Here is a 288,358-nt window from a genome sequence, read left to right on the forward strand (position 1 = left end):
TTTCACACTCCACACATGAGGAAAAAAAGGAAGAAGAATTGGAGGATAAACTGAAACAACTTCACTTCCAGCATTCCCACTCTAACAATAAGCAAACTCGAAACTGAATTGATAAAAGGAAAAGATAACTGAAAAATACCATTCATCAAGAGACCCATTTTCTCATGCAACGGACAGGATTGAACTATTCCAAATACATGGAAAGCTCTGGAGAAGAAACAAAGAATATGAAATAAACTGTTGTTTGTGACTACTATCAAAGTATCTATAGCTCAGACAATATCACAAATATTCAAACATCCACTCTGTCCTTGATAACATTAAACTTCTCCAAAGAGCAAGACCTTATTGGATCCAAGCCACAACCTCAGTAGAAAAAGCCATTTTCACCATGCCCAACAATCAACCGGCTCTGACGGACACCCTGTAGAATTGTAAAATGCTCTAAATTTTGTATAGCACTATTATAGTCTTGATTCTAGTCTTTTTGCCATTTGTCCATTTTCAGCACTTTGGGGTTCAGTATCTTGAATGTGGAAAGTGGAAGACTGGGATCAAACCACCAACCTTATGGTTAGAGGATGACCTGCTCTAACCCCTGAGCCACAACCCCCCCGACTGTGTAATATGGTATCAAGAACCATGGCCATTCAAATGAATACTGCCCTTATCTCAGTTTTGCTTAAAACCAACCCTCACCTAAATAGGATTCATAAAGGGATTAACTCATCCACAACTGATGCACAACCTGTTCAACCTCATTGGTTCATCTCAGAGAAACCACCATAACACCATAACTTACTGGTCATCTTTTTGCTACCATCAAGACGTTTGGTTCTGGGCAGTTCACTTAAATCTTTCCACACTTCCCCATCCGCATCAGTTATCACCATCACCCGTTGTTCATATCAACACCCTGCTGAAGCAAGTTAATGGTCATTATTGAGTCCTGATGGGTTTACCATGTTGTAAGTCAACTTGAGTTCATAGCGAATAACTGTAGGTTTCAAAATTAGCAACATCATACAGGAGTTGAATAATTGTGTCATTGCAGTATAAGCAAAATATTGGTCTTCTTTGTTCATTTGCTCTATCGTTTATCTGAAAATGACATAACTTAAAATCTATAGCAATGCACAAAAGTACCAATGTGGATGAAAATAAATGGGGTCACAACTGTAGTCGGGTGAAGTTCTTTTCCAGAAGAGGTAAACAATTAAGTAGGGGAGGTGATGTCTTGAGAGCATGGAACACTTGTCACTATGGCACGTGCAGTGAATGCATTAAGATCCAATCCATCCGCTTATTCCTGAGGAATCAGAAACTGGTCCAGATTTCCTCTGTGTCAAAATGACATGAGACATGACATAATACCTGTGGGATTATGTGAGTGGTTGAGGTATTAAACATGAAGTCGACAAGTCAAGGAAGTCCAGATCCCTAGTGCTGAAGAAAGGAAAGACCACCAACAAGCTCCGCTTCGCACTTGGCAGCACCTTGATACCATCCATCACCGAGAAACCATTGAAGAGCTTGGGAAAGGTGTTTGACTGCAGCCTGAGAGACACAGCATTCATTCGACACATACAGCAGAGGTGGAAAACAGCAGAGACCGTGGATGTCACTGAGTCACGGTTAGGCACAGGGTGCTTGTGAACGCAGTGTCTTTCAGAAGGGCTGGACTGGGTAGTAGCACAACACCTCACTACGATAAGGCACAGGTGAAGGACAGGAGGTCGCTGGTCTAGGATGAGGTGAAAGTGTCAGGTAAGGAGGAGCGAGCCAGCAGGATGGTTGGGATGCGGCTGCAGGGAGCCTGGACAAGATGGGAGCAAGTGGTGGAGAGCAAAGTCTCATGTGCACGAGCTGTGGAAAGCCGAGCCCCATCGAATAAAATTCCTAATCCAGGTTGTCTATGACATTCTACCAAGCCCATCCAACTTGTTTTGCTGGGGGAAGGTGGAGTCACCAGCTTGCCTGAAGAGAGGGTCCCTGCAGCACATCCTCAGCTGCTGTTCAAAAGCCCTGGGTGAGGGGCACTACTGCTGGCACCATGACCAAGTCCTGAAGGCCATAGCGGACACCATCTGCAGTGGGATTAGCCACTGCAAGAGCATCTGCCCTGTGAAATAGACCATTGCTTTCGTCAGGGCTGGGGAGAAGCCAACATCAGCTGCCAGGACCACCTCCTCAGGCCTGCTAGCAACGGCACAAGACTGAAGGTTGACCTGGGGAAGCAACTGAAGTTCCCAGAAGCTGTTGCCACAACAGCGTAAAGGCCAGAAATGGTGCTGATCTCGGAAGCCTGCAAGCAGGTTATTCTCCTAGAACTCATCGTTCCCTGGGAGGACCGTTTCGAGGAGGCCAACAAGAGGAAGAGGGCAAAGTATGCTGAGCTAGTCGAAGAATGCCAAAGCAATGGGTGGCAAATGAGGTGCGAAATGACCCATTGAAGTGGGTTGCAGAGGGTTTGCAGGCCAATCTCTCTTCAGTGCCAACAGCATGCTGGGCATCACAGGAGCCAGTAGGCGAAGGGCCATCAAGGTGGCCACCGAGGCAGCAGAAGTTGCACCAAGGTGGCTGGGGATCAGGAGAGGAGAGCCGTGGGTGGGGTAGCGCTACCTGGACACAAGCCGGGGCTTGATCAACCCCAGTTGGGTCGCCTGGGTGAAGGTGTCTGATTGTTGAAAGACCCGAAACACCCAATGACCCCAGGTAACATCACTGACGATGTGTCCAGGTGCATCACAAGGTCACGTATTTCACATGTCTATATGTCCCAAACTAGCAAACCAGACATAATTCCTATAATCAAAACTGAATAATGATGATGACACATTCAGATAAATCATGACAGCAAATGTTTTATATATAATAAGTTTTACAATTCAGCCACTTTCAATCTATCTATCTAATGGCACCATAATATAATATGATACCATCTTGTTTATCCTTACATACAAATGACTAAGATCAACCATTTATATTTTCATACTAGATAAGCATCAGAATAGCATGGTCTATGCAACTGTGTTTTAGATAATTTGAAGAAAATAATGGTGGATGAAACCAAGTGAGTTGAGTATACAGTCAATGTCCAACTCCTGTAAATGATATTAGCAACTGAGGAATGCTGATAGCATAAGAGAAGAGCTCCTCATATGGAAATCTCTGGAGTGGGGTGGAGCAGTCTATGTGTGTGTGTGTGTGTGTGTGTGTGTGTGTGTGTGTGTGTGTGTGTGTGTGTGTGTGTGTGTGTGTGTGTGTGTGTGTGTGTGTGTATGTGTACAGTGGACCTCAGTCCCAGCCCATTAGAGCAGTTATCACCCTCAACAGTAACAGATGGTGCTGATAGGCCCGTTCAGCTCATTTGTAACTGAGAGAAAAAAGAGATAAATAAAAACATCACTACACTGATGCCTGTGAGACCCAAACAATGTTTAAAGGTGCTCCGAGGGTGCTTGGAGGTGTGTGTGATATTGTTTGAGTGACTGTGGGCAGCAAAATAATGGGTAGATGGAGCATCCAAAGCTCAGAGCAGAAATCCAAAGTGTAGCCTGGTGATGGTAGTTAACTGAGCAGCAGAGTGGCTATAATGGAGGCAGTCGTATATGAGATTTATCTCCTTCTGTTTAAAGTGATGGCATTTTTTACAACCCTTGAGCATGTGGGAAACATGGTAGATAACTGCTCTCTGTTGTGACCTCCTCAAAGCTTGTTGTTGTCAGAGTTTTCCTTTGTGCATATGGCTTGAGGTGTTGGATCAGAAGAAGCTAACACAGAATCATTACTGGATGCATTTTAGCAGTAGGCTACCATTTACACTTGTCCAGTATGTCACAGTCATATCAACGCTTACACATTCCCATGCTAACCTGCTGCTTGATTGAACATAGGGCTACTAGCCAGTGAGGAAAGAAAGAACCAGAGTCCTGAGCAGAACACAAACAAACCAATAAGCACTCTCCCATTCTCACTTTCTAGCACTGGTTGTTTGAGGACTGCATTAATAACACAAGGCAAACACTTTGCTTTTTTGTCTGAACACACCTTTACACATGGACATTAAACAGTAGGAGGAATGGGTCTTCTCTGCTATCAACCCAACCAGTTTGGTCCTGAATGAAATATCTCAACAATGATTGCAGGGATTGTTGAGAATTATTTTACTGTCGTTGTCACACAGGATGAATCTTACTGACTTTGGTCATCTCTTGGGTTTTCCTATAGTTTCTGTTCTTAAATTGTCATAATATTCAGGAAATGGCAATCAGTATAGATACTGACCCACAGAAGATGAATCCCTTTGACTTTAGTGTTGGTCTGACCTTGACTTCAATGCCACCAGCCGGTAAAAATATTTAGTTATCCTATAAATCACCTGAACAGATTTTCTTTTCTTAATTTTCTTAAACAACATTCTTGTTTTCAAAAGTTTAATATTGTCACTGTGGCAATGTCAGCATACTGGTGTTAGCATTTGCTTTAAAGCACTGAACCAAACTGTTTTTAGACTGTTTCAGTCTAAGGAATTGTGTATGTAGAAAAAATAAAATGGAAATCTTGAGCGACAAATGAATAAATGAACCATCACCTGCAGCATAGTTGATTATTTAAATATGAGAGGAAGAGATTGAGAGAAAGCTAAACAAGGTTAAACAAAGCTGTAGTGTTACAGAAAGTTGGGCTGTTTATTCTAGAGCAATGCTGACTCTGAAGGTTAATTACAACTCTAACCTTTCCACCATCCTCCTCCGCCTCTCCTTATTTCTCCCTCATCTTCCCTCTGCTCACTTCATTTAATTTTGCTGACTCAGAAGCCACGCAGGAACAGCAGGACTCCAGCTAAATAGGACAAACAACCCTCCTCTTCACATCCTCAATCAAATGACTCTCTTTGTCCCAACTTCCTCTGATTTTCAGTTTCTGTCCCCTCACGATCCCCAGCTCCACCTCCTGTTCTGCTTCCTCCAGCCCAGTTGTTTGCAATCCCTCCGTCTCGATTTGTTTACCTTCTCTCTTTTCTCTCCTTGCCAGACTGACTCATTCTCCAAGAGAGCAATATTCTGTGTGTACGTGTGCATGAATGTATTAGTCACAGTGCTCTTTATTACTCCATCTCAGTGCAGCTCTTAAGTGCCGCAATTACTGCACTCTCCAGTAAAAAATGTCACCCTCATCTACCTCCCTCCTATTGTTCTTTGTTACATAAAGTAGCCTATTGCCAATGTTGAAGAAAAAACACCTTTATTTATCTTTTGTTTTCTGGATGGCGACCAACAACAGGAAGATTGTATCCATTTAAAACAAACACCTTAAAGTCTGAGCCAAAGCTAATGTTGATTGAAACTGATTCATAGGTTCACAGGAATTGATAGAAAACTGTGTATGGCAAAACAGGCACTTTTAGTGGACACACCTTGAAGTAGAAAAATACCCCACTTTACATGACAGCAACAGATTGCATGTTTTTGCCATTCAAATGTTCAGAGTATTATTTTATAACACTGATAAAATTATGGACAAGATTCCTACAAAGCTGGGGTAAAGTGATAAAGTGGGGACATATTATTAATATATACAGTATGGCTCTTGATTTAACATGTCTGTGTGCCTGCTGTCCAGCCCAACCACCTCCTGGTCCTCTGCTCCTGTTACGAAATGAAGCACATCCATTGAAGATGTTGCCTCTGAACAAAATCCAGTAAATAAATACTTTGACAGCAACACCTTGTTTGTTGTTTTGGCCCTGTGCTCTCTTTACTTTTGATGGGAAAATTATGCGTCGCAGCATGTGGACAAGTGGCTTTATTTTTAGTCTTGCCAACTTTTTTGGCACCACAGAATTGTTTTTTGGAAATATTTAACAATTGTTTATTCATTGTTGAGCCAATATTGTTGAAAATTCCCCCAAATTTAAAATGAATGCACAAAGCTGTACTGTAAAGTGGAGCCATAACATCACACAGTAAATTGCAATGGACAAGTGTGATTGAAGTAATAGGAAAGTAAGAACATGTGAAATATTGCTATGATGAAGGTAGTTTACTGGAAGTCATGGATATGCAGCTGCATACTAATGCAGTCTGTGCTAACTGACAGAAAAATGATGGCCTCAAAACCAGAAAAGGATACATCTCACACGTCTTATGTAAACGTGTGTTTCAAGTGGTTTCATAATTTTCAGATAACATCAAACTTGTTTATCATTCTGTGTGGGTTGTCAACCATACTTTGGTGTGTACATTTGTGACCAACACATTCAGAACACATTTTCAATTATCCACTGATTCGCACAGATATCAATGAGATGTGATTCATGTGAAATGAGATTCATGCATATCACAGATTTCCCAGGAGGTGTTGCAGTAATAGATGACATGCACATATCACTGCCCTGAGCTCCAATGGTCATTTAGCTTTATCAAAAGCATAATCATGGCACTCGTGGTTATGGATGGGAACTACATGATCCTAATGTCCTGGATCCAGACATGACTCAAATCCTCAGTGAGAGGAGGCTCAAAGATGTATATGGACATCACATATCCTCTGTATGCCACCTGATTGGTGATACAGCAAACAGTTCAAATGTTGTTATTAAAGTGAATTTACTCATAGCAAGACTGTGGGTACACAATCATACTGTAATAGACGATGGTACATTTCTTCAGACTGACTCAAATCACAGAGGAAACAAATTTGAATCCCCCACATTTGCAAGACACTTAAGAGTAGTGACTGAAAGAAGATCTGCACCACACTTAAAAGATAATTGTAACATTATTGTTGCATGTGTCTCACTGCCAAAAGTGCTGCATTTATGTTTCCAAATTTCCTTTTAGGTATGAACACATTGAGTTCAATCAAGTGTGTGGATGACAACACATAAAATACAACAGGTCAAATTTCACCATCATCAGGCATTGTTTCTTTATCAGGTCTTCAGGTATATGTAGTATTCTCCACATATCTCACACTGGTTCATTGTTTATCTTTAGCATAGTTGTTTAGACACATCTGCTCATTTCCCATCTGCAGCAGTTGCCATAGCAACCATGGTTGTAATACAGCCGTAACTTGCAGCCAGTGTCTCCTAGTCCCAAAGTAAGCTACACTAAGACTAATGTATTTAGATAAACAAGGGATGTCAAACGTGAGTTAGGTAAGAACACAAGTTATATGTATTAAGTATCCAATGAGATCCTTCCACATGCATGTAGGCAATGCTGTTACTTATTTGGACATAAAGCAGTGAACCAGTGCAAGGGGAGGGACCCAACAGCAGATGTTGAGGTAGAGATGAACAGTTACATTGCATTACATGTCATTTGGCGGACACTTTTATCCAAAGTGACTTACAATTAGTGCATTCAACATCTATGTAGGGCCATTTTAAGGGTTCAGTATCTTGCCCAAGGAAACTTCGGCATGCAGACGGGGACCAATCTACCCCTCAGCCCAGTTCAGTGCTTTAATAACAACAAAAAGGACAAGACAGTCCAAACATTAAAACCACGGTGGGATCAGTGCAAACAGGTAAACACAGGGAAGAACAGAACAGAAGCACACCATGAAGAACTAGAAGGTGGAAACACAAGAGTAAAAATACAGTTAGGGAGAACTGACTTCTACAAGAACTGAAGATGAAATCTACAAAAACAGTAAGTAAAGCTCGCAATTAACAAATGTGGACCGACATAAAAAAATAAATAAATGAAGAAAACTCTCAATTGTGGTTCAACTACATGCTGCATGGGACAGCTGGCAGAATAGGGTGATATTAAACCGGTTCACTTGTTAACTGTTGTAATCGTCATCACTTTTTTTGTCGATGAATCAAGCCTTTAATAAATTACTGTAAATAAACAACAAACCAAACATTCCAGAGTGTAAACCCACCAGCAATATACTGAACTCCTACAAATGTGAATGGCCTGAATCTTCTGTAATGTCCCAAGAGATATCCAACAAACTGGGTGAAATCATAACCTCCTTGGTTTAGGTTATTACATAGGATCAATGAGAAACAAGTTCCACAGGCTGCCGCTGAGGTGTCAGTACCACAACACGGAACCTGGCTTCTCTCAACTTGAACTAATATGACAAATACGGTCAACATTACAAGTGTTTCATCATGTTAGTAGATTGATGTTAGCATTCAGCTTAGATGTATTCAGCTAAATTGTGCATTACAGTTTATGGGTTGTGTTCAAAAAGAGGGAGAAAGTTGCCTTTCTGAAAAGTTGACCATCTTTGCCGTGATGCCATGAGGATGGAAAGTGTTACCACCGCACACTGCTGCTGTCCCCTTCCCACTGAAATGCTTTATTTCCAGAGCCCAGTGGAAACGTCTCTGTTCTCCATGCAGCTTTGGCTCTGTCACTGAGAGTCTTCATTGGGTCTCTTTATGCTGTCTGCTTCCATGATTGCGTACTATTACTGTAAATAGCATGATGTATGTGGAATGTGTTGAAAGGTTGTTCTGTCTCAGGTCAGCTGATATACAATGGTTACATCAACCTGTGGTTATTTTTATCTTATATTTCTCTCACTTTTCAACTGAAAATATTGGAAACTGGTACTCGTGGTTATGGAGGTGGGGTTAGGGTGGGGAGTTAGTAGGCAGGGGTGGTGTAGCACCCAACCCGCACAGTGATCTATAATGTACAAACAGCAGAAGAACCTGAAGAGTGCATGGCACCTCTTTATTGATATCGAGTGACTCTGGGGGTTTCTCCTGTTTGGTTTTTAGATGTAACTCTCTGCGATAAACAATTAATAAAATTGACAATACATGTATGAGTTAATGCCATTTGTATTTTTCAGATGGATGTTTCTTTATCATTGCACAGCACTTGCTTGTGGTGAATCCTCAAAGGATCCTCTGCTTTTTTCTCAAATTGGCTTCAAGACCTTCTGAAGACTTTTTACAAGGGGACTGCCCAGAGAACTTTGTAGGCTCTCACTAGGACATTTGCGTTTACACATACTGCCCCTCTGGAGAATGTCAGGAGGATCTCTGGAGTTCAATGCATGTCTGAAAGCAGCTACAGAGAGAGAGAGAGAGAGAGAGAGAGAGAGAGAGAGAGAGAGAGAGAGCGAGAGAGAGAGAGACAAAAGTCAGTGACAGTAAGTGGATATTTCTCTCCACCCAAGAACCTCTTTAATACATAATGTGGCAGAAGTAGCTCTCCTCCTCTCTCATCATCCATCATCTGTACTCACACACTTAATTATACACCACTGACGCCGTTATGATCACAAAACACAACCCTTGTCACAGAGACTAAAATTACTGACATAGACACAGTGTGGAGAGAAAAGTGGAGTCTTGGGCCTGGGTAGCAGTGTAGACTTCCAGTTATATGGCTTATACTCTGTCAGTGCAGGAAGGAGGACAAGACTGAACATGAACATCTGCACTGTTGGTAGAAAAATACCAAAGAATAAATCTAAATAACTAATACTGACTCTACATTTTAGGGACAATGTTAACATCATCTGTATTTTTCAGATAGATGTTTCTTCAACATAAATGAAAAGAAATGGTTGATACAGGCCATTTGTATAAGTTTCTTCATAAAAACATTGGTGGTATACTTTGGTCTTTTGCCTGCTGAAGATGGTAAAACTTTATGGATGTGCTAACTGGCCACAAATGTGGGTGAGATTACTTCTGTTGCAGTCAGTGTGACTGCAACAGATGGTAAATATATGAGTATTTGAGTGTACAGTACTGTATAATAGAGCATGATGTGCGCTGGGAAGAGAAATAGAGAAGATTTGAGCAAGGGACTGCACCTATAGGGTGTGTGTATGAATAACTACAGTATTGAAAGGAGCAGCACATGAGCTTTAGCCGAGCATGGCATACTTGACCTCGTTTAGAGGAGAGTGGGTTCCACTTGCATGTCTGTTGGGGCTGCCAGTGGCCAAGATGGGTGGGTTTCGAGGGCCAGGTGAGGCACGTCTGATTGTGAAGTATCTTCTCCACGGTGTAAATCTGCCTGTTGACTTGACAGACATGAAGTGTATAATGACAGAAACTATTTGTATTTAATGCATTTGTTAGGATTGCAATCACAGTTGAACTTGAAGCAGTTAGCTCTCCAGTCACTGAGAATAATTAATCAAACTTTACATTAAATTCATGTCAGTGGAGGCTTTCAAATATAGGTGGTAGCCAACAGAATTACTTACAAGCAGGTAGCAGATCCCTAGGTGCCCCAGAAACCCTATACATCTATCTAAAATCATCACAGGGCATCTGCTTTTGATGATTTTATAATTTACAGAATTGTTCAAATGTATTAGTTAAGGTAGGTTAGACATTATTAGCTTATTACATTATCACTGTGACTTTGTGCCTCATGCTTGTCTCTAAATCTTTAAAATTACTCTTTTTTTCTATTAATGATTAGAAATTACATTTTTAAAACTGTGGAGCTGTGAATGTAGCTTGTAGTGTAAACTCACTTTTCAGCTTACAGATATACACTGAACTCAAGCGAACTCCCAGAGCTACTATGTGTGAACGCAAATGCCTCTGGAGTTTCTGCAGACTTTCTTCACCTGGTCCCCTAGTATAAGTCAACAGAAACTAACAAAGGCAGAAACAAAGGCTAACCAGTACAGACCAGCGCTCGCGTGTTTGTTCCTCAACAACTCTAGGTCTCCTACAAACAAGTTGGATACGATCAGAATGAGAATTACGCCTCATTGTGAGACTATCATCACAGAGAGCTGGCAAACAATAACATCAGGGACACGACGATCGAAGTATCGTCGGCTGCTCTGTTACAGAGTGGTCCGAATGAGGGACTCCAGGAAGAGCAGTGGAGGAGGTTTGTGTCTTTACATGAACGACAGATGGCCCACAGCAGCGGACATTGTTTCAAAACAGTGCTGCCCAGACCTAGAGCTTGTTCTTTCTTCCAGGGTAATTCACAATAATAACAATTATGGCAGTATACATTCCTCCACAAGCTAAGGTTCATGTAGCACTTGAAAAGCTGCATGTTATCAACAAACAGCTGATGGCTCACCCAGAGGGCATTATCATCTTAGCAGGGAACTTGAATCATGCAGATCTCAAACTGGTCATAAAAATGTGAGTTTCCCAACCAGAGAAAAACAAAAGATACATTACCTCATCGCTATGCATCATGCAAACAGATGAATCTTTTTTTCAATCCTTCCAAAACAAATGCACATGCTGGCTAGACCGACTTTTTTACAACAGGACATCACGTCCTGCCTCTGCCTGCTGAACCCCCCAACACCTGAATCCTGCAGAGGATTTGTTGCTGTTGTGAACAAGACTGAGTGGAGAATCTCCCGCTGCTTTGTGCATGTGTGAAAGGAAAACTCAGGACAAAGTCCTGACCCAATCTTGTAGCGTTCCTTCAGAGGTCATGCCTGAAAACAGTTTTTGAGCAGTCGTTAAGACTAGAAAAGCAGCTTTATAAATGTTTACCATTGTATTATACATTTTCTCAAAGATCATATAATGAATGTCTCTCGTGACACAAACATCACAATTTCATATACAACTAAAAGGTTTGCTCACTTTACATTTTCCTTCAGTCAGACATAAACGTTCAAATCTTTTTTTAATTAAAGAACTGGACATTTTCTGATACAGTTCTCAATTGTTTGTGGTTAAATGACAATCTGAGCCTCGGCAGTAGTCCAGTAGTGAATGCAGAAATAGGACTTTGTACTTCCTTTGGATGACCTCAATAATTTTTCCACAAGCCTATTATGTTGGGCCGAGTGTGGTTGAATGATGAGGAACAATTATTTATGAAGGTAATGCTTGAGCCTTTGCTTGCAACCCTGAACCTGCAGCATTTATTCAGGTCAACAGAGCACAAGCAGCACAACCAAAGATTTCCATCAACCGGACATTTAACCATAGTTGTTGGTGAGTGAATAGGTGGAGAGAAGAATTGACTGTACAAACAAATGGTGTGCAAGCAAATAGTTGGCATGGCTTCTGATATAAATTGGACCGACATCCAGCACTGCTTCTGGAATCTATATTTATCTCCTTTCCATTTGCAAAAGCCAAAGATACGCAATATTGCCCTAAATGAGGCAACATGTAGATAACAAATGAAAGTGATAGAATGTGTACAGTTTTTTTTTACTCTCTCTAGTCTAGCTGGCTTGTGAGTTGGTGTGTGCATGCTTTCCTGCATGTTAGTTAGCGATGGTCCTGTGGTGTTGTGCGTGGGACTCCCCAGTCTGCCAAAGTGAGGAGGAGTTTGATCGAGTGATGAAACTTCTTCAAGAATCAAACAGCAGATTAATGGGAGAAATGTCTGAATGTAAAAGCATCAGAAGAAATAGTAGAGTAGGTATCATAGGAGTTACAGCACAATCTTGCTGAGAACAAGCAAATTCCATTCTGAGAGGATGCAGAGCGTTACATTCAATACATGAAGCTAAAATAGTCCCATGGTGTTCAGTGCACAAATACAGTATATCCTGTTGTGAAGCTGAATTTCTACTATTACAGTATATCTGTATATAGATATTTCACTTATTCAATCATTAGTTTTCAGATAGGACTGACTAAGAGACAGCTGTTGTGTGTGTCAGTGAGTGAGTATTTGTGTGTGAGCGAGAGTTATGTTTTTATGTTATGTTTAAGTTCCTTCATGCTCTGCTGACCTCCTGCTCATCGCCCACTTCCTGTCACATTTTGCTGGTTCCACACCTCTACCTCTGGTTCCACCATACTGATTTAGCTGAGAGTGGCGAAACAACAGAAATAAATGCACATTCAGCTGTGCTCACAACTGTAGTATTGGTTGCAGGGACTGAAACAATAATTCAGGAGGGGAATTAACATCAGGCAACCCAAACCATCAGATCGCTTATTCTGTAAGATAACCCTATTTGTTGATGTAACAGGTACCAGGCTATTAGGTTATAATTTGGCCGTTATGTTCACCTTGACGGAAAATCATCCAGATTATAAAATATAATCTATATAAATATCTCATACACAGGTGAAGTATAAGTCGCACTTGATCACCCAACTCATTTGTTGTATCATCGCTGGTTGAGTTGACAGTTCAGACCAACATAACCCTGAGGCCTCCAGGAAAGGCCCTTGTGCTGCTGACAGGCTGTCTGTCTCTGATCAGCTGCTTTCTTCAGTTCTTCACGTTTTCCTCCAGTCCCCATGTCTGGATTTGGGTTAAGGTCCCTGGAGCCTTGTTTCACACTGGAGTAAATCATTTTGAAATGATCCATTTTTTTCAACCTACACAAAAGAGGTTAGGTTTTGGTCTGTGTAAGTTCAAGGATCCAGTATATTTTTTTCCCGATAGAATTAATTCAAACTATAGCAGTAGTGGGGGTTTAAAAGCAAGGGCATGAAGGTTTCTCGCATGCACAATAGATTCTGAGTGACAGGTACACAGACTAAAGAGTGTACGTGAAGTTCTGGCATGAGAAAGAGAACTGCAGTGCCACTTGCGTGTACGCGCACAATTGCATCTGAAACTATGTTCTATCTAATAGTGTGAGTGTGCAAGCACGTGATAGCATGAGCAAGCATGTGGCAAAATAGTGCTTTGAAGAAGTGAATTTTATGAAATTAACTAATTGATTGTGTGGAATTGTATAGTATTATCTTTTTCAAATATAGAGATCCTTTGTTTTGAGCAAATGTAAAAAAAAATTAGATTATTACACAGATAGATAGATAGATAGATAGATAGATAGATAGATAGATAGATAGATAGATAGATACGCACAATGAAACACTTACTTCTATAATGTATCTATGTTGTGAACCTGAAGCAGCTGATCAAACTAATGAGGAAATGTCTTCATATTCTACACTTGGCCGTGGGACTCAGCAAAGCTTGCTGCTCTCTCCTTTGTTATTTTGTTTAGCAATAGATAATCTTCAAAAGCAGTTCGTGAAGCTTTTCCTGGGGTCATGTGTTGGGGTTCCATTCTCAAATGTATGCGTTATGCTGATGGCATTTTGCTTTTTGTTACAGATCCAGGCAAATTACTACCCGTACCAGTGATTTAAAAATGAAGGTGTTTTCTCTCCCAGGCAATTACGGAACATAGTACAATACAAGTACGACGCAATCCTGGACAAAACCAATACAGAAATGCAAAGATGGTCTCCACTTTATCTTTCACTGTGGGGCAAAGTTGATAATTAAAGATGAAATGTCCTTCGAATATGAATTTTCTCCTTCAGTGTTTTCCACTGACTACTCCTATACTGCATCAAACTATCCGATATTGGCTACTCTCTTACATGTTTTTTTCTGGAATAGCAGAAAGCCAAGAAGACTTCTGGTTAAACTATTAAAGCCTTCACTAAAACATGGATGAACCTAAAAAATCTGCGATGTTCTTGTTATGCTTTTCCTCCTGGAAGTGCACCCTCATGGTATTCAATAGCACAGTGTGCCAGAATTTCACCTAGACCTAGCCCATCATTTCACATTGACAAGGGGTCGAAAGGCAGGTGACTTGTATTTTCCAAACCAACTCCACTTAAGCTCTGGTTTGAACAATAACTCAAAGCACTTTGCACTATACTTCGCACACATTCATACACTAATTAGGCTGCATCCTGACATGCATTGAACTCTGGAGATCCTCCGCAGTTTGTGGAGGTGGAGGTGTGTGAAGTGTCTGCAGAAAGTCCAAAGGAGCCCAAGTGAGAACTCAGGAGGTCACCACTGGATTCATCTCGAAAGAGTGAGGAGGTAGATCACGTTTCTAACACGCAACAGACACACAAAACAACAACACAGAGAAAAGAAATATCTCAGGATGAAAAAGCTGAGCCATACACAGAGGACACAGACAAAGATGTCTAGAGAGTTTGTGGTGATAAGGGCCAATGCCAGTGTCACTGTGCTGTAAACAAAATCATGTGATCTCCACAGTGGAAATAATACGTCACATCCTGTCTCTGTCTGCCGCACCACCTCTCACCTGAATCCTGCAGAGAATTTGTTGCTGTTGTGAACGAGTCTGAGCAGACGATCTCCTGCTGCGTCGTTCATGTGTAAAAGGCAAACTCCAGAACCGATTCTCCGGAGGTCCTCTCAGGGACATGTGTGAAAACACAGATGATCATCATTGGGGGTAATCTGGGGTTCAATATCCAGCAGGGGGATACATTCAGCAGTCTTGAAACAGTGGCAACAACAGACAATGCATCCAATTTCGTAGGAAAAAGGGAAGTTGACCTAATTACAAAATAAAAGGCTTATGGTTGGATTTATTCTAGGTGATGTATTCCTGTGATCAGTCCAAGAAACACACGGCTGCTTTAAGACACTTAAGCTGCATCCTGACATGCACGGAAATCTGGAGATCCTCCGCAGTTTGTGGAGGTGTGTGAAGTGTCTGCAGAACGTCCAGAGCAGCCTCATGGTTCAGGCTCATGGTTGGATGTATTGTAGGTGATGTATTCCTATGATCAGTCCAAGAAACAAATGGCTGCTCCACCCCCTCCAACCACCTCTCCAGGGCTAGCTATAGCTTCATGACTAACAGTATTTCATCTCTGCTGAGGCTGTGTAAGATGAATGTGCATGTCCCACAAGGACTGGGAGAGGCCCTGCCCTAATGTGACCTATAGTGTAAAGCACTTTTATTGGTCAATACAAGAAGAAAAGTGCTATATAAATGTAGTCCATTTACAGTGCATTATAAGTACTTTACCCCCCTTGCGTTGTTTCCTCATTCCAAGTTATAGTTGTGGGTTTCCTTCTAATAATTTCCATTTCACAACATACAACACTAACATGCGAATACCGTCTGTAGAAGCAGCATCTCCTTACAGCAAGTTGTGTGTTTGTGTTTGTGTGTATGTGAGTGTTAGCTCAGTGGTGTGTGAAAGGTGGAGACAGGGGCGATATTTCTCCCAGACACACTCTGCTCCAGCTCTCTGACTTTGCCATATGGAGCCCATTACATCCATTTATGAACATATTACTCTAGCCACACACACACACACACACACACACACACACACACACACACACACACACACACACACACACACACACACACACACACACACACACACACACACACACACACACACACACACACACACACACACACTTGTAGGACTGATACTCATAAACAAAAACAGAATCATGCGATGGCACCACAGCGGCGGCACAGAGGTAACATATGTAATGTAATAAATAAGAGTGTCCACATTAACCCCTGAGGGGCCTCTGTCCATATGTGCTTGAGTATGTGCTTGGGTCTATGTGCATGTGCATATGTTGTAGAGCCCAAGTGCAAGTCTTCCTATTTGTGTTTTGTCCCATGTACCTCAGTGTCAGTACTATCACATTAGTTCTCTGGCACAGAACCGCTCAGGGTGAGTGTGGGGGGTGGGTATTGGGTCCTAGTGGGTTTGTTTTGACTGTTTCCTCTGTGCACCTCCAAGACCAAGCTGCTCTGTTGCATTTCAATTCATACATATTTTGTGTCAAGCAGTCACATTGCTAAATGTGTGTGTACGTATGTGTGTGTGTGAGAGCAAGACAGAGCGAGAGAGAGAGAGAGAGAGAGAGAGAGAGAGAGAGAGAGAGAGAGAGAGAGACAGAGTAATGCTTCCGCTGTGTCATCACTATGCAGACACCTGGGGACACACAGAAATGCTTGCACTAGATTATGCCTGTATACACACAGAGGCAGTTGAACTGTTGAGATGAGGGTTTGTTGTTAACTCTACCGTAACCCCTATAACAGAGCACCCCTCAATTTTCAGCAGGACTTATTCAAAACCAGCACACACAGGCATCTATTGCACTCCTGTCTGTCCTGGGAGAGGGATCCCTCACATGTGGCTCTCTCTTTTAGGACAGCACCTTGTTGATTGGTAAAAACGGGCTGTAGACCATATGAAATGATTGGTCTGCGTACCTGTCTGTCACTAACTGACCTGCCTCTGGACACCCTGCCTGTGTTCTCATCGCGCATGACCGCAGTCTTCACAAGCTGGAGAGACATACACGACTGAAGCAGAAATAATAGTCTGAATTTAGCTTCTAGCAGTTGTCAGACAGTGAATGTTCCTGTGTTTTCGAGAGGGTCGATGGGAGGGGGTGGGATGTGTTGGTTGGGTTTTTGTTGTTGCCTGCTCTGGCAGCTTTGCAGGATTATAAACCAATTTAAAGTTCAGCTCAGGAATGTGATGGGACTAATTGTGTCCCAGTGATAGCACCCAATTCCGACACATCTGATACGTTTTAGAACTTTTAGATATTATAACTGATGTTGTATGGATGATCAATATTGTAATGGCTGATTTGGCAATACTAAACAAATATTTAAAAGCATGTTTTATTATCTTTTTAACACAGAAAGGAAAAAATACATTGTGAATATAGCTGCTGTTGCTCATCAAAACTTTCATATTGTCGGTTTAAACTTGGGTGAAGGGCATAATGACATTTTCAATGACAATGATTTTAGAATTTTTTTTAAATACTGTAATATAACTAGTTATATAACTGATGGAATATAATGCCAACACTTGACGAAGAGGAACTCTAAAATAACTTCACCTACAACGTGGTGTTTGGTCACGTACCAGTTGGCAGCATTTGTCAGCTACGAAGTGTCCTGTCTGGAACAGGAAGTTGATGTATGAGTTTTGAAAGAGACAACTAGCACAAATCCACAGAGTCCGAAGCGTCTGTGTCCATCAGTCAACAAAACTGCAAACCTGTCAAGGTGAGCAGTCTGAAAAATGAAGCCTATTCTCCAGGAACATTCCTGTTGTTTTGTCTCCCTGAAGTCGATCGACTCTCAGACCAACAAATCACTGAAAACCTTTCCTAATTGGACCGTAGTAAAGGATGAAACCTTGGTAGTGACAGACCTGGTGTTCAGTGCACAGCAGGTCGGTACTCTCTCAGCACCACCAGGTATCATGCCACTGACCCACATTTTTCACTGATACTCTCACCTGATTGGCTGGCTAATTGATTGGCTGTCAGGCTGACTGATGGAGGCTGCCCTGTTAGCCAGCATATCCAAGGTAATGCGCTGATGTAACACCCAAAAGCTCTCCAATCAGCATTTTTCAGTGAACCCAGTGAGCAGGAGAGCGCCGTGTTCATCTATCATTCTGATATTAACTGGTACAGCTCCCCAGGGTCTCACAGTTGACCCCGTTCAAACTGTCTTTAAGTGAAACTGTACTGTCCCCACACACGATAGATGTGTGAGCTTCTCTGACCTTCTCATGTAGGCTAATGGAACTATGTAATAACCTGACTGACTATTACATGGTTGATTCACTATGGTTGAACTGAATTAGATTTGATGTGCACCATCGTACAACACCTTATTTCCGCAGCCAGGCTTCATGCATGTATGACACTTCTTCCTCTAATGTCCACTTTTTTAATATTGCAGCTCAAACTTTAAAATTAAAGTGAACAAGGTAGATTTAGCCTGGTAGAGTACAATCATCACAGCTCCCAGTGTTTTTTTTTCATTTGTTGCAGGTATTTAAGTGTCCAGTTTACCTGTTAGCCATTGGGGCATGCTCAACTGTTAACCTTATTTTTAACCTTTGAATTTTTTTTACTCTGTGATAACCCCTCAAGGAGATACTGTATGTGAACATATTGTGTAGAGTAGAGAACAGAAATAAACACATTGAGTAACAACATCACTTTAGCAGACAGCTGTGGCTCAGGAGGCAGAGACGGTTGTCCACTATCGAGAGGGTCAGTGGTTTGATCTTCGACTCCTCCAATAAGCATTCAAGTGTCCTTGGGCCACATACTGAACCCCAAATTGCCCCTGACGGTTGTGCCGTTGGTGGATGAATAGTGAAAAAAATGTGTGATAGAAAAAAGTACTGCATATAGAAGTGCTGTATGAATGTGTGTATGAATTGGTGAATGCAATTTGTACTGTAAAGCACTTTGAGCAATCGATGAGACTCGAAAAACACAATATAAAAACAGTTAATTTAAATAATAATAAAGCCAGATTTTCAACTGCATTAGTTTGGTACTTCCACTTAAGGGAGAAGCCGCGCTGAAATCTATTTGGTGTTGGTGGTGTGATGATGCCATGAGGCTGCTAGCAGGTAACATGGTCACTATTGGCTGTAACTTGTTCCAAAATAGAAAAGAAGAAAACCTCTATTTGTGTTCCTTCTTAATTAGCAGAGCCAGGTTTTCTGGATGTTGCACTACAGCTAACATGATAGCTTCTTCATTTGGGACTCTCAGAGTCTCTGTTCTTTAGAGGTCAGCTCTCCCAAAATATTTAGCAAAATAAGCTTAGTGGATTCACAGTGAAGAGTCAGTCCAGGCAGCTCAAATGACCACACCATTGCCACTGAGATGTTCCAAGATTCAACTTAAGCTGCTTTCAGACAATGTCTGAGGGAGAGTTTCTCCGTCCAGCCCCCAAGTAAACACTCAGGAGGATGTATGAATGAGCCGATATGAGAAAACACCAAGAGATCGTCCACAGGATTCACCGCCAGCAAGTGGACATGTTGATAACGTTTCTAATACACAACTGATGTTAAAATGAAAAAAATAAAAGATTACAAATACAGTATCTCAGGATTGAAAAAGTCTGGAACCATTTCTGCAGATATTCTCCAGAGTTCATGTCTGAAAACGGCTTTACAGTCATTGGGCGATTTGCTGCTAACAAATAAAGTGAGGAGGACATTGATTCAGAAGTTAGTCACACAACTTGATCAGGGCCACATACATTTTTTTAGGAAAAAGTAAAAAATGAAATGGGGAAAAACTGTCAGAACACTCGTTTCTCTTTGATCTTTGTTTCTGTTGCATCAGCAGTGGACCACATCTTTGAAGTGACTGGCTCCTAGGAGTATTACGGTAGAAGGCGGGTCCTGTTGGCGCGTGGCTGGCTGGCTGGGCGTGTTCTGTGTGTGTGTGTGTGTGTGTGTGTGTGTGTGTGTGTGTGTGTGTGTGTGTGTGTGTGTGTGTGAGTGTGTGCGCGCGTGCGTGCGTGCGTGCGTGTGTGTGTGTGTTTGCGTGTGTTATCCATCCTGTAGGGCTCCTGACCACTCCTGCTGTGTTCAGGCACAGCGCCGGAGGGACGCAGACAAACAGGGAGGGACAGTGAACCGCACCGGAGCTGCCATTGCGCACAACACAAACCATCCGTGACTCCAGACGAGTGGCAGTGTTCCTCCTCCGGCTCGCTTGGATTTACTGTTCGGGGCGTCTGCTGCAGCTGCATGGAGGCAGAATAGAGACTCTGCAGCAGGAAGGTCAGCAGCGGAGGATTAAGTCTGCGGAGGCACAGGCGCCCTGTCCGAACACCGGGACCCCACCCGGCCGCAGGTCTCCCCCAGACGCTGACAGCTGTCAGACAGGTAACATCCATGCAGAGCCGGAGCGTGTCTGTGGTGGTTTATTGTGATCCTGTCAGTGTTTTCTACGTGAAGCTCCATTATACTGCTACTTTCCCACGTTCACCAGATCATCAATATGTCCTGCTGGGATAGTGATGAAGTCACAAAAGGAAGATTCATTTAGTTTAGCTGTGCTACCACCATTATTCCAAATATGTTGTTAGTCCAAATGTTTTCAAGAGTCAATATTGCCATATTCACTCAGTCAGTTAAACCGATTATTTGATTGATTGAGTCTGATTAGTAAATAAATTAAGAAACATTTTCATAATCAGTTGAGGAAACTGGTGCCATCTTTCTGACACATACACCGTTGCTGGTTTTTAGGAATTTCTGTGAATTCTAAATAGTTGAGAAGGGGAATATCTTTAGATTTTGGAAATTGTTAGAAATGGTTATAGATATTTTTAATTATAGTCTTTGTTAATTAAGCACTTAATCGATTAATGGTGGAAATGTGTCCACATAAATAAATCATGAAACAATATTAATGATGATTTGTATTAACAGTGGGCTCCAATATGAGGTAATGTTTTCTTTCCTGTACTTTTATTTTAGAGGTTGCAGTTCATTTCTCTCTGGTTACATTTTAGAGCTGCTAAAATGGAGAAGTTTCTAATTGCTGCTGGACCTGTTTTAGTTTGAAAGCAGCAGGGCAGATTTTTAGTCTAGACGGACAAAACGGAGACGTTTTGAAACAACGACGTAGACACTCACATTTTCTTATTTCAGTCACAACGTAACCTTCACTGATTCCAATCACATGACCCACTTCAGGAAGAACACAACTAGTATTAGCATCATTAACCAGTGTAGAATTCAACATGGATAATCAATTACACACATTGCTGACCCTGTTGTCTCTGCTAACAGCTGTTGAACTGTTCAATTCTGCATTTTACAGTGATACAACTGCTTACATTTATAGGAGACAAGCTATTATTCCAGTGATCTGCAACTATAAACCAAATGCTTCCTGTGTACACTGGCACACACATGCCCAGAGTGATATGCATTTTCAGATGTGTTAGTGTGAACTGAAAACTGATACGCAGCCAAAACAATTGTGTGGACGTGATAATTTTAGTTTAAAAATGAAAACATAGTAGTAATAATGTAGCCACAGCTCCAAAGTATGGTGTTCAACTAGTTTAAAGCATGTCCATGCACATGATAAAAATGTACAGAACATTATCAACAAGCACCCATCCTCATGATGGATGAAATTAAATGGGAATATTTCCTAGTTAATAATATGTTCATTTTAGAGTTTGTAAAGTGTGTTTGAGTACTGTGAAAAGCACTCTATAAATAAAATGTATTATTATTATTATTATTATTATTATTTTTGCAAAGCTTATAATTGAGGATATGTGAAATTGAAACGTAAAAGTAATTTGTTCTTGGGAGGATGAGGTTGTGGGTTAGGGTTCATGTGACATCACAGTAAATATGTGGATATCTGAAACCTTATTTTAGAACTAAATCAACAATATACTGTATATTTAGTCTGGTTATCTAGACTGTCACCCATACTTCTGTTTTGTTTTTTGGAAGTACGTTCAAAGTTTTAGATATATTGATATACAATTAATACCTGCAGGAAAGTTATTGGACAACTTAACTCACCATTATATCCAAAATATAATAACTATTGGAGTGTGGTCTTGCTATAACCAGTACCAGCTGGACCTGCTGTACTGGAGAGTCAACAAGCATTTATGCGCGTCATTGATCAAACCTAATAGCCAATCAAAGATCATGGTCAGTAATCAAAGTGACCAGAGCAGCCAAAGAAGCAGAGACTTTAGTCACTGTTCTCACCTTAAAAGTCTTAACAATCATCTTAATGAAATACTGTGGGCTGAGCACGAATGGAACAGTTGCCAGCACGTAGTTAGGGTGGGGCTTGTGCTCATCGCAGCTCTGTCCTCACGGGACTACATTTGTGAACAGGGACAGAAATGTTCCTTTGAGAGGTTTTCTGTTTGTGAATACTGTTCTGTGTGTTTGTGTCATGGTTTTGAGACTGACGGAGCAACAGAACACACATTCAGTCTTAAATAGTTTTCTGTCTCATTCAAACAATATGTCTGTTGGTGTTACACATTGACTATGGGTCAACTTCAGAGAGCAACCTCCCTTTGCCTTAATAGTCTTGGGGGAACAACAACAGCACAACATCATTGAAAGAGTCCATTTGTGTGGTTGAGACATGATGCTTGTCTGTAGTACAGAATTGGGAGTTTAATATGCAGTATTTAGGTTCCCTTCGTAGTCCCTTTGGCCCTGATAGTATAAATCCTTTGCCCCTGAAGAATATCACAGAGCAATGTTTTCTGAAGAGACTTCTCCGTGGCTGACGATGGAGCCCTCATTTTAGTGCGGTTAATGAACCGCTGGTCTCTGTTATCTCAGCAGCCATAAAGAGATCCTGGTAATAACTGAGTGTGACAATGCTGGGGAGGACAGGAGGGTCAGGGTGCGGTGTGAGGGTATTCAGGGTGAACAATAAGTCTTGCACGCTGTTACCATTGGGACATAGTAACTTATGGTATATGAGGACAGTGCACACTAGCCTGGTTATCTCTACAGTGAAGATATTATGAGAATAAAAAGCTGCATTGTTTATGTGTGTGTGTTTGTGTGTGCGTGTGTGTATTCTGCCTGGAGCACACATCATTTGCTGATTTGATCAGTTGTCACAGTTATCTTATGTGTAATCTATTGTGCTAATGATGCACACACCCAAAAACACTGAAGTAGTCTAGTGTTTATGACAGCTCTGCTTCACAAAGAAAATTCACCATTGTATCTTGAATAATGTACATTCGTGCTCTTATATTATATATATCTTCTTGTGTGTGTGTGTGTGTGTGTGTGTGTGTGTGTGTGTGTGTGTGTGTGTGTGTGTGTGTGTGTGTGTGTGTGTGTGTGTGTGTGTGTGTGTTTGTAGCTGCTTATTCTCTGGTTGAATGAGGAAAGAGGGAATTACCGTAGAACGGATGAAGGAGATGATGGAGTTGGAGGGTAAAGGAGGATCGGATAGTGAAGACGAGGAGAAGTATGCTGAGAGGAGAATGAGGAAAGGATGGGGTGGTGGTGGGGGCGAGGCAGAGGCAGAGGAGTAAGGGAGACTTCTTTCTAGCCTTTTTACTGCTCTAAATTGCTTTGACAGCAGCTCTATTGGCTTTATTCTGCTGTTTCTCTAACAAAGCTACCAAAAACTACGGTAACTATTGTATAGTTCAACTACACCTACTGTTGCAGTCTTTCCTCTTGGAGTTCATCAAATTATTAAATCGTTTTTATTGTAAAAACATTGGAGCATTACTCTGTTTGAAATTTGGCAAATCTTTAACAAATCTTTTAATACTGTCAGCAGATTCTTTTACATTTTCTTAATTGCATTTTGTATTGCTAGTGTGGGTGGCATGGTGGTGCAGTGGTTCTCATTGTTGCATCGCAGCAGGAGAGTTGTGTGTTCAATCTTGATGGCTCGCTGGGGCTTTGGATCTTTAAAAAGCGGCAAGCTTTGACGACAGGCTGAGCAGCTGTCCCACATTATCTGGAAAACAGTCCAATGGTTTCAGATGAAGGATGTCTCTGCCTGTGGATTCCAAATGAATAAACAGGTGGAGGTAACATAAGCTATTAATTGATCAGATGTTAAAATGATTCGTTCTCAAATACAATTTAAGACTAACCCTATTTGCAGATTAATCAATAAAGACAGAAATCGGTGGAACAAGAACTCACTCAGAAGGGCAGAACCAATGAGTGAAATATAGTTGTGGATGGGCATTGATCTAACTGGAATAAGTAACACAGAGTGTGTCATCAACCAACAATGCTATAGTCTTTCTGCCCTATAGAGTAACTACATTGTAAGTGATGTAGTTATTTTTAAAAGATGAAGTGGGAACACTGTTGGCCCAGTGGCTGTTGCCTATGCTATATGCGGATATGTTGTCTAACTGCCAGTACTTATCAGCTCATGCTTTGAATTGTACTTTAAAGGTCTTTTTTATTAAATTGAACTCTCAAGGAGACAGATCATTCAATTCTAAAACTTAAAAGACCAATATCACCAGTGATTGACTCATTGATTACATATATATGTGTCCAATCCTCTACCCCAAACAGGATACAAAACATTTTTAATACAGGAAAACAAAACTAGGGCAACAGCCGAGTCACAGTTTCATCATGTAGTGTCTTCATAAAGCACAAACGGACATGTTTAACTTCCTGTACAGAAAGAGTACAGATCAGACAAACACATGGTGTTGATGAATGTTTTTTCTGGCCTGTTTCCCTCTGCGTGCATAGCACAGAGGTGCAGTGGTTAGCACTGTCGTCCCACAGCAGGTTCATGGGCCTGGGTTAGGGTTATACATTTCGTTGTGGAGATTGCATGTTCTCCCTGTGTCTCTGTGGTTTTCTCAGGGTGCTCCGGCTTCCTCCCACAGTCCAAAGACATCTTAGGAATTGAATGGAAGTTGATTGGAGATTCTACATTGACTGTAGGTGTGATTAAATGGTTGTTTGTCTTTGCATATTGGCCTTGTGATACGCTGGTGACCTGACCAGGGTGTACCCTGCCTATTGCCCAATGTCAGCTGGGATGGATTCCAGCCCCCCGCAACCATTAATAAATGGATGGATGGTGAATTGTGATGGATAAAAAGACTCAAACAATGAATGTGTGAATGAAAGCCTGAAGCAGTATATCTTATTCTTCTGTACCATAGAGCTCTATCACTGAGCCGCACTGTTGCACTGGGTGACATGTCCCTTCATTACCATGAACACACACACTGTAGCTGCTCTCACTGAGAACCTGACGTCATGATGCATGGCTAGCTACACCTGTGACCCGACTGTACCAGGCACGTATCGTCCATGCTGACAAATTTAGCTTCTATATTTCAGGGTAAACTGTACAGCTAACGTTTAATGTTATTGGAGCTGAAGTCAACATGTGTAAGTCAACATTAAGCCAGATGAAACCACCTATTGTCAAACTGTTCTTTGTGTTCAAATTTGGTTCTGCAAATCTAAGGTTACATAACAAACTGTCAGGCACCTTCGGGCTCTAAATACAGTCTATCTCTGGAGGGGATAGAGTAAGTGTTCGACAATGACCTCTCTGACCAAAATCAAAGACTGTGAATGGCATGCTCAGTCACCTGTGTGTGATGATACGTTACCAGTGTGTGTTTGTCTCTGCTCCCATGCTATTATTTCACCTTATTACAACTCACAGCCTGTTTTTACAGGTAGACTAAGTGACAGTTAGACAGAGCTCTGGTGTGTGATGCTTGCCAGACTTGTGTTAACATGCACATAGGTTTGTGCACTTTGGTGTAGAGGTATGTTGGTGACAATTTGATTGTGCCAACGATGAGGAGAGGGACAAGGAGGGAGCGGTAGATGAGGGAATGGCTAGCTAGCTATGGCTATGGACCAGAAGATCATATGGCACCCTATATGGGCATCATGTGTCCGCTGTCAGAGCAGCAGTGTACACTGTCCCAGCTGCAATCCCAATTCACATAGCACCCTGGAGAGTCCATGGAAGTGGAACTGAATGCTGAAAATTGATTTATGTTCAGATTAGTGAAATTATTGTAATTTTCATTGAACATCAATTTTGGAAATATTCTTAACTTCAACTGAAATCTTGATGTCAGATAACCTGTATACGTTACCTCATACAGGTAATAATAAAGAAAAAAAGGACAGGATTTGACAATTAGTTTCACTAAGACAAATGTTGATATAGGTATTTTATTAATCACTTAGTCAATGATAATTTTAAATTAATGATAATTTCTGTTTTCTTTGTTCTGATATATGAGCACTTTCAGATTCAGAAAACTATGGTGTTTGAGTAGTGTGAGTGAACAAAATCTGCCAAAACCATGGCTGAGTGTTGGACTCAGAGAGCCAGGGTTTCATTTCAGACCTGAGGAATCAATCCTGTCACTGTTGACAACCGTGATTATAGCTCATTATCACAACGGCCGTAGTGATCGTTCTAAACCTGACTGTTCGACATGGGCTGTTTCCTTTTCCTTTGGTAATGCTCCTCCAGAGACTCCACAGACTGACCGTTAAGGCATGCTGCCCCCACCCCTCCTTTCACACACACACACACACACACACACACACACACACACACACACACACACACACACACACACACACACACACACACAAGCACACACTGACCGCAACAGGGAGCTGGTGGCTTGTTTATTGACACATTTTTTTTAATATTGAATGTATCGCAAATCCAAATCGCACCAAACTTGTCACTGCACTTCCAATAACCACTAAGAATACACGTGAAGTCAATTAGATGGATTGTTCACAAGATTTGTGTTCCACATACATTGGGGTGGCTGTGGCTGAGGGGTAGAGCGGTCGTCCTCTAATCTGAAGGTCGGCAGTTCGATCCCCAGTCTTCCCCATCTGCATGCCGAAGTGTCCTTGGGCAAGATGCTGAACCCCGAATTGCCCCTCATAGAACAACAAAGTGCTGCTAATAGATACACTGTATGAATGAATGTGTGTGTGAATGGTTGAATATGAAACTTTACTGAGTGGTCTTGAGTGGTCATCAAGACTAGAAAAGCGCTATATAAATACAAAACCATTTACCATAATGTACAACCAGAGAGACAGACAGACATTTGTGGAATTAGTAGGTAGATTTTCCAAGCTAAGTTTGCCAATATAGCTGAAGTCAGAGCTGGGGATCAGCAACACATTATTAGCCGTTTGATATTGTAGTTAGGGTGAAGGGTCATGTTATCCATTACTGTTTTGTTTCTAAAATTATAAAGAGCCTTTACCTTTCTAATATATCTTGTATGAACTTGTAGCAGTGCCTAAAATGCCCTCTTCTTCTCCTTCAGAGTTGAGTTCCAACTCAGTTCTTGGTTCATAATGTTGGTAAACTGATTAATTCACTTTATTTACAAGCTCTAAAATGTGATGCGTATTATTATACTGCATTTATCATGAAACACTTAAAGGCTGCAGTAAGAAATATTTTTTCGAAAGAATGGATCAAATGATTGTTTAATGTTGAAGGTGTTGTTTAATACGATAATCCAATCCTGAACTGCATGTAAGGAATTTTCACAGGTGATGAAAACTTATGTCTGACAAATATATCTCAAAGGTCCCTTGAGTACTTCTTTTCAAGCTTTCATCTGCATTTCATGAGCCGTTTTCAGACATGAACTCCGGTGTCTGGACTTGAATTGTGCCTGGACTTTCTCAGGAGTTTGCCTTTCACAAATGAAGAACGCAGTAGGAGATCTCCACTCAGATGCATAGAGAATTTAGAAATTTCTGGTGAGGTTTGGCACAGCATACATATGCAGGACATAACATATGAATTCCACTGCAGACGTCACTTGTTTTCGTTTGCAGTGCATCAACGCCGGCATCGTCCCTTATCGCCAAAACTCAACGTGTATGGCTCCTCGTCTTCATCCTGAGATATTTGTGTTCATTTAGTTTTTTTCATTTTTGCTTCTGTCGCATGCTAGAAACATGTAGCGCTCATTTGTGTGGAACTCCCCCTGACTACTTGTTTATGTTTTATTTCCTCCTGAAGTATATAAGCTCAGTGACTAAATAAATGAGAGAGTTTGTGGTTTTGTGTGAATGGATCATAATGTGTCCATGCAGGCAGCTGAGCACCAATGTGTGTGTGTGTGTGTTTGTGTCTATGTGTTTTACATCTTAAGGGGGACTTCACCCTGAATACACACAAACTCATGAGCAATTGTCCCCACAGGTATAGACAGCATTTTGCTGGTTAACACTTGGTTTCAGGATTAAGGGATTTGGCATTTCTTTGTGATGGGGTAAGGGATTAATAAATGCATTATGTCAGTGAGTGTCCCCCATATACTGAAACAAGTGTGTGTGTGTGTGTGTGTGTGTGTGTGTTTGTGTTTGTGTGTGTGTGTGTGTGTGTGTGTGTGTGTGTGTGTGTGTGTGTGTGTGTGTGTGTGTGTGTGTGTGTGTGTGTGTGTGTGTGTGTGTGCAAGAATCATGGGTACAGTCTATTTTCTGTGTCTAGGGACTGCAGCTTGGAGCAAAGGATTGTGGGTGAAGTCTCGTTCTGGTTGACTTGCCTTGACAGCAAGCAAGAGAGCAAAAAGCGAGCGGGGGAGGGAGAGAGAGAGAGAGAGAGAGAGATAGAGATAGAAAGAGAGAGATGGTCTGTAATTAGTGCTCAAGGCCAACCGACGGCCACATTCCACATCTGTAAATGACAGAGTGCAGGATGGACTCCTCTCTCTCTTTGTGCCTTTGCCTTTTTCTATAGAATCTCTTTCATTGTGCGCACATTGTTTTCCCTGAGCACAAGGCGTCAGGGGCAATTTGGGGATCTTTCCCAAGGACACTCCAGCATATGGAATGGGAGAGACGGAATGGGATCATACCTTTTAACCCCTGTTCAAACCTCTTTGTCTGCTCTCGGGTAAACTGATGCTGTACCAATGTCCTGAGCTCCAGTTTGGCTTCTCCTCTTCACACTCAGGCTGCTGTGCTGAGCGCTTGACGAATAAATGCTCTCAGATTTCTGCTCTTGTTCTTTAGATTTTTGTGAAATGACCCTGTCAAAATAACCCAACCAATAGAAAGCCACGTATGACATTGACCAATGAAATATCACTGCCTTACTGCGAGTCCATTCATTTTTTTCTTACAGTGTGTAGCTGCTTTCAGACATGCATTGAAATCTGGAGATCCTCATGGAATAGGTCCGAAAGTCTGAGCCATCCAAAACAGGCTTTTCACACTGCAAGTGAGCCGACACATGGTTCAGTTTGATCTGGACAGAGAACGGCTTTTTTGGTCAGACTAAATCTTGGTCCGGACCAAACAAGACAGTTGAAAGAGTGAGAGCAGAAAAGACTCAAACTGAAGCACTGAACATTTCAGCTCAACAGTATATCTGAGAATCTGGACATGAAATGACAATGTAATGCTCTCAAAATGAAAGACCATGCTCAATGACGTCAGTAAGGAAGTCAATTGTTTTATCCAGCTTAGTCAGTCTGTTTAGTCTCCATTTTTGTCCATTATAGTATCCAAACCTCCAGAGGATAAAGGAGATGAAGGCAGTCCTCCTCATTCTCCACCTCTTTTTTACCTTTATCACCACTTTCTCCTGTGACACACATTCTTTCATCATTAAAATTCAGTTGAGTTAAAATCGGGTTTCCTTAGCTTACAGATGGTTTGCCTCCCTTACATTCTAACACTTTCACAAGAACAATCATTTGATGCACTGTCCTTGTTCACATGACCTCAGGGACCCAGCAGTGCTGTGAAGAATATCTGAATCACTGAGCAGAAGAATTCTGATATGTAGCCTGTGCCTCACTGGAAGCCAGTGAAAAGAGGACACTTTTGAGGTGATGTTGGACTTACGGCTAAAGTTTGCCTGAGGTGTTCTGTACAATCAGCAGCCAGGTCATCAGGACAAGGATGTACAGTAGTACAGACAAGATGAAATAAAAACCTCATTACAAATATAATCGTTAGAGGAGGATCTAGTGTTGACAATGCTCTGGGACAATCTGAAACCTCAAAAGAAGATATATAAAATAAAACAGTTATTGAGCTGCTTGTTTCTGCCAAGTGATCACATGATTTTTCATATGCATGAATAGAGAGGAGCAGCATATAGAAAACACAGGGTTGTATCCCACATTTCTTACGTTGTTCTTTCTTCTAATTGAAATCATCATGTCTTTTTTTTCAAAAAGAAATGGTAACTTCAAATGCAGTACTGATTCGAACATCTATTTTGGTTTCTGATAAATCTATTACATAGGAAATTAATTTTTAAAGAAATGTCAGGTCACAGTTGTCATTTTTATTAGAGTGATATAAACATTGGAATTAAATGTAGTACGTAGCACAACAGTGGATGCTCAAAGGCAATGATTATTAAGCAAAATCCTAAAACTAACCCACCAAACCGACATAGTATCTCTCCTCATTAGCAGCTTCCTGTGTGTTTATTGGTGTAGGTGTGTTAAGGTGTGTGGGCACCAGTTCAGCTATAGATTTTTTCAGTTCTTCCAACCCTAAAACAATTGTGATGTGTGTCAGTGGTGTTGTGTCATGGTTTGTCACAGTGGGACATTTAGGATGAGTGGGAGGGAGGTGAGCTCTGCATTTGTCTGATCACTCACCTTTATCTTGGAATCCTTTCGCCTCCTGCACGTTTTTGTGTTGTAGGGCTGAAAAGCCAGGCTCTGAAATAATTATCCTGCTATACAATTTGCTTTTGTCATTATGTGTGGGTGTAAAGCAGTTTTTAATTGTTACATTGCCATGATAAGGAATCACATGCAGAGTATAATAGGCCTGTTATATTCCTACAGCCATGATATTGACGAGATGTCCTAGATGGATTTGTGATAAGGCAGCTGCTGCCTGTGTGTCTGAGTGTCTGTTGTAGCGTGACTGTAGATAAGGAGTGGAATTTAAAGGAATGTTCAAACATTTTAGGAAATATGCCTGTTTGCCTTTTTAGTCTTGAGTCTGATGAGAAGATAAGTACATGTTTTGTCTACACAACAGGACGTGTTTTTCATCACCTAAAAGTGAAAAAATACACTTTGGTAGCATGGATTGCTAATATGACAGTAAAGATTTGTACAGTGTCTGACATTCTGTCACAAATAGCAATCCCTTCAGTGTAGTAGTATGTATATTTCCTTATACTGACATTGCATCAATGTGATGGATAAGATGATTTTAATATATTCAATTCACTAGATTTGACAAAGACAGATTGTATCTGGGCAAACAAGAAGTTTTTCCTACTTCCTGTTTTACACCTTTTGGTGTCAGAGGCCTCTGTCATGATCTGACTTTTTATCCAGTTTTGATCCAGTTTTAGGCCACATCTTTACAAACCACTTTTAGATCCTGGTCTTTTTAACCATATATTTGAACTGGATGAAGGATTCTAGTCATCTGACGAGGATTTTAAAGTTATTTTAAGGACATGTCTTCTGCTGGTGCTCTCAAGGAAGAGCGAGAACTTACGTCTGAGAAAGCCATAAACCCCTTTTTTAAATTACTCTTTTACCCGTGGGATTACTTTTATCTTATCGTTTTAAGTTTCCCATTTTAAATATTGTGTTTTATGAGTTATGCCTGGACTAAATTCAACTATAATGGCTGTGTGTGTGGAATGTAAACACCAATACTCACAGTTAAGGGAAGACATCCACCTCTTAAAATCTGAGCTTCGGAAAAAGGATTATGTTGATTGAAGGCTTTGTCTCCATTGCTGCTGCCCAGTCAAAGCACATTGCCTCGATGCAATCCTTAAGTCTTGCTGTCTGGGCAAGACTTAGGGAGAAAGTCAGCTGAAAGGGAGATCTGTTTGGGGGGGAAGTTATCCACAACCTCCTTTAACCCTCTCTAACTGCTTCTCGCTCCTGGCGGACGAGCCTCCCGTCCATCCTGGGGATGCCTCCTCAGACACGGCCGCATCAACTCCACCTGTGGCCATACGGGTCAGGCAGCATGTCGCTCCACCGCGGGGAAGAACCGTCACCTGATGCTCAGGGGGTCTTCCTCGGGCTGAGCCTTCCCACTGCTGTCCGCCTGCGCAGACCCTCCAGCCTGAACCGTCCTCAGTGTCCGCTGCCCCGTCCAGGCAGCTCGCTCACATCACTTCGCTCACATCACCTCAATCAGCTTGCCCCTCTCAAAACCAGAACTGTCTCCTTCAACCACACTGCTCCCCGGTTCACCCCTCAACTCCGTCTAATGAAATCAAGAAAACACCAACTAGAGCGGCATTGCAATCAAACCGGCCTCACAGTACACACCCTGGCATACAAAGCATACATTCAGCAGTACACTGCACGCTCCACCTACTACTCTGGCCTCATCCACTCCGGTTCTGCTAACCCCAGCCCTCAAACTTGCCTCTGTCACACCCATCCTCAAAAGGCCTTGACCCTGACAGCCCCAACAACTACAGACACATCTCTAATCTTCCCTTTCTGTCAAAAATACTGGAACGTACTGTTGCCTCCCAACTCAAAACCCACCTGGACTCCAATCAACTATACGAACCAATTTCAGGATTACATTACAGCTCCCCTGGTAGCTAGCTGTAGTATCTACCTATGAATTCCACATACACTACCGTTCAAAAGTTTGGGGTCACCCAGACAATTTCATGTTTTCCATGAAAACTCACACTTTTATTTATAAAATGAGTTGCAAAATGAATAGAAAATATAGTCAAGACATTGACCAGGTTAGAAATAATGATTTTTATTTGAAATATTAATTTTGTTCTTCAAACTTTGCTTTCGTCACAGAATGCTCCATTTGCAGCAATTACAGCATTGCAGACCTTTGGCATTCTAGCTGTTAATTTGTTGAGGTAATCTGTAGAAATGTCACCCCACGCTTCCTGAAGCACCTCCCACAAGTTGGATTGGCTTGATGGGCACTTCTTGCGTACCATACGGTCAAGCTGCTCCCACAACAGCTCAATGGGGTTGAGATCTGGTGACTGCGCTGGCCACTCCATTACAGACAGCATACCAGCTGCCTGCTTCTTCCCTAAATAGTTCTTGCATAATTTGGAGGTGTGCTTTGGGTCATTGTCCTGTTGTAGGAGGAAATTGGCTCCAATCAAGCGCTGTCCACAGGGTATGGCATGGCGTTGCAAAATGGAGGGATAGCCTTCCTTATTTAAAATCCCTTTTACCTTGTACAAATCTCCCACTTTACCAGCACCAAAGCAGCCCCAGACCATCACATTACCTCCACCATGCTTGACAGATGGCATCAGGCACTCTTCCAGCATCTTTTCACCTGTTCTGCGTCTCACAAATGTTCTTCTGTGTGATCCAAACACCTCAAACTTTGATTCGTCTGTCCATAACACTTTTTTCCAATCTTCCTCTGTCCAATGTCTGTGTTCTTTTGCCCATATCAATCTTTTCTTTTTATTGGCCAGTCTCAGATATGGCTTTTTCTTTGCCACTCTGCCTAGAAGGCCAGCATCCCGGAGTCGCCTCTTCACTGTAGACGTTGACACTGGCGTTTTGCGGGTACCATTTAAAGAAGCTGCCAGTTGAGGACCTGTGAGGCGTCTATTTCTCAAACTAGAGACTCTAATATACTTGTCTTCTTGCTGAGTTGTGCACCGGGGCCTCCCACTTCTCTTTCTACTCTGGTTAGAGCCCGTTTGTGCTGTTCTCTGAAGGGAGTAGTACACACCATTGTAGGAAATTTTCAGTTTCTTCGCAATTTCTCACATGGAATAGCCTTCATTTCTAAGAACAAGAATAGACTGGCGAGTTTCACATGAAAGTTCTCTTTTTCTGGCCATTTTGAGAGTATAATCGAACCCACAAATGTGATGCTCCAGATACTCAACTAGCTCAAAGGAAGGCCAGTTTTATAGCTTCTCTCACCAGCAAAACAGTTTTCAGCTGTGCTAACATAATTGCACAAGGGTTTTCAAGGGTTTTCTAATCATCCATTAGTCTTCTAAGGCGATTAGCAAACACAATGTACCATTAGAACACTGGAGTGATAGTTGCTGGAAATGGGCCTCTATACACCTATGTAGATATTTCATTAAAAACCAGACGTTTCCACCTAGAATAGTCATTTACCACATTAACAATGTATAGAGTGTATTTCTGATTAATTTAATGTTATCTTCATTGAAAAAAAACAGTGCTTTTCTTTGAAAAATAAGGAAATTTCTAAGTGACCCCAAACTTTTGAACGGTAGTGTATGTCCTGTCTGTCTTTCTGTACGTGGAATATCTTGTGAACCTTTCAACTTATCAGCTTCACACTTGGCATGTGCATTCTTTATGGTACAGAGGAAAATTGGTGTGGTTTTTACATGCGATACATTCAATAATAGTAACAATTTAATACACAGACAAACAGCTTCTTGCAGTCAGCGGGGGAAGGGCAGCATGCCTTTATCATGTCGTCTGTGGACTGGAGCACAAACAAGAAAAAAATAAAGAAAGTAATAAGAAAAATAAGAAATGAAATAATATGCATGATAGACCAGTTAAACCACTCAGAGTTGTCCCCTGAACAAGAAGCATCATTCAATGGTAGAGGTTTTGGAAATTGCACCCTAAGCAAACCATAAGCATGAAATTTGTAATGATAAGCATGAAATTAATCACATTTCAAAACTCAGACACGGGCGCAGCTGAGTACGAGGGTGACCTGGATTTGGAGGAACGCAATCTTGTAATCTACCTTGATCCTGAGAAAGTTATTTCATTATCTTGCAGATCCACTTTTAGTTGAACTTCAAACCATAAATGGGAAACCATGACTTGGAAAGGGAAAATGCTTTTGAATTATTAAGTATATAGTTTTGAAAATGATTGAATGGTGTAGATGCCAAGGGGTAATTGGTAAATGAATGGCAATTTTTTTAGTATTAACAACCACTCATAAATTCTCACAATTGAATCTGTTATCTGGGGCATTTCGGGGTTCAGCGTATTGTCCTAGGACACTTTGACATGTGAACTGGAGGAGCCAGGCCTCGAACCAATCACCTTCGATTGGGGAAGGACAGGAAGTGAGCAATATCCTCTTCCTCCTACAGCTGCCCAGACCCCACCAGAACATTGTCTGTGTTTTAGCTCGTGTTCTTTATCCCCTATCACTCCTCAATTACAACTGCCAAGAACTCTAAATGTATGAATACTGACAGACTTAATGAACACCCATGGAAACTTAATCAACACTCAATCAGCATTAGGTGATCACTTCATCTATCATCACTGCAGGCTTACATTTTTGAAATTACATTTTTACTCGAATAATTGAATTAAGTGAAAACCAACATGAGATAGGAAGTGAAGTGAAGAACAAGGTTCACCATTCTACCTTATCAAAAGCTTTCTTCACATTAAGGGAGATAAAGTGTCTTTAGACTGGCTCACTCTCATTAAATATAGCAGCCTAACATTATTAGTTAAGGATCATTTTTTGGTTCTTCACTGCAGAAGCATGGCTAAGATTGGTCAGAATTTTGGATTAAGAGGATTTTGCTGAATCTCTACCTGTTTTAGGAATCAATCAATCAATCAATACACCTGCTAAAAGTATTTGATCAACTGTTCATACCAGATCTTTTAAAACCATCAAGTTCACTATGTCTGTGTGATTCAGCTCTGGAAGCATTCTTTGAATTTTAGTGACTTGTGTTAGTCCAAAGAACAGTAAGTTGTGGTTTTACTTTAGATATTTTAGATCTATTGCTACAGAGACCATTGGGTATGCAGCCATCCATAATACTTACCTCTGAGAACAAAACTGAATTTCTCTGAAAAGATCCTACACTGTAATGCTATGACGTTTTCCAGAGAACCCTTATTTACAGAAGCCTTTGAAATTAAGAGTGGAGACATATGATGCTCAACATGCTCTCCTTTGCTCTCTGGTCTGGAACTTTTTGTTTCACCTCATCTGAAGTTAAATTATTAGAATCCTAATTATTTTGCTTGGGAGGGTTGGGAACTACCTTACTGGTAAAACAATCCCATTCATTTAGCCTCTGGGCATCTGACTGAATCATTTGCTTTCATCTGTCACTGGAAAAAAACAACTAATTCAACTAAAGACTTGGATATGGCAGCTGAAATGTCATGTTTCACTGTTATGCTGACAGTGATTGCATTTTTAGAATATGTAGAATAATTAGAAAATATCATATAGGATTTCTTGAACATGTTTTTGGCCTTATCATCCCATAAGGCACAACAGATATTAGAAGTATTTTACGTGATCCCCAGGCTGTCCAATTCTTCAGATTTGGGGGTTAGCTCCTACATAAGCCCCCCTCATTATGTTGGTGATAAAACTCATTCACAGTACTTTGCACAGATATAATGTGTATTTATCATTGACTAAAATATTCACAAGTAAGGTATTAGTCTAATTCACATTACGTATGTGGGAGATGGTTGCTTAACATTTCCCCCATAATGCTGCCTGATGCCCTTGTTTTTGAGTGGTTTTTAAACGACTTTGGGCTGATATGAGCGACTTGTATATGCAGCCACAGCAGCAAAATAGGATTATTATTATTCTTTTCCTCATAATAGGCAAATGGGCTGTTTCTCTGGCAATTTAAATCCCTTGTGCACATACTTGCTCGTATAGTTCCCCTGTCCTCAGCAGTCAAGGCTCTTACCATGTTAAAACTGCTAAAGTACAAAGAGTTTTACTCCAGCACAATTGTACCTAGCCCATCTGTACAGTGAAAAACACAAAACATTAACTGACACAACAGACTTAAAAATACACTTTTTAATTTATAATGAAAATCAAATGATTCACACTACCTCTCTTAATTCTTTATTTATCGTGGACTCCACAAAGGCAAACAAAAATGCATTTTGACCTTAATATGTTATGATTTGGCACTTAAAATTTAATTTAATACCTTTTATTTTTAGTGATACATTTTTTTTTACATGTATTTTGTGAAGCACTTTGTAACCTTGTTTAGATAAGTGCCATAAAAATAAAGTTATTATCATTATTATTTGTATTAATTATTATTTATTCAGCCTCAGCTTCTCAGACAAACTAGCAACAAAAAACATTAGATTCATCCTCCAAAAAGAAATGTAACCATTGATCAACTTGCCTGGTGGCTTGTTCAGTTAAGATCGTTCACCTGGTACAACGTCGTCCATTGACTGCAGGGCTCAGATGACCACTGGTCTCATCCAGCATGTGAGTTCTCACAAATTAACAAACTCACCACATATTCAAAATCTTTTTGGTAACTATCTGTTTGAAAACATATAAACGTAATGATTTCAGCTTTAAGCTTTGAGCCTGGGTCAGAATCTCCACCAATGCCACTGGTGTGCACTCTGCAGACTGCAGCAGCTGCCCCAACTCCAGCTCCAAGTGGGCTCCAGATGCATTTTCAAAAAATTGGGTGGAGCGAGATCATTTCTAGATATTTGATCCGTACTCCTAAAAGTGGACTGTAGTTTGAAACAGTGAATTGTACTTGGGCTGTGATTGAAGTCTGAAAGCACACAAGTAAACAGAGGACTGTAGATTGAGTCAGGCCTACTGTCATCAGAATGTGGACTTTGTGAAAGCTTGTCAGGCAGTGACTCTGCTGTAGAAGTATGTTTGAGTATTTTCTGTATTTGTCCTCACAAACTAGACACACTGGATTAACTTTTACTTCAATAAAATTGCTGTCTTGATAATTTTTGGGGGATTTGTGAGTTTCCGTCATTGTAATTATAAATTATTTTGCAAGATAGATAAAACTGTCATATGGGCAATATATGGCTCAGAGCCGGAATGATTTACACGGACCTTACAGGCTAAAGTGTTACACAACTGTGTTCAAATGCACATTGTGGCTGGAGAGCTTGACTTTTGCTTACAAGAGAAGATTTTAAACAAAGTGGTGGTGGGCATCCACTCTTGGTGTTTCCATAGCATACAGCTCCACAAAACTGGCAGAGGGATGTGTGGAGCACACAAACACACCTTTGTGTGTGTGCGCATGTGCACAGAGAGATGAGCCAGTCAGCCAATTTACCCAGTCTGTGTCTAGGTCCAGCTTCACTGTTTAGAGACAACAGTATTTTGTGTTTGTGTATAAATATGTGTGCATGGGTGTTGGAATGTGTGCGTGTGTGAGCAAGACAAAATGTGGAAAACAATACAGAAGCGGGTTTGAATGAATACTTTGGCAGGTGTTTATATGCCACAAATGTTGTAGTAATGACAACTAAGTAGAACCAAATAGTGACCAAAATGATCACGGTTAACTGTATTATAATGGTATTGTTAAAATGTGCTGAAAATGTTCAACACAAAAGTTAATTAGTAATATTAATTATAAATACAAATAATATATCACCATATTACACAACATCAACTAACAATGAAGAAGGAAAACTTAAGCTTCCTAAAAAAGACATTAAAAATATCACTATTATATAGAAAACAGCTAAATAAATAGGCCTAGTGTTTTTTTCTCGAATGTTTAGTTCTTCCTGATGTCTAAGTACTGATTCAAGACTTGAGTTCAATGATTTACTTTATTTAACATTAGACAAATATAAATATGATGTAACATAATTACACTGAAAAATCAAACTAAAAGAAATTCTCCTAAAGAAGAAGGAAATAAACTTGTTGGAATAACAGCTCTACCATTGTCTGGAAAGAAACCAAAGAAAAAAAATGATATTTCTTTTTCACTCTTTTCATTTCAGTTCAGTGTGAAAGTCTCTGTTGTGTTTACATTCACAGTCGAGTTTACCTCTTTGTGTCTGTGTGTGTGTGTGTGTGTGTGTGTGTGTGTGTGTGTGTGTGTGTGTGTGTGTAGGGAGGGGTGAAGCACACACAGTATAGTGTGTAGAGAATAGAGAATATTCTCTAGTGTGTAGAGCATAGTAAAGAAATGACTGAGAGTCAGGGCAAAATATCAAACGCACACAATTTGGTCACAGTGGATGCTAATTGTTGCTAGTTGACTAGAGCAGTAGCAGCTCTCCTGCTGTTACTCCAGATGCCCCCATCCCCAGTCCACCCTCCCTGTCATGGCAAAACCTTGTGAGTTTGTCCTGTAACCCCTATTTCTCAATGTCTTATTGTTTCACCACAATGTGAAGTACGGGGCAGCCTGTTAGGTATCCAGAAAATAAATCCAAAAATGTTGTTAGGTTTGTATTTTAATCCAAATAAACATGATAAGTAAACAAAATGTAAAATTCCAAAGTCTGATATCGACATTAAGGATGATGAGAACGATTACGAATAATATGAATATAAATAATCTCAAATGCGGCTCCTACACTCCCCTGTTGAATGTTTTTAAGTATGTTGTTTTTATTTATTTGTTTCTGTGATGGGCTATATTAATCATTAAATTAGTTTAACAATAGCTGGTTCCAACTTCTCAAATTTGCTGATTTTCTTCATTTGATATATGGCATTTTTCTTCTATTCTTTGGTACAACTTAAAAATCCTTCAACATCTATTGTGTACATTTTTTATTGCAATTTTAACTTGGTTTATTTCCGCTTTGGTGCCGTGTATCACAATAGCAGCCGAAGGACAAGGTCAGAGAAAAGGATTTTTGTGGTTTAGGTCTATTTTGTTAATTTTTAAATTATTTTTCTCTTGGTATTCATTGTCTTATTCTTGGGCTTCTCTTACCCAGGATAACAGTATACACTAAAGTCGAAGGAGGGTGAGGTGAGCCAAGGTTTGGTTATTTTTGTCCAATAGAGTATCCACAAGAAAACGTCAGATTCTGGGGAAACTTCATTCTTAAACCTGTTGGATCTCTCTCACAAAGAGGGCTGATACTTTTTGATGTCTTTGTCCTTCACTCTTTCCAAACTTCACGTAGTGTTTTGATGTAATCATTTATTTGGCATTCACATTAAACAACCAGAATCAGTCGAGGCAGTGAGTGTCTGTCTGTCCGTGGAGAAGACAGTCCGACACTGATGTACATTACCGCTGCACCATCCATGTGATGTGACTGGCTGTAACGCAGCCCGGCGAACCCTAAGGGTCTCAAACACCTTTGACACAGCTCACCGATGTTCATGCGGGTCTCTGCCCTTGTAAACCATTGTAATCATATTTGAAAACATTTTCATATAGATTTTCACATCAAATGAATCTAAGATGTGAGACACAGTTTAATCAAAAATAAAAAAGGAGTGAAACCTGACTTCTCACTCAGCTTTATTGTATTTATTTTCAGCAGCAGAAGTTAAATATTAAATGTTGAAGAAGCAGTTATATTGTATGTTCACTATGACCGGTCTATGATACATCTCTCACAGCCTCACAGCTTCTGCAGAATACAGACACATAAACCTGTGTCAAACTATGAAATGGTAAATGCTCTGTATTTATACAGCGATCTTCTAGTCTTGATGAGCACTCAAAGTGCTGTACACTACAGGGTGTCATTCACCCATTCACACACACATTCATACAGGGCATCGATGGGGAACACTTTTTCTCTGAGAATGGCACAGCAGTCATGGCTAATTTAGGGTTCAGTATCTTGCCCAAGGACAGTCAAACTGCCGACCCTCTGGTTAGGGGACGACCCGCTCTCTCCCCTGAGACACAGTTAAGTCTGTGTCTGTTCTGTATCTGATGTTCACTTCTTCTTTAACACCGAATCTGTTCATCTCCTCTGCTCTCTCCTCCTGTCCTCTTCTTGTCTCTCTTGCCCTGCTCATAAGGGATGCAGTCAGCCAGCCCCGTGCAGTGTCCCTTATAGCACTTACTTTTGCTCCACTAACCATGTCCATTTTTATCTGAATTGTATTCTTGCAACTATGTTATGTATATAGAAACAGTTTATATATAATATATATTATATTAATATTTTAATACTCTTTCCCTTTATAAATAACCTTTTTTTTCACCAATTTCTGACTTCGAAAATAGCTGTGAGATGTGTAATAAGAGATGTATTGTGGCATTTAAAGATCTGTGTATGGATAAAACATTTGCCTTCCTCCCTCATTTGAACCCGAAACTCACATTAAAGAGCTTTCAGATATTTTGATTGAGCTGTAAAAATGTGCCTGCCTCTACAAGTTCTGCAAGAAAAACAGCTGCTGCTTTGGTTCGGATGAAGTCTTCTGTTGGTGAGAACTATTGCTCACTCTTCACACACTTCATTAATTAAAGTTAGAAAAAGAATAAGAGGACTTACAGAATATATACACAAGTAGCAAGTGAACATAATGAATAAACGAGTGGAAAAACAGCACACTCACTCACAATCATCTTTTACTTAGGGTGACAATAAGGTCAAACATATGATATGTCTTTGATAGTGCTCAAATCTCAATGCAACTCAACTCCTATGATAGATTACTGACGCCAGCAACGTGAGCAGCATACAATGAGGAAATATCTTCCAGAACAATGCTGTTCTTCCCTCCAGCACAATTCAGTTGCAGAGTTCAGTTGAGTTCAGTTGCATGGTCCTCTAGTCTGTCACTTTCTGCCAAACAATAATGCTCCTCAGACCCTTTCGCATTAGAACTGCTATAAAATGGAACTGTCCAGCCTCTGTCCTCATCACTGTGAATTATATTTCCCAAGCAGTGTCTGTTTTTTATTTGAATGTGTCTATTTGGTTTGTTCAGTCTGCTCCAATGCACAGCATCCATCACTTTGTGAACTTAGGACCAACATTGGCCTTTGTAACTGACTGATTGATTATGTAATATAAATTTAAAAATGCACTCAGTAACACCAGACTAATGCTGGGTTAAGTGTGTGTGTGTGTGTGTGTGTGTGTGTGTGTGTGTGTGTGTGTGTGTGTGTGTGTGTGTGTGTGTGTGTGTGTGTGTGTGTGTGTGTGTGTGTGTGTGTGTGTGTGTGTGTGTGTGTGTCAGGGGCCCAAGCAGAATGTTTTTACCTACATTACGCTGCAGCACCTAATTTGTATCGACACGTCTCTCTGGTCGGCTGCTCTGTCTGTCTCAGAGCAAGCAATGTCATGACATGCTGTGAAATGAACATAATTGGCACTTTGCTGTCATAGTCACTGTGCTGCATGAAAACAGGCCTCCATGTTGTCTCACTCAATGGTGCACATACACAGCCCCAATTTCTACAATTTTTGCAATTGCTAACATACTTGTTGTGCAATTTGGCCGATTGTATCAAAACTACACACAAACCAAATAAAACATGACACTTGCAGATACATGATGGCTGCATCACAGATCTGCTGAATCTCGCCCACGTCTGTTGTTCACACTTGGAGCATGTCTGGTATGACAACTGTATTTCCTTAAAATTAGTTATATGTACTCAACTAAACGCCAGAACTCTGTGGTAGAGTAGAAAGTTGAAGCCATAAGGTTCTTCATTTTAAACTTTATGGTTGCTTCTCAGGTTGGGCCCACCCTCTCTCAAGCCATGATTTATGGTAGTCCACCAAAGTGGCCCTTATGTCTTCTAATATGTGTTTCTGTGTATTGCCTGGTCCCCTTCTTTGTACTTATCCTCTCTCTCTCTCTCTCTCTCTCTCTCTCTCTCTCTTAATGTTCTCAGGGATCCACACTAACCTTTTACAATGATTGCACTGCTGCAAAAAAAATGTCACTGCGTATTTGCTCTTGAATAAATATTAAACATTGTTTAACAGAATACATGTTACGAGCTCAGTAAACAGGGTGGGGTGGTTATGATTTCGATAAGCTTTTAGGTTATTCCTTTCTTTTAGGTGCCTCAAGGATTTGATTGTTTGTCTGCTTGTCTCCGTCACGCTCACAGTTATTAATCGATGGGGTCGCATCCTAAATCCGGATCGTCACTTTAACACTGATGTCCTGGCTGTGCGCGTCTCATGTTGTGTGTAGCAGAGAGTGCACACAAAATGTTTTTCAATGTGTTTAAATAAGTGTGTCATAAACTCTGGAGCGAATCAAACAAACACAAAGTAATCTTCTGTTCAGGTTTAATAACCCGCGATCAGTGTTGGTGTTTATTGTTAAAGTGTAAAGAGAGCCAGGTCAGCAGGACTGTGGAGGGAGGACATTCAGACAGGAGGCTGACTCTCAGCTTCACAGTGTCAGTGTGTGAGCGGGGGAGGGGCCTGTGTGTGTGAGTGTAAACTCCACAGAGATGACACAGGTTGGTCTCACAGACAATCATGGAAACATTTTAGCCCTGGTTTTGATGCTTTTGTCATTGACTCTCAGTATCAACCTGCAAAAGCTGCAGGTGACTGACCTCACTCATGGTCATTTACTAAATCACACCTTGGTGTTATTGGTCAATGCTTCAGTTTTCTCCATGCTTATTTTCTCCATATTGCTTGCTATTCAAATGATAACCATGACGGCTGTGGGAAGTGTGTGTGTGTTCACGCATGTGTATGCATACAGTCACAATCATCTGATATGGGACTGGAGACGGACTGTCTATTCCGTCTATTGCCCAGCTGTCAACGGACACTTTTGTGTCTGTGGGAGTGTAACTTTGAGTGTGTGTGTGTGTGTGTCTTTGTATGTGTATCCCTATCGTTATCTGTGACAGATAGTTATGAGCAGACAGACTGACGCTTTCCCAAGTGTTAGCCTTGGGGCAGACTGGAAACAGACAAGAGTGTGTGTGTCTGTGTGTGTGGGTGTGGGTGTTGTCATACAGTCACATTATGACAACTTGTCTTCCTTATGGGGACAAAAAGCCAGTCCATATAATTTAAATCTGGATAAGGGTTAGATTTAAGTTTGAGGTTAGGCAAGTAGTCTATCCTTGCTTCTTACCTTTTCTCTCAGTTTCTCTCACTGCCTGTCTGTGCTGTTGTCACTGGAAAAAATGTCCATCTCACATATCTGCTTTACGTTTTCCTTTCCTTAACAGTACTAAGCCTATATGTTACAAAATGTGACTCCTTTCCAGGCCACCCTTTTCACGCAAAGCACTAGACCACTAATTGTTAATGTTAACGGTTACCAGACTAGTAAACAAGTAGGCGGCACATTAACTCACTCCCCTCTGCCATCTTTTCAATGATGTCATCTTTGTTAAGTGCCATAAGAATCTCCTTCTCTGTTGCCACGACCTAAACAGTGAAGATATGGGCTTTACTTTGAAATTGTACATCAGATTGTCCTGATATTGTCAGAGTGAGACTCTGAGGTGGTGAACTGTAAACAGGTACTTTCTCAATGACAGTCTGTTATTTAGTTTTTCTTCATTATAAAGGTAATTCACACAGCTGTAATGAGAAATCATTTAAGTCTCAATTTTCTATGACATAGTTTCGCATGCAGTTGTAATATTTTATCATGGATTTTATTTATTATTTATCATTACTTAATTCAGTTCAATTAATTTAGTGTATTTTAATTAATTTGTTACCTCATTAATTCATTCATGTATTCACAGACTGAACAAATGTGACGTCCTATTTACAGGAAGGTTGTTTTTTTAGCATGCTTGTAACTTAATGCTTAGAAACAATGCGCACCGTGAAATGAGTGGGAACTAGTTTGACTGGTGTTTCAGATAAGAGGCTGGTTTGAGTGCAGTCCTGTGCTGCTGCACAGTGCACTGTCACTTTACTGACCTGGGGCCTCCTTTATTTAACAGTGTGTAGGATTCATACTTAAAGTGTACATGCGCACAAAAGACAAAAATGGCTTATGCAAAAAAAGTCAGTGGGATGCTAATCCATAATCTGGGATATTATTTGGAAATGGAAGTTTGGAAGTGAATAGTTTTTCTTAATTTTTGTGTAAGTGGTCTCCAGTATGCTCTGTGCGCCTGCTGGCACAGTCACGTTAACTGCAGCGATTTTACACACACACACACACACACACACACACACACACACACACACACACACACACACACACACACACACACACACACACACACACACACACACACACACACACACACACACACACACACACACACACACACACACACACACACACACACACTCTCACACACACACACACACACACACACTGTATGAAAACTAAAGTCGTACTTGATAATACACGCACAGTGTTAGAAGATATTATCAAAAACTATAAATGACTCGGCTCTGTAACCCCGCTGTTTAATGGAATCTGAACTTAATTTGCTGTAAGTTGTTATATATTTTTTTCAATTGAAGGTTCTTATGGAACAGTTATGTCGCGCAAGCACAAATAATGGTTTTAATGTCAATGATGAAGTGGATCAATAATCTGCTTTAGTTCACCACCCCACGTCTGTGCACATTCTCCCGTCAAATCTGTTTTTATAAATCCAAATGTTCGCGTGAGAAGTGGCGTACGCACAAAGCGGTAATGTCCCATTGCTCTCGATGTGCAGTCCATCACTGCTATTGGGCAATCAGGCGAGCTGTTATATTCCTGTCAGTCATAATGCTATGGAAAATTTTCCTCGTGCAAATTTTCCTCGTGCACTTAAGTCTCAGAGAAAGCCCCACTGTTTCCACTGTTGTTCAACAAAGTCACTGACCGGCTGCTTCACGTGAACGAGCTCAGATCTCGCTATTAACAGATAATAAATAATCGGTTGCTAATGATCCTGATCACCAGCCCTGTCTGCCTTAACAAATGTATCATACAAAATACCAAATTATTTACTTTGCTATACCTGTCCTTCTGCTATGAAAGCCGAGCTGGAGAATCAAGGGACAAAAAAACAATAAAAACAATGAAGACCAGAGGTAAACAAACCACTCAGCATCTGGATAATATTTACCTCTATGCATGCCAGCATTTATCCAGGTTTTAGGCTGTTGGAATGACTAAAACATTTCTTTCCAAAATGGTTGAATGAGAAGGAAAAGAGTAAGGGATGGAAAAGGTGCTGTCATGGTTATCTGTCTTAGTTCGTTTTTTCCTGTTTTATTTTGTAGTTGTGATCTCCCTCATGTGTCTCTGTTCACTTTACTTCCTGCCTTTGTGTGTTTCCCTCCAGTTGTGATTGGTTGCCTTGATTAGTTTCACCTGCTTGTCGGTCCTGTGCCACGTGTCTCAGTTTGTCATCAGTTCAGTTTGTATTTAAGTCAACTCCTCAGTTCTCTTTGTTGAGTCGTTTGTTTGGTCTCTGTCTGCTTTGACTTCCTGTCACCTGTTTGTTTCCTACTGGGCCTGCCTCTTGTTTTTTTTTTCAATTAATTCAGTTTTTTGGCTTGGATCTGTTTTCTGATATCCGGGTGAACTTAACCTAAAAATCGCAATCCGGCTAAGCAGTAACACAAAGCTGGTTATCAACAAGTCTGTTTACTTCATATGACCAATCACACGCAGGGACAAGTGAACTTTTCACAACGAGGAGCAAACTGTTATGTTGTAAAAATATGAGGAGACGGACTCATTATCCAGACTAAAAGAAACACAGTTACAGCTGCTTAATGCAGGAAGGACAGCTGGTGAAACATCAGATTGTGTGAATGTGTAACTTACGGAGCCCCTCGACCATGACATGATAACACCTGGGAACAAGATAGATATAACAGAGATACGAATCTGTTCTTTAATAACAAGATCTGTGGAAGTGAAGTTAAGAAGCCTCTTGCATGAGAGATGAAGCGTTTCACTTAATCAGATGATGTAGCCTCTATAATGAGATTTAGTTTGACACCCACTGTCTGCACTCACTCTGAGGACACACTGTAGTGGAAACATTTACAATTACTAGTGAATAAAAACCTAGGGACTCATTAGGGAGTAATGTCATTAGCTGTGTCACCATGTGTGTCTAAGTATAAAGAGACTGTGACCAGATGTGATCTGTAAGGTCAAAACGTGCCAAGCTGAAGGATCGCTCAGGAAAGGATAAAGGTCACAGTGCTTGGAATGACTTAGTGCAGGGTTCATACAAACAGCAGACTCTTGCACACAGCCACAGCCATTGTCTTGTGTATTCATTGTTTTATTGTGGCGGATTTTGTGGAATATTTTTCACATGTTGTAACAATCTCATATTTTTGTAATCACACAGGAAGTGACGAAGTATTTGTACCTAAGCAGATTTTTCAGTAATCCATACTTTACTTGAGTATTTACTTTCCTGACGACTTTTTACTTTTATTTCCTACATTTGAACACAAATATCAGTACTTTCTCCCCCCTACATTCTCAAAACTGGCTCGTTACTTGTAACCTCCACCGATGACAACACAACGTAAAAGACGTAACAACACAGAGAGGATAAGTCAACCGTTGAGAGAAGGCGTCGAGTGAGTGTCCAGTTTGTGATACAGAGAAAAATACCAGCAGCGATATGGATGAAGAAAGTGAACCAGGAAACATTGCCGATGACGACGGAACAGATTCGAAGAAGCAAGACATTCCCCATCCATTGCATGAGCAGCGAGGGTTGCAGCACCGCGCGCTTTTACGCACACCTCACCTCTCGCTCGCTCACGAGCCGCCTGCCTCGGGAGACGCGCAAGCCCGGCGGCGTGTGTGCCGTCAGGGGGGGGGGGGCAAGACCCTGTGCGTTGTTTTCCCTGTAAAAAACGATCCAGGTGTTCATGCAGGACCTCGGGTTCAGTTCAGTCTTTATTATTCTGTCAGAAATTCGTCTTGCAGCAAAACTAGACTGACTCTGTACCAGCACTGTGCAGGTTGTTAACAAAAGAGGAAAATTTTATTTTGTGTGCCTAGAACTTTTTTCGTTTTGCAGAGTTATCAAAAGAGGCGTTGTGTATCATTGAAGTTAAAAAAATATTTTTACTTTTTACTTTTGTACTTAACCAAAAGTTACTTGAAAGGATACATTCTTATCAGTCCTGGACGTACATTCTGAAACTCAAGAGGTTAAAACTCAAAGACTTGCAGTTCACAAAACAACATTATTGTTAAACGGATGTGTGTGAGATTGTGCACATTACCAGGGTATTTATCATCAAACATACTAGAAAACCTGCCAACCAGCCAATGATTTTGGGCGGCTGTAGCTCATGCTGAAGTGTTCTTGGGGATGACACTGAAGCCCCAAAATGTCCCTTCTCATAGCGAAAGGGCTGCACATAGATCCACTGTATGAATGGGTTTGAATGGGTTAAAAAAAAAAAACTGTACTGTACAGCGCTTTAAGTGCTCATCAAGACTAGAAATAGCATTGATATGCATCCACATATCAGTCAATTGAGATTCTACAAAGATGGAGGATAGCATATGTTCAACGTGGCTCCAGGCAGGCAGGTTTAGAGGCAAAGTCCAGTAGAGGAGAGCAGTGAAACTATATTCAGTCCTGGAGAAGTGCAACTAAGTTCTGGTACTTAAGTTTGTGAAGAGTCCTTGCCTGAAAATGTGCCTATTTGATGTGGTATACATCTACTCTAAAACACATACATACAAAGAAACTTATACATTAATAGATACAACGTGAAAAGTACTTCATAAAATATTCAGCAATACATCAAAATATCTGCTCAACCACATAATTGAGATATTTGGTAAACAACTGTAAAAGTCATGCTGGGAATAGATAAGTATACTAAAAAGTCCAAAATGCTTTCCCCCCCCCTCTTATTCACCCTACATTTTTAACTGCCATAATCTCATTGTTATACTCTTCATAATCTCTCCAGAAATAACCAAATAGTACAGCTTCAGTTCTGTACTGTGGAAGAACAGAAACACCTCAGTGGATTATGTACCACGGCTTATCCACCACTGTATCCCACTAGGCAGTAGGATCTGAAAAGCCCGAAGAATTATTTATTTAATATCAAAATAAGTATTTTTAACAAAATAGTGTACAGAGAATTTACCAGACTTGAGCCATACAATTACCATCTGCATTTTTTTGGTTTGATTGTTTATCTGATTAACAGAAAACACCAGATAAAAAGTGTTTGTCGTTTTTAACTAGTCACCTTAGACAAATAGAAATTAATAACAAGTAGAACCTGCAGGATCCCGGGGTTTTAAGATCATCCATTCTATCGAATGTATTAAGGAAAACAAAAATCAGTGTCCATGTTGATTCCTCATTTGGGGCAGCACAACCAGCTGCAACCACAACACTGCATGGAATCATGTTTCTTGTCATCAGGTGAATCTAAGTTCATTATTCATTCTCCTTTTAACTTTGATTCAGTCTCTGTGAGCTCTCAAGAAGAATATCTGACTCTAAATGCTGCACTGTCCATCAACACCCTGCTGATTTACTGCTCTCTGATGCTGAGTGGGTAGTATGTGGTAGTATGCAGTGGGTTTATCACAGCTGCCTATGTTGCAGTATGACAGAACCAGAACAATTGTGTATAGCTGAAAGGAACTGCATAGCTGGTGATTGTGGTAATGACTTATTCATCATATAATTCATGAAAAGCACACATTAAGCAAAGAGCATCCTGATCACATTCGTTGTGTGATATTGTGTGTGTCTGTGTGTGTGCGTGTGTGTGCGTGTATTAATGATCCCCTTTTTAAAGTTTAATGTCTCTGTTCCACTGTTGTCAGGGAGATTTCCCATTGAGCCCTGTGGGACATGTCTGCCCTAGACGCTCCCACTCAGACACACACACACTGCGGGGTGCTTGATGTGAGTTTTTTTGGAATACATGTATGTGATTTATACAATTCTGTCCAAAATCGAAGCAATGATTTTATCTTTAGTTTCTTCCACCATGAGGTTTTTTTCAAAGGAAATACACATACGTGTACAAATATTCAGAGTTTAGTTTCACATGGGACTGTTTTTAAACAGAGAGTATAAGCGTTCTTCACCGTATGAAGGAAACAATCTTGCCATAGAATAACTTATCACAGCCTTTATGTGTATAGGGATGATTTGCATTGCCAACTGAGTATACCCCTCCCCTCAGCCCTCTCTTTCCACACATGTAGGTCAGGGGTGATGAACCTTATTCCTGTCATGCACCATTTAATTTTTTATTACATCCTTCACAGTCCATACTAAATTATTGAACACATGTTATATTTTGCGCTTGTGTCTCTGGCCTCATTTTTTTGTTTTTGTGATTTTTTGTTGTGATGTTGTTTTGTTTCCCTCCATGAACTTACACACTAATGCAGTAGAGTTAGGAGAACAAAGCTTAACAAAGTCAAATGAAATGATTTCCTCCATATGCTATTATGACTAATCAAATTAATGGACAGATATGGACGTAAACTGCAACTTGACTGGTTGGCTGAACGCACACAGTACAGAGGCATTGTAGTATTCATGTTACACAGAGGCTGCTGTATCTGTTGCTAGGTGTAGTTAAGTTAATTCTTTTCTCCAAACTGGCTGTGACTGTGGACTTACTTAATGTGTGTGAAAGGGCTCCCTCTTAGTGATGAAGGCATGAGCGGCAGCATGCCAAAATGTCCTAGGGCACTGGACCCTAAATTGATGTGCTGGCTGTGTATGTAGTGTCTGTTTGAATGGGTGGACATGACTTGCACTGTAAAGCGGTTTGAATTATCAATAAGACTAGAAAAAGGCAAAATAAATGCAGTCCATTTACCTTTTACAGAGGGTATTATCACTAACTCCATATTTTAAACCTATTTAGGGTTTTAGCATCTCTCAGCTTGTTCACCTCCTTTTCACTTCCCATCTGTGCGAGCGAGGAAGGGAATAAAACCTTTGCTTCCGCTGGCAAAGTAAATCTCCAGTGTGGCTTCAAGTGGAGTTTAACTTTGATGAACTTTGACCCACAATATTCACCTGCATTCGCTGACTGTGCCCTTTAACAGCTTATAATAACCTGTACTGTAAGTGACCTGTAATTCTGTCATTTTTCAAATTACAAACTACAAACTCCCCTTAGGGAATTAAAATCACAGCGGCATACAACACACTTTATCTTTAGTACTGTGATTTACGTTAGTAATATTACCTCCCCCCCCAAAAGCTTTGTATGAGATCCACATCTTGATTCTGTATGCGTAGATTTCCTCAAGCTAAAGATAATAACTTTCAGTCGACACAACAGTTGACCTTTTTTAAAAAACTTAATACATCAGCAATATGGACAGTAATTCAGACAGCCAAGCATGTCTATCTGAAAGGGATGAAAGGCTGCATCGGCTTCTGAGTGACATTTACATTAAACAGAGCTGTTTGAATGTTGGCATTATATAAATAGGACATGCATCTTTAGCAAATGACGACAAATGAGGATCACCAACACAACTGTCTGCAACCTTTTATCTCCAGCAGCACTGCAACATAGCATGTTAAAAGCAAAGGATGAAGAGATCAGTGGGTTTGAAATGGAAAATTAATTAGGAGAAATCTGGTAATAAACAGCATGATGGGTAATCAGAGTTAGAGAACAGGCTAAACCTCATACCTTTTTCCTGGATGCAGTACTTTCTAATAGATGGGCGGGCGGGCGGACACACACACACACACATATATATATATATATATATATATATATATATATATATATATATATATATATTTGTTCATAAGCAAATTGTATGCATTCACACAGACTCAAACAAAGAAAGACAAACAGTGCGACATGTCACAAGCAGCCATCCTGCATAATTGCCCTCAACAGTTTGTGGCACCAGCATGAATTATGGATGATAATGTTGTGCTTCTTGCTTCTCAATAACAGAAATATGTATATATCATTGTCCGTTTCTTAGAAATACCTACCAGGAAGATGAGGGAAGACCCGTCTGATGAAGAATATCTCAAAGGAGGATGCACTAAAGGATGAACACAAAAGGAGGGAGAAAGGAGGAGACTAAAAAGTTCAACCGAGGAGAACAAATGGAGACAGAACGATCAGTAAGAGGAGGGAGGGAAATGTGAGGAGCTTTATGAAAGAGGAGAGATAGAAACAGAAAAACTTCTAAGGAGGAAAACCACATCAAGTAGACAGATTGAAAGTGAGAGAAAGGAAGCCATAAAGGACAAAGGAGCTGGAAGCTTGGGAAGGGTAGAAAGGAAAAGCAAGAGTCTGGTTGAGGGAGGAAAGAAACATCTGGATGGTCTCCACAGCAACAGCCAGCTGGTTACCCACCCTCCGAAGATGGCTTCCAACTTCAACGACATTGTCAAGCAAGGCTACGTGCGCATGCGCAGCCGCAAATTGGGGGTGAGTGTGTGTTCATATAGTGAGTGTGTTTTCTCTCCATTGATGTTTTAACACTTACATCACAAAAAACAATCCTGACTTCACACTGTGAAACCTGATCAGGAAAACTCATAATGGAGCGACGCCTGCGAGCTAGTTCAGGCAGCCAACTCGAGCTGCGCTGCTCCAATCATGTGACATACATCATGTGACATACCTCACTCTCCACAACCTTCTATAATACACACCCACCTTATCGGGTGGTCTATTTAAGCAGAGAGAAATTCCCCATCATCCCCTTTGCTCGTACTGCTGCTGCAGTATTGCTACCAGTTGCTTCAGCCCCTCCACCACCCCAGCCTCCACCTGTAGGCTCCAACGGGGGTTATAAGTATTTGCTCATCACTCCCATCATATCTGTGTAATCATATGGGGGAGTGATGAAGTTGGAGCCTAGACGCCAAACACTAAACCTGTTCTACTGCTGCAATAAATGTTTGAACGTGAGTTGTCTGACTGAAATAGAGTTTTCTTAAATATACGCTTCCACAAGCTGGGGGAGATGACTGGTGCGATTGCTTCGCTTACATTGCAAATACATATGTGTATGTTTTCATGGCAACTAACATGTCTTATCGTGTTTAATTCTTATTATAAGGATGCTAGGCCCACTGTTACAGTGTATGATTTTTTGATCAAAATCTCTTACTGTACAGTACAAAACTTTCAAAATGTTTGATGTAAAGCAGATGCACAGTTTGAGTTTCTACGGGTTATATATTGCAATAAACTCTACGGAGGACCAATGTATGTAATGTAAATTCTATTCTTATGTCAACCTGCTCTATATTACACTGATCAACAGTACATAAGCTAATTATCAATCAATCAAATTTTATCAATCAAATGTTATTTGTATAGCCCATATTCACAAATCACAGTTTGTCTCATAGGGCTTTAACATGGTGTGACATCCTCTGCCCTTAACCCTCAACAAGAGTAAGGAAGAACTACTAAAAAACCCTTTTAACAGGGTAAAAAGAACGTAGAAACCTCAGAGAGCCACATGTGAGGGATCTCTCTCCCAGGACGGACAGAAGTGCAATAGATGTCAAGTGTAAAGGAGAACATCAGCAAGATAAGGGTATTTACAGCATTGATTAGAATAAACATTTTGTAGCATAATGGAAGGTAAATGAATTGATGGATTATTGTCAGTAATGGTAGAGTATGAGTATATGAGTTAGTCTGACTTATATGTTGTACATATCTCTAAATATTACAAACTTCAGCAAAATTTCAGTATGCTCAATATTGCAAAATTGATTTGGATCAGACTCCTGTTTATTTCTGTGATGTGCTAACTTCCTATGGCCCTAGTCACCTCCTCAGGCAGGACCCAACCAATGGTTCTGAAATGTTGAATCGTCAGTGGGGGCAGTAAAATTCACCAAAATAATTTGAAAAATGTTTTTAACCAAAGAGATGTGACTGCATTGACATGCAGACTCTTGGATCGATTTGAACCGCTCGCCAGCTGGTTTTTACAATTGGTCGACTGAAACCGCTTTGCCACTGCTTAACCAAATATCTACATGACTGGAAACCACTAGTAGGAAGTGTGAGTTGTAATATGTAATATATATATTTTCTACAAAATATTATAGTGTGAGTTGTAATATATATATATATATATATTTTCTACAATATATTATATGTATATCACATTTTGATATTGATAATAGGGCTGCACCTATCAATTTTTTTTTTATCGATTAATCTAACGATTTGATTTTTAAATGTAAATAAATAGATGTAGTTTGAGTTTCCCCTTTTTTTCTTAACTACATTTCACATTTAAACAATCTCAACAAATATTTCCAACTAAACAGCTTGACATTCCTTTTCTTTTTGTTCCCCACTTTCTCTTGTTCAGTGGAGAGAGGTAAACTCAACCTTTTCCTGCCAGGATTTACCACCGTAAAGACGAGAACGTTGTGCAGGTTAAAATAGAAAAGCTCCGTCAAAATCTCATAACAGGTCTGGGTCCGTATAGAACGGTGAATGTGAGTCACTTTCAGACTGTGTAGGCTGTGGCTGTCTTTGAACTTTGCATTAGCCTGCTTATATTATGGAAATGAAAGTAAATCAATTTGAGTCAGATTGTGTTCACCAGCTCTTCTCTGCTATCACTCACCCGCATAGTCATATGAATGACACTATGCTCTCTGAGGAGACTGATGAAATTCCTATTCCAGTGAGAACTCAGTGCTTAGGTCATTGCCAAAAAGAAGTTTCTTGTTGCTGTGTTTTAGATCAGGTAATGGCTTATACAACCAACATCACCAGTGGGAAAGGAGGTTCTTGATTTCCACTGCTTCACATACACAGAGACTTGAAACTACTGCAGGGCAAAGAAATACATTTTGAATGTAATGCTTCTACTACAACTGAATTTAACTGAAATGAATATATTTGTGTGAAAATGGGTATGATCGCTCTTACATCAATGAGATCATTTTTTTCTGCAATTGATATTAGGTATTAGTGTTTTGTAATATTTTGTGAACAATTAATATGCCAAAAATAGATAAAACACACAAACAATTGTTCAAACTTTCTATAGATAATCTCTAATAATTTCCTGTGATAATCTTGTTCTTGTGAATACTGGTAACTGATCTCTCGTCACACCATGTTGAGCTGACTGACATGTACCCCAGTTTATCCTAATGACTATGGTAATCCCTTGACTTTAACGTTTCTGTGCCTCCAGTAGTGCCATTATCAAGTCAGAATTTAGATTTTTCTGATACTTGTAGTGAGTTCAGAGATAATGAGAAAATTGTAGTAATTTCATTAATAATCTGGGTCATAACAGGTTACTTGTTTGTAAAATTGTAATTTTCTTGCCTTGGAGTCCCTGTCTAAATTTGAAAGAAAAAATGTGTCCGCCCAGCTCTGGTTTGAGGCACTGTGGTACAATAGCTGGATCCTTGTTCTCCAGCTGCTGACACAGGGCTGTGCTGGGTCCTTGTGCTTTGTATAAAAGAGGCAGGACTTTGATATAAAGATGGTTGGACAGCAGAGTCAATGCTGATTATTTCCCAGCTGAGGTCTTGTGAGGGCAGGGCTTCACTCTCTGAAGTTGAGGGATGGAGGATATGTCTGCTTTTGTTAATTTGTCCATTATTGTCTTGTTGTTCCTAAGTTAGCATTAGCTAAATATAGATACGTTTTTGGACCTGTGAAAAAGAATTGGAGGCATGCTACAAATATAGGGTTATACCAACATGAAGATGATATTGGCCATTATTCACACAAAATACAATGTCAGAGTCACTGGACAAAAGCACATATGCTCTTTACAGCTTTTCTCTGTCTGTCTGATTGTCTCCCCCTGTCTTTGAACACTAACTGCTCAACTTTTCGCCCCTGCTTTCCCCACTCTCACACACACTACCGCTGTCATTTAATTGCTTTGTGTCTTCTCTGTCTTCCTCTGTGTTTTTTTGCCCGGAGCACTGAGTCTTCACATCTCACCCTTCCTTTTCTGCCTCATTATCTGTGTCCTTCCTCTGCATTCTTTCTGTGTCATCTGTCTCGGACTCTTTGCCCTTTTTTATTTGCTCTGGTAACCCATATTCCTCCTGTGCCATATGTTGTGATATGTAGCGTGAAGCAGTAGTTTGGCTTCTTTCTAATGCAGCTGCCATGCTGATATGAAAAATCTTCTCACTGGCTTTACACTAGCAAAGTTAAGAAAGCCTACAAAAACTTTGTCCATTTTTTGGGGAGTAATGACAAACAACATAATTCTTTTTTGTTTTTTTTAATGATCAAAATTGAACTACATGAATCCATGTATTGTTCCAATTGTTTTGGTCTTGTCATTTCTTATCTAATGGGGTGCGGGAGTGGGGAAAATGGCAACTGCAATATCTCTCAATTACAAAACAATTGGAAGGCCAACGGGATAGCATCAGTACTTTTGTCCATTTCAGCCAATTTTCCACCTCCTGGTCACATTGAGAACAAGCTTCCCTAAGCAGCTAGATGTTCTTCGTTTTAGCTACATCCCCCAACTCCACCCGCAGCATGTCCTTGGCCTGCTTTGGTAACATTTGGACATTGCTTGAATTTAGAAGCCCTGGAGGGATCTTATTAACATTTCCAATACCTTGATTGCCTAGCTGCTTTACTCATTGAGTTAACAGTGTAGTTGAACCCAGGGGATGAACACATAGAGAAGTGAAAAGAGGGTTATCAAGGTTAGTCCTTCCATCCTTTTGGGTAGACTGGGTAGATAGTCGAACAAAGTCTTGATTAATTTATCACAACATGGTCAACACAGCCAAAGGAAAAGGGCTCAGGCATGTCCCATGCAGCACACACTGACCTTAAGATGTGTTTGCCCCATCTGTCCATATGCCTAAGTGTGTTATGTATGAGGAAACACATTCTGCAAGTGGCATTTTTCTCTCTGCATCCACTCAAAATATGCATTCCAAACTTTGAGATGAGTTCGGAAAGTCCTCCTTAGGCTAAGGACGTCAGTTTCTGTAATGGCACATTCTGGAGAGATTAGGGTACCCTGAATTATGCAGCCATTGCCCAACAGAGCAAAAATTGTCATCTATATTTGATATTACCAGCAGTTATCTCTGGTAACTTAAATCTTAGATGGTCCGTGTCCAATATGTTACATTAAAAACACAACTATTCACATCAATAATTGGGGAAATTACCTGTCTCTTCTGCTTTGGAGTCATAGTTTCATTTAAATGTGACGTTTTGTGAGGCCTGAGTAAAGACACAAGAGTCTAAGTGAGAACTGGTATGATGTCTGCTTATCCAGCCGGATATCTGTAGATAGGACTGTAGCCAGTTTTCACAATAATACTTTGTTCGACTATAGAAACTCTCTCCATGTCTCTTTGTAGCGAAGTCATAGAAGTGCAGGCAAAATATGGACTTGGTGACCTTAACTGTCTCATAAAGAATGCAAATGTTACATTTGTAAATGCAAACGTACCTTGTGTTAGTGAATTGAAAAAAAATCTTTATGAGTCTTAAAATAGAGAAATATGCTGTGTTACAACAGCAAAGGAGGAGGACAGATGTGTGCTGAATTTCTGACATTTTCCAAAAGTTGCCTGAAGGTACAAATGTTAATTTGATAGGTTGACTGGAACTCAAACATTTCCATGAAGCATCTGAGGGTAGAATGAACATCATGCTTTAATAATCTATAAATGAATTTAAAGAATGTCACAAATAGACATTTGTACACATAGGAAGCATTTTAAAGTGAACATTATTACATCCGTGAAGTTGAACTTAAAAATCTGTACGGACACTACTAATATCTACTGTTATATACAATATATGAAAAGTTAGTTTTAGGGAGTATTCTACACGCACACATGTTGACATGTTTAAAACAACACCATCAGTCTTTTCAGCAAGTGACTCAAAATAACACATGTTTTTTGAAGAAAACTGACTTTGTATCTTCTGATTTGTAAAATAATACTTTCAACATTTGAAAAACATAATACTCAAACAAGCGTATGGTCTTATTGTGGAAATTTGTATTTGATTGAACAATATGAAAAAAACGGTGTGTGTGTGACCACTTCACAAGAATACAAATTATACATCCATACAGTGAACATGCATCCAGCTCAGTTTTTCAGTGCATGTGCGATATGTGCATTTGTGAGAGCCCTGTCGACTTTGGTAGGTAATGGAATTACTACCATGAATTACTCTTCTCTTTTCTCTTCAGTGTGTACACATGTGCATACACGTATACACACACACTTTTCCATGACTTCAAAGGACATTACATTAACTCCCATTCACTTCCTCTAACCTAACCTTAACTTTAGCCTGAAACCAACCTCACTCTAACTTTAAAACATGTCTTCAGTGTAAAATTGTCTTCCTTCCAAAAAGGTCAAGTCCCCATAGTATGGCTGGGCAGTGATTACCAGCATAGCATCTCTCAGTGATCAGCACTTTCTTTATTGTCCTGTGCAGACTGATGATGCTTCTGTCAAGAAGGCATTGTTACACCCACACATGAAGGAAAATTATAGGACACATTGAAATGACTTTTGCTTGTGTTACACCTCTACTGTGATGAGAGAAAAGCCCAGATGATCACTTAAAAACGTTATCTTGGTAGCTGTTAGTGCTGACCTTGCCATAATGAGACAAGCAGACTAGCCAAAGTCATTGCCCAAAATAGCTGCTGGACTAATACAGAGCCACTGTTGCTGAAAGGAATCATACGCTGCCATTAGTGTGGAGGTGCTGGGACAGTGCAGCCGGCGTGACTGCCCATAGGTTAATGATGCCTGGGAAATTGGGAAACAAGGAACACAACACTCCCAGAGGCTCTTCAAAAGCACACCCATCGATCTGCCGTGCTCTAAGCTGATTGTCCTGCCGAGAAAAGATGTATCTAATCTGATAGGCCTCGGTCACATTTGTTTGTGCAGCTTGTGTCCTTGTCTGGGGATTCAACCCTGGTCTGTATGATTGGCAGGCACGGTGCTGATGAGGAGCAAGATTCTTTTGTCTGCTTCAAAAGCTACTGTGAAGAAGCACCAGATGATGGTGCGTTATCAGAAGTGAGTGACACTCTGCAGTTGTCAGTGGTCAGCAGTGAAGGCGCCCACTGATGAATGTAAAAGCAAGCAGTACAACAGTAGGGCAGACTGCAGTGCACATGCTCAGGAAACTGTCAGAATAAGATTGTGATTCAGAATGAGGCCACTAAATGGTCGTCTTTGAGTGCAAGATGGGAAATTTCATTGGTTCGCATTACATGCATATACATTTTCATATATGTTTTAAAGCCATTGCTTTTATTTTAGTTGTTCTCATAGCCTTAAAACAAAAGTACAATCCTATTTCTACTTTGCTTGTGCAGAGCAGACACACCTCCTGGCGACCTTTTGAAAATGCTCAGTCATTTTGTAGCTGTTCCAGCTTATTAATGATGACATATATAAAAATGTTTTTTGGGTCATTGTGTGTCATGTGACCTGCGACACATACTGCCTACACTGGGTAGTTTCAGCAGTGCTAATACTTGGCTAAAACAGTTGGCATCAATAAGAATACATAAAACTGTAGTTACACAATAACTCTTATTTTAGAGCAGAGGATCCAGCGGAAGAAAAGCTTGTGTTATATTTGTGTGACATAAAGCCTCATTTTAACTGGCAGACAGGGACAGTTTTATTCCAGTCTCAGTCACAGGAACATTTTCATCAACAAAGTTTCAGCTGACACAGGTGCTGTGGCTAACACAGGTCCCTCTGTCAGCATGTCACCAGGCAAGATACCAAGTAGTGTAAGATTATTTATTTATTTTATACTTTTTCATATTTGTTATATGCTTAATGCTTTAATCTCCTATTGATAAGCACCTTGTGTTATAAAGTGAAAATATGGGGCTGATTGATGTATGTTTATATACTACAGTACTGTATATCTCCTTGCCCCGCCCTCTCTCTCTCTTTGTGTTTGCAATTACAGGTTATAATCATAGACTGTAGATAAAACGGTTATAATAAATCCACAATTATGAAATTGCAGTTTTTTAAATTTTATTAAATCCAGCTCTCAATGCGGTAATGGCATCTCTGGATTTAAGATTGGTAGTCTAAATGCTAAAATCAATGTCAAACAACAACACAGTTATTGTTCAGTGTTGGTTGACCTGTTTAGAAAGTTTAAAAATTGGACTGAGAATTAAGCTGCCTTCAAATGGAACTTATGAACTCGTGGTTACGATGTTGAAGGTCACACACACGGTGTACTTGGCATTCCACTGGAGAACACCATCGCTGGGTAACAGCAACATGGACGCTGTATTTAGAGGCCACAGAGGCTAACAAATTAGCGATCTCATAATGCAGGAAATCCAAAGACATAATGACATCAATAAAAATTATTATCATGAGCAAACACAAACACCTGCTTATTAGTGCACTTATCCAATGATCCATCATGTGCCAGCTGCACATTGAATACAATTCTGCAAACACAGGTCAGGAGTTCCAGTAGAGTCACAATCTGGAGTCAACAGCATAGACTATAGCCTTGTGTCAACACCTGAGGCTGATGGTGCTGGTATGATGGTGTCACTTTGGACCATTATACCATTAAATCATGGTTTGACACAGCCTATTAGTGTTGTTAATTGTGTGCTTTCCAAAAGTCGTCTCAGACTAGAACCCTTGCGATATGGTAGAACAGGAGGTTGGCAGCATGAATCTGCAGTTGAAAAATCTGCAGCGATGATGTGATACAGTCATGTCAACATGGAGCAGATTCTCAGTGGAAAGTTTCCAACATCTTGTGTTATCAATGCCACAATGAAATGAGGCTTTTTCATTAAAGCCTCACCGCAAAGGGTGGAGCTAATGTATTGTCCAGACTTTCATGGAAGTCATGTCCCGAAAGTCCATGTGTCTCCTCAAGAAACTCTTGACTTTTAGAATTTTAATTCTTTTATCTCAATTATAACCCATTATTAATTATTAATAATAAACTCAAATGAAGTACTGGTGATCAATATTTCATACAAAATAAAACAACAGAAAAAAGACACAACATGCCTCCATATTGCTCGTGTGGTGTCATGCAAGTGTCCGGAAGCCCCGACATTCATATTTGATTCGAAATGGCGTCATTGACACTGTGTTTTCAGACTAAATGTCCCCAACCGGAAGTGGCGATGCTTGCGGGTGTAGTGATGCTAATGCTCACCCCGCACTTGCCCTTGTGCGAAAGCTTGTGTGCAGTGTGTGCGTAATTCCGGTGTGTGTGCGAAGGTGAACATAGCTCAGAGGACATTTAGGCTATAAACATGGTGTAAATGATGCCGTTTCGAGTCTAATATGATGTCGAGGCTTCCGTACACTTGGATGACACCACACGAGCAGTATGGAGGAATGTTGTGTTTTTTTCTGTTGTTTTATTACGTCTGAAGAATTGATCACTAGTTTCTTAAATAATATTGGATTTGGCTGCAACGCTGTTTACCCCTGAAACTCCAGAAGTGTTTTGTGGACTCAAACACTTCACACACCCCTCCATGGGCAAAGTGGTGAGTTGATAATGAGTGACTTTACATTTTTCGTTCAACTATCCCTTTAAGGTGACTGTGAAATATCCTTGTCAAGTTCACAATGACTTCAGACACATTTTGTTCATTTAGGATTTAATCAAAGCTAGAATCTTTAACATTGACCTAAATTCTTTTGTTACTTAAGCCAAACAGTAAACATGTTATGCCTGAATGTCAGTGACTCTGGCCCCTTGCTCAACTCCTTATTTTTTTCATAATTATTATATTAACTTGTGCAGTGCCTGCTCCAGAGCTACTTCAGAATTATCATGTCTTAGAGTGGTCCTTCTCTAACCAGAAGGTCGGCGGTTCAATCATGGTCTTCCGCATGCAAGTGTCCTTGGGCAAGAATCCCAAATTGCCCCTTCTCATCAAGAAAAGTTCTGCACATAGATGCACTGTATGAATGTGCTTGTGTGAATGGGTGAATAGGCGAATGTAAAAACTGTACTGTTAAGCATTTCGAATCATCAAGACTAGAAAAATACAGACCATCTACTTTGTACTATATTTCCAAAAGTGTGCAACATTAATTGATAAAGTTATAAATGTATGGTTAAATGTATCAATGTTCAAAGTATCAATAAAAAAGAAAATGTCTTACAGAGATGAGGGGAGCAGTAATGACAATTGTAATGATATTGCCAAAAATGGTATATGTGAGTCGGCATATTGTATATCGAAGCAATCTAGTTGTAATCATAATCCATGATCGGCTGCCACCTTGATCACGATCCACAATGCGGCCGCAGCCATGATCCTGAATCTGCATTGATAAAGCACAAGGACTAGGAAGAAGTCAAGTCAGTGACATGTATTTTAAAAAATACATGACTTGAGAGGCAGTGTCATTCATAATTTGTATTGGACTAGTGATATGTGCAGGAAACGGCCTGAATATTTGTCCAAAAAAAGAAAGCTGATTTCATGTACAGTGATCAGCTTATTGAAGGCTTAGTTAGAAGCAGGTCTTTGGCACAGTCATTCCCAAGTTGAAATGACGTGTAGGTGGAACCCAAACCACAAAACAAACAGACTTTCAAAAATGTTAAATAAGTGTATTCATACTCTAACAGTGTAAAAGAGTATTTTAAAATGCAAAGTTAAAATTCTACTTGCATATTAAGCAGTAGAATTATCGTCTGACATTCATAATTGAGACAATATTGATGTAGCAACTTGATCTCAACTGAACTTGTTCAGAATTCATTTGGTGAGGTCTAGGTTTAAATGTTGTTTCTATGATGGGGAGCCACCATCCTTTTCCCTCCTCCTCTTCATCTGTTCTTCCCCTATCTTTTCAACATTCTGTTTGAAGTAATATGCTCTAAGCAAACAAACTAGCTGAGGAGTGCTTAGTGAAGTTAAAGACAGGAGGCAGATGAGGGGGTGGGAGGGACGGGGAAGACAGAAAGTGCTAATTGCTCCCTTCTCACAGCTTCAAAGATGAAACTGATTCAGAGCTACTGTCATTCCAGTGGGGTTTGCTCACATAAAAGCACAGGAAATGATCTTATTAGGAAAGGCATAGTGTTAGTGTAACCTTAAAGTTCTGCTCTGCAGACAGAATGAATCCTCAGGCATTTTGAATAATGGCTGGTTACTTCACACATTTGTGTCTTAATTCAACTAAAATTGCTGAACAGTGTTTTACAATGGTCCATGAATTTCGAAATGTGCAGATTTCCAATGTAAAAAAACATGAACTTGAACTGTTGAAAATTTACTAAAAATAAGATAATTTCAGACAGCAGATCAAAGTTGTGAGTGTGTGTGTGTGTTATAGATCTATCGGCGTTGCTGGCTGGTGTTTAAGAAGTCATCCAGTAAAGGACCTCGTCGCCTGGAGAAATACCCTGATGAGAAGTCTGCCTACATCAGAGTCTGTCCCAAGGTGAGAGAGAGAGAGAGGCAACAAACAAACACACACACACACACACACACACACACACACACACACACACACACACACACACACACACACACACACACACACACACTACTCATTGTTCATCATTATCACCTCTTTTACCCAACCTTCTGTCTTTACTTTCACACTTTGTCATTTAGCACATTCAACACAGCAGTGGATTTGTGGACAGTGGTGTTGTAGAGTGACCTTGCTCTCTTTCTTCTTCTCTGTACTTTCACAGCACAAAGTGCAGTGACACAACCTGCTGTAAAATATTTCACAGAAGGTTTTGATTTCACAAAACTATTGTGTTCGTTGGTAAACCAGTTAACTCTTAGTAACTCAGATAAAGTCAGAGCAAATGTGATGAAAATCGTCTTACTCGAATCATTTCTTCTGTAAATTTGAGAGCTGGCCACTTGTTAGAGTCACAAGCGAGTCTATTGAAAGTTTATTGAAACCTTGAAAGTGCACGCTCTTAAGTCACCCAATATATATTATGGTTGGAAGCCTTCACAGTACCAACTTTAGTACCCAACCACACCCTCCACTTTAATAAAACTCTATGATTTACTGATGAGGATGTGATAATGTGTGTATTTTTAGTGTACAAAAGTGTCAAAGATACAAGTCAACACTTCAACACTCTAAACATCCTGTTGTGGCCAGAAAAGATGAACAGCACAACACATAAAAACAAAGATGACTTTAACTTTTGTGTTTCCTGAACCAGCTCTGACACATGAAGTCTGTGGAAACATTTCATTTTAACAACTAAACCTTATGTCATGTGACTGTGCGACCAGTGCAAGGATATAACACATACGACATCAAATGTATTTTGCTGAGATATCGATCACAATAAAACAAGTACGTTAATCGGCCCTGAACTCGGTCTCCTTAACGGTTTTATCCTCAATCTGTTGCCTAGGTGACAGAAATTAGTAATGTCAAGAATGTCACGCGGTTGCCTCGAGATACCAAGCGACAGGCCGTGGCTATTGTGTTTACAGACGACACCTCACGTACCTTCACTTGTGAATCAGGTAATGTCCACACACATTCAGTTTCCACAAACTGTCACAAAACTGTTAAACCTTAGTTTGACACGAATAAAGAACATAGGTGCTGCAAAAGTTGAATTGTGGATACTTTCTACTGGTGCAGAGGGAGAGTTGACTGTAAAGTAAGAGTTTTCTCTGACTGATGCAAGACTAGAGGCTAATACGATTTTGATATTTGAAAGTTGGAAAAAGATCCATGATGATTAATTGTCTAATAATTTTCTGAACACAACATAAAACATAATATGTTTTGATAAGGTCCCTTGTTAGATATAATGTACTGGCAGGGTATTTTAGCTACACCTGATAAATAAACTCTGGTGGACAAACTGTAAAAATACAACATTGTTGCAAGACATATCTTTGGCAGGATATATGGCCAATAGCAAAGAGACTGAAAGCCGGGGAAACAGCTAAGAGACCAAGTGAATTAGTCCACTTATCAACTCCTAAAGCTCACTGTAGTATCTTGGTTGTGTAATCTATCCATTAACAGACTCGTATACATTTTTAGGGTTGGTAATACATAATAATTTATTGGCACATTATTTCTGTAATGTATCTCCTGCTGTGTGTGTGTGTGTGTGTGTGTGTGTGTGTGTGTGTGTGTGTGTGTGTGTGTGTGTGTGTGTGTGTGTGTGTGTGTGTGTGTGTGTGTGTGTGTGTGTGTGTGTGTCTACAGAGCTGGAGGCAGAAGATTGGTTCAAGACGCTGTCAATTGAGTGTCTTGGCATGCGGCCCAGTGACATCAGTATGGGAGAGCCTGACCTGCTGGCGGCTGGCGTACAATGTGAACACACAGGTAATTCTCTCTCTCACTCACACACACACACACACACAACATATCCTATTAGCCCCCATGAGCCACATAAGTCTGGATGCTAAATTTGTTTAATTTTCATTGTTGTTTGCTTGGTGAATAATATGATTAGCACTTATACTTACCGTTACCTATTTACACATCCTTCCCCTTACAATTTGGACTTGTGTTTGTGTCCACCTATCAAATCCACGATAAATATCAATGACAAGTAGCAATAAAAGGTAGTGCAACAAAGGCTGGAGAGCTCTCTTAACATTTCAGTTATTTTAGATTTTTGAAGCAACTCAAGCATCAATGTTCTTTAAATTGTTCCTGTCATTCTGTGTCTCCTAAGAGCGTTTCAACGTGTTCCTTCTCCCCTGTCCCAACCTGGACATTTATGGCGAGTGCATGATGCAGATCACCCATGAGAACATTTACCTGTGGGACATTCACAACCCTCGCACAAAGCTAGTCACCTGGCCCCTCTGCTCCCTGCGGCGCTATGGACGTGACGCGACCCGCTTCACCTTCGAAGCCGGACGGTGAGACCTGGAATAGAGTGGAGATGTGTTGGAGAGATTGATTGAACAGATGAAATGATGAATAAATGCTGGGCCAGACCTTATCTCCTGTGTGTGTGTGTGTGTGTGTGTGTGTGTGGTGTGTGTGTGTGTGTGTGTGTGTGTGTGAGTGAGTGAGTGTGTGAGTGGGTGTGAGTGTGTGTGTGTGTGTGTGTGTGTGTGTGTGTGTGTGTGTGTGTGGTGTGTGTGTGTGTGTGTGTGTGTGTGTGTTTGTGTGTGTGTGTGTTTGTGTCAGAGGGAGAGAGGCAAGACAAAATAGCAAGAGAGCCCTCTGGCTGTGACTGTTTTGTACTGCATCAAGTCTAATTTCTAATAAATTTATTTACACCTAGTTTATAGCCAGTTTGCATTTCATTATGCAAACATTTGTGAAGAGGCCCACAGTATGAACAGAGTAATGTGCATGATCTAAAACCTAATAGAAACAGATATTTGTATTCATTCATGGTTGACAGGATGTGATGGACACAACATTGAATTATCAGATCAGTCACTCAGTCAGGGGCTCCACTTCTGTCCAGGTTCCCAAATACACCTGTATGTTGGTGTCTGCATGTTGTTGAACAAACAAGTGGCTAAATTATTGTTGACTTAATCCATTTTCAAACAAAAGTTCAAACTGAGCTCATTAAAAAGCATGACCACCAGGCCTTCATGTGGAAAAAAGATCCATTTGAAGATTAGATGGGAACCAAAGACAATCTGTGGCTGTAATTATTCATGGTGTAGACTAGAGGATGAAAATTGCCCAAATAGACGCTCTAGATTGGATTATATCTACTGACCAGCACATGCAGTGTTAAATCATCTCACATAAATCCAGTGAGGCTTCAGTTTCACGTTCATTTTTACATTGTTTTTGGACACTGGAATATTGACCATGATTCCGTGTTACCATCGAATGTGTGTACCTGTTACGATGAAACAGCTTTCAGATGAATTGATGAACCACTCCCTGAAGTCCCACACTCAGCAGATTCTATTAGTGCCAATTAGGTTAGGGGGAACCATGAAGGCAGTGAGGTACACGTTACTGCAGCTCTCCACACTGCAGTACAATCCTCCATAATACTTTGCTGGTCAATATGGCAGCTTGTGCTAGTTCTATGCACCAGCTTCACACGGACTTGTGTGCTGTGTTATGTGTAGGATGTGTGACAGTGGTGAAGGCCTTTACACCTTCCAGACCAGAGAGGGAGAGCAAATCTACCTAAGGGTTCACTCCTCAACACTGGCCATCGCTGAGCAGCACAAGAAGGTCCTGCTGGAGATGGAGAAGAACAGCAGGGTGAGAGCATGGCTAATTTCAGGTTTAAGATTCAAATTTATTCCCATTGTCCAGTGCAGAAACCATCATCATGTATCATGGAGAGGCAAAGTGTGTCCAATATAGACTTAAGTTTTAGGTTTAAGATGCACTTGTCAATAACTTTGTATTTAAAGATTTATAATATTAATAGATGTAATTAGAAAGTGGCTCTACAGAGTCAATGATGCTGTGGATATTATACACCTCTAAAAACGTTTGCAGTTGGCTGGGGAACATAAAACAGCTAAAACTATTTTCTCAGGAGACGACAAAGAACAAAACAGAGCTAAAAGTTAGTCCAGCAATGAGCTGAAGGATTACCTCCAAAGCAGACATAAGATAAATTAAAATGATCATACATAACTGTTCAGGAGCACCACAGTTCACAGTACACAGTTTAGTAACCAGTCTGACTGGGATGTAAAAAGAATCTGTAAATGAGGAAATGTTACTTTTAATACTGTCTTGATAATATTTGAAAGTACTTTTTTTAAATACCTAATGATGTATGTATATGACTCCCAGTTAATGTCCAAGAGTTCAGAGCCTGGCTCCTACCCCTCTACCCCCACTGCCATACTGCCCCGATCCGCCTACTGGCACCACATCACTGGGAATCAGACCAGCATGGATCCTGGTTTTGGTAGGCCACACATTAGCCTTAAGACAATTTCTGTTCATTTTCTTTCCATTTGTAGACATTTTATTGTTTCCCATAACTGTGGCACACAACCATGTCTCCATTTGTCCATCTTCAATTTAGGTGTACCTAAAGTTCTAGCTCAACACACCAACATGGTGTCACACTGTCCATATCACAATGATGTGTATGTAATTTATGTTATCTATGCTATTCTCTAATAAATACCCTATTTTCTCAAATTGCCTTTCTTTCTGAAAGTCAGATCAGAAGATTGACCATCAGTCTCATGTCTGCAATTGAGGAAAAGCTTGTTAGCATGGCTTAGCATGAAAACTGGAAGCAAGGGGAAAGTAGTTAGCCTGGCTTGGCCCAGCTACATAAATATACACATAAACATGAACATACATAAAAGTGGCTTTATGCTGTACTAACAGCTGTGTTTCTCCTCTGTCTGTAGGTGACTTATCAGAAGACCACCTTCTGTCTACCTGCTTGCCTTCTGACCACCATGCCACGCTGCCAATGGCAAATGCACATGAACAGTCCCAGCCACCTGTACACACACACTACCCCACCTACCCTGGACAGTGACACACACAACGTGGACGCTGAATTACATGCAAACACAAAGCCACATGCATGCAGGCACACACAATTCACACACTGAAGGAACAACACTGTCTGCTCTTGTATATGTTTGGCAGCCCAACGTCACACCTCACAGGACGTGTTGGTAGCAGGACTAACACTGGCCAACCGAGCGTCTTGAATGCAGGAGAAGTAAAGTTAATTCTGCTGAAGACTACAAGGAAGTGCAGCTCCCACAGTTCCATATAGACAGGAGAAATTTTACATTTTTCTAGACTCACATTGGCATGTGTTGCCTACCAATTAAAGTAAGGACTGAAAGCTCTCAGCATGTTTTAAAACCACCTAGGCTGTAATGCATGTTGTCCAACTACATCTAAAGACAGAAGTGTTTATACCTGTTCTAACTGGTCCCTCTAAAGCCTTCATGAGCCCTTTTAGGGGAATTTTATCTACTGAATTTATACAATTTTATACATGTAATTCAAACATTAGATGCAGCTTTGGCTGTCATCAGCGCATGTTTGACAGTCATCAGGACACCTACCCAACTCTCTACTGCTTTTGTCATTTTCATATGCATATAGATGTGTATTTTCAACCCCTTGAGTATCACAACTATCACTGGGATCCATATTTATTATTGTTAACACTGAACAAGCTTGGCAGCTTTCCCTTATGTATATCACATGCAATTTCTTAGGAAAATATGAAAACAGGTTTGTATAAATTATTTTTTAAACTATAAGGCTTCATTACAAAAGTCAATAATTTCACAATAATTAGCAAATAATTTTACTCGCAAATTTCCCAGAGAGTTATATCATTTGGTCCTTATTAAAGGGGGAAATTAGGAATTTTCTTGAATGAAATGCTCAATTATAATCCAGCAATTAGTCAGTTTCTATGTGAGACTTATGTAACACCATGGATGCCTTTAAGGAGAGATTGGGAGAAAGTGTGCAGTATCCGTTTGCATGATTTATCACGTCCATAAAACTTCAAGACCACAAAAATATGGGAGAATATAAGGCAGTTTTTTCATCTCACCTTGGACATGGCCATTCAGGACAGGTATAAACATTTTAGCAATGTATTGGATGACAAATCATAGTAACTAGTTTTTTGAAGTATAATAATGTCTTTACAGACCAACCTATAAATATAACTCTGTGGGGACCAGGCTGCATGGTGCCTTAAAAGCGCCACATGGACTGAACCAAAACATTGACATCTGGAATTCCCAAGTGGAACATTCCCAGTGTACCACTAAGATTGGTAATTTCCCTGTGTGTGCATTTCGATCAAGACCTTTGGATATTCTGACAGCTGATGGGACTTTGCAGTATCTCAGTTTGCTGTGCTGAGTTTTTCACATGCTTCTGTTGAGCCATGTTTGCGCAACCCTGTTATTTTCTTAGGTTGTTTACAGGTTAGAAGTGAAGAAGGGGCGTAAAGTGGAGAGTTCAATGATTCTTGATAGCCCAAACTGTTGGATTGCACATCACCACTTTTGGTCTCCCAATGCATTTTGCAGCCAATGAGTTGGGAGTGAAAGACATAAAGCAAGTTGTGGGTCTTGGGTTGGGGTCTCAAAATTAGTAGTACCAATCAGGCACTCGAAAAGACATGGGTGAAGGCTGGTGTCTGTTTGCAGTTTTAGGCTCAGTCACAAGTTTAGTTATCCACACAAAGTTTTCTTGTCGAATTAGCAACAATTCCTGAAACTTTAGGTTTGACCACCAACAAAAGTGGTTTGATTTAGTCTGGTTCATCTGCTGACTTTATTTTATCACTCTGCGCCAGTGATAGCCAGTGGCTGGAGGCATTCAGTTTTCAGGTTGTCAGTCCGTCCGTTCATACATCTGTCGAACCCATTCTCGGGAACGCGATATTTTAAGAATGCCTTGTGGGAATTTCTTCAAAATTGGTACAAATACTCACTTAGACTCAAGGATAAACTGATTCGATTTTGGTGGTCAAGGTCACAGTGACCTCACAAAGCACATTTTTTTGCCTTGTGAAGGTGATATCTCTGGATCGCCGTCAAGGAAACCTTTCACATTAACTGGGACTCTTGATTTTGGTAGCGCAGATCAAAGGTTAGGGGGGCCTCACAAAGTATGTAATGTTTTTCTTGAACATGATATCTTAAGATCAGCTTCAGGCAGTGTCTTCAAACTGATACAAACGTTCACTTGGACCCAGGGATTAACGGATTAGATTCTGGTGGTCAAAGTTCAATTAGTTGTCACTAAGACTCAAAGATATTTTTTTACGTATCAGGTGTCAAAGGTCACACTGACCTTTTTTTTTTTTTTTATATGTACACAGAAACTGCAGTGGCTGGTGGAGGCATACAACCGCAGTGTGGTAATTCTAGTTTTACTCTGTTGGTGTGTTCCAATCATCACGCAAATTTCAGCTAAAAGGTTGAACATTGTAAGAAAGCAGAATTACTTGTCAGTAACATCCTCATTCACAAAATGATATTGCATTATTTGTATCCTTGGTCAAAGTCTTCCCATAAAAGAGGTAATGACCAAACTCTGCTAATGTCAAAGTGTATCATAATCAGGGGACGGTACTGAACCAGAACTACGTCCATACCCGATATGGGTGAAATCCAATACATACCTGCTCTTGTGGCACAACCACATGAGAGATTCTTGGGGTATTTATTCCTGCTCTTCCAATGGAAACATTAAACATATTCTTCATCTGCTCCACTTCCCACCACTGGCCTTGAGAATCACCAAAAACTGTCTGTTTGACCATTTCAGCAGACCAAAAAGGGGACAAAGACAAAGATAGAGGATCATGTTTGACAGCTTGACTTTTCTACATACTGCCTTTGCCTTCTATTACATTGCAACAAAGAGCTTTGCTCTATCAATTGTGTTGGGATTTTGGGGTGTTTTAGTGGTGGGAGGGATAATTGTCCCAGGAAGGCAGCCATAACTAGAAAGGTTAGATCATGTTTTTGTATGCGGGCTCATCATCTCTTCATAGCTGCCTTTTGATTCATTCACAAGGGTTTAACCTTTGATCTGACCGTGGAGATTTTACCAACGCAAGGAGACGTCTGGTAACACACTGGCCACCTTTACAGTGTCATAAAATACCTTGTGTCTGTGCATGTGTCTTGGTCTGATGTAGCTCGATTAATGCTGGAAACCTTGTGTAATTTACATTTCATGGTTTATGGTTTTTACATTATTTTAACATGCATTTTGTTGGTTATGCACAATACATCATGCAGGTTATGCATTGGGTGTAGATGTGTTTTTGTGAAGTTACATGCTGTATAGCCTGAGTTTGCTGCCCTCTTAAGAGAATCTTGTACATATTGCTATTTATTTTGTATGACGTGTGTGTGTGTGTGAGAGAGAGAGTGAAAGAGAGAGACGATTAATGTAACATGTTTTAATTTTAATCACAGACACTCATTGGGTTTTTGCACCATTTATTGTTGGTTGGTATAGCCTGTCCAAACTTTATCAGCGGGATACTTTACAAAGAAATCTGCAATTGAATGAACAAGAAGAACACATTTAACATCCTGTCTTCTGCACCACCGCCTCTCACAGGGTGAATCTTGTTGGCCTTAGATTAATCACATTCACATCCTCCCTGCTCACGCCTGTGCCATGCTGCCATTTTTCTCTCTTTGTATAAGACAAAAACTTTCGCAGGAAGAATCCTTCAGATGGTTGTTTCATGAAACGTGAAATGTGTAAAATCTGTTTAGAATGAGCACAACAAACAGAACCAGCTTGAAGCTGTTTTATTGAACCAACAAAGAGCTAATGAAATCAGACCAAGTCTAATCTGGTTTAGTACATTACTTTGAAAAGGACCTGAAACATCAAGCACAGATCCCATCCCATGAAATGTTTTGGCAAAACTGATATTGTGTGATGTGTATAAAACCTATATATGAAAAAGGATCCACAATAAGATTATTTGCAGTTCAAGAGCTAAGGTTAAGTTCTACTTTACTTGGTTTGTACAAGTGTCATATCATTCATATGGTGGAAGAACAGATTAAATACCTTCACACCTTTTGTCTCTCTCTTTTATGGATTTGATGATGACTGGACTCAAAGGCGTTCATATAAGGTGGCAGGAATGTGCAGAGAAGAATTTAATAGAGTGCACAGGCTTACAGTTGCTTTGGCTGGTTACACTGCAGAGCTGAGCACATGAACTAACCAGGAGGACGGGAAGCGCACACTACATACACAAGGGAAATAGGGATTATAGGACACATGTGAAACCTCAGGGTGAGGCAGACAATCAAAGGTCAGGACAGGAAGTAAAGCCGACAACAGATACACAAGGTAAGCGATATCAAAATAAAACAGGAAATAAGGATCCAAAAAGTCTATAAAACTATGAAAGGCATGTCACAATTTATTTAAGTATTTCTGTGTGTCATGGTAACATGCCAGCTTATTACTGATCAAAATAAAGTACAGCTTAGGCTAATGGGTTCTTTTAGTTGCAGGTATTTAATTTTTGTTGTTTGGAAAAAATTTAAATTGAGGTCTAGCAATGGTACTGACAGAGACTAACAAGTGTTAACAGGAATGCATTACAAAAGTAGTAAAGAAATGTGACTCTTAACAAATTTCAAGCTCTTGGAGGCACTGGAGAGGATCAGCATAGTTAGATGGATACTTCATCTGGAAACAATGAATGTCTGAACCAAATGTGCCAGTTCATCTAGTACATTTAAGCCATTTTAGTGAATAGGTGAAAAAAAAAGACTTTGACAATGGTTGTGCTACATAAAAAAGTCAGTTCCAAATTATTGGAGATTGAATTAAAAGATAAAGTTTGAGGAGAAGAGAAAGTATTGATTGGATACATGAGTTTCCCTGTTAAACAACATGTTCCCATACCACTGAGATGTTTACAAATGTCAGAGAATAAGTTATATACCACGTCAGTATAGAGCAGAAACCACGGTGTCAGATGTGCTGAAGAGAATATATCCAGGATGCTATGTGGAAAAATGTAAAGGAAACATATTGTGTAGTATTGTGGGGCATGAATCCACATTTACGCACTTTAAGCATAGACTCTAAAAGAGGTTTACCCTGGGGCAGAATTTGAGTCCCTATACAGATTTACACAAGTGTAATTTGGGGGAAACTGTATTAGTACAGGGGAGTGAGGAAGCTGATTCAGCAACATAAAGATCTGTCAACCGGAAGTAAGTCAATCAGGAAGTAATGTAAGGACGGGTTGGGTGTAAAAGCTTAATATAACAAGCAAAAGGATAAGGGAAAGTAAGGCAACATTTAACAAAACCTTGTTTTTATGAAAGACAAAGCAAGACACAATGTTATTTCCATTTCATGAATAAATGACCTGTTTTCACACAACCATCCACCTAGCTCTTTAACTGAAAAGTGACAGAAGAGAAGAATTTTTTTTTTATTGAAAATAAATACAAAACACTTGCATTTAGACATCCAGACACAAACACACAACCACACAGCAAATACTTAAAAACACACTCATGATTACAAACCTCCACACACTAGACCTCCAAAAGGGGGGACATGACTCAAAATAACAAGAATTTACATATTTCCTTATCAAATGTCTGACACTAATTAAAATACTTTATAAACCATTCAAAAGAGGGGGTTGCAATTTTTCCATTTACTACAATGAATATATCATTCATCCATAGGGATTATAATGTTAAACAAGTCAGAAACAGATGAACTTAGATTATCCAAATAAAAATAGGTTATAATGTTGTTTACTTTAAGTGGTAACCAATTTCTAATATGTTTGCAAAAAAACAGGGCTTGAAAACAACATGTGTTCTAATGTTTACTATATGTTATTACAAAAGGTATAAAGGGCCACCTCAACATTTTTGGAAGAACTTCTGCCACTGGGTAAATCTTGGGAATTATTTTAAAGTGGGCCTCCTTGACCCTGTGGGAAATAGGCCATTTAATAAATTTAGGAAAAGTATCCATACTATACAGGGTCTCTATTCTGTAAAACTGTCACACTTAATTATAATCATATATAACAGCAGTGCTTAATTATTATTTTATTGAATATTTAAGTCACAATATTTGATTACTAAATTTGTCAATACAGACTAAATATAAAATTACAATACACTGAGGTGTTCAGGAATAATTGCATTAGAGATAAAGGGATTGCAATCCAATAGATCATTTACAAACAAAATGCCTTTACTATACAAATCACATTTCAATATAGATTTCATATTAATTGAAGCAGAAGAAAAAGGAGGAGGAGGAGGCTAGTCGACATTTTTTGCAATTTTGACTTCTGTGATTTATTACGATATCTGTTTTACACATTGGATCAACATGTTATACCTTTATGTAATCCTTAAGACATTTTCTAACCACACCAGGAGAAAGAATGGAGATTACATACTCTGGAGACATGACACAGCTTTTAGTGTTCTTTGTGCCAAAAAAAGAAAATTATGCCTGATTTGATAATCTGGGACTGGTCACTTTGTAGTCTGGGACACTTGTGTACGACATTACATAGTCTAAATCACCTTGCTTTATGCATGTCAAGCTGAATATTACCATTTTTTAAAAGCATGATGCAAAAAGGACTACAAAAATGAAATAAATTCATATTAAAATGTAAAAGTCTTTTTTTTCATAAAGAACCCTATCCTACAAAACGAAACTATGAAATTAATTAAAAACATTCGATTAAAGGTGGATCACTTTTTTTAAACAAATACAATTATATCAAACACAAGCAACAATAACAGATTATTCTGACTGTATTTACCATTAACTCCTGTCTGTCAACTGCAGATTATTTGCTACATCTCTTTAGTTTATCTGTTTATTTTACTGCAGGAAGTCCCTACCTGCAGATTTCCCCATTTAGAGAACTGAAATGACTCTCCCACATTACCCAAAGCATGCTGTCCCACATTATCAATCATGTTTGATAAAGTGGGACAAGTAAATTCTTTGAAAAAAACAAAAAACATTCTAAAGAAATTAGTGCATATTTTGTTGCTTGAATACATCACAAACCTAGTTTGATAACAATTAGGAACATTGTCTTATTAATAACTTATTAATTAATATTTATATCCTTAACATGAATCTTGTCAGAATCTGATGTCAATGACCTTGTCATCCAATTCCAAGGGGGAGCTTCTGATTGACACTTGCCCCCCCCCCCCCCCCATTCTGTGACCTTGCCCCCAGAAGTCATGTGATTTCAGTCACATGATGTCCCTGCTAATTTGTAGTAAAGGTCCTGTTGACTAGATTTTGTTACAGCAGGAAATAGACTGAATTTGAGGTGTCCCACATTACCCAGTGTCCCACATTACCCAGTGTCCCACATTACCCAGTGTCCCAGATTACCCCAAATTAGAAGTAGTATTAGTAGTAGTAGTAATAGTAGTAGTAGTAATGTGGCTGTTCTCCTGCAGGGGGCAGTACAACCCGCTCAGGTTGAACCGCACAGTAGCAACACCAGAAGAAGACAGTGTAAGCTAAAGGTTAAGGTAGCAGACTCTACTTTCAGTGTACACACGTTATATAGAACCACCGTGTACTGAACTGAACCTGTTATCATCGTTGACATTACTCTCCTCTTGTATCTGCTCACTGACACGAGCATGGGACGAACAGCGACTGTGGCAACTTGCTCGTTGAATCAATGGGCTCTGGACTTTGAAGGCAACTTGGAGAGAATCCTGAAGAGTAGGTGGAACTAATACTGATACAATACTGATACAATACTGGTACTACACTGGTACAATACTGATACAATACTGATACTACACTGGTACAATACTGATACTACACTGATACAATACTGATACTACACTGATACAATACTGGTACTGGTATTTATAAAGTTTGCTACGTTTTGCATGACAGATGTCATGTGACTGACCATCAAATGAAGTGCTACCAATCTTAAACAAAAACTAGCGGACAGAAGGAAAATCTCACATTGTTGTCACATTGTCCCCCCCCCCCCTCATCAAAATGAACAGACATCAGTGTGACAGCACCTGAACAGATAGAGAACCATGCTGATTGGCTGATTGTGTAGGTACAATTTTAATCATGACAGTGTCTTAACAAATAAACCAAGAAATTGACCAAGAAACTACCATAATGCTTAAAATAATTAGCTATTAATAGTTTAGTATGTGCTCCTGTTAGGGGCCACCTCTGGTTTTAGGTCACATTTACAGCACTCAGCATTTATGACTTTTTAGCATCTCATAAATTCTAAAATGTAGTTTTATATATTTATATATATATGTATGAATAATATGCTAATGTATATAAAAAAATGCTACTACTAATACCTCAGATGCAAGATGAGACCATTTATTTGATCTACTTATACTCATTTTAGGAGGTGATAACCTAAGATTATATGAGCGATGTTATAGAAAAACCTTTTAGTATAAGAGCCATTAGTGAAATACTAAACAAATATGAGGAAGGAAAATGGAAAGTAAAAAAAAAGTGCAATGTTTTTGAGATTTAAAAAGTAGTGAAGGCACCTCTGAAATTTTTGTATCCAACCATTTGAAAGTAATTTGGATACTCTGTGACAACACTGTAACTTAGTTGTTCTCAGTGATGAATCTCCAAAAGGATTTCAAAACTCAAATGTTGTTTCCTATATTCAAGAGCGTGGTCTTTCATTTTGAGAGCATTATGTCTTCTTTGCAGGTTCTGATTTTGTAATGATTTCCCTGAAAACCCTGCACCTTTCTCTCAAACAGCCCCTGCTCCTGTTCAAACCTGTGCACTCAGATATATTGTTGCTGCACAAATGTCCTGTGCTCTAGTTGACTCCTCCTCCATTTGCAGCGTACTGCACCCACTTCAAGTTTTGACTGTGAGTTAAGATAGTCATTTGCTTGTGAGCCAAGATTAGGCTGGTTAGAGAAACACTTGAGAAACGTGAGTCATCCTGGAAAGAGACAAGCAGGTATTTCCAACACAATGAAGTCAATCATTCGAACTCCTTGTCTGTGCATGTCACAGGGACACGGAATAAACTTGAAACTAATGAAACAAAACAAATGGGATTAACATGTGTCTGACGATCGTTTTGTATGTTAAATGTGTTATATTTAATTGCAGCACCAGTTTTGGCCAAGCATTTCTGAGAGCATCTTCCATAAACGTTAGCCAATGTTTTCTTACTAATTCATCTTGGCAAAAGCCTACGTCTTAGAAGGCTTTTACCAGATTGTGCTGATGTGATGACTTTCCAGGATAGAGATGAAGATAGATGGACTGTAGTTATTTTAGTCTTATCAACCAATCACAGCGCTTTGCAGTACAAGTGAATTTCACCCATTCACACACTCATACAGCCCTTATATACACTGCTCTTTTCACATCACACATTTCATATTATCATATCACTGCCTACATTGTAGATGCAGTGAAATAACTTTTCTCTATGCATCAAGAATTTTTAATTAATTTACAATATCAATATCCCAGGGTATTCCATCAAGTTATCATCATAGACATATTGATGGCTTGGAGGTCATTGTAAATAAAATGTCATTATTTTCTCATCACCAAGATCATGAGATGCCATTATTGAATATTTGAAGTATTAGCCTATCATGGATTTCCACCCAACTCTGCGCAGTGCCATCACCTAATAGGCCTTTTTAATAGGCAATTTTATATATATATATATATATGTGTGTCTGTTTATGTGGGAAAAATCTGTCTGTGTGTTTCTCTGCAGGTATTGAGATTGCGAAGAATCGTGGAGCCAAATACAGACTGGGCCCAGAGCTGGAGATATGGTATGACGGTAAAAGCATTAATTAGTATACAACATGAGTATTTCCCTATAGTTGAACATTATAGCATGCTCGTGTTCTGGTTGGCTTGTGCTCAGGAGGTAGAGCAGGTCATCCATTATTTGGAAAGTTGGTGGTTTGATCCCTGACTCCTCCAGTCGGCCTGTGTCCTTTGGCAAGACACTGAATCCTAAACTGACCCTGATTTGTGTGAATGTTTGATTGAGAAGCACTAGATAGTAGTGCTGTATGGAGGGTGTGTCAATAAGCAAATGTGACTATTAATGTAAGCCCATTGAATAGTTAAGACTAGAAAAGGGCTTGATGAATGCATATCAGCCCAAATCATCTGTTCCAAAATACTGTTTAGTGGATTACCAGCATGAAAACACTGTAAGTGACTTGCAGCTCAGAGTTTTTACAAGTTGCTAACACTTCCAGGTTCACTCACCTGGCATCTCTTTTCTAATTCACTACATTTTTACAGCGGGTATGGCTGTGCAGACCACTTCTATGAGTCCGACACGTTGCTCCACAGCTTTCAGGTCCTAAGGAAACTTCTGGAATCTCCCATCACCCAGGACATCATCTGTGACGTGGGAATGTGAGTCTCACCTTCAAATAGTTAGTTAGACCAGCCACAGTATTAGCAGTAGGATGTCATGTAATGTGTTTTGGACTCTGTTCCCTTAGGCCCGTAATGCATCATAATGTTCGCTACAACTGCAGGGTTCTGTTCCTCAACAGGTATTTCAGCAGTCCGCTGTCCACACACACACACACACACACACACACACAAATGTTCATATATTAATATTTAGATACATATACCACATACATGCTCATATATACATATATTCATGTTGAGATCTATATGATATTTATGTGTGTGTGTGTGTGTGTTAATATATGTATTTCTTCCATCATGTAGAAAGATACTGCTGATCAGACCTAAAATACTGATGGCCAACCACGGGAACTACAGAGAGATGCGCTGGTTCTCACCTTGGAATCAGTTAAGGTAGGTATTTACTTAGAAGTCCCTGATGTTTTAAAGTCTTTTATAACCACTTATTATTGTTATGTCTCTATCTTTATGAGAATACAAACTGTAAGAAAGCCAGGAAGTTGAAGAGACAGATTGTGTAAATGTGTGCAGCAGAGGTCAACGTATCCTCGCTTTTGATTCCTGGTATGAGTCAACCTGCAAAAATCACTGAATTGTATTTGCATCATGCAGCCTGATTGCACCTGTTTTTGATTGTCTTTTTGTTTGTATCCTTAAGGAAAGTGGAGGAATATTTCCTGCCCAGAATGATCCAGGAGGTAACAGGGCAGGTAAAACAAAAACTCTGTCATTATTGTGTGTTTTTAAAAAGTGCTGTGCAAATAAATTATTATCCTCATCTGTGTTAAGCTGAGGACACAGACCATTTACTCTCCACAGAAAGTGGCAGTGATTTTAATGTTCAGTCTTTTTTGTCTTCATCAGGATACAGTCCCGTTTGGTGAGTGTGTGCTCTCCACAAAGGACACCTGTATTGGCACTGAAATATGTGCAGAGCTCTGGAGCCCCAGAAGGTAGAGCAACAGAGGGTTGTATGGGTAGTTATCTGCTCAATGTCAAAAATGCTTGAAACTCATCAGACTGAATGCTTTCTCTTTTCTTTAGCCCCCATATTGGGATGGGTCTAGATGGCGTTGAGATCTTTACCAATTCGTCTGCTAGCCACCATGAGCTGCGCAAAGCTGATCAAAGAGTCAACCTGATCAAGTCAGCCACCACCAAGGTATGTTTAAACCAGGAGCAGACATGGTTTCATCTGTTCATGTAGAAAGATTACATGTTGGTGCTTATGCTTGGTACAGATGCATGTTCTTTCAGAAAAAAAAACTATCACAAGGTGTAGAACATAGTTGCAATGTTAATCAGAGCAAGCCATTACATATATTCTAAAAATGGTCCTGTGCTACCAGCACCTTGCCAAGACAAATGTGTTTTTGTCACCCATGTGACCAGACACAGAAAATTCAAAATAGAGATCACCAGAGGGCAGTGTTGTACCACAAATGTAGAACAGATTACCACCATAACAGTTGCTGTTTTTAGTGTGTATATATGCAGAAGTTTGACTTAACACTCGGGAGCGGCTTGCTTTGCCACGTGGGGGTCTCCACACACAACAACAGCCAGTCACCACTTAAGTTTTATTTCCAAAACATCAAACATAAATTCCCCAACAACATAACCTCATTTAGGTCGCCGCTCAGCTCAGCCCGTCTCTGTGCCACTCATCTTTGTCACAGATCCTCCGTGTGTCAGTCAGCTTCTCCCTGTGGCAGCTCTTTCACTGATTACCCTGGTACACGGCCACAGTGCCCATGTTATCAGGTTAGAGCGGCTGCACTGTGTGTGAGCCACGTGCCTCAGGTGTAAAAGCCTCGTTGGCCTTCTAGAGAGTCAGGGTCTTGCCTATTTACTTTGCGTGCCACATGTGGTTCACAGCCAAAAAGACAGTGAAAATGATCTTTCTTCACAGTTACAATATTTGTATCTGTCAGTTGTGTCACAAACATAAATGTTTACAATGCTTTCTGTGCCCATTTCAAAGTAAAAGCACTCAACATTTCTGTTGACTGAATCCACACATTTTTGTCTGTTGTTTCAGAGTGGAGGTATCTACCTGTATGCCAACCAGAGGGGCTGTGATGGAGACCGTGTCTACTATGATGGCTGTGCTATGGTGGCCATCAACGGAGACATTGTGGCACAGGGAGCCCAGTTCTCCCTTGACGATGTGGTATGTGTGGGCCATTAAGTGAGTCAGACCCAGCTCAAAATGCACTAATGGGACATTACTGTAAAAGCCGATAAAAAGATAAACAATGTGTCCAGATTTCCTGTGTGTGCAGGTGAACTGGATATGTGTTACAGGGCAGGTGATCTGTGTGAGAGCAGGCAGACAGCATTCATGAGCCTAAAGATAAACATTTGTGTTTTATATATATGTGTGTGTGTGTGTGTTGTAGGAGGTGATTATAGCCACAGTTGACCTTGAGGATGTGCGGAGCTACAGAGGAGAAATATGCCAGCCACACATGGTGAGACAGCACCACCTTCCAGCCATTTTAAGCATAAAGTTGCCAATATTATGGCTTATTGCTGATTCTAGATTCTATTGTTCTTACTTATTGTTGCCTTTCATCATATCTGAAGTATAAGACTGCATAACAATTACCGACTGATAGTTTGGCTGTTTCACATTAGAGCGTGTCACATTAGTGCCTCTCTGTTTTCTCTTACTTTTCTGCTGTAGGAAAGTGAACCCAAACCTTACCACAGGGTCAAAGTTGACTTCTCCTTAACTACTGGTAATGATCTCTACCTCCCTACCCACCAACCATTAAAATGGCACTTTCATACACCAGAAGAAGAGATCAGGTACATAATATGTATTATTCTTTGACAGAAAAATGTATCATCTTTACACCTTTTTAAAAATAAGAGAATTGATCTTTATTGAAGTCCACTGTAAAGCAGGTGTCACCTGTGTTGTTCAGTCTAGGGCCGGCCTGCTGGCTGTGGGACTACCTGAGGAGAAGTGGACAGGTGAGGAAGAGCGCACACTGAAAACAATGCTGCAGTGCTGTGTGGAAATGACATTGATGTTTGTGAGTATGTATCTTCCAGGCTGGTTTCTTGTTGCCTCTGAGTGGAGGCATCGATAGCTCCTCCACTGCCTGTATTGTCCACTCTATGTGTGTGCTGCTGTGCCAGGCTGTAGAGGACGGCAGTGAGTATAATTCAGTTTGTTTAATTGTACACAAACTCTGTGACCAATGATGTATCTCCCTAACAAGTACTGTTTGTATGTCCTTCACAAATGTTTCAACAACTGTATGTCCTACTGTTTGTTAAAAACTACAGCGACCAGCTGTTTAGAAATCACTGAGCACCTTTTTATCAATAAAACTATATTTATGAGTGGTTTTAAAGATTTACATTTTCATTGTGAAGCTGAAAGCCTCTGAAATTTGGAAAGTATCATGAAATGTATAAAACATGATGATGAGTTACATCAGCTAAAGAGGGGAGGTTTTAGTCTACTTTCCTTCTCCACTCCCTCTCCTGTCTCAGTTTGTCTTTCCATTTGTCAGACATCCAGGTACTGGAAGATATTCGAAGGGTGGTTGGGGATGACTCCTACTGTCCCCAACATGCAAAGGAGCTATGTGGTCGCATCCTCACCACATGTTACATGGCCAGCAAGAACTCCTCTGAGGACACGTGCAACAGGGCCAAAGACCTGGCCAATCAGATCGGAAGGTAGTATTCAACAGGAGATTCTACGTCACTATGTGCTCTGTACATTTAACAACAACCTTTAGGCACATGAGGGGGATGCCATTTCCTTTAAACCTCAAGATTCATGGCCAGTATGTCAATTTTCATCCCTTTTTAATTTATGTTTTTGCTTTGCAGCACACACATGAATATTAACATCGACATGGCAGTGAAAGGCATTCTGGGAATCTTCTCTGCAGTCACTGGAAGGTGGCCTCAGTTTCGTGTCAATGGAGGAAGCCACAGAGAAAACCTGGCTCTGCAGAACGTGCAGGTCAGACGACCTCTCACACAGTTTTTTTTAACCATCACACCGCGACAGTTTAACCACAGTCTTCACACTGATGCATCAGTAACACAACTGTTTTTGTTGTTATCAGCATTTCTCAGCACAGATGAACAGTTTTGTCTTCGCTTCCTCTGTGTGTGTGTGTGTGTGTGTGTGTGTGTGTGTGTGTGTGTGTGTGTGTGTGTGTGTGTGTGTGTGTGTGTGTGTGTGTGTGTGTGTGTGTGTGTGTGTGTGTGTGTGTGTGTGTGTGTGTGTGTGTGTGTGCGCATTCCTGTACTTATATCTTTGTGAGGACCACCGGGCTTTGGCATGTATTATGTCAATGATTGTCCTCACTAAGATAGTACAAACAGTGTTTGTGTGTTCATGTTCCCAGGCTCGTGTCAGGATGGTCCTGGCCTACCTCTTTGCCCAGCTGAGTCTATGGTCCAGGGGTAAGCCAGGTGGATTGCTGGTTCTGGGCTCAGCCAACGTAGATGAGAGGTATTACTGGAGCAATTACCTGACCACAGACTGGCTGTTATAACGATCATGAAAGAAAAAGCCTGCATTGAAATTCTAATTGAATCAGAAATTTAGGACCTAATTCTTCCTATGAGTCTGCTGCTACACTCCATCTACTAACCAAAATGCTGCAGAATACACTGGCCAGTGCAATACCTACAAATTTGAATTGGGTGCCAAGTATCATGATAGTATTGAATCTGGATATATGCCTATTGTCATAGCTCTGGTTGTTGGTAATGTAAAATGTCAGGAATGATGATGCAAAACCTTTGGTATGGTCCTTTATGGAGGTTATTCACTTGTCCACTGGCAAAATTGCAGCCACAAACTACTGAAAGATACATGTTCTGTTTCTTCAGACCACATCTAGTAAGTTAAAGCCAATTCATTCTATCACTGTTTCTTGCTCAGCCTGACAGGCTATTTCACCAAGTATGACTGCTCCAGTGCTGACATCAACCCAATAGGAGGCATCAGCAAGACAGACCTGAAAAGCTTCCTGCTTCACTGTGTTGAGGAGTTCCAGCTCACTGCTCTGAGAGGGTAAGGGCTCTGCTGGGTGACATATGTGTTTGTACTGAGAACATCAAATGTGTCGGAGGACTTAAGGTCTGAGGCAGAAATTAGTCCCAGTATTGTAGCCTCTCCCCCAAAAAACTTGTCAACTTTCTTGATGTGGACAAGAGATTACACCAGCATTGATGGGTAATATGTGAAAATCTCCAGCACCATGTTTTTAGGTTTCATGCAGCAGTCATTGTTTCAGTGAAGCTTTGTGTATACTACTAACCAGAATTGGAGCACCTTGTATAGTTTTCATTTTATCAGGGGTTTTGGTTTTCTCTGCAGCATCCTTGCTGCTCCACCCACAGCTGAACTGGAGCCACTCACAGATGGACAGGTGTCACAGACAGATGAGGTAGGACAGACTACTGTCTACAAACTTATATTATTCCCCTAATTAGCATTTTTACATAAACGTAACTCACTGGACTTCGCAAATTTCACTAGTTCCTGATTTGGTTTGAGGGTGGGAATATTGTTTCAACTGCAATACTAATACTCAAGCAGTGTTTGCACGAGAGTAATATTAGGATAAGGCCAGATGGGTGATAAAACATTTTGCCCTTCTGCTATGTGATCTCCCTGAATATCATAAAAAAACAAGCATATCGGGCAAACTATCCCTTTCCTTACAGATGTGACCCCGCATTCAATTATTATTTAATACTGTCAGTTGAAGTTGAAGCTGGTCCTGGATGCTATTATATCAGGTTTCAGGTATAACACTAATGTTATACTCTTGATAATGTAGCAGCATTACATTTTCCAAAGTTATAACTACATAACATACAGTTAGTTCTTTGTACTTGTAAATATATTTTGTATTAGTAAGCATTCACAATGAAATACTAGCCTGATATTATAATACTCTATGGCAGTGGTCGCCAACCTGTCGATCGCGATCTACCGGTCGATCTCCCAGTCTTCACTGTCGATCCCCCCACTCTCTGGACTCACTGGCTGTCGTCGCGCTGCAGATCAGCTGTGTGTCGGTTGTCTGTTCTTCACACGTGCTGTGTGTCCTCTACTGACGCTGGAGTTGCAGGTTTATCTCCTGCATTTCCTTCAAGAACAAGTTGGTTTATGTACTAAACTAAATGTCAGGACTCTACGGTATGAAGATGTGCATCTTTCGGTCTGTCGATAACAAACAAAGCCCTGTTGGAACAAATGAGTGGATTCAGAAGGTGAAACGCTGGAGTGCTTTTACTTTGAAACGGGTTCGGAAAGTGTTGTAAATACATTTGTGTCATAGACAGATAAACATTGTGGTTCACAGCAGAATAAACAGAGAAGATGATCTTTAACCTGAGTTTTAATGTTTATCTGATGAATTTATGTCACAAACAAATGGTTGCAACACTTTCTGTATGCCTTTTCAAAATAAAAGCACTCCAGCGTTTCTGTTGATGGAATCCATTCCCTTGTTTAAAAGTTTTTTTTTATTGTGAAATATTTGCAGGAGCAGAAGATGCACAGCTTCATACTGAATAGCACTGGTATTTATTTGAGTACAAGGGACTACTTTTATAAAAGGAAATAGTCATATTTGTGGCCATATTCAAATCAAAGCCTATATTTAAACATTGTGCTGCAGTAGCATCTCCTCTGCAGAACATGTTGTGGAACTGAGAAGCTACATATTGTGCATTGTAAATATGAATTGATATTAATTTGAATATTGTGCATTGAATAGAAAAAGTTGCACAACTGCCTCTCTTTGTGTATATTTATTTCTTGTACATTCAGCCTTTAACAGAAATTGCAAAAAATAATAAATATGACCCTAAGTGGGTTTCTTGGAAGATATCAGGGTGGTAGATCTCGGCTTACGTTTGGAATTAAAAAGTGATCTTGGGCTCGAAAAGGTTGGTGACCACTGCTCTATGTGTACAGGGTCAAATAAACCACCATGCAATAGACGAACAATGCTGCTCCATCATTTCCATCTGTCCTCCTCATTGGTCATCTTCGGAAGAGGATTTCAACCTTTTACCTTGACATGTAGCTTTGTTCTCTCTTTTAAGCCTTGTTCTTGTGTTAAAATGAGTCAGCCAATTCATGGAACTAATTACCTAACTAGAGCAACAACAGTCATCATTTCAGCTGATAATCATCAGCTTTTTTCTAACTGTCTGAAATCAAGGTCAAATTTCAGCTGGTAAATCTGCCACTATAATCATAGGCCCTGTTCACACTCATCCAAAGGGGCTCTAGTTACAAGTCAACAATCGTTCACACATATTCAATTAAATTTTATTTGTATAGCGCCAAATCATAACATATATTATCTCAAGGCCATTGAATAGTAAGGTTGAATCCTTAAAAATTATAGAGAAACCTAAGAGTTCCCACAATGAGCTCTGGCGCCTGTGGAGGAAAAAAACTCCCTCATTAGCAGGAAGAAACATCCAGCAGAACCAGACTCAATGTGGGAAAAAAGGGGAAGAGAGGCGATGTCGTTTATTTATTTAAAGGCTTCACTGGTCTATGTCCAGCAGCTCAGAAACTCTTTACATGGGCTCTTTAGTAAATTAGCATTTCCTGTATTTCCTGTTTTCTTTCCTCTACTCTAAACACCACGACTGCTCCCTCCTCAGGCAGATATGGGGATGACCTACTCAGAGTTATCTGTGATTGGGCGCCTGAGGAAGATCTCCAAGTGCGGCCCATTCAGCATGTTCTGTAAACTCATTCACACGTGGAAGGACTCTCTCTCACCAATGGAGGTCAGTCAGCTCCTTCGCCATGTGGAACATTTTCCTGCTTGTCCTCTGCTGTAGGACAGTGTAATCCCGTCAGAAGAATTTTGTGTATAAATTCTTACGTTTTGGGGTGTCTATGTTTTCAACAAACTCTCCCATGCAAAGGAGAATCCAGATTTTCAATAAATCAGTAATAATATTTCGGATTTTCCCTTGTTAGTCCATTATCAAAGAATATATACTTTTCCTAATTGTGTGATTGGCATTTTCCTAATTGTGTGATTGGCATGAAGGTACAGAATAATAATGTATGTCTTATTATTAATAAATATTGTGCATTTAGCAGTGGCTTATTATAGTGAATTATTTTTAGATTTTGATCTGAAAATAATAATATCATAAACGTATGATCTAATATTAGTCAGTAACAGCACTGTTTTGTTGTCTTTCTTCAGGTAGCCCAGAAGGTGAAGCACTTCTTCAGGATGTACTCAGTGAACCGCCACAAGATGACCACGGTCACACCATCTTACCACGCAGAGAGCTACAGTCCGGATGACAACCGCTTTGACCTCCGACCTTTCCTCTATAACACACGCTGGCCCTGGCAGTTCAGGTGCATCGACAACCAGGTAGACAATAGTGCAGAAACTTTGCCTCACTTCATTCTCGCATTAGAAAGGTTGGCTAAACTGAACTAAGTAAAAAGAGAAAGACAATGATTATAAACATAAAGGAAAAAAAAAAATCTTTAACAAGCTTTTTTCATTTTCTTTTTTACAGGTGTCTCAGATGGCAGAAAATACCCCAAAGCAATAACAGCCTGAGGTTTGGACTGACTAGCGAAAATCCATCCAACGTTTTTTCTTGTGATTGTCTACAGCTTTTCTTCAAGTCATGATTAAAAATCTGTACAATTGTGACAGTTGACTACATGTTCACTAAATATCATTACTCTTAAAAGTTGTTAGGAAACAATTGTGCAATTAAATAGACCTTACCTTTGATTGGTCCTAGCTAAAATCAATATTTTTCTATCAAATCTATTTTAAACCCTAAGCTGATGATGCCTGTGTAACTAAATCCACTGTTAGGGTTTTCAGAGTTTTCTAAAGTGTAATCACAAAGTATATTTCTAATAAATATTGCACAAATATATCTTCATATATGTGTTCAATATCTTGTATTATAAACAGGACACACTGTCAAAACCATGGTCGTATATATTTTACCACAGATTGTGATACAGCAATAGAAGTGCTAAATGGTCTGTATTTATATCAAGCAAGGCCGTAATCATTAAGTGAACATTGGGGGGGGACCAAAATCTCACAACTCATTATTAACACACAAGATCATTTTTTATGTATTGTTTAATATTTTATTGTATTATTTTTTAAACAATGAACATACATTAAAAGAAGATTTTCATATTTATTATCAATTACTTATGTCTTGGATGTTGATGTGAAAACTTTTGAAGTTCAAATGTTAAATAGAAAAACTCGGATTGGACGGGAATAGGGTTAGGGTTATACATAGCATTGCTATAGATCTATGAAGACACGTACATTTATTTTAGCAAAAGGTTTAGCAAATTGGTTTTGATTGATCCTACACTAACCTTCCCTTAGAAAGCAACTGTGAACCAGCCCGGAACTGGAACCTGGGTTGGTGGAAAAGGGATATTGGACCAACCTCATGCAGAGCTGCCAGAAACAGTGTATGAGCTGCACAACACCGTAACTCATTAATCCTTCAAAGTTTCATAGTGACAATTTCGGGTGGTGCTTTTTTGCTTGTCATCATAGCATAACAGTTTTATTATTATTATTCATCGGCCAGTTTACAATTCAGTTTATTGAGGGGGACAAATTAACCATTTTTAAATATTGGGGGGGAATGCATTTCGGGTTCAGGTTCTTGTGTATGTGTGTGTCTCTCAAACTGAAGAGCAATCTTTGAAATTTTCCCTCTGTGTGTGGGGAAATAATTTATAAAATGAATTTAAAGTCAGAATTTAGAGGAAAAAAGATAGAAATCTGAAATATAAGTCAGAATTTAAGTAAACACAGTTGTGGGACCTCTGCTCCCAAAACTCCATACCTTAAATAAAAGTACAAATAAATAGATGAGTAAAAGTACAACATAAACTACAATACATGAGTGAAAGTACCTGCTGAGTGTAGCCTATTCATTGATGCAATAATCTACCACTAACCCCTAAATCCATTTGAAGTGTGTCTTCACCAGTGGAGTGGTGCTGCCACATGAGGCTGGGTCTATGGTTACCAGTTACCCTCTTATCATTGATTACCTGTGGGAATATTAAAATCAATGTGAGCATGTAGCACACTGCTGTTAAAATGTAGTGTAGTAAAACTAAAAACTACCTGATAGTAAATCTACTTAAGTAATGTACAGGTACATGAAAAACTGTCCTTCATTACGTCCCACCACTGTCTGTGCGCCTTAGGTCCACGGGTTTCATTTTGTGTACAGCCCGCTCAGCCCGCTCTCTGCTCTCAGGCGGACGCATGTCAGGTTCCTGTGCTGTCAGAGGGAGCTGCAGCTTCGAGCTGTAGGTGGAGTTTGTGTTCCTGTGTAAAGTGACACTGGAGTGGGGGGGGGGCCGCGAGCAGCTACTTCCTAAACACAATCCGACGCCTCTGAACCAGGTTTGTTATGTTGTCGGACACAACTTCCATTTGTTTACAGTCAGTGACTGAAAAGACGGAGCGAAGCCAGCTCCACGCCTGCTGCTTCACTGTAACCCGCGGAGCCTTCAGGAGGCCATAGCTGCTCGTTTCCTGGATGGAGACGGACAGTCTGTTGACCGGGTCTGTGAACCGAGCCGAGGCAGACTATGGCTCCTCGTCGGGCTCGGAGCACGGAGGGGCCCCGAGCAGGAGACGGATGTCGTACTCTGCCGCCGAGGAGGCGTGTAGCGTTGACAGGGGAGCAGGTGAGTGCAGGGGAGGTACGTGCGGACAGGTCACTGTTCAGCTCTAATTGAAACCACTGTATTAGCGGCTGCTGGTTATATTCTGCATCACATTTAGTTAAATGAACATGCACACAAATGAAACATCCCTGTAGGTTAAGCTGCTTCTATCTGACAACAGATACTGTAAATGTTTAGCCTTAAATGGGAAAATCACATGCGAGACGTTTGTGAGAAGTCAACAACAATAATAACCATACTTGACTAAGTGTCACCTTGGCTGAGAAATGTCGGAGTCATCACAAGCAAAAATCTGTCACTTCCAAACCTTTTTGGGGATGTGTCCGCTGCACATTCATTCTTATGAACTCAGGTGTGATGACTGAGGAGAGGGTTGAAGTGCACTGAACTCATTGTCATGTTGGTGGTCGAGTGCTTTGGGACATAGTGATTGTCATGATGGAAGTGGAGAGATTATAGATCGGCCATAAAGAGATGCATGTCGTATTACCTCCCTCCCTCTCTGCTAAGGTCATACTAATATTGATCCTCATTAGCTATCTGCCTCTCATCATTCTTCAATGAAACAAGGAGAAACGAATGAAGGATTTCGCAAACAATAAAATAAATTTTGGTTCTGACTACAAAACAGGTCAAACTGCTGTATACATTTTTTTGGGCCTTTGGTTTAAATAAAAAAAGACACAGTATCTTCATATTTTTGGTTTCAAATGAAAGAGTAAATAACCATCCATCCATTCCATTCAATCCACCCACCCAGTGGTAGACATGACTCAGTTGTAGGTGATGTTTTCCAATGTCATGTTTCAACTGTTCAACCCCAGATATACTTACTTTCCGATGATAAAAGACAGGAAAATACAGCAAATCTTTGACCTCTTACTTCTCCGTGGTTCAGTGATCATTGTTGATTGTGTTGCTTCTGTGAATTCCTGTCCATCAATTGTTTCAGATGTAGACAGTTCAGGCTTTATTCAAATAATTACATGAAACACAACCTTCACATGGACGCGGAGTTACTGCAAGTTTTTAGTATTTAGTCCAAAATAGAGTATTGGTGGCAGATTCCTACTTATATTACCTTTGTCTGTTGCCTGTCACTATTAATGCTGATTACCTCAATTTGAAGTTGCTTCACATAAGTCAATGTAAATGTATGTATTCTGAGATGAGTGACTGATGGGAAATGTTGAGCACTTGATAGATTTTCTGCTCTGTAAGTGTAGAACACATTTTTTAGGTAAAACTTGTATGAATGAAATCAGGCTGGCAGACTGGATGTTATTTTAGATCAGGTTCATGTAAACCAGGGTCCTGAGTCCAGATTTCCAAATGACAGTGCAGGGCAGGCAGACATGCCAACGTCTTCCAAAGCTTCAATCCAGATTTCCAGCAGTAGCGAGGGGGGATGTGTACATTGTTGTACTTGACTGCCGTTGGCTTTATTTTTGTTACCGGGTTCCCCTTTGACTTCAGGTTCAATCTGAAATGATGCCAGATATGCACTCTAGCTCTTTCACTGTGACCCCAAGTCCTCGTCCTTGTAAGACGACTCTCCTCTCATCGCGTGATAAGACTCCACTCTGTGATGTGACTCTGCTGTTGCACGGAGCACACACTTTCTGTTTAAAACTGTCTCATCAGACTAAGTTTAGATTTATTCCAATTTTACAAACAGGATTTTGAGTATGTGAAAATGAACGAAGGAGCTTTTAAGACTATACAAAATTAAATAGATATTGTAACCAGGGGGCAACTTATGTGATAGGTGTGTGCCTTAACACTGTGTAACACTTGCAACACTGACTACCATGGCAACCCTAACGTGCAGCTTCAAACTTATAACTCTCCAACTGGGATGTAATGAGACATTCACTCTTGTGAACATTGATTGTAGGCAGTGGTGGGAAGTACTTACTTAAGTAGATTTTTCACATATCTGTACTGTACTTGAGTATTTCTTTTCCTGACGACTTTTTACTTTTACTCGCTACATTTGAACACACATTTCTGTACTTTCTACTCCTTATCTTCTCAAAACTGGCTCGTTACTTGAGCAGCGGAGGTTGGAGCAACGCGCGCCTTTACGCACGGCGCACCTCTCTCTCGCTCACTCGCGTGCCCCCCCTGCCTCGGGAGATGCGCAGGCCCGGCGGCGTGTTTGCCGTCGGGGGGGCAGCGCGAGACCCTAAGCTTCCGGAGGTTGGTCGGGCTGCCTTGGTCGACCGGGGTCGAGCAGGCTGTACCGGTAATGATCCTTCCGCAGGTTCACCTACGGAAACCTTGTTACGACTTTTACTTCCTCTAGATAGTCAAGTTTGATCGTCTTCTCGGCGCTCCGCCAGGGCCGTTACCGACTCCGGCGGGGCCGATCCGAGGACCTCACTAAACCATCCAATGGGTAGCAGCGATGTGTGTACAAAAGGCGTTAATCAACGCGAGCACATTCCCCATCCATTTATTCCCTTTAGAATGATCCAGGTGCTCATGCAGGAGCTCGGTTCAGTTCAGTCTTTATTATTCTGTCTGAAATTTTGCCTGCAGCAAAACTAGACTGTGTCCAGTGATTTTTTCTTCTCTGTACTAGCACTGTGCAGGCTGTTAACAAAAGAGGAAAACTATCCTATTATGTGTGCCTCGAACTTGTTTCCTTTTGCTGAGTTATCATAAGGGGCATTGTGTGCCATTCCTGCTACTGATTAGAAAGTGAAAGGTCCATGTTTAGTGATATTTACAGAATTTTTTTAGTGGCTATACTGTTGTCTATTAGTGTTCTTAGGCAGACACAAGAGGCACTTGTTTATTCTGTTGTGTTGGTTCTCTGTTGTCCCTAGAAGTTCAGATGCACTAGTCCATTACTATTTGAACCTCAGTATCCGTAAAATTATACAGTATATGTATATTTTTGTTATAATTTTTGAGTCAGTTGAAATAAAGCCTGAAGAGATACATTTTTGGTGGTTTTGTGTCTGTATAGGCCTACTATAAAAAGCACTTTGCATTTATAATTTTGGTACTTAAGTACATTTCAACACCAGATACTTTTGATACTTAAGTACATTTAATATGAGCTACTTTAAGACTTTTTTAGATCAGGTCATCAAGTCATTTTCTTACGGGTGACTTTAACTTTTACCGGAGTCACTTTCAGGTAAGATATCTGTACTTTTACTCAAGTATGGCTTTCAAGTACTTTATACACCACTGATTGTAGGGAACTTTGACAAATTGCAAGGGATTTTAGTAATATTGTTGTTGTTGTTACCAGCATACGATTCATTTTACACTTTACCATATGTAATGCAAGAATTGTGGTTGTTTCCAAAAAGAGTAAAAAAAAGTAAACAAAGTAACAGATAAAAGCAACATTCAAACATCGTCTTTATTGACCTACATTCTGGAAAATTAAATCAGGCATGTCATTCGAGTTGAGTCGAGGCAGAATCTTCTGACAGTTTTTTGTTTTTCATGTAGTTCACACTTGTTCTTCCGTTGGTGTGTGTCTGTGTGTGTTATAGTGTTTCAGCAGTGTTGCCCTGTCAGTATCTCCCCCAACCGTCATGACACATCCTGCTGTGAAACCATCAGCACTAAAAGGGTGTGAGTGCGCGGCCACAACTGAGTCATCATGTCTGTATCTGTAACTGCTTGGTGGAAACTTATAGTCACTGAACTCAGTCATCGGACAGCTGTGGAACATGCTTGTACTGTATGATAGACATTAGTCGTTGTCTCTCATAAACACATTAAACCAGTGTTGATAGCATCTGTGGCTTTTTCCAAATTTTGAAATAGTTAAAAAATGGCCAAATCTGTATTGTGCTCACTGATATTTTTTTAACACAACACAATTTTTGCATCAAATAATCCAGTTCTAAACCACTGTTAGAGCCCTAGGTCAAATAAGATCAAATGCCTGCCTGACATATTCACATATTATATAAATGTTGAACTCAAACAAGTGCATGGTGCACAGGTAGGAGGTTCGTCTTAAATGTACGATTACATTTTGCAGAGGCCTCAGAATCCACTTCTCTGTCTTTCGTCTTCTCAGACCAACACACACACACACACACACACACACACACACACACACACACACACACACACACACACACACACACACACACACACACACACACACACACACACACACACACAACGGACAAATGTAGCATATGACTAAGAACAATATGATTTGGTCTTTGCAAACAGAAATGATGTACATATTTATTTGCGTATAAAGCAGGGAAGTAAAATTCTGATGCCAGATGTGAACTTGCCCTCTTGATCACTCAGACAGATGTTAATATCAGGTCTGAATAAGGCTGTGATGAGTTTGTAGGTTTGAAAAATCCATCTGGTTCCCAGGGCATCATGTGACTTAAAATGTTGGCTGTGGCTTAAATGTCGAACTGCTCACATTGCTCATGTCCCTGAGGGTTCAGCAAATTATGTCTAACCTTTGAATGGAAGCGTCATTGAATCATCAGTGCCTCAAACTAACCTATTCTAACAAACTAACTAATCTTATTGAGTCAAATGATAAAGTCATCAGTATGTTGTGTTTCTTCTGTCTGTTGCTCCCCTAGTGTTGGATATGATGAAGCTGTCAGCCTGTAATCCATTAATTTGGATTTTTAGGGTTGTAAACCACACCCTCACCACAGTACTAAGGCGGATCCCAGTTCATGTCTTTCCTAGTTTTGCCTCAAGAAATAAAAACAAACCTTTAGCTCGGCTCCCAGTCCAACCAGTTTCACAGACTTCCTCATCGTCCCTGTTCCTGTTGTCTTTGTTAGTCAGGCTCTGATCTGTACAGGATCCATGTATAGTTATTCACAGTGATGATACGCTTGGTGATCCAGGACACTGAACCTCACATTGCTCAGAGCACCTGTGGTATATGTAGGGATCTTTGTTAGTCTGTTTCTGAGACAAAGGAACATTTCAGATGGTCCTGTTACGCTCTTTTTTCTCACTGTCCACAGAGGATGATGACCTCTACATCCAACAAGCTGTTGTCTTCATTGAGGATGCCATACAAGTAAGTGCAATGAATTTCCTCACTTATTTCTGTTTAGGTAAATAATAAGAAAAGGTCAATTAACCTGCAAAGGCAGAATACAGTATACTATTTGGGTAGGACTGGACCATGGAGACTACTTTTTTATGTCCTGTGTAATGTTGTTTATTTTTGTTGAAGTTGAAATGTATACCTCATTTCTTATTTTTCTAGCTAAGTAAGAAATGTGAAAGTAAGACACTTAAGGATTGTAAGGATTTGCAAATTATCCTTCAGCGTTTTATAACAGGACACCTCAGCCAGTGTTTTATGACTCTGTGCTGGTGAAAGCACAGTGGGAAACCTCCCACTGTGCTTTCACTGTGCAAGTGTAAAAGGCAAACTGCGGAAAACGTCTTGAGAATCAAAGACGAAATTATTTGATTTTGGTAGTTGAAGGTCAAAGATCAACGTCACAGTGACCTCATGTTCTCGTGAAAGGGATATATCATGAACACCAATAGGGAATCTCATTTCATCTGTACAAACATACTGTACACATTGATTCAAGTATCAGTGGTCAAAGGTCACAGTCACATCATATTATTGTAAATGCAATATGTCTGGAACACCTGGATGGACTGAAACTTTGGCTCAAGGACACATACAACCACAGGACGGTAACTTTAGTTCTCCTCCAAAATTAAACACTTGATTCAGTCACACTAGCTTGAGTGTCTCTCTACTGGTTACCTCTCACTTTTAGGATTGATTTCAAAATGTTGTTTTAAACATATAAGTGTTCCATGGACTGACAACCCTGCCCACAGGGTAGAGGATTGGGGACATGTGGATGTTCCAAGGTCAAGTGCAGTTGTTGGTCCTAGACTCAAGGACAGAGATGCAGTGATGCAACACTTTTGGCTGTGACAACATCTGATCTACATTAAATACACTTCCTTTGACCGTGCAGTTAAATTAATAGCATCACAGTAGGCTGCTGTCTCCATTTTTAGTTAAGCTATACATAATTATATTTCTTTACTGGCTTACAGTACCGGTCCATCAACCACCGAGTAGATGCCAGCTCACTCTGCCTCTATCGATGGTACTACTCCCGTTTAGGCCAGTGGTAAGTTTTCACACTCTAGCGTGCTGATACCAGATCATGTATGAATTCAAATGTACCTGAGTTTACATTTGAATGAAGAAGTTTCTAGGTGCTCACTCTGCACCTAGAATATCTGTCATGGCACTATTTAACTATTGACTGAGCGGATACAATAACCAGAAGTGCATAATTCTTTTCAGCACTATATCATACAATACCAACTATGGGTCTACAGTTAGCAATAACAAGTATATGTTGTTCAGCCTTTCATCTATTGACTATGTCAATGACTCTTGTGTGTTTTCCGGGACATTTACGCTGCCCCCAGGCTTAATGCTAAGCTAAGTTAGTTGGATGCTAATTTGGCTTTTTTTTAGGCTAGACCTAAGTTTAAACTATCTGGTACAGCACATCATCTCTGAATAAAATGAAGTGAAACTTAACCATACTGTGAATTTCATATTGTTTAAACCATTATTCTAGTGCCCCTACATCCTTTTGTCCATCCACTTACCCATCTTATTCTGTCTCAGGGGCTTGGGCCTGACAATTGCAGTGTTGTTGTTGCTGGCCTTTGTGGAGCGTCCCTCCTCTTTGTCTGTCTCCTCAGACCCCCGATATCGCTCCCCAGCTTGGGAGCCTCCTTGCGGCTTCACTGAGAGCTTCGAGATGGTCTGCCTCATCATTTTCTCTCTTGACCTCACTGTCAAGGTAAACAGAGCCAGGGTGGAAAGCATTTGCTCAGATGACATTGACTGCTATCTGGAGGAAAAAAAGGCTTTTCCATATGAAATTTGCCATGTTATGTTTCTAATAACCTCGTAACTTTTATTTCCCACTATTGAACCATTTCTTCACAATATTTGTTCTGTCCTTAGAGCTACCTGATTGGCTGGGAGGAATTCAGGAAGAGCAAATGGCTAATTGGCTACACTGTTGTCCTTTCGGCCTCCATCATCGACTGGATGCTGTCTGTCAGCATGGTGTGTGATGAGGTGAGGCAGTCTTCTCTCATTCTTCTTGAAGCATTTCGTGCTCAGTGGTTACTTAATCATACAGCAGTGTTTACTAATACAGAAGTCAAATAAAAACCTATGCAGAAAGAAAACTAGATTTACCGCACTGCGGTTGTATGCCTCCGCCAACTACTTTTTCCCAGATTCATATAAGATCACTGTGACCTTTGTCCTCTGATACTTAATCACTTTGTCTTAAAATCTTAGTCCAAGTGTCAACTGATCAAAAGTTGAAGAAATTCCCTCAATCAGTCTTGAGATATCTCATTATCAAAAACCTTTTATGAGGCCACCGTGACCTTGACCTTTGACCACCAAAATCATATCAGTTAATCAGTGAGTCCAGGAGAATTGTACCAGATATAATGAAATTCCCTACAGGCAGTCCTAATAAATCACATTCACAGGGACATGAGGTCATTTTGTTTGACCTTTGACCTCCAAGCACCAAAATCGAACCAGTTCATCCTCAAGTCCAAGTGAATATTTGTACCAAATTTGAGAGATTCCCCCACTGGCTTTCCCCGGGAGGAGGCATAATAATGGGGAGAAATGTGCTTGCCAACAGTTTTTTACTATTCTTAAATTTACAAACAATGAGCATTCATCCTCCAGCATTTAGGAGCCATAGCAGTAAGCTCGGTGTGCCGGTATGCTGTTCATTAAACAAGCTTAAAATGGAGACTTTTAAAAACAATGACTTAAACGCCAATATCTACTCTCTGATTGGTTCTTATTAGTCAAGACTCAACTAGTGGTAAAAGCAGAGTGTTGCGAACATTTACTGTGAGTAACTGTTCCACCTCTTTGTCGACCCCAGAGAAGAAATCTCTGCTCTTACTTTTCACCATTGCTGTTCTTCATTCAGTATTTTCTGTAACAAACTTCAGAGGAGAGAATTTGCCTCCTGTTTACACTGGTATGTGCATGACCATTGGATGTGACAATGGAATGTTTAAATTTGTGTAATGAGAAACAACTGAATTCAAACAGATCATCAATAAGTCACACTCAATATGTTTTAAAATGTGTTCTTGCATTGTCATTATTTACCAGAAACTGAGAGTGCGACGACTCCTTCGGCCCTTTTTCCTCCTGCAAAACTCCTCCCTGATGAAAAAGACATTGAAGTGCATCAAGAGGACTCTGCCTGAGATTGCTAGGTATTTAAATCCATTCCACTGGCAGGCATATCTAAGATATGCTGGTTTAAAAAGATCTGTATTGTCTGATTGAGGCCACTGTGGTGGAAACATTTGTAATTACTAGTCAATAAAAACATTGTGCCCTATCCTCGTGCAAACAAGTTATATGTCCATTGCGCAGGGAGCCTGACTGAGGATTTGGCATTTTGGGGACAGGATGTGACGCCCCCCCCTCTCTCTCTCTCTCTCTCTCTCTCTCTCTCTCTCTCTCTCTCTCTCTCTCTCTATGAGACTCGCACAGTCAGCACTCACCAAAATGACACTACACTGTAATGTGGTGCGCACTCTCCTTTAAGGGAAGGATACGTGAAGTTTAAAGCAATGCCTGGTTTGTTAAGTCAATCCGTGCCGCTGCCACACCCAGTACATCTCAATCTCTCCCTGTTTCCAGATGCGCCAGACACATCCTGTCACCTTGGTAATACCAAATGTGTACAGTCAGGCTCCCTGCGCACTGGACACTTAACTGCGCTTTGTGCAGTGTGCCATGGCACACGAGGATAGGGCGCAATGTTTTGATTGTCTATTAATTGCAAACGTTTCCACCATAGTGTGGCCTCAGTCAGAGTCAGTGCATTCAGTGTGTCAGTGCATTCAGTGTTTGCACTAGTGTATTCAAATGTCCAAAATGAATACAATTTCAAAACATTAAAATGTGTAAAGGTAGGGGGAAACATGTTTAAAAGGATCATCCACCAAGATTTAAAATCAGTGTGTGCCCCTCTAACGGCAAATACAAAAGTACACAAATGTTTAGTTAACATTTGGCAATGTGTCCTATGATGTTTTATATAGAAAGATTGTTCTAAAACCTGTAAATGGACTGCATTTATACAGCAGCTTTTCTAGAATTGATGATCACAGCACTTTACTATACAAGTTACCTTCCCCCATTCACACACACCTTCATACAACGCTACTATAGGCAGCATCATCATTTGTTTTCAGGGGGCAATTTAGGATTCAGTGGTCACTTGGACATGCGGAATAGATGAGCCAGGGATCAAACCACGACCTTCTGGTTAGTGGACGACCTGCACAAAATCCTGAGTCACGCCCACAGTAGCGCCTCTTTAACTAAATGAAATGTATCTTGAATAAGTAAGGAACCTGGAAGGCTAGATTTATACTCATCACTGGCTCCCCAGGCTTTTTCACGCCTGTCTGAATGTGCATGTGTTGTCCCTGTCCCTGCAGTGTCATCCTGTTGCTGGCGCTCCACCTCTGCCTCTTCACCATGATCGGCATGTTGCTGTTTGCTAAGACTGAGGTGAGTTCATTGTAGTCATTCCCTGGTAAATACACACTAGTGACGCTACTGTACTGTTCACACACTTGTATTTGTGTGTATGTGCGCATACTTTCACAGATATCTTTGTGAGCCTAGAATTTACGGAGTGAGGGCATTTTGGTCGGTCCTCACTTTCTGACCCCCTTTCAAAGGGCTGTTTGAGGGTTAAGACTTGTGTTTAAGGTTAGGGTTAGGCATTCACTGTGTCACTTCCGTGTTTCTTTTCAGGATTCGAAGAAGAACAGGGAGTGGGAGATGCATTTCAGAAACCTGCCAAACTCTCTTACCTCTCTGCTGGTACTTCTCACCACAGCCAATAACCCTGATGGTACACAATCAGTCCTATTTGTTGATTAATGCTATTCAAGTTGGGTTAGGGTTAGTAATTTTTTAAGTCTGATCATCTGTTCTACATTTCTATAGTGATGATTCCTGCCTACTCTCTGAACAGAGGATACTCCATTTTCTTTGTCACGTTCAGTGTAATCGGTAAGAAGCTATTCTCAGTGTCAGTGTGACAGCTGTAGGAGAAGTGATAGAACATTATTGTTTGACCATTAAAGCAAAATAAATGTTTTAGGCAGATAATTCAGAGGACATTTGTTTTGTGTCCTGGCAGGAACCTACTGTTTGATGAATCTACTGACAGCTATCATTTATAACCAGTTCAGGGGATATTTACTCGTGAGTCACACACACACACATGCATTTGTTTCTACCCTGGTAAATTCCTATATCATTCAAACTCATCTCCTGTTTTTAATGCATTTAAAGCTGATGCATCTCTCCTACATCTCCTTTAAAAGCAGACACGACTTTCACATCAACAAACTCTGTATCAGATAGTGTGAGAAATACATAATATGAAACAGAATTAGCAGTGACCCAAGTCACAGTGCTGGATAAAAGGTTCCTTCAGGATTATATTGAATTAATCTACATTCACCGTTTTAGTCTGCAGCCATGGAAACTTTCTGTTTCTGTTTTTGTCCAGATGTCAGTCCAAACATCAATTATCAGGAGACGACTGGGGATCCGAGGTGCATTCCAAGTCCTCACCTGCCAAGGAGCCCAACAGTCCACTGAGTAATACACACACACACACACACACACACACACACACACACACACACACACACACACACACACACACACACACACACACACACACACACACACACACACACACACACACATATATTCAAGTGTAAAGCAAAAGGTTATGCCCAAAGTTTGACAAAGTGTCTTTTAGCGGCGTACCTGGAGTTATGTTTGTTACAAAAATGGACATGATTCCAGTTATGTTTTACACTGTCAGATTTGAGAAATCTTTACTCTTTTGTTAAAACTAGATCTAGACCTGGTCAGGCTTTCCTGAAAAAAACTCACATTCAAACCATTTGTACGACCTGAGTGTAAAAGTCTTTTGTGGTATTTGGGGTAAAATATTCAAACTGAGGTGGTTACTGTTATGGAAGTTTTCTGGAAGCTGGTGAAAGGAGAACTCAGGCAGCAGCTGATGTCTTATGCAGAATATTTTAATGTAGACTTGATGCATCAAGGAGACCAGAAGGTGGAACAATATACAAACGCTAACAGAGTAACATGAGCAATTGTCACCCCCAAGTCTGAAGATGTCTCCCACAGCATCCCAGTATATCATTTTCTACTTGGATCACCCATTCTAACAGCACATCCATGAATGGCTAGAATTGCTGTCACTCTCTATGTTACATGGAGGTGTTCGTATCCTATTGGATAGTTAAGCCTAAATATGCATTCCTAAATCACATTGTGTCCTTACATCTTGCCACTGGTGAAATACGCAGAAGAGTTAAAGTTGGTGTCTCTCTCTCTGGTGCATCTGAGTTAGATATGAAAGTCCATGAGCGTAGACACTACAATGTACTGTTGGTTGGTCCTTTATCTATAACCTGACCTTGGGTACTGCTTAGAGAGACAAGAGAGTATCTGTGGAATTAGACAGGAACTATTCTCCTGTACAGATATAATGTAATATACATAATATATAGTGGCATATACAGTAATGTGTGAGGATGGTCAAAAATTCCTCAAATGTTACCAAGGTGGTTTCTCTCAACACGACACACACAAGACACCGGTTTTTCAGCTTGAGACCTGACTTTGCTCAGTGGTCTCTTGTGCCTTGGTGTCTGGCTGACTTCACGCTGCGTGCCACTTTTCTTATGGCTGATAGCTCTGGGCAGATGGGATGTCGATGTCTCTTCCTCCCTCTCTTATTCCTGCATTTAAAGGAGAGTGTTATTCGAAAAAAGTGCAACTGTGCAGCTTCCACTGCTCCTGCTTTGCCAGCTCTGCACAGCCTCTCACTCCTACAGCTCTCTCTCTCTCTCTCCAAGGGCGATTCTAGGAGCAGACTTTTAGGGGTGCTCAGCCCCTATGAGAATGTGACATGCATACATACAGTGAATAATACGAACAAATACAGACCGGTCCACAAAACATTGATCCGTCCACTTTTTCACCTGGTTCTTCCTGCTCACTCTCTCTCTCCTCTCCATCTCCATCCTCCTCTTGCCCTCTGCACTGACAATAACACATAAATATAATATACGGAGCTACAATAATGTGATAATAAATGAAGCAAACAAACAGAGCATTCATAAAGTAAATATATGTAAGAAGTGGTTGGGGAGAAGCCACATTTGCCGACAGTATATCATTACACTGCTTAGTATGTAAAATAATTATGATGTTTTTATGTTACTCTGGTTAATAGATTGTATCTGTTATTCCTTTCAGAGATGATAATATCACCAATGTGTGAGTGGTTTCCAACACCATGGACTCTCAATGACATTGCCAAAGCATTGCATCACCCTCTCGCTCGCTCTCTCTCTCTCTCATTCTCTTGCTCTCTCTTTTTTTCTTTTTCTCCCTTTGTCTCTCTCAGAGAGGGGTTCCTAATGACAGATCACAGAAACCTGTCACTAATTTGATCACGCTCTTATCTTGTCAAAATATCAGCTTTTTCTTCGATTCAACACATATAATACATGATAATTACAATAATATAATAATAATTTTAACTAGTCTGTAATCTAATAATAATTCTTAACTGTTTTCAAGAATTTTGGTACAAATCTCAGTCCTGTAGAGCAGGGGTCTTCAACGATTCTCAGGCCAAGGACCCCCAAACTGATGGAGAGATGGAGCAGGGACCCCCTACTATATATATTGTACAAAATTGTGTTTTATATTAAACTGGGCCTAGTGCCATGTATAAACATAGCTACCCTGTTATTGTGCATTCAATACTAAGCTATTCAAATAATACACAGAAGGATAACGTCTTCTGCCTCCATTAATCTGTTCGCTACAATATGTTGGATTCATGTTAATGTGTATTTAAAGACATTTAAATTTGTGGGGAATTTTTTTTTTTAAAATATAAAAAATTGTCTAATCAACCAAACATTTGAAGACCTCTGTTGAAGACCTCTGCTTTAGACCTTAAAACATTGAAATGTGCATTGCAGATATCAGAAGCTTGTATTCTATCATAGTCTGTAACTGACATGATTTTATTGATATCAGAAATAGTCACTTAGTCTGTTCACTAGTACTTGTTTATTGTTAAGATGTCATGTTCTATTCCCATTTATCACTAAATGCAAACATAAGACATTTGTTTGTCCAACTGTGCCTGTGAAATCTTACTGTTGAAAATATTCCTGCACAATTTTGAATTACACATGCACATAATATTTCTATAGCTACAAAACGTTTTTACATGTGTGTGGAACACACTCACAGCAAAAGCAATATCGTGCCATGTATATGATATAATTGCATGTTTGTTGTACATCAGGCACACACGGTTCATAGTTGTGTTGTTTGATCTGTCAGGGAGCATGTTGGTGTTGATTCGGTGCTGGAGGTGATGTCCAGAGTCCAGATGGAAAGCTACTACAAAGCAGCCATTACTACGGTCAGAACATACACAACACACTCTGCACATACACACTCAGAGCCTCAAAGGCCTTTGGAACGGGTTAGGTTTAGGCTGCAGGTATAGATAATACAACTAGAAATACCACATAGCTGCTTCATTTTTAGAGTCATGTTATTGTTCGTGCTAGCTCACCATCACACATAAATTTTCCTCCTCCACAATGCAACATAAGTTGTGTTTACTTGTATTCTTATTTGATATTACATCGCTTGATCTAAACAGTTTCATGCAGAATCTTCAGTCAACTGAGTAAATGAAATCGAGAGAGAGAGAGAGAGAGGTGCATCCTCTGGTCCTTCCACTCTTTAATCTGTTCTGATGAATGTTTCATCTGCACTTCAACGTCTCAGGAGGCACAGCAGTATGCAGAAGCCGGCCACATGGATCGAGAGCAGTTCAGAAAGATATTTGATGAGCTGGATAAAGATCAAATCAAGGAGGTAAATCTGTGTCCCTTTCATTCATCATCGCTTTATACTTGGACATCTGTTTTACATCTTTGACTGTGTGTGTGTCTGTGTGTGTGTGTGTGTGTGTGTCCCCCCAGCACCCTCCCTTGCCTCAGTACAACTCTCCAGTCCTGCAGAGGCTCCAGCTGATCTTCAGTCACTTCTATCTCAATATACTTGGCAATGCAGTGGCACTGGGCAATGTCATGTGCATATGTGTAAGTTACACACACACAGAGTTGTATCTCTGTGACTTCAGAAGACATTACATGGACTTAGACTAATTTCCTGGAGAATTACTCCTTAAATCACCTTAAAGTGATTTATGTTACAAGGATTTAGTTTTTGTCCCAATACGGAAGTCTCCACTGTGTGGCAGTTTAAACACACTTAGTATTTTATTTATGTTTTATTCATTTGGGATATATATATATATATATATATATATATATATTTTTTTAAAATTCTAATTCAAATCTTAGAGTGAATATTCTTAGGAAGTTAAAGTTCTTTGCTTTTTGAAAAGGGTGTACTTGCATTGTTATGCTTTTATCATTACATCAGTAGTATAAAATGGTCTTGAAATTATGACACTAATATTGTTTGTCGCTATAATTTCAGGAATAATATATTGAAAGTGTACACACACACACACTGGCCAGCGTTTCCTAAGATAACCTTTGTTTGTGTTTCAGACTGTCCTTGTATTAAACTCTGAAATGTCCACAGCAGAGAGAGACAACTTCTCGTTGGAGGTGAGCATAGATTTACCCAGTGGAAACATTTCTGACGTCCTCTTCAATAAAGTCAGATTCATTATCCTGGTCTTCAAAAGTTGCAGGACCATCAGTGGGTCAATCGTTTGATCCAGTGCTTTTGTGGTGTTAAATGAAAATGAAACATTATACAGTGAATACAATAGAATGAACATTACATCGTTGAAACTGCTTCAGAAATGAACAGACTCTTCCACTCTCCAACCATCAGATTATCAACCTGTGCTTCATCCTCTACTACTTGTTTGAAATGAGTGTCAAGATCTTTGCCTTCGGTTGGAGAGGATACCTCTCCTACAAGAACAACATCTTTGATGGCTGCCTTACCCTCCTGCTACTGGTAAAACTGCTCTGCATTCGCACTTGCATTATTTCAATTTTTAGAATTTAACATTTACTTTGGAAAAGCATTCATTTATTCATTTTACATAGTATCACAGCAAATAAATTCCCATAGTTTTATTATTGTGTCACTCATTTATCTGAATAAGTCTGCTAAAGTTTGACCTTAAATATTTAGGATTTAATGTGTACACACACATTTTTATGTATATATATATATGTTTGTATAAAGAATAAGAATGTCAGCAACAGAGAGTTGCGAGTTGAGCTGCTTCACTCCTCTCGTCTCTGTCTAGGAGAGAGGCCGAGTTTAGATCACACACGCATGCCCTGGGCCAGCCCCGCCCACACTTCACAGGGAGAAACAGACATGAGACAGAAATGAGATTAAGTGAAAACATTTTGGGTTAAGGTTCCCACCAGGTTCAGTATTACGCCCAATGTGACTTTCAGTTTGTGTGTAAAGTCCGACAGAGACGAGGAGACACAAACACAGACACAAACACACACGGACTCACACACACAAGCCTTGAGGAAACGAAATACAAACCTTAAAGCTCATCTAAATCATAACCATCCACTTTACTGAGGTAGTTACATATATCCCCCTGCCAATTGTTTCATATTTATTTAGGAGCAGTTTTTGTGAGCAGAGCCAGAGAGTCCATTTTATTTATTGTTTTGGTTGTGTGTGGTAAGGGTTATTAGTATTTATTTTACTTTTATTCATTGTGATAACAACAATATATCGCCCAACAAATTTGTCATCGTGGCCTATATTTATATATTCACACACACACACACACACACACACACACACACAAATATATTTAAATTCACTGCCAGAAGTTTCATACAATTGATATTCCACCTTTCAAACGACTCCAAATTTGATGAATTTCGTGTCAAAAAGTCCCTCTCCAACATCTACCACCACTTCTCTGTAGTGGGGACTGGCTAACAATTTTGATTCTATGTTGCTTCCGATTGACGTACCTCACCTCCTTCATGGCAAATACACTGCATTTATTACATGTGCGATTATCACTTAACTCTTGACTTAGCCAGTGAGAATGCGTCCCTATGCTTAGCATGAGTAAATATGAACAGAGATATGAACAGAGTTTAACATCACATCACATGGTGCTAAAGATATTATTTACAATGATCATAACATACAATGTTAATATTATAGAATTTAACAGATTAACAATTTTTAATCGCTAGTGCACAAAGTGAAATGTCATATGATTTGTTGCTATTTATCACTTTCGGTATTAAGCATTTGTTTTTATTGTTTTCCCCATCAGGCTCTACAGATCACTATTTGTGTTACCTACTGGCTTCGTCAGGCACAGGGGTGGGTTTCCAACTATTTTAAAATGAGTGTTTGTATTCAGCTGCAGCTTCTCTGTCCTGCAACGATCACTTTTTGATATTGTAATTTGAGTGTGTTTATATGCATGTGTCACAACAGGGACCCACAGAGACATTACATGTCTCTGTGGGAGATGGTTCGTTTGGTCAACATGCTGATCGTCTTCCGCTTCATGCGCATTATCCCAGATATCAAGGTACAAAGCAGACACAGGGGCACAGTGTTCAGCTAATTCAACTTCAGCCTTCAAACTAAAGCACAGACAATTTATGCCAGAATTTTTTTCACCAATGACAACAGAAAAGTCCGTGTACGTTGACATCAGACATATGCTGCTGCAACAACTTACTCATTTTATCTTTGATGTGGTCCATTTTGTTCTCCAGCTCATGGCTTTGGTTGCAAGCACAGTGTTGGACCTGGTGAAAAATCTTCGAGCCTTTGCAGGGATACTGGTGGTGAGTTCCATCAACATACTTCCTTCAACCAGCTGTTCCGCACTTGAAATATACTTATCACTGTCAACACATTTTGCCTTAGACATGCTCGTGCTTGAATAAATCTATGCACTCTGGTTGTACATACAGAGTGTACAACCAAGAGTGATGTGCTGGATAATTAACATGGAAAGGTAACAAGTCTAATGTGGGGAAAGGCTGATGTTCTCTTTATGCTCTCTGTGTAGGTGGTGTACTATGTGTTTGCTGTGTTTGGGATCTGGCTGTTTCAAGGAGCCATTAAACCTCCTCCAGAGATGAGGTACTGTATGAAGTCATCTGCAGTAAGAACACGTGATAGTCTGTCAAAACAGGACAAAACTCATGACATAACGATTTTATAGCCCTGCGTTGATGTCAGCCTTGGCTAATGTCATTATTCTTTTGGATTGACCGTCCATCACATTTTTGTGAACACAGTATGTCAGGAACACACATAGGAAATGTCTTCAATTTGTGTTTGTGTCCCAGTGTGATCTCCAATACCTCCATGGAGAAAATCACCTCCAACTTCAGTATGGAGTGTGGCACATATGAACAGCTCGAATACTGGCCAAACAACTTTGATGACTTTGCTGTGAGTAATAAGAAAAAGTGTTTCTCTCCTATTTCCCTTTCAGCAAGACCTCAATTAAAATTCACTCACTGTACAGTCAAAAGATCAAATCTGGGATTGTGATACATGACTGAGTAATTTATATGTACATTTTATTTTATTTCTTATTGTTATGTATTTTTGTGACATGTGAAGTGATGTGACTGTCAATGATATTTTACGGATATATATATATATATGTGATGAAAACATTGTTATAATAAAATAAAACCCAGCAACATCAGATTATCATGTTTGAATCATGCTGAAGATGACTGTTGTATAAAGAGAGTATCTTTCCCTCCCTCTCTCTTAGGCATCCATCATTTTGCTGTATAATATCATGATAGTTAACAACTGGCAGGCCTTCATGGACGCATACAGTAGATACACCACAGAGTAAGAACAAGTACAATTTAAATGCCTGATGATGATGATGATGATGATGATGATGATGATGATGATGATGATGATGATGATGATGATGATGATGATGATGATTTATTTTTCCAGATGGGCCAAGGTCTACTTTGTGTGTTGGTGGCTCACCTCCTCTGTCATGTGGGTCAACTTGTTTGTGGCGCTCATCTTAGAGGTCAGTTCACTAGCCAGGACCACAAGGTTTGAATGGAAATTGATGTATTGGATGTTGAGGAAAAATGAATGGATGTTAAGTGAAGTGGTTGGTGACGGGTTGGAGGGAGACTCAGTGTGGGGGTTCCAGCTCAGGTATCATTCCACCTGAGCTTAATACAGGCCCTCCTGAGACAGAACAAGACATGCAAGAGGTATGCATCAAACTGAAAAAGAAGAGATACATGAGGGAGGGAAGAGCTATCATTGAGGATTAATCTTTACCCAAAAACAGTTCCCAAGAAACATATTTCGTTCACTTTGATTGGCCCTTGTTTTTGTACAATATACTGTATATTGTGAGCAGTTTAAAAAAAAATCCATCTAAAGGAAATAATGGCCTTGGGGCTGAACAAATTGGGAAAGGTAGGGAAATCAGCTATGTAGAATAAGGCGTGTCTTTTAATATAGAGTAAACTACAGTAAAGATGTAACAACATATATAAATGTTCCTTGTTCTCTAACAGAACTTCACCTACAAGTGGGACCGGAGTCACAGCTGCTCTGTAACAGATGTTGAGAGAATCCGATATGAAACGTCCGTCCAGCTTATATTCAAGTAGGTTGGCACTGCTGTTGTTGTAAATCCTATAACTGAAAAATCCACCTCTCAGGCTGTAGCTAACGTGCTGTCCAACTTTCCTCTTTTCTCCATGATTTGTCCCCTTTTCTCTGCAGGGAGCAAATCCAGGAGCCAACAGAGGAGGAGTTAGTTTGTCAACTACACCTACATCCCCACTTACACCTACACTAGTGAGACACACACACACACACACACACACACACACACACACACACACACACACACACACAGCACCAGATCCAATCTGCAGTGAAGAGCACTGAGAGGTCAATGTTCCATTCTACTTGTTTAATTGAATGTTTATTATATTAATATGTTACTTCTACTACTGAAACCAGTATGTGTGTTTTCATATGTTCATGAGTAAAACCACTGTGAGCTGCAGTTTCAGTTGTGCAGGGGTCAGCCATTGTGTAGAGGTCAGAGAAGCAGGAATCGGTGTGTGGAAATGTTACTGCTGCTTGTGTATATCACTACTCTGTTATTTCTCATTGTTAAGGACTCGCTATTGCTATTGTTTGCTTGATATTTTAGATTTTGCATTACAGTTGTCCAGCCACAAAAATCCAGATATATTGTCTCATCAAAGTTTGGTGACTGTGTTAGCAAATAATATCTTGAGAACTGCTTCTTTAGAAGGACAATAGCGTATAGGGTGCTTGTTTACAAACACAAAAGGGATTTTATCTTAAGTCATAAGTTGATGGTTTTGTCTCACTGCGATGCACAAACACAAACACACACATCTTATTGAAATCTAATAACAGGTGTGTGGGACACCGTGCTGACAGTGCAGCACATGGAACCAATAAAAACCAAAGATCAGGATGGAAGTAAATTTATGTTTCATACAAAAATGTTTTTGCATACAGTATATGTCTTTTACATATACAGTATTTCATGTCTGGGGACATTGAACCTTTTGTCTATCAATGTGACTGTTAATATGATCTGCCAGTCTCTCCGTATAAAAAGGGATAAGCTCAAGTGTGCTTTTTGCTATTTATATACTTCTGAAAATATTTTTGTATTTTGAATGTATAAGAACACTGGGAGAAAATATTCTGATGTGTGACTTGTAGATTGTACTTAATTCTGCATTTCTGTTTGTGAAAAAAGGTCCCACAATTTTAAATAAATATTTTACTATTTTACTATTTATTTTACTTGTGTGGTGTTAAATGTGTGCTGCATATAGACGTGTGTATAACCTGATAAACAATAGGGAAGTCAAAGGTCATATGGAGCAGAAGCTTAAGAAACGGCCGTTGTTGATTAAGTAGCAACTTACTGAAGTCCATACAATATCACATTTGAAAGACAAATTATGAATATAAAAATTCCAGTGACAACACAGACCTGAGTTCATTATAATGTCATTTTATTCATCATCTTTCACACAGTATTATTCATTTCTACAATATTACTGTTATAAATATTCATTCATGTAGTATAAAAAAGGGGAAATTGTGCTGCAAGGTTTGATTGAATGTTAATATATTATAAGAAAAGTATTTTTAAAACAGAATTTAGTTAGTTCGAGGGGGGTTAGCAGCCCTGTTAGTCTTTTTAACCTATACCTTTGTCCAGATGGCATTGTCAAAAAGTGGCAGTTGAGTGGGTGAGTGATGTCATATGCAAGCCTGTCTGAGACGATGTCGTCTTGTTCTTGGCTATTTTGCCTCAGTAGGAACTATAGTGAGTTTATTGTTCAAGATCAAGGTCTTTTGCAGATTCCCTCAAAGCCAGCTTTCTCTTATTCCCTCTGTTCACATGCAGATTTTCTCCGCTCCTGTTCAAACCTGTTTGTCTGCTCGCTGCTCGTAAACTGTTGTTGCTCCAGTTTGACTCTTCCACATGCTGAGGCTGCTCATGACTCATCATTCTCCAACCAATAGAAAGCTAGGCATTACATCAACCACTGAAATCATCTCTGCCTCACTGCAGATGGGTTCACTTTACTTCTTACAGTGTCTTTGTCTTTTACCAGGTTCCGTGGATCACTCAGCAGCATGCATCAATCAAGTCAAGGACCTAATAAGTATTATACTTTTTCAAATTGAACAGGTAGCTGTGTCGAGTGGCCCAGACCACGGCTGGATGAAAACAATTGTTAGAAGTGATAGTGAGACATCGATCATATTGCAGACTGTAGAGGAAAAGACTAAAGCCACAGCACATATTAAAAGAGTTACTCAAAGGAATCTGAAAATCAATGTTTATTCCAAGGGCTTAGCTGTAAAAACAGAGGGATCTCTCACATGTGGTTTCTACGGGTTTCCTCCCGTTAATAGGTTTTTTCTGGTAGTTGTTGGGGGTTAAGGACCTTGTTAAGCCCTCTGGGACTAATTGTGATTTGTGAATATGGTCTATACAAATAATATTTGATTGAATTTGATTATGTTAAACTGTAGGCTACTTCATTCATTGAAGTGGGAGAATACACATTACTCAATAATGTTCATCAATGTTACCTTAGCTGTGGAATTAGCACACTGAGACTCCAACAGTTAACTGTATTTATTGTTCCTTATGGTTAATGAATAGTAACCTACTAGAGACGTTTTATATGCATTCTAAGGTTATGGCTATTTAATGTTAATCAGCCATATATAGTGACCTCTGGTTCTGAAAAAAAACAAGATGGCAAAAATGCAAATTTGGTTCATAGTCTTTTTTTTCTTCGGAAGTTTCTCCTAATGACTGAAATGACCCTGATGTATCAGCCATGATATGAGCTGGTCTGATGATGATCCTTTTGAAAAAGAAAAGTGCATGTTGTCCCACAATTTCTGTCCCAAAATATTGCAAAATGAAAGAAGAGTGACAATGGACGTGTTAAAGTGACTAAACAGGGACGACATAGGTAAAGGTAGAGGTTTGTTCTGCACTGCTGAATATTAGAACAGCTACCCTCTCAGTTTTACTTACATTTCTAAAATTGGAGTTGTTGAGCGATTGAGCATTATACTGTATGCCTCTATGTCAGGTATTTTCTTTTGATGAGCTCCTGAATGGATTCCATTTTGTGTTTGAACATCCAGACAATGCTGGTAGCACTTTGAGTCATTTGCTAAATGGAATGAGCTGATTCTAAAAAGACAAAAGGATTAGATACACAGATTAAGGATGAGTTTGCAGTGTGAGACAGACCAGACCATTTAAGTGCTCTAGTTTCTGCAGCCATCTCTATATAGCACTTTTCTAGTTTTGATGACCACTAAAAGTGCTTTACAGTACAGTTTATTGCCATTCACCCTTTCACACACATTCATACATCCCTATGAGGGGAAATTCGGGATTCAGATAGATGTTTGCAGATGGGGAAGATTGGGATTGAACCAGCGACTTTCTGGTTAGAGGACTACCGCTTCTCAGCCACAGCCGCCCATTAGGTTAGATAGGTTCAGAAAAATCTCCTACACACTAGATCCAATACCTTTACCTGCATATATTTCAATCAGGAGAGACTTGGACCAATACTCTTCAACTTATAAATGCTCCCTTTAGGCAACATCATCAGAAAGCACCACATACACTTCCATTGTTATGCAGATGACACCCAGTTGTACATGTCTATGAAGCCTGATGAATCTAATCACTTAGTTCAACTTCAGGATTGTCTCAAGAACATCAAGGCCTGGATGTCCCAGAACGTCTTACTTCTAAATTCAGACTAAACTGAGGTCATTGTAATTGGAGCTCAACATCTCAGAGAAACACTGTCTGACCAGATAGTCTCCTTGGATGGTGTTAGTTTGGCCCCTAGCTCCACTGTGAGGAACCTTGGAGTTATGTTTGACCAGGACATGTCATTTGACCCACATTTAAAACAAGTCTCTATAGACAGCTTTCTTCCACCTGCGCAATATTGTGAAAATTAGGAACATCCTGTCTCAGAAGGATGCTGAGAAACTAGTCCATGCATTTGTTACCTCTAGACTGGATTACTGTAATTCTTTATTATCAGGATGTCCCAGTAAGTCTGTTAAAAGCCTCCAGTTGCTCCTGTCTTAGCTTCTCTACATTGGCTCCCTGTGAAATTCAGAATATAATTCAAGATCCTGCTCCTCACATACAAAGCCCTTAACAATCAAGCCCCTTCATATATCAAAGAGTTCATAACACCGTATTGTCCAAATACATCACTTCGCTCCCAAAACACAGGCTCTCTTGTGGTTTCAAGAATCTGTAAGAGCAGAATGGGAGGTAGAGCCTTCAGCTACCAGGCTCCTCTCCTGTGGAACCAGCTCCCACTCTGGGTTTGGGAGGCGGACACCATCTCTACATTTAAGGTTAAACTTAAAACCTTCCTTTTTGATAAATCTTATAGTTAGGTCTGGATCAGGTGAGTCCTGAACCATCCCTTAGTTATGCTGCTATAGGTCTAGACTGCTGGGGGAACTCCCATCATGCACTGAGCACTTCTCCCCTTCTCTCTGTCCCACATTTATTTATTTTACTACATGTCATTGACTTTGTGTTTTTTTCCTCCCATAGTCTCTTATTAATTGATTATTATATGAACAGTTGCTTCATTAATTAATCAATAACATCTTTACACTCTTATTGTTTTCATTATAACACTCAGAGCTGAAACCTGATGGTGGACAAGTGTTCCTGCCCCCCCCCCCCCTCCTTTTCCCCCCACCCGTCCCTCCTCAGAGGTTCTTCCAGTTAATGAAGGAGTTTTTTTGTCGCCAAGGTGCTGCTCATTGTGAGAACTGTTGGGATTCTCTATACATTTTTAAGGTCTTGACCTTCTATGTAAAGTGCCTTGAGATAAATGTATATTATGATTGGGCGCTATACAAATAAATTGGAATTGAATTGAATTGAAGTGCGTGGTGTCGACTGCAGGGGGCAACATCATCACATCACAACGGGCAGTACTGTGCCTGAACGCCGGCAGAAGAAGAGGAGGAAGCGGAAGTGGGAACGTGCATGCGGAGCTTGACAGTTATTTACCTACATTTGTCTAAAGTTTCTGTGGGAAATCGACATATACGTGCAAATGGATGGTAAGTTTAAAGGCGGGAGTGAAGTTAATATTTAAAGGACAACCTGAAAAGGAGATGATTCGGTGCAGTGACGTTCAACGAGGTGAAATGTAAACTACGTACACTGCTAACTTTCGAACGAGACGTTTCAGAAACACTAGAAATGAATGAACTCAAATGGAGATGAAAGTACTAAGAGGACGATATACACGGGATGTCAAACTGTTTCTACCAGAGAAATCTGGTCCTGAATGTTCCTCCTGTGACCTCTTGTTATTTTACATCTCATGTCCCTGCTTTATATGCAAATACACATTATTTTTGTTTGCTAAATGATGTTGTTGTCAAACGTGTGTGTGTGTGTGTGTGTGTGTGTGTGTGTGTGTGTGTGTGTGTGTGTGTGTGTGTGTGTGTGTGTGTGTGTGTGTGTGTGTGTGTGTGTGTGTGTGTGTGTGTGTGTGTGTGTGTGTGTGTGTGTGTGTGTGTGTGTGGCGCCACATACAAATCAAAGTATGGGCACTTGAGAAGAGTACAAATATTTTAGGTTCTTAATAAAACCGGTACGTCAGCTGAGTAGGTGTTCCTTCAATCATACCCAAGACACGTTTCGTTCACACTGCTAAAAGAATGTGGCCACATACGTCCTACACCATCTCTCAATGTGATCTGATCTCAAATGCATCCTTAACGTGCGTGTTGGGTGCATTCACACCTGAACCTAGAGGTGTTCACTTGTGATTGGATCCCTCAGGACAGTTGTACTAGGTGTGAATGGCTTCAGGGTGTGTAGATACTCTTTCTTTCAGACACAGAATATACATTTATCGGTGTCAAACACACTGGAACAGTTCCCAGTTTCAACCTTGCATGTTGATCTCATACTTTCTCCTTCCTTTCGGACACTTTCTGCTGTCTCTGAGGAGGTCAACCTGAAACCCGTCTACTGGTCACTAAACTTTTAAAAGAGTTAACTCTTGTGTTCCTGTCTTGATCCAGTGATCTGATTGCTCATTAGTCAGGCTGTAATTAGATTATGGTCTGATCCTCTGAAGTTAATCAGAGTGGTACAGCTCTGTGCAGCAGAGATTACCATGGGGATCCAGCACGTTTAAAAGTGAACCAGCTGTCTGGTTCAGTAAACCTGAGTCTAGCCCAGAGGGAGCTGAATAGCACTCGTTTCAGGCCCCAGATGCTTTATGTTCTGCAGAAATCACAAAACTTTTCCTCAATGTTGGACAAGGAAGTATTTGGATTTCATATCTCAGTTCTCTGTGGGCGTTGTTTGTCAACTTGATACTACTCCCTAATTACTTTAGGAATTTTTGAATGGCTAGGGGAGTTCAGAAACTCAAACATTTGCACATTCATGAAAAGTAGGATAACTGATATGGATATTGGTTATGGGAGTAGCAAAATGGTACATTCCATCCACATGTAACATCACAAGACTTACAATTTCAAAAGAGCCAGTAGAGATGCTTCGAGCATCTGATAACTGGTCTGCTGGGAAAATATTGCAACAATTATCCCAGCAAGGAACCAGAAAATGTTGCTGGAGTTAGACACATCTGGACTACTTTGACTGATGATCAGTTGAATGTATGTCTCTGACTTTTGGGCTGTTGGGTGAATACAATAAGTGGTATAAAGATATCATGTTAGATTTTTCCCAATTTAATGGCATTTTATAGACTCCTCAGTTAATCGGGAAAAAAAGCTGATGCACTAATAGTTAATGGAAACAATTGTTGCAACCAAATGTACTTTCTGCTTGAAGGAGGCCCAATAGTGAGTAGCAATAAAATACAAGTCGACAAAGCTAGAGCTGAAGTACTTCTTAAATAAAAAAAAGTCCTTGTGGCCAGCTGCTGCTTTCTGTTCTAGTGTCAGTGAGTTGATGTGGTTTTGTGTTTTTCTCATTTTATTTGTCTCTCAACAGAAGCACTTGTTCGAACCAGGATTCCTCAAGACCTGGTGAAGCTACTTGGTGTTGAGGTGCGCAGATTCATCTCATTCGACACTGTGTGACATCCTGTGGAATCCAGACTTCTTGTGCAGATGAACCTAGGGCAGAAGAGTGACAGCAGATTCACAGCTAAAATTTAAGATAATTGCCAATTATGATAATTGATCTATCAAGCAGGATCTACTGAGTGAATTTTCTATCAAAAGTTTAAAACAAACTGTGCAGCCTGGACATTGTTCTGAATGTTTTCCAGGAAAAATGTCAGTTTATGTAAGCTCTGTAAATGTACTTGGTGTCGTTGTCTCATTTCCAGTCTCAGACCAGCTCTAAAGCGGAGGCCTTCACCCAATCGTTCCTAAAAAACTGCTTTCAGCATCATGCACGACATGATTTGAAGAACATGTTGAGCCACAAGGCTGTGGTCCTGGGCTACTCCAGGCCCAAGAAGGACCAGTCAAAGAGGAGTAGTAAAAAAGCCAAAGGATTGAATGCTCGCCAGAAGAGGGTGATGAAGATCTTCCAGATCAAGCCTCAGAACCAGAGGTTGGTGAAGTAGCTGAAGCATTTGACACCTGTTGTGTCTCATGTGGAAAAGTGTTGGATGATGTCCACTGTGCTCATCTACCCAGTTCTCTCCCTCCTCCTCTCCCCCCACCTTCACCATTTATATCACCATCATCAGATACGAGCTCTTCCTGCCCCTGCATGAGCTCTGGAGACAGTACATTATTGACCTGTGCAGTGGATTGAAACCAACAAGGTAAATCAGTTCTGTACACTAACATTACTTTATAACATCTCATCTGAAGCGTTTTTTCTTAAGTCTCTGAAACTTCTGTAATTTTACAGCAGTCCTCAGTTGGTGCAGCAGAAGCTTCTGAAGGCTGACTTCCATGGTGCCATCATCACAGGTGGAGTTTTTCTTTTCTCTAAAGTTCACATCAAAGTGAATTAGATTCAATCACTTTTTTTTTGTATAGTACCAAATCACAGGAAATTGTTCACTCAGTTATCATGAAGTTAAATGGTGGAGTAAATATACTGTACTGGAAAAAAACATCTTGCTAGAAATGGCTCAGGTCTAAATTAAACAATCAATATTCAACCAATTCATCCAGGGAGTTTAGTTCTGTACCATAGTGTACAGCTGTTATACCTGCAGCAGCAGTTGTCAGATGAACAGTCAAACTTTTCAAGAACAACTAATCAAACACATCACGTGTAGAGAGGTTTGTTGATGTCTGTGAAGAAGAGAACAGCCAGTTTTTAATGTGACCCACTGACACGTTTCCAGCTGAAAGCCAATGACAAAATGTTGCTGGTGTACACGTACACCCCCGATGATCGCTGCACTGTAACATCTGCTGGAGAGTTGAGTGTCGCTGCTCCCAACTGCTTATAGACCCTGATCTGGATGCATATATAACCGTGTCTTTTCTTTTCAATTTCACAGTGGTCCGGTCGAAATGTCCATCATATGTGGGGACAACAGGGATTTTAGTCCAAGAATTCAAACATGTCTTCAAAATGATCACTAAGGAGAACAGACTGAAAGGTTTGACAGCTCTGTCTCACTCACTGAACACCACCTTTAGCTGACTTCCAACAAGTGGTTGTTTTCAGTTCACATTCTGCTGTTCATTTGAATGATTCTGACCATGTTGTTATTTTTGTTGATGTAACTTTTAGTTTTGCATTTGTCAGGAGATTGTTGTATGAAATGCTAGTAGGGGAAAAGTCCCATTTAAATAAAGAGCATTTATTCCATTTATTAAAGAGCAGTTCCTCGGGTCATGGTTTATGGACTTAACTTGACAGAGCTGAGTCATCATTAAGATAATCTAAATGTTTGTTATGACAAAGATCTTTTTGAAGAATTATTTTATAATTTTATATTATTTTAAATTCCCTCACCTTGCCTTGTATTATACAAAATACAACATTATACAATACTGCACAAAACGGCAGTATTTCAGTATGAAGGAGACATCTGTTGAATAGATTAGATTTCCACACACAGAAACTAGCCTTTCAGTTCTGTGGGAAGAAAATACCTTTAATGGTCTACAGGTTAGAAGTGGGCTATCTGGATTCCTTTAAAAAAATCTTCCACTTCCTGTTAGACTGCACATCATGGTAAAAAGTGAAACCAGTTTGGTCAAATTCAGCTCATTAATTTAGACGTGTGTAATTTTAAGTGTGTGAACCACCATGTAACACTACTCATAACACAATATGATGATCAAATCTGTCTGTGATGGCACATTCATACATTTATCTCAGTAGGTTAACACATGTGTTCCTTTGTTTCTCTCTCTCCACTTGTCATGTGCCAGTGATCCCTAAGAGGAACAGTGTTTTTGCTGTGGAGATCAACGGCTTCATCTCTCACATCTATGGAAGTAAGTTTGAGCAGCGAGCCAGTGAGCGCTCCGCCAAGAAGTTTAAAGTGAGAGGAACTCTTGACTTGTGATGGCACTGAGAGCCAGACGTGCTGTGCTGCAGAGACGACTCTCACTTGGACTGCACTCTATTGGCCATCAAAAGACACTGCAGCAACAATAACTATCCCCCTGTTTAAAGAGGAATTCTGGAAATGGTGCACTCTCAAGATCATGTGAGAAAACGACATTACAAACTGGATGTATTGAGTTTGCTCCAAAAAAATGTCAATTTGCATTATGAAAAAAGTGGGATACATTTTTTTGAAGACTACAAGATAGCTCTGCCTCTACTGCTTCAATCGTTATTGTTTGAAAAGTAGTATTTTGCAAGCCTTTATATCAGACCACAGGAAGTTATGTAGGTAATGGAAAAACACTGAGACGGGTTTGTGCTGCTGGTGTGTTGTTTGTCAGGTTCTTATTTAAAAGCAGGGGACTCGTCTGACGGCTGCTCTCTTAAAATGAAACCTGATCTAGGTCTAGAGTTTCTGTAAGAATGCTTTTCTTCTGTTTTCCATTCAGTCTTTTACAAGCGCATAACACTAGAGTGTGATGAAGCAGCACACTGACTGTGTTCCTGTGCCTATTTTCAGTTGTTGGCCAAATGTTTGATCAAATGTTTCTGGATTTAAATCACTTTTTAAAACTGCTCAGGCCGTCACCAACGGAGGTGTTGAGGAGTCTGAATTATTTTGTTAAATTAGAAATACCATGTTTATACAAAACATTTACAGGAAAATATACAAAATATCATTTTGATATCAGTACTGAAACATTACTGTTTCAGCTTTTATGTTTCTCACTATACACATCCCTTCAATTCAGTAATTGGTATTGTTTTTTGTGTCCTGATAAAACTGTTCCTCCAATACAAAATACCAGTGAACCAGTTGTAGTCATAGGTGCTCAATGGTATTTTTTAGAAGTTTGCTCTCAGACATTAAAATTGTTTGTGTTTATAATAATGTTTTTGTTTTACAATGTTAATTGTGCAGCAGAAGACAAGCCAGAACTTTCTGTAACCTGACAGCCTGACTGCACCCTGTCCTCTTCTCTGTCGGGAAACACGCACAACTTCCTTCTTCCTTTTTAAGAGAAAATTCTTACTCACTGAAAACTGATACAGTAATAAACAACACTTTAGCTGACGATGCCTCTCCTGCTGTCTGGTGTGCCTCACATAATTCATTTGTTGTTGTTTCCCCAACAAATCCAGGAACTTGGTTTCATAATCCCTCCTTTCATTCAAGAGCGGTGCATGCAGAGATTTCAGTCAGATCAGATCACTGATCGAGATAATGACTGCAGAATCTGAACTGTCAGGTACTAAATATATGTTTTGGGCCATAGTGTTGACTTGCAGAAGTTTTTGTTAGGGACATAAATGAGAAAAGTAAAAAAAGTCAGATGGATCCTAACAGAATCAACCCAGTGTGTTTTCATATGGACTGTTGCCCTTATTTGTGTTGACATTAATATATGTAAACAATGTCCCGGCTCCTTATAAAACCCTATATAACCCCAATAATTATTGAATAATAAATAAATAAACATTCATGAGCTGGTAGTAGTGGGAGCAACATGTACCTTTTACTGCAGTCAGTCAGGATGTATTGTCCTGAAGTCCCACTTAAATCACTGAGAGCCTCATAACTTCAGATTAAATTTAGCACATAAAAAGTGAATTTTAGCTGCAAGACAGCAAAGGAATTTAAATTCCCAAAAGATTGTTGTTCTGTTAGAACTGACATTTCCTTCAACTGATTTGCTTGCATCACTTCTCTTGTTTAAATTTAGCTCCCGCCCCCTCAATGTTTTTGTTGACGCTGAACTAACTTTGGAAAGCCCGTTTGCGTCATCAAGAACGTTAAATGCTTTTGCCAGGCTGCTTGTTTCATTAGAGGGACAAGACGAGCACATGACAGCATCTCACACCCACAGAGGCAGGGAACTAGAAAGACTCAGAGTACTGCACTTAAGACAAGACGCAAGGACAACATGATGTACCAGCTAACATTTGATCAGGAAAACCAGAAGCGGATCCATGCTGTTGAGACTTCATTTGGGCCAGCAGGGAAGGCCCTCTCCCAGCCGGGTCGGGTTCTGATTGGACAGGGCCAGTTGATGAAGCAGAGCCGTCGGGGGCCCCAGCCTAAAGTCTTCTTCCTCTTCAATGATGTGCTTGTGTATGGCAGCATCATCCTGAAGGGACACTGGCACAAAAACCAGCAGATCATCCTTCTAGGTGAGCACCTCATCCTCATCTGCTCATCACAACTCGTATTATTTCATAATGGTGTTAGGGCTTGAAATGCTTTCAAAGTTAAAAGTGAACCTCAATGCAGTACAAAAAGGCAAAAAAACTATATTAAACAAAGCTGTCTGACAAAAGTCACATGCAGTTTACACTTGTTACACAGTTGTTTTGTTAGTGCAGAGCTACAGGCAGTGACAGTTACATTGTTTAGATGACTTGACAAAGTCTTCTTGCACAACTCTAAACCTTATAGAAGAAAATATGCTTACAAGAACAAACTGTCACCTTCAGTGGTGGATGCATGTGCTTCTAATCAGACATGCTGAAATAAAAGATGTCGTCTTTCCGCAACAAGCTGTTTTAAAGAAGTCATGCCTGTCTGCTTGTTTGCCCCATAATAGGGTCCACACCTTTGGTACCTTATATTAACATGAATTTGTTTTCATAATTTCAGAGGACATTCAGCTGGAAGACTTGGAAGATGGTGTGAAAATGAAGAACCAATGGTTGATCCGTACACCACGCAAGTCATTCTTCGTGGCAGCTGCCTCATACGATGAGAAGCGATCCTGGATAGAGCATATGGAGGACTGTCGGTTCAGACTGCTGCAGAGTGGGAACCGCAGACCTGGTTCTACTTTCGCTGTCACCTGGATCCCCGACCAAGCTGCTACCATCTGCATGCGCTGTTACAACAAGTTCACTGTGACCCAACGTAGACACCACTGCAGAAAATGTGGCTTTGTGGTCTGCAGCTCCTGCTCCAAGAAACGAGCAGTAGTTAGACATATTCACACAACTAAGCGGTTGAGGGTCTGCTGCATGTGTCACTTGAGTCTTCTGAGCATTGGGGAGACAGGCTTGGATGAAGATGGGGTAGAAGGGTCCAGTGAAGAAGAGGAGGCAGAGGAGCAAGTGGAAGACCATGACACAAACAAGTGGATGGACTCCCAGATGGACCCCTGGTCAATCTATATCTACCTCAAACCAGAGCATGTGAGGCCCTCAAGCATACAGCACTCAGACATGGGCTAATAATGGGCTATTTTTTTATTATTATTATTATTATTATTATTATTATTGCTTTTGTTCATATACTGCATTTATTGATGTAAAAAGTTTGTAACCACTGCTGTTTTCACATTTTGCTTTGTGTGGAACCATGACTGTTAATATTTTCTATGATTATGCTTCCTGTTCCCTGTCAGAGGCAGGCCTCAGTCTGCCTTGCTGTTTATTTATGCTTGCTTTTATTTAAATGTATATGTGTCATTGTTTATATGAGCAATAAAGCACTTACAAACTAGGTCAAATATTTGTCTCTGATGAGTTGTGTGCTATTAATGCAGCTATATGGTTATGTTAGAGATGAAGCTGCTGTCAGGGAGTTTTAAGAACCTCAAATGTCTATGTATATAGCATAGGTATCCAGCACGAGAGTTTTGACGTCGATAGCTGAATGGGGGTGTACCTGTCAGAGTGCCCCCTTCTGGGTGTGGCTCTCAATTAACCTGCTTCCCACCACCTCACCTGTACACCACCATTCAGCTATCAACTGTCGTTCTGTATACCTGGCTCACTCAACCACATCAATCATTCAGTCACCTTGAGTGGTTCACTGTCTGTCTGCTCTAGTTTGAATGTTTGCTGCTTCAGACCACTGGTGTCTCAGACTTCATCAGACAGAACTGACAAAAGTGACAGTTTCATGGGTTCTTTCAGTATTTCAGTGCTCTCCAACTAAAAGAGAGATTTTTACAGTTATACCAAAGACTCCATTCTTTAAAGTGCACTGTGTGTTAAGCTTAGGACAGTTCAGTACAACACAGCTTGATATTCTATGTGAAAAAAAGTTAGATATTGGTATTGAATACCCAAACCTCTGTCAACTGACATAATTCGTAGTTTGGTAGAGCCTTAATTATGTCCTCTGTTCTGACATAAAAAGCCCACCAATATTAGGAAATTATCTTTGTCCTGAAGGTTTCAATAGTTGACCTTGTGTTTGTTGGAGTGTGGAATGCAGAGCTGGCAGTGGTTGTTGATCACTGTGTACCTGCACTAACAAGAAAAACAGGTGGTGTGGTTTATAGAACAGAGATGTGAAGTTTTCATTGGAATAATTATCAAATTACTGTAATCCAATCAGACTGGGGTTTTCCATGAGCATTCGTTACCACTGAAATGTACTTTCATCCCAAAACTCCCTTGTCTTTATTTAAACAGACACACCATTCAGCCTACCTTTAGACTTTGTTCATGCCTCCCTACACTCCACATACAGCATTGTTTCACATGGTTGAATGGGGTTTTACCACAGACACGAAAAGCAGTATCAATGAGCCAAGGCTTTGACAGTGGTGTCAAACGTGTTTGGCTTACCTGCTTCCAGGAAGGTGGCTACATGGACTGAGGAATGTAGCCACCTACCTGCTTCCAGGAAGGTGGCTGAAAAAACTGTTTCTACCTGAACTCCTTTATAATGTGTACATGCACCTGTAACTTGTATAGTAATTTTACATTTTTTTAAACTTTAAATGCTGCTCATCATACTGCAACTGCTGCTATCTTAACTGCTATTTACTACATCCTGTGGATGTACATTACATTTCTTTCCATCAAGTACTTTTGAGAGCTCAGAACTTAGCGTCATGACATCCTGTTTGTTTATTTTTCATTTAAATCTGTTTTTGTAATTTCCTGTGAATAGGAATTTGTATGAAATGAAAACATCTTTTGTCAGGATGTGTCATTTTGTTTTAAACAGGAAACTTTATTCCAACTGTCAGCGCACAGCCTACAGCACAGGGTGTGTATATTATCTGCGGAGTGGAAGTGGAGTCGGGTTATCTCGGGTTTTCTCCGCACCATGGTTCTCCTTTTCCTAAATCCTCGCGGCTTCTCCTTCACATCTTTCCTTAACCTCGTGACGTGTTCCGTCGGGGTCAAGGAATAGTGGTTAGGAAAGGAGATTATTTGGACTTGCTGAACGCAGGCACTAAGGTCTAGGCATTTTCTTCTGCTTATGTTGAAAACTAATTGTGGGATGTTTTTAACAATACCAATGAACCATTGTTATTATTATTGTCTGGGCCGTGACTGTAATTTGCTGTAGACATAAATCAGTGCCAGCAGCGTCGACATTAGGCTCGGATCTGATCCTCTGGTTGGCGGACTTCGGTCTCTGCGCCGCTGGCTGCTTCTGCGGCGGTGAAGTGTTGTTGCACAGCAGCGCCCCCTGCTGTGTGGAGGAGGAGACTTGAAGTGACAGTAGGTTCACAACATGACGGACTGGACTCACAGCCGCGCTGCTCACTGAACAGCTCCTTCTTCTGTCCCTGTGATTTCCAGGCAGGATGACTTTTTGGTTGGTTTTCTTTCTGTTCCCTGTTGGGATCGGTCCGTCAGTCGTCACAGGACAGGGGCATGTTTACACAAACCACTGGGCGGTGCGGATCCCAAGCGGCCCCGAGCAAGCTGATGTAGTCGCAGCAAAGTATGGATTTATCAACCTGGGAAAGGTATGAACACAGTTTACTTGTACGGAGGAGATGGCTGTCAACATGTATGAGGTTTATGAAGGAACGGTCACTTTTGGGGAACTGATCTCACCACTGAGACTCAGATGTTATAGAAGATGTCACAATGACTTTATGACATTTGAGAAATACACAGCTGCAATTTCACAAACAGTCAAATGAATATTCTTTATCCCATTTAAAATAATGAATAACTTTAAAATTCAAAATGCTGTCGGGAACATTTTCTTGAAAGAAAAGAAAGATTGACCTTGTCTTCTTTCTACAAGCCCTTTAGTTTTGTTACACTAGGTATTTTTGATAGTTAGATAAAGAATGATATAACATTTATTGAAGCTTGATATAAAAGACGTATAAGCCATTAATAATAATAGAAAACACCCCTCTTGCAAGTTTTTTGCATTAAGCATGAAGTGATACATCCTTGTAGATTGTTCATCACTGATGAATCACTTCTGGAATTCACAAACTCCAGCTGTTTATTTACATCCATATCTCTGGACTTGGTGGCTCATTAAGTGTGGAATCCAAAGTCATTTTCTAATATAGACTACTCCTAATGTTATTAGTTACATATTAACACAAATAGGACAAAAAACAGCTTGATGGATTTGTCAATACCTGTGAAGCCACACTCCCTATTGGTGGGGTTTGTGTGCATAATGCACGTCTTGTCTCCTGCTTTGTATTCACTTAGAGGAGTATATGTGTTGTGCACATGATGACCTTTGCTAATAGTGACATTCATGAAGCTTCAGTAAAAGATCTAACAAAAGCATTGATAAAATGATTAGTTACAACTACAGCATGTAAAAGAAAGTTTAAATGATCTGAGTTTGAAGGAGGTGAGGAAGAACACAGGTGTAGTTTGACTCAGAATAGACTGAAGTCTGGAATTTATTTCTGCAGTGTACCAGCTGTGCACATGTGCTGTGAATCCTGCTCGCATTTTTGGTGCAAAGTTGCATATTTAGTGAGTGAGAGAATATCATTTACAGATGGCCAAAAATGTGTTTTCGATCTTGAAATTCAGGTTCATGTTTTTTTTCCCCGTTTATTTATTTATTTATTTATATCAGACCACATCAATGTTTGACATTATGCAAATAGTTAAGCATAAAGTAGCTCAGCTATATGGATAGTTAAATGCTAAATATTTTACATTTCAGTATGATTATCATTTTAATATTCCTGATGTTCTAGTCTTATGTTTGATCAGATAGGAAGTTTGGAGGATCATTACCATTTCCACCACAGGAGAGTTTTTCGCAGAGCTGCCTACTCTTTGAAGGGCCCCCACAGCTTCATCCATATGGATCCCAAGGTGAGTCTCAGATCAGTCAATCAATCACTTACAATTTTTCTCATAGGGCCAGATACTCGCGTGCTTTAAAAGTGATCAGCAAAATCTTAAAATCCATTCTAAAACGGACAGGGAGCCAATAGTGAGAAGCAAGGATCAGGGGTAATGTGGTGTTGCCTTTAAGACCATTGAGAAGCCGAGCTGCTGTGTTCTGGACTTAAAGGGGACATAGCATGCCCATTTTACCACAAGTTGATATGGTTCCTTGGGGTCTTAATGAAATGTCTGTAACATACTTTGGTCAAAATACCACAAGGATCATTTAAAACAGCACCCTTTTTACCCTGTATAAAACAGCCCTCCACAGAGTGACCTGTTTTGAGTGCCTGTTCCTTTAAATGCTAATGAGCCAGCTCCCCCCTCCCCCCTCTCCCCCCATGATTTTAAACGATATAAATTACATATTTTATATGATATAAATTATCAAATATGCATCCCATACTTTGTATTCCCCTTGTTGTCCTGGAGTTTAAATTTTCCCAATCACATAATTAAATGTCCCCCTCTGCCCATCCACTACAAGCACACAAGCAGACAGACAGAGAGAGAAAGAGAGGGGTGGGGGGGGGGGGGCCTATGAAGACCATCATTTACCCCCGAACCCCGACATTCAACGGGTACAACAACAAGTGGAGAAAGCAGAATCGTGGGCTGACCTTATATATACAGTCTATGGGGCTGACCAGCGCGGAGAAATGCTCGTCCCGTGTGAACAGCCAGGCGGCTGCGTGCTGGAGAACGGCGCTGCGCTGCCTCGCAGCGGCGCTTCCGCGTCCGGTGTAAACCGGCGTAACGAGTGGGGGGGCTCTGTGTGTTTGTGACAGTGGTACAGTAGTGCTGAACACTGCGGAAGTCTTCCACACAGCTGGCTGTGTGGCGTTGACACAAATTCCAGCTCACGCATGGGAGAGCGAGCGGTCGCGCCCGAGCAGCTGCTGCAGCCTCCCAGTCCCAACGATCCAGACAAATGCCACATGTGAGTGAATCGCGGGCTGACCAGCGGAGAAATGCTCGTCCCGTGTGAACAGCCAGGCGGCTGCGCGCTTGGGAACGGCGCTGCGCTGCCTCGCAGCCTCGCTGCCTCCGGTGTAAACCCGGCGTAATGAGTGTGGGGGGACGGGGGGGATGAGGTGGGGGGTGGGCCAAGACCATGTAGGGAGACTTCCAGTGCCTTGTTACGACACAAAACCCAGGAAGCTCAATCGAGTCACTCAAGCATGACGTTTCTGACTTAGAGGAACCATAACAAAACGCGCGAGTGTTTTTTCCCCAGAGTTTTTGGGTTGGTAGACATGCCAGATACCCACATTAACCTGTAGAAGCACTAACAAGGTGGAATTTGCATGCTATGTCCCCTTTAAAATGTTGGCTGTGGCTTAAATGTCGAACTGCTCACATTGCTCATGTCCCCTTTAAAAATAACAATATTTACAACATTGAACAGAAGAAACAGTTTGTAACATAATGGAGAAGTGTGTCTATGTTTTAGGTATTTATACAAAAGAAAATTATAATGTTTTGTAGATAGATAAAGGGAGCAGTTTCTTTTAAAATGAGGAGACATGGTCACATGAAATGTTTCCTCTCGTCAAAAGCCTTCTAAGCAGAGCTGCTAAGCCAGGCACATGTAGAGTGACAAACTGGAATCAGTTCACATAGGTTTGTCAAACTTTATCTTTTACATTTCACCAGCTAATCAGTGATAATCACCAGTGCTCTATGCTGGAAACAAGAAATAATATTGCCCAGTATTTCTTTCTAATGAATTATAAGAACATTACACAACTGTGTGCAGTTATATATACGCAATATTCAATTAAAAGCTAAATAATTTAAGTAAGTAAAGTAAAGTTTATAGAACTTTTCACAGTCAGGAGTCACAATGTGCTTAAAAGTGTTGTACACAGGAAAACAATACAGTGCAGTGCACACAGGCAGAACTGGTACACAAAAAGGACCCGGAGGCCTGTTTAAACAGATATGTCTTCAACTGTTTTTAATGATCCCACATTACTGTCAAACAATCTCCTGGGATCGAATCGCAGTACCCTCTGGTTAGTGGACAACCCGCTCTACCTTACGAGCCACAGCCGCCACACAATTTAATTCAGCACATGATTGATGTCATAGTTGCAACCGAGTAAAACTCAAGAGCAATTACTTGCATTAACTACATTTGTCAAATTTTGATCATTTTTACAAATTCTTATTTTTGAGTGGCCTCCATTGAATCAAATCTAGACTCACTCACTAGCCAGTGTTGTAATGCTCGCATTATACAAATAGCTTAATACTAACTAGGATTATAGCATAGCCATAGTTCCACTAAAGGGACCGTTGTGTAAAGAGAAGTTTTTGCGATTCTTCTTGTTATTCTCTGCATCTCGGCAGGACTGCAGGTACGTGTGTGTTCAACTACTCTCCTGTGCAATAGGGTGCAGTGTAATCCATGGTAGGCTATGCAAAGCACTAGTGTGCAGACCTAGATAGAGTTGAGCCCTGAACATAAAGTGCCAAGTGTTTCTGTTTTAAAGTCACGTAAATCACGTTATAGGTGTCACACTTACTGAGACACTCTTACAGACACATTTATCTCGCCCAAAATCTGATGTCTTTGTTGGTGTATACTCACATAACTGCAGCAGTCACTGTTTGTTTTATAGAGATTTTTCTGTATTGTTGGATGCACACATAGCAGTTTCAGTATCCCCACAGAGACGGAAAACATCAATAACCCATCATCTACAGGTATATAATTGTATAGGTTTTTTACAAAGTCTGGCCTTTTACACTTGTAACTGAGTGTTCTTCCCATTTCAATAGGTGGATTGGGCCCAGCAGCAGGAAGTAAAACCAAGAGTTAAGAGGTATGCCCATAGTGACCCAAACATCATTAATTTCAATGACCCTAAATGGTCCAACATGTGGTACATCGTAAGTATAGTACACTGAATCATTCATGCTAACATTTCCATTATAATCAATCAAGATTAGACATTTGGTGCTTGTCGTCTGTGACTTTCTTCAGCACTGTGATGATAAGAGCAGCTACTGTCGGTCAGAGATGAACATTGTATCAGCCTGGCAGAGAGGCTACACCGGCAGAAATGTGGTGGTCACCATACTGGATGATGGTATTGAGAGGAACCACCCTGATCTGGCTCCAAACTATGTATGTTATCTATCAAAAAATCTCCAAGCTTCAATAGATAAGTACAGGATGATATACTGGAGGCTGTCTGGTTTCAATAACAGTACTAGAGAGTGATATTGTCTGTCTCACCTATTTGTCGCTATTTCCACTGTGTTCTTTAATCATTTCTGTAGGACCACCTCGCAAGCTATGATGTCAATGGGAATGACCATGACCCTTCACCACGCTATGACCCTCGCAATGAAAACATGTAAGGAAGAATGTCTCCTCCCTGTCACACTCTTAGCTTTAACAGACTCTGCAGATCACCTGATGGATTGTAGACTCAAGGGCATCAGTGTGCAACAAACACCTGAACACCCTTTTTTGACAGCATCCAAATGTTTTTTTGTAACTTTCTGAGCTACCGCGGTTAGCTGTGTGAAGGTGAGAGACAGTATGAACTTCTCTCTCAAGTTGTATTTCATTCTTTTGAACTAAATAGTTTCTAAAACACATTTCATATGAACAGACAAGTACAACCCTCTTAATTATCCTCTTCTCATTCACAGGATATCTTACTGTCTGAGCAAGAAATCTTCCTTGTAAAGCTTTGACCTTATCACTTGAAAGCAGACAGTATTGATGTGTACACCATGATGGATAAAGGAGCAGCATTATATCAGATTTTTTTTTCCCTAGTGACTATAGCAAGTTCCAAACAGTTCAACAACTCTCACTAACATGTATCAGGCTGCAGTTTCTCAGGAGCTGAAGAATCCAACCCAATCCCCTCCTTCTGACCCACCACACTGTTTTCCCACTTGGCATAAAAAAGCAAACTTAACAAAGACCTCTTTACCGACTCCCCTCTCTCTTTTCCAAACACTTGGTAGAGCCCATGTCCATGACATATTTTCATATGAGGAATATTGAGTAATAAAAGCATTGGCTATTTATGAAGCACACCACACAGTTAGAACCTGAAAATCTAAAAGGAAAAACTGGGAGCAAGATAATTACACAAGTATAGCCTTCAAAAAGTACACAGGAATATGCTTTAGAAAAGTAGATCTGGGAGCTTGTGTTCAAACGGAATTAATCAATTCAATATTATTTGTATATTGCCAAATCCAGACATACATTATCTCAAGGTACTCTAAGGTCATGACCTTAAAAATAAAATAAAAGAAACACAACAGTTCCCACACGAGCAGCACTGACAACTGTAGAGAGAAAAAACTCAATTTTAACTGGAAGAAACCTCTAGCAGAACCGGACTTAGTGTGGGCGGCCCTCTGCCTCGACCGCTTGGGGTGAGCTTCTACAGACACTGAGGACCAAAGCAAACTACAATATCAACAGCTAATGTCAGGTCCAGGACATCAAAGACTGATGATGTTTTCTAGAATTCACATTTTCTTTGTACCTTTTTATATCATCACCTTTGGATTCGACCCAAATAGTTATGTTACCTCCCTCGACCTTATCAGATGTAAATATAGAAAATGTACAGTAAACTTTAAGCTAATGTAGAAAATTCCTGCAAAACACTGTGCATACGGACGTGATGGTATGAATGGTCAAAATAGTCTTTATCTGCCCTATATTGAATGATATACAGAATAACCAATATTTGTATGGTTTATGGATTGTGATCGTGGTGGCAGCTGATCGTGGACTATGATTAAAACAACACTGCTTGACACACAATGTGCCTATTCAAATATTCTACCTACACTGTTTCTTCTCATCAATGTTGTAAATACTATTATTTTGCTGATGTTCTCAGTTACATGTGGCTTCTATTGCACCTCTGTCCGTCCTGGGAGAGGGATCCCTCACATGTGGCTCTCTCTGAGGTTTCTACGTTTTTTCCCCTGTTAATAGTTTTTTTTAGTAGTTTTTCCTTACTCTTGTTGAGGGTTAAGGGCAGAGGATGTCCCACCTTGTTAAAGCCCTATGAGACTAATTGTAATTTGTGAATAAAACTGTACTGTAAAGTGCTTTGAGTGGTCATCAAGACTTAATTGCACTATATAAATACAGACCCTTTCATAAAATAATTGTATTACACCACAGGTCAGGTTATTTTACCCAAGACATTTGCATAGTAATCTCCCCTTACACTTGGCATTGAAACAGATCTCGCTGTATGTGAGGTTGTAATTTCTGCATCTGCCCTGTGTTTACATGTAGACATGGAACACGGTGTGCAGGGGAAGTTGCAGCAGTGGCCAATAACTCCCACTGCATCGTTGGGATTGCCTATAATGCTCACATTGGAGGTAGAGTTCTGTCCTTTTCTCAACATTTACAAGATTCAATGAAGATTTGAAGTGCATGTTTTCCATGCTGTCTGAAAAATATGAGCTTACTGTTGTTGCTTAATGTTTCGAATTTTAACAAAAAACCCTGTAAAGCTTAGGTGAGTTAACTGAACACAAGAAAAAAAAGTTGAGAAAACTTAAAATGTTTGTTTAAATCAAGCACTGAGCTGTCTTGCTTTCCTTTAGCATTTTCTCTTTTTTAAAGAGTGTACCTCGGTCGGTAAGAAATCTGATGTTAGTGATGGTGAGGTTTTGGTAAAGTTTAGATTTTTCTATAACCACACTTGGCAGATAAATGCAGTGGAGTAAAAGGGATATACTTTTCTGAATGTGATTTCCGTGCTGTAATCTAAAAAATTGCATTGTTATTTTGTGTAGATGCTGCTTTTTGTCATTACTGTATATACCCATTCTCTCTGTGTAATATGATGATATGTAGAGTCAAGGACTAGGTGCCATTTTAAAATGAGTTTGATGTATTTAGACTGATGTTCCATGGCCACAGGGATTCGGATGCTGGATGGTGATGTGACTGATATAGTAGAAGCCAAGTCCCTGGGAATCCGACCTGACTACATTGACATATACAGTGCCAGCTGGGGGCCAAGAGACGATGGCAAGACAGTGGATGGCCCAGGACCGTTAACAAAGCAGGCTTTTGAGCAAGGCATTAAGAAGGTCTGATGACTCACAAGGAAGTTTTGTTTGTATGCATGATTGTTTGTATAAAATCATAGCACAACAGATCTATGTATTTCCCACAGGGTCGCAAGGGCTTGGGGTGCATTTTTGTTTGGGCGTCAGGTAACGGAGGTCGGCAGGGAGATCACTGTTCATGTGATGGTTACACCAGCAGTATCTACACTATCTCCATCTCCAGCACCACAGAGAATGGAAACAAGCCGTGGTACCTGGAGGTCTGCAGCTCCATAATAGCCACGACCTACAGCAGTGGAGAGTTTAATGAAAGGAAGATTGTAAGTATTGTATATATGGCCATTCCATTAAGGTAAGGTCAGATATTATTGAAACATACAACATATACTGGAATTATAGGGGCACGATTGATTAAATCAGTGATCCGTGTTTTAATATATCTAAGTTACGCCTTTTGTGTATGTTCAGGAGATAGCTCAGGATGTCACAGTGACTTCAGTGTTTGGTTTATACTTGCACCTAAATTGGTATGCATGCTCACTAATTGGGTACCACTGATGGGTGGGGAGGCACTGGCCCCAGCTGAAATCTGGTTGGCCAAGGATTAAATCACTTGGTTTTTGTTGCCAAAGGTCAAAGGTCACAGTGGCCTAACAAAGTATGTACATGTTTTTCGTGAACGTGACATCTTAGGATCAGCTTTTGGTACAAAAATTCGGTGGTCAAATGACCTTGCATTGCTTTGAACATAATACTGTATATCAGGATTGCCCAAAGGGAATTTCATTACCAGACATGAATTAAACATGGGGTTTGCTATTTCAGAATTATTCAATCTGAAAAAAGAGATGTTCATATTTTAAACCACACCAGGATGTTTCCCTAACCTTAACCAAGTGCATTGCAAGTCTATATCCACGATACATTTATAATGTCACAGTAACTACAATTGAATATTTTTATGCAAGGTGGTGTTTCCTGTGGAAACTGTAGTGATTCCCTCAGTAACATTTTTACCAAGTACTTGACTTGCCAAGTATGTGAATTATCAACATATCCTTATCATCTCAATAGAAAATGTAAGCTGGTCACAATTTCATTTTGTAGAAAAGATATTTGCTGTTACAGTTTTTACAGTAATTTCTAGGAGACAGCATTGTTGTGATATATCAAAGCAGGGGTTTACAACCTTTTTTGGCTTTTGATCTCTACATAGAATTAATGTCCAGCAGGGGTCTGTTGTCCCAATTGAGTCTATGACTTTTGAGTAGTTCAACCAAGTCCAAATGTAGTCTTATTACCCTTTTGGAGGGGTGCATCGATCTAGATCGATAACATCAAATTGGAAGTAAACTGTGTTTGTGCTCCCTTACAGATGACCACTGACCTCCGGCACCGCTGCACTGAAGCTCATACCGGCACTTCTGTCTCGGCTCCCATGGTGGCCGGAATTATTGCCCTCGCCCTTGAGGCCAAGTCAGTCAAGTTTTCTATGTCTAGTCATTACACTGTCTCTCCTTCACCATCTGTAGGTGCCAAGTAGTTTAGTGTCAAGTTCCTTTTATCTTTAGAAAGCAATTTACATGAAATATGATATATATCTTTATGATACTCCTCTTAAGGTAAGGTAATAGAAAATAATATATTCATTGTATTTTACATGCCCTATGTCACTAGGGGCATTAGTATGGCCAAATAATTAGCCTAATGTACTCTTATCAAGAAGATGATTTTTTAAATTCACACTTTGTTATGAAATAACAATCATGAACATGACAAATACACTGCAAAGGAGTTCAGCCTTCAGAAGGCTCAGTGCCATGACTTGTGATGTGATTAACTTTTCAGTTAATTGATTCATTCCTCAAAGCTTCATTCACTAGGAGCGAGGAGCCAGAGGCATTATATGTTGTCTCGTTGTCCATCCCATTATTGTGAACATGATATCTCAAGAGCGCCTTGATGGACATTCTACAAATGTATGTTCAATTCAATTCAATTCAATTCAATTCAATTCAATTCAATTCAATTCAATTCAATTCAATTCAATTCAATTCAATTAAGTTCAATGTAATTTGTATGGTGCCAAATCACCACATACATTATCTCAAGGTACTTTATAAGTAAGGTCGAGACTGTAGTTAGGCTCAAGGATGAACTGATTAGATTTAAAGGGTCAAAGGTCAATATCACTGTAACCTTTCTAAATTCATATGTTGGTGTTATGAACACACTATCTGAAGAATGCATTGAGGGAATTTCTTCCAATTTGGCACAAATGTTCACTTAATTTGAGTGGTCAATAGTCAAAGGTCAAGGTCACAGTGGCCACACAAAACATATTTTTGGCATCTCTTGAATATAATAATTTAAGTCTGCCTTTCTTTATATTTTGACCATTTGACTATTGGACTCAATGATGAACTGATTAGATTTCAGTGTGAAAGACAAAGGTCATGATGTCATATATTTGTGACTAAAACTGCACTGATAGGGATTGGCATACAACTACAGGGCATAATTCTAATTCTCTACACTTCCTATCACAATCGTTCTTCTTTAATACTTTGATAAAATATATCTGTTCTGGTGTCAGTCTTGAGTTCTAGACACTAACCAAGGCACACAGTTCAAGGAAAATTATATGACTGCTATTTTGAAAGCTATCGTTTCCATTCATGCCACTGCTCATTCCATTGGGAAATGTCACAATAGTTGAATACCTGCAACTTTTGGCCCATCTTGCTTACACACCCCCAAAGCTCCTCCACGTAACTTGATTTCCAGGCAGATAAATATGCTCTGGTGTTGGAGCATCAGGGTGTGGCCTGAATCAATCCAAGTTAAAAGCTGCCCCCACAGAGGAGGATTGGGACTGGAGGGAGCTTCATTAGTCAGCAAGCCTGTTCGTGATTTATACTCTTAGGCTGTTTAAAAGTAAGTTGATGATTGGTCCACAAAACTAATGGGTGGTCTGCCCTGTCAAGCCACTGTCTCCACTGCTCCAAGGAAAGATTCAGGTGCAGTTCCTGACCACGTTCACATTGAACTGACAGTTGGGGTTCGGCAGGACATGTTGTGGAACTTCTCCTAATCCAGTGAATGAAGTCTTAGCCTCTGGGGTTGTGGAATAGGGAGTGTGCTAAGTAAGAGGAGCTGCAATAGGGTTTCAGTCACTGATGAAGTGGCATTACAAAAACAAGAAACCACTGCAGCTGTTTTAAGGAGACTGGTTTCAGCTACTCTTGCATTGGCCTCACCTGAGTCAGTCTTCATATGTCTGCTCTCAATTATGTATCCCAGGGAGGAATTCAAACCTCTTTGCTTTACTGAATAACTGTTACCAGGGAGTCCTTGCTGCATTTGATGGATGTAAAGGATGTGTTCCTAAAATAAGTACGAAACCATAATAGATGAGCACCCAGTTGCCAGTGAATCTGGATTGTTTGTCATCCCTAATCTGTTCAATAAGACCCCTTTAAACGACCGCTCTAACCACTGAGCCACAGCCACCCATAGAATAGAACAGAGTAGAACACAGAATAGAAATGATGATGATCAAATAGGGGGTTTTATTGCAAAAGGCCTTGGGATTGATGAGAAATGGGGAATGAGGTTTTAGGCAGGTGAAGGCAAATGGAAAGGTGGGGGACAGATGGAAGGAGCTGTGTGTAGAGAAGTCAGCCACCAGAGCAGGTCATTTTGGAGGAGCTGGAGGTTGGGAAAGATGACCTGGTTTTGGAATGGCAAGTGAGTAATAAGTGGCTCCTAAAGAGTTGAACAGACTGAATGGTTTGCAGGGAATTATCCTGCTATTTTAGCTGCATCTGTACAAGTATGCACCACCCTGTTGGTAATGCTTCCCCATCAGCTTGCTCTCATTGTCTATTGCGGATTTCTGTCAGAGTCCATTATCGTAAATATAAAAACATGTTTGATATTCATGGAGTTAGGGTTTGAAATTGGTGAGGCTCCGACTCAATTGGTAGCATCATGATTATTTTGTTATCCCTCACACTTCAGGATTATTTGGGCAGATAATCGACATCAACTGACCTCCGGTCGGGAACACCCTGCGATTGTCAGAAGGGGCAAATCGGGTCCTAAATCGGCCCGATTATCCTCTAGTGTGCAGCAGCCTTAACAAAGATAAGCGCCATAAATCAGTCTGTCAGGCTTCTGAGTTGTGTCTTTTTTTCGGCAGTCTTTTGCTGACGTGGAGGGATATTCAACATCTTCTGGTAAAGACATCTAGACCTGTGCACCTGAAAGCTGATGATTGGAAGACCAATGCTGCTGGACACAGAGGCATACTGCATTTAACTTTTAATTCAAACATAGTACTTGACTGATTTATACTTGAAGTTCTTGAATACCTTAAGTATTTAATATTTCGTTAAACTAAATTAGTGTTATGCAGGCCATTCTAACAACACAGAACTCATAAATCACATTACTTTTATACTATATTATACCGGTTAAAATCAAGTAAAATGCTTTTGTGAAATGGCACTGCTGTGAAGTTATCACATCAGTATGACATTCTTTTGATGACAGCATTTAAGTTTCCCACACTGATCATGATGTCAGAAGAAAATGGCTACCATGTGAATATAATGAATTAAATAGCCATTATTAATCTATCTACATTTTACTCTTTGCTTTTTAAACCAATACGGTTTGGGGTGTTTTCTCACAGTCAGCCACTTGTATGGCTTTGGCCTGGTGGATGCAGAAGCCATGGTTGTGGAGGCTTCAAAGTGGAGGACTGTACCTCCTCAGCACACCTGCAGTCAGAGACTTGTGCGAGCCACCAGGTGAGATAAACGTACTGCGTGGTCTGCATTGTATACCTGGCATACGAGTGATTCATTGTTTGAACAACACTGCTTGACCACAGCAGCATGGATGATAATAATCAAGTATTGCATTCAATTTTATTGTATTCCATTATGTCTGCATTATATAAGAGAGAAAACAGACCATTGAAAATATTAACATTTTCCTCAAACATGTAAATTGGCAACATGTAAGCTCCGTGACTACATTTCCAAGCCTATACAGCCAGTGGGTAGGCTAGTGAGTTTGGTAGACGTGTAGAGCAGTCAGAAATTTAACTAACTATCCAGGAATCCCCTGGAGATGCGTATTTAACTATTAAATATATTTATTTTGGTATAAAATAAATAGAAACTAACAAATGAGACTCTATGTGGATCAATCAATCAATCAAATTTTATTTGTATAGCCCATATTCACAAACCACAATTAGTCTCATAGTGCTTTAGCAAGGTGTGACATCCTCTGTCCTTAACCCTGGATGGAGGAAATACATTAAATAAGGAAAGTAGCACAATGAAGGCACAAACTGCTTTTCTGATTTTTATATTTGAGCAACCCTGGAAACATATCCAAAAATGTATTTATGTCAGTAACATGCATTGACACCTTGTCAATGTAGAAATACCTAAAAACCTTACAATAAAGAAGTTACAGTTCTGGTCCTTGATAGATAATCAAATAATATATATGCAAGATGTTAAAGATAAGTTATCCAAAGCAACATACACACAACTGAGAAGTGGAAAATATTTTTACAATACATTTACTTATGGGATGACAGATTGGCCTAGACTTAACCTATATATTTTGTTCCTTGTTTCTTCAAAAGCCCAACAAGTGAGGACTTTATATATAAACTTGTAATTATTTTAAATAAATATACTGTATATGATTCAGCCATGTACTTTATTGCATCTGTGCAATCTATTCTAACAGTTATTGTGTAATAATATAATGCCTATGCTTTTGGCTTCTCCAGGTACATCCATGCTGGTCAAAATCTCAACAGCAGCATTACCACCTCGGGGTGTTCAGTAGAACCTGAGCAGCTCGTGGATTACCTGGAGCATGTGGTGGTCAGGGTTCTGATCGCCCACCCGCGACGAGGAGACCTGGAGATTAACCTCATCTCTCCATCTGGTACAAGATCACAGCTACTGGCCAAGAGGTGAGAGCTCCACTGAGCACGCCAACAAATGTTGGAGGTCATTTATAAAGTAAACATTCAGTCAATCAAGCAATCAAATTTTATTTGTACAGCCCATATTCCCTAATCATTACTTCCGCATATGGCTTAGCAAGGTGCAACATCCTCTGCCCTTAACCCTCAGCAAGAGTAAGGAAAAGCCCTGTTAACAGGAAACAAACATAGTCAACCCCATACCAGGACGGACAGAAGTGCAATAGATGCAGCGTTTAGCAGAGCACATCAACAAAATGATATTTACAACATTGATGAGAAAAGACAGTGTCTAACATAAATGGAGAGATGCATCAATATTTAAAGACTGTTTAAGACTCATTACTACCACATATTCTATTGGTATCCATCCGTGCAGATGCTCTTGTTTTTGGTTTAATTTACAGAGGTCTACACAGTTTTCATTATTGCAGATTATTTAAAGACCCCTTCAAGTATCAGCTTCCTGCTCAGAGCAACCTATGACGTCCTTCCCTTCACCCAAAAACCTACAGCAGTGGCTGAACGAAGATTCATCCTGCCCATAATGCTCAACTCCAGCTCCCCTCAAACACATCCTCACTGGTTGTAAAATAAATCTCTCCCAAGGTAGGTATACACAGAGACACAACTAAGTACTCAAATGCCTTGCAGCAACAACTGAAACAAAGAGAGGTGCTACCAAATGCCTTGCCCTCCAAAACATTGAGCGCAGTTCTAAAGACAACTTTTGTTCGAGAAGGGGAACAGTAAAAAAGAGGACCCACTCCAAAGACCAGGAGTGGTCATTTGGAGGAGGCCTGAGACTGGGGAATGCTGGATCTAGGCCAACAGCTTACAGTCCTATAACACATTTTCACCACTACCCTAAGACCAGACCAAATACTCTGGTCTGTGTCGTCTACTTTGTAGATGGGAGGATGGGAGAATGCTGTTGATGAAGCAAATGAGAAGAATAGGGGCTATGCAAAGATGGCATTTGAGGCAGAACAACGTGGCTGAAGGTTCTCCCCATTGAGGTGTGCAGCAGGGGTTTTATTGCAACATCCACCATCAGGTTGCTCAGAGATCTGGGAATCCACAGACAAGCCCTGCACCACAACATAATGAAACATCACAGATGGCAGAATAAAGAAGAAAGATCCCAACCGGGCCCCAAGATGGTGTCTCGTGATTAAAAGGCTGAAACACCTGTTGACACTAAGGTAGACAACTGATGCAATGTCCCTAATGTCGCTGTTACAACCCAGTATATGTCTGGTGCCAATGTTAACTGGCAAAGTAGCCTTTTATTGTGGTAGTGCAAAATAAGATCCACATAAGCTTAGGGTTAGGGGGCAGCGGGTGACACCAAATCATAAAATAAGTAAAAAGAAAAACCTCTTCCCATACCCAGTCCCTACTTTACCTGACTGACAGTCTGCAACAAAAGAACAAAAGAAAGACCTGTCTGGCTAAACTAGACTTTCCTGTACAAAATAAAATACATTCAGGCCACCACCCATAAAGCCCAATGAATTAACATAACGAGTCTAGGTGAGGTGCACAATGAAATAAGGAAAATAACAAAACTAAACTAGCCCAACAAGAACCCTTTGGATCATTGAACGAGTGCCTCACTAGTTAACATTCATAGAATTTCAGAGAGAGTGAGTCAACACCCGTTAACAACCACACAGTCGAGTTAACATATAAAGGCAAGAGGCACCGAGGTGGACTGATCACACTAAATCTCAGCTGCGCCTGGCAACATTACACAGAGGTGTATAATTGGTAGCTGGCGAAATTGGAAGAAGAGCCAGCTAGAACCAGGGATTACTGGATTCTAATGCCAGTGGGCGGTGCAGGGCTGCGCTCCAGGAGGAATCCCCTGGAGATGCGTATGGTGGATGAGTGGTTAACCTGAGGGAGAACAGAAAAAACAGCACCACATTTTAATCAGTGGTAAGGAAGCAGCCGAGGCCCGTAACGGTCGCTAACAGCTGGAAACTTCAACTGGTGTGTGCTGAAGACCTTCTAAAGTACAAGGGATATTCTGGTCTGTATTCTGATCTGGCTATCTGCCCAAGGTCCCCTACTCTGCCCATGCCCAGTCCTTTAGCTTTTTCCCAGGCTGTTTTCAGACATGAACTTCGGAGGATGTCCACAGAATGGGGTCCGTTTTTTCTCTGGACTTTGCCTTTCAAACATGAGCAAAGCAACAGACGATCCTCCTTCCAAACACATTCACAACACCACAGAAATCTCTGGAGCATTCATGTAAGTCGGATGTCGACTTGGCGTAGCTGCAGAGATCACATGCTTTTCACATGTTTTTGTTGACAGCACATTGACACCGGTGTTGTCCCTTTTCACCAAAAGCTCTCTTGACATCTTCGTCTGTGTCTTCTTTGTGTAATGCTCCTCTTTTAAATTTGGAAATATTTGTATTCTTTTTGTTTTTCTATCTGTCACGTGTTGGAAAAATCATCAACATGCCCAATCGGTTGTGGTGAATCCTGTGGAGGATTGTCTGACGTGTTCTTACTTTGGCTCATTCAGACATTCTCTGGATTTTTTACCAGGGAGCTGCCTGGAGAAAGTCTGGATAAAGTCCAGAGGCTCTCACTCAGACATTGTTCTCACACAAAGCCCCTCCGTTGAATGTCTCCAGAATTCAGTGCATGTTGGGTCAAGTTGGGTGTCACCTTTTCTGGTGTACCTGAAAGCTTGAAATTTGGTTGTTCATTTGGTTGCATTTTGTGTCAGAAGTTGGATGTAACGCTGCCATAGAGAGTGTACAGCTTTTATTGTTGATAGTATAGGACCAAAAGCACATTCCAAAGCTCAGTCAGAATCAGAAATACTTGAAATATTGATCCCCGGGGGGGGTGGGAATTTGGTTTTGTTGCAGTCACTCCAGCCAATCTGTCACCATTGCCTTGGTCCTCCTCAAATTCAGAATCAGCTCTTTCATCTGTCGGTATTGTACCAAATGGGAGGGAAAAAATCTGTCTATCATTGTAAGTCATGTCAAGATACCCATTATCCTCATGAGGTGTAGACTCTCAAGGTTCACCTTATTACGACACTAGAGACAGGATCGCAACTCCCAATATAAAACATGAAGCATCTAATTTAAAGCATTCCTGCAGAGGGCTTCAGACCTCTCAGGTCAACAATCTGTGAAACATAATTTAGGTGAGGCATAATATAAGTCATGCACAATATTAAAAGTATTAGAATGTGTAGAAGTGACTAATTCCCTGTTAGTTAAGTCTCTCCAGGGTCTTCATGATATGGGAGGTCAATGACACCAGTCTGTAGTCTGTGGAGCCACTGGGGTGCAACGTCTTGGACAGTAATAAAGCAGGTAGTCTTGGCTAAAGGTGGTGTCGAATGCAGATTCAAATCATAACCTCTCAGATAATCTGGAACAGCAGCAGGGGGGGTGAGAGTTAGACATAGCTGAGCAGTATGTCAAAGGGAGAGAATGTTTCTTAGACCAGTAGCCAGAGAAAGTTAATGGGTAGGGCTAGGGGCAGGCATCAGTCCCCAAACTGGAGGAGTGTGCCAATATAAATCAGGACCTGACTACATTTAAGTAGTTGGCGGTGGTATATCAGTGACCAGAGTTTGATTGGGCAGTAAGGCTAAATCCACAATTAGGTCTGTTTCTGGAAAATATGAACTTGAAGGCAATGATAAAATGGACTGTCGCAACTAGTTTATATCTATAGTTTGCACAGCTATAAGTGGCAACAAACTTCAGAGCCTTAACCAGCAGCAGCTCGTTGTCATTTTCCAGTAACTGACAACAAGGCACAGAGCTGCAGTCACTTATCAAATTCAAACTTTCATAACTATCAATCAAATAAAATAAAATTTTATTTGTATAGCCCATATTCACAAATCAAAATTTGTCTCATAGGTCTTTAACAAGGTGCAACATCCTCTGTCCTTAACCCTCAACAAGAGAAAGCAAAAACTACAGAAAACAAGTAAGCCTGAATTCTGGGAGCGCAGTGCTCTAGTGGGTTGATAAGGTACTAACAGCTCTTTAAGGTATAATGGTGCCATATTATTAAGGGCCTTGAAGGTGAGGAGGAGAATTTTCGATTATATTCTAGATTTAACCGGAAGCCAGTGTAGTGAAGCTAATACAGAAGAAATGTGGTCTCTTTTCCTGGTTCTTGTCAGGACACGTGCTGCAGCATTTTGGACAAGCTGCAGAGTCTTTAACGACTTACTGCTGGAGCCTGATAATAAGGAATTACAATAATCAAGTCTGGATGTAACAAAGGCGTGGGGACTAGTGTTTCTGCATCTTTTTGAGAAAGGACATGTCTGATTTTTAAGGTTGTTACATAAGTGAAAGAAGGCGGTCCAAGAATAAAAAAAAAAAAGTGAAAATCAAAGGACAAATCGGTTTCACTGGAAGCGAGGGCAATGTCGTCTAGCGCAGCTATATAATTAGATAATGTATCTCTAAGGTGGTTAGGGCCAAATATTAGAACCTCTGTTTTATCTGAGTTTAATAAGAGAAAATATAATATGTCTATCTTGACTGGCCCGCATCGTGAACGATGAAGTGAACAAATCAGTTTTCATATGATGAACGTGAACGTGAGTGACGTTCACTCCAGCGAGAGTGCACTTCACTCATATTCACGTTAATTTTCTGAATCATCATCGTATCAGGCCATCATGTGAAATACCAGGAGCGAGAGAAAATGTGTGTGTGTGTGCTCCCAGACAATGCACACATACACACAGGCCCCACACAGGCCCCGGGGGTTCCATCCCCCACTAGTTATCAGGACCTGATCAGTACATTTACTGATTGACTGTACTTTGATTCGCTCCAGAGTTTATGAGGCTACATTTAAACATCATGAAAAATGGCTCGTCAACTTTTTGTGCTCAGTACAACCAAGACGTGACGCTCACAGTCAGGACTCAGTGTTAAAGTGAGCGGAGCGACATGCAGACATGATCCGACACCAACGATTAATAACTAAACACATGACCGTACGTTTGTCACCTAAATCATCCCAATAAAAAACGGAACAAATGAACGTGAACTGGTTCTTTTTAAGTGTGACCCGGCACAACACTGCATACCTGTGTGAGCAGCTTTTCTCTGTGATGAAGATGAACAAAACCCCACACAGGAGTCGTCTCCCTGATGCACACCTTCACTCCATCTTGAGGGTTTCCACAGCTCAGAGCCTAACCCCAAACATTAATGAACTTGAAGCCAAGAAAATATGTCAAACATCTGGCTCTAGCAGACATTTGGGCCTCTCTGTGATTGAGTTTGACCCAATTACCTCTCCAGCTGCTCATTTTCTTACTGTGTATACAGGCTGTTTGACAGTTCCAACGAGGGCTTCAGCAACTGGGAGTTCATGACGGTTCATTTTTGGGGCGAGAGGGCAGAAGGCACATGGACACTGGACATTACTGACACACCATCAAAACCACGCAACCCTGAGGTGCTAGGTAAGGTCCAACAATTCATGCACACTCTAGGGTTATCGTCCATGTAACTGGTGTTACAGGGTGTTGAGAGGGCAGGTGTTACGTCGCTGCTCCCACTGCATAGTTAATAAATGAGAAACATTTCAAGCACCTTTACCACATGAGTGAGTCTGCCCAAACTGACAAGTCAGAGCTTTTCCCTCTAAAATGACCAGTGTAATAGTTAACACTAGTGTTCACCTGGAGGGAAAATGGTTAATATTGTAACACTTCCTGACAGAGTGATGAAGACTGAGGAAATTAAAAGAAATGTTTTAAAAATAAATTTACTTTAAACATACACACAATGTATATAAATTATGCACAGCCTGCAAATGTAATACTTTGCATCAAATTCATGGTCAATTTAAGACAATTTAAGGAGCCGTGGGAACCCTGCCACACTGTGTCCACTCTAATACTCAGACACACATTTATATTTGAAGATAACGTCTTTGTTTAGAGCAACATACACAGCCTTAATCTCACTTGGTACAGGCAACCTAAAGGAATGGACACTGGTCCTTTATGGAACATCTCAGAACCCTTACCAGCCCTACAAAACTCAGCCCTCCCGTTCAAGAACATTAGAGACCACAGCACCAGATGAGGTCATGGAAGAGCAAGAGTTCCAGGAGGAGGAGGAGGAGGAGGAGGAGTACAATGGTAAGAATATTTCCTATCCTTCACATCACTGAAATACATTACAATTACAAATAAAGCTAAAGTTTGCTTGACAGAAGTGTTGGAAAAAATGTGAAAAGTTTATTTTTGTAAAATCAAAAACACTGAACCCTCCAGAACTATTGGAACAACAAGTTTAGAATTTAAGCTTTAATTTCTGATATTTATATCTAGATGGACATGTTTTCTTCTTTTTTTTTCTTCTAAAAAAAGAAGAAAAAAGTGGATTAAAACCAACAGGCTCAGTTTCTGCAGTCGAGTCATAAAGCTTCAGTCTCACACACGGGAACGTGGTGCCGGTCACATGATGCCGTTGGTGAAGTACTGGAAGCCGTCGTACAGTTTGGTGGTTAGTGACCTCATCGATCCGTCGACCAGCTGATCAATCAGCAGCTGCAGCTGCTCCTCCATCAGACTCATGTGGAAACGTTCCTTCAGACCTCGCATGGACTAACAAAAAATAAATAACTTTCAATATTTGCATAGCCATTATTTGCAATAATGGTATCAAGCCTGTTACCCACTTTAAAAAACTGCCGCATTCTTCATGTATGATACTTTTGTGTCAAAGCGAAACATAGTACAATCCCAAAACAGGACGCAGTAAAAAAACCCAGCAAACAGCCCAAAGTCCCAACAATTGACTTGGCTAGTCTAAAATCCTACAATTCTCCTAAAATGAAGTCCTTTGTTCTGTTGACAATGTTTGTTCTGGTTGCAAAGTTCCCCATGAGTATTTTGTATGATTTCTCTGTAAACTAGCAAATGGGGGAGAGAGAGGTGAGAGAAATGCACCCTAACCCTGGATCATAAACAAATCCCTCTTTTGTCACAATCTGGCCTATTCATCACTTATGTACAGGTTAATGTATGTCGTATTTGTCCTTAAATTTTTGTTCCCGGACTTTTGCAGCTCATCTTAGAATTTTGTGGCAAATTCCAGTCTGGTCCTCTCATTCTGAGTCCTGATTAATGGCCTTCCTCTAGTATTTTAGTCTCTATATTTCTGCTCTCCCAGCCTATGTTGAATGGTGGATGGTGACACCTTCAACCCTGTCCAGTAAGAGTTAGTGCTTTGGCTGTTGTGTTTGGATTTTTCTTCCCCTATCTCACAATGTGTTGTCTGCTGCTGTTATCTTTGGTCAACCAGTTTGATGTCTTTTGCTTAATTTACCACTAGTTTCTTTCTTTTTGAGACTTATCAGTCAGGTGACATGTTTAAGTTGCTTAACATATGTAGATGTAAATACCAGGAAATAAGAAAATTATAAACTCTTTCCTCATATTCGTTGTGTGATCTTAAGCCCAAATGTTTTCAATTTACAACACGCTGTGCCAATAGCTCTGGAGGTGACTATGAGATAAGAAAAAAATATCTTAATTTCCATGTAACAGATGGACACTGACAGTTACCATAACATTTTCCAACCCATATGATAGAGCAACACATGTAGGAGGTTATAGGTATGATGATGAGGATGCAGATTCAAATCAATGTGGTTTTTATCAAGGACCATGTCACCATGAGTGTGGAGACCAGGGCTGTGATGGACCAGATGTTGATCACTGCCGTAACTGTGTCCACTTCAGCTCAGGCAGCTTGAAAAGTGGCAGGTAAGAGCTGAAAGAAAGAAGCAGAAGCAGAAGACACAAAGTCATTATAATTAAGCAGGTTTAAATAACTGCATTAATAAATATAATTTATATTATTCAATTGATCAGTTGACTGTGTGAAATGTGTTGTGAAAAACCCATAGGGAATTATCAGCAATCTGCATTTTTTCTAGATTTTTGACCCACAATCCCACTGTCTTCATTGGCTTTTTTGGTGTCTTTCCAAAAAGACCTCTAAAAACCTACTGGGGTCAGGTTAGAATCGTTTAGGTATTTTGCTAAGCCAAAAGAGTACCAATGGAAACCATGTTTTGCTGTAAGATAACTCTTTTTGTCCCTTCCTGTATACATTTTTAGAACCTGTGTGAGCCACTGTCCACTGGGACACTATGAGGACATAGGGGCTCATCGCTGTAGACGCTGCTATAAAGGTTGTGAGACATGTGTTGGCAAATCAGGTGGACACTGTCTTTCCTGTCGAAGAGGTCTTTACCTCAACCCACTCAACTCTAGTTGCATTGATTCCTGCCCCACAGGCTACTTTGCTGATGAGAGTAAGTTCAATTCAATTCAATTTTATTTGTATGGCGCCAAATCATAATGCACATTTATCTCAAGGCACTTAAAATTTATAGAGAAACTCAGCAGTTCCCACAAAGAGCAGCACTTTGGCGACTGTGGGGAGAAAAAACTCCCTCAATAACTGGAAGAAACCTCTAACGGAACCAGACTCAATGTGGGCGGCCATCTGCCACGACCGGTTGGGGTGAGCGGAGAAAATTGGGGAGGAGAGAAGAGATGGGTGGAGAAGAGGAGAGAGAAGAGAGAGAGAGATAGGGGGGAGGTGGAGGAGAGAGGGAGAGAGTGGAGAGCACTCTCTCCCTCTCTCCTCCAGGAGACCAGGAACACTTGTGCACCATAATAATAATAATAATAATATCCTAATATCATCTTATCGTACTAGTTGAACAAAATCTCTACTAGTCGGCTTTTTGATGCACTAGTGGCCCTCTGGACCAAACTAGTAATGCTGAAAGTCGTACTAGTTAACTTGTGCCCTAAAATGTTCTAGTGCGAGCAAAAATGCACATTCGTTCAATTAGTGCAGGCCAAAATAGCCGCTAGTTAACTAGTTAAAGCCTATTTTGGCCTTACTAGTAAACTAATAAGTTTACTAGTTAACTAGTGAGGTCAAAAGGTCTCTTACTATTGTTACTAGTGGATATTTCGACCCCACTAGTTAACTAGTAAACATTTTGAGCCTCACTAGTTTACTAGTAAGGTCAAAATAGGCTTTAACTAGTAAACTAGTGGGTATTTTTTGCCTGCACTAGTTTACTAGTGTGCATTTTGGCTCACACTATTTCAACTAGTGCAGCAAATTGTAGGCCACTAGTTTACTAGTGAGCTGAATCCATGTTTGACTAGTTAACATGTCAGAGCTTTTGCAGCTCACTAGTTAACTAGTAAGACTTTCAGCGCTACTAGTTTGGTCCAGAGGGCCACTAGTGCGGCAAAAAGCCAACTAGTAGGGACTTTGGTGCTACTAGTGCAGCACACAGTGTTACTAGTAAAGTTTCTGTTGTAACTAGTTGAACAAAAGTGAAAACGATTTTTTGTTCAACTAGTACAGTGAGATGCTGAACTAGTGCGACCAAATGTCCAACTAGTGCTGACAAAGACCGAACTATTGGAGGGGACTGACAAGGATTTCAAGGATATCAAGGATATGGAATAAATGCTCGGCTTGCCATAGTGCACATCTGTACTGATGCTTGTGATGCTGTCCATACCAGATCAGAGACAGTGTCTGAAGTGTAATATCACCTGTATGAAATGCCTGAGCTATGCAGATAGATGCAGTGCCTGCAGTGAAGGTTACAGGTATGTGAGGACACAGACTATTAGTCATATTTTAACTTTCGTTTAATAAAAGTGTTGTAATGTCTATGTGTTTTGGGGGTTTCCAGTCTGGCAGGTATGACCTGTATTCCTGAATGCACCAATGGAACCTTTTTCCATCTTGAAGAGATGACGTGCAGCCCATGCCATTCCTCTTGTCAGACCTGTACAGGTCAGTGCACTTTCTACAGTACCTTCAAAAAAAAAATCATAGCAGCCGTCTGTGATCTAGCAGATACATTAAAAAAGATGCAGGTGTAGGTCTGAATACATTTTCACCTCTTTCCAAAGCACTGTGTGCTCCTGGAAATGTGTCATACAGTGACTTGCTTTAGGTAAAAAACTCACAGTACAGAAGGCCGTGCACAGAATACCAGACAAGCACAGGCAGTCAAAAACAGGCAAGGAGAGGACAGAAATCCCAAACCAGGAAACCCTCACAGGGAAAAAACATGAGAAAGCATGTACATGGAGGTAGCAACAATGCTGTGGCAGGGAAGAACAGACTGAGCACACTACAGAAAGGGTTTACTTGTGCAGGAACCAGGTGAGTTGAAAACAATCAGGACTTGAAAGGATTAGTAATGTACACAATAAAACAGGAAGTGCAAAAATACAAGAAACTTAACAAGTTATACTTGTAGATTTCATGTAGTATCTATATTTCCCAGGACGAGGTAAGGAGGAGTGTATCCAGTGTACTAAGGGCTACCTGCAGCAGGAGTGGAGATGTGTGGAGACCTGTTCTCCTGGCTACTACTCTGCAGAGGCAGCAGGAGTCCCCCATAAGATTTGTCAGAGGTGAGCTCACAAACATCATTGATTCATCCCTGGATCATTTTTAAATGTCTTCCTATAATCCTGTAGCCAGCTCAAAACTCATATCAGTCAGTCAGGGTGTAATGGTTTGTCTGCTCTTTACACTGTTACATTTGAATAATACACTGAAACGTTTTGGTGTAAGCTGCATTTTATTTAAAAGTAAATGTAATGATTTTTTCCCCCAAAACAACATCTGTTTATAAAAGGAAATAGAAAAAATATATTTGTTTCTAATTTGTTATTATGGGTTTTATTTCACTCTGTCTCCAGGTGTGAGGAAAACTGTCTGAGCTGCAGTGGCCCAGGAACAACCTGCACAAAATGCAAAGAGGGTTACAGTCTGGTCAGCAGGACTTGTATTGTAAATGCATCATGTAGTAATGGTGAGTTTGACATTATCACCCACATCAGCTTCATTTAACAAGGTTTTTTTTTTATGACATAGTGCCAGGATGGACCCTGGCAGCACAGGATGGACCCTGGCAGCACAGGATGGACCCTGGCAGCACAGAATAAGCATTTCTGCTGTAAATGAAGCTGCCACTTGATCTCTTCAGTTTATGGGTTGCAGTTTAAAATGTACTGGAAGTGTCAACGGCAGCTCCTCCTTCTAGTTTTTCCTTACTCTTGTTGAGGGTTAAGCACAGAGGATGTCGCACCTTGTTAAGCCCTATGAGACAAATTGTGATTTGTGAGATCTATACAAAAACAATTTGATTGAGCTAGTGTGGGTACAAGAGCTGAGGCCTGTACAACGAAGCAGGATTTGCAGATATCATGGTTTAACTCAGATTTGTATTAGTCCTACAAATCTGATTCACTTCTTACCGAGGTAAATCACATTTGATGACCTGCTACAAGTTCGAGATAAGACAACACCTGTCAACAGCCAAACTACTGACCAATCAGATTACTGGAAAAACACATTAATCTATCTTCAGGATTCTGACTGGGACAAAATAGTTTACAGTAAAGTGATAAATAATAAATGTCAGCAGATTTGTTTGTAGATGAGTGGAATGTTTTTTTCTGTTTCAGAATTTCCATGTGTACACTCGTGTTTACATTTGATTCCCAACATAACCCCTGACAGTGTTGATGTTTTTACTGTTTTTACTGTTTTATCATATTATCATATCATTACAGCTCAGAACAACATGAGGGCAAATAAAAACCTCTGTTTAATATTTCTCATGATTATAAATGAACATTTCAGTCGGACTGCTCGTCACACATTTACTACTTTTCTTGTCTCCTCTCTGCTTTAACAAGAGAAACATCATGACATCCATTTAACTTTTTATATATCTATCACATATTCATTATAGTGTGTTCATAATTGGACACACTATAATTGCTCTCCCTACCCTAGGCTTTCCACACACAGTATGCACATGGAAGGGCAAGGGGGGCCAGTAAAGAGCCAGACCGCCAAACTTTGCAATTATTGAAATCAAATTCATTTTGACCAAATTGGTCCTGACTGAATTATCTTAAAGATCGAAATTCATATTTACTGTTTCTTTTAATTTTTTGTTATGTCAACCAGTCAAATTTTATTTGTATAGCCCATATTCACAAATTACAATTTGTCTCATAGGGCTTTAACAAGGTGCAACATCATCTGTCCTTAACCCTCAACAAGAGTAAGGAAATACTACCCCAAAAAATACTCCTATTAACAGGGAAAAAGGACAGACAGAAGGTCAATAGATGCTCCGTGTCACTGAACACATCAACAAAGTTGCAATTTTTACAACATTGATTAAAAAACAGTTTTTAACATAATGGAAAGGTGTCTCAATATTTAGTACTTATACATGAGAAAATTATGTGTTTATTATTTACATTTCACTTTGAATGTCGCTTTTGCTAACCCGAACCTCGCAGATATCAGTGTTTCTTCTTATATCATAGTAAGAACTTTATTCATGGTTCTTACAATGTTACTCACAATCAAAGACTCCACCTCTGTCACATGAACACGCTTGTAGCTGGATAAGAAAACCCAGGGTTAACTGAGACAGTTAACTTTGTAGTGCAGGTTATCATGATTGCTGGTGTTAAGATAGGTGAAGCTGGATGATGAAAAGACATCCTGGGAATGGTGAGCTTGCTTCATAGTACAGGTCCCTGGTGTCAGCAGCAGCTGAGTAGAGAATATATAGTAGTACCATAGACTGCATATGGTTTTTACAGGTTTGTAGCACCGAGTGGTCTCAACAGCGATACAGTGAAGGGGCATACATCATTTTAGTATGGGGATGAAAACACAGTCCAGGAAAGATGGAAATGCTAATTAATACCAAGTATGCAAAATCCCCAAGATACTGGCGGTATATACAGTGTGGAAGTTTGACAGGGAGCAGACAGTAACGTTCTTGTGCTTAGCCATTGTTTGTTAAGCTGACAATCTGCCTCTCCTCTGCTCTGCTAGCTGATGAGGTATTCTGTGACATGGTCAAGTCCAACCGTCTCTGTGAGAGGAAGCTTTACCGTCAGTTCTGCTGCCATACCTGTCTGTTGAATGGATGAGGAGCCAACACCTCTTTATGCTTACTCAGTGTTAAAATATAGACAACAACTTAAGTGTTGTGAATGGCTTTAAACTTAATTAGTTACATGGAAGTAAAGGTATGGGGGATCCGACAGCTCCCCCCCCCCCATCAACGGCTTGCCTTGTCTGCACCAAATGTTTTTTTTAAATAAATAATTAATGCTGAAATTTGTCTGACTTTAATTTCTGTCTGTCATATTTCCTTTCATCATGTGTAATAAATAATTTCGTAGCCTATGTGATCGTCACAAATGATAAGCCTTCGTCCATAGCTTGTGCGCAGTTGTGGGAAGAGTAACGGAAATCTTTAGTCAAGTGAAAGTAACTCAAAATTCTAAAAGGATCCCAACCATTCGACACAAAACAAACAAGTAAAGTGTTATTTCCTGCATGGAGTGTGTGGTTCAGAAAGTGATGAAACATTTACACAGCTATATCAGCTACCAACATGATCCACGTTTCGCCAACACGATCACGATCTACGATCTGCCATCACGACCTCTGATTCCGGATCCACCATCATAATCCAAAATGTGGCCGCAGCTGCGGCCCTGGATCTGCAAACGATAAAGCACAAGGACTCCAGGGAAGAAGTCAAGTCAGTAACATGTATTGATGAGACATTAATTTCTTCAATGTGATAAAGAGGGAGAAAGGGAAAGAGAAGCTCCGTGTGTCATGTGTCCCCCGACATTCTAGACCTATAGCAGCATAACTAAGAGCAGGTCCAAGACAAACCTGAACCAGCTCTAACTATAAGCTTTATCAAAAAGGAAGGTTTTAAGCCTACTCTTAAACGTACAGATGGTGTCTGCCTCCCGAACTAGATTTAACTGGAAGCCAGTGTAGTGAAGCTATTACAGAAGAAATGTGATCTCTTTTCCTGGTTCTTGTCAGGACACGTGCTGCAGCATTTTGGACAAGCTGCAGAGTCTTTAACGACTTACTGCTGGAGCCTGATAATAAGGAATTACAATAATCAAGTCTGGATGTAACAAAGGCGTGGACTAGTTTTTCTGCATCTTTTTGAGAAAGGACATGTCTGATTTTTGATATGTTATGCAAGTGAAAGAAGGCGGTCCTAGAAATTTGTTTTAAGTGAGAATTAAAGGACAAATCAGGATCGAAGATCACTCCCAAGTTCCTGACTGTTTCATTGGAAGCAAGGGCAATGTCGTCTAGCGCAGCTATATCATTAGATAATGTATCTCTAAGGTGTTTAGGGCCAAGTATTAGAACCTCTGTTTTATCTGTAAGTTTGACTGTTTATTAGAAGAACATTGCGGGTCATCCAGGTTTTTATGTCCTTGAAACATGCTTGAAGTTTAGTGAATTGATTACAGTGTTCTGGTTTTATAGGTATAACTGGGTGTCATCCGCATAGCAGTGGACATTTACAGAGTGTGTCCAGATAATGTTTCCTAGTGGAAGCATATATCATGAGAATAATACATTTGCACAAATTGGAATCAATCTGATAAATAGGATTTAAACCAGCTTGGGGCGGTTCCTTTAATGCCAATGAACTGTTCTAGTCTCTGTAATAAAATTTGAAGGTCAATAGTGTTGACTGGTGCATTAAGATCTCACAGGACGAGGACAGACACAAACCCTGATCTGAAGCTATTAGAAGGTCATTAGTGACTTTTTGCCGAGCAGGATTTACCTAACTACAGATTTCCATGAAATTTTGTGCAGGGGTGGGGCATGACCCAAGGAAGAACCCATCTAATTTTGGTGCAAATCCAGGATGTCTTTTTTCACTTACTTCAACATTACAAGAAGGCATTTCTTAAACATATTCATTTATTTTTAAAATAGTCATTCATTAATCTTAATTGAATAAATCAACAATGTTCTGGGGAATGATATTTTTTAAATTAAAATCCAGATCTGGTGAATTTGAAAATGGTTTCATTAGGGGACTGTTGGGCCTTGGAAAAACTATGCACTCTGCTGAGTGCCATTCTCCATTCTAGTTGAAAAGGATATGTTAGCATGTTTGGGTGAAAAGCTGCTCAACCATTATGGGACATTTACGTCAATCTGAGATGTTAACATCATTACTAGTGATTAGTCATACATACAAAAAAAATAAACTGTGTAATAGCACAAAGTCTGGTTCACAGTCAATCACACATTGCATTGCAGCCATTAAACCCATGCGGTCTGAAGGAAAACACACAACAGCTGCACACTGGTGAGTGACCTGATGTTTAGATTATTGAGATTATGTTGTTTTTTTACATCCTTTGAGTATAAATTTAAACTTGCTCGTCTAAAACAGAGCTTTCTGTCATCTCTGTGTTTTTTCTACTTATGAGAGTCTTTTTGTTAAACAGATAAGTTCATTATGTTTTATATCAGACCCTCCTGTCAATGTCAGCTGCTTAGCTGGTGGCAGGACACCAGTTAGTTTTAAAACATTCGTTCAGGGCAATCTATTCAATAAGTAAACATTAACTAAAGATTAAAGATGTACTTTGTCCTGTCAGTGTACCGTGCTTTGGCACAATGTTAGATTCAGTTACTTCAGTTGCTCCAAAATATTTCCTAGTGTCTTTATGTTAAATATTTGCTCCATATGTATACACAATACTTTCTTTATTTGCAAGAGACTGCGATTTCCCCTTGAAACAGGTTGGACTGTTTAAAGACTAACTGATCACAGAAGAAACTAGGGCTACGTTGTAGCACTGAACGGGCCCGAGCACACACAACTCGGGACCTGTTGCGGTTGGTGGAGAGAGCGATCGGCGACCGGGCACACGGCTCCGCGTTGCATGTGTTTTGCTCACTGCGGGAAGGATAAGCGCTTCACTTCCTGCGTCTGTCACGCGACGTCGATCCTTGACAGACAGACGTCCGTCCGTCCGTCCGTCTGTCTGTCCTTCCCCCCCAAAAAAATGATACGGACAGACAGACGAAAAAAAATACAAAAATTAAATCCGTCCGTCTGTCCGTCCCAAAAAAAATAATACGAACAGACGTCCGTCCGTCTGTCCGTCCAAAAACAAAAATTATACGGACAGACAGACAGACGTCCGTCAGGATGATCCTTCGCCGCACCTCAACGTTTACACGGTTTGCGGAAATGTCACAATTCTGACCATGGTCCAATGACTTGTCTCAGCTCATTTGAGCTGCATATTGTAAAGCAGCCAGGAGCAGTTCATCAAAGTATAAAACATGTCACTTCCTGTAGCCAGCAGGTGGCGCTGTGATTTTAAGTCATGATTTCTGTGTAGATGTCATCAGGCCGGGACTCTTGTCTTACATGTCTAGTTTGGACTCGATTGGACCAAATATGTCCGAGATACAGAACCTCATGTTTTGATGGCGTGTAATCAAAATGCTACGCCACGCCACGGTCACACCGTGTGATGAAATCAAATATACCAAGGTAGTTTATATCTCCATCTTGTTGAGATGACATTCCCAGAAGTTGAAGTTGATCTGATGAAAGCCCTACGACAAGTTCGCCAAAGTAAAAATGTGGAAAATGGCCAAAATGGCAATTAAAGTCAAAATGGCGGGCTTCCTGTTTGGTCTAGCATATCTATCCAAGAGACTTATTTCTTTGTTATGAAAAGACACATGTCCCTATCGATTTTTGTAGATTTCGGCCAATTGTAGTGCCGGGGCTGCCCTTTAGGGGGCGCTAGTCAGTTATTTTGCCACGCCCATCCTTAAAACCATCTGAATATCTTAAGGGGGGGGCTGTTGCTACACAAATGTGGTTTGAGGGAGGTTGAACCTCGAACACTGAAGTTATAGCAATTTCGTGTGTCACGGCGAGTTGATGAACTTTGACGCCACGCCACTATTATGGCGTTTGACGAAAAGTCACAGTAATCTTATGCCTTCATTATCAATGTCTTGAGACCCATTTGACACAGTTTGACATGGTTGCGTTCAGTAGATGAGGAGGAATTCTTCCAAGTGTAAGACGTTCAAAAAACAAGACATTTCCTGTTTCCACCAGGGGGCGCTGTGATTTTAAGTCATGATTTCTGTGTAGATGTCATCAGGCCTCGACTCTTGTCTTACATGTCTAGTTTGGACTCGATTGGACCAAATATGTCTGAGATATAGAACCTCGTGTTTTGATGGCGTGTAATCAAACTTTCACGGTCACACCGTGTGACGAAAAATCGATCTTTAATGTTATGTAAAGTTGTTTCACTCGCCAACCCATTTGACTTGACTACGTTACACAGATTATTATTCTGCAGAAACAGATTTACTGTGATCAACTGAAACGTGAGTATTTAAAGTCACATCTGCATTTTAAGAGCAGCTGTTTAAAGTAGCATTACGTCTCCTAAAGCTCTCTATTCAGAGTATTGGTGTTGATGTGTTGTAACGTGTTAGTGAAAACTAAACCTGTCGGCTACATTCAGTTTTTACATCGTTAATCTTAGGCAGACTTTACTGAATTATTGTGTTAAATAAGTGGACATGCAGAATAATGTATTTTTTTGTCACATAAATAAATTATAGGAAGTGTAACTTTACTAGAATAGACAGTCACATAGAGAACCTGAGGCTGATGTCCACCACCTATTTCCTAAGCTGAAATGATTATGATCTGATGAACTTTGAAGTAATAAACTTTTATTTTTACCATGTAAAAGTCTGTTAAGGAGTTAACCTGGCACATGTATGACTTTACGTATCTGTGTATTTGTGTTGAATGTTCCTCTACGTGACTCAGACAGCCTGCACCTGTGGATGTCCAACATGAGACACAACTGGAATCCAACCAGACTGAACACTGAGGGTCATCACTTCAACACTGACTCCAGGTACAGACCTGTTTTCATAACTTACAAACAATCAAAGCAAAGTATTGCACATAATACATAATGCATTAAATTATAAATGCAATACAATTAATGTGGAAGAACTCCATACTGTACATTCATTGTCTTGGTAGTGCACTGTTTAATCCAAAACCATATTCAAATACATAGTTGAATATCCACAGAAAATAAGGATACAAACTTTGTTCATAAGTAACACTTCCTCTACAATAATGCCATACTTTTATGTTTCCTGTCATTTTATTAGTGACGGACGAGCCTGAAGGACACAGCAGTGCTGACTGTGTTCTGTCTTGTGGTGGCAGTTTCTGTTTAATAATGATACTCTATTGTATAATAATACACACATAACATTGTTTCTCGGAAAGTTCAACTAAAACACCTCCAGGTGGGCTCACCCCACACAGCCACCTAGTGTGACGTGTATAGAATGAGCACAGAGCACAGGAGAATCACTTCACTTATACAATCAGAAGCCCCTCCCTGCGAGGAGCCAAAAGGTATTCTTCAGTCTCTTGATGTCTGACCAGGTTGGGCAGAGTTCCTGTCTCAGATCTCCGTCCCAGACCCCTGGTGTGACCTCTAACTTCATTTACAACATCAAAAGACTCCAGTCCTGTATACAATGCAGAGTTCCCCTCACCCATCTCTATCAGACACACTAAGTAACACCCCTGCAGTGAAGCATTTGCTAAGACACACATGTGGGGGTCATAAACACTTATAGTCCCCTCTGCAACTTTTGTAAGTCACAGAAACACATTTGTTATCTACTTCTTCTAAATACATATCTGTTCTTCTATTAAACATTACACAAATGCAAAATCTGCCATTACAGTCTCTTATGGCAAAGAAGAAAAATAAAACACTGGGTTTTTATCTAAAGTGTATCAAATCAGAAAGTAAAAGATAAACATTGTTCTGATAAGTGTTCATTTTTTTAACCAACCATAATGAATATAGAAATTAACTCTATTATCCATGACACTTAGCAATGACTGCCAACTCTAAACAGTTGCAGGCCATCTTTAGTTAAGGGAGGAAAACATGAAGTGTTGTGCAGATGAAGCTGGTGCAGGTCGTCCTCATGTTGACCAGCCTGAAGCTGCCGATCTCCACCATGTTGCTGCTGCCACAGTGGATGCTGAGGACATCAGGTGCTGCAGTGCTTCATCTAATGAAAAGAAGAAACTCACTATAAAAGGATGTTTTATGTTGTGTATGTTCCAGCAAAGACTGGTTCTTACAGTTTATTCTGTGTTCAGCAGGTGGAAGCACCACAGATTTCAGACAGAACCAATGTACTGGGCTCTGGGTTTGTACCCTCATGGTTAAATGCACATATTGTAAGTCACTTTGGATAAAGCACCAGCTAAATGAAATGTAATGTACTGAAAGAAATAAAACATTGTACAAATAGATCAAATGTCTTTCTACCTCATCTGTAATATTCAAGGTGATAATCTCCCACAGAGCTGCTGATAACAGTCCACATCAAGTCTCTCCACTTCTCTGTGTGAAAACATAATTATATAATACATATGAGAACCAACAGTGGTGTGTGGAGATTATAATCATATCTAAACTGTCTAATTCACTGTAAATTCCATAACAGGCTAAATAAACAAGGTGGCAATAGTAATGGTGGTTATACCAGCATGTATCACAACATTTGTGAAACATATAGTTACTATCACATGCAACTTACACATGTAGCGTATTCATATTAACTTATTAACTTATTAAAATCAAGTCACAACCAAACACGGCTGTAGTAGTGTAGTTAATTTGCTTCAATCTGTTCATTACACGTGTTAAATAAACGGTACCTTTTATAACAATTCCATATTAAAAACCACTTGAGGCATGTAAGCAAATGATTATGATAATAGATAAAGCAATAGGTTTTGTTGTTGTGTAGTTTCAAGGTTACTTACCTCTAGTGAGTTCGTTGTAAACATCGCGACCATCCTGAAGCAACAACACCGCAGCGCTAGCCGGTTAGCAGCCGCGGGTAGCATGTAGCCTAGCTCCTTAGCCTGAGCTAACCAGGTAACGTTGAGCTCTGCGGGCGTGGCTCAGCTGTCAGTCTTCACTCGCGCTCCTCCTCTTTGCCCATTTATTGGTTAGCCAGGAACTAGGAGGAGTCAGCAACGGCAAGATGGCGCCGGGTGAACGCCTACTACTAGCCTAATTTTCACTCTTCAGAAACCAACGGGTGACGTCACGGACCCTACTCCATTATATATACAGTCTATGGTGTGTACACACACATCAAAGAGAACTAAGCAGCTAGTCTGACATCATAGCACCAGGCTTTAGCACCAAGTTCTCTTTGGTGTGTGTGTTCCCTTTGGTGTGTGCTATAATCTCATCTCTGATATCTCCTTTGTCCTAGTTGATCAGTGTATGGTAGGGGTAGTACACGGAGAACAGAGAGAGCACTTCCGACAGGAATAGTACGATTTTTAAAAACTAAGCCAATAAGAGAAGTATTGAAAAACAATATCAGAAACATGAAGATGGACATCGACAGCATTCTGCCCATTGTGACGTCCTTTTTCCAAGGCATGACATCAGAACAATGGAATCTTTCGAAAAAAGGCAAACCTGATGTGGCCACAATGACCATACTCGGAGAGAAACTGCTGCAAATTGTCATTTTGATGACACAATCCATCCTAAAGGATCTTGAGAGCACAGCTGTGCCTGTGTCTGAGAAGAGTGTGATTTGCTCTTTGGGCAACACACTTCCTCAGGTTTTTGCTCAGGCTCTTGACGTTCCAGATGAGATCAATCTTGTAAGTTCAGAGAATTTGACCCAGTTGACTGCTAAAGAGATTGCAGAGTGTGTCAACTCTGTCCTTTCCATGGGCGTGGACAGTGTGAAGGCAACTACTCCTCGTGTCACACCTCCAAAAAGACTACAAGGTATGATTCAACAGGCCGGCAAAATGATCAAGGGACTCATGAGGAATCTGAAACGTATGTGTGCACCTTCTAAGAGCAAAAAGAAGGTCTACCAACTGGTCAATGAAGATGACAGTCAGTCATCATCCTCATCCCAGAAGACAATCTCAGAAGACAGGGAAAGTCTTCTGTCTGCAACATCCACAACTGTCCAGGAGATCATTAAGGAGGAGGTCTCTCAATACACAGAATCTACTAACGATGAAATATCCGACTATGATTATGATCAGTTGGAATCTGACTCCACTCTGGAGATTAAGAATGTTGCAGATGACGTTGCTGAGGTGATTGTGGATGAAATCATGTCGCAAAACAAAGATGATCCAGAAACAGCCCAGAGCACACCCTCTCTGAAGAAAGTGTCTGAAAGGATTAGGACAATCGCTGCAAAGCAGTTTGCCCAAGCGTCCATTTGTCGTATTGTGGGCAGACTGAATAACAAGTACTTTGACAGCCTTTACAACCCGGCCTTTGACAAGGTTTTGGGTAGGCAGTCAATGCAATCTGTTACGAGTGATATTGACGCTCTGCTTCCAACAGCAGTTGGTGAGATACAGCAGGGGCAGAATGGGTCTCAATGGATGGATGATATTTTCAGTGGTGAAACCCTCGAGTTAACCAACGAGCTGAATAATATCCTCAGCAATCACATAGATAGGATGAGATTTAAGATGACCTCACGACCAAAAGCCTCACAACCACGGTGCACAAGCATAACGGTTTGTCCGCCACGTGCTATCATATCAGCTGACATCCTTGCCATTGTGTGGTGTTTCCTTGGAGTAATGAGGTGGTGGCTTCACACACAGTCAGAAACTCTCACTTCCACGGTGATAACACATAGTTTAGAAAAAGCTGTGTCAGAGGGCCCGATCGGTGGGGCCAGTCTGCCTTCGGCACCTGGTAACGGGTCTGGCTCAGAAAGCAAGGTGACCACTCCTGAATTCAGTGACGAATACAGAGAAGAGCAAGAACCAACAGTGGAAGGAAGGAAATTACCCATCAGGATAATTGTTCTGAAGCTGGTTTCGAGGATCTTTGCTAAAGCAAAGTTGTCGAACACTCTCAGATCACCAAACACCATCATTGAGCGTCTATTCGAAAACATATGGGTCGAAATCAAGGATGAAGATTTTGAGATCACCCCAAAAATGATGAAACAACTTGACAAAGCCGTTTTCAAAAAAATCTGCAAAAAGTGGCACGGGGTTGTAAGTGTGCTGTTAGAATTGGAAATGGAAGACCCAACACTGGACAAATATATTGTCTCTGTCGTCAAAGATCTGCTTGTGACACCACCATCAAGATCCAGCGCCATCAGCAGGTTCTTCTCCAGACTGTGCAACGCCTTCTCCAAACCTTTTTAATCAAGAATCTTGTTACCAGATTACCAGAATGAAAGTGTGTTTTTGATTGCCCAAAGGCAGCTCCTTGCCGAGTCCTTGCAGAGTGATCACAGTACAGTTCCTCCGGCTGCAGCAATAAAATCTGTACCCTAATGACAAATTATGAGAGGACTTTTAAAGGGGTGAAGAAGAAATGTAAAGTAAAACCCTCCAGCTTGTCTTACTGTGAACATGCGTGGTTTTGACAGATGTTATAATGATGATGCAGTTTGCACATGTTCTGGTGTTTACTGCGGCCGTTGAATGTTGAATAAAGTTTAACAACGATAGTTTCCGTCATTTTATGTACTTTTTTATGCACCCAGGTGCTGCAGCTGAAGGAGAACAACTGCACGGTCTGATTGCAGCTGACTCGCTCCCACAATATTTTAAGGTCATGTGACATGGTGATGTTTTGCAGCGCTGGTAAAAGTCAGACAAAATTTCTAACCAGCATGCATCACGTTAAATCAGTGCGGTGCAGAGTCACATGAAGTCAAAAGAACCCATGGCTTCCCAAGGTAGCTACCGCTGCTATAGCAACAGTCAATATTTTGGGGCGTGGCTTGTTGGAAAGCCTGGTGCTATGATGTCAGACTAGCTGCTTAGTTATCTTGGATGTGTGTGTTCTCTTTGACGCAACAGTGTTCTCTCTGGTGTGTACCAAGGGGCAACATCCCGGGCTGAGCGATGAGGCCAATACGGAAGTGCAAAAAGCTGCAGTTCACTGGGTGGCCACTTGAGGCTGTCTCCAAGAAGGAGTCAATTCCCATTGACTCCCATGTTAAAAAGCCCGACTTTAGAGCAGAATTAAACCTGTTTACAGCATGGTTCAAAAAACGGTTTTAGTCTCAATCACTTAGTTCTTCCTTCATGACAATTCTGAGGGGGGTGAATTTTTTTCTAACTCACTCGTTTAAATTATATAGAGGTTTGATATTATGAATAATTATCACTTGATGGACAGGTGACGTCACCGTTAGCTCGCGACTCCAGCTCCTAGCCTGTTGCCTGCTCGGCTTCACCTGAGCTAACAGGCTAACAGGCTAACCCCCGTGACCGAACAGGACCTGAGTCTGTGGAGAGGTTTCACTCACATATCGGATGAATAATACGGTTTGATGTTCGGCTTGTTCCCCGGACGGAGAACTTAAAGACGTCTGCGCTCCCGTTTCTGTGGTAAGTAAAGTTTATTTTATGTATGTGTTAGTGTTAGTAGTGTCGTGTTCTTTTTTCCTTAGGTAGAGAGGGTAGAGTCGGTCTGGTTCAAAAAAGTATTTATTTAGAAGCAATGAACAGCTACTACATAGCTATGGGCACTCAAGTACAACCCCAAGCCGCCTAATACCGACGGGGAAGTCAAGAGTCGCCCCGAGCGGACGACAGGTGCAATATTTATAATAATAGGTAGAACTTCATTGGGAGGGGGAGTCACGTGGCTAGTGCACAGGCTGGTCCCAGCCTCAAGGCACTGGAATTCGCCGATGATGAGGAGCTGCTCCCCGTTTCGTCCCTCCTTTGACAGTAGCTGGGAAAATCTTCACTTTCTGACAGTGTTTGGTTTGGTGTTTTAAATCAAGCCTTGAATCGGCTGACAGCTTGTGAGCTTTCAGTATGGCATGCGCATTTTCTAGACAAAACAACGCCTTTCCTATCTGTCCTTCAGACCCTAGTGGCAGCTGCTTGAATTCTTTCTAAGGGTATGTCACAGTTTTTTAAGAAAACAGTGCATTCATCTATGTGTGATTTTTGAAATAAAGCTAATGGAGTTTATGCTGTAATATAATAAGTTAGGTATGAGAACAAGTCAAAGTACAGTTTATTGTCTGCCACAGATGTACAGTCTTCTCAAACAGGCATTATCAGACAGGTGCAAGACTGAACTGCGATGTGACGCACACACACACACAACAATCAACTTCAAGATTAAAACCAGCCAGCAACGGCTACTATCAGTCACTATGTGAAGGCCGCACATTTTCCCACATATTCAGCCCAAACTGCCCCTGCCCCCACCCCGTCTAACACACTGCACTTGTTTAGAGTTCAGTTTCATTGCCATCTTCACAGACACATATTCAAAGAAAAACATAGATTTTAGTCTTAACAAATATTCAAAGGAAAACATAGATTTTAGTCTTAACAAATATTCAAAGGAAAACATAGATTTTAGTCTTAACAGTAGTGATGAGCAGGTATCGGTGTCTCTGTACCTGGCTTGTTAGCTTAGCTCCGCTAGCCTGCAGGCAAGATACCAGCAGTAATGGCGATGCTAACGGGACCGTACGGGAGTTATTACCGACATGAACCGAGACAGGAGACTGTGTGTGTTTGGAGAATAAGCTCCACCACGTAAGATATCTAATGTTATGTAAAGTTGTTTCACTCGCCAACCCATTTGACTTGACTACGTTACACAGATTATTATTCTGCAGAAACAGATTTACTGTGATCAACTGAAACGTGAGTATTTAAAGTCACATCTGCATTTTAAGAGCAGCTGTTTAAAGTAGCATTACGTCTCCTAAAGCTCTTTATTCAGAGTATTGGTGTTGATGTGTTGTAACGTGTTAGTGAAAACTAAACCTGTCGGCTACATTCAGTTTTTACATCGTTAATCTTAGGCAGACTTTACTGAATTATTGTGTTAAATAAGTGGACATGCAGAATAATGTATTTTTTTGTCACATAAATAAATTATAGGAAGTGTAACTTTCCTAGAATAGACAGTCACATAGAGAACCTGAGGCTGATGTCCACCACCTATTTCCTAAGCTGAAATGATTATGATCTGATGAACTTTGAAGTAATAAACTTTTATTTTTACCATGTAAAAGTCTGTTAAGGAGTTAACCTGGCACATGTATGACTTTACATATCTGTGTATTTGTGTTGAATGTTCCTCTACGTGACTCAGACAGCCTGCACCTGTGGATGTCCAACATGAGACACAACTGGAATCCAACCAGACTGAACACTGAGGGTCATCACTTCAACACTGACTCCAGGTACAGACCTGTTTTCATAACTTACAAACAATCAAAGCAAAGTATTGCACATAATACATAATGCATTAAATTATAAATGCAATACAATTAATGTGGAAGAACTCCATACTGTACATTCATTGTCTTGGTAGTGCACTGTTTAATCCAAAACCATATTCAAATACATAGTTGAATATCCACAGAAAATAAGGATACAAACTTTGTTCATAAGTAACACTTCCTCTACAATAATGCCATACTTTTATGTTTCCTGTCATTTTATTAGTGACGGACGAGCCTGAAGGACACAGCAGTGCTGACTGTGTTCTGTCTTGTGGTGGCAGTTTCTGTTTAATAATGATACTCTATTGTATAATAATACACACATAACATTGTTTCTCGGAAAGTTCAACTAAAACACCTGCAGGTGGGCTCACCCCACACAGCCACCTAGTGTGACGTGTATAGAATGAGCACAGAGCACAGGAGAATCACTTCACTTATACAATCAGAAGCCCCTCCCTGCGAGGAGCCAAAAGGTATTCTTCAGTCTCTTGATGTCTGACCAGGTTGGGCAGAGTTCCTGTCTCAGATCTCCGTCCCAGACCCCTGGTGTGACCTCTAACTTCATTTACAACATCAAAAGACTCCAGTCCTGTATACAATGCAGAGTTCCCCTCACCCATCTCTATCAGACACACTAAGTAACACCCCTGCAGTGAAGCATTTGCTAAGACACACATGTGGGGGTCATAAACACTTATAGTCCCCTCTGCAACTTTTGTAAGTCACAGAAACACATTTGTTATCTACTTCTTCTAAATACATATCTGTTCTTCTATTAAACATTACACAAATGCAAAATCTGCCATTACAGTCTCTTATGGCAAAGAAGAAAAATAAAACACTGGGTTTTTATCTAAAGTGTATCAAATCAGAAAGTAAAAGATAAACATTGTTCTGATAAGTGTTCATTTTTTTAACCAACCATAATGAATATAGAAATTAACTCTATTATCCATGACACTTAGCAATGACTGCCAACTCTAAACAGTTGCAGGCCATCTTTAGTTAAGGGAGGAAAACATGAAGTGTTGTGCAGATGAAGCTGGTGCAGGTCGTCCTCATGTTGACCAGCCTGAAGCTGCCGATCTCCACCATGTTGCTGCTGCCACAGTGGAAGCTGAGGACATCAGGTGCTGCAGTGCTTCATCTAATGAAAAGAAGAAACTCACTATAAAAGGATGTTTTATGTTGTGTATGTTCCAGCAAAGACTGGTTCTTACAGTTTATTCTGTGTTCAGCAGGTGGAAGCTCCACAGATTTCAGACAGAACCAATGTACTGGGCTCTGGGTTTGTACCCTCATGGTTAAATGCACATATTGTAAGTCACTTTGGATAAAGCATCAGCTAAATGAAATGTAATGTACTGAAAGAAATAAAACATTGTACAAATAGATCAAATGTCTTTCTACCTCATCTGTAATATTCAAGGTGATAATCTCCCACAGAGCTGTTGATAACAGTCCACATCAAGTCTCTCCACTTCTCTGTGTGAAAACATAATTATATAATAAATATGAGAACCAACAGTGGTGTGTGGAGATTATAATCATATCTAAACTGTCTAATTCACTGTAAATTCCATAACAGGCTAAATAAACAAGGTGGCAATAGTAATGGTGGTTATACCAGCATGTATCACAACATTTGTGAAACATATAGTTACTATCACATGCAACTTACACATGTAGCGTATTCATATTAACTTATTAACTTATTAAAATCAAGTCACAACCAAACACGGCTGTAGTAGTGTAGTTAATTTGCTTCAATCTGTTCATTACACGTGTTAAATAAACGGTAACTTTTATAACAATTCCATATTAAAAACCACTTGAGGCATGTAAGCATATGATTATGATAATAGATAAAGCAATAGGTTTTGTTGTTGTGTAGTTTCAAGGTTACTTACCTCTAGTGAGTTCGTTGTAAACATCGCGACCATCCTGAAGCAACAACACCGCAGCGCTAGCCGGTTAGCAGCCGCGGGTAGCATGTAGCCTAGTTCCTTAGCCTGAGCTAACCAGGTAACGTTGAGCTCTGCGGGCGTGGCTCAGCTGTCAGTCTTCACTCGCGCTCCTCCTCTTTGCCCATTTATTGGTTAGCCAGGAACTAGGAGGAGTCAGCACCGGCAAGATGGCGCCGGGTGAACGCCTACTACTAGCCTAATTTTCACTCTTCAGAAACCAACGGGTGACGTCACGGACCCTACGTCCATCTTTATATACAGTCTATGGTTTGGACTCGATTGGACCAAATATGTCTGAGATACAGAACCTTGTGTTTTGATGGCGTGTAATCAAACTTTGACGCCACGCCACGGTCACACCATGTGACGAAAAATCGATCTTTGAGGTAGTTTTCATCTCCATCTTGCTGTGATGACACTCATCTCCATATGAAGTTGATCTGATGAAAGCCCTGGGACAAGTACATCAAAGTAAAAATGTGGAAAATGGCCAATATGGCCACTAAAGTCAAAATGGCGGGCTTCCTGTTGCTTTTTTCCAATTGCACCTCTGACCTTTTTGTTTGTCTGGTCATGATACACCTGGGCTACGATTTTTGTGAAGATCGGTGAAAGCTAACTGAGGGGCTTTTCCTTAGATGGCGCTGTTGAGCCATTTTCCCACGCCCATTTCAAATGACTCCAGAATACAATTACTTGTTGGGGTTTTGAATTCCCTGCAAACTTTGGTAACGATTTGAGCATGTCTAGGCCCTGAAAAAGCCCCAAAAGGGAAATACAAATCCTTCGAAATACAATAGAGCCTCCCACCGGAGGTGCTCGGGCCCTAATTATATAAAAATCGAATGTAGTATAACATGTAAAAGAAATCACACTTGCACTTTACATGTAAGCCATGGTTTACTTGTGGTTGCTGTCATATCTTTTTTATTTGTGCAACAGTAACTTATTCCACTTTCTGGGACCACATGGAACTGAGATTGGTGTTTTGAGTCTTTGAGTCAAACCCTTCAAAGAACACTACTGCCCTCTCCGAAGGCACACTTTGTAAGTCTAATAGTCTAATTACACTATGTATGTAATCTTATATATATAGGTGTGTGTGTGTGTGTGTGTGTGTGTGTGTGTGTGTGTGTGTGTGTGTGTGTGTGTGTGTGTTTGTGTGTTTGTGTCGACCAAAATGGTGTAGGCTGATTATAATATATAAAAGCTTATTATGCCGGGGTTTATACATAGAATTAATTTGATTGGCAACTGATGGAGGAATATCTTCTGAACAGTTGTCTGATGATGATGGCTGAATCAAAACTATATGAGCCTCAGTTGTCCTTACTTGAATATATAAGTTTATTACAACAGGGATCTGTCGACAGAGAAGATTCTTGGTCTATCATACATGCTGACAGTCAAACCAAAAAGCTTAGAGTACAGCAGATGCTACACAGTATTATACCTTCTGGAGGAAAAAGAAAAGTTACCAGGCTGCGTCTCCTTGGGTCCCTAGACAGACTCTCAAGGTTTACCTTATCGGCTCACACTGACATGCCGCCACCTTCTTGAAACAAACCTTTAATCGTATAGCACCCACTTAGGGGGCCCTCATGACCTTAGGTCAGCCAGTTGTAAGACATATTTATGATCACACATGGAGAAGGTCACGGTATAGCATTCCATGCACCATTAAGATGTACATGAGAAATACATTCTCCAACAGCAACCCTATAAGTAGTTGTGTATAGTTTATAACATTCCCTCACAAGTAGGGCGGCTGTGGCTGAGGGGATAGAGCGGTCGTCCCCAGTCTTCCCCATCTGCATGCTGAAGTGTCCTTGGGCAAGATGCTGAACCCTGAATTGCCCCTCATAGAACAACACAGTGCTGCTAATAGATGCACTGTATGAATGTGTGTGTGAATGGGTGAATGTAAAACTGTACTGTAAACAGCTTTGAGTGGTCATCAAGACTAGAAAAGCGCTATATAAATACAAAACCATTTACCAAACCATTTACAATCAGAATCTGGGTTTATTGCCACATACAAGGAATTTGCTGAGGTGTTTGTGCAAGTATGAATATAAGAAATATAAAAAAATTGAAATCAGTATTAAAATATTATAACCACTAGAGAAAAGATGTGTACCAAGAACAATAGATGTGTACAATTTGATGTATGTACAGCATGGCCGTTATTTGGCCACGGTAAGTTTTACAGTTAGAGGTGAGGACAGTTTCCTGGGGCTTGTTCATGTGATCAGCAGCAATTGCGGAAAAATAGTCTTCCAATTGAATTTAATTCTTGTGTTTAAACATTTAAACAACATGATTATTAAGATGGCTGCATGCCTCACCACCCCCTCAAGACAATGACAGTCTTTGAAAACACTACATTGCACCTTTAAAAGGCTGACGTTGGGTGACTATATCAGTGATACATTTTTGTCCTTCAGTCTTTTTGCATTTTATTTCTGGCCTTTCTGGTTGAAATCAATTCAAGTTCTAAAACCTGAATGAACCCTCAAAGCGGATTCACATTATTAGATAAAGAATTGACCAGAGCTAAATTATAAGAATATAATATAAAGTCTTTTATTAGTCTCACAATGGGGAAATTTGCAATATTACAGCAGCAAAAAGACATCAGCAGTAAGTAGAAATATAAAAGAAATATAGAAAAATAAGAATGGAATTAATTAAACTAATATATACAGTGTAAAGAAATTTATTATATGAGAGAATATGTACAGTGAATGGATTGCACATGAACTGTTTATATTGCACAGACAGATGAATATGGCACAGTTGAGAAATGTTAAGTGCAGTCCATAATGGTTGTGCATGTAGTTTTACTGGGAGCAGAGCTGGTTGTATAGTCTTACTGCTGCAGGAAGGAGCGACCTGCGATACCTCTCCTTTGAACTTTGGATGGATTAGTCTGTCGCTGAAGGAGCTGCCCAGTGCTGTGATGGTGTCCTGCAGGGAGTGGGACTGGTTGACTATTAGAGAAGACAGCTTCGCCATCATCCTCCTCTGTCCCACCACCTCCACTGGGTCAAGCAGGTATCCCAGGACCGAGCTGGCCCTCCTAATCAGTCTATCCAGTCTCTTCCTGTTAGCTGTTGAAATGCTGCTGCCCCAGCAAACTACTCCAAAGATGACAGCAGATGCCACCACAGAGTCATAAAAGGTCTTAAGGAGCCCCCCCCCCCCTGTACTTCAAAAGACCTCAGTCTCCAGAGAAGATACAGTCTGCTCTGGCCCTTCTTATTAATGTTTTAATCATTAATGTTTAATGTTTCACTGAGCCCCAAAAAATGTTAACTAACATCTAATATGCTTTGTAAATAAGCAAAAGCAGATATTTGTTCAGTTAACTTTAAGCAAATACTTTATTTTTTATTTGATTTTCATAAATAGTTGCAGTCCTCAACAAACATGAAAACCTACATAGTCAGGGGCAATACAGGCAGAGGGGCATTTTCCTTTACAGTCAGGCATATATTGTTGGCATCACTCTTCATGTAGATGGTCCATTTCCTCCATTTCAAAGAAATGTATTTTAATTTTCAGTTAACCTTTCCATTGCATAAATCTCCTGGATAACTTCAAACCAGTGTTCTTTCCCTGGGGGTTCAGTTTTGTGCCAGTTTCTAGTTATTGCTTTTTTGCTAGCCATGAGTAAACTTTTAATCAGATACTTCTCTTTTATTTGAACAGTATCTTCAATGTTCCCTAAGTACAGGACAACACAGTTATTCGGAATGTCAGAACCCATTGTCATTTATAATTGTATATACAGTATACAAGAAAGGTGGTAGCTTCGAGTAGCTCCAGAAAACATGTGTGTGGTTAGCCGCTTGGCTACCACAGAGCCTCCAGCATGGTTGTCTACTCTTGATTTGAGGGGTTATAAAGAATCTAATGAGATTCTTCCAGCCGAACTCTCTCCATGTCTGTGAGCCAGTGGTAGTGCATTGTGTCATACACATTCTATACCAATCATCTTCTGAGATTTCTATATTTAACTCCAATTCCCATTTGTTTTTGATATATAGTGTTGAACTTTCTCTATTCTCCCCCAGTGCTTTGTACATAAAAGCACATATAATCCACTTCACTATGAATTCCATGTTTCCATGTTAATTCATGTCTGAGCTTTCTGTTTCACTAGATGTTGCATGCAGCAGAATGGAATTCTGCAGACAAAGTGTTTCGTCCGATATCAAAAGCACTTTTACATCAAATACTTTCACTGACTATAGGGAAATTTCTTCTATTTTTAAATAGAATATATTCAGATCATGGGAACCATTTTGACATCGTTGTGGTAAGTTGTTGATAGCAGAGTGAATGTTGGCTTTAGTTACTCCAGTTGTTGGAGTCCTGGTGATGTTAATGCTAAATCACTGCCACCGTCATAGTTTACTGGCACAACTTCATAGAACAGAGCCATCGCTGATTTTGTTACCAACACCTGAGCTCTAATAAGTCTTAATGTCTGCTCTAAAAACGATTTGTCATGGCATCAGTAACATTCGTCTAATTATTTACCCCTGATTGATGTTTGGCACAGAAAATGAACTTGACGTCCATTTTGTGCACTGCAGCAACACTGAAACCTTCCCTGTTTTTCACATCAGAGTACCTTTGTGTCAGTTGTGATGATACAGCACAGCTAGTGTTGTGCTGTAATTGCGTATTGGGAAAAAGGGGGTGAGGCCTTTCTGTCTTTGACTGATTCCTCAGTCAAGCTTTGCTTGTCGATTCTGGATTTGTCACTGTGGTGACCTGTGTGCTGTCAAGTCACCCAACGAAGGCAGTATCTGGTCGTAAAGCTCTGTCATGTGGAGTTCCTGAAAGGCTGCACTCAGCTCTGGTAACATCTTGTAATCCTTCACCTCAAATCTCTGGAGACTGGAAGAAACACATGGAGAGACAGAGATCTTAAGTGCTGTAATAATATCACTATGTGATGATCCAACACGGACTATAATTTCTGCCCTTATTCCATCTCTCTGCTACATCTGTGTCATGTGATCCATACCCATGTTCATAGGAGCAAGACAAAGGGGTTTCAATGAGAACCTTCATCATCCTCTCCTTGCATTTCTTGCCTGAAGAATCCACATCCACCTTTACTGTCTTCAACAGGTGATAAAACTCCTGAGGAGACAAATGATTGGCCATAACAGTCAGTGAACAGAGCAGAGGGAGTCACTCTGATCACAAAAACATCTCAAATATCTAACATTCAATCTAACAGTAGTTAGATATTAATTTTGGCAAATTTAGTCAAGTAGGAACTAAAGTCTAAAGTTACAAAGAACAACAGACATTATTTCAAATCACTTTACACAGTAAGGTTGAGTGTTGGAGGAAGTTCTCAAAAGTAAAAATAGACAAATGTACCCGAGTAAAAGTGCCAAATTAACTTTTCTATTTGAGTAAAAAGTAAGTACTTGCTTTACATTATACTTTAAGTAGTTGTATTAAAAGTAAAATCACTTGCCAAAATTAGCCTAATCACTAATGCTGCGGTCACATACATCATTAACTGCTCTGCTACATGTGGCATCTATTGCACTTCTGTCCGTCCTGGGAGAGGGATCCCTCTTCATTCTTTTTTCCCCCTGTTAAAAGCTTTTCTTTTTTTAGTTTTTCCCTCTCTTGTTGAGGGTTAAGGGCAGAGGATGTCGCACCTTGTTAAGCCCTATGAGAAGTTGTGATCTGTGAATATGGACTATACAAATAACATTTGATTGATAGATGGAGTAATGTGTGAGAAAAGAGAAACTTTTTGTTCAAAAGACACAATTATGTCAATTGGAAGCCACAAAAATTAATGAAGAGCCAGTGTGAACGTATACAAGGACAATGCTGGACTCCTTTGTATTTTCTTGGCCCCTGACAGGAACTAGAAGGAGAGATCATATTACTCCTGTCTAAGCTTCTCTGCATTGGCTCCTCACATATAAAGCCCTTAATAATCAAGCCCCTTCATATATCAAAGAGGTCATAACACCGTATTGTCCAAATACATCACTTCGCTTCCAAAACACAGGCTCTCTTGTGGTTCCAAGAGTCTGTAAGAGCAGAATGGGAGATGATGTATATTATGATTTGGCACTATACAAATAAAATTGAATCATTCAACCACTGGCTGTCGATGCAGTGTCCAGAAATTTTGAATGATGCACACTATGATCGCTCTTCGAAATATGAAAGATTACTTCACCATTGAGGATATCCATTTGACTTTTACTCTCACTAATGCTTACTGTGTGTTTTCCAGTACATAAATTATCTTTAAATTGTTAAGAAAGCTACACGGTAATAGAAATACTATCTTAGACTTTGTGCGATGCAGTATTAAATGTGGGTTCTTACCTTGATGCCGGGTTTGGTTCCCTGCAGAATAACCAGTATATGTCGTCCCAGTAATAAAATCACAGTCAGCTGTAGCTGCTGGCTCCAGCGCTCCAGGAGCCCGATGTAACGATTTCTAGACCGGATGTGGTCCAACGACAGCACTGCAGTCCATCTCTCTTTCACCTCCTCTTCACCTCTACTCTGCTCCTCTTTCACCTCCTCACACTGCTATTGTTACAAAGCGCATATAGGGTACATCATTTATCATGATTGTAAGGTCTGCTTTGTTTTGAAATTGTATTATTTTGTGAATGCTGATGACTTTTCTATCATTTTATCCAAGTCAGTGTTATTTTTCCCTCAGTGTGAAAATGTTCTTCAATACATGTTGCCAGCTTAAGTCTCAAAGCTCACCCAAAGACTCTGCTTTCAGACAGCACCGCCCCTCACCTTAACGCTCATGAGATTTCTGTGTTGTTGTGAAGGCATCTGAGTGGAAAATCTGCTGCTGCGTAGTTAATGTGTGAAAAGCAATTTAAGGAGAAGGTCCAGACCCAATTGTTCTGACGTTCTCTGAAGTCAATGTCTGAAAATGTAAGGAAGTTTACTGCGGTCCAACCAGTCTCCACTCCGAAACATATGGTGAAGTTGCCCCCACTAATTTCTCGGTGTGCATTTTCTGTAAATATTAAGATATGGGCGTGTTATAGGGATAGTTCACTCATCATCTACTCACCACTATGCCAATGGAGGGGTGGGTGAAGTGTTTGAGTCCACAAAACACTTTTAGAGTTTCAGGTGTAAATGGCGTTGCAGCCAAATCCAATACAATTGAAGAAAATTAAATGAGATCAATTCTTCAAATGTAAAAAACATAAAATGCCACCATAATGCTCCTGTGGTTTTATCCAAGTTACCGCAAGCCCTGACATTCATATTCGACTCGAAACAAGGTTATTTACAGCACTTTTTTTGCCTAAATGTCCGCTGTGCTCCACCAGCGAACTCCCCTAGAGGAGCAGCATGAAACTACTTTAGACAAAATTGAGACTTAAAAATTGTATTATTTGTCATTAGCACTATGTGAATGTTTAGTCAAACATTATTATTAAGAAAAATCGGAAGTTTCAGCAACAAAATAACAGACTGTCATTGAAAAACTACTTGTTCACACAAACTACTTACACTTCACAATGACAGGTCACCAATGACAGGACTGGTCAGGAAATATATTTTCACAGTTGCCAATTTTACAATTTAGATAGTTTTTTTTTTCACCTACTTTTTCTATTTTATGCTATTGCTTATTACTTGTATTATTACTTTGTTTATTAATTATTTGTTTGATTTAATTAACCTTTTTAGTATGTTTTCAATGTTAAGAATTTTGTATCATCTGTTTGAAAAGGTGTTATGGATAAAGTTTGATTTCTGGTGATAGGTATTACTCAGGTCACACATATATCACATTGATACTTCCCCCTCCTATCTTTGTTTGTACAGTAATAGAGAGATTGTAAGAATAAAATAAAAATATCCCTTGTGTAAAAATACTATGCAAATGACAATGCCACTATAGAATTTAGATCTTTTACTTTGAAATTCTAAAATTAGAATCAGAATGTCCTGCTATTGTCAGGGAGAGGCTCTGCGGTGGTGACCTGACGCTGTGAACTGAAATTGGTCTGTGGAAACAGGTAGTTTCTCAATGACAGTCTGTTATTTTGCTGCTTAAAATTCTTTTTTTTCTTCATAATAAAGTTTGATTAGTCATTCACACAGTGGTAATGACAATTCATTAATTTTGTAAGTCTCAATTTTCTCATTAATAGTTTCATGGGAAGTTGTAATTTCATTGAATGTATTTACTACTTATCATTACTTCATGTAGTTCAATTAATTTCTGTATTTCCATAAATTAGATATTAACTCTTTATTTCCTTCCTGCGTTCACAGACTGCACAAATGTGACGTCCCATTTACAGGAAGGTCGCTTTTATTTTGAAATCACTCTTAACTACATGCTCGTAATGGAACTTTTGGAGAAAATGCGCACCGCTAAATGAGTGGAGACTGGTTTGACTGGTTAGGCTGTTTACCTGTAACCACTCTACGAGCTCGTGAACCATTGGCTCTGCTGGTAAAGCTGCAGCTTGGTCCAGTAGCTTCTGTCTGATGTCGTGACACTGGGTCCTGGAGAGAGCGGTGGAGGAGACAGAGATGTCGGGGGGACAGGAGGGGTAACGCGGGTGCAGATGGAACAACAGACTCGTGTCCCTGCCCGCTCCCAGCACGGTGCTGTTAATTTGGACAAGGAGTCCATCCTGAGCTACAAGGAAACAGGGTAGTGTTGTAGCAGTGAGACAGCACGTACACACACAGTTGAGTTTAATGTCCCTTATTGGTGTTGTTTTGCTTCACAGTCAATTTTCAAGTTGCAGGTTGTATATATAATATGCAAGTTAACACAGGGTCAACAGTACAAGGACATGTGTTGGACAAGGAGAAACCGGTCAGCTCAGCAGTGCAATAGTTCAATTAAAGTAAAAGCAGTGCTTACTTTAAAAAAAGTCAAATACAATACAAAACTAAAAACTATACACATTCAGAGGTGCAGTGTGATATTCGTTGCAAATGAAGTAACAACTTGAACTGTATGGAGTGTGTGTGAATAGGTATTGCACGTCTGTAACCGTGTTATCAAAATAAAGTGCTGACAGACAGGAAAAGGATGTGCAGAGGCAGTCAGTGTGACAACGCCTGGTGTGTAACCTGTGCTCACGTACCAGACTGCTCCAAGAGCTGGAACTCTCCTTCTCCGCAGTAAATGGACGACAAGACGGAGACCTCCTCTAAGGCAGCTTCACACATGATTCATGAGTCAACACCATCAACACCGTCTCTGTAACTTCACTCCCGTCCACTCTGTAGATCCGCCGGATGTTATTGTGCTGCACTTGTGCGCTTCTCCGTCGTCCGGGTAGTGCCGCATTTGACGACAATCTGTTCCGCAGCGCTGCAATATTGTTTCCTCCTCTGCTGTGTTATAAAAGATTATAATTGGTCAACATAAGTCTGCAATTGTCATTTTAAAACAAATTTTAAGCGAATAAAATGCATAGCGAACACACTCAGGTGGTTTAGTTAATCAGACATAATGTTGAATAGTTAATTTAAAAGTGTATTGTTTTATTACTGGTTTTTAGATCTGGTAGTAGTTAGAAGATATACTTTATTGAATCTGTATTGGATATAACTTATTCAAGGCTTCTTGGCGGCTGGTAAACCAGTTTACAGGTGCATGAGCACCATCGACTGGAGTCTGGATCTTTGTGCAGCAAAAGAAAACACTGTTTTCCCCAGGACACCAAACAATGACAAGCCATGGTGTTTTCTTTACTTGGTGACTGAAAAATGTGACCTGTCTTTTTCGTGTATTTTCTTTACAGTGAAGTAGAACATGCTTGACTGTTTCTGACTAGCTAAATGCCTGAGTGAGCCCTGTAACCTATTCTCAGACAGGTGATGATATTTCCCCCCCTTTGTTTCCTGCACTCCACTCTCTCAGAGCAACATGTCTCGTATATTCAGTACAAACGAATCTCTTAGCTTCAGCTCTTCTTAATGACACAGGTTTACTCTCAGTTCAGTTCATAGTTTCCTAACCTGGCTTCACTGAACCCAACAAAAATGTCCCAATATAAATCTTATATAAAAGGAGCAGTGTGCAGCATATTCTCATTCTCATTCTGTCAGCTGCAGCAGGCAGGGTCAAGCACACTTGAGAGCAAATAAAAACTAGACATAAAAACATTATTCAGAGTAGTAAGTATGTAGGCTGATTTTCATATATTTTAATCAATCAATCAATCAATCAATCAACATTTATTTGTATAGCCCATGTTCACAAATCACAATTTGTCTCATGGGCCTTAACAAGGTGCAACACCCCGTTCTCAACCCTCAACAAGAGTTTGGAAAATTTACAACAGGTCTTAGTTTTAGGATGATATCAATTTAAGAAAGCACAATGAATTTACATGTCTCAGTCAGAGAGAGTTTTGGGGTACGTGTTAGTCACTGGTCTTGAATTGCTCTCTGTACATCTATGATTAGGTTGCTTCCACTGCTATGTTGTCAACTATGTGGTTAACTCACAGCAAACAGGAAACTAACACATGCAAACAAATATCAGGCATTATACTTTCTTAACAAGTGACCCACTCACTGGCAGCACCAGGAAGCTCTGTGTGTTGTATATTCCCTTCACGTTACCATGTTCTTGTAACAATCCCATCCCGATTTTTTTGTCAGTTTTAAGTTTTCAACAATAGGTTTTTTTATTTCATCCTGTGAGTAATTGATGTTTAATGTAGCCCATTGAAAACATCTTTTCTTAGGAGGTGGGGTTATATTTTTGACAGGAAACTTTATTTGCATTGTAGCCAGACTGCAGAGTCAACATACGTCTATTTCAAAGTGCCAAAGTGCAGTCAGTGCCAAAATTGCCAAACAGGAAGTAATTCTATGAATGTTGTCACGACAGAGATTAGCACCTGCCAATGTCTGTGTCTCAGTCCAATATGGTGAAATAGAAATAATCAAATTATCTAAATGATCTGGCTGCGATTTGGACCTGCGGTTTGACCTCGTTATCAACCCCTGCAGTAGTTTATCCAAGAACATAGAAGAGGACATCTTCAACTCGATCCACAGACTGAAGGCTCACTGTCCCGAGCCCACTGACTGCGACAAAGTGCTGGACACCTGCTTATTCCATTTCTAATAATATTAAACATATCACGTCTCCAAATTGAACCAAACTGAGCAGTGCATTTCCCTGGGCCACTTACAATACAAATGAAGTGTGAAGTCGATTTTATTCTTCGGTGTGTAAAAATGTGAACACTGGGACCAGACGGCAAAATCAACACACGTCAGGCCTGTATTTAATGACAAGAACTTCTGATTTTATTTAAACATACACCTACATCAAGATCTTTAGGAGTTTTCCCCCATTCGACAGCTCCATGACTTCCACATGCAGCTTCTTATGACTTACCACATATCCCATACCCTGAGTGGTATAATTCATTTAAAATATATTTACAAAAATAGAGTCCATTCAAAAGGGTTTCTCATAAGGTTATCACCAGTTTAAAGTTGAATCAAAATTATCACCAGCTATTTCAAAAAGCACCATAGGATAGCAGATAAATAATGTCATACCCTTGTGAGATTGCACAACATGGTAGCAAAAAAATTGGACATAAGATTAAGTGTACTAAATAACAGCAACTTGGTGTTCTGAAAGCTACTCACTGTTCTCATATAAAGCTATTCTACCCCTCACACACTGCAGTGTGTCTGAAGCAAAGCTTTAAATAATTAGCTTCACCAACAGAGTAGTTCTTCCACTGAAACGGTCTCTTGTATAAAAATAGGCTGTGATGCTGGAGGAGTACTGAACTGCAATATTGTAATACAATTTTTACAATGAGCAACAATTAACCATCTCAGCTCAGGCCTCAATAATGAGACATCTGATAATGTCACTGCTCACATGTGACAAAAGAAGAAACTGCATCCACATGAGCATTTTCAGATTGTTTGCCAGAGTATCAACATTCACAGTGGTAGAGAAGTGGGGGGGGGGGGGGGGAAACATTGACTCTTCATTTTGACAAATGAAGGAGAGGACTATTAGATGTCAATCAACAAAGTGTTAAGGCACATCTGACATTTTGACAGTTATTCAACAGTTATTGTGGTTTCTCTGTTTTCTATCAGTAGGTTAAAGTTGAAGTTTGTTCATTATCATATGGCTCTTGTTATTTAATATTTTAATTGTGTGGCATCACTGACTTCTTCGTTTCTGTGGTCAGGCAACTGCATGAAGACAAAATGAAGGTGGGTTACACATCCTCTAACCCCTGTAAACAGCACTTTCCAGTTCATCAGTCAGATTACTCTGTTATACTCATGCATGCATCTCACAACTGAACTATTTGTCATGTGTTGAGTGATCAACAACATTCACATGCAAATTGGAAATTGCCATAGAAAGACAGAGGTAACAGAGATTAGCGACTTAGCACTTCACTTCATACCTACTGACTGAATTGTTTTTTTTTGCAGAAAACATGACAACAGTTTTAGAGAGTCACCCTTGATAATTCAGATGTATTCACAATACAGTGACAGTCAGTCACCTGACCAAAGACAATAGATAGATAACCAAGGGACTCACAATCAACAACAGGAATAAAGTGAAAATGTTACTGTCTGTCTGAAACAGAGCAACTTCATCACATCCTGCATCCACAGTTTGGGACATAGATAAGATCAATTAGACTGTTAAATGAAGCACATGACTTATCAGTAGAAAATATCTGTTTAAAGCTCTCTTCTTTTTTTAAATAAAGATTCAGGACAGTGTACATAAAAGCTTGAGGTGAAAAATCAAGAGATATATTTCAGTGAAACATCCCACAACTGAGCTTAAATGAGTGAAATCTCACTCTGCAGAAACACAAAATGCATTTTAAATTCTGTCACTACAGATACTAGTATTAGATTCTTCCAGCAACTTGACACTGTACTTTGTTGGAAATTGTGCAGAAATTTGACTCACAATGAGAAGTCCAATGCCCAACTAATGAAATGAATAACGGCCCTTGATTTGGTCAAACTAAATGGTAAAAACCCATCATAGATGTTGTTTTTTATGCTATGACATTCCAAAGTGTCTGCTGTGAAAAAGGTCTACTGCAACAATGAGGCGCTGTTCATCAAGTTCAAGAAATACATGAAAAATATTCAAACTCATGGCCATAATATGAACTTAAGGAATAGTTGCAATAGTCCCTGTTTCTATATCAAAGAAATGGAAACAAGGATTATTATCAAGGATAATCAAGGTTATTATATAAAAAAACAAACAAAAAAACATTAGTGTGAACTTTAATCTAAGTAACTTAGCAAATCTTTTCTATTTTGAGGGGTTGTCCCAAGCCGTGGCTGTACTGACTATCTACCTGAGCTTGACAAGGCCTATTTACTCAAGTGAAAACATGCCTGTCTCATAGCCATAATACGTCATTAAAATTTCAGGCAAACATTAACATGAAGGGCCTACAGTACAATCAATTCAGTCTTGGTGGACTTTTGAATCACTTGATTACGACGCAGCATATTTTGCTTTTTCAGGTCTTCAGGACTAATCCAAATTTTCCTCAGAACCCAAGACCTGCAGAAACTCAAGGTGGATTCCACCCAAAACTAACCATAACGAATGGACCTGAGACCTTTTCTAGGTAGGGTCAGGTCTGATTAATGATATTTACTCTTATGTCCAATGTTAATTACACCATCATCCGCTGGTTGTAAATGCACTTGTTGTGCTTGTAAACTTGAGAAGAGTGAAGCTTTTCCCACCTCTAGTTACAGCACTTGACCTCCTCTGCGGAATTAATTGGAGGTTAAGGAGTGGTTGTTATTCATGTTTAGAAAGTGTCTTTGTTAACACCCTGCATCCATCCAAGAGATGGGACTGCAGCCCAGGGTGGAAGATTTTGAGGTCTGATGGTCTCAGCGTGTCTTCCTGTAGTAAACAATGGTTGCCACCAGTACAACCGAGGCTACTATTGTTACTGTTCTCCACCGAGAAAAGCCACGGATCACCCCCTCCTAGAGAAAATAAAGAAAGCTGTATTAAAAGCCCTGCATGCTACTAAGCACTTCACACAGTGGATCATAAAGCCTTACACCAACATTTTAAACAAATTAAGCACTTTACTGAGATGATACATCACTCACCCAGCCTCCCTGTTGTACTAGCCAGGAGTAAAGCTTCTCTCTGATGACCTCGAGAACCCAACTGATGACCATTCTGATGTTCTCTAAATGGTTGGTGGTCAGTGCCTTCGAAGCAAAAAAAAAAGGACAGGACAGCCCTCAAGTAAACCAAATTCATTTGTCAAGTCAAAACTTTTCTTTGCACAATGTCTACGATATTTACATCATGGGGAATTTATTAGAATTGTAAATAACACAGGTGATTGCTGTTTGCTGTTTGGAGTCACAACACTCTGTAAACTGTGATGAGAATAATTCCACTACATGTGCCCCTGCAACAGCCTCCAGCACTGAGTTGACTTCAAGTAGCAGCTGTTCTGGCTGTCTCAGAGACACATTTACACCTTGCATTAAAATCTGCTTCATATCTAGATTGTATCTAGATATGCTTGAAACCCAATTACTTTTACACCCAGTATTATTATATATCTTCAGCTCCTGTGACTTCCTCCTCTTGTCCCTTGAGAAGTTATGTTTCTAAGTTTGTCATTACTTGAAAAACTAAACTTTTGTTTTGGTCCAATGACGAGCTGTAGAGAATTTGGTACATTAGTCGAGGTAAAGGTGAAACACTTCTAAACGGCAAGATTTGATTCCTAATGATCTTTTGATGTGAGGGATATATACAACTGCACAACAAAATTATGGGAACACTTAAATCAGACATCAGATCTTGATGACCTTATTATTCAAGTTGATAATCTGTATTAAAAAAAAATGGTTGTACATTGTATAATATGTTGAGAACAAAATTAGGTGACAACGGTCGATGTAAACCAAAATCATCAACCCATTGAGGGCTGGATTCAAAACCACGCCGAAAATCAAAGTAAAAAATTGAAATAACAGGCTGATTCAACTTGCGTGAATTTCATCACAGCAACTCATAATGTGACTCAGTAGTGTGTATGGCCTCCGCGTGCTTGTATGTACTCTCTGCAACGTCTGGGCATGCTCCCGATGAGTTGGCAGATGGATGCACCGATACATAACGTCCCACAGATGCTCAATTGGATTTAGGTCAGGGGAACGTGAGGGCCAGTCAATGGCATCAATGTCTTCATCATCCAGGAACTGCCTACACACTCTGGGCGCATGAGGCCGGGCATTATCCTGCACCAGGAGGACCCTGGACCAGCGTGAGACGATTAAGTGTTCCCTTAATTTATTTAATTAACTTATGAAAATATGCAATGCAGATCATCAATCCAACCCTGCTGGGCATCCATCCATAACACTTACCAAGCAACATAATGAGAAATGGAAACTGACATTATTAGTGCTTTAGAACAGTCTCATCCCTGCCAAGAATAGTTTTCTGTTTCAGTGCATTACCTTGTATATGAGTCTGTAGGTCAGATGGAAGAGAGCCACCACTCTACCCCAGTTGATTCCATCAGCAAAGATACTCCTGGCCACCTTCATGAAGATGTCACGAGCACAGTTACCTTGAACCTGGTTGATCAATCTGACAGGAGGAGATAGAATGATTAAAATTATTTCATTCAATTCCACATCACTGTAAGATTAACTACGTCTTGCATCTGTGTTCATAAGTGCTGGTAAACACATTTTATGGTATGTCGTATGGCACATGGTGTGTGGTATCTGTATTTCAGTTTAAACAGTAAAATTAGGAGGGTTGGTATATTTTGTGTGATTGTGATATTACAGTTTACCATAATATTACAATACAATAACTGCAGCATGAAATGTTGACACTGGCCCATCTTTAGTAGTCCAAATGCAAATCAGCATGCATCCATCGACTGATGTTGTATGGGCTGGTGGAAACTAGGACTGTGAGTTCCACACAACTACTTTCACACCTCACACAACAAACTCTCTTTCCCAATATTTCTACTGTTGTTTTCTTTTTGGAATTTCAAGTGTTAAACTGTAAATTGACAATGCACATAAAACAGCTTACAGTTGAAGCTCAGCGTTCCTGTTCAAATCATCTGCAATCCTGAGAAGCTGTTCCACCACTTCCTTGATTTGTGGATCCTGTTGTTCATTGGGCCGTCCTCCCAGATCCTCAGAGCGGACTTGTCGACCAGGGTCCTGTGTGTTTATGCGCTCAATCACGTATCTGTGACAGAGAAAAACAGTTTGACCAAGTGAAAACTACAGATATTTCTTTTGTGCATAGCTACAGTATCGAAAACCCACAAAGATTAAGTTTACTTGTCGTTTAATGCTATTTAATAAAACTGTTTTGTGGTCAGTGAGAGCTGTAATGACCACCCTGTTTAGTACAGAAACTCCAGGGTTGTGTTTTAGTCTGGACACGTAAGGTAAGTTGCATAAAAGCAAAGTGCAAAAGTCAGATATCACCTGACCTGACCATACCATGTACCTTCACTCCTGCACTATGAGTTTCTTCTACATAATTAGCCTGTTTGAAATCTAGTGGGAGTCTGCAACAGGTCGACGAGCCCCTCGCATCGCCTCTTTGAACAGTTCACCCAAAGCAACTGCTGACCACTGATCAAATTGGTCAAAAGGTGTGTAGTGTGAACTAGGTCACCAGCAATGAATGCAAAGTATTGCTAAAAGCTGCTTTCAGAAATGCACTGATCTCAGGATAATCCTCCGCAGAGGTGTATATTTGACGCAAATGTCAGAGTGAGAACCTCTGGACTTTCAGCAGGGGATTCACTGCAAGTGGGTGGGGAGGTTGATGCTAACATGCCACTGATGAAGAAATGAAAAGAAAAATGAAAAAGACAACAAATATCTCCAGGAGAAAAAGTAGAGCCATAGTAAGGCTACTGGTTTTCCTTCTAAACACATGAGATCCCAATGATAAATACAGAAGGTTAACCAGTAACTGTTTGTGTTATTAGATTAAGCACATCGTATTATTCATGATGTAGATGAAGATCAAATTTAAATTGCACGGTGTATAAATGTAGAAATAAATGGTAATTCCAAATTATTCATATACTGGCATAGCACTTGTACTTTTGTTTTATTAGTGCGAGCCTTCATATCAGAAGCTGGATAAATAGTATCCATCTTCAATTCTTAAAATTGAAGATCACAGCCACAGAAGGCGAACAACAACTATCTACCAAGCAGAGTGTATGCTACCTACATAACATATAAAGCAGTAGGTGTTGGGTGTTATGGAAAATTTTAATTATTGTGGGAAATAAAATAATGTTTAAAAAACTGAACAGAAATATAGAGATTTTAAATCTCCTATTAAAAATGTTACACATTAAACATCAAAAAACTATTTTAAGACGTTATAAGACTTTTTAAGAATCTGAGGAGAACCTGGATTAGGAGAAACAAGACTTTAAAGGGATAGTTCATCCAATAATGAAAATTCACTCATTATCTACTCACCCCTATGCCGAGTGGTTTGAGTCCACAAAACACAGCCGAAATGTTTTTTCTATTGTTTTTCTACGTTTGAAGAATTGGTCTTTGCTTCAATTTTATTGGATCTGTCTGCAACACTGTTTACCCCTTAGACTCCAAAAGTGTTTTGTGGACTAAACACTTCACCCACCCCTCCATCGGTATAGTGGTGAGTAGATAATGAGTGAATTTTAATTTTTCGATGAACTATCCCTTTATTCTTCGATAGTAAAACTTGTGTCAGTTATAGACCCATAATGACTCATAATGATAGCAGATATAATTAATTTAAATTTTTTACGAAAAGTAAGTTTTAGGGTTGTTCTTATTATTAAAACGTTTTACTTTTACATTTTTACATCGCTTTAACATTCTGTGAAACTAAGCTTGATTAACTAATTAACTTGGTATCATAAATTTCTGTTACTTTTCCCCCTGATAATCAGGTTTGTTTTTGTAGTTTCTCCTTACTCTTGTTGAGGATTAAGGACAGAGGATGTCACACCTTGTTAAGCCCTATGAGAAAAATTGTGATCTGTGAATATGGGCTATACAAATAAAATTTGATTGATTGATTAAGCTATACAAAAACACAAACTTGAAAAGTCTGAAAAACCATGGGCTATTTTAGAGGGTATGTAGCAGTTTGTAGTAAACTAATTAAACCATGACAAAACACTGGTATGGTCTTTTAAGAAGTTGTTATGGTGAGACTTACCCTCTGAGGACCACTGCCCCTTGCTCCAGGATGGGATCATCAATGACATCTGGATCAATTAGAAGACTGATTAAGTACACTTCAAATACATTTTTCCCAATGATTGTTTTGTTGATTTTTTTTAGGTAGATCTTATTTGTTCCTGTTTGTTTACATGTGTACCGATAGTTGCTCAATAGAGATTCGGCCGTGGAAGCCGTTGTTTCTCTGGGATGGACGCATTTGTCAGCCATATTTGAAGGAGGCTTCGAAATAGGACAACCTAGGCGCACAGCTGTGACGCAATTGGTCTTCATATGCATTCTCCCAAGGATGTGGCCCCTAAATTGAGGCACACCTAATGCTCCGGGCAGACCCTCAAACACATGCTGCAGTCAAGTGCTGGTACAATACTCGAAAATCTGTACTTTCAGTAAATGTAAGAGTAATTTGAAAGTTGGAAAGACGTTTTTCTAAATCGTCAGAATAGCTTGTCATCAGTTGACATAGTGATATGTTGAATGCACTTAGTGTAAGTCGCTTTGGATAACACGTCAGCTAAATGATATGTAATGTAATGACATTTACCCAGTATTAAAGACAATCATAGGACAAGGGACATGATCATTTTACACACGGACATCGTACCTGCTCCTTGTCTGTAGCGACACCGTCAGGGCTCAGGGTTACAGGCAAGTTATGATTATGTGTAGCACAGATAATATGTGGGTGACAGGGGAGAGATGAGGTCAGGTTGAGCTACGGGAAAACGGATGGTTGGTGTAAACCTCCAGATCAAAGAGAGGAAAGAGACCTTCACCCACCATAGTGACACACAGAGAGGTGGACGCTGTCTGAGCCTCCAATTGGTGCAAGTTAGTTAGAACAGAGCTTCTTCGCCTGAGCGTGAACCTGACATGGCTTCACATACCTTCCCCACCAACGGCGCCCTGCGGCTCCTGGTCTCCTTCTTTTCTCTCTTCTTCCCGGCTGTCAGCCATGGCTGCAAACCGTCCGTCCGCTCGGAGCTTTGTTTGAGGAACTACTTGTTTGGCTCCGACATTTAACGTTAGCACGGCTCGTTGGCGGAGTGAAGTCGCTGTTCGGACTAGTCGCTTCCGTGAAAGTTTTTCACAGGAGAACAAGGAAGTGACATGATGTGCGCAGTGGCAACCAGCCACCGGCACGCCCCCCCCTGACCGGAATGAGTACTGTCTCTCAAACAACTCGGGGCGGGGCTCAGCGCTGAGCCCCGCCCCGAGTTGTTTCCTTCCACGCCTGTCCTGCACCGAGAATGGAAGTAGGTGGCACTGACTTTAGGAATAATTTATCTAATAGTCACATTAGACCTTTGCAGTAATACATTTAAATATGGAGGGGATGGTAAGCGTAGGGAACATGTTGTATCTATACTTATGATTTGTATTGATTTTATGCATGTTTTTTATATTATTGGCATGTTTCAGTTACTTTATATTTACTTAATTATGTGTCTGTATTCTGCCAGATCCTAAACAGCTGTCTGAAAGTTATTTAAAAAGTACTGAGGCTGTTCTAAAATATGTAAATCATATAAATCATATATTCTACATACAGTATATTTTCTTTTACAATAATAGATGGCCAAACTACAGCCATGTCACTGCTACTTGGTTTCCACCATCTTCATTAAATCCCATGCAACACCTGCTAGTATTTTTCTTGAATGATTCATCCATCTGTTGTTGCTTGATCTATATTTCTGGACCAATAATGTACTCAGGTCTTGTTTTCCTTTGTCAGGAAAATGCAAAAAGTCTGCAGTGGATTCTCCTTCCAGAATGGGAACCTGGACACTAAGTGCAGTTAGTTCAGCCTTTGTTATTGTTTGTTTACTGTGAAATGAAGTTGGTCATTGCCAATCCTATTCTTTGCCAGATTATATGTTTCATTAAACACTGTCTTTAGTTGTATAAAATATGTCCTACAACTTTAAAGTCGGTTTGACAGTTGTATGTCAAGATATGTCAGTTCATATTTGAACACATAACATTAACAGATACTGAGGCCAAGAGGTAAGGAGATTTTCTTTCTAGATCCCCTCCGTGGTACTGGCTGGTGAGATGATAGTCGCACTAAACCATTCAGGGTGTTTCAGGTGCACAGTTTCATCACATCTGGGCAGTGATAGTTCTGTTTTAGACCACTTGTCTATTTTTTTTAATCTATGGATCTTGTCCCCGGGGCCTTAGAGGACTTTTGGTGTGGATGATGTTTAGGTTAGATATTTAGTACAATCGTATTGTCGTTCCTTTATTGAAATGGGTTTCTTTTCACACCACAGGGCCTACCAGAGCAAGATCTGTCAAACAACTGTGGGCTGTTTGTTTTGATGGTAAGATGCTGGGCATTCAGTATACAATATAGGAGTCCTATTTTTTGTTTGTAATAACATATGGAAATTTGTAATGCTTGCAGCATGCTATGCATTCCAATGATTGCTCATACTTCACTCTTTTGTATTATTCTGTATAACCTATTTGCAATTGATTTTACACTACTTAAAAGAATCATACATCAAACTCATGCAGAGTTAATATGACATGCTGTGAGTTTTGTACATCCAAAAGGTATATACCTGGGGGATTATTATTTTTCAATAATCATAATTACATCACAACAATCTACTATTTCTTAATTTACAGTATGCTTTGTACATCATAACAAAGGCGCAATGTGATTTCACTGAGGTATGTATAGATAAGTATTTGAAAATATATTGTCACCAGTGGATACAAGGCTTTTTAGGATACGTGTTTATTATTCTGTTTTACTTTATGACCAAATCTATTTTCTTTTTAGATAACGCAGAAAGAATACATACAAGGGGACGTTGGGACTGGGAGCTTGGTAAGTAGTATAATGTCTGCGATGCTGAAGGCTTGATGCATAGCAAGATATAATTATGACTTGTTGAGTAGTTATAGATATCCATTAAGTAAAAGAGGCTCTTGTTTATAAGATTTTAGTGGTATTGTGAAAGTGTGAAGAAAATGTCTTGATCATCCAATGAACCACTATTCATAATCTGTATTTTCCTTTCATGGACGCAGATGATCTTTTAAGAGACACTCTAAAGGCAGCAGAGTGGTGTCAAACTCAGAGCTTTCCAGGCAGGCTCTCCCTCCCCAGTCTCATTGGGATGGACGGGGAGGATCGCATCAACACGCTCCAACAACTGGGGTCGTATGATCGCCAGGAGGAAACCACTATCCTCATGGAACCTTTATGTAAAAAGACATCAGACTTATGTAATTTTTGCTGCAAATTATGGACAAGCTGATACCTAAAAGGCTGATTTTGTTGGCATGTACAGTTCGGTCTGTCACTCTATAAAACACTACATTTTTTATTGTAATTTATTTGAATTCTGCTAACAGTACAATTTTTCTTTCCTTATTTCTTCAAACACAGGCAATGATTATTTCACAAATATACTGGTGTCACATGTCTAAGAAGAAGCAATGTTCATGATATGTTCATGCAGTATGGACGTATTTTAACGTGCTGCATGGCTTCCGCCACTAGGTGGTGACTTTGAGTAAATCGAATTCAGTTAAGTTGCACATATATACCACTTACATGTGACACTTTGTAGGTTGGCTTTTTTTTCAAAGCAATTTTTACTTTCATGATTCTTGTTGTTCTGGGTTTGTACCCACATGATCGAATGCACTTATTGTAAGTTGCTTTGGATAAAAGCGTCTGCTTTCTTTGTAGATTTTATTATGACTTTTCGCTAAATTGTAATATTATACTTTTTGACAGACAAATCAGAGAACTGTGTTTTCTCTTTCTGAATAATAATTACAATATCATTTACATTTCAGAGAGAGAAATGGAGGAAAATTTGTAAATCCAAATCACAGAATACCCCTTAAATTTTTAAAGAGTTAAAACGTCTTAACTATTTATTGAGATACACAAAGCCTATAATATATATCATTATGGAAAGATTAAAAAATTGTAGGAATAGTGCAGACACTATTGCTGTTGTTTACAAGACAACTATATGTACATCAAAAATTAAACATTATTCTGCACATAAGGAGATATGGCCTCTAATGTCTCTTCGACCAAATTCACTTGGGTGCCACCTGCTGTGCCTGTTGGTCTGAAGACACCAAACCGTAACCCAAAGGGTTAACTTTGCTCATATTATTTTCATCATACAATGAAGTGCAACATGACCAAATGTGCTGTGTAATAAGGTCAAATGACTACAGTTAGATATTAGTTAGAAGGTGAGTTATTTCTTATTCTTATTCTCTAAAATTCCCTCGGCTGTGTGAGTGGGCTTGTATTTTGCTGCATCTGATTGATTGAAAAAGGAAGACTTTTAGTATTAGCATAGCAAATAATTAGCTGTCACCCAAGTCACATTTATGTATCCCTCACCCTACACAATGTATTATTCACTGTTTATGTCATCGATCTCTTTGATACATTTTCTTTTGTTCTGTTTTTGTCTCTACCTTGTAAGGTAACCTTGAGTGCTGTGAAAGGCACCTATAAATAAAATGTATTATTATTGTTATTATTATCATTATTATTATTATTATTATTATGATTAAATCAACACTTAGGATAGGGTTCTTAGGAGTTCGTGTGAGCAGTGGGAGGCTCTTTAAGTATCCCACCACTAATTTTACTCCAGGATATTGCACAATGATTTGAGGTGAAGAGAACTGAGCTTACAACCTTAATGAGGAGAGTAACTGTATTCAACAAAACTACATTTTCATAATACCGGGGTTTTGCTCATTACTACGGTACGGTATATTAAAACGTCTGTGAGATAAGTGGCTTTATTATTTTTTTAAACACAAAACCCCACTGTTATGTCCAGGGCCGGCCCTGGCAATGTTGGCGCCCTAGGCGAGATTTCAGATTGACGCCCCCCAACATACACACGCAAATTGTCATGCATCCCAAATAACTTTTGGACTGTATACAGATGCACACACAGGCAGACAAAATTGTAGGCTATAAAAAATAATAAAAATATATAATAAAAAATATAAAAAGAGTCTGAAATCTGCTGTACTGACAGCATATCATGTCATGTCGACAAAAATAAACATTAATGATGTCCACAATCGGGGCGATTCTTACCTCTATATTGTTCTTTCTTCTCCTCCTCTACTTTGAGGCGCTTTCTGTATTGTGCACCTGATAATTTAATCCTTTTTTGACTCATCTTTGACTCTAACCGCAGTGTAACACCGCGTGAACGGCGGCCGCCTGGCTGTTCACATAGGAAGCGCATTTCCCCGCCCTGGTTCAGGGGTAAATGATGATGGTCTTCACAGGTGACTGACCTACGCAAGCCTGATTGTTAGGTTAAGTTCGGCTGGATCTCGGAAAGATATCCTGGGTATGTTGAACTCGCTTCGTAGTACAGGCCTCTGGTGCTATTAACATCTGTCCGAAGAGATCCAATCAAAAGTACATGTGATTACATCTCAGTACATGTGTAAACACACCTAAGATGCATCGAGGACATATTTGAGATCAGATTCCTCATACCACGTTAGTAGACGGTCTGAGATTCATGTGCCCACATTTTTTTGCTACTGGCTTACCACAATCATTATTGCTATTGTGTGTATTTGTGGCACGGGATAAGTGAGAGCAGATCACAAGAGGTAACTTGAGATGCAAATGAAGATTCGTTCTAATGCCACGTGTAAACTGACGTAGCCCCCCCCCCCCGCGACAACAGCGACACGCAGCCAGTGTGTCCAGGGTGTGACAGTTCAACTTCTGTTCTGCTTGTAGACTGAACCATGCAGTGAACAGAGAGATGGGTGAAATATAAACGGATATCCTGATCATTTTGCCAAAAGTGAGGAAAAAAACACACGTTTATTTCATATATAACTTATTAATATATCCAAATATAATTTTAATAACATTCACTAACTTGTAATAATAACAATAATAGTGTTCTCTGAGGGCCCCTGTCTGTGCTGGGCCCTAGGAATCGTCCTAACTTTCCCCTGCCTTACGGCGCCCCTGTGTATGGTAGAGGCAGGTATGAACACGACCTTTGTTTGTTATGATAGACTGAATGCTATGGAGTTGAGTAATTGTTGGAGCATTGCAATCCACTGATGACCCCCCCCCCCCCCCCCCACGCCCATCCACCTGCATCACAAAAAACCTGCCTGTCAGGCTTCTGTTAAGTCTGTTCTGTTGATTGAGTTGAAGAAAGAAGAATGTGTGGTCCTGACATGCTGGTAGATTTCGACTGATAACTAAACAAGCTGTCAGTGTCACAGTGACTCTTTACACTTCTATGTAAATAATGGCAGCATGAAAAAGTTACATATAACATCATACTTTACCATATAACACATTTTAATTCATGGTGAATTCTTAATGAGGTGAAAGTAATTTGTAAAGGCTTCTGAAGAAGTCATTCTCTTCCTCTTTAAGACCCACTTAGCATTTTTCTGATACATAAATAAAAAATAAAAAATTGTATTTCGCAATTATCTTTGTTGATAATAATCACAGTTCCAGTGTTAACTAACATCAATCTGTAAACATGAATCACATAGATTTATTAATTATTTAGTACTTGTATTAAACACTTCAAAACATTAAAATAGCCGTGATAGCCGGAAGAGGCAAATCAGGTCTACATTCGGCCCAATTATCTTTAAGTGTGCACTGTGCACCAATCCTTACACACCGTACCTGCTATTGCAACACAAAAGACCATGGCAGACTGCTGTTTATCGAAAACTCCAAATAGTTTAAACTCAAATTCACGTTCAGGTTGTATACACCAGATATGTGTTTACTGTTGTTGATAGTCAGCATTTAAGTTATATGTGAAATTCCAACTCCAGTGCTATGAATTAACACGGATGCTCTCATCACTTGCAAAGTTCGCAAATTTGTATATTTGCTAAATTATGAACTATTCCTTTAACCACAGATTGTGCCAGAACCTGCCTTTGAGCAGGTCCCTGTTTCCTCACTCTGTCCAACTTGATTTAAGTCAGCTTTACTTCATCAAACCAAACCTGTTACCCACATACCTGTAAGAGAGCAGGTAGGAACACCAAGACAACAAAAACGTGTGTAACTTGAGAGCCACAGAAAGCTGAGCCTCTTCTGACATAACAGAATGTAAGTCAGTGTGAATATGACCCTAAATGTTTTAAAAATGTTATTTGTCTCATTCGTCTTAATTTTTCAGTTGCCATTTTACTTGTACTTCTGGTGCTTCTGATGCTAAGTGATAATGAAACAGATCCATGTGCACCTCATGGTATCTTGAAAATGTAATTTTGAATTACCTTTTTGTAATCTCAAGAGACATTAAAGGGATAGTTCACCGAAAAATGATAATTCACTCATTATCTACTCACCACTATGCTGATGGAGGGGTGGGTGAAGTGTTTGAGTCCACAAAACACTTCTGGACTCTCAGGGGTAAACAGGGTTGCAGCAGAATCCAATACAAGTGAAGGAACTGGTGACCAGAGCTTCAGATGTAATAAAACAAGAGAAAAAGTGGCCGCAAGCCCCGACATTCAAATTCAAAACAGCATCATTTATGCCATGTTTTTTTTGCCTAAAAGTCCTTTGATATCCTCCTCTGAGGCACGTTTACGTACATACTTGCACACCGGAAAGCCGCACACACTGGGGTGTGCGTTCATTCCCCTAGCATCGCCACTTCTGGTGGTGGACTTTTAGGCTTAAAACACAGTGTTAATAACCTTGTTTCCAGTCGAATATAAATTTTGGGGCTTGCAGACACTTGAATGACACCACACGAGCAGTATGAGGCATGTTGTGTTTTTTTTCTGTTGTTTTATTACGTCTGAAGAAGAGGTCGCCTTGGCTGAAACATTGTTTTCCCCTGAGACTCTTAAAGTGTTTTGTGGGCTCAAACACTTCAACCACCCCTCCATTGGCATAGTGGTGAGTAGATAATGAGTGGATTTTCCTTTTTAGGTGAACTATCACTTTAAGCCCGTTGGTTGCCACTTGGGTGTTCTATTTTAGGACATTTGCATATTATGACCTTTTAATTATATATATATACACTACCGTTCAAAAGTTTGGGGTCACCCAGACAATTTCGTGTTTTCCATGAAAACTCACACTTTTATTTATCAAATGAGTTGCAAAATGAATAGAAAATATAGTCAAGACATTGACAAGGTTAGAAATAATGATTTTTATTTGAAATATTAATTTTGTTCTTCAAACTTTGCTTTCGTCACAGAATGCTCCATTTGCAGCAATTACAGCATTGCAGACCTTTAGCATTCTAGCTGTTAATTTGTTGAGGTAATCTGTAGAAATGTCACCCCACGCTTCCTGAAGCACCTCCCACAAGTTGGATTGGCTTGATGGGCATTTTCTTGCGTACCATACGGTCAAGCTGCTCCCACAACAGCTCAATGGGGTTGAGATCTGGTGACTGCGCTGGCCACTCCATTACAGACAGCATACCAGCTGCCTGCTTCTTCCCTAAATAGTTCTTGCATAATTTGGAGGTGTGCTTTGGGTCATTGTCCTGTTGTAGGAGGAAATTGGCTCCAATCAAGCGCTGCCCACAGGGTATGGCATGGCGTTGCAAAATGGAGTGATAGCCTTCCTTATTTAAAATCCCTTTTACCTTGTACAAATCTCCCACTTTACCAGCACCAAAGCAGCCCCAGACCATCACATTACCTCCACCATGCTTGACAGATGGCGTCGGGCACTCTTCCAGCATCTTTTCACCTGTTCTGCGTCTCACAAATGTTCTTCTGTGTGATCCAAACACCTCAAACTTTGATTCGTCTGTCCATAACACTTTTTTCCAATCTTCCTCTGTCCAATGTCTGTGTTCTTTTGCCCATATCAATCTTTTCTTTTTATTGGCCAGTCTCAGATATGGCTTTTTCTTTGCCACTCTGCCTAGAAGGCCGGCATCCCGGAGTCGCCTCTTCACTGTAGACGTTGACACTGGCGTTTTGCGGTTACCATTTAAAGAAGCTGCCAGTTGAGGACCTGTGAGGCGTCTATTTCTCAAACTAGAGACTCTAATATACTTGTCTTCTTGCTGAGTTGTGCACCGGGGCCTCCCACTTCTCTTTCTACTCTGGTTAGAGCCCGTTTGTGCTGTTCTCTGAAGGGAGTAGTACACACCGTTGTAGGACATTTTCAGTTTCTTCACAATTTCTCGCATGGAATAGCCTTCATTTCTAAGAGCAAGAATAGACTGGCGAGTTTCACATGAAAGTTCTCTTTTTCTGGCCATTTTGAGAGTATAATCGAACCCACAAATGTGATGCTCCAGATACTCAACTAGCTCAAAGGAAGGCCAGTTTTATAGCTTCTCTCACCAGCAAAACAGTTTTCAGCTGTGCTAACATAATTGCACAAGGGTTTTCAAGGGTTTTCTAATCATCCATTAGTCTTCTAAGGCGATTAGCAAACACAATGTATCATTAGAACACTGGAGTGATAGTTGCTGGAAATGGGCCTCTATACACCTATGTAGATATTTCATTAAAAAACAGACGTTTCCACCTAGAATAGTCATTTACCACATTAACAATGTATAGAGTGTATTTCTGATTAATTTAATGTTATCTTCATTGAAAAAAACAGTGCTTTTCTTTGAAAAATAAGGACATTTCTAAGTGACCCCAAACTTTTGAACGGTAGTGTATATATATATTTTTTATACATACAGCCAGCAGACACAGGACAATAGTTAGCACTGTTTCTTGAGTATACAGTAGGTCCCATGTTCACTCTCAATGGTTTAGTCTCCACTAAATCAACAGAGAAAATATTTGTCTCTTAGCTGCTAAAAGCTCTGGTATGTTGAGCAGCTGAGCCCTATGCAACTAGCTGCTAATATACAACAGGGTTACAACAGGCGGCTGTGGCTGAGGGGTAGAGAGGTCGCCTCCAACCTGAAGGTCGGCAGTTTGATCCCCAGTCTTCCCCATCTGCATGCCGAAGTGTCCTTGGGCAAGATGCTGAACCCCGAATTGCCCCTCATAGAACAACAAAGTGCTGCTAATAGATGCACTGTGTGAATGTGTGTGTGAATGGGTGAATGCAAAACTGTACTGTAAAGAGCTTTGAGTGGTCATCAAGACTAGAAAAGCTCTATATAAATACAAAACCATACAAAACCATTTATCAGAGGTTTAAATCAAGGCTGATGAGAGCTGTGATTTTGAGTTAGGGTTGTAAAGTTTTGGACCAAGACAAAGCTAAAATTCTCTGACCTGGGGAATGGCGGGTGTTACAACAAGCACCTGTTCTCACAGTGTACAGTCATTTGACCCATTCTTAATGTAAACAAAATATATCTCATCTTTAAATCCTTAATTCAAAGATGAGATGGAAATAAAATGGAATCAGTTGTTAACATCATGCAGTCAGGTGCACTGCTGACAGGAACTCATGTGAACCCTTAGCTTTGACACACACACTCACGCCTTACCTTCAGGATGTTACCTAGAATCCCCCCCCCCCCCAAAAAAATTTTGAAAACACAAAAAACAATCATATTGCTTATGTTTATCTGCTGCAAGAGTTGACTTTAAAGTTATTATTTCTTGATCCCTGTAATTTTTTCCAAGTAGCATTTTATCCTTTCTGACCACCATTGTCTGTCTGTGTAAAACTGTGAGAAAATGCCCCTAATCTCACTGACGGCTGTGGAGGGGTCCAAACTAACAGCCTGCTTTAATTTCAGTCTTGTCATGGCAGGAAGTCTGTGTGTGTATGTGTGTGCGTGAGAGAGACAGAAAGATAGACAGAGTATGTGTTTAGAGGAGTGGGGGGGACAACAGGAAGCAGAGCAAATGGTGCATGGGAAACAGTTAATCGAGTTATTTTTGCTGGGGACACTGGTGTGAGGAGGGCTGCTTGACCTTGGTCCTGTTCACACTGATGCTAAATATGGCAAAGTGTACTAATATTAGTATTACCAGTCATCTGTCACTGGGTGCTTGTAGTTCAGCTAAAGCAAGACATAAAGATAAATGCAAGATTAGGTCACAAAGGAGCTGGAAAAAAAACAAATTAAGTAAGGGGGAGAGACAAATGTTATTTTGCTTTCAGAAGTCACATTAAAACATAAACTTCAGTGACTGACTTGTTTACAACATCAGATCATTTAATAAATGTAATTAAATAAGATCACGAGAACTGAAATTAATTGCAATAAAACACAGCTGAACTTGTCATTAATAATTATTTATTATTATTAAATGGTTAATCTGTCTGTATTTATATAGTGCTTTTCTAATCTTGATGACTTTACACTACCATTTTTTGCCATTCACCCATTCACAAACATATTCGCACAATGCATCTACAGGCAGCACAGGCCTCACAGTATTTCTGCTTAATTCTCCATGATTTACACGAAGCCACAGAGGAAATTGTACAGGTCTAATAATTGTTTTTGCCAAGTCATTGTGGTATCACTGTCAAAAATAAGGAAGAATGGAGCCATGTATTCATGTGTATTTAAATGGCTGGAACAGAATGTTAAGTACCTTTTTGGAAAGAGTTTATCTTCCTCTTCTTGTTTATGAAAATATGTTATGAGTTTTTATGACTTTTACTTATAGAAAATAGACAAAGCATTCCTACCTTTTTTTCCCCTTACAAAAAACACAATTTATCATTTAAATTGATCATATCTAAAATTTTGATCAATGAAAAAAGATTTGCCAGCTGACTTCTGTCTGAGAAGGCATCACTTCACAAAGTAATTGAATACATTTACTACAGTAGTGTTGAATAATTCTGTATAATGTTTAGGTATGTTTACTTGAGTTTTTTAATGTCAGTACACAGTACACTACTCTACTCTACTCTAGTTAATGAACTTATAGGACTCCAGAGTTATTGACTGTTTATGTCGGAGAGGTTTCAATATTGCAGCTTTAAGAACATTTGTTCTTTGGAGTCACAACAGGAAGTGGTGAGATCATCAGAAGCCATGATGGGACTCTCTTGTCTCTGCCATCCCTGTCCTCTGCCTCTCTCCCTGTGTGTCATTTGGTAGCTGCTTCTTCCAAGCTCTTGTAAAGACCTCATGAACACAGCTGCACATCATTTGCTTTCACATCTATTTCACATGTAATGATTACAATATAACAAATTCTGTGTGTGCTCACACACACTGTATGGTGTCTAAAGATGTTGATAGCAGTTTTATTCAGGAACACAGACATTTCCTGAAGCAAATGTCTTCCTTGAACTTTCCAATAAAATCTGAGAAGGATTGTGATAAATGAAACAAACAGACCACTTTGAGAGGTAGACCAATGCAGATAAAGGAAACAAAGGAAACATTAGGGAGAGATGCTGCCAAACTAGAGAGTAGAGCGCTGTGTGTGTATTCTTTTTTGTTTGATTTTTTCATTTTGTGTCCTATGTGTGTTACAGATGTTATTGACACACCCACTCACTCGAGGTCAATCTTGTGGAGGATCTCCTGCTGTGTTCTCTCATCTGTTAATCCTACTTACATTCACTCTTATTTGGCCGGAGCCCCACACCAGGAAGTATATGTATTTAGACAGAAATTACCCAAATACAATTTGAAAACAACTTATCTTGAATGCTCACATGTGCTTATGGTCTACCAGGTGCATTGAACTATTATTATCTAATCAGAGTATGTTCAACATGTTTAAGGATTTTCTTTCTCAGGATGTTGGAGGGGCGGTGCCCAGTATTAAGAAGCCGCCACTGGTGGAAACCCTGCCTACCTAATACTGGACATATTACAGTTTTATAAAACATTTTCCCCTTCTCACTCAGAAGGCGGCGCAGGTTCTGGTCCAGGCTCTGGTAATCTCACGCCCAGACTACTGCAACTCCCTCCTGGCAGGTCTACCTGCTGGTGCCATCCGACCTCTGCAGCTCATCCAGAACTTTGTAGTTTAGGGGCGGCTGTGGCTGAGGGGTAGAGTGGTTCAATCCTCAGTCTTCCCCGTCTGCATGCCGAAGTGTCCTTGGGCAAGATACTGAACCCCTAAATGGCCCCTCATATATGTTGAATGCACTAATTGTAAGTCGCTTTGGATAAAAGCGTCTGCCAAATGACATATAACAATAATAATAATAATAGTTTGGCTTTCTTGAAGAAAATTGTACTTTCTTGATTCTTGTTGTTCTGGGTTTGTTCCCTCATGGTTAAATGCACTTATTGTAAGTCGCTTTGGATAAAAGCATCAGCTAAATTAAATGTAATAATTTTCATTTCAATTATTATTATGTAAGACATAAATTATTATTTATTTATTTAATATTTAATATTTTAGTGTCTCAAGTGTCAATCAAGGGGTCTCGTACCCCTCAAGACCCCTCTGCTTCGCAACCAAGCCACCAAGCTTTTTGGGAGGTTACCATAAAACGCTATAATGAGCCAGGTATCCAGATATCAGACCAGTGCACTTACAACTTCCCTAAGGTCTGTATCATTCTCATATGGGATGGATTGTCATTGTGGAAGGTAACTTAAGTTTGACAGCAGGGATCAGTCACGCTTTCAACAACAAGGGTCCAATGACGTGCAGGGGAGTTAACTCAAATCAGTATTGAGAAAAAGTCAAAATTTCTGACCTAGTTTGCATGTGTTGCATGGATTTAAGGTTCTCTATCTGACGCAATGTCTGAAGGAACATAGTAATTTGGGCCAAAAACATGATAATCAAGGAGGATCTGTCTCTCTGGCAGAGAGAAGCTTAGGACGAGCCACAAAAGCAAGGAAAAGTTATCACACATGGCAAGATTAATTGTATGACCTTGTGAGGGGGGCAAACCAGTCACAAAATTGTGCAACAGGTGACCAGGCACACCAAATATTGAGACTGAGAGGATGGACAAGATAGAAAAGGACAGGACAGATAAAAACTATCTAGGTGGATGCTACCAAATGTGATGAAATTACTCTAAAAATGTTTGCTGCGGGGGCTGATACAGCTTCAGAGTCATAAAGAGTACCCAACATTGTGCAGCAACAGGTATTCAAGGAGAAGTGGCTAACCATGGAGAGGAGCAGGTGTATGGCAGGGAAGAAGCTGATGAGAGACAGAGTAACTGTTACGTGCCGTGTTTTGTTTCTCTCTCTCTCTCTCTCTCTCTCTCTCTCTCTCTCTCTCTCTCTCTCTCTCTCTCTCCTCCTCCAGGTGGGTGCTCTTGAAGCACCTCCACTGGCACAGCAGAGGCCGCTCTGGAATCAGGGTGTGGCCAATAAAACCCAGAGCAGAGCGCCAGCTGCTGTCAGTGGGCCAAGCAGCAGTTTGGAGAAGCTTCGTGGGGACGTACTGTGTGCGGTATTGGTGTTCCGGGGTGGAGTTGTTTGCAAAGTTCCCTTCGAAGTCGTGAATATTGTGCATAGTTAGGGGTTCTTCCATGTTTCTTCTTCCCCTTCCGTTTTGGGAAGGGCGCTTTGTGTTCACCCTATAGTTGGTTAATAAAATACTTGTTTCATTTAAAAGCATCCTACTGGTTTCTTGTTTTTGGACCGGTTTATTTTCGAATTGTTTGTCCCTCATGCCCTAGACGCCTTAGGGACGTAACAGTAACCATGACAGGTTCGAGGGACAGTGTGTGGAAGAGATGAAGGAGAGTGTAGCAGAATTGTTAAGGAGTCGAGTATGGGACTTGCAAGGAGGGGGTAACTGCTATTGTATCTGCTATTTAACTTACTTGCATTTTAGTTTGTCACTTCCTATTTTTTTTTTTTCGCTCACTCTGCTCATGAACTCCAGCTTCACTTCCTCCCACTGTTGTTGGTGTGTCTGTGTGTGTCTGTGTGTGTGTGTGTGTGTGTGTGTGTGTGTGTGTGTGTGTGTGTGTGTGTGTGTGTGTGTGTGTGTGTGTGTGTGTGTGTGTGTGTGTGTGTTTGTGTGTGTTTGTCTGTGTAGTTGAACTTGTACAGCTTGTTTCACATCTTTGTCAGGGAATTAATTGGCTGATAGAAAAAGTGCAAAGTTCTTATAATCTGTACACACAGCAAATGGCTACTCTGGTACCCTCCAACCAATGCCTCCACTCCTCTGAGGCCAGTACAGCCACTGGTGAGTCCTGGTATTTGTCCATACTGAGTATAAAGTAATTAAATAACCAGTGAATGCACTCAACAAAACTCATACAGTGTAATCTCTAAGCAGCTAACAACTCACCATACTAGTTTTGTCACTTGTCAAATGTCAAATGGAATTCATTAGAATACTAATATAATACAGCTAAATCCCATTTCTGGTACAGTATCTGGTTTTCTCTTAAGTATTTGTGTGAAAAATACTTAAAATAATCTATCTTTAAAAAGTTGGGCTATGTGGAAAAATGAATCCTGTGGAAATGTTGTTACCTCACATGGTCTCTCTCCTGATTTACTTCCGTCTACTGCAAGGTTTGGGTGTGGCATGTAAACCAACACCCAGGGCTATAGTCTTTGCATTATTGAGAAACACAATAGGAGGACAAAGCTCATGCAAATATATTGCATTCTCTGTGACATGCCCTGCTCTGGCCCATACCTGAAGCAGGAGTGCTTGAATTTTATTCAGCTGTCTCCCAATGTCCACACTGACACCTATTTGGGAATTGTTATTTTTATTTTAGCAAACAGCACTCCCAGTTTGATTTGCCACTGCGTGTGAAAAACCAAGGAGGAACAGGTTTCAAAAAGATGAACCTATTAACTGTCTATTTTAATCATGCTGAGAATGTCAATCGGGTTAAATAACTTTCATAATTTCTTCTTCTATAACTTGCACTGACGGACAGTGTTTGGGTGACTCTGCATGTCTGCACAGGTTTGCCCTGAATGCAGTATGACACATTCACGGCCCCACAGGTAAACCCTTGCAAACGTGAAATAATTAGACACTTTGGATACCTGCACCCAAGATCCAGATAAGAGCTTCTTGATATCTTTCACACAGGGCACTTCACTAGCTTTCCAACCACAGACTTTTCATCCTCGTTTCATAGGTCTGTTAAGTATATGCTGGCATTAATGGACTGTACTTGTACAGTGGGTTTCTGCTACTAACAGCAAGGGACAAAGAAGTTTAAAATGTGCCTGTTATTCACACACACACACCTTTGTAAGGGCACTCATTGTTGGTGTGGTGAGGACCAATCACAATCGATCTCCAGCTTCTCCATTCCACATGTCAAACTTGGGCAAGACACTGAACCTTAAATTACTGTTGATGGTTGTTGCATTAGTGTGTGAATGGAGTATGATAGAAGAGGCTCGCTATTACATTAACACAGTGTAAAGCGGTTTGAGTGGCCCTTGACTAGAAAGACACAACAAAAATGCAGTTAATTTACTATTAGTACATCTACTGAACTGCTGGTGCTGTTAATTTGCCACTAATAAAAGCAATAATATGATCTATATAGCGACACTTCTGCTGCCACTATCGCTTGTTCTAAATGACAAAATAATAATCACCACTGTTGTAAATTTGTCCCAAATTCTCTAGTTTGAAACACGCATTCAATAGCACTGTAGTAATTCCTCTGGCAGATCACTGTTCCCAGACCAGCACGGCTCAGCATGTCTCACAAGGAGTTAATTTTTCATTGTGCAAACCACCTTAAGGAAAACACATGGGTACGATCAAATATCACCTCATTCTTTTCATCAGACCAATCAGTATCTGTTTCCTTAAAGTTAAAGAGAACAGGTAGATAGCACAAACATAGTTCTGAGATGAGAACAAGCAGACACAATTTTAATATGTAAACACACACGTTGATAAAACATTTGAATGGATCAGACAGACTCTACTCTGTCATGTGCTGTATGTGAGATAGAAACGAACATAAAATATAAATCTACACAAAAGTGGTATCTCACTCCTTTTCATTGAATTGTGTCACTCTGCAAGACCTCAGAGTAAGTTCAGGGGTGGGGTCTTGTTTCAGATCTTGAGAACCTACTGACAAGTCCACACATGCTGGTCTGGAAATGCCTGTCTTACCTGAGGAGACTCCCTTTCTACCAGACTGAAATCATTCACATTTAATAAAGGTAAGAAATAAATGTAGATCTCAGATCACCTTCCATAAATAAAAGGTTGGTTTACAGTTCTTAATCATGTATGCGCTTTAATTTAAACTGTGTTGTCTCTGAGCTCAATCCGCACAAGTCTTTATGGTCACGTTGCATAAACCCCCAATGACGACATGTAGTCCCAGAGCTGCTGTGTGAGTGGGAGGAGAGACTTTACCTGAGGAGGCCAGAAGCACTTCCTCTTCTGCTCCGTCTCACTCAGGTGAGTGGGAATGTTACCTTGCCAGTACCAGCAATTGTTTCTCTTTGCCTTCTACCCAAACGGCTTCTCTGTAATTCTGGAGGAAAGGTAAATATTCATTTCCTATTATATGGCTTTATATTAGAAACCTGCTCTCATTTATTCTCTTTTCATCCATTTAACCAACATTGAATAGCGGCTGTATCTGTAAAGTAATGTGATCTGTCACCTTCTAATTATTTGTGCTGCCCTTAAAAGAATTGCCACAGTGACGGGTGAGCAGGTTGGGCTAGAACATAGTTGCAGCCATCGGGCGCACCGGGACAAATAGTGGACCGCTGCTGGCAGCAGGCAGGCTGCCTAGAGATTGGTAGAGTAGGGAAAGGGACCCGTTCTCTCGTGTTGGTCATTGAGATCATGTGAAGGGTTAAGATGACCTTTTGTGTGCGCCCTTCTCTCTGCTGTTCGCTCAGAGGTGATCTCTCTATGCGCGACACTACACCACGTACTCGTGCGCACCGATCACCCCGCGCCTACTGGAAGACCCTGGCGCGAGTGGGCGGCACCAGCTGGCGCACTGATGCTGGAGCCAGAGAACAATGCTGCATTCATGTTTTATAGGAAATAACAGAACTATGTTATGTTCCCCTAATTCTTATTTCCCCCCGCTGCTTAATGGCGTTGTATGCATACATAATAAGGGATAGATGTATTGTGTGTAAAAGAATCTCTCTATAGCCGCAGTTAGTGCTTATGTGTCCCCATGCCATTCAAGACACAGAGCTGAGTAAATACCAGGTCATCTTTGAGAAACCTTGGGGAATGTTTCCCAATGTTTAACCAGCTTCTCCACAAACTCTTCTGTCTTCCTGGATGAAAAATAATCCATCTATTGCACAGTGAAAACATTTTTAGAAATGTTCTAACAATTCATCCTGGTAGCCAGAAATGACATGCTTTTGAAACACAAGGAAAAACATTTGGCTATTGATAACACATTTGTGTGAAAATATAAAATATGAATAGACAGTATATAGTAATATTACTGACGACTACACTTTAATGGTGGTTCGCATTGGACAAATTAATAAGGAGATAGTCTGTGATATTTCGACTTTCGGACTTAAATATTTTATTGTTCAGTGGATGGATATCTTTCTCCACCAATATGGCTAGAACAGAAAAGAAAACCTCAGAAAATGTTTTAAACCAGACTCATTGGGGTTTTTAAATACTGACAGATACTTACAATTTGGAAAATGCTTATCTATGTGACACCTATGTACAACCTTGGCAGACCATTAATCTACAGGTTACTTTATGATCAGCCAAAACCATTATTTTAACAGACAAATGTTAACATTTATAGGAGGGTACCAAACACAGCATTTTCCCTTTTTGTGTTGGGACAGTGTATATATGTTTTATATGATGTAATTTGCACTGCTGTAACATCTGAACAACAAGCTAAGATGAAGCAGGCCATGCACCCTATACATTGAATTGTGTAAGGACAAATAAGTTAACGTGACCATCTTGTTGGCATAATCAGCCCTCATTCACTCTTTTCCTGGGGCATTTGAATACAACATCAGTCTAGAGCGTTTTCGCACAATTTCTGCGTCCCTGCACGTTATCTCTGCTCTCAGAGAGTGGATCATCTCATTCAAACAGACCACGTACCCACACAGATGGGTTTTAACATAGAAGAGTGTCACGCTGACACATAGTGTCACGGAGGCAGATTCATTCAGACCTGAAGTAGCTTGTGTATTCGTTTACATCAATTCTATGTGGAGGTCCATTCGCTTCATTTGGACACACTCGCCAGGACAGACTTTGTCAGTAGTCTATCAGGTCTCTGTAAGAATGAACAAGTGGTAGCTCTCTGTCCAGCGTTTCCACGCAACAGCGGCTGAGAAGTGACGAAGCTCACGGAGGGATACATGCTGTTACAGAGACCGACGCACAGTAGATGTGGTGTGGGTCTCAGTAGGACCCTGTGCGCCTTTTAAACCCAATGGAGCGACAGGATGATGGAGGTGAGGCGGTGGGGCGCTTAATCCACCACGACGGTGCAGAGGAGCCCGGTAAGAGTGCGTTATTCCGGCAGACATTTCTTTCTACATTTTGTCAGAAATGCAGGAATATGATGATGATGATGATGATGATGATGATCTGTTTGCGCGCGCGCTGAGACGTAGCGTAGCAGGAGAAAAAAAGCCTCGCATGTGTTTACTTCAGTTTACATCTGTCACAGCTAACATTCCCTCTGGTTGATTTCGGTGAACTGCAGTTGTTGATTTACGGCACATGGGCTCTGACACATATCTGGTGTTCAAGATGCCTGCTCTCACATCAGTGCTGCCTGGAGTTCATCAAATTATTTAACATTAGGATGCTGTTGAGTCGGACTATTTAAAAAATGATTTTAACGTGTCTGCACAGTATAGGCATTTTCCCATTTATTTTAGGCTTACTATTCCAAAAAAGATTGTTCAGATTTCAAGCCTATCATTGGCTGTTTCCAATCTGACCTCATGGGATATGTAAAGAATATAAGCACAATCCTCGACCAAAAAACTGACCTTAAGTAAGAGTTTCCCCTTAACCTTAAGAGGTTAACCTTTTTTTTTTACTTAAAGTAGACTGTCTACCAAGAGTTAAATGATGAAATATCAGTCTGGCTCTCTGCAGTCAGTGGACAGATTGATCTGATTCTTGAGGGCCTGGAGATGAGAGGAGCTGCTTCCAAAGGAGAATGCAAAATTTTTATTTATATAGCCCATATCAACAAATCAAATTTAGGCTCATACAGGTTAACAAGGTGTCACATTCTCTGCCCTTAATCCTCAAAAAGAGTAAGGAAAAACTACAAAAACAAACCTGATTAACAGGGGGAAAAAGTAACAGAAATTTATGATACCAAAAACTACAAAAAGGGAGAAAAAAAACCCATAGAAACCACAGAGAGAGTTACAAGCAAGGGATCCTTCACCCAGATGCTGCCTGTAGCAGAGCACATCAACAACATAACAATACTCAAGTTCTTAGTAAATAATGAGTTAACTTACGTTTTTGGGTGAACTATCCCTTTAATGCTTTGATAATAAATCCATTAGTTGTCCTTATTGGCTGTCTCTGTACTGTCCTGGCAGATCGCTAACATGTCTGACTTTTTTTGTAAACAAGGCAATACAGTATTTCCAGAAACTCTAGCTGAATTGATGGCTGTGTAAATACACTATCAGTTCACACCACTCTCAGAGTTAACACATTACACACTTTATTTCTCTTTGATCCGTACTATGTGAACCAGTGCTCTGTAACAATGTGGCAGGTAAATTCAACTTGTCATCTGAATATTTTGCAGGCGTTATGATTTCTGGCTTTTTAAACATTATCGTGCCTACTAGTTCTCAAGGCAACAAGCTAATTATTATTCCAGTTTTTTACATGGGGGTGTTATCTTCACTGGCTGTCTGTTTAATCTGTGCTCTTATTATCTAGCTCATTAGAAACCAATGATTATTCCATGGTCTGTGGGGAAATTGTACATCTCCAAACCTGTTACCAAACTCATTTAGCATATTTAAGTTGGTATGAATAGTAAAATGTGTACATAGCGGGATTCAAATTTCAGACAGGTGAACTAACCTGTTGTTGATTTACACTGAAAACATCTCGTGTTGTGAAAGTAAACACAAGATACATGCTTGGTGCCGCCTGTCTATACTCTGTGCCAAGATATTTGGCAGATGATCTGACCCGGTCTTTGGCAGGGTGGTGTTATGGGATATCTCTGTAACTACATATAACAAAATGCCAACTATGACCATTTCAAATTATCATACATAATTTTTAAAAGCATGTATTTTAATTTAAATATTTCTGTGAAAAGCAAGAGGATTTCCTGTGGTAGTGCCAAATTGCCAATCAACTAATGTTATTGATATAGTTTCTCCAAATGCTCCAATGAAATAAACCATTCATAAAATATACTAAAATATACGGAATACAACCAATATAACCAATATAGCCAAACAAATCATACAAAAAGGTACACAGTACAGAAGAGGGCTGATGCACTGTACAAAGTCAAACTTGCTTTGCCATGCTAGACATGTTACATCAAGTTTGCTTCAGGTATTCTGACCTGCAGAATCAATAACAAACCCTACCTGTTCCCTCATGGTTCACTCCAGATCAGCAATGCAAAAACAGTACCCAAATTACAGCTCTGCCAAGGCTTAGGCCGTATCTCACAGCCAAACAAAAAGGCAGGCTGGCAGGCAGACAGGCAGGCAGATGGCAATTCAAATATAAGCGCATTGGTAAGGCAATAAGGTTCCAAACAAGAGAGCGACACAAAGGTTATAATACATTTAAGATTGTTAAAGTTTAGGGTTTTCACATGAACTAATTTCCTTCATTACTGTACCCAATACATTTACCAATCATTTCCACCAGGTCCTCATTGTTACGTCTGTTTATATGATTATGTTCTAGACTTTTTCCTCAGTGTTCCGGTCTGCCTCTACTTATTTATCTGTAAAAAAATGTCACTGCATACACCTTGTGTATGTCATTGAGATGTAACTGTACAATCTAACAGATACTCATCATCTCTGTCAGATATTTATTTGGAGTTGAAAGCTTGCATGGACTTTTAACCTACCAGAGTAAGGTCACCACTCATGAACAATTAAGAGGTAATGAATCATTTTTTACTTCTGAAATCTGCTAGAAACTATAATAAAAGGGACTTTATTATGGATAATAGGAGTTGAAGTCCACATGGCAGGTCCGTCGGCTTAACTTCAACATGCAACTCCTGTCCTATGGTCCTGTTTGTTTGGGTCATACATCTTTACTGAGATAATACTCAGGTAGCCTCCACTTATTTAGTGATGACACTGAACACATGGCAACTGCATCACTGCAAAAAACAGCACTCTTTTTTAGGACTTTTTGTATTGAATATCTTACAGTTTGGAGTCTGTTGATGTGCATCCAGGAGTTGAAATCTATCAATGGTAATTGCCAGATCCTTTTTCCAGCCTGAACAGATTGGGGGAGATAGATGTCTGTTTAATTAGAAGTGTATATTTTTTTGGACAATCTTTTTTTCTGAGTAGCTAAAAAGTAAAAATGCAGGAGTCAAGTCCAGGTGAAAAATTGAAATCTGTTTTATTCAAATGGTGGCTCTTATAGACAAAGCTGGGTCTAAACATCCAAGTCCAAATAATTACTCAACAAGGAAACATGAGGAAAAAGAGCTGGCACAAACACAGCCGTACGGAAGACAGACAACCAGACGAACAAGACGAACTGACAAAGACAAAGGGAAGCACAGAGACGAGACTTACACACACAAGGGAGGCCGGGGAGATAGAACACACGTGAAACACATCAGGAAAAGGTGCAGACGATCAAACAAGCAGGAAATAGGACAAAAGCAGGAAACTCAAGATGCAAAATTTCAAAATAAAACAGGAAACAGAGAACTAAGAAGCTCAGCTCAGAGTCATGACAAGAATATTAGACATGGTGCTGTGATGTTTTTATTGAAACAGTTGAGTAAGGAATGTGAGTACTCATACTGATGGTCCTTTACAGTTATTGTTCTGTATCCAGCCAGGAGTGTTGCGATTGTTGTGTCTCATGGAAAAAAAATGTATATACTGAAGATGATTTTATAGTGTCTGAAGTTTGGGGCTGCTAGGCTCTGGGTTTCTGCAGTGTAGATAATTTTATTTCTTATATTTTCAGTAAAACAGTATAAATAGTAGTTATGAAAGAGTCAAAAGTGTGATGTAATGTTGGTTGGACCAGGCTCATAGAGACAAAGATACTTTCAATTGCAGCTTTTCTTCCAATTAGTGAGATGGGCAAGTTGTGAGATCTTCAATACTTTTTTGTAATATTTCAGATGGAATAGTGCTGAAATACCAATGCTTTTTATATTACCAGAATTTTTAAGATGCAGTATTCCAGACTTCCTCACAGAGTGAAAGAGTTTTAGATGTGGGCCAATTTATGGAATGATCTGAAATGTTTGAAAACATTGATACAAGATTGACAACTTCTGAAACGACTGTTGGTGATGAGTACATGCCTTATTAGGAATCCTGTTTGGTGGATTAATGTAAATATGTCTGTTTTTAGTCTGTTGCCTAATGCCTCAATTATTATTATGACACAGTATGATTATTAAGACACAGTTTGAGACAATAGCAGCTCCTGAAAGTTCTGCTTCACCTGCACAATAACACAAGACGATACAAGAAGTACTAGAATGGTGGAGGCTCAGGGGCCTATTTATCATAATGCATCCATGACCATACCTTTGACATATGAAGATTAGGAGAAATGTAATTTCCCATATACAACAACTTCAAAAATAACACACCCTAATGGCAGTTCTCTCCGTTCCTCTCCCAGGTTCTCCTCCCCTGGTTAGTAATCACTCAGGCAGCCCATCGCAGGAGGAGCCCACCATGATGAGGAGGAGCGACAAATACGTGCCGGTCCCTGGCGAGGAGAAGAACTCAGATATCAACATCAATCCCAGGAGCAGCGAGTCTATAGTAAGACACTACATCCATATTAATAACAATTTATTCTTCTTCCAAATTGTATTTTTGAGGTTGAGGTATTGGAAATCCCCATTTCTCCCTTTGTGCTACCAATACAGGGTATATGTACATCCAACCATTGATTTAGTGGTTGTGGGTATGGTGTGTGTTGTGGAGCGTAGGTTTGAAAACAGCATCTCCTTGAAATTGCTGTTTATTGAATTTGACTGCTTTGGTGTGTAATGAGAAGTAATATAAGGACAAGAGCACATACAGGTCAACATACAGCCTGATTTTGCGACATCTTATTGTGTTAAAGGTATTGATCTACTGTGCTCACTTCACATTCGCATGCAAGGTTGCTGGTTTATGAAAATGGACTGTGGCCACTGGGCATTATTCAAAGAAACTCACAGATCATTTCAAAGAGCACTACACATAGTTCAGTGTCAACAGCATTCTTCTGCTTTGTCAGTTGTTCAGCATTCATAAGGTGTACAATTATTTGTATTTAAAAAGTTGTGATCAGTACAGGTTTTGCATTTCTAGTCATAATCCCCGTGTCAGGGGAACAGGAAGTTATCTGTTTCACATGTTAAGTGACAAAAATGCATCAGCCTGCTTCAAGTTGAGAAGTGGTCTTTTCCGGTTAATTAAGTTCTTTTACTTAGTTTTAGTCACAAGTTACTTTGTTTTACCGTTTGCTTTCAGAACCTTTACACTGGTATGGTGGTGATCACAAATGCTGGGTATGATGCCCCTCAGCAGGCTTCTGAATGTTTGGCCAGTCAGAAGAAAGTGGGCTTTTAAGGAGGTCTCTAAAGGAGGCCTGAGCTAATATCACCTGTTTCAGATGCTCAACTGAGAGGCTGCGAATCAGGCAGTCTGAGAGAATTAAGGACTTTTTGAACTCTGAATCATGCAGAGCTTCACTAGTGGAGTGTCTGAATATAAAGCTGGAAATGCGCATAACAGGGCCACTTTAAAGTACAACCTGAGCTGAAGGATATTCTCCAGTTCAGCAGGACTCAGATTAAACAGATTCCCCATGATCATGACAACCAACAACAGAAAAAAGCACTGAAGAGCAGTGAGCTAAATGAAAAAGGACTTTTTTAGTTGCAATGTTTATTACATCTCACAGTACAAAAGTGCTATGAGAGGTAATAAACCATACACTGGTAGATGATACATTTTTGCACCATTTTCAACAGTCATTCCAAAAATGTAAGTTTATGAGGCACGTAATAGAGAAAAGTTAATTACACATCATTCAAATCAAAACTATTTGTCTCCATGGAAGAATAGATGTGCTCTTTTGTGGTGATGCCTGTTAAATTTGAGATATTTTAGCTGACATTATGTCCTGAGTGTGGTGCTAGAGGAGAGATAATGACATGATCAAAATGGGGAGAGCTCATGCTGCTGCACAGATTAATATGTTTTATAGAATCAATGGTTTATGTGACCACTTCTCATGTTAAAATGGGTTGCTCATAGTAACAAATACACAAAGAATTAGTGGATTTGGCAGTGCAGCTAAAAGATTGACTGTTGAACTTCATCATTAGGTGAACCCAGAATGTAGAATGCAGAATTTGAACTGTTTACAAATATGTTCGCCATATCATAAGCCTGGCATTGCTAGACCAGCTCACATTTGCTAATGTTTCTGGGAGTTTTTAGTTGATTTTGGATCTCCAGAGGGAGTTATCAACATACACAGAGCAGAACACTAATCAGGGCAAAGAAACATGTGACACATTAGTTACAGGAATAGTGAAAACAGCTTATATTGTGCAGTTATTCTTTTGTCTTAGAAAAACATATGTCCAGTTTGTTTAATACAGATTCGATAGAGGACTTAACCCACCTGTCCACATCAATCACAGCCATCTTGGTTTGAAAAAAGAATATTTCAGCAATGCTCCCATTGGGTGCTCTTATGTCAGTCATTGTGACATTTTAGTTAAAAGTGTTGTGATTGGCTGGCCAGTTTCAGGGCTGATGGGAATCTTTCTGAGTGGAAGAGGACCATACCTACCTGTGGTGAGAACAAATAAACATCAGCTGGTTTGGCCTGGTTTCCAGGCTACCATCTCATAAATTTATAAGCTGATAATATATGATTAGCATATTTTTTTCAGTGAGTCAGGGTTGTTTGTTATATAGCTTGACATAATGAAGTGATGAACTCTATCACTGAATTTATTTTTGATATAAGGACAAAATGTTTAATATTCCTTGTGCGTTTGAAGGTCTTCTGCACAAATGACGTTACCAACTGAACTTGAGTTTAGCTGAGGCTAAAGGTAACTCTGACTGGCTACTGGCTTGTACTGTATGGCAGTGCTATGAAACCATGTGGCCTGCTCAGTAGATCAGACATCATTACCACAGTATCAGGTCAGGACTTAGGGTGGTAGTGACAATATGTACATAAATGTATACTTACAGTAGGCTAATTTCAGTAGTTTTCAGAGTTTATTTGCATAGCTGAATATTATATTTGGTCAGTTGTGGGAGGTACTTACTAGGTTGGGAAATTAGGAACTGCTGATCCCTGTTGGATCAGAGTGATTTTTGGTCCCAATGTGCACTTCTGGTTTGGAACAAAACGAAAGCTGCTGTCTTTTTTCTTTTGGTTTAAATTAATTAATTATCCAAAGTAACAAGGATATTTTGCTCTATATGTTGACCACCATAGATGTGTAAAAGCCGGACATGTAAAAGCTAAATTGTCTGCATGTGTAAAACCCACCAGAGGTACGGAAGAAGATCTGTTATTTTGAGTATTTTGTCTATTTGGACCAAAGTCAATATTGGCACAGCTTTTGCTGGTTACGGAAGTCAGATTTCTGCAGTAACTTGTGTTGTGAGTTAAACCGTCAGTATGCAAAAACTCACTGTTCCAGCTGTCACATGTAGCTCACTGCTGCTATGAAAAACATTATTGACTGAAAAACTGCAGGGTTGTCTCAGCCTAGTGCTTATTATGGCTCAGAAATGTGTTTGTCTGTGTGTGTGTGTATGTGTGTGTGTGGGGGTGGGTGGGTGGTTGTGTGTATGTGGAAGCCCAGAGGAGAGAACCTCCTTTCCCAGTAGCTTGGTGAGAAAAGAGTTCTTATTGGTGGATGATGCATACACCACCACATCCTCATGCGCCCTCCGAGAAGCAACCTCTGATCTTTCCAGCTATGACTACTTCCTGTTGAGAGAGGGCTAAATATCAAAGTCTGTGTGTGTGTGTGTGTGGTGGGGTTGAGACTGTGGGCCATATACTGTACACACACAGAAACACAAATTGCTGCAGTACAGTGTGTTGGTTGCTGTACTGAGGAAAAGCTTTTCATTTCAGGGCAGTGTTACTTTTTCAATAATAGTTGCTGATCTATGTCCCAGACAGCAATTCACCTCCATTCTGCTGGAGTTTATGAAGGCCATCTTCTCAACATGCATTTCCATGTGATTGTGCCTTCATCACCATGTAAACATCAGCCTTTGGATATCAGCTGTGTTTAAGGCTGTTTTGAACTCATGTACAGCATGTGCTTTCTTCAGTCTTTTGAGTGGTCATTTTAGTAGGAACACCTTAGAGACTGTTTCTCACAGGGTCCTGAACTACGTCTCGAGAGCTCCTCTGTTCATATGTGGCCCTAAATCCAAAAGAAACTGACTTTCGCAGACATACAGCAACTCCTCTTCTGTTTCTATTGGTGCACATTTTCCTCAGCGGCATCACCAATTATCCTCAGTACGAGGCAGCTTTGCTATCCTCACGGCCTGGTGCCGTAGTTCCTCTGCAGTGTATTGGGGCTCAAATAAGTAGCACTGATAATTAAATTACCACAAAGTATCACTATCCAGCTGTGTCTTTTTAGTGTGATTGAATAATATAAACTTATGATAAGTTGGGAGCCTGTTAGATGAAGGATCCACCTCCTTTTCTACTTTGACAGCAAAGTGATCTAATGGTAAAATGCCGTGCTATGAGTTCTTAAATGTATAATGGGGGTTGATTATTAAATGCTCTGTATGTGAGGAGCAGGATCTTGAATTCTATTCGGAATTTTAAAGGGAGCCAATGCAGAGAAGCTAAAACAGGAGTAATATGATCTCCTCTTCTAGTTCCTGTCAGCACTCGTGCTGCAGTATTTTGTACCAACTGGAGGCTTTTCACAGACTTACTGGGAGATCCGGATAATAAAGAATTACAGTAGTCCAGTCTAGAGGTAACAAATGCACGGACTCGTTTCTCAGCATCCTTTTGAGACAGGATGTTTCTTACCTCTAAAAGGTTTTATTGACCTCTCTTCCAATACCAAAGGAGGTGCTACAGATCTTCAACTGTGTCCTGAAAAGGGTGTTTATATACCACCAGAGGATTAACCTGGATGTTTTGGGAGAAACATAACTGAGTTTTCCAGTCCACAAAGGCCACTGTTGTTATATCCGAGAGGGTGGAGAATGTGGTGGGTGGTGTAATATAATGACATTGGAGAACATTTGCATCCTTTATTCCACATGTGGTTTGATTAGAATTAATAGATTTCATAGTCAGCTTCCAACTGAGTGATTAGGCCTACTGTACATTAACTCAATATTTCCTGACAAAGTTTGAAAAGTTTTGACATTTACAAATTCTTTTTAACGTCACTGCATCTGAAGTGGTTGAGACTCAGCTGAGAAATGTAAAATCACATATTTTCATGCACCAATAATAACATTCAGTAAAATTTTAATCTTAATCTGGTGACAGATGTTGGCTTGTTTGGTCACTGTCAATCAAATCTAATTAAAGTCTTAATGAATAACACATAAATATATTTAGCCATGAATATATATTGTTATATATATACTTAAAATCTGAAGCCTAGTTTTCAGGACTTTTCAGGTAAGAGAAAGATTTTGTTGTAGTGAAATATTTGGAAAGTACTTTGCCTTTTTTGATATTTACAATGACGTCAAACTTTTCATAAACTTCAGATTTGCCACAACATAATCATCATGTTTTAAGTTGTCATAAAAACTTTACTACAATCAGCAGGGAAAACCCATGAAATATATTAGGACATGTAGAAGGCCAGTGCTATTAAAAACAACAAACAATTTCTGAAAAAATGTATATAAGGTGTTTAGATGTTCCAAATAAATTTGGCATTTATAATAATAATAGTAATAAGAATAATAAGAATAAGAATAAGAATATTTGTAAGATTCCTCAGAAGGTGACTGCAAATTAAGCGATCACTCAAAATGAGTGAATAAAACTGACCCATCTCACCTCATACAAGAAACTCTACAGAGACTCTTGAACTTAGTAGTATTTTGTCAACCTATTCTTTATTGATAAGAAATAGGAAACGTTTATAAAGTAATCTATGATACTCTGTTTCTGTCTTGCTTTCTAGCCAATGAAAAATCTTCATGCGGATCACGTCTCCCCCCTATACCCTGGGCTAGGCCCATACTTTTCTGATGGGTGTTGCCGGGTGGACTATGTGTTGGCATACCACATCCAGAAGCCCAGCAGCGTCCGGCGCAGGTCATCCAAATTTGGCGAAAACAACTTCATCCGAAGACTTCGCCGCAGCCTGAGTATGAGAAGCAGCAGAGCCCCACTGCAGCCAAAGGAGGACCCGGAAATCGCTGCCCAGGAGCAAGGGACGGACTATCATGAGGATGACAAGCGCTTCAGGCGAGAGGAGTTTGAGGAGAACCTCTTGGAGACAGGACTGGAGTTAGAAAAGGATGAAGGGGTGAGAAAGGGGGGACAAGTTTACAGAGCTGAATGTGATTTGGTATGGTGAAAACACTGAGGAATTGGAAAGAGGTATAACATAAAGCAGGCCACAGGGCAGATTCAGCTCATATGACTGAATGTTGATGAACTGTTCTCTGAGGAATGCTTCAGGCACATGTAGGCATTCACCTCAAAAGTCTTTAGATTTTTAGTGAGACGTGTGGGGTCTGAATCAACATGTCCGTCCTCTTGACTTAAAGGAATAGTTCACCTAAAATGATAATTCACTCATTATTTACTCACCCCTATGCCGATGGAGGGGTGGGTGAAGTGTTGGAGTCCACAAAACACTGCTGGAGTTTCAGGTGTAAACACTGTAGCAGCCGAATCCAATACAACTGAAGATGTCAGGGGCTTATTTTCAGAGGTCAAAAAACAACAGAAAAAAACAACTTAACATGCCTCCATACTGCTCGTGTGGTGTCATCCAAGTCTCCACAAGCCCCGACATTCATATATTCAACTCAAAACGAGGTCATTTCCACCGTGTTTTATGCCTAAATGTCCACCAGAAGTGGCTAAGCCAGTGGACGTTAGCATTTCTGACGGTCCCTAAATGCACCTCGTAGGAAGATATCAGCGTCATTTAGCCTTTAAAACACATTGTAAATGACCTTGTTTAGAGTCGAAAATTTATGTCGGGGCTTGTGGAGGCTTAGATGACACCACAGGAGCAGTATGGAGGCATGTTATGTTTTTTATTGTTGTTTTTTTATGTCTGAAGATAAGTCCCTAATATCTTCAGTTGTATTGGATTTGGCTGCTACACTGTTTACCCCTGAAACTCCAAAAGTGTTTCGTGGACTCAAACACTTCACTCACCCCTCCATCGGCATAGTGGTGAGTAGATAATGAGTGAATTATCATTTTTGGGTGAACTATTCTTTTAATATATAGGGGTTACGTGGTATTAAAGGATGTGAGAATGATCCATTATGTTGAACATATGGGCATAGCTTGTATAAGGACACCTGATCCCAAAGGGACAAAAGGTACCTGAGGACATACTGGAATTACCATACTTAGATATACACTATGACACTCTCGATCAAGAGTCTGCTCGCATCTGTTTAGGTATCACGCGTTCTGACATGCTGACTGGAGAGCCTAGCATGAAAGGGACCCGACCTTAACTCAGGTCAGGTAACACTACTACCAGCAGAACAAAGTGTTCCAGTGAAGACCTCACGTGCTAAACATGCTCTCACTACCAGGTCAGAGTGATCAGCATGGACTCTGCTCAATATTTGTCCTATAGTTGAACTAGATATGCTAAATTTGTCTCCTCACAGGTGAATGTTAGAAGTTCTACTTACTTTCAGAGTTATTAAAAAAAGAAAAGAATACATTTTCAATTCAATTTTTATATAGCGCAAAAATCATAATATATATTATCTCCAGGCACTTTGCATAGACATTTACATTGTGAGTAGGATTCAAGTGCACAGTGAATGTGTCTATTTTGGCATTTTTGGAGTTTAATTAAACAAATGATGCAAAATATTATTGCCTAAAGAGCTGAAGAAATGCACAATTTAGACAAATAACTTTGCTCAGCAACTTCCTGGATAGATGTTATGTTTATATTATCATAATATAATAAAATATGTTTGTGGTTTGTTAACACAAGCTATCTGACTGAGCTAAGTTGGTCTGTTGCCTAACAGCCATTAAATTGATTTTTAATCCATGTCTTTGAACAGATTCCGGAGAGTTACTTTACATTATTAGGTTTATTTTTCTGTCTTATCTCATCAGTGAGTGGATGTTTGTTAGATCATATTCCTGGCAGCTTCTGTTTCACTACTGTGTACTTGCACTGTGAGTGAACCCATGGATACATTTGTTTTCTTTAATGGAGAACCAACGATTTTGGTCATTTCTTTGCCACTTTCCAGTGGAAAAGACAAATGGAGATTTCATTGACTTCTCACACACTGCATCATCCATTAAAAGCTCTATGAGCAAACCTATATACTGAAAAAGGCTCTTAGAAACTTAAAGACTAATAGGCTTGACAATGAGTGGGCAAACTTTTGAGAAAGGGTCCTACAGATAGCCAGTGTGTAATAATAATAGGCTTTTTCAGTGGGTAATTATGTATGGATTAAATGGGATTTAATAGCTTGATATACAGAAGAAATGGCTATAATTACATTTCCAGTCTATTATTTTCTTTTTCAATGCAGCCTGGTGTATTTTATCATAAATACCATGACTGCAGGAACCTGTAACATTCTACATTTTACTGTAATGGCTGCAAACATTATTTATATAAACCATTGCTGTTTGTCGGTTTTATTTGTGTAGACTGCATATAGGCTACTAACAGGACATGCAGCTGTGGACTTGCAAGCTGACCACAGATGCACACACACTTCTATGCATACTACGATCGGGAGTACCCAGACACATTCCTCACATGCACTCTAGAACTAGCACGATGGTGACCTCCATCCAAGAAGAACTTCTGTGTTTGTTAGGTCTAGCTGAACAACATTAACAAGTAGGAAAAAGAAAAGAGTGTGTGTGATTGCCTAACATCAATCGGATCTATGTTGAGGAATACATATAGTGCATGAGTTAAATAATAATTCTGTACTTTTTCATTAAATACAAAAGAAATATGTAAAATGCACAGTTAAAATGCATTTTATGAATCAGTCCCTAAATACTTTTTGTGTATATTAAATAACTAATCAATTAGAATTGCCCTTAGTAAATCCTGGGACACACCATCCTCAAATGAAACTACGTAACTGTGTTTCATTCCCCCCCTCCCTCTTTACAGTATATGTAATTTGTAATTTTATATAAACCCTCATTTGCCAAAATCCTTTTAACAGTATTGTATTTTAGCTGTATCAAGTAATTGTTGCAGAAACTGCATTTTACATTTTATGGGCCTTTGCTTATAATCAGCAGGCGAAAACAAACCATTTGAGCATTTTACATTGAAATCCATGGTATATATATATATATATGTATGATATATTCAGTACTCTCATTTAGCTACTTTGAATTGGATATATTTCTGCATCAAGATGTGTCAGTGTGCTGACCTGAAGGGTGTGAAGTGAGTCTGGCAGTGTAGGAGTGATTTATGTAAGTGTAGAGGCTGCAGACATAATCTCATATGCAGCAGTAAAGACATCAGTTTGTGCTGAAGTGACTCTACCAGCTTAGCTTTAAATCTAACAGAAATGCAACATCTACCTTTTTCCAAATATGTACTATTCATAGTAGTGGTTCATATACAGTATTTTGGTAAATCATGATCTGTATTTCTGCTGCCTGTTAATAGATAATAGTTTCTGACTAGTCAATCCTATTATTTCAGTGTAAGATACCTGGAATTGGGTTCTTGAAGATCCATGCTCCTTGGAATGTTCTGTGTCGAGAAGCTGAGTTCATGAAGCTCAAGATGCCAACAAAGAAGGTACTCTGCCCATCAGTATGTTGTCCATTTGTCAATGTTAATTCTCTGTAACTGAGGCCGAGGGGCCTGGCTCTCAGAGCTGCAGAGCTACATGGGGAAAAATGTGACGATGAATGTTTTCTGTTGCTCCCTCCTTTCCATTCATGTAGTGTTATAACACCCTTATGGGGTCATTTTGTGCTGACAGCTTTTACAAGCCAGATAATGAGAATTTGATAGAAATCCAATGCAAATGCAGAATGCAGAATGCCTGATTAACAATCAAACACGTGTGCCGTAATTCACAGTCCATTGTTTATTTACAAGGAAAGAGTGCAATACAAAGCTCACTAGAATCTACTTCGCACTAATTGTCAAAGTCAGAAATATTGGATATTAATTCAAAACACTAAAACATCAGCAGGCTCAGTCCCAAACTACCAACTACATTGTTTAAAGCCTACACTTAAGTCCCAAGTAAGCTGTTTGCATTTCTGGAAGCAATTATTTATTACAACCTCAGCATCAACCTCAGGATTTAGATCATACTATATCACACACATCGTTTATGACCAGATGACCAATACATTAAATAGTTTGAAGACTTTTTGGTAGAAATTAACCAGTTTACAGTGATTTCATGTGAAATGCATTTCTCATTTCCAGGTAAACAATTATTTTGCCTAATCTGCAGGTGTACGATGTGAAACAAGGAAGTAATCTGGTGGAGAAGGTCAGACTCTTCATTCACAAAGTCACAGCTCCACTGCATCCAAAAGTAGATGCCAACAGACCACAAACACTCAAATCCCTCTCTCATCCTTTCTCAAGGGAGAAGCAGCATCTGTGAGTAAAACCTCTGCTGACTGTTTGCTTTTACTTTTTTACTTTACTTTTTTTTGTAAAAAAAAGATTGTGTGTCTTTTAGCAACTGTGTTCAGCCATGTACAGAGCAGACAGTAGCATTGGCATGAAAATGATCAGCCAACCCTGCAGCTCCCCTTAACTTTCTAGGGCTTTTAATCTCTTTTAACTCGCTCTTTTGCTCTATGGGGCCCTACCTTTCTGGTAAACTACTGCCTAGGCACTAAACACCCAAAGTTAGAAAGTTGCTGGTGAATATGATGGAGTATTTATCAGCCAAAGAGCAAGACATTTCCCTATCCCCTATAAGTTAAAGCATGTCATTCTCCTGCTGCACTCTGTATCCCACAGCTTTCTCACATCCTACGGGAACAAATGTAGCTACTGGATTTAGAAAATAAATTAAAAAAAATATTTTGAAAGGAGTTAAAATATCTAAATAAAGCATTTACACTGACTAATTGGATTAACTACATACAGAAGTCACAACTTCAGTGATGCTTCCTGTCCTATCAAGTAAAATCACTTTCAAAGGCAGTGATTAAAGAAGAAAAATATCTTGTAAAAGTCAGCCTCCCGGGATGTGTAGAGGAGAGAGTGGGCAGTGGGCAGCTATATTTACAGCTCTGACTAACAGCCAGCTGGAAATCTCCCTCCACATATTTTCCATCACTTAATATTCATCTTTTTCGAGAACACTCGAAGTCAGCTCTGAGATTAAAGTTGGTATAAGGGATTATAATCCAACACAAATTTTGTCCAATTCAGCAAATATATCAAGAAATAAATGGGGAGAAAAGTAGCTTGGCCAGACCCACAAAACACTATTCATGACAGTCTGCAAAAGGTGTCATTTGTTCTTAAGCACGGGGAAAAGGAAGGGGGCAGTAGGAGTAAGAGATGATAAATCTAGCAAATGCTAACAGAAAATGCCAATTGAAGTATTACTAGAGGAAGGAAAAGGAGCAGCCGATGCTTCAGTCTCAACCAGATCGTGTGGTGTTATGACTGGGATTTATTAGGTCTGCAGATGACAGCAACAACAGTAAAGTGAGTGCATGGAAGGAACACTGACTGACATTGGCCTGAGAGTGGTGTGTCCAAGAAATTCACATTGTGGAAAACCTTTTAAAAGTGCTATGAACAGACAAGGTTTATGAGGTGTGTCAACAGTGGTTAGGCTTTCAAGTGGTGAAGAATGCACACTCAGACTGGGACAGAAAATTCAACCTTGGACGTTTACCACATATGACAGGCAAACAGAAAGCATTAAAGAGACTGGTCAAAACTTTATGGATTTGTTAGCAATCACTAAACAGCTCCTGGCTTCAGTCTGAATCGAGTCTACGGGTGTAACATTGTCAGTTTATTTAACATGAAGCCTAATATATTCTAATGATAATTTAACTCTTGTTTTTGCATACCACACATTGCATGTTGACTATCTTAGCAATACATTCGAAAGTTAAGGTTTTGCTACCCCAGTTTGTGTCCTAAAAAATTAAACTATCATCATACAGTCCCCACAATCGGATGATTGATGATCGAAGCAGCCTATCTATATCAAAGGTCATTTTGATATTTTCAGGAACTGACAAAAGAAGTAATGATAAAGTCACTAATTTTGGACCACCTTGTGGTTGTGTCAGAACGACCCACCACTGATCTATCACAGCAAACTGACTGGCGGAGCAAAGTTTTTAAAGTGTTTAAAAGTGTTTGAATCAACAGTAATATGTCAAGTTTTCAGTGGCACAAAGTGACACATTTAAGCCTACAGATAACTTTGTTTTATTTTGAGTTTTAGTCAGACAAGCGATGGAATAATTTTTTTATTTGAGGATGCATTACTTGGTGTAATGATCTTTCCTTTTATCCAGTTGCTCTGCACTGAGCTGCCTTTCTATTGATTATTCTCTCATTATCTCATACATGGTAAATGTCATGTTTAATTTTACTATAATCGCTGGTTGGGCTCTGAGGTTTATAAGCAGAGAGACATAGGTCTGTTTCTACTTATATCCACTTCTAAGACCTCCACAGCCTTGGGTGTCCCTACATACAGTACCTGCTGAATGTCAGTGAATGTTGCCACTGATGTAAATTGCCAATGCAGATGAAGTAATTATGAGAATAATTAGCAGGGTTGAGTGATTGAGCCAACAAGGATTTATAGAGGTTTCTTTCTTGCAGCCACTCCTCACATCATCAGTTGGTTGTGAAATTGCAGCCTGCTCTTACTGTAGACTAACTTAACGCCTTAGACTCCATTCTGTTGTACTTGTTAGCATACATTGTGTAACTTATTTGTTTTACTTTTGGTCTTACTTGTGTATGTCATTTTGGGAACCTAAAACAGATTTGGGCTTTAAGTCAGTGTAAGCATGATTTAAGCCGATAAGTGTATTTTACATCCAATCTTGTCTGATATTTCTTTAATCTTGATTTGTTGTGTACATGGACAGCAAAAGCCATGTTAGATCTATATAGACCTAAACTCAGTAGCAGTTGAATTTCATTCGTCTTTCTCACCTTTTTTCTCTCCTAAATGGTCTGCAGGACAATGCTGCTATCAGCCTGCACTCTTTCTCTACATTTACCATTAAAACTAGACTCTGTTTGCTTTTTCTTGTCAGATTCGATCTGTCTGACAGGGACAAGTTCTTCGACAGCAAGACCAGGAGCTCAATTGTAAGTACTGGTTTGAGTAGTTACGGGACTGGAAGGTGTCTTCTTCACGAATCATGCTTTCACAAGTGTCATCTAACAACAAAGACTTTTAATCCTGGGCTACCGGCGGGCACTCTTGGGGCTTCTATGTGACTATTTAATGGAAGGGCTGCCATGAAAACCGAATAGATTTTGCATATTTGTGTCATACATATGCTGCTACATTGACATACACACAAGCACATTGTAGCCATTTTTATAAATGAACTTTTGGTCCTATTACACACGTAGCACAAAACCGGTGACTGTCTTGTCTGAGATATGTTTTCACCTACTGGATATACTGTGCTTGGTTTGGGCGAGGGGTGGCACCCAGGAGAAATAATAGAAACACAATTAACACACCCACTCACTCCCTGTGAATGTCTGAACAATGAGCGTCTCTATTCACACATGGGCTCAATATTACACACTTTATTCTAGGGAGCTGGCAGGGAACAGTGCGTTTAATTTCCGGTTTCACCGATTTGGACATTTGCGTTTACACATACAGCTCCTTTGGGTAAAGGGTAGAAAAGTTCTGCGTGAAAACAGCTACACACACACTCAGCACGAGACTAATGATTGGGTTATGTGATTGACTTCTCATTATTGGATGGAGCTCCTCATCACAGCAGTTATTGGCTCCCAGGCTCATCTCTTAACTCTCTCTGTATAGTACATATGTTTTACACTGAGCTGATCAGCAGCCTCTCTGAGGACAGACATACGAATGTTTTACCTGCTTAATATTCCTTTTAATAATCTCACCTGGGCTATTATATAAGTATATAAATACAACTCATCCTCCTCTGTATATCTAAATCCACATATTTTTAGGGTTGAAGCTTCTCAGTGAAACATGAGATTTTTTTTTGTAACATTAGGTCTATGAGGTACTGAAGAGGACAAGATGCACCAGAGCCAAATACTCCATGGGTAAGTCCTCTGCATATATCTCTAACACACAGCATAAATCTATATGCAGTTAATCTGGTCCCCCTTTTTCATTGGCGTAAAGTGTAATTACTACCACAGAGTAGAGGAGGGTGCGGAATACTCTCTGCCTGTGTATTTGATATCAAGTCTCATCTCTTTTGTGATCTTTTATTTATTTATTAGATAAATAGTATAACACTAATGAAAAAAACAACAACAAAAAAACAAACAGTTTGCATATTCACATTCAGAATCTATTTGTAAAGATTGCACATGAACAAACCAACATGATGGACTGTTACCTTCTACTGTAGCTCGGTAAAATTCACTGGTAAATGTCGTAGTCCGCACTGAAGTGAGTTAAAAAGACGATTAAATTCTGCTCTCTATTTTTTCTGCCTTTGGAAAGACATCCAACATCCAATGATTGTGCAGCATTTTCTGTCTTGTAGCTGCTAGCTCAGCAAAGGAATGACTGCTTCGTGTTGTGTTGTAAATAACAGTAAAGCAACAAAGAAAATTGGATTGTGGGTTTAAGTAGGCATGCTGAGGACTGTGCCTGTGTAGCTGTGACATCCCAAAATGAAGGAAGTGTCCTTGTGGCTCTTTTTAAGATGCTGTTTCTGAATAGAGGCAGTGTGCATTTTTCTGTGAATAGATACACGTTCACAGTATGTATAAAGAACATATACCTGCTTCATAATCATGTGTGTGTGTGCCTGTATTGTAATACACACTGAATATATCGTCCTACAGGGATCACCAGTCTGCTAGCCAATGGTGTCTACACGTCAGGTTATCCTCTGCATGATGTGAGTATGTCATTATCACACGTCCACAGGCCTGAGATTAGTTGATAATCTGCACTTCATTTCCAGAGAGAAATATTCCTCAAACTCAGAGATTTCTAAAATAAAAATCAACAAAGCATGTGCGAATACATAAAATTATAAGTCTTTACTTATAATCTATATAATATTTGTAGAATGTTATATATATATATAATATGTAATTTATATACGTATACATTATGAATAAAGATTACAAATATTGTAATGAAAAATAAAAACAGACATATGTAGAGTTTTTAAATTTAAATTACAGGTTAAATTTGGTGCAGATCCGGATAATGATCCAGATTTTGTCAATGAAAATATACAGTTTCTGGGGCGTTATCTTTTTACAGTTATTGTGGGATAACAAATATTCATTCCCTATATCAGAAAATGGATAGTTTGCCTGCGTTTAAGGTAAGCAGTTGGCAAAAAAGGTCTGTGTACATGGTAAATGTATCTGATGTCAATACATGCATATGCAATATGAGGATATTGGTGAAGGTATTTTATACTTTATGGAGAATAATTCTATTTGCGGTTGACGTTTAGGTTTCTAAATTAAATTCATGATTCATGCTTGTTGACCAAAGTATATCTATTGAAAATGAAACTGGGTGGGGGGTTGTGCTTGTACATGTATGTGTTATAGGGAGACATCGAGGAGGTGAATGCGGAACCTAATGACAGAAAGGTAAGTAGAGGCGATAAATTGAATCTGATGTTACCACACCGACACTGTCAGCCCATTTAACAATACTGAATTATCAATCAGCCCAAAGAAAGTACATGATGAAACTGGAGTGCTCTATTTTTATTTTCAATTAACAGTCCACATTCACGGACATTATTCAGATGTGGCTCGAAAGCAGAGCAATGGTGTCACTTGACTGGTGCATTTTAACAACCAGATGATATATATATAGAGAGATGCCCAACGATTCTGATCTTTGTCTGATTTCTGAAAAGAGACATGGGGCAGAATATGGAAAAGACAATAAAAATACTTTTTATTAAGAAACCTTTTATCTTTAACTTGTAGATTCATTAATACTGGCAGCCTTGGACTATTTTACAACAATACCTCATCCCCAACAAAGTCAAATGATTAAATGTCCATTGTTTTGTTTTGACACTGTTGTCATTAGGGTAAATTAAGTAATCAAAGTCACCCCAAACAAACTCTGTCCAGTTAGTTGAGTTCATTTTAAGAAGTTCTGCAATGGAGTTGCAAATTTAGAATGATCTCAGATCAGAGCTGTGACAATAAGACCCACATTAAGAAGTAGACATTTCCATTGAAGGGAGGGCTTTATATAAAAACCAAGACAGAGTATCATGGTAACTGTCGAGGTACAGGTCTATCAATATTAAAAGGAAAAGCATAGGCATTTTCTTTTTCTAAACTTTAATTTGTGTAAATGCCGGGAGATAAAAAAAAAAATGATCACAAGTAACAAATTCATAATTACAAATCACAAATACATCGTTCCTGTCACAGGAAATTGACTACATGCTTTATTGACATGTGATATGTCATAGACAAAAGTAAAATATTCTTGAATTGTATTAACACAAATGTATCTCATTAAATATTCATTTCTGAGTAGGATTTATTTGAGTAACAGATGTGTCAGTTTCAGTGTGTTAGGAAGGGCATATCCTCTTTTTAATGCAAAGCACTAATACATTATCTTTAAGTGACTAATACAGGCTACTCAACATGTAGCCAAGATTGGTTACATGATCAAGCCTATGTCTGCCACTATAGAAGAATAAAAGTAAGTCAGCAATATGATGAGCTGAGTGTCCTCTCTCCTCCATAATTATACTTTAGGCTGTGTGTGTCACTAAGGCAACAGGCTTTGAAAACCTTCATATAAGTGTGTGTGTGTGCGTGCGTGCGTGCGTGCGTGCGTGCGTGCGTGCGTGTGTGTGTGTGTGTATGCGTGAAGGGAAGGGAAGGAATAAGCATTGAGAGGCTAAGTATAAAATGGTTTCTTTCACGAGCTCAGTGTTCTGTGAAGCTGCCTGAATAATCCTCTGGACCTGCCTCTTGTGTTTAAAAGCCTTCATTTGACGCCTTGCAGTGTGCTGCTCTGCCTGTGGATGGAGTGTGGATTGCATTTGAAAATGTTCCACCATTTCACAGTGATGTATATTTCATCAGCAGTAGTTGGATCAGAGCATGTTTGCAGTCAACAGTTTGGCGATAACTGTATCACATAGCACTGACTATGAATAAGTTTGACCCCACCCCTATTAACCTAAACATTCTTGCAGTATGAATTATAGTACATTAAAAACTATGTGTCTAGAATTAATACCAAAGTAAATCTAAATTCCATCTACATTCCCCCTACTTTAAAATGCAGCTTAAAATTCATCATTCACTAAAGAATGGTAACAGCAAGATGTACACCAGTGATACATAATAATAATGATGATATATGATGATATAAGTCATAGTTTTTATTCTCCTTTAAAATATGCTAGAGATGAATTTCAGTCTTAACTAAAGGTGCAAATAAAATATATACATTTTGTAAGAACAGTAATGAAGCAGTGATTCAAAAATCTAATATTATAAATATAAAATATGAACATAAATGCAGTGTATTATAACCTTTATTAAAAAAATATGACCACCACTGTTAGAACAAATGCAACTTTGTAACACATGACTCAAATACAAAATGTTTTGCAAGATCCAGCTATTTCTACTGATCATTAAAATAATAACGTTTTAAATTGTATAAAAGGACTGAATATAATTTCTGGTCATGTAATAGCTGAGTGCTGCTAAATGACCAAAACTCTGTGCAATTATAGAACATTTTATCTCCAAAGGAACTGATCTGCCCACACAAATGAATGTGACTGCAACACTGGTTCATTTAAATGTTGCCTACAGTGAATTGATTCACTGCAATCTCAATCTGAATTACCTGCTTGCAATATGGACAATGCTTATATTCTTACATTTGTATCATTATTGTAAGTGTAGTGATTGTAGTAGCATCATTGTAGTAAGATGATCCTCTATATACTCAAGATGATATTTATTATTCAGACTCAGGGTCCAGATAAAATACAACACAACATAGATTAAGATGTATACTCACATTGCTTTCATTGCCACCATTGGTCAATCTGTTGCTCAGTCAATCTTGTGTGACCTGTGAAACACTTTAATGTCTCCTGCAGCACAGACACAGGGACAAATTACGCAATGTCCCAGGTAAATGCTGAATACTTACCTAATAATACATTCCATTTGCTTTACCCTGGTGTTTCCATACTGGTTGACCTACTTTAAATGATTTAATGAAATGCTTCAGGGAAGCAGTCATTACTTTAAACTTCAATTGGCTATTGTCAAAAAGGCTTATACTGGACCAGTGGGAATATGGCAGCATATATTTAATGCCTTGTATATTATGATTGTTTTCCTACAACAATGGGTTCTCAGTGATGACCTGACAGAAATCCCTGCTGGACTAGAATCTGTTTGAAGCTCTTTCTTTAAGATAAATGGGGATATTCTGTTCAGCCTGCAGGTCTGTTTTTCATTACATTGATTTCCTGTCGCCCAGTAACTCTGGAAGTGTGACCATTGAATGATTGTGGTCTCACTGTACACCACTTACTTAGCACTCAATGAAAAAATATGTAACCGTGAATATGCTTCATCAGTGGATTTATAATGCAAATATGAGGGCAGGTAAATATTTTTCTTTAATGTATTAGACATGTGCTTTATAGTGATGCATAACAGCATAAATCCTCAAATAAAAACATGTAGTTAAATAATATCTGGTGGCCAGCACAAGCAAATATTGGCTAGTCATTCAAAAACTGTAGCTCAGTTAGCTGAATAGTAAAATTTAGTATAATGTATATAACGACTGCACTTCTCTTTATCAAACATGAATGGCTTAGAGATGTTTTTTTCTGAGAGCAGCTTCTTCTGTAATGTCCTGCGTATTGAGCCGTTTTCTGACTCATCCTGGGGGGGATCTCCCGGAGAATTAGGTCTTGACTTTCTCCGCTTTTGCCTTTGACACATGCACAATGCAGACGGAGGTTTTCGCAGCATTCAGGTGATGGGTGGAGCAGCAGGCATAGGCAGGATGTAACGTATTTAGTCTGCTGCAAAGATCATGTGTCTGTGTTTACAGCTCTTTGACACCAGCTTCAGCACTGATGTGCGAATGGGTGAATATCTGGTATTGTAAAACACTTTGAGTGGTCATTACGACTACAAAACAGTATATAAATGCCGTCCATTCAACATTTGGGCGTATTTTCCAGCTTGATCATCAGTCTTCTGAGGTCTTTCTTTACAAGGCATGTTTTATGTCAGCAGATGAACAACAAAGTCAAAATATCTTTATGGTTTTTTGAATCAAAGTCACTGTAACTCACACCTTCACTCTGATTTCACTGACTGAACTCCAGGTTTGACAACTCACGACTCCAGTAGGCTTCTGCTGATGTCATTAGCCTTGGGCTTCACATGCTTTTTTCAACCTATACTGTGAACATTTGAACAATGTGTTGAGTGACAAAAAAACACGATGATTGATTGATGACAGATTGTGTTTGTTTCTAACTTAGACAAAGATCTCACCATATTTTAAGACTTATTTATACATAAATGCAGGTGATTCCAATGGATTCACTTACTTTTTCTTGCCATTGTATTTGAACATTCAATGCCATTATCAGCTCATCCTTTTCTTTACAGCTACTTTACCAGGAGTGGGCCAGCTACAGTGTCTTTTACAAGTACCAGCCCATTGGACTCATCAGGTCAGATCAACAACGGTGCTATTGTCGCAATCATCAGGTCAATTAGACACATTTCCCTACTTCACACATGTAACATGGCTGGTGCTCTCAGAGCAGCAATTACTGCCTTGACCAGCCTGCAGGCAAGAAAGACAGATGAGGACTCTCACAAGCAGAATGATGCTCCAATGATGCTCTTACATGGAAGCAATAGTCCTGTGGTAGGCTGAAGGAAAGAGACTTTGAGTGTGAACTGTATCTGAGGATCTAATCTCTTACCAAGCACACTGAGGGAGTGTCAGGGAACACAACACTGATGTAACTGGTTACATACAATGAGCTAAATTATTCTCCATCATCTGCAACAGTCAAGTGTCGTAAATCATTTTCTAGGTTTTTCTACACAATGAAGAATACTTTGATTTGAACATTAAGACTCTTTTAATGGAACACACTGGCAGTTACACATTGCATGGGTCATGCAGTAATAGTAAATTTGTAAATTTAAAACCTTAAACCTTTGTATCTCTTTCCACAGGAAGTATTTTGGGGAGAAGGTTGGACTGTATTTTGCTTGGTTAGGAGTCTACACACAGATGCTGATCCCTGCAGCCATCGTTGGAGTCATTGTATTCCTCTACGGCTGTGCCACTGTAGACGATAACATCCCTAGGTACACAACGCACACACACATAAAATATCCCTACTGTAATCGAACAATGCTTTTAGGATGTGGCACATTTTGATAGACACCAAAGAGTACTCACTCAGTGAACAACTGACATGTTTTCCAAAACAAAATATTTTCAAGTGCTTTTGTATTTTGATAGCTCTTTGTGTTTGATATTGAATCTGAAATATTACATCTTTCCAAACATATGTAAGCTTGTTTCACAACAAGAATTTTCTAGAATCAATTGTAAATGTGTTGTATATATGGCATATTAATATTGTTTAATAGTTAAGATGACAGCTAAGCTATAATAATAATTCCAAATCAAAAATAATAATTCTTGATTTTTTATCAGAAACAGGATGAGTTGCCAGTCTTGTCTGTGTGACAGTTGGGTGCTATGTAAGAAAATACCCCCTAACAAATTTTACTCTTTACTTGTTTTCTGGAATTTTACTAACATTATCTTTAACTATCTTAATTGTAATTTTTTCATTGATGAGTTGGTTTGATCACCTTATATCGAAGCTGGCAAAAACAACATGGTCATGTGTGGTGACATATTCACACTAGCTGGAAGAAGAAAGAGATTGACAACTTTACATCGGTTGCCTTCACTCAGGCAAAGACTTCTTTGTACATGCAGTTGTCTGCTAATGCTATCTAGGTGGTCGGACTGCCCTCTTGAGTATTGTTACAAGCCTTCTGGGACTCTGCTGCCACCGTTCAGTGGCCAGTATCGATCAGTGCAGGTACAGGAACTGATACTGGGGCAAAGCTAAACAAGAATCTACATGGGTTGATACAAGGGCCAAACCCTAGGTCACTGTTTTCATCTTCACATCTAATTGGACCAACCTCTGGACTCAGCTGTCCTGTCCAGATGTAGTTTGTGGCAACAAGAGAGACTTAAATTGGGCTACACCATAGCCTAACCTAGATCTCTAAAATTGCTCTCTCCTATTTACCTGTTGGTAGCATTGAGTGTGAGACTCATCAGTCCATCATTGGACAGGCAAGCAAATTGCCTCTGCCAAGGTCAAGTCCATCTCCCTCCAACACATGATGCTGAAGGAAGCTGTGATCAGGTGGTTGGAGGTCTCCCTTACCTGTAGCCAGCAGGGAAACACTCCCAAGATGGATGCCGTCATTCTCAGGCCACCCATCTACAGTTGGTGAGTGTAGCAAATTAGTCATTGTGTGCTGTATTGTCCTGCTTCAAAAAAGCCAAACTACAAAGTGCTACATGTAAGTGCCATATATAGGTGCAACTAACTTTTCTTTTTAAATATAAACACCACAGTTGACGATGTTTATTAAACCATTATCTTCTTAACCAAGGTGTAGTTGGAAGAGATGTGTTTTTAGCCTGCTGCAGAAAATGTATAGACTTTCTGCTGTCCTGATGTCAACATTTGGGAGCCGGGACAGCAAACAGTCATGATTAAGAGCGGAGAGGACAGGCTGGGCTGTACGGTTTCACCATGTCCTGGATGTAGACTGGGCCCAATCTGTTCGCAGCACAGTACGCAAGTACTCGTGTCTTGAAGCAGATGCAGGCAGCCACTTGCAGACCAACCAGGAGGGAGTTGCAGTAGTCTAAGCGTGAGATGACAAGAGCCTGGACCAGAACCTGTGCCACCTTCTGAGTGAGAAGGGGAAGTATTCTCCTGATGTTGTTCAGCATGTATCTACACGATCGGGTTGTTGCAGCAATGGTGGTGGTAAGGGAGAGTTGACTGTGAAGTGTCACACCCAGGTTCCTTTGGGATCTGGGTGGGGGCTACCACAGAGTTGTCGATGGTGGTAGCAAGGACATGGGTGGGAGAGCTCTTCCCTGGAAGGAAAAGTAGCTCGGTCTTGTCAAGATTGATTTTCAGGTGGTGTGCGAACATCCACTGAGAGATGTCAGTCAGACAGGCAGAGATTCGTGCTGCTACTTGTGTTTCAGATTGTGGAAAAGAGAGAATTGTTTGGGTGTCATCTGCGTAGCTGTGGTAGGAAAAGACATGAATGAATGACAGAGCCGAGAGAGTCGGTGTACAGAGAGAAAAGGAGGGGACCCAGGATGGAACCTTGAGGGACCCCAGTAGTGAGAGGACAAGGTTCTTGTTTTGCTTACTGGGTGAATTAAGAAATTACAACTGATATTGTAAAAAAATGTTTTGAATTAACAGGAAGTAGTGATAAAACAATGGTAGATGTTCACTTGGTCTAGGAAATTACATTTGAAGCATTCGGAAGCAGCAGATGACTTGATAGATGTAGACATGTTGCAGTGTGGTTTGACTCAGAACACACCCTCAGAATAAGGATCTTTTCACATAATCCCATGCTAAAGCTTTATGTGAAATGCATCACCAAGTCAGTATAGACTTGTAAATGCAGAGAGCATGTCCCTGGTTTGGCAATATGATGATTGACATATTACACTAGGCATTTGATTTTTGCCAGCCATTAGAGATTACATGAAATCTATAAATCATAGATTGATTAACGTTGACTCATTAGCCAAATTTTCTACATTCTATCCACAATATCTTTCTCAATTGTTTCTCTGTAAAATGTTTATGCAAAAATGAATGCTGTACACTGTGATATTATCCAGATTGGTGCGAACAGTCTGAAGCTAATTCCTAACTTTCATACCCTCCTTAACGCACTGGTCATATGTTTCTGAAACAGGAAGGGATACAAGGTTGACACTGGTAATCACAACAAGCCTGTTGTAAACAAAAATAATTTCTTGAAACACATCTAAGTACTAAAGTGTTTTTTTGTTCATATAATGTGAAACTAAGCCCTCCACCATCCTTTTACTGTCTCCCCCCCCCTTGAATAACTCATATCTTCCACCCAACTCTTTGTTGTCAGTATGGAGATTTGTGATCCAAGGAACAATATCACCATGTGCCCGCTGTGTGACCGTGCCTGCAGCTACTGGAAGTTGGTGAGTGCTTGTGGCACAGCCCGCGCCAGCCACCTGTTCGACAACCCAGCCACTGTCTTCTTCTCCATCTTCATGGCCCTCTGGGGTAAGGGCATACTCTAGGGTCCAATAAACCTGATTAGATGAGCAGGATCTTACTGATACAGGCTGTGTATCTTAGCATTGCTAGAGAACAAATCCAATTTATAAATCATAACATTTAATCCAGAACTACAAAACATTTACCCGCTAATGCACATGAAATTTACTGTAGGAATCTAGAAATGTAAACACACAGGCAGACTTCTTCTGGTGTCCTATCAAGCCACACTGCCATCTGTTAGCAGCAGCAGGGAGGTGTTATGTGTTTTAGACAAAGCTAGTGTCTTACAGAGTCACAGCAAGGTGGCCATCTGTATTCACCTAATGTAGAGCTGATGAGGGAGAATACACTCTATGTTGGTTCCAGTTGGTTAGACTCCAGCTCCGACCTCAATCCCAGTATAGATTACAGATGGATGGAGTCTATGTATGTATTCTTATTGGGAAACTGGTTGCTGTAGCAAACTGTGTAGATGTAAACAGACTGAAAGCTATTCATCATTATACCATTTGTTAACAAACTATGAAAGTCTGATCCTATTACTCTGTTTCTGTGATGTAGAGCTCCACTCTTGTCCAGAAACTATTTAACTAATATGTCAACTAAAATAAGTATGCCTTCATGTGGGAAGCATGACCATGAGTAAAATGAGCATTGTAGAAATGTCTACAAGGGATCAAAATTTAAACAATAACCTTTTTGAATATATTCACATAATTCAGATACAGCATCATTTATTTAGACAGATGAAAATATAATTGAGTGGATGTTCACACACTGGTAGCATAGAAAAAGTGATTGTGTTTGAGTCTGTGCTTAGTTTTCTGTGTGTGCTTGGTTATGTAGCGGTGCTTTTCATGGAGCACTGGAAGAGACGACAGATGCGTCTCAACTACATTTGGGACCTGACAGGCTTCGGCGAGGAGGAGGAGGTGAGAGAGAGAGCACCACAAATACCTTCTTACATACATCAAGTGTATATAGATGGCACATTCTGGCTTTCTAGCTTAGAGTTAGATGTTAAGATCGATTCCACTGTCATATTTGCGGACTAAATATGAAACTACAGCCAGGAGGTAATGAGCTTAGCTTCGCAAAAAGACAGGAGTGAAGAGGAAACATCTAGCACTGTCATAATTCAATTACCAGCACTTCTAAAGCTTAATTATAAATAAAAATAATGTAATAATAATAATCGTTTTATTCTTTTAGACATCTGTTATTAATGTTGTCACAATAGTGACTCTTAGTGTGTATGTGCGCAATAATACTACTATGGTCATTTTAAGTTAAAACTTTAATACAGTGTTTGTGAATGTCCTTTGTTTAAATCATAATCATGGAACAGTGCATTGCCATTTGGATGAAATCATTTTGTTTGTCACTTTTCTGTGTTGCTCTAAATATGATAGTTGTTCAGAGACAGGCACTTCTGACTGACATCATGTCCATGTGTTTTTGTGTGTGTGTGTTGGCATTTTACAGGAGGAACATAAGGTTTGGACCCGACTTGCTTACCTCTTTATCTTCTTTCTTTTTTGACTCACTGTTTCAGATCACTTCTGCGGATGGCTGTTACTTAACTTTTCCTCCTCAAGGTGTCTAACAATCAGCCTGAGCTTTTTTCAGCTGACATCTTCTCCATCTTTTTGCTTCTGTAAATGTTACATTTCGGTACCTGCTATATTTCTCTAAAAGGTTCATCCTGATGCTGGCCCTTCCTTTGGCTTCTCAAAACAATCCTATTATTTGTTACCACTAATGGCAGTGTACTTAACAGGACAGCTGACTCATATCTGCTCCTCTTTTTTCCTTGACTATTCTTTTAAAATGTTTCCCTGTTAAAGAGAGACAACTCTACACCCATTAAATAGGCAGAATATCTTTCTTCCCCCGAATTGAACACTTACATTCAGAGTCACAAGAAGTTATATAAAAAATGTATGCACCTAAACATTGAAAAACGAATTCAACAGTGGATTAGGGAGCACATTTTTAATTCAAGAGAAAGAAACTAATTTGATTTCAGAGATGGTGGTGCCAGTACAATTCTTCAGGCAAGAAAAGAGACATATACCAAGCCAGAGGGTGTTATTCAAGCTTCAGTTCTTGCTGGATGAAAGTTATAATAAAATGTTGTGCACTGACAGCACAAAGACATAGGCTCTTGATGCTATTTTGATGAACTTGAGGATCAGTTAATTTCACATTTTCTCCTCATTAACACACACGTAGGACCATGTAGTACATGTGGTTTTAGGCCCAAGATTTGAGCTCACTTTTAGCCTTGCACATAGACACGTGGGCTGTGAAGACAGTGGTGTGTCAAAACCATACATTTCACAAAAAACCCACACAAACTTAAACTGTATGGTGTATAGACATTTTCTGCCGATGTGTAATTAGGTGTTTTTAAACACTATGTCATCTTTATCAAGTGATGATTTGTCAGTGTTTCTGAATAACTATAATTTTTACTTTTTAATGCACAATAATGCAAGAGCAGGTTTATGGTTTATGTTTTTAACACATGGAGCTACAGGCCAAAAGTGGCTCCGGAGCATTTTGTATTAAGTGCTTGATCTCTGGTCTTAGGAAAGTGTCAGTCTCTGTGAGTCTACAGATGCATATATAGATACAGGTTCATGGGGCCTGGCAGAGCACAGAGAAAAGAGGTATAAGGTAACTTAGCTATTATATCGAAAAACTCTGGCAAATGTATTTTCAAAACAAAGGTGACCACCACATCAAATAAACCCCATGCTATCATAACCATCATTCAACATAACTGCCCATAACAGTCTCCCTCCTCCATCTAGTGAAAATCAATAAACCTGGTTGTATTAGCCAGTTGTATCTTTTAATAGAAAATTAGACATTTTAGGTTTTGGAGGAAAAAAAAGAGGTTGCTAACTACTGTGTACTTGAACTACATGTAGTGGACGCATATACCCCATTTACACAATAAAATGTGTGTTTTCAATCCAGATTGTATATCCAGGTATCATTTTAACCTGATTATATTTACACCAGGCATTCATTTGTGTCTGCAGTGTCCAAACTGAGATATGAGATTTGATCAATAAAAATATATTTTAGCTTTAAATTGTGTGATAAAGATTACATGGATGTGTAAAAATGCTGGTTTTCTTTAAGTTAGGGTTGGGGTTAAGGCTTGATAATAAACCTTTAGTTAAACCCTTGAGCATAAAGCTGACTCTGGGCATCGTGATACAACCTTAAACTACAGGTTGTTTTCTGTTTTCTGTTGACTGCATAATCTTTGCATGGTGGGTCAATGAATTTCTCTCTTTTTCTTTCACAGAGCACCGTATTCACACTTCATCATACCTTACTCATGCTACAAAACTTAATGCAGACAAGTTGCTAATTCCATTTCTGTCTCCATTCTCAAATGTCAAAGGGATCTTCGCCACAGTTTACTGTCACTAACTGCTTACTGCTCACAGTGGTATCAGTTACTGTAACATCCAAACTGGTTTCTCTTCCAGGACCACAACCGAGCAGAGTATGAGTTCCGAGTCATGCAAAAAACAATGAGACTGGAACATTCAACTCCAAAGGTAAAAATTATTCAGTAACATTCGTTACAATCTTATTCATTCTTTATAACTTAAACTATAAAGGTGCTGTTGCAGAACTCAGAGCCACACTTTATTTGTAACATAATTTGTTCTTTGTTTGTTGCTATTTATTCTTCTAAGTATTGTTTCATTTTGTCTATTTAATGAATTGATTATTGATTAAGTAAATTGTAGCTCCTTTTCTGTAAAATCCTTTTAGACAAACTTGTGATAAAGAGACTATTTGAATAAATCCAGTGAAATAAATGAAGCTGGTATGTTTCTCTTTCTCTTTCTCTTTCTCTACAATATATATATATTTTTTAAGATGACAAACCAAAACCTGCTTAAAAGTGAAATACTGCTGTATTACAAGAGGTCAACAACTCCACAGTGAACTTTAAGGAACAGACTCTGGCATTACGTCCACATTAAAATGTTTTCATGTTGTTTTACATGACCATGGTCACGTGTGTGCTAGTGTAAACAGGAAGCAGAGTGTCTCCTCTGCAGCTTGTTTCTTAGTAACAGAATTACTACAAACAAGGAACAGCAATGGTGAAAATAAAGAGCAGGAATTTCTTTACTTGGCACAATGACGAGGTGGAACTCTTTCTGACAATAACTGAGCAGTGCTTTGCATTCACTGCTAGTATTTGAGTTGTGACTTAAAATAACCAATCAGGAAGGAAAAAGAAAAAGTCCCAGTGAGTTTCTGTTTTAGGGGCTTGATAATTCCAGGGTAATGTGGATATCATGTATATTAAGCAAAAATATAAACTAATGAATATTATTAGTGTGGATGTAACCTCTGACATTGCATATGTAGGAGTGTAATTTAACACCCAAACAACTGCACTATGCAGCAATAATGTAAATGGAAGACACAATGGATTATTGCTATGCAATATTTTCAAATGTGTTATTTTTCTATCCATATTTAAATAAACTGAAAGAAATAGCTACCTGGATATCAATCACAGATATGATACGCTTCTTAGCTTCACACTAAACTTGGAACTTTATTCAGTTGCACCATCTGCTTTACTGTGTCTCAACTTAAATGCAAATACTGTTGTAGTGGGACATTGAGGGTTAGAGAGAGAAAGCCATAACCAAATTTTGATGTAAAAATATTCGTACACACAGTAACAGTCAAGAAACAAACACTGTCCATCAGCAGGGAACTCACAATGAGCACTGACTGGAGGGATAACATGTAATGGCTGTGTCACCAGCATTTTTGAATGCTGATGAAACACTGAGACATGTTTGTATGTGGTAAAAACAAACAATCAAACAAACAAACAAACAGAATGAACACAACATATTTGTGATAACATGTCCTGGGGAACAATGTTCAGAGTTGACCATTAGCAGCCTTTTGCCTTTTGTCTTGTGCCAAGGTCACATCTTCCTTTTCATCAAATACATAAGGGTGCATACAAACACACACACACAGGCTTGGGGAATCTGACCCAATTTTCAGTAGGCTTGAATATGACATGATAGCTCGGAGCAGAATTAGCTGTGCTCTACTGGAACCACATAGTGTGTGTGTGTATGTTTATGTTGTGTGGGCTGTGTGCATCAGAAGGCTTGCAGCATAAAGAGGTGCTACTGACAGGACTGTCATAAGGCTGTGGCAGAAGAAACACACATTAATGTGCACACAGTTTCAATGCACAGCTAGATTGAATTAATGATACTATATGCTGTGTGCTTTCTGTCCCTCACATTGTTCTCTCTCTCTCTCTATTTCTCCCTCTGTCTGTCTGTCTGTCTGTGTGTGTGTGTGTGTGTGTGTGTGTGTGTGTGTGTGTGTGTGTGTGTGTGTGTGTGTGTGTGTGTGTGTGTGTGTGTGTGTGTGCGCTTTAGGGGGAGAAGGTGAAGCTGACATGTACAGACAGACTGCCAGCTTACCTAACCACTGTGGTCACAATGGGCTTCCTAGTGAGTCTCAATACTGTCCCTCCAGTGTTGCATCACCACACTTTGAATTTCCAACACATGTAGGACATCTGAGACAGTCCTTTTTTATCACCCTGGCAAATACATGTAATCATCGTGTCATCATGTCTGTTCATCTTGTGTTTAGGTTGATGCACTTGCATATTGAAAGCTAACCTGTTACATTTTTTTGTGTAAAGAGACTTAAAGAGATTTGATGCCTTTAAACTGCACAAGCCCATGCATGTCTGTATAATTGTAGACATCTGTGTCGGCATGAAACTGATGTTAACCAGACCCATACCAATATCTTAAAAACTTGACCTGATCATGCTGAAAAGTTATAGTTTATTTTTCATTCTTCAATGAAAGGTAGATGGCATCAAAAGGCTTTCTTTCTAATGAAAAATAAACCCCCTGGCAGAATTCATGATATGTATTTTTTTTATAATATTTTAAAAAGTAACCAAAAGCAAATCTATACCAAGCCAGACTTTTATGAAATGGTCCAAAACTACTAAACTGGCCAAAAGAGGAGTTGGTGGGCTTGGTTCAGAGAGATACCTGCAGTCTAAGGTGGCTAATGATGCATCTGAGCTGTAGTCCTTGTTATTTTCGTTGAATAAAATGTAGCATGACTTTGTCTCTTTCTACAGGACTTCAAATTTGTTATATTGTGTTTACACTACAGTTCTGTTTGACCTGTATTTATTCCTGCTAATTGTTTAGATTAAATGTATGTAATTGAGATTTATGTTTAAATTAGGGAAACATAACACGTAATAATACCTGTATCAAAATTGGGCATTCAACATGTGTCACCTGCACAGGCTGTGCCGCTCTACTCTTCCTTGTGTCAGCTGATTTTTAGATTTGGTGTTCCCCCTTCTCACTACTTTTAGATTGCTGTGACGTTTGCCATAGTCTTCGGAGTCATCCTGTACCGGATTAGCATTAAGGCAGCGCTGCACATGAGCAACTACCCTGCAGCACGGTCCAACATCAGAGCCACTGTCAAAACCACCGCCGCCATCATCAACCTCATAATCATCATCATCTTGGATGAAATCTATGGCGCCATCGCCCGCTGGCTCACCACACTGGGTGAGACACATTTCCCTCATTGGAGGTGTTCTTATTACAAGAAAACATGTTTGCTCATGTCTTTGTTTGATGTTTGCTACATCAATGTTAAAGTTAATTTCTGCTTACACGTGATGTGTTTTGCTGTGTTGTGTTTGTTGCTCCTTCTCTGTGACATTTGAGTGTGTATTCAGTTTGTGCTTTTTAAACTAGAAACAAACATATTATACCTCACCAGGAGCCATGTTGTTTGTTGTGGTGCTGTCTATTGAATTTAACTTCACCACAAACTGGCTTCTTCCCCACAGTCAGAGAAAAAATCTTTGGGCAGAGAAGACTTTTACAGTTGGGCTTTTAAATTTTATATTCAAATCATTAAGCACAACCTGGGAAATGATGTAAATGCTGTCAATGTTTTGATTCAATTCCAAGAATATTAGAATTCACAATTGAAGAATTCGGGGATAGACTGATGATCTTTGTTAGCAGCTTCCGCATCTCTTACATTTACATTTGTTTTCTAAATTTCCTAGCTAAACCCATGCAAATAGAGTGTTTTCAATGTAGCCAATAGGACCAGAGCATTACATTACACTTAATTCAACATAGCATTTTAGAATAATATTTGTATACATTATCGTAATGTACTTACTATGCACTATGCAGCACAGTAAGGTTAGGTTGTTGCAGTACCCTCAGCAGCCTTACAGGACTAGTAGCTGTGCCTCATATACTCTCTGCTGTCATCATAACTCCCATTGGCTTTTCACATGTTGCACACTCAATCCCAGTTTCATTTATTTTTTCTTTCTCATCAATATGTTTGTATTCAAGTTATCTGCTCTATGAAGAACTTTAAATTGGATGAGCTAAGCAGACAAGAAAAGGTGGAAGAGTTTAGAGCTCTAAAATCTACCTTGAATTAGTCCATGCATCTTGTTTGCAGTTAGTTCTCCTTATTTGCTGCAGTTTTCTCTTTTAATTCATTTGTTGTTATTAAAGGGATAGTTCACCGAAAATTTGACTTCTGGAGTCTCAGGGGAAGAGCACATTCTACACCGATGCTCCAATTGGCTTCCCTTTCTAAATATGCTTCATTAAAAATGTTATAAAGGTTAAATATGACAATACCAAAACAAAATAAAAGACCATGAATGTCACTTACTTAATTTATTGAAAGTGTACTGAAAATTCTTCTACAACAAACAGTCGGCCTTAACAGTAATACTGTTAAGTGAGTAATTACTGGATGATATAGTATGTGTGGGGGATAATAACACATGTTTCTCTTTTTCAGAGGTTCCAAAGACAGACAAGAGCTTTGAGGAGCGCCTCATCTTCAAAACTTTTATCTTGAAGTTTGTCAATGCCTTCACACCCATTGTCTATTTGGCCTTTTTCCGGGGCAGGTAAGAGAGCGACCTCTCACTGCTTGTTTTTTGTACATTGTTATGTTAAATCATTTGAATCAAACTAATTCTATGGTCCACTTGTAATGTAAAAACTCATCTGCTGCTGCTCTCACCTACCATTTGGCAAACCTTTACTTTGATACCATATACAATGCATATGGCTATGTTTGGTCCACAGGCTTGTTGGGCGGCCTGGAAACTACTTGTATGTTGTTGGATCATACAGAATGGAAGAGGTAATTCTATACTATATACGACTCCACTTGACTTAGGTTAAGGTTGTTTATTTTATGCTGTGTATGTTATATTATATTTTCTTGATGTCAAGAGGTCCCACGAAAAGACTTAACTTTGTCTCATGAGTTTCCCACTGTCATTTCGCTTGAGGTCATTGGTTCTTAGTGTCACAGTGTGGCTCACTGATGTGGTTAATAGTTGTTGAATCTCAATGGCACAGGGAAATAGATAATACAATAAAGCTTGTTATCAGAGCAGAATTGTTCTATAAGGCCTTTATAGGAAAGGAAGTATTTTTCTTACTTGACTCCAACTGCTTAACATGTAATGTACCCCTCTCTGCCAATCAGTAACAAGTATGACACTTTGTGCGTGTATCCACCGTCAAATACCGTGTTGCCAGCAAGCTGGATTTTCTTCAGGTCACTTAATTCTAACAGCAGTACTGACATTAATAGCCAGAAAATACTTTTTCCATACTGGAAAGACTTACTACAAGTTACCATAGTCACCTGCTGTCAATCCTGAAGATTACATTTATCAGCATGACTGTAATTCATTTCAACTGACTATTAGTTACTGAATTGTAATGGACACAGCTGATAAAGGCATCAATCATGAGTCCTTGCTACGGAGGTTTAAATACAAGGATCCTTTAATATTAATTGTGTAGTACTATATGTTATATATTTTTTTTAATAATATTATTTCAAAAAATCCTGAATAATCCTGAGCCTCCCAAAAAATATTTGTATCCTCATATAAAACAGCTGTGTCACTTGTCCCTGTTCTCTCATGCTCTTCTGCCTCACTTTGATCATGTCCCTCTTTGTTCTTCTCTTCTTCTCTCCCCAGTGTGCTCATGCGGGCTGCCTCATGGAGTTGTGCATCCAGTTGTGCATCACCATGCTGGGCAAGCAGCTCATCCAGAACAACCTGTTTGAGATCGGCATACCGTGAGTGCAAAGCATTCCCTGTGCAACATTCACAAACACACACACTAACACCAACAGTCACACACAGATGACAAGCAAAACAACAGATCACAACACGCAGGCTCAGCAAGCAACAGAACAAATTGTGCACACCTACTCACTTGTACTTACATGTAAGAGGAATCATTTAAATGCCTGTCTGGCTTTCAGACACACACATACCTGGAAACCAGACACACCTTGCTGAAATCTGGTAGCCTGCAATTTTCTCTGTCTTTCTTCATCCTTACAGTAAACTGAGGCGTAGAGAGTGCACCATGTGTTTGGGTCCTTTTCTTTATCATACAGTCCACCAACAGCACACAATTGAGCTGTGTCACATTTATAATTCATAGATCTTATTGAACTCCAACAATAAGAAACAACCAAATGGATGTGTCACCAACTATCCGCCAATAAATGAAATGAAACTTTGCTAATGACTTCAGACCAGGTTGTTGTTGGTCATAGCACACACATGATATCCACATCCATTACATTTTGTTTTCCTCCCCTGCTTTCTTCTGAGGCTTGCTGAATTTCTTGGCACATTACTGGCACCAGCCATTACTAATTGCAATAACATGAATTAGACTAATGTCATATAACATGTATAATAATAAATTTGCTGAGCCACATTACCAACCACTATTGGTCAGAAACTCTGCGAGGTACCTGAAGGATAATCCTATTTTCATATTGCATGTAAATTAACATTTATACAATTCTTAATTAACGAACATACATGAACGTGTGTTCATGTATGTTCTGATTTTAACTTAAAGGTCGAGCATAGGTCAGGCTCCATTAACAAAGGTGAATGTGTTATTTTATCACTGTTTTTTGTTTTTTACAGGAAGCTGAAAAAACTGCTGCGGAAGAGGAAGTCAGATTCTAAGCAGGAGGAAGAGCTGACCAACAGCCTGCATCGTCACGAGAAAGACCACCTACTGGGTCCATTTGTTGGCCTCAGCCCAGAGTACATGGAGATGAGTAAGTTTAAACATGAATGTTATTTTAATTTAAAATGAGAAATATATTGATATTAGTTCAAACTAATTTATACATTTTGAAATCTATTTAGATGGGCTGTGTGATATAACCAAAATCCTAAAATCCAGACAGAGGTCACTTAATTTTGAGATAATTTTTCATTACTTCTATCTTTTCCTCCATATAATCAGGGTGCCTGTGTTTGCAGATGTAAGTTCCAACTGCAGCTGTTGTCTGCTTCAGTCTCTGTGTATCTTTGTTATATGTTGTTATATGTTATGGCTGTTATCTATAGACTTTTTCAATACTGGTTGAAATTAATATGTGTTTTAAAAGAGGTTATTTATGTTAATGAAAATTGAAAAGAAATGACACTCAGCCTCTATGTTGAATTTAAAAGTTTGGAGTTAGAAGATTTGTGCTGGTAAGCAAAGGAAACGGTTGGAGTCTCTGGGCTGCGCTGTTGGATGGAACATGTAGGTGCAGTAAAACATAGCACCAAGTAAAACAACAACATTGCTACATTACATTACATTACATTTCATTTAGATGAAGCTTTTATCCAAAGCGACTTACAATAAGTGCATTCAACCATGAGGGTACAAACCCAGAACAACAAGAATCAAGAAAGTACAATTTTCTTCAAAAACTCCAAACTACAAAGTGCTATAAGTAAGTGCCATTTAAGTGCTACTAAATTGCTAGTTTAAACTTTTATTCAAGGTATAGTCAGAAGAGGTGTGTTTTTAGTTTGCAGCGGAAGATGTATAGACTTTCTGCTGTCCTGATGTCAATGGTGAGCTCATTCCACCATTTAGGAGCCAGGACAGCAAACAGTCGTGATTTTGATGAGTACTAGAGTATGAGGCAAAGCAGCCTCACCCACCTGCAACCACCTATTGTATTTTCTTGGTCTGAACATGTTACTCAGTAATTTTGGCTTGAGTCAGTTCATTGTGTGTGTCATTCAAACAAACTGTTTTCAGGAGTAGTTGTTGTATCTCTGCTGATGCAGAGGTTGAGGCTGAGGTCGTCCTCTAACCAGAAGGTCGGCCGTTCGCTCCTAGTCTTTCACATTCCGCATGCCAATGTGTCCTTGCGCGAGATACTGAACCCCAATATTGCCCACTCTCATACATAAAGTGCTGCACTACATGAATGTGTGTGTGAATGGGTGAATGGCAAAAACTTAACTCTAAAGCACTTTGAGTAGTTTGTTCTAAAATACATCTGAGCTTTCAGGCCCCTAAAAAAGAGAATTTGGAAAAGCAGCTGGCGCATTTTAAAATGAGAACTCCAGGGCTGTATCTCCATCTGAAGGGCCTGAAACAAAGTTATTTTGGAAACAAGAATGCATCACCTATATCTTTTTTCGAATTGTGTCTTATCAGTAATGACTGACTACCAGTGTTGCTAATAGTTACTGTCAATAACAGTTACACCTCATCATCGGTCCGAGAAAAGCTCACCATTGCTATTCCCTCATTCGTAGTATTTTCTACAACTAAGCAACAATCTGCCGAGTAGACAATCTGCTTCCATTTTACATTCACACGTACATGAATAGTGTAATGGTGAATAGTCATGGGACATGCTTTTTAGGAGATTATTTCTAATGTGGAGTTAAAACTCTTATCTGGTTGAGGATCGTTTTCAATTCAAAAAATTGTTTTTAAATAGAAACATAGGATGTTCCCTTCAACTCCTTGATGAAAGTCAGTACTTTAACATTCTAATCTTTGGTGAATGAGTTATGTCAAGGTCAAAACTATCAGACATAACATCTGTGTTCACTTTTGCTGTTTCTATGCTCATGCTTCATTTTGAACTTATGCTTGACTTTTAATTGTCAGAGCTGATGGATACTGTGGCTCCTTTAAGATTTATATCAAGCAGTTGATCCAAGAAGATTTATATAATAAACGCAGACTGAGGCTTATCCGGTTACCAAACATCCCTGTAGCAACTCTAGTAAACTAAATTGTCCCTAACAGGCTGATGTCGAGCTTGAATACTTTTATTGACTCGCTTACACACAAAAAAACACTGAGATCCAGAAAAATCTCTTGAACTTTTTATTCAAGAAAAAGATGATGAACTTGTAATGTGCACAATCTCATAAATTGAAGCAATCACAGAGATCGAAAGCAAATAGCGTAGAAGTCAACAAAAAATTAGGGTGTCCCCACTCACTCTCTCCAACTAAACCCGCAAAGGTGAATAAATAGATAACTAAACAATAAAACATTACACACCTTGTATCATTAGCAAAAAATGATATTCTTCCGAAACTAATTTCTGGCTCCTACAATCCCAATGCTCAAGGTACATGATACTTTGAGCTCAACAAAATTTACATTTAAAAGAAAGATTGTAACAGCAGCTTCCCTCCATTTGATGACTGAATATTTTTGGGATGAACAACAGTGCACAAATGTCTGAAAATCTGTTTGTTCCTGTAAAGCTATCTGAGGATTTGTTGCTCATGTGTTGTGCATGTGTGAAAAGCAAACTGCGGGTAAAGTTCCAATTCTCCCCAGCAAACTCAACACCACATCCACAAAAATAAATTATCCATGAGTAATATAGCTATCTATGACAATACCCAGGTTGTGTAAACAGATTTTAAAAAATTACCTCTGAAATGGATCAGTAACAACAATAGTAGCTGTGGATATCATTTGCTCCTCAGGTGTATCAAACTCTTGTTCTAAGAAAGTGAAGGGCAAATAATGAGTGTGAAGGATATAGCCTTTTTGATAAGAGAACTATTTGCTTTCATTGTTTGTCAGATATGTCTATCACATTTCCTCTGACCTCATGTACGTTCACTAGTGAAGCCTACAAGTTGTGCATCACTGAATGTCTAGCCAATTGTTAAACAGCGACAGTGCAGAGCATCTGCGATATTACATGTATTGTTTTTGTCATTCTTCATTATTTTGTGTTGTTTTCAAGTAAGTGTTATTTCATCCATTTTTTTCTCTTCGTAATTTATCACAATTCTGTGGCATACATAGTCAGTGGTTTACAAAAACGTTTTTATTATGGAAAAAGCAGTGTATTTCATAAATTGTCAACGATTAACTGACTATGGAATTTGCTTAAAATTTGCATTACTAATAAGTGTTTGAAAATGTCATGGATAATGACTTTAAAGCTGCTCTGTTCTCGGTACATTCCTTTGTGTAATTTAACAGGGAGCTGAGACACAAGATGGAATAAACATTAACAGGCAATTCATGAATACAAAAGAAGCAACTCAGATGTACAAAAGATACAGCAATATTTTTTCTGCAACAAATGGAAATAATAAGTACAAGACCATCATGTCCCTCTGTGTCTGCCTGTATGCCGGTTCACAGTGAAGGATAAACACACTTTATATGTCATCACTATTGAGCATCATTGTGACCATGAAGAAAAGATGTGGAATGACACACTTTCCAAGAAATTTTTGGTGTTTAAGTAAAGACAGTGTGCCTAGCTTTTGGGGATGTGAAAAGAATCAATCTCAGCATCATTACAGCTGGAATAATGCCTGTATGACCTACAAGAACAAATGTGCTTGGATAAAGATCACTGCCAAATGTAAGAGGGAGTAATTATTGTCTTTGTTATCCATGCATGCTCCTACCACAAGTAAAGGAGCTTATTTGTTTTGTATAAAAACAGCTGTGAATAGCTTCATCCTCATCATCATTGCAATAGAGAAGTTAGTGTGATACGTGTGTTCAGTAATTTAGAATGGGCTGTTAAGTACAGTGCAGTACATAATACATTAAATTAAACATTGTTCAGAAGCACACTATAAATGCTTTGGTAAGCAATAACAGAAATTAATATATCTCTTGTAATATATAAGTATAGGTTCGGTAAGTAAAATAAATATTCCCTTGAAAGCAGAATAATTCTGATTTTACAACTGCAAGTCAGCAGTATGGCACTGCTGTTCTGAACAGTACACGGTAGAGATGAATTCGAATAAATAACTTATTAAATCAATGTCTTTAAATTAATGGGCCATATGGGTATATATAATTTCAAATCCAATCAAATCCAATCAAATATACTTGTATTGTCCCAATGGGACATTTTTCTTGGGCCAAAGTGCTACAGCAGCTGCAGAACAGTACATATTACAACAAAAAACAGTACACAAAGACATATCACGAAAGACCCAAAACAAAAATGCAGAATAAAAGTGAATTGAATATTGTACTTGCCCTAAGACACTTAAAATTATAAAATGCTAAAAGGATATAGCCAGATGAGAACCAGAAACCGGCATTAAAACTTAAAAACCTAAGTGTGAAATGTGCTAGTCAAGTGCGAGGGTTATTAGATGCATGACTGAATCAACACGTCTCCTTGTACAGTAGCATGATGGATGTTGATATGAACAAGCGCTTGAGGCGTTTGGTCTTACACTTAAAGGCTCTGTAATGTCTGCCTAATGGTAACAGGTCGAATTTGGGGAACAGAATGTGTGACGGGTCATTAAGGATCCTTTGTGCCAGTCTGACCACAGAACCTTCGTAGATGGTCTGAAGGGAAGGATAGTCCTTTTTGCCCATCACCTTCATAGCCGGTTTTACTATATTCTCAATTATTGGCCTCTGCTGGACTGTGAGGGTGCCGAACCATGCTGCCATTCCATATCTAATTATGCTTTCAAGCACAGCAGAATAAAATATGGACGTGACGTCGATGATCACACCGAATAGTCTAAGTCTACGTACTGTAGTCATTTGAAGGGTGTCACTCATCGTGACATATCCACTGGAGGGTGATGGGATAGATGGGATTGGGTATTCACCGCTGTCCATCTGATTCCCACAAAATACTCCTGCCCCAATCCCATATCAGAATAAAAAGAAAAAATCCTGTTTTGTGGTAATCCCAGGTGACTGTTTCACACCCCAACCTGTTCTTGTGTTGTGTTGTTTTGGAGGGGTTGAATATACTATATATAATATATATAATAAAACTTGTAGTTAGTTTTTTTGGTTTTATTAAAGCAGTTTAGTTTCCAGCAGTTGTAGGCAGCTTTTTCTGATAAAAACTACCTGCCCAACATTACTTTTACTTATATTTTACTTTAAGAATTGGATACAGTATTTTGTAAGACACTGGACCAAAACAGAGATAAAGGATGAGTGAATATTGGACTTAACTTCATCTTGTGGATACAAACTTCATGATAAAGACACTCATGGTAGATGTGTGCTGAATCCTTAGAAAGTAAAGTTGAAAAATCATTAGAAGGACACAAGCACATTATATATCCATTCTCAAACACCTGAGATGAGACAATTAAAAAAGAACTGTGAAAAACCAAGCACAGCTTAGCTACATAGCATTATGATGCACATCAGTGTGGTCATCATTGTTTTCGTTATGGAAGCAATTAAGATTAAAAAAACATCTTGATGAGACATCTTTGTTTCGGGGGTATGCATTTGATGAGATAACAAATCAAAAAGTACTCTCTACAATATAACTATTTCATTCTTGATCGCTTTCCCATCTGAACAACCACAGATGCCCATACAATGATGCTTATCAACAACACACAGTTAAATGTCTAGCTACTGGACATTTCTCTTTATAATATCACAAATATGACTCCAAATGCATGGTAATATTGTTCTGTTTCTGCTGGATGTGACATATTGGCCCTAACAATTTTACAAGAGGATACGTTACAGATTAATTTTAAATATTTTTCTTCGATTTTTGATTTAACTGAGATTTTTGCCTCTCAACTTCCAACATGCAAACCCTCTTTGTTGAGCTCCACAGTAACTACTCCATCTATGTTTTCCACAAATAAATTCTTAAAGCTTCACAAATATTCGGTTGAACTTGTATAACAGAAATACAACAGTCCACTATGGGTAAAGTGAATGTGTATTGAGGCAATGGTGCAGTTTAGCAGCTTTTTGGTATCACACTAATAACTGAAGGCAAAGGAAAATTAAAAGATTAAAGGTAAAATGTAGATTGCACCTTGTTGTGTATGTTTGAGCTGTTTAGATGTAAACACATTGTTTAGTGCAGTTGTAGGGTTAGACCGTGGCTTCATTTTGGTCTAATAGATATTGAAATATAGAAGTACAGTTACCACACCATGTACTGGTGTATTAATTGCAAAATATCACCTGTCTCTGCTTTTCAAGTCTGCATCAGTTGTTCCCTATTACTGTATGTGTAATGACCTGTATTGACATGAAAGCATGGGTTAGCTCAGGAACTGAGGAGAACATATGAGTCTTTTTGTATTCCATTACTGAATTGTGTCTGTCCTGATGCATTCATCCAGGAACTTGAGCTAATTTTTCCTATTTTCTGTTTCTGTAGTAATCCAGTTTGGAATGGTTACTCTTTTCGTGGCCTCCTTCCCTCTGGCTCCACTCTTCGCTCTTCTGAATAACATAATTGAGATTCGGCTGGATGCCAAGAAATTTGTTATGCAGCTGCGCAGGCCAATTGCAGCCAAAGCCAAAGACATTGGTAGGTGTTCACTGCCCAACTGCAACAAATGAAGCAGATCATACAAGTTATTCCTGGTTTTCTGTGTTAAATCCTGATCCTAGATGCTTTCAGCTAGAATGCTTTCATTAGGTTGAAACTTCATGGTCAAAGTCATCTTCACCTCACTGTGTGTTGGTTCTAAACACAATGACAAATTCCACTACATCAGAAAAAACAAGCCTTATGCTCAAACTTTTACCAACATAAACATGCTGTAAAAATCACTTACCAAGCTTTAAAGGATATGTTCCTGCATTCCACACTGGCTGTGAGAGGATAACTTTCCAACAAGATTTCAGTTAAACAGTTCTCGTTTTATGTCAAATGCATTTTAAAGTTGACCTGAAGAAAATATGCAGTCTGAACCAAATCACATGTGAATCTGCCAAAATTATTATGACTATTGTACAATATTGTACTGAGAGATTTTCTTTAACCTTTGGCTAAAGTTTATAAATGTTGCTATGGATCCCCCCCCCCATCAATTAAGTTGGAAATGTTTTTGGAACAATTGTCCCTTTGGTCATGAAGGCCTTGATTCTTCCTCAGAGCTTCCTGAAATGCACCAAACATGCAGTTTCATTACCAAACAAGAAACTAACACAGTAAAGGATTACACATTTCAAGTTTAAAATGTACACTATGGTTTTCAAAATGTATAGTGATGTTTTGACATAGATGGAAATCAGTCTCAGAACCTGTGGTCCTAGTGTGCAGTAATAGTATATACATCAATAATAATACATCATAAAATAATATAATTGTTAGCATGCACCTAACATTCCTAACGACTTATTTGTAACACTCCTTTAACACAGCACAGTGGTTTTTCCACCTTTCAGGCTGCGATGTACTGACCCTGTACAATAGTTGTATGTTGAAACTGCTGTTTCCTCTGTTCTTACCTTAATGACAGTTCTGTCTTTCTGCAGGTATCTGGTACAACCTTTTGAGAGGCCTCAGCAAGGTAGCAGTCATTGTTAATGTAAGTCTATTGTATATCTTTACAATCACGATAAACTTCAAATCCCGGAGGGCTGGACTGACTATGCTATAGTATGTCACAGCTGTGTCAGACCTTTCTTACCAGGAGCCATATGTAAACAAAAGTGGACCTTAAAGGGATAGTTCACTGAAAAATGAAGATGCACTCATCCTCTTCTCACCCCTATGCCGATGGAGGGGTGGATGAAGTGTTGGAGTCCACAAAACACTTCTGGAGTCTCAGAAGTAAACTTTGTACCAGCCGAATCCGATACAATTCAGTTTAAGTCAATGGTGACCTAGACTTCAGATGTAATAAAACAACAGAAAAAACATAAAATGCCTTTCCTACTGCTCGTGTGGTTTCATCCAAGTGTCCACAAGCCCCAACATTTATATTCGACTCGAAACGGGGTCATTTACACCTGTACATGTTTTAAGCCTAAAGATCCGCTGATATCTTCCTACGAGGTGCATTCACGGACCCTCGGACACACTACGTCCACTAGTTTAGCCACTTCCAGCGCCACACTCCAGAAGTGTTTTGTGGACTCAAACACTTCACCCACCCCTCCCTCGGCATGGTGGCGAGTAGATGATGAGTGCATTCTCATTTTTCAGTGAACTATCCCTTTAATTCCTTACTCTGTAAAGCAACCTTGGGAACCTTAAAAGGCCCTATATAAAGTTAGTAGTTGGTAGGGTCGGCACAGTGGTTGGCTCTGTCACCTAAATCTTTTTGGAGTTTGCATGTTCTCACTGTGTTTGCATGGGCTTTCTCGGGTTACGCTGGCCTCCTCCCACAGCCAAAAGACATTCAAATTGGGGTTAGGTTAATTGGTGTGAATGGTTCTTGGTCTGCATACTGGCCCTTCTCAACACTGGCGACCTGTCCGGGGTATACCCCACCTCTCGCCCAATGTCAACAGGGATTGGATCCAGAAGATAATGGATTGATGGAGTTATACTGTAGGTAGCCTGCTTTTCACTGTGGATGTGAATCTGCAGTAAGATTATGTATTTTACTCATCAATATAGCCTTTCTTATGGCAACTCTCTTGATTTTGACTGAGGGGGGGCCAACAATCAGACTACTGATTGTGGGAGACTCTCACCCCTGGTATAGAGCAAGCAACAATCACATATGTAGAACTGCATTTAATATAGTTAGCAGGGCCAAATAGAATTACTTATCATATGGTGTCATGCCACAGATGTCATAGTTTGACCACCCTTAGACTTTTACATAGGTGAAAAATGACAGACTTCTTTTGTCCTGGAAATCAAGAAATCCAGGAAAAGTCATAGTTTATTTGATTTCATCAAGATTAATCAATCAATCAAATGGAGAGGAAGACAGAAGATTATAAAAATGTTTTATCTCCCTCAGGCCTTTGTCATCTCCTTCACCTCTGACTTCATCCCTCGGCTGGTCTATCAGTACATGTACAGCCCTGATGGCACCATGCATGGCTTCGTCAATCACACTCTGTCTCACTTCAATGTCAGTGACTTCCAGCCAGGCACAGAACCCCTGCAACCAATGCACCTGAAGCATGAGGTAGACATATGCAGGTAAGCTTCCACTTTAAAGGTACTGTAGGTGCTCTTGATTTTTTGGTATTTGGTACATTTAACAATGGTAATTGTTACTGTAACTTACGGTGTCGATATCTCTTATTTTTGTTGATTATCCTAAATTGAAATTTAAAAGGGAGCATTACAGGTGAAAATATAGACATCTGTCAAATTGTAAAGTGAAATGAATTGTCAAATAACACCCTCTTAAATATGTTTCTAAATAAATTTGCTGTTACATTTTCTTCTGTTTTGTTTCTGTTTCTAGATATAAGGACTACAGAGAGCCTCCCTGGTCTGGCACACCTTATGAACTCTCCAAGGAGTTCTGGGCCATTCTGGCAGCCCGCCTTGCCTTTGTTATCGTCTTTCAGGTTCAGTACAAAACACAGATATCAATATCAAAGCACCTATGCCTCTCCATGATTTCATGCATGACAGCCCCACTACTAAATAGGGAGCAGCGAAATTAACTCTGTATGGTGCACGGTGTAGTCCAGTCGGCACTCAGGGGTATTAAGAGGCAAGGACAATCCTCTGCACCTGTATGCCTCCTCACTCACTCTAATGATCCACCTGGAAAGTCTCTATTTAGACAGAACCTCTTTCATGGGACCGATAGCACACAAACAGGTTATCACAGTGGTGTTTCCTGATCTTGTAGTTATGAGAATATATACAATTTCAGCTCATCTAGCTGATTAAAGTCGGCAGGAGAAAATATATTTTGAAAGAATATGGGGGAGAATGCCCCTGGGCTCCATCTCACCTTAGTGTAAAACCCCAACGTCTGATTTTCCACTTGAAGTTCAGGGTGGAAGCAGAGAGCTTTTTTTCCAATAAAGACAGCAAAAGGAGTAGTATTATTGGCACCAAAGAAATCCCAGTAACCTCTTTGTGAGCTTTAGACCACACCTAAACTCTTGGTTGCAAGCTTTGCGGAGTAGGTGAGGGTCTTCATGGGTCATATCCATAGGTGCAGGCATTCTGGACTTGGATGTGGCCCCCTCTGCTGTGAGAGCAGGTCCCACCTCTTGACCAGTCTCCATGGAACTTCGACCAAAATCCTGTTCATCGCATGGAACTTGGGCCTCCCTTGCCAGTTTGGTGCAACTGACAGGAGTCTGTGCTGCACTCTGTTTAGTGTTACTGTAATCAATGATGATGGGAAGGGATAGAGGAGGCAACCTGCGCAACCCGGACTCCTGTCCGAGTGGGTTTCTTGTCTTCATATGGGAGAACCAAAGTGGGCAGTGGGTGGAGGACCTCACCATCCCATATTTGCATCTTATTTCCTCTACCACCCCTTTGTGAAATCTCAACTCCCATGAAGGAGGTTTCTGTTAGAAGAGCACGTCCAATGTCAAATTGTGGGGACATATCAGGTACATAGGCCTGAGGCTGGCAAAATAAAGTAAAGTCCATACAAGGAGATGCTGAGCCACCTGCAGCTAATGGGTTCATCCGGTGTCTCCTTAACTATAGTCAAGGTAGGTAGCAGATTTTCCTGGCCATACAAGGACATGACTGTCACACAAAAACGTCAGGAACTTGTGGTGTGCCAATAATATATCACAGAGAACCAACTCACCGCTCTATATTGCCATACTGTGCACCACCCAGAGGGTGAAGTTTCAGTCATTACCACCTTGGGACATGAGCGGGTCAGATGCATCCTGATCACTACATCCTGTTTCTCCATGACTGCAAAATTGAACTCATTGGTCAAAATTGGGAAGGGCTGTGATCACGGGATGATCAGTGGCTCTACTGATGCCACTGATGTAAACACACCCAGCAGCCTGAGAAAATAGCTTTATTTAATCCTCCTGTTCTTCAGGAAATGGAAGAGAATATGGAGTATGGTTTGTAGTTACCATGGCGTTGGGGAGGCTAGGGTTCAGGCTTAAACCAATGAACAGAATATGTGTGGCATAATTGATAGTATGGCCCAACTATAACACATACCAGAAAGGTAGATTCTGCCCTAGCTTGCTGTCTATTTATGGGAGGATCTGTATATCATTAGATTGCCTTGTAATTCAAGGTGTCAGTACTGCCTGGTATGTAGTGCTATTAGAGTAAGAATATATGCATCCTTTAGATTGATGGACATGAACCAACTCTATAGTGTTAGAACCAGGCATTTGTTCAGAATTTGTTGAGAAATGTTATCAACCCTGGTAAGTTTGCCCTATACATTCAGCAAATACCTCCCTGTTTTTGTGGAATCAGCAAATAAAACTGAGCCTTCCTTGGGTTTTCCTATGCACAGCAAGGAATTGCATAGACCATAGTTCTGGTAGCCACCAGGGTTAGTTGGCAGCCAAGGGCGACTGGATTCATAAAGTTGTGGAGGCCTCTATAACTAATTATGGTTGAAGGCTAGCAAAGAGGTCTCACACACCTTCATACAGTATACCTCTATATAGTATAGCTTAGCATTTTTTTTTAATCACATTTCCGATTAACACACTGCTGGCACAGCCATTTTAGCTGAGCTCCCTCTGTATGGTCACAGAAATCAGATATCCAGAGGATTCACACACTGGAGCCGCTGCTCCTTTGGATCAAAAAGAGACAGTGTATTTGGATTGAGCATCTTATCAGAATGCTTTCTGCGTGCCTTTTTCTGGGCAAGTTCATTAGGGAGGAAACCCTGGGTAACCACAAAACTGGAGGCCTCATATATCCTCTCTTCCCTGTGAACAACTTGAGATCTCACAGGAGGAGCTGGAATACGTTGCTTGTGAGAAGGATGTTTGGAAAACCATGCTTAGCCTGCTGCCACCTTGGGTGTTAAAGCAGTACTGCTTATTTGCTAACTGATCACACAAAGCAGGGAAAACACAACTATTCTGTTAGGCACTCAGAGAACCAGCAAAAAGAGGAGTTAGTACATGCAGACATAATTGTAACATCCCAGCCTTTAGAGGACAAAACTGTAGCTCAATCATGGGATTGCAGTGCTTCAAGCAAAAAAAGGCTATCTCTTTTCTGTGGGTCAACCTGCATTTGCCGATTACCTGCAAGAATATATAGGGAATATCATTATGTTGTGGGCTTATATATGTTATGTCCTACATCATGCCAGGTCACACATGACTTTGTTATCAAACACTTGACCTGCGTGTGCAAGAGATAGATGTCATTCAGTATTTAGAGCTGACTCTAGCAGTCAATTAGGTAAAATTTAATGGAACAACTTATTCTCTTCTTGAATGCGCCAGAATGAGACCGTTGATAGGCCTGGTCGCGTGTCACTCAAAGTGCAGTCAGCCAATCAGAGGAGGGTCTCAAGAAAGTGGCAGAAGAGAGGACATGGAAATACACATTGCAGCAGTTTTTTCAACTTTAAACCACTGATATATCATCTTAGGGGGACCAATGCCTCAAATTAAATCCCAGAAAGGTGTAAAATATGGGTCCTTTAAAACAAGATGTTTAAATGTTTAAATCTTGCGAGCATGTGACAGAGCTTTTGAGCTTAAATTGAATTGGCTTCCCTTAATGTTACTATGCAAGTAACTCTGTGACAAGGTTTTTGATGAGATGTCCATTTCTAAGATGTTCCAATCAGCTCTTTGTCCACTCTATTCTGTGCAGAACATGGTGATGCTTATGAGTGACTTTGTAGACTGGCTAATCCCAGACATCCCCAAGGATATCAGCCTCCAGATCCACAAGGAGAAGATCCTCATGGTGGAGCTTTTTATGAAGGAGGAGCAGGGCAAAAGACTTGCTGCGCGTGACAACCACAACCAGGACAACTGCACCTCCACCTCATCGGCTAATCAAAGCCCACCACAGCCACGCTCACGGCCCATCTCACATGCCAACTGCTGTTAGACTGCTTGCTGTGGGATATGAGAGAAGCCAACACCCTAACTTGTATACAAACTGTAAATAAGTTGATCAGCTGCTTATAGCTAGCTGGTAATGGGTAATGTGCATCCTTCAACATATGTTCATTTTGTAATACATATTTTAGCTTTTGTTACATTTAAATTGTTTGGGAATATTTTCTGGAATGACCTGACTTATTTTGAAGTGTTCACATTAGAATTCCTTCAGCCGATAAACTGGCTGTTTTTGCTTGTTTGTTTTTAACACTTTTCCCATGTTATTTTGATACATTTTTCAACAAGCCAGACATAACCTTATCAGGCATTACCAAAAATCCAGGAAGTAGCAGACTTGGTATTAGTAGACAATTACTCATCCACAGGGTTTATGATCACAAAACATTATTTATTGGATGTAATTAAAAGGAACAAGCCATTATCTTCATAAGACTCGGGGGAATTTACTCATTGATGAGAGCATTCAGGATGTCTGAGACAATAACACCAAACTGCAACCTAATATGAATCATATTTTTGAGCATGAAGTTCATACCTAGCAACTTAATGCAGCTTTTGTACTGGAAACTGCCTGTCAGTCAATCCAAATGGTCTTGATATCTTAAGGGTGAGATACAAAACCAATGAATACTATCAATATAAACAGCTCAGACAGGCCTTTTTCTGTTTTGCACAATTCTATACAAATGCAGGAATTTATTGATGTTTTTCTTTAATATGCAACATGGTCAGGCACTTGGGCTTTTGTTGTTTGGACACAGGTTTTGAAGGACCAGAACCAGCCTATTGATTTGTACTATTCTCTTGTGTGAGTGCCACAGTGCTTATTGTTGAACAAACAGCCTAACAGTGCTCAGTGGCATTATTCCTGAAAGCACAAGTCATAATTATTCATTGTAATGAACTGGAATTAAAGCTGCAAGATTGGTGGGTTCAGACTTACAATATAAATACAAAGGGATGTCATGATGTCCACAGAGTCGGAAAATTTTAATAATTCCAGTAGTGTTTCCTGTGTTTCTGCTGTATGAACTATATTTTGTCTTCAGCGGAACAGCATAAAACAAGCATATAACACTGACATCTTATCACCTTATAAAATCTGATATGGTGAAAGTATTTGCAAAAGTCATTTTCATGTCCAACATAAATCATCATTAGCATTCATATGTATATACAATGTCTATCAGTCAAGTAATCACTTTAGTTCATTCAGTTTAGTTTACCTCTGATTAACTTGTAACTAGCAGATTATTTACTTTATCTGTCTGCAGTCTGGTGATGAGCCGGAACAATTGTTTTCTCTCTTAGTGTTTTTGAAGCTTCCTGCTATTGGAAATGAGTTTTAAACTAAAATACTCTAAAATACTGTGTAGAGCTAAAAGGTCCAGTGTTTAAGATTAAGGTGAAGGGGATCTATTGGCAGGAATTGAATATAAAATAATCCTATTTTTTTTCACTAGTGTGTTTCATCTAAATTGTACGAATTGTTGTTTGCCTAGAACGGGCCCTTTATATTTAAATACTTTATATTTACATTGGGAGCGGGTCCTCTCTACAGAGGCCACCATGTTTTTACAGGAGCCCAAACTAGACAAACTAAACAACTTTTGAGTTTTTGTAAGGACTGAAGGCTACCACAGGTTCTCTTTCATGTTTGTAAGGGGAGGGTGAGGTGAGGGGTATTCAGCTGCAACATGCAACTTCACCACCAGATGTCACTAAATTCTACACACTGAACCTTTAAGGTGAATTCAGGAGTTGATAATTCTCTTTGGGTTGAACTTATTGGTTGAGCTGTTATAATCAACATGACTGCAAATTAATGGTAATGTTGCTCTGTGTCTGGTAGCTAAACATCATATCATCATCGAGGTAACTAAAATGGTGAAGTCAGTGTCATAAAAACAATTGACATTTTTGCATATCATTAAGATGTCCAGCTTTCTTTATTAGAGGGGTTTGCTGGGTATATTTTTCATCCCCATACTGCAATTCATAGTGAAATTCTGTTAATCCGTAACTACTTTGTGTAGTGTTAGCAACTGTAAATGAAATGAAAATGTTAACTTTTCAAATGTATGTTTAATCATTCATAGAACAGATTTAAGGCTAATGTTTTCATATAGTAATGTAAACGGTGTATGCCATCGCACTAATATAATGTAAGATAGCTGCATCTTGGAACAATTGAGATTGAAGAATCTCACCTATAAATGTGACATTATAATTTAAATGGACATTGCATTTAGTTTTCGTTAAATTTAGAATGTTTTCATGTCGCTGTAAAGCAGCAGCAGTGTGTTGATTGAGGGGACCAATATGACCGTTGTTAAGTAAGAAAACAGCATTACTGACTCTCTTACCCTGCCTTATTTCCTTCTAGCTGCTCTAGAAGATAACACAGTCAACTTATACCTTCTCCAAACCACCACTGGCTCATTTTAGAGCTTCATTTAGCAGTTTTCACGTAAACTGCTTTATTATTATCTTGCCTTATATGAACCTTCAAAATAATTGGTGTTCTCCTAAAGCTGCAATTCTTAAACAATTCAAGCACAATGACTGAATAATATATATAATTTTTGTATTTTTCCTGCTGCAAAAAATATGAGAGTGGCTGGATATCACTTTGAGGAAAGTTACTATACTGTAGACGAAACATGCGGTAACAATACAGTCTTATCAGTGTGTGTCAAATCCTGCCCTCTGCTGTAAATATGTTGAACTACCCAGACTGAGAGAATGTATTATTACATTTTGATGTAAAATCACTTTTAGGTCAAAATGTTGTATTTATGTTGTTATAAGACAGGGCATTTCTAAGTGTATCTAATGTGTTGAAAGGTTTTCATCAGCCTACAGGGGACCACTGAACGATCAACTGTCACAATGACAAGAATATACTTTATGTAATTGTCTTGAATTTCATTCATTATTTAATGTACGACAAACCATCAATATCGGCCTATTTCACAGTATCTGGACAGACATTACTTCTTTCTGGGATATAACTTTTTTTGAGCAAAAACTGCACACGTGTGTGTGTGTGTGCGTGTGTGTAGGTTAGGTTTTAGTTATATAGTGTTATATAATTACAAAGAATATTTTCCCTCACAGTTTCTTATGACCTGACACCTCAAGACCATCCCTCCATGTCCCTCATGAGATGTTCTTCTGCAATTTGTTGCCATGTATTTACAGCCATCAATAAAACACTAAATACTGTAACATGGTAATATCTATTATAATGTATGTCAATGCTCATTTCACAACATGCATGAGTGTATATGCACGTATAACAGATTTGTCTTTTCTTCATATTGCAAATAAATGAGTGAGGAACTACCTGGGGTGTGCACATTGATTAATATATATTTGTATGTATATGTAGTGGCTATTTGTCAAAATATGTTTCCGACTTAACAAAGAGCCACTGAGGCACCAGTTCAGTTGGGTTGTACTCAGGCAATTAAAGAAGTCCATTGTGCACGCACAATTTACGGTTGGGTTGATTTATTATTCCATTCAAAAGCAATGATATACATGTTCTTCTCCTGCAGCTTCTCTTCGTGCGCTGTCCCTTCCTGGTGCTTCCACTCATTAACACACCTGCTACCTGTATTGTGAATCCTACCTGGTCTGGTGCTTAGTGCCCCCTAGTGTCTCCAAATACCTAAAGCATGCATACCAAAATCACATTGTGTGCTTACGTCTTGCTTCTGATATAATTTAGAAAAGAGTTGGATTTGGTGCCTCTCTGTCTGGGGCATTTGAATAAGGAATGAAAGTCCCTGAGCACAGACACTACAGTGTACTGCTAGCCTTTTATCTATAACCTGACCTTGAGTACTGCTAGAGAAGGGAGTGTGTGTAGCATGATGCCGGCTCTGTTCTGTAAACAAATGCAATTTGTGAGGATGGTCAAAAATTCCTTCACAAAGGTCAGCTAAATTTTCTTTATGGAATTCACAACCTGCTTGTATTGAATATAATTTTTTTTTAATTCTTAAGAGTGCTGTTGTTCAGGTTGACCCCCTCTGTATGTCAAGTTTCAGAAGGTTTTAAACAAACACATTTTATTTGAAACTTGACATGCAGATAGTGGGGGTCACCATGAACAAGAGTAAGGTGAAAAGTTGTTGTCAACTCTTGAGGATTCTTAATAATATTTTATATGAGCAAGTTAGACTTTCTCAATATATATATATATTAATTACATTCCATTTCATTATACTTGTTAATGTGTTGTGGGGAAATCAAAATCGTTTTACATATTTTGTCAAACGTCTATAATAATTTAAATTCAACTTTCAACGATTGTTTTCGGCCTTTTTTTCGCTCCATGTCCTTTACCGCAATACCAGGAATTAACGCGCATCAATTTTCAAACCGTTGTAACCGTGGAAAACAGACGCAGTCACATACACTATCACAGTACGTATGCATAAACCACGTAGACCCATATGTCACCGATAGTTGTAACTCATCATACTCTCGCTAGATGATTTAATTATCTTAGATTATTGGAATTGTGGCGTTATCGATCATCCGTCGCACAGTGGCGAAATTAGTGTACAAATACGACAATTACCGTAAATCAGGCAAAGTAACAAACACACGGAAGTGAAAGTACAAGTGAAGTGTTTCCTAGTTCAGAAAGATCCGATGTTCAGTCTGTGTGAAAGAATGAGCTCTTTACAATTTGACGCTGTTTTACTTGAGATTTCAAACCAGCTTTCCAGTGACGAGCTGGAGAAATTGAAGTTTCTGTATCGAGAGAAGATCGGGAAAAAAGATCGGGAGAAGATCAACAGCGGAATCAAACTCTTTCAGGTTCTGACAGAGAGAGGGGAGCTGGGAGCCGCTGAAACAGAGGCGTTGTCCGAGCGACTCCAACAAATTCAACGACACGATCTCGCAGACAAATTAACCGCGTTTGAAAGTCCGAGTGGAAACACTGACAGTGAACCGGACCAGGCGGAGAAAGGTAATGAAACTCTCTCTCGCTCTCAAGCTTGTCAAGCCAGCCTCCGCTTGATTTTTCAACGCGAGTTCTTTAGCTCTCTTACGGTATGTGTGCTTGGAGTGGCCAAACAGCCCGAAACTTTACAGTGGCAATTTGCAACTGTATATAACATCTACTTCACTTCACTGGACTGTGATCCGTCAGACTTGCTTGACGGTTACAGCAAACGACGGCTCACAGATCGCCGTGCAGTGATCTGGGGACACTTTCCAGCAAGTTTCGCGTCGGCAGTTGCTGATGACGAAATTGCTTCTTCTACTACTCCAACTGCTATTGCTACTACTTCATAGATTAATGTCCAGAGCATTTTCAAATCAGAATGGTTTTGGAGTGGTAGGATTACTTTATTTATACTTTACTGGCACATTATTCCCATTCATTTAACTTAAGCACATCTCACTGATTCATTGACTTGCATTTCGCACTGGAAAAAAAGCTCCAGGTCAACTGAAGATGATGCTTGAAATACTGTATATTCCACAAATGAACTTCCTTCCAACAGCCCTAAAGCTAACAGTGGCTTGACTCGGTGATTCTTCTTGATGGCTTTTTGGTTTGTTGACCATGTTTGTTGTCCTTATCTTACCATGTTAGTACTGGTGTTTTACTTGATCCCCAGGCTTCTTGAGATTTTGTGGTTCGCTCCGACATAAACGTATTTTTCGCACAGATATAATATACTTTGTATATATGTCTTCATATGAATAGGTATTACTTTTTGATTGGTATTTGTCTATTTCCAACTTTAAAAAATGCATTAAAAGGCCTACTTCACATTAAGTTAGTTACATATAGGAAATGATGATGATGATGATGATGATGATTATAATTATTTTCCAGAGAGACAGCTTGACCAAACAGGGCAAATGGGCTGTTGCTTGGGCAAGGGGTTTCCCAAAAGTATAAAACCTTTTTCTCTAAACCCATTATATCTCCTCCTCTTTCAGCCAAACTGGACATTGCCACGGAGGTGATCGCAGAAAACGTAGGAAGGCATTGGCGTAAACTGGGCCGCAAACTGGGTTTGAGTGATGTCAAGTTGGAGTCCATAGGCAGGAGGTATCCCACAGAACTGGAGGAGACAGTAGTAGAGCTGCTGAAGGCGTGGAGAAAGAGTCGAGGAGCCCAGGCCCGAGCAAAGGAGCTGATAGAAGCCCTGAGGGCGTGTGACTACAACCTGACTGCTGATAAAGTGGAGGGCAAACTGGCAGCCCAAGGATATTGATGGAGATCAACAGATGAGATTGAGAAAAACTCAGTGAAAATGAAATGTACTACTATAGCTATATATTAAATTATGATTGTTGAGGTGAATCAATTGACTTTCTGAATGTCATAAAATGTATAACAATAGCTTTTTTTATGTCTGACAATTTCTTTTTATGTTATATCAAATGCAAATTGTATCTACATGTGGGATGACATTTTCAGATTTAATGTCATCAGTGCCATTATTAGAAGAGCAAGAATGATTTAAGTTTCCTGCAATTGTAAAAGAGGACTGAACTGGTGTTCTAAACCTTTCAAGAGGAAAAGCTGAAGGACAGTCCTATTTGATACAGACTCCACTATAAAAAAGCTGTACTTGTATGTGCACTAACCTCACATAAAGGTCCTGTTATAAAGCAGGGGTAGTGAGTATTATTAGTATCAAATCAGTGGATATACTGTAGATGTTGTGTACTGGGGGAAATCCACTTATTTGCTTTCAGTCAGAGACTTGGATCAGAAGATAAATACGACTCACATCTGTCTGTCTGTTAATTAAAGAATACAGCAACGGTGAAGTGCTGTTTTTCCTGAATCATAGACGAGATGCAACTGTGTGAAATGTGTGAGCTTTAGAAACTCTGGCGGATTTTTGTTATTGTTGGACAGAGCCAGGCTAACTGCCTTCACATCTCCAGAATCTTTAGTGTTTAAGTTCTTAACCAAGTCAGTCAGTGAACATTTATGATCTGAAGTTTGCAAGTTTATTGTTACAGGACCACTCAAACTTCCATCTGCCCAAGGCACTCATTGCCTTCATCTGCTTTGATGTCATCAAGGCAGCAGGTCAAAGGTCACATGCAGTTTCTGCAAAGGAAATACATGTTATTAGGTGAATGTTTTTGAAGGGAAGTGCTTCAACTAAAAAAAATGTTCAGTTGTAGTAATGGGGGTTAATCTTTCAAGCTTATGTAGAGCTCCAACAGCCTGAGTTAGACAAATCAAGAAATTCACTTGTAAAGTTATTGTACTTTTAGTCCAATCTTCCCTGTGTGTCCCTTTTAAACACAAAGATGCATGTATTCTACCTACTAGCTGCTACAGGGTTTTGTCACTTCATCAGAAACATAAAGTGTATTGATGCTGATGCTCTCTGTCTTGTCTAGCAAGGACAGTGTAATATAAACTGACTTCTGTGCCAAAAAGACTGTGACTTTAGAAGATTCCCACATAGTTTACATGAAATCCAGACTGCTTAAGCCTTATGATAGATATGCCTATATTGTAGGTGCATTTTTCATACCTTCAGGGAGGACAAGTGATTACAACAAGCACAAACTTTACTGTGGCATTACTGTGAATTTCTCTGTGATCCAGCTAAACGACAGAACACTTACAACACTCATACAGCCTGTTCAGTCGGTCAATGTCATTCCTGCTCATCTGGGAGGCCTGGCCAAAGGATACATTGCTGTCGGGAATGGGAACCATAGTGGGACGGTTGTTCTTGGAGAAGGCGTACCTGGAGAATCATAGATACCACAATGCAAGTTCATTTATTTTGTAAAGAACAATCACTGATAAGTCTGGCGATTTTTTATTATTTTGGGTGCAGATTTGCATTGTCCCTGCTGTCACTGATTAATAGCTCCTTGTGCAGGAGAGTCTATACAGACAGTGGAGGTTTACAGGGGAAATGAAAGAAAAATGAAATATACCAAATAAAGTTAATGATACAAACATGAAATTATTCATACCTCTCATATTGCATGACAGAGTTGTAGTCGTAAGGAGTTCCCTGGTTTAAAGTGTCAATCTTATCAAAGTTGTACTCCATGCCTGCAGGGATAATAGAAAATGTGTCAATCACACACATGTACGGCGATTTGAGGAGCTCAATAGATAATCAGCAGTTTTTCAATGTGTGTAAAACATACTGTAAACTCAAAGTTACTAGGAAATTGCAGTTTAATGGTAAATGGTTTGTATTTATACAGCACATGTTTAGTCTTGATGATCACTCAAAATGTACAATACATTTCTGCCATTCACACACACATATTCATACAAGTGCAGCACTTTCTCTATTAAACATCACTCACACACTGCCAGCACAGCAGTTGGGAAATTTGGGGTTCAGTATCTTGCCCAATTACACTTCGACCAATGCATGTTTTGATGAATAAAATCATAATTTAATAATCATCATGTATTTTCTATTAAGCTTAATTTCTTGACAGTGGCTCTAAAAACCAGCCCAAAATAACTAAAACTCCACCACTTTGTTTCCAGGCATTGAGTTATTTTGTGTATGTGGGAAAAAAAAGCTGTTTAAAGCCTTAAGTGTGACCAGAGGGAGCTGCGTGAAGTCTGAAAAATGTCCTCAATTAATGCCAGTTGATTCAGGGCTGGGTGGGCCTGAAGACTGAAAGTGCAAAGTAGAAGCCTTTAGTGTCGAGATAGAAACAATTGGGGTGACCAGACTCCTCATCTCTGCTGTAGGCTACAGGCACCATGCCATATCAGCCACTACTTGCATAACACACCCCAATCTTGGGCATTTGAAAAAGTCAGTAGATATATCCTTCATCTCTTAAATGTTAGAATTTTTTATATAGAGTGTTTTCTCCAATTAGTCAAGTTTAACTCAAACAATGCTCATGTATTTCTGTCTCTAGAACAGCTCTGCCTCTTGGACTACTTCTTAGTTTATACAAGTCAAAGCCTATAGTTTATAGTAAAAATGTCTTACCATCAACAATGTTTTCCCAGGCCACCTTAATGTAGCTGTCTCTGTCAGAGCGAGTCTGTTCATGGTTGAAGCCGAGGGCGTGGAGCAGCTCATGCTGGACAGTGCTGTGGTACAGACAACCCTGACGACTCAGAGACACAGTCTGACCACCACCTTGACGACCTACGTATGAGTAGCAGCTGTGGAAACATAACATAATCGTAAAAGATATTATGAAATAAAATCTCCTTATTGCACAGATGTAGCAAATATCAGTTAGTATCTATTGTTGGTCCCAGGTAAATTAGTCATCTAAAAGCCTGAACTTTCTGTAATTTATCTGAGTAATTAAAAGTTAGTGAAAGGGAGGACTGAGATGAAAGACAGAAACTTCAAGACAGATGTTATATCACACATTTTTAAGGATGTGAATTGTTGAAGCAAAAACAAAAACTCATTGAAATCCTGCATGGATGACTAATAGACTTGATGAAACAGCTGTCAGAGCTGTTTGATTCCTCACATTTACGTTTGTCTGTTAAAAATACAAAGCAGTTGTGGATATTGATTGGCGTTTACAGTATCGCTGGATTTGAAAAGCAGAATGTATAGGACCTTGAGAGCAGAATGAGTCATTTAACATTTGAAACCGCTTACAGGAATAGAAAAGACAGATATAAGAAGAAATTATAAAGCAATTAACAGGACACAACTTGGGAAAATCTATTTTTTTCCCCTCACGGTGCCTTTAAACCTTGGTGTTATGTAGTGAACCCCGAGCCCGAGCCTTACCCGCTCCTGGACTCAATGCTCAGCCACTCATGATCACCATCCTGGTAGGGTCTGAAACGGATGCAGGAAACTGAAGAAAAGGACTCCAGTCCACGGATGATGATAGCCTGCTCACGGGAGGCTGGTGGGATGGCAGGTTGAGAGGATCTGTAACAGTGTAGCTAGTCTCGCATAGCAACACCCCCTTTCCACAGCAATGCATCAGTGACCCATCATCAACTCTGGTTCATACAATCAGCCTGGGTGGCACTAAACCCTGGATGCAGTGATTGAGCCTCTGCAAAATAGTGTCTGAAGGGGGGCTTGATTTAGTGGAACATTTGCGGAGGTACTGCAGGGGGGGTCGCAACATTTTTGGTTGATTAGACAATTTTGTATATTCTTTAAATCTTTTTTTTTTTTTTCAACCAATTTTTTTTCCACAAATTTAAATGTCTTTAAATACACATTAACATGAATCCAACATATTGTAGCGAACAGATAAATGGAGGCAGAAGATGTTATCTTTCAGTCAGCAATTCACACATTCAGCGACACACAATAATAAAAACATGAATATATGAACCTATGTATTATTTGAATAGCTTAGTATTGAATGCACAATAACAGGGTAGCTATGTTTATACATGGCACTAGTCCCAGTTTAATATAAAACACAATTTTGTACAAGATATATAGTAGGGGGTCCCTGCTCCATCTCTCCATCAGTTTGGGGGTCCTTGGCCTGAAAGACGTTGAAGACCCCTGCTCTAGAGCCTCTGACCCAGTCATCTAACACTCCCGTTATGGCCCTTGTCAGAGATTCAGATTGTTTTGTTTGCCTATTTTTCCTGCTTCTACCACATTAACCCTGACTTTTTGTTTGCTGCCAAATACTGTACATCCCACCACCTGACAGATGTCGTTGTAATGGGATAATCACAGTTATTCACTTTAGCTGTCAATGGTTTTGATGTTGTAGCCAGTTGGTGTAAATGCTAATTATACATTTTACTCACTCAAATAAGTGAGTAAACGGTGTCTGTCCCTATAAAAATAATAAAACTATTGATGCTTACAGAAGTGATTGGTAATGTAGAAAGGGATGTAGACCTTCCCATCAGTCCACTTTCTCCAAAGGCAGCCCCTAGAGGTGCAGGGGTCAGCGTTTCTGTCAGCTTCAGACTGGATAGCAATGTCTCCTCCGATCAGGGTGGGCTCATCAAAATCAGGGGCTGCAAAACCAACAAAGGTTTTGGAGGTGAGTTTGACATACATACAGAATAACATATAGAATCCTTTGTTTCACTGTTTTATTTTGTCAGACTGAATGGCCCTTAAACTTTTACAGGTCAATTGTGTCTCTGCCTGTTTGTGGATCTTATTTGAAATGAATCAAAAGACACAGTCAGATTGTTCATTATATTCTGTGTAAGGTTTTAATCACACAATAAAATATGGTGATAGCATTGTTTTATGTGTTTGTCTTCAATATTACGACTATGGCATGGTGAAATGCTGACCAGGGGACTGAACAGAATCACGAGTTAAGTTTATGGAAAGCTGTGCTCACTGCGGTCTCTGTTGGCTCTCTCCAGCAGTTCACCAACAGACACCTCCCTGGATGTGTCCTCCTCCATGGTAGCAACCTCTGCACAACACATTTTATGGGAGATTGTATGAACTGTACACATCATAATTCTTAATATATAAACTTAATGAAATATGAGCAACTTACCATCCTGTGCTTGCCAAGAAAGACATGGAAAAGAAGAGCAAAATGTTGCAGAAGTACATTCACAAAAGCAGAATTTAACTTAAGCTATCCTCTCATATTGTCCTGAAACCTCAAGCTTTGTTATATGTTAATCTGCATCTAAAGTGGGTGAAACATCGTTGAATTGCTTTGGTGACAATTAATGAAAATACAGTCGATTCATAGTTGAAATATTACTCATACAATTTTTAAATATAATATATATACAATAATATTGTCTAAATATGTCTCCATTTGGAGGCCATAACCACATTCACTGCATGAAAAAAAGGAAATGAAGTGAAGTGACATGTCTCGCAGTGTAGAGCAGGTAAAAATAGATCAATGAAGATCTTAATACTGAGATAAATGCATAGAAAAGAAAATAATTTAATATTCAGGTTTGATGAGCACAGTTTGTTTGTGCTTCAGTAACCATATATTGCAATAATTACTTCAGCCTTCCTGCTCTCATTTTGTTGGTGATTAGTTTGTAGTTCTATATACAAGCCTATATTTAATGTTATTTTCCTACCAGCTGTGGGTGTTAAAATCGTTCTTCTTTAAAGCGAAACAAAATCCAGCAGCAATGACATCAATGATATAAAAATGATTCAAAGCAAGGTGTTGGTGTGTTATGGAAAAAAAGTCATTATGGATTAAAAATAAACTAATGAAATTTTGATATATTAATTTCTATACTGAAAAAAGAAATGTATCTTATAATGATGATTTATTTAAGAAATATTTGTTTTTGATATTAAAAACATTTTGGGGCTCAATATATTTCAGCTTAGTGGTGGCGGTTTGAAAAAAATATCAAAAAGCAACCAAAGTTACTTCTTAATAATGAAAGAGCCATTTTTTCTCTCTCTCTCTCTCTTTGGGGGGTTAGGGTTAAAAATAGTTTTGAACTTTTGTCAACTTGGATTTCAGACAGTCTATGAAAATCAATTCCTAGCTTAATGTCTCCTAAGATACTGATTTTGTCTCTGACAAATGTGATATGTTGGTGAGATGAGGTAGTTTGTGATGTTTTGTACCTCAGCCGAGGAGGAGGACACAAGCAGCAAGGCCAAAAGAGACCAAGAGAAAACCAACATGGCTACAACAGACCTATGATGACCACAGAGAAAAAGGAGGGAGAAGATAAAGAGGGAGATAAGGTCAAAATATAATCATAAATCTACAACAGAGAAGTAAAATAAAAACAATATTTTTTATAAAAAACAAACAATCCAGGTTCTATTACTCGATATCATTTTTTTTTGTTACAATACTGATTGAAAGACTGAAGCTTTACATTTCTCCTAAAGCAAAGACACAGCTGTCTGGGGGCAGTGTCTTGCCCAAGGACATTTCTGGATGCAAAATGGAGGAGCCAGTTATCAAACCAGCTACTCTCCAATAAGTGGACATCTTGCTGTACTTTGCTGAGTCACAGCAATCCAACACAGTTTCTCTTTATGCACAATTCTTACAAAAAAAGAAACAAAATCATATCCTGAAATATGTTCTGGTAATGTGTGGTCCAGTATTTCAATATAATGTGTAGTGGTAAAGGAGGTGTGTGAGTCTTACCTGAGAACCTGAACAGACAATCAGTGTCCTACTGTCACAATCAGACAGTTTTTATACTGTTCAGGTAGAACAAATAAACATAATGTGCAAACACAGCAGCACCCCTTTATCACTGAAAATGGTTCTGTGTCCTTGTAACCTGTGTGAAACACTGCATCTGGTGTGTGAGCAGTGTGCACCCAAACGGCCTTTCTCAGGACTCAGTACGTAAAAAGTAGTTCTAAATAAAAAAAAAAAGACTTCTGGGCTGAAGATTTTTTTGCCATTCAGACACAGACATTCTTAGTGAGGTCCATCTCTGATGTTGGTGTTGAGATCTGATCAATGTTAATGGGTATAATGTCAAGTTCCTCCAAAGTAAACTGTAAAAATCCTTTCTTTATGGGTGACAGTCTGAGTCAGAGTTGAAGGTAAACTGTCGTCTGAAGAGTCATCCCTAAGTAACCCTAACCCTGTGTGTACAAAAGTGTGTACAAAAGATTTATGTTAACATGAAAATAAACAAAATATGTAAACAGGGGTGTACACACAATTTTCACCATGTAGTGCACATTGTATTTGTGTTAGATTCCCTAATTTCTTGTTTTATTTTTTCTTAAATTGGGCCCGTTGTACCCCAAAGAAAGAAGAGTGGTGGTGGTAGTTGGATTCATTTTCATTGGAAGAAAATCATGACAGAACACAAATGTTTTACTTGCTATTTATAAATTCCATTACATGTGATGTACATGTGTTTACATGTGTTTGAAGGTATTTGAAAATTAAAGACATTTATGTAACAGTTTCTTGTGGCTCATGGGTCACACAAAAGCAGCTTGGATTAATCAATGTAAGTGTCCTGTATCGTGTTGGCATCTGATAATGGTGGTGGACCACGATCGAGGTGGCAGCTGATGGTGGATCCTGATGGCGGCAGTGGACAATGACTGTGGACTATAGTGGCATCCGATCTTGATGGTGGATCATGATCGTGGTGGCTGCTGACCATGAACTATGATTACAACAAGACTGCTTGATATAAAATATGTCTCCTCAGATACTCGACCATTACTGACAATATTCCATCAATTCATTTACCTTCCATTATGTTACAAAGTGTTTATCCTAATCAATGCTGCAAATACCCTTATCTTGCTGATGCTCTCCATTACACTTGACATCTACTGTACTTCTGTCCGTCCTGGGAGAGGGATCCCTCACATGTGGCTCTCTCTGAGGTTTCTACGTTCTTTTTACCCTGTTAAAAGGGTTTTTTATTAGTTTTTGCGTGCGAGTGCAGCCACGCTCAAGATGCCTTTGGCAAGTTCAAGTGATGGTGGGCCTGAGAGTGCGGGCAGTTAGCTTCAGATGTGGTCTAAGAGGACACAAAGGATAAGACGATGCACAAAAAGAGGTGAGCAGCAAGGAATATGCATTTCGGATGAGCGGCAGTGACACAGAGATCCTGCCAGGCATTAGGTTGACAGGTCTGAGGGTGAATACGGGGCAACTTCGCATATCATAATGAATATTTGCAAGTTTAAGAAGTTCGATGACAAGTTCCAGACCTCCACACTGCTTGGAGCTGGCTGATAGCACAAGGTGAATCCCACAACTACTCCCCGTAGGTCGTCTAGCTGCCTAAAACAAGGAAAAAGTTGAGTCAGTTGGTTCAGGGTCAGAATAAAATATTTAAAAACAACAATCAATACGATTAAGGTTGAACAGTCCATCAGGAATGTGATGCATGAGATGTCGGACCGACAGCATAAAACCAACGCAGAAACCAGTGGACAGACAACACTGGAATTAGGCAAAACAGCAGTCTGGCCCTTAATCTGCAGAGAGGAGGAGACAAGGTCATTCATCAAATTGCAACCAAATACATTAGAGGGGATCAACCTTTACGTTGCTATTAAATATTACCTTGCTCAATATGGGGACCTACTTTACAGCGACCATGGATGGCTGACTCTGTACTGTGGCTCAAACAGGGGAGAGGCGAACCCTGAATCTTCACTCAACCATGGGGCCACAGAAATCTGGGTCGAGACACAGCCACCCAACTGAATGTACAAGACACCTCATTAGATTTCAAGCGGGTAAATAAAACATTTTTCTCCCAGTCTCCCTTACCTGCACAAACACAGCAGTCCCCATCTACCAGGCATCCGACAAAGAGGCAGCAATTGCCCGCACCTGTCGTTATAAAGGCGGGGAGCTCTCCAATCCCACCTACCAGGGTGGTGCTCTAACTCCTAGCTGTTAACCCTCACATATGCCTGAGGTGAGCAGCCCAGCACAGACAGGTGAGGCCAATCATGAGCCTACGAAATATCATTCTAGAGTAAGAAGGAAACCAAGTAATTTGAATGAATATGTCCTCGGTGCTGACTGACAGATTCTTTTTTACAGATTAATGTGAAATGCCCCACAACCATACAGGGAAGCTGTAAACTCATCTAACTCAGAGGAATGGGTTAAGGATGATGAAATGCAATCACTGAGAGAAAATGACACAAATCAACCCGTCTAAGGATAAGAAAGCAGTGGGGGTAGATGAATGTTTGCAATTAAGAACAATGCTAATGGATCTGACAAATTAAAAAAAATGTGATGTAGCTAAGGATAAAGTCAAAAGATGGGTGTAGACTTTTGAGATAGTGGGCCTCATTCACTAATATGTGCCCAGAAATGTTCCTACTCTCTGCACAAAATAAGTACGTGCGCGAAATCACTGCAAAATCAGGACACACCTTGCGTATGTTTGTGAATCAGAAGCATTCTAAATTGACAGGCGCGTGTCATGGTTTGACATCTAAGTTGATGCCAAAAGACGAATCGCAGAACACAACAAAAAAACACCAGTGTGTAAAACCAAAAGATGGGTGACAATTTTTGTAATATTCTATTTTTGTGATATTCTTCTCTTAAATATGTTCATGAGAACATCTTTCAAAAATATTTTTAAAGTGTTATCTTTTGCAGTATAGATAGAAATATTCGGTGTGTTTTTCTCCTGAACATCTCCATGCGTTTAAAAACAACATCATATGCACTGTATGTCTTTTTTTAAGATACAAATAATAAAATATAGTGGCAATTTAAATCTTACTATACAACTGTAGAAAGTAAATAACACAATAACAGATTTTTTTACACAAGCATTTCAGTTGTCAAGTGTGCATAAGTGCTCTTCATTGTCCATAGATCCTGTTCTTACATAAGAACCAATCACAGATAAGAAAACATTGGTGAAGGTCAGAATCTTCGTAATAACTGCATAAGTGGGTTTGAAGAAGAAATTCCTTCTTAAGACCAGTTGGCGAATGAGACCCAATCACCTTGAGACCAATTTTTATCCTTTGAAGTTATCCCTCGTAAATGTGGCAGTCCCCATCCAACCATATTTAAAAAAAAAAAAAAAAATTTGAAATCATGTTTTAGTCTGATCGTTTGAGTCAATTTGAAGCATTGCATACTTTTTAGAGAAAACATTTTATTCGCTGACTTATCACACTCAAAAACCTTCTGGCACCTCGTAATTACAAGCCCATGGATTTTTATATTTTCTTGTTTAAAATCATGACAGGATTGTTCTCAGGGATTAATCAAAATATCTATCCTGCAAACTACTTATAGATTACTAAATCTTTTAAGCAGAATGTGTGTGGATAAACACATTACTGTGGACATACCTTGTACTTAGTCTGGGTGTAAAAATATCCACTGTGGAATTACTGAACATGCCTGTATCACAAATTATTGCTATTATCTGTGAATCACCACCTCTCAATACTCCTTAATACTTCCTTCTCTCTCAATGTGCACTTAAAAAGCAAAGTGTTTCCAAATTCTGAACAATGTTTCAGAGCCAAATTGATTGGTTGATTGATAGAACCGACTGTTAAAAAAACAGGGCTAGATCCCTCCCTCATTCTAAATCAATCAATCAATCAAATAATCCAATTTGTCACATAGGGCTTAACAAATTGTGACATCTTCTGCCCATGTCAACAAAATAACAATATTTACAACATTCATGAGAAAAGATTCAGTACTAAATGTAATGCATTCTGGTGTTGCTACACAATGCATGCAGTTGTATAGCTTTTTTAGCACTGCAGAATGTCATCATGTCACTTGACTATTGTAATGGTGTGTTCAGATCAAAAAGCTGCAGCTAATTCAAAATGCTGCTGCTTGAGTCCTCAGCATCCAAGGAAGCGGATCATATCACTCCATAGTATCAAAAAATATTATCAGATCAACTTTTTTTCAGTTTCAATCTGTGTTCTGGAAGTAACATAGCATTGAGACTACCCTGCTGAACGTTACTAATCACCTTTCAATAGCTGGTGACGCTGATGTGATGTTAAAAACTTGATGTCTAAAAATATCAGCTTAACTCAGGCAAAACGGAAATACATAGTATTACAGCAAAAGGCAAAACAAATTATACCACATGGTTCCCTAGTAAAACACATAAAGGCAGTTGCAAGGAATCTTTGCTTCTTGTTTGACAGTAACTCAAGTTTTAAAAATCAGCCTCTTTTCCTGCCTTAACCAAAAATCGACTCAAAACTGGACAGAACTCTGAAACATGATCACATCAATCCAGCTCTTAACACTGGCCCCCAGTTTGTATAAGTAATGACATACGCTCCTCATTTTCTAATCCTCCTTCTATAACTACACTTCCATCAACTTCATCTTCATCCCCTTCGCTTTCCTCTTTCACCCCCCTGTCTCCCAACCAAGTTCTTACCTTGGTAACCTCCGCCCGCCCGACCACCTGCCCCCTTGACCCCATCCCCTCTCACATTCTCCAGTCTATTGCTCCCGACCTTCTTCCTTTTCTCACCCATCTTATCAACACTTCCCTGTCAACTGGCTGTTTCCCTAACTCTCTGAAGGAGGCAAGAGTAAATCCTCTCCTGAAGAAACCCACCCTCAACCCGTCTGAAGTAAACAACTACAGACCTGTCTCTCTTCTTCCCTTTCTTTCCAAAACTCTCGAGCGAGCTATCTTTAATCAACTCTCCTCCTATCTCCACCATAATAACCTTCTTGACCCTCACCAGTCTGGTTTCGAGGCAGGCCACTCAACTGAGACTGCCCTCCTTGCTGTCTCTGAGCAACTTCACACTGCTAGAGCTGCCTCTCTCTCCTCTGTCCTTATCCTTCTAGACCTTTCTGCTGCATTTGACACAGTGAACCACCAGATCCTTACTTCCTCCCTTCAGGACCTGGGTGTCTCAGGCTCTGCACTCTCCCTGCTCTCATCCTACCTCAACGACTGCACTTATCGGGTAACTTGGAGAGGAACTGTGTCGGAACTTGTCCTCTCACTACTGGGTCCCTCAAGGTTCCGTCCTGGGTCCCCTCCTCTTCTCTCTGTACACCAACTCTCTCGGCTCTGTCATTCACTCACATGGCTTTTCCTACCATAGCTATGCTGATGACACCCAACTAATTCTCTCTTTTCCCCAATCTGAAACACAAGTAGCAGCACGAATCTCTGCCTGTCTGACTGACATCTCTCAGTGGATGTCTGCACACCACCTGAAAATTAACCTTGACAAGACTGAACTACTTTTCCTTCCAGGGAAAGACTCTCCCACCCATGACCTGACTATTAACTTTGACAACTGCGTGTTAACCCCCACTCAGACTGCTAGGAACCTGGGTGTGACACTCAACAGTCAACTCTCCCTTACTGCCAACATTACTGTAACAACCCGCTCCTGTAGATTCATGCTGCACAACATCAGGAGAATACGCCCCCTTCTCACTCAGAAGGCGGCGCAGGTTCTGGTCCAGGCTCTGGTCATCTCACGCCTAGACTATTGTAACTCCCTCCTGGCTGGTCTACCTGCTAGTGCCATCCGACCTCTGCAGCTCATTCAGAATGCAGCAGCTCGACTGGTCTTTAACCAACCTAAATTCACTCACACTTCTCCGCTCCTCCGCTCCCTTCACTGGTTACCGGTGGCTGCCTGCATCCGTTTCAAAACATTAGTACCTGCGTACCGTGCTGCGAACGGATCGGGTCCAGTCTACATCCAGGAAATGGTCAAACGTTACACCCCAGCCCGTTCACTCCGCTCTGCTTCGGCCAATCGGCTTGTTGCTCCCTCACTGCGAGCTAAACACTCATCAAAATCACGACTGTTTGCTGTCCTGGCTCCTAAATGGTAGAATGAGCTCCCCATGGACATCCGGACATCAGAAAGTTTACACATCTTCCGCCGCAAACTAAAAACACAGCTCTTCCGACTATACCTTGAATAACATTTTTAAAACTAACAATTTAGTAGCACTTAAAATGGCACTTACTTATAGCACTTTGTAGTTTTGCTTTTTTGAAGAAATTGTACTTTCTCGATTCTTGTTGTTCTAGGTTTGTACCCTCATGGTTGAATGCACTTATTGTAAGTCGCTTTGGATAAAAGCGTCAGCTAAATGAAATGTAATGTAATGTAATATAAGTAATTAGTTTAAGATCCTACTGATACATTCAAAGGCTCTTCAATGCCTGTCTCCATATTATACATCTTTTAGTATCCTACTCACCAGTTCATATCTTGACATCCTCAAGCAGAAGCCTCTATCTGTCCCAAAAAAAGGTAAAAAAAACAAACTATAGGAGACGGAGTGTTTACTATCAGGGTTCCAAGGCTCTTTAACAATCTGGTAGTGGAAATTAAGTCGGCTGACTCATTAATTTCAATCATGCTTGAATTTAAGTTTCTTTTAATTTAATTGTATTTTAAATCTGATGATTTTATGACTTATTTGATTTAAATACTGCCTTTTGAAGCACTAATGTGGATATTGAAAATGTCTTTATGGTAAAGATTATTTATTTATTATAAAATAAAGACAGGAGGTGGTGACAGAATGCCACCATCAACAGCAGTTTGTTTCCAGTGTATCCTCCATGTTTTCTCTATTGAATTCTGTTAAAAATGTAACCACACTGTATCTTATGTAATACCTCAAGTTTTTTTCACAGACAACCCTAGTGTCTTATATCATTCTGGAATGAAAATCCATGAAAAATGATATTAATAATGACAATGTGACTAATATCCCAATTTCCTTTAGTATGTCATACTTTTTGTGCATGTAAAGTCCTGACAAGTTATAAAGTATCAAGGTCACCAATACACATGTAACATCCTCAAAGTTTGGCTCAACTTTGTGCAGTGTTATAGTATCAATATTAAATGTGACATCATGCTAGAAAATCTGGTGGTGTTATGAATGAATAGATGATTGTGATTATTGTGTTTTATTAAAGCAGACAAAAAAGAATTGAAAAGTGACTTGTTCTAACAGGTGTGTTTGTTTATGGGGACATACTCTGTTTGCTGAATCTGGCATCCAGCAAGGCCAGAAAAAGGCTTATCAATAAACATGCCATGTTTAATCACCTGTGTTTGTGTACCAAATAGTTACGCTTGGCCCTGTTCATGAAGGGCCACAATGTGAGAATAACAGAAAATGTCAATAACGCTGATCTGCAATAGTTTACTCTTTAAAGTTCCACTTCAAGATAAATGTTTATCTTTTTTCTGTGGAGTCAAATACTGGAACATCACCTTTATCTTTCAAGGTTAACATGTAGTGGCACACAGAAACAGGCTGAGATGGTTAAGATATGTGAATATGCCTCTTTAATCATTTTTAGCATTCAATCAAGCTGGCTAGCAGTTTTTCATTTAAGGGTAAATATAATGGTAACACTGGAAAGCTGCTACTCTTCATTTGTTATTGCGACAGCACAAAAGCTATGATTAAATCGTATTCTGACTCAAAGCATGTTCATCAAGCACAAACTTCACTGTTTGCTTGTAGATAAAAGCTGCATCAGTCTTCCTTTCCGCTTCATTTCCTGTTGGAAAAAAGAGATTTTTATAAATATGCTTAAGTACACACACACACACACACCCACACACACACAAACACACTCACACACACACACACCCACACACCCACACACACACACACACACACACACACACTCACCCACAAACACACACACACAGGACTAATAGTCCTGACAAGGTTTGTGCTGGAAGAGATCCTGAAGAGGTCACAAAAAATTTGCACACACACACACACACACACACATTCACATACAAATTGTTGGCTACACTCAGTGGTTGAGACAGTGATAGACAGCAAACGATGACCCGGCAAATGCAAATCGGCGTGTGGATACAGTTTGATTTTTAAGGTTCTCAAGTTATATGTAACAAGTAATGTTTCTTAATGCAAGAAAATAATCATCATTTTGTTCTGAGAGTGGTTAAGCTTTGCAGCTTTTTTTGTTAAAATTGTTTTACACATTTTAGTGCATTTCATCATGAGGGATTGCTTAACAGTTCTTACTAATCAAAGTGAATGACCTCATTTCGAGTCGAATATGAATGTCGGGGCTTGTGGACACTTGGATGACACCACACGAGCAGTACGGAGGCATGTTTTTACTGTTGTTATATTAAATCTGAAGAAGATGTCACCAGCTACTTCAATTGTATTGGATTCGGCTACAACAAAGTTTTCCCCTGAGACTCCAGAAGTGTTTTGTGGATTCAAACACTTCACCCACCCTTCCATCGGCATAGTGGTGATTAGATAATGAGTGAATTTTCATTTTTCAGTGAACTATCCCTTCGCTGCATATCAATAAGTTGATGTCATTAACTTCCTGTGTGTCCTGTCTGTAGCTGTATCTGTACAGAATAAAGGGGTGGAAACTTCAATCTGAAAACTTAATATACATATTTTTCTGAACCCACTTACTTTAATTTCAAATGGTCTCTCTGCACAGGTTGCACACCAGGTCTAGAGACAGCTGAATCTGCAATGAATTCCAAAAGGCAGCAAAACTGTAAAAGCTGTTTGGTTTCTTTATGGCACTGCTACCATGTGCATATGGTAAATAGGTCTGTGTTCACAAGTCTGTTCATTTAGTCAGTACAGTAGGGAGAGAGTATGAGAAAGTGGGGTAGTGGTATGCGTAAAAATGTTACGTACTGCATTGATAGAGGCGGTTCACTCGAATGATGTCAGTGGGACTCATCTGGCTGGCCCTGCCAATGGCTACATTGCTGTCAGGGATTGGAATGATGGTTGGCTCCCTGTTCCTGGAGAAAGCATACCTATAGTGCAAAACCACAGTCACGATGAGATGTTCCAACAGTTCACCATACATCCCAATTGGTCATGTGTCCACTTCATAATTAAAATATCAGCGGTCACTCTCCTTTTACCTCTGTTTTTGTCTCAACTCCTGCTAAAAAAAATAGCAGCAGCTGCTAAACTCACAGTCAGAGAGCAGCTGGTGAATATAGTGAAGCATTTGACAGCTAATGAGTCAGCTATTTTATTGGCGTAGAGTAGTCCATCAATACTTTACAACTTTATATGGTGATAATATATAATGTGTTTTTACAGCTTGTTGTAAGCATGAAGCCAATCAGTAAATGCGGTCTTAAAAATATGACACTTTAAAGATAAAAAATATTTGAACTGATTTTGTTAAAATATGCAGTGACCAGATTCCAGACAAAAGTTGTGGTCAAATTCTAGGTTCATATTTATTTTTAATCTATCTTAAGACAGTATTCATATATAAGGTCTTGACCTTACTGTGTTTAGTGCCCTGAGATAATTTATGTTGTGAATTAAATTGAATGAATGTAACCTTTGTCGTATTTACAGTGAAACTGTTACTGGACTTAGGGATCTAGCATCGTGTTCAATGGGCAGCGGTGGCTCGGGGGAGAGTGTGTTGTCCACTAAACAGAAGATTAGAAAGTTAGATCACCATCTTCCCCATTCCACATGCCAAAGTGTCTTTGGGCAAACCCCAAAGTTATCTGTGACAGAGAAAGTGCTGCAAATAGATGCAATGCATGAATGTGTCCTAATGGGTAAATGGCAAAACTGAACTATAAAAGTGCTTTGAGTGCTATCTTAAGAGACTATATAATGTTTAGTTGTGCTATACTGTATATATCACATGATTTCATAATTGCATTGTATTATGTATATTATTAGTAGGTTCAGAGGGAGAACTAAGATGTTACCTTGAATAGTGCATGATAGAGTTGTAGTCATAGGGAGTACCAAGGTTCCTTGTTTGGATCTTCCTGAAATTGTGCTCCATTCCTGCAGGGGATCCGAAGGACAATCATAATACATCTCTGTTTTCATTATAGTTTGTCAGACCTGTGACTTAAATCTGCAGGAAATTAGGTATGTCATCATTTCTGTCCATGCTTGCTACAGTAATTCTACAGATATTTCACATATACATTTACCTGCCGAAATAAGTATGAAGCATGATAGTTGTATTTATATATTGTATGCGTTGTACTCTGCATAATGAAAAACAATTTCAAATAGTTGATGAACATGACCCACCTCGAATTACGTTCTGCAACTGGATGCGAACGTGGTCATCCCTGTCAGAACGGGTCTGCTCATGGTTGAAGCCCAGGGCATGGAGCAGCTCATGTTGGACAACTGAGCGGTAGACACAGCCCCGGCGACTCAAAGACACCGGCTGGCCACGACCACGACGCCCAATATATGAGTAACACCTGAGTGTGAACAGTAAATAAAAAGAGGACCCTTTGAGAACATCCCACACTGTGTCCTTTGACCTGAGCCACCTGTCAGCTCTGGGTGTTAATAGGGTCTATAAGTGCAGTCATGTATGCGTATGTGGTAAGTGTACTGTGTGGTCAATACCCTGACAGAGACTTGATGTCCACAAAGTCCCTCTGCCTCTGGAAGCGAGTGAATCGGATGCAGGTAGACTGAGCAAATGAGTTCAGAGCACCAATAATGGTATCTCTCTCTCCTTGGGCTAAAGAGTAAAAAAATAAGTTTAGTGACTTGCATTCATTCTATCATCATACTAAATACAATGTGTTTAGCAGTAAAATACCATCACTTCTAGAATACATAGTACTAATACTAACTGCTATTATTGCATTATAACCACTATACCACTGCTACCATTGCTACTATTTCTATTGCTGCTTCTGCTGCCTTGCAACAGCACTATTGCTACAACTACTACTGTAGTCACTATTCATATTGCTGTTAATAATGTTATTGCAACTAATACTAGCCTACTACAACTATTACTACCAGTAATAATATGAAGTAAGTACTACCATCACTAGCATTACAACTAATACTTTTACAATATAGCTGCTACAGCGACTGCTACTAGCCAGATATTTACTGCTACCACAACCTTAATAGTACTGCTATTATTATGTGATTCTTTAATATTAGTCAGTTGTATTCACTGCTACAGAAACAAAAGAAAAGTCCTTCATATTTACAGAAACTTACAGTATTGTCTTGAGATGCGGTATGGTACATAGACTTTGCCATCGGAGGATTTAGGCCACAGGCAGCCGCGTGCTGTGCAGGGATCAGCATTTTCTAGACCTGTCGGCACTGCTATGTCTCCAAACATCACCAGAGGCTCATCCAAGTTCTTTCCTGCAAAACCACAAAAGGATGATCTTTTTTTGTGTTCTATATTTCATTGTCTTGACATCTGTGATGTGTTAAGGGCAGATCATATCTGGGTCTGAAACAAGCTCCACACAGAGGGTTCTATTTGAAAGTATCTCTACTGTATACTTCAAAGTGTGTAATACCAGCATTATGCTACTCTTAATGAATATTTTGTACTATTTTTTATGGTTTGATTGTTTTTGTCAGGTTCTCAATATACATACAGTACATACAGTATGCCGGTTGACATGCAGTGGACACGAACATACCAATATTAGAATTGGCCTTCTCTAACAGTGTGGAAACGCTGAAGTCATCATCTGTAATGGTGTTGCCTGTGGAAAAAAAACAGTTTGTTTGTGTATCAGTTGCATTACACAAAACTAGTACTTTAGTTATGAAATGTAGCCAAGTCTTACCAGAGTATTCATCTGTCTTTTCAAGTGAAGCCTATAACAAGGCAGTGTAAACATTTGTTAGATATGGATTAGTGACGGAGGAACCAAGGTGATATTATCAGAAATAGGTTCAGACAGTTAAGTTTCCACAGAAATCGAATTTCAAAATCATATGGGAAGTGCAGGTCCTGTATACATAATGTGCAAGGAACACGGGGCATGGTGTGAATGTTTTTCTCCTTTCTATTGTTTACACTCTGGCATCGGAATAGATTGTAATGAACTCTGCAAATAGGTATAAAATAAAATGTCATTTATTTTTTCAAAGTCAATTTCCTTACAGCTAAGAGATAAGTCAGCTTATTATTTGAGCTATATACATACTACATAAATATATGTAGTGTATATACATAATTAGGTCCAGTATGTATAATTTAGCTGAAAGGGATCTACTGGCAGAAATGGAATATAAAATAATCCTAGTGATGTTTTCACTAGTGTGTAATCATGTAAATTGTACAAATTGTTGTTTTCTTTATCCTAGAATGGGCCCTTCATATTTAAATACTCCTCTCTACAAAATTTGACGCACTGAACCTTTAACAAAACCTGAATTTGGCAAGATATTACAAGGATTGCACATCACTTTAAATTGAATTCTGATGAAAAGATAAACTCTTGATCTGTCCATATTCATAGGGACACATTTATAATGCTTACCTGTATAGTGAAGCTGTAGACAGAGCAGAGGAACACACTGAGAACAGCAGTCTGGAGTATCATGGCTGGTTGTAGACAGCAGCTGCGCACCAAGAAAATGCTCATTGGAAGGAGTGTTCAAACATATATAGGTGGGAAGACCAGTCAACTGCTCAACAGACATATTGACAAATTTACCTCAACTGGAAGCGGCAGTTATTACTTAAGACAGACTTTGGTTTGTGTAAGACGTGGACGTTATCTTCTGCTGTTTGTCTTTGTGAACAGCATTCACTGATATTAAAAGCTCAAATTCAACAATTAATAAGCTAAATGCTGCTTTTTACCTCCTTTGTTTAACAATATTTCTTGAATATTCAGTGATTAAGGTTATCAAAGTCAGATGGGGAAAAGTAAAATGGAAACACAAAAACATGACTGTGACAGTAAATTAACGATGTTTAAAGAAATTTCAATCCTGACACAATAATATCAAATTTGACTTGAATAAATGGATGAATCTGCCTGTCCTACTCATTCACTTGATTTAACCTGGAGGTAATGAAATTTAACAAGCAATATTATGGTCAGTTAATGGTAAATGGACTGCAGTGATTTAGCACTTTACATTACACTACTAAGTCACATTCACTCACTCAATGTCAGCTGGGATTTGGATAGACGGTCACATTTACCCATTCACACACACATTCATACAGTGCTTCTACATGCAGCATTTTTTTCTACCACAGATCATTCACAAAGGGACGCCAGATCCATCACGGGCAATTTGGGAGTTCAGTGTTTTGCACATGGACATTTCAATTTAATATTTTAAGATATATTGCAAATCAGTTCAAATACCATTACACACTACTACACAGGATAAAAGAAATGTTATTATTTAAAGATGAAAAAGACAATAACCATTAGAAAGAAATTTGAAGTCTCCTCAGTATTTAGTACTGTATAATATATACTATTATAAGCACTACAGACAAAACATGACTACTACATTTACAAATACCAACTTAGAGATTTTTGTTGGTTTTCTCTTGTTTGCTTTTCTTTTTTCAGTTATTTATTTACTTTATAGGACAAGTGGACGATAACACCACCTGGGACATAATGAGTGGTTTTGGTTTCAGTTGGTGAAGGATAAAAGATAAGGATACTACAAAGAGAGGGATTGTATATTATTATGATTATGTATGATGTATATGTATGTTTATTTATTATTAACATTATAAACATACCATATGGGGTAGCTTGTTTACTCAACAAAACAGGACTCAATTGCAAGACTCAGACGAGGAAAGTTCAAAAGGCAAAGAAGATTTTGAGTCTCTTTTTTGTTTTGATGATATTGGAAGTGTATCTTGTACTGTAGCCTACACACTGACAAATAGTTTTGCATCAACAACTTGCAAACTTTTTTTTAGCACGTTTTTAAAATACCAGTATGGTATCATCCTCAATCTAATTTTGATACGATATGGTATGTGAAGGGCAGAAACACACCTGAGCTCCAACATACCCCCCTGGCCATGAACTGGTCTGGGTCTGCACATTTTGTGTGCATCTCTCAATTGATTGAGCACTTTCACAATTTTTATATAGCACCCAGAGATGCTTTATAGTAAATCACAACATCTCACTTTCTAAAACAAACGGCCTTAAATACTTATCATATAAATTATACATGCAGATTACTTATGCTTATCGGAAACTGTAACTCATTAATACGTTTTTCATACTATCACAAATAATCGGTGCAATGAAATTGAATTAAAAAATGATTTCTTAATGAATAACACCATTCATTACAGCATTAAAATCTCACATCTAATAAATTGCTAATTTGTTCCAACAATGAGCAGCACGTTTGGTGACTGTTGAGGGAAAAAACCTCTGGCAGAACCAAACCTGTTATGGGCTGCCATCTGCATTTTGGCATTTTGGACCAAAGAATTACAATAATCTAGTCAAGAGAACAAAAGCATGGGCTGATTTCTCAGAATGTTTTTAATTTTCATTATATTTTGCAAGTGGAAGAAGGCTGTCCTAGAGACAGTTTTGTGTGAGTCAAATGTCCTAGTAAAAAAAAGCTCCGAGGTAGACCTGGAGGCCAAGCTAATGCAGAATTTTGGAACTCCATTACTAACTGCTGTGTGCATGGAGGAGTCATTGTTAACATTAACAAATTGTAATCTACCTGATACATGCAATTTAAACCAGCCTAGTGTTTACTCCCTACATGTTGTTTGAGTCTCTGTAACAGAATCTTGTGACCTATGGTGTCAAATGCAGCACTAAGAAATATGTCCTCCTGGATATAAGTATAGAGACACGTTCATTGACTGGGGCCATGAAAGAATTATTGGTAACTTATAATAAGGCTGTTTCTTTACTGTGATGGATACTAAATCCTGATTGAAAGTTATCAAGCAGACCATTTTTAGTGAAAGTAATCACGAGTTAGCTGCAGATTATTCAAGGATTTTAGAAATGAAGGGAAGGTTTGATATATGTTTATATTTAGCTAAAACATCTGGGTCAAGAGTGGGCATCTTAAGCAGCGGTTTAATTACTGCTACCTTAAAAGCCTGTGGTACATAGATAGTTAATCTGATTTAATATACAGTAGAACTGATGATTAAAAGAAAAACTTCTTGGATTGTTTAGATGAAAGGACTAATTAAGTCAGCTCAGAAAGATATATTGTAGAAATTTTGTCTAAATATGAATCTGGTGCTACAGTTAGTTCCAAGGTTTATCTCCACTGGCTCCCCGTCCCACAACACATCCAGTACAAAGTCCTTCTCCTCACTCATAAAGCCCTCCATAATGAGGACCCTCCTACCTCACCGACCTGCTCCACCACCACACTCCATCCCCTTGGCTCCGCTCCTCTGATGCTAACCTCCTGTCTCATCCACTCAGGACCAAGCACCGGACCTGGGGCGACAGAGCCTTCTCCGTAGCTGCCCCCTCCCTCTGGAACTCTCATCCCAAACACATCCGAGACTGCACCAATCTCACAATGTTCAAATCACAAATCAAAACTCACCTTTTCACAACTGCTTTTAATGTGTGATGTATGTTGTGTGCTCTATGTTTTTAGTATGTAGCTTTTTATGTTAATTTTAACGTTTGTAAAGTGTATTTGAGTACTGTGCTCTATAAATAAAATGTAATATTATTATTATTATTATGCAATGGACAGTGTAGCTGTGCTCTTCTTGGGGGGACATGGGGAATTTTTCTAACTCTCTGTCAGCCTGGCTACAGTGCTAAAGAGGAACCTGGGGTTGTTATCATTTTCTTATTTTAATGATGAATATAGCATCTTGGAAGGCTTTCTTGTAAGTTATCAGACTATCTTTCCAGGAATCAAGATTGGTGGAACGCCACATCCTTTCCAATATCCGTGATGTGGCTTTGTGAATTAGGGTATATCATGAAGCTAACCTCCTCTGATTTACTACCAATGAAAGCTCAGAAAAGTTTAGGCATTCAACAATAAAATGATTTACTTGTCAATATCATTAAAGCACATATTGAACATTACACCTGACCTATAAAAATATAAAGCCTTAATTTCATGTAGCGCACAACTGAACTGAGATACACAAAACATCTACAGGTACAGGCTACAACATGAATTAAATTAAATTATTTCCATTTCCATTCATGTTTGTTGTACAATAAGATTTGCACATTTACACAAACCCAGTGTGAATAAAAGCAGACGTTAAGAGTTGCAAAAGCTTATTTTGTGTGTTACAACTTCTCCAAACTGCACACAGTTGCCTTATGTGGTAGGTATACACACAGTTTTGCAAAGTCTTGCAAAAAAAGGAACAATGAAAACACAAGCTAATAAGTATGAACATCAAAAACTATTACAAGAATCTGTCTTTTCCTGCTTTACTCTGACAGACTCCTCGACATGAAGACTAACGAACACTTAAAATGTACTGCAAAGACATTAAATATGTATCTGCTGTTATCTATTGAAGTATGTGATGGCAATAATGATGGCAATAATGTGCAATTGTAAGTAGATACCTAGAAACAAACAAAATAGGTACTATATCACATATTTATAAAATTAATTAATATTAAGTAAATTAGCTTACGAAACAACTATGAACTACATATAAAATCAATCGAAAGGAATGTAACATAATTTTTATGTGAATAAAAAGTAATAAAAAAGAGTAATTATATACGTTTTAAAATAGGTCTTAAATATTTACTATATAATAATATGTTGTGATTTGGCACTACACAAATAAATCTGACTTGATAATACATTTTAATTTCAGGATTCATGGGTAATGTTTTATATCATTGCCTTGTATTATAGACCACACTCGCGTGAGCTTGCTGCAACATATTTTCATCATATTTCAAGATGAGACCAAGAAATTACTAAATAGAGACACTGTGGTTTTGTGTTGTGACATGTCTATTGATGTAAGAACTACTGAGACCTTGCCCCAGTACTGCATCTTATGTTCTGTTTTGATTCAAAGGCCTACTCTTTCCTTTTTACTCAGGTGAACCATAATACTTTTTAATTAAATTTTTTTTATGTGTTATAGATATGAATATGGGATTAATAGCATCAGATTCATAAATAGGCAAAATATATGAGAACATCCTGCTACAAAAATCAAGAAATCTGTGTCTGTAAATGGACTGGTTTGTTGAGCTACTACTTAAAGGGCTTTACAGTTCAAGTCATATTCACCCATTCACACAAACATTCATACAACACTTTTATATGCAACGCTTTTAATAAAAAACATCATTCACACAGTAACCGTGGTAGTCAGTGCCCCATACTTTGCACTTTTCCAACCTTGCTACTTTGTAGCTTTAATTCACAATTGGTACGGTTTCTTTCAGTATTTTTTACCATTTGTGAGAAATTAATAAATTGTCTATTTATGGAGCCGTCCCGTTTATTCTGGACATATATGGTGAAGCAGATTGGAATTTAACTGTCATATCAATTATTTATCACTACAAGAAGGTTACACTTCGCCATGATCCACGTCTTGTTCGTTCACTTCTGACCCCATGTGTAAGCTGTATATAAATTGTGCTGTTTACCTGTCCTCTGCTCTCTTCCAGGCTTTAGCGGCTGGAGATTGGACTAGAAATTGATGGCGCCAACTTAAAAAAATGTCAGCTCTCTCTTTCTTGCTTCTCTTTCTCCCGAACTGCCACTGACCATGTCTTGTTGTTTGATAGCTTTTTTAGTGGATTTAGTGGATCTGAGTATCCTGTTCTGTTTCTGTAAATAATTGTACAAAGCAAGTATGATCAACTCGATTTTCTTTTAGTTTTCTTTTAGGTAAGTTAGTGGGGATTGATAACATATCGTTTTGATTGTTGTTTCGGCTGTGATTACCCTGAATACTGAACATCCTTGGGAGATGGGAAAGGGAGAAGCCATTTTTTTATGTTGTTCAGGTTTCTCAGGTGTAACAGAATCAACACAGACAAATTAAGTTCAGCTTAAGGGTCTTTATTATTTATTATCTCCAAAGTGTATTAGACCTGAGCTTCATATGACTTTTTGAGCTGCCTAACCTCTAATGTCTCCCCAGCATAATCACCCAGATGTAACCATTACTTAGTTCGTCCCTTTACAACCATTCACTTGTCTGCCTTTGCTAGCTCTAGATGTTAGCATGTTACTCTCATTCACCAAATTGTTTGTTTTGTTTTCCTGGCCTTAACTACGAAGCAATGTTACTGGCTCATCAGGGTAGCTTTGTGACGTCAGGAGTATCTTCATGGTTTACTGGTACTATGCAAGGAGGTTAGGTATAACCCGAGGTATGCTGCCATGTCAATTTACGCTGCATTGTTTGTGGTTAACTCGGTCTTACTATACTGTATGTAGGCACCGCCATTCTTACACAATCTTAAAACTTAGTTGGTATTGGAGGATTGTGAGGCTCAATCTGCAGGATAGGCTATTTAAAGATCCACTAATCATGTTCTATATGAAACAAAGATTTAATCATCTTCTACATTAAATATATAGATTCAATAATGTTCTATATGAAACAAATACATTCTCATCTGAGTGAATTCAGTTTCTTTGTCAACTTCTAGGACCAGACGTCTCTAATGCCACTCACCAGAGTAATGTCCTCACTGTCAAACTGTGTCTCGCTATTTTGCCACGGAACACTCAATGTGTTCCATCGGTGATGCTCAACATATCAGAACAATATCATTCTGATCGAAAACTCTGCAACTGTTACAGATCAAAGAGGGGTTTTATGTGATGCAGGTCATCAGCAGTATAGAAATACTTTATGTGTAGTAGCAGACCTACATTTAATGCATATTTTTTTCTCCAGGATCGGTGCCGTTAAAGCGCCACATGAGAACAAGAAGGACGTTACGTATGTGATCATCATCAGACATTTAACAGCATCAATGTTCAGGTATTTGATCGGATCGTATTTTTACTGACACAGTGATTTTATTATGTTCTAAAATGTTTTCTTATCTTTATCTTAATATTTATTGCAACTACTCATGAGATGTTTGTTTTTTGTCAAAAACTCAGTTTCCCCCTGAACTATAAGACATGTGACCTTCATAAATTATACCAAACTACAAAATAAATAGTTTGTGCCAGAAAAGGCAAACAGACATCACCGCATGAACTCTATTTTTCACTCCTGCACGTTTTACTGTTTTAGATGCTCTGTTGAAATACAGTAAAACAGAGTTTGTTACCGATCCGCCACCACCCTATGGACACTTTGTGACTCTGCCCAAGCTTCCCTCAACCAAAGAGATGGCTCATTTCATGTTGCCGCATGTCTTCCATCTCCACGGCCTCCTAGTCTACATGGCCTCTGACCAGGGACCCCAGTTCACATCCACGTTCTGGAGGGAGTTCTTGGCGCTCTGGGCCCTTATGAGGGCCACAGTCAGTCTTTCCTCTGGGTTCCACCCCCAATATAATGGTCAGACGGAACGAGTCAACCAGGAGTTGCAGACGGCCCTGTGGTGCATGGTCTTCCAGACTTCCTCATCCTGGTTCAGGCATTTCCTGTGGAGTATGCCCACAACTACCTGACCAGTTCCACCACCGGACTCTCCCCATTCCAGTGCACAAATGGGTTCCAACCTCCACTCTTTCTGGCTCTGGAAAAGGAGATCTCATTTCGGTCAGGCCTTCATCCCCCGCGTGTCAACGCCTCCCACCCCCAGCTCTCAAGAGCCAGTGGTCAATTCAATTTAACTTTATTTAACCTTATTTCAGACCATTGAGAGGTTACTGCAGCGTGTCTACACAACCGAAATGATCTGGCTGTGAATATAAAAGGAGGCGACTATTGAAGGAGCAAGCATTACAAAAACAGAGGGGTTCATTGTTAAAATATATTGATCTCGTGCAGTGTTGCGCATGAACACGTTGATATGTTTTGTGAATGCTGAACTGAACAAATCAGTTTACATATGATGAACGTAAACATTAGCGGCGAAAATGTTCCACATACACACACAGGCACCGGGGCTCTGCCCCCACTCACTCGCTCTGAGTGACACACATAGTGAGATGAGAGGAGTGTCAACATGAAGCAGCCAAAAAAGGACTTTGTTGAAGATCAGATGGAAATTACAGAGTTTCCCCAACAGTCCACAGCTGCTCAATGATCAGAAGGTTGGTTTGTACCGTGCTTGAGTTTCCTGTGTCCTCTCTCCACACTCCTGCTGACCTGCTCTCATTTTAACTAGTAAACACAAGTTTTTAGGACATGATAAGTACATGAAGTAACTTAGTGTTTGTTTGATTCGCTCCAGAGTTGGAGTGTAAGGCTGCATGAGACGTGACGCACACAGTCAGGACTCAGTATTAAGGTGACCAAAGCAGTCACAACTAAATACATGATCGTAGCTTTGTCACCTAAATCATGGGACAAATGAACTTGAATTAGTTTATTTTTAGAACTGTGAACTTCGTTCAACATTTTTTTAATTAACTATGAAAGTGAACTAGTTCATTTTAAGTGTGAACTGGCACAACAATGATCCTGAGAGTGTTAGCAAGGATGATGAACCACCGTCGGTGAAAGTAAAAACTACCTCCGCAGTACAACGAAACAAGACGGTTGCTGGAATGGTACGTTGCAAATACAGGGGCGGTATAATTATTTTTCGCTTTGAGCGGCAGAAGTGCAGGCGCCAGTCCTGCCTAGGCCCAAACACGAGCTTCCTTGCTCTGCTTTGCCAACCGCTACTCTACCTCAGTCAACCATGGCCACATTTAAGCTTCCACCTAATAGGCTGGTCAGAGGGTGTGGCTCTCCACCAGAGACCTTCCCCCTGTGGGTGGAGTGCCACTCCCCTTTCATCCTTTGTGTGTACAGCCGCTGCTTCCCAGTTCTGCTCACTCAACCTGAATCCCTGGGTCGAGTCTGAACCTTTAGAGATATCTGCCCCGGAACTGAACCGTCTGATCTCCTGCCTGCATTTTCCTGTGCCTAAACTACAGTAGTATTGCAGAACAGGACCAGCTGTTTATACTGTGCTGTGTGCTGCATCTGGGACCTTCACGCAGCCTTTAGAGTTTTTGTTCTGCATTTGTGAATTTAGTTATTAATTTGTTCTTATATAACTCTGGACCTCTTTGATCCATATTTGCAAAGATCAACACAGAGATGAAACTTTTTATAGGTGGATAAAGACACAGTGATACCTGAATAAGGAGCTTCACACAGGTGGTTCAGATATTCATACTGAATGAATCATGAATTATACAATGTGCAACTTAGATGTTTTCCTTTGGTTTAGCACATTTAAATCAATAGAGCTTTGGGTCTTTGTATGAGATCTGTCTAAGAATGTGTAAACCCAATGAAAAAGAGAAAAATGCTGTGATGATGATCAAGTGGATCCAGTTACATAAATTCTGAATGCATTTAGAAAAACTGTAATGATGGAAAGTATTAATGCAGATCACTTGATATGTTTTTATATTTCATCTTGATTTGCTTACACTCAATATCTTACATACACTAATTCTAATATAATTTAACAGCATCATACACAGACAATCTAATGACCAAGTGCTTTGGGGAGAATCTCTAAATTCATTATCAGTGAGTAATCAGAAATTGAGTGCATGTGTAGACTATAATTCAAGTGTAGCTTTGGCCTATTTTACGTGCACTTACATTAATCAATCAATCGATCTTGCAGATTGCTTGATATGCAATATACCTACTCACATTTTCTACCATTACTGGCAATTACTCTTCCATTTCAATTGTTGTTGCTGCTACCTTCATCTCTATCAGACATTTTCTTATGTATAAATACAAACACAAACATCCCCTGTTTAGTCATGCTGACATGCACACTCACATATTCTGATTAAGTGTCACATTTTGTCCTGTAACTTCTGCCTCAGGGCCTCCCTAGTCTGAAGTTCCTTGAGTCTCTCTCTCTCTCTCTCTCTCTCTCTCTCTCTCTCTCTCTCTCTCTCTCTTTCTATCTCTCTCTCTGCTTGAGTGAGTGATTTTCCACAGGTGTGCAGGAGTCGGGGACTCTGGTTGGACTCAAATGCACAGCTCAGAGGGTGATCAGTAAAATCAAAGACCTTTTAATACAAAACATAGTCAGCACACAGGACACAGGGGTACTGTACCAAAGATGAATTGGCAACTAGCTTATAGAGACAAGGGAGCATGGAAGTGACTAACAAGACAGAGGTGGAAACAGTCAGGAGCAGGGAAGACAATGGCTGCATTCGGAAAGTCAAAATAATCTCCTTTCCCGACCTTTATTCCTTGACCCTGATGTTATACCTCACAGGGTCCAGGAAAGATGAAAAGGAGAAGCTGTGAGGAGTTAGAAAAGGAGAACCAAGGTGCAGAGACAATCTGATACACTTACATTTGGCTTTTTTTAAATACAACCTTA

General features: G+C 39.7%; 12 protein-coding genes and 1 long non-coding RNA gene across 22 annotated transcripts; 9 read left to right on the forward strand and 4 right to left on the reverse strand.

Annotated features, from left to right (window-relative positions):
- The first annotated feature begins 19,959 nt into the window (after window positions 1-19,959).
- dok4 (docking protein 4) lies at window positions 19,960-72,212 on the forward strand. The gene is made up of 9 exons (XM_034581566.1): window positions 19,960-20,404; window positions 51,659-52,113; window positions 63,030-63,137; window positions 64,087-64,201; window positions 64,902-65,021; window positions 65,377-65,566; window positions 66,755-66,893; window positions 67,440-67,557; window positions 68,015-72,212. Exons 2-9 carry the CDS (start codon window positions 52,048-52,050, stop codon window positions 68,146-68,148), a joined length of 990 nt encoding a protein of 329 aa, XP_034437457.1. The 5' UTR covers window positions 19,960-20,404; window positions 51,659-52,047; the 3' UTR covers window positions 68,149-72,212.
- Window positions 72,213-75,679: 3,467 nt separating this feature from the next.
- nadsyn1 (NAD synthetase 1) lies at window positions 75,680-87,563 on the forward strand. 2 transcript variants are annotated; one of them, XM_034581534.1, is made up of 21 exons: window positions 75,680-75,896; window positions 77,932-77,992; window positions 78,477-78,593; window positions 78,683-78,736; window positions 78,921-79,010; window positions 79,276-79,327; window positions 79,482-79,570; window positions 79,662-79,779; window positions 80,659-80,790; window positions 81,020-81,091; window positions 81,307-81,431; window positions 81,551-81,599; window positions 81,681-81,783; window positions 82,148-82,316; window positions 82,473-82,608; window positions 83,000-83,106; window positions 83,542-83,673; window positions 83,980-84,049; window positions 86,295-86,423; window positions 86,855-87,031; window positions 87,183-87,563. In XM_034581534.1, exons 1-21 carry the CDS (start codon window positions 75,812-75,814, stop codon window positions 87,216-87,218), a joined length of 2,103 nt encoding a protein of 700 aa, XP_034437425.1. In that variant the 5' UTR covers window positions 75,680-75,811; the 3' UTR covers window positions 87,219-87,563. The 2 variants fall into 2 exon arrangements, with proteins under 2 accessions (XP_034437425.1, XP_034437426.1); XM_034581535.1 differs by lacking the exon at window positions 78,683-78,736.
- A 1,439-nt stretch (window positions 87,564-89,002) lies between these two features.
- tpcn2 (two pore segment channel 2) lies at window positions 89,003-108,789 on the forward strand. Of its 3 annotated transcripts, none has more exons than XM_034581530.1 (26): window positions 89,003-89,364; window positions 94,356-94,411; window positions 95,425-95,501; window positions 96,014-96,191; window positions 96,359-96,475; window positions 97,553-97,659; window positions 98,899-98,971; window positions 99,221-99,320; window positions 99,416-99,481; window positions 99,612-99,676; window positions 99,987-100,078; window positions 102,884-102,965; window positions 103,340-103,429; window positions 103,537-103,656; window positions 104,134-104,193; window positions 104,426-104,554; window positions 105,867-105,916; window positions 106,034-106,130; window positions 106,321-106,392; window positions 106,620-106,693; window positions 106,903-107,008; window positions 107,343-107,425; window positions 107,540-107,621; window positions 108,127-108,218; window positions 108,338-108,417; window positions 108,458-108,789. In XM_034581530.1, exons 1-25 carry the CDS (start codon window positions 89,214-89,216, stop codon window positions 108,411-108,413), a joined length of 2,295 nt encoding a protein of 764 aa, XP_034437421.1. In that variant the 5' UTR covers window positions 89,003-89,213; the 3' UTR covers window positions 108,414-108,417; window positions 108,458-108,789. The 3 variants fall into 3 exon arrangements, with proteins under 3 accessions (XP_034437421.1, XP_034437420.1, XP_034437422.1); XM_034581529.1 differs by having other exon boundaries at window positions 89,214-89,364; window positions 108,450-108,789; XM_034581531.1 differs by having other exon boundaries at window positions 89,214-89,364; window positions 105,867-105,913; window positions 106,061-106,130.
- A 4,319-nt stretch (window positions 108,790-113,108) lies between these two features.
- pop4 (POP4 homolog, ribonuclease P/MRP subunit) lies at window positions 113,109-118,200 on the forward strand. 3 transcript variants are annotated; one of them, XM_034581581.1, is made up of 8 exons: window positions 113,134-113,263; window positions 115,182-115,237; window positions 115,522-115,751; window positions 115,891-115,968; window positions 116,058-116,119; window positions 116,662-116,763; window positions 117,545-117,692; window positions 117,730-118,200. In XM_034581581.1, exons 1-7 carry the CDS (start codon window positions 113,257-113,259, stop codon window positions 117,679-117,681), a joined length of 672 nt encoding a protein of 223 aa, XP_034437472.1. In that variant the 5' UTR covers window positions 113,134-113,256; the 3' UTR covers window positions 117,682-117,692; window positions 117,730-118,200. The 3 variants fall into 3 exon arrangements, with proteins under 3 accessions (XP_034437471.1, XP_034437472.1, XP_034437473.1); XM_034581580.1 differs by having other exon boundaries at window positions 113,109-113,263; window positions 117,545-118,200; XM_034581582.1 differs by having other exon boundaries at window positions 116,061-116,119; window positions 117,545-118,200.
- Window positions 118,201-119,650: 1,450 nt separating this feature from the next.
- plekhf1 (pleckstrin homology domain containing, family F (with FYVE domain) member 1) lies at window positions 119,651-120,944 on the forward strand. The gene is made up of 2 exons (XM_034581465.1): window positions 119,651-119,897; window positions 120,364-120,944. The coding sequence occupies exons 1-2, from the start codon at window positions 119,651-119,653 to the stop codon at window positions 120,942-120,944; spliced, it is 828 nt and encodes a 275-aa protein (XP_034437356.1).
- Window positions 120,945-123,222: 2,278 nt separating this feature from the next.
- Window positions 123,223-150,158, forward strand: pcsk6 (proprotein convertase subtilisin/kexin type 6). Of its 3 annotated transcripts, none has more exons than XM_034581522.1 (21): window positions 123,223-123,430; window positions 124,668-124,772; window positions 127,635-127,745; window positions 127,840-127,983; window positions 128,139-128,215; window positions 130,144-130,232; window positions 130,780-130,952; window positions 131,039-131,251; window positions 132,307-132,407; window positions 135,136-135,239; window positions 135,631-135,748; window positions 136,753-136,941; window positions 142,301-142,437; window positions 142,954-143,121; window positions 144,651-144,753; window positions 145,111-145,307; window positions 146,550-146,637; window positions 146,724-146,827; window positions 147,327-147,456; window positions 147,748-147,860; window positions 149,915-150,158. In XM_034581522.1, the coding sequence occupies exons 1-21, from the start codon at window positions 123,266-123,268 to the stop codon at window positions 150,010-150,012; spliced, it is 2,727 nt and encodes a 908-aa protein (XP_034437413.1). In that variant the 5' UTR covers window positions 123,223-123,265; the 3' UTR covers window positions 150,013-150,158. The 3 variants fall into 3 exon arrangements, 2 of the variants coding, with proteins under 2 accessions (XP_034437413.1, XP_034437414.1); XM_034581523.1 differs by having other exon boundaries at window positions 149,923-150,013; XR_004613463.1 differs by lacking the exons at window positions 147,748-147,860; window positions 149,915-150,158 and adding an exon at window positions 146,947-147,202 and having other exon boundaries at window positions 147,327-147,424.
- Window positions 150,159-168,462: 18,304 nt separating this feature from the next.
- rwdd3 (RWD domain containing 3) lies at window positions 168,463-173,572 on the reverse strand. Its single transcript, XM_034581577.1, has 5 exons — window positions 173,388-173,572; window positions 172,701-172,930; window positions 170,620-170,829; window positions 169,277-169,395; window positions 168,463-169,146 (listed from the first exon to the last, which is right to left on the reverse strand). Exons 1-5 carry the CDS (start codon window positions 173,470-173,472, stop codon window positions 169,008-169,010), a joined length of 783 nt encoding a protein of 260 aa, XP_034437468.1. The 5' UTR covers window positions 173,473-173,572; the 3' UTR covers window positions 168,463-169,007.
- A 2,867-nt stretch (window positions 173,573-176,439) lies between these two features.
- Window positions 176,440-183,718, reverse strand: zgc:153993 (uncharacterized protein LOC767645 homolog). The gene is made up of 6 exons (XM_034581586.1): window positions 183,459-183,718; window positions 182,549-182,597; window positions 180,389-180,550; window positions 179,794-179,926; window positions 178,420-178,524; window positions 176,440-178,290 (listed from the first exon to the last, which is right to left on the reverse strand). The coding sequence occupies exons 1-6, from the start codon at window positions 183,526-183,528 to the stop codon at window positions 178,192-178,194; spliced, it is 618 nt and encodes a 205-aa protein (XP_034437477.1). The 5' UTR covers window positions 183,529-183,718; the 3' UTR covers window positions 176,440-178,191.
- A 16,109-nt stretch (window positions 183,719-199,827) lies between these two features.
- ano1a (anoctamin 1, calcium activated chloride channel a) lies at window positions 199,828-254,106 on the forward strand. 3 transcript variants are annotated; one of them, XM_034581521.1, is made up of 26 exons: window positions 199,828-199,950; window positions 206,287-206,432; window positions 211,832-212,179; window positions 215,564-215,662; window positions 216,336-216,487; window positions 219,142-219,196; window positions 220,102-220,153; window positions 220,910-220,965; window positions 221,639-221,680; window positions 225,737-225,801; window positions 226,319-226,453; window positions 229,328-229,488; window positions 230,332-230,417; window positions 230,971-230,982; window positions 232,998-233,069; window positions 234,948-235,022; window positions 235,922-236,123; window positions 237,400-237,511; window positions 237,693-237,750; window positions 238,607-238,707; window positions 239,582-239,718; window positions 246,082-246,234; window positions 247,188-247,240; window positions 248,630-248,814; window positions 249,086-249,191; window positions 252,424-254,106. In XM_034581521.1, the coding sequence occupies exons 2-26, from the start codon at window positions 206,343-206,345 to the stop codon at window positions 252,664-252,666; spliced, it is 2,850 nt and encodes a 949-aa protein (XP_034437412.1). In that variant the 5' UTR covers window positions 199,828-199,950; window positions 206,287-206,342; the 3' UTR covers window positions 252,667-254,106. The 3 variants fall into 3 exon arrangements, with proteins under 3 accessions (XP_034437412.1, XP_034437411.1, XP_034437410.1); XM_034581519.1 differs by lacking the exon at window positions 199,828-199,950 and adding an exon at window positions 201,474-201,932; XM_034581520.1 differs by lacking the exons at window positions 199,828-199,950; window positions 230,971-230,982 and adding an exon at window positions 201,436-201,932.
- A 204-nt stretch (window positions 254,107-254,310) lies between these two features.
- LOC117759452 lies at window positions 254,311-256,028 on the forward strand. Its single transcript, XR_004613470.1, has 2 exons — window positions 254,311-254,479; window positions 255,022-256,028. It is a non-coding gene; the product is annotated as an uncharacterized LOC117759452 (long non-coding RNA).
- Window positions 256,029-257,305: 1,277 nt separating this feature from the next.
- fadd (Fas (tnfrsf6)-associated via death domain) lies at window positions 257,306-259,420 on the forward strand. The gene is made up of 2 exons (XM_034581587.1): window positions 257,306-257,670; window positions 258,657-259,420. Exons 1-2 carry the CDS (start codon window positions 257,349-257,351, stop codon window positions 258,932-258,934), a joined length of 600 nt encoding a protein of 199 aa, XP_034437478.1. The 5' UTR covers window positions 257,306-257,348; the 3' UTR covers window positions 258,935-259,420.
- A 239-nt stretch (window positions 259,421-259,659) lies between these two features.
- Window positions 259,660-265,793, reverse strand: LOC117759440 (high choriolytic enzyme 1-like). The gene is made up of 10 exons (XM_034581576.1): window positions 265,758-265,793; window positions 265,220-265,292; window positions 264,159-264,162; window positions 263,994-264,071; window positions 263,500-263,655; window positions 262,442-262,562; window positions 261,671-261,849; window positions 260,676-260,757; window positions 260,316-260,440; window positions 259,660-259,785 (listed from the first exon to the last, which is right to left on the reverse strand). Coding segments are annotated over exons 2-10 (807 nt in total). The 5' UTR covers window positions 265,280-265,292; window positions 265,758-265,793; the 3' UTR covers window positions 259,660-259,783.
- Window positions 265,794-273,399: 7,606 nt separating this feature from the next.
- Window positions 273,400-278,537, reverse strand: LOC117759434 (high choriolytic enzyme 1-like). The gene is made up of 10 exons (XM_034581570.1): window positions 278,411-278,537; window positions 277,712-277,742; window positions 277,562-277,627; window positions 277,122-277,274; window positions 276,507-276,624; window positions 276,177-276,355; window positions 275,840-275,921; window positions 274,785-274,909; window positions 274,551-274,608; window positions 273,400-273,636 (listed from the first exon to the last, which is right to left on the reverse strand). Exons 1-10 carry the CDS (start codon window positions 278,513-278,515, stop codon window positions 273,630-273,632), a joined length of 924 nt encoding a protein of 307 aa, XP_034437461.1. The 5' UTR covers window positions 278,516-278,537; the 3' UTR covers window positions 273,400-273,629.
- Between the last annotated feature and the right edge of the window lie 9,821 nt (window positions 278,538-288,358).

The sequence above is a fragment of the Hippoglossus hippoglossus genome, chromosome 3 (genome assembly GCF_009819705.1).
Source record: "Hippoglossus hippoglossus isolate fHipHip1 chromosome 3, fHipHip1.pri, whole genome shotgun sequence".
Classification (NCBI taxonomy): domain Eukaryota; kingdom Metazoa; phylum Chordata; class Actinopteri; order Pleuronectiformes; family Pleuronectidae; genus Hippoglossus; species Hippoglossus hippoglossus.

Bases quoted from the DNA above. Each gene is read 5' to 3' on its own strand.
- tpcn2 (XM_034581530.1), top strand. From the start codon at position 89,214: ATGGAGACGGACAGTCTGTTGACCGGGTCTGTGAACCGAGCCGAGGCA. The intron at 96,476-97,552 runs GTGAGGCAGTCT...ATTATTTACCAG, and splicing joins TCAGCATGGTGTGTGATGAG to AAACTGAGAGTGCGACGACT. The intron at 104,555-105,866 runs GTAAAACTGCTC...TTTCCCCATCAG, and splicing joins GCCTTACCCTCCTGCTACTG to GCTCTACAGATCACTATTTG.
- ano1a (XM_034581519.1), top strand. From the start codon at position 201,863: ATGGAGCGACAGGATGATGGAGGTGAGGCGGTGGGGCGCTTAATCCAC. The intron at 215,663-216,335 runs GTACTCTGCCCA...CCTAATCTGCAG, and splicing joins TCAAGATGCCAACAAAGAAG to GTGTACGATGTGAAACAAGG. The intron at 249,192-252,423 runs GTTCAGTACAAA...TATTCTGTGCAG, and splicing joins CCTTTGTTATCGTCTTTCAG to AACATGGTGATGCTTATGAG.
- dok4 (XM_034581566.1), top strand. From the start codon at position 52,048: ATGGCTTCCAACTTCAACGACATTGTCAAGCAAGGCTACGTGCGCATG. The intron at 65,567-66,754 runs GTGAGACCTGGA...TGTTATGTGTAG, and splicing joins TTCACCTTCGAAGCCGGACG to GATGTGTGACAGTGGTGAAG. The intron at 66,894-67,439 runs GTGAGAGCATGG...TATGACTCCCAG, and splicing joins AGATGGAGAAGAACAGCAGG to TTAATGTCCAAGAGTTCAGA.
- LOC117759434 (XM_034581570.1), bottom strand. From the start codon at position 278,515: ATGAGCATTTTCTTGGTGCGCAGCTGCTGTCTACAACCAGCCATGATA. The intron at 275,922-276,176 runs GTGGGTCATGTT...GATCCCCTGCAG, and splicing joins GTTGCAGAACGTAATTCGAG to GAATGGAGCACAATTTCAGG. The intron at 274,609-274,784 runs GTACGTAACATT...AATTCATTGCAG, and splicing joins GAACCGCCTCTATCAATGCA to ATTCAGCTGTCTCTAGACCT.
- nadsyn1 (XM_034581534.1), top strand. From the start codon at position 75,812: ATGGGACGAACAGCGACTGTGGCAACTTGCTCGTTGAATCAATGGGCT. The intron at 81,600-81,680 runs GTGAGGAAGAGC...TGTATCTTCCAG, and splicing joins ACCTGAGGAGAAGTGGACAG to GCTGGTTTCTTGTTGCCTCT. The intron at 87,032-87,182 runs GTAGACAATAGT...TCTTTTTTACAG, and splicing joins TCAGGTGCATCGACAACCAG to GTGTCTCAGATGGCAGAAAA.
- fadd (XM_034581587.1), top strand. From the start codon at position 257,349: ATGTTCAGTCTGTGTGAAAGAATGAGCTCTTTACAATTTGACGCTGTT. The intron at 257,671-258,656 runs GTAATGAAACTC...CTCCTCTTTCAG, and splicing joins ACCGGACCAGGCGGAGAAAG to CCAAACTGGACATTGCCACG.
- plekhf1 (XM_034581465.1), top strand. From the start codon at position 119,651: ATGATGTACCAGCTAACATTTGATCAGGAAAACCAGAAGCGGATCCAT. The intron at 119,898-120,363 runs GTGAGCACCTCA...TCATAATTTCAG, and splicing joins CCAGCAGATCATCCTTCTAG to AGGACATTCAGCTGGAAGAC.
- pop4 (XM_034581580.1), top strand. The intron at 115,238-115,521 runs GTGCGCAGATTC...TCTCATTTCCAG, and splicing joins TGAAGCTACTTGGTGTTGAG to TCTCAGACCAGCTCTAAAGC. The intron at 116,120-116,661 runs GTGGAGTTTTTC...TCAATTTCACAG, and splicing joins CCATGGTGCCATCATCACAG to TGGTCCGGTCGAAATGTCCA.
- LOC117759440 (XM_034581576.1), bottom strand. From the start codon at position 265,279: ATGTTGGTTTTCTCTTGGTCTCTTTTGGCCTTGCTGCTTGTGTCCTCC. The intron at 263,656-263,993 runs GTGAGCACAGCT...TTGGTTTTGCAG, and splicing joins GAGAGCCAACAGAGACCGCA to CCCCTGATTTTGATGAGCCC. The intron at 260,441-260,675 runs GTATGAATAATT...ATGATTCTCCAG, and splicing joins TCTGTCATGCAATATGAGAG to GTACGCCTTCTCCAAGAACA.
- rwdd3 (XM_034581577.1), bottom strand. From the start codon at position 173,472: ATGTGTGAAGCTGCCTTAGAGGAGGTCTCCGTCTTGTCGTCCATTTAC. The intron at 169,396-170,619 runs GTAAGAACCCAC...TTGTCTCCTCAG, and splicing joins GAACCAAACCCGGCATCAAG to GAGTTTTATCACCTGTTGAA. The intron at 169,147-169,276 runs GTATGGATCACA...TGTTTCTTCCAG, and splicing joins TCTTGCTCCTATGAACATGG to TCTCCAGAGATTTGAGGTGA.
- pcsk6 (XM_034581522.1), top strand. From the start codon at position 123,266: ATGACTTTTTGGTTGGTTTTCTTTCTGTTCCCTGTTGGGATCGGTCCG. The intron at 135,749-136,752 runs GTGAGATAAACG...TGGCTTCTCCAG, and splicing joins AGACTTGTGCGAGCCACCAG to GTACATCCATGCTGGTCAAA. The intron at 145,308-146,549 runs GTAAGTTCAATT...TGTCCATACCAG, and splicing joins AGGCTACTTTGCTGATGAGA to ATCAGAGACAGTGTCTGAAG.
- zgc:153993 (XM_034581586.1), bottom strand. From the start codon at position 183,528: ATGGCTGACAGCCGGGAAGAAGAGAGAAAAGAAGGAGACCAGGAGCCG. The intron at 182,598-183,458 runs GTATGTGAAGCC...TAATTGATCCAG, and splicing joins GGGCGCCGTTGGTGGGGAAG to ATGTCATTGATGATCCCATC. The intron at 178,525-179,793 runs GTAATGCACTGA...TTTGCTTCGAAG, and splicing joins CCTACAGACTCATATACAAG to GCACTGACCACCAACCATTT.